Source organism: Nomascus leucogenys, chromosome 21 (assembly GCF_006542625.1).
Source record: "Nomascus leucogenys isolate Asia chromosome 21, Asia_NLE_v1, whole genome shotgun sequence".
NCBI lineage: Eukaryota > Metazoa > Chordata > Mammalia > Primates > Hylobatidae > Nomascus > Nomascus leucogenys.
The window spans coordinates 61,936,806-62,225,163 of record NC_044401.1 but is presented as its reverse complement, the minus strand read 5'-3'; the positions used below and the strand labels follow the sequence as shown (position 1 = coordinate 62,225,163).

The 288,358-nt window shown below is 40.1% G+C and overlaps 4 protein-coding genes across 16 annotated transcripts in view; 2 read left to right on the top strand and 2 right to left on the bottom strand.

Annotated features, from left to right (window-relative positions):
- CNTN4 (contactin 4) overlaps positions 1–103,011 on the top strand; it is a 995,624-nt gene extending 892,613 nt beyond the window's left edge. For 4 of the 7 annotated variants that reach the window (XM_030801544.1, XM_030801543.1, XM_030801545.1 and 1 more), the window contains 12 exons: positions 18,720–18,847; positions 64,348–64,523; positions 69,117–69,237; positions 72,892–73,050; positions 75,407–75,556; positions 77,171–77,241; positions 78,278–78,512; positions 80,554–80,666; positions 81,221–81,407; positions 81,836–81,948; positions 98,891–99,059; positions 101,197–103,011. In XM_030801544.1, coding sequence (XP_030657404.1) covers positions 18,720–18,847; positions 64,348–64,523; positions 69,117–69,237; positions 72,892–73,050; positions 75,407–75,556; positions 77,171–77,241; positions 78,278–78,512; positions 80,554–80,666; positions 81,221–81,407; positions 81,836–81,948; positions 98,891–99,059; positions 101,197–101,297 — 1,723 coding nt within the window. In that variant the 3' untranslated portion in view covers positions 101,298–103,011. The remainder of the gene's footprint in view (positions 1–18,719; positions 18,848–64,347; positions 64,524–69,116; positions 69,238–72,891; positions 73,051–75,406; positions 75,557–77,170; positions 77,242–78,277; positions 78,513–80,553; positions 80,667–81,220; positions 81,408–81,835; positions 81,949–98,890; positions 99,060–101,196) is intronic. The other 3 variants (XM_030801548.1, XM_030801547.1, XM_030801549.1) reach the window with 3 other exon arrangements.
- Positions 103,012–115,300: 12,289 nt separating this feature from the next.
- IL5RA (interleukin 5 receptor subunit alpha) lies at positions 115,301–156,023 on the bottom strand. 5 transcript variants are annotated; one of them, XM_030801750.1, is made up of 11 exons: positions 150,505–150,586; positions 148,258–148,403; positions 147,281–147,419; positions 143,733–143,886; positions 143,466–143,653; positions 140,906–141,051; positions 137,347–137,485; positions 121,751–121,847; positions 120,012–120,096; positions 118,999–119,055; positions 115,301–115,387 (listed from the first exon to the last, which is right to left on the bottom strand). In XM_030801750.1, the coding sequence occupies exons 1-11, from the start codon at positions 150,584–150,586 to the stop codon at positions 115,301–115,303; spliced, it is 1,320 nt and encodes a 439-aa protein (XP_030657610.1). The 5 variants fall into 5 exon arrangements, with proteins under 5 accessions (XP_030657610.1, XP_030657611.1, XP_030657612.1 ...); XM_003264913.2 differs by lacking the exons at positions 115,301–115,387; positions 118,999–119,055; positions 120,012–120,096; positions 121,751–121,847 and adding exons at positions 135,325–135,408; positions 151,073–151,141; positions 154,187–154,328; positions 155,593–156,023 and having other exon boundaries at positions 150,505–150,589; XM_030801751.1 differs by lacking the exon at positions 118,999–119,055.
- Positions 156,024–172,239: 16,216 nt separating this feature from the next.
- On the top strand, positions 172,240–194,301 carry TRNT1 (tRNA nucleotidyl transferase 1). 3 transcript variants are annotated; one of them, XM_030801550.1, is made up of 9 exons: positions 172,240–172,311; positions 174,333–174,507; positions 181,313–181,506; positions 184,398–184,536; positions 188,524–188,650; positions 190,370–190,563; positions 191,398–191,651; positions 191,851–192,132; positions 192,996–194,301. In XM_030801550.1, exons 2-8 carry the CDS (start codon positions 174,360–174,362, stop codon positions 192,097–192,099), a joined length of 1,305 nt encoding a protein of 434 aa, XP_030657410.1. In that variant the 5' UTR covers positions 172,240–172,311; positions 174,333–174,359; the 3' UTR covers positions 192,100–192,132; positions 192,996–194,301. The 3 variants fall into 3 exon arrangements, with proteins under 3 accessions (XP_030657410.1, XP_003264964.1, XP_030657411.1); XM_003264916.3 differs by having other exon boundaries at positions 191,851–194,301; XM_030801551.1 differs by lacking the exon at positions 172,240–172,311 and having other exon boundaries at positions 173,913–174,507; positions 191,851–194,301.
- Positions 193,885–224,087, bottom strand: CRBN (cereblon). Its single transcript, XM_003264914.4, has 11 exons — positions 223,991–224,087; positions 219,537–219,643; positions 218,095–218,297; positions 216,821–216,970; positions 211,680–211,839; positions 200,390–200,452; positions 198,903–198,987; positions 197,816–197,931; positions 197,289–197,353; positions 196,325–196,456; positions 193,885–194,938 (listed from the first exon to the last, which is right to left on the bottom strand). Exons 1-11 carry the CDS (start codon positions 224,055–224,057, stop codon positions 194,758–194,760), a joined length of 1,329 nt encoding a protein of 442 aa, XP_003264962.1. The 5' UTR covers positions 224,058–224,087; the 3' UTR covers positions 193,885–194,757.
- Between the last annotated feature and the right edge of the window lie 64,271 nt (positions 224,088–288,358).

Below are 288,358 nucleotides of genomic sequence, written 5' to 3'. Positions count from 1 at the left end.
TGACAAATGACCCCTAGCGGATTATCTACCATTTTAGTAACCCCAGCAGAAAACATATACGTCTTTTCCAGTTGTTGGAACAAATGTCTTAGGATGACACATGTTTATGCTGATTGGTCTAGACTAGGTCAGGTGTCCACTCCTGAACCAATCACTTTAACCAGGAGTGTGTGATGCTCTATCATTGGCCATGCCTGTGTCACATGAACACCCCAGGAGCCAGAGAGTGGTGTTACAGCCACCCAAAGTACACAGTCTGACAGTGGGGAGACATGATTTCCCAAAGGAAAATTGGGATGATGATGATGATGATGATTATTATTATTATTATTATTATTACTAGACAAAGAGAAATGGATGCTGTGCAGGCAATACAGTAGATGTCTAATCCACAGGAAAATTGTGATCGGAGTGACATTGCTTCTTTCCTTTTGAATCCCCTGTAGTGGTTATCACAGAGCCTTTTATATAGCAAGTACTCAAAAAATATCTGTGGATTGATCACGGATAGGCTAAAATATAGAACAGACCAACAATGACAAACTTTTACTTTCTTATTTTGTTGTTGGGGAAGGCTAAAAAATTAGGACTATGATTTCAATTATTAAAACTAATAAATTGGGGCTTATCTGAGAGGCCACATGGGAGCATGATGGTCAGAGAACGGCTGGATGTGTGTCAGAACTCAAAAGCAGGTTGCAATCAGACTCTTCCCCTATGTAGGGCATTGAATACGTATATATACACCCCCACACACATACAGTTGACCCTTGAACAACTAAGGGGTTAGGAGTACCAACCCTCTGCACAGAAAGAAATTCACATGTAACTTTTGACTCCCCAAAACCTTAACTACCAATAGCATACTGTTTTTGTTGTTGTTGTTGTTTTAAGAGAGACAGTCTTGCTCTGTCACCCAGGCTGGAGTGCAGCAGCATAATCCTAGCTCATTTTAACCTCTAACTCCTGGGCTCAAGCAATCCTCTAGCCTCACCTTCCCAAGTAATTGGGACTACAAGTGCATGCCCCCACACCCGGCTGATTCTTTCATATTTTTTGTAGAAACAGGGTCTAGCTATGTTGCCCAAGCTAGTCTCAAACTCCTAGGATCGAGTGTTCTTACTGCCTCAGCTTCCCAAAGCACTAGGATTATAGGCATGAGCCACTGCACGTGGACTAATAGGCTTCTATTGACTAGAATGCCTTAATGATAGCACAGTTTATAAACACTTTTTTTTTTTTAATTGAGACAGTTTTACTCTGTTGCCCATGCTGGAGTGGTGCAGTGGCTTGATTCCAGCTCACTGCAGCCTCGACCTGCTGGGCTCAAGCAATCCTACCACCTCAGCCTCCCAGGTGGTTGGGACTACAGGTGCACACCACTACACCTGGCTAATTTTTGTGTTTTTTGCATAGATGGGGTTTCACAATGTGCCCAGGCTGGTCTCAAACACCTGGGCTCAACTAATCCGCCCACCTCAGTCTCTCAAAGTGCTGGGATTATAAGCATGAACCACCATGCCCAGACAGTTAACACAGATTTTGTATGTTATATGGATTATATGCTGTATTCTTTATTATTTTTTTTGAGACCGAGTCTCACTCTGTTGCCCAGGCTGGAGTGCAGTGGCATGATCCCAGCTCACTGCAACCTCCGCTTCCCAGGTTCAAGTGATTCTCCTGACTCAGCATCCCGAGTAGCTGGGATTACAGGTGCCCACCACCATGCCCAGCTAATTTTGTATTTTTAATAGAGACAGGGTTTCACCATGTTAGCCAGGCTGGTCTCAAACTCCTGACCTCAGGTGATCTGCCCATCTTGGCCTCCCAAAATGCTGGGATTACAGGCCTGAGCCAGCACGCCCAGCCTATGCTGTATTCTTACAATAAAGAAAATAAAATGTTATTAAGAAAATTATAAGGAAGAGAAAAATATATTTACTGTTTATTAAGTGGAAGTGCATCATCATACAGGTCCTTATCCTCATCCTCTTCAAGTCGAGTAGGCTGAGGTGGAAGAAAATGTGTGTATTAGTGGAATTGCACAGTTCAGACTCGTGTCGTTCAAACCCGTGTTGTTCAAGGGTCAACTGTATATCTATCTATATCTATATTTGTCTATCTCTCTCTCTCTCTCTCTCTCTCTCTCTCTATATATATATATATATATATATATATATATATTTGGCCTTTCTTATTGCTCTTTCATCAGAAGAGTAATGCTAGTGAATGATATGGATTCAGTGGTATACCATAAGCTGGCAAGAAACCTAGCAAATTGTAATTTATATTCACAAAACATTTTTTTCAAACTGTGCAAATCTTTACATCTAACAGAAAAACAATAAGCAGAATTCTAGAACCTTTGCAATAAATAATTCAGTAGCAATAGATACGTTAAAGTATATTGTTTATAGAAAGGATCAGAGTTGAAAATTGTTAAGGAACAACCTGTATTTTAAAAGTAAGTTTTATACTATTTTTCCTAAAAGGAATATGGTTCACAGCAAATTTCAGATCCATAAAAACTTAATCTTCTAGTGACTTTTAAGGTTCACTTTCTTGACAGGAACTTCAAGAATGGCAAGATATTTCTTTCTTCCACTTAACTGCAATGTGACTATGAAGATGCTGTAAAAATTTGCATATTAGGTTGTAAATAGCAGCAATGAAAGCATTAACTCTCATAGCTACATTTTTGGAAGTGCACTTTACATTATGCTGGAGATAGATATTAAGAAATAAACCTGAATGCTTATATAAAAAGTCCAGCCTCCTATTTCCCAAGCGCAGTGGTATAATTGCAGCTCTAATTTATGGCATACTTTGTAGGATTGCTGATTAATTATACAGACCTCCTGATGTTTTATATTCTTTTCAACTTTGTTTCCCTCTGCTATGTGACCACTACAAAGCGAGTATCCCTAAATCACTTATTATTCAGGTTACCTAATTTTTAAAAAGTGAATTTGCTATTAACATCATTTTCTTATATAGCACTGTAACATTTATATGTTAAAAATTATTCTGCTCCTTAATTTTGCAGGTAACTCACACACAGACACATACACTCACTCCTACACATACACATACAGACACACACACTCAAAGATTCTAGTAAATTCCTGATATTTACCCAATGTAGACATGTCTAACGGTTCTGCATGGCTTGATCTGAAGTACTGGACACTTCAACTGTGCAACAAAGCATGGTTTGTTAGGGATAATACTAACCAATCTCATTTTTAGACTGATTATAGGGATTCAATTTGAATAATTTGCTGCTGTGGATTATTTGGAAACAGTTGTAGCACATTTTGTTTGTTGCTTGAGGTTATCAGTGTTTTCAGAACATTATCTTCTTTTCATAGTTCTTTTGAGTTTAATATTAATACAAAAGCCCCATTTACCAGATTTTTCAATAAATGTAGTGTGCTGATTATTAGAGGAGGATTTGCCAGAAAATTGCTTTACATATACATAGTGCAAGTATCTTCAGATATTATCCTCTTCTTTCCTTTAAGTAGGTCAGGTTCACAATGAACTGTTCTCCTTAAACCCCTCCCCTTCATATCCTTATCAAATTCCCTTTGTCACTGTCGCATCTAAATTACTATCTTCCACTTTGCCACCAAGACATTTTTAATAATAAGAGCTTCCTGCTCCTTTCTTAAGCTCTTCTCTTTTTCGGTCATCAACTTCCCCTTGGAATTAGGAAAAGGTCCTTGCAGATTTGGGCTATTAAATAGGAGAGGACCCATATATCACATCCTTAAATGTTGTGTCATCATGAGAATTATTTATTGGAACCCATTACCTGTGCAACTTCACAGTTCTTTTTAGATGATTTGTCTGAAAAGAATAAAGGCTCTTCCTTGAAATGAAATTGCTTTCTTTGCTATCTAGGGAAGAAAATAGTTGAGTCTAGTTGTTTAGAAACGAGAGGAGGATTGCTGTAAGGACTTGAGTTGATCGTGAAAATTTCTTCTATGCAAAACAGATCTGAAGGTACAGAAAACATCAAAATAATATCCCTGGGAAGAGAACACCCAAGTATTAACTTAAGCACATAGCAGGCTTTATTGAGCTTTACAAAAAAAGTAAATACAGCTGACACAACCTCGAGACTAAAATTTTTGGTGACATCTCTCTCTATCCCAGACGCTGATTTCTCTATTCAGTTTTGTGATGGGGAGAGTATTCCGAAGGCCTGAAAGTGTTGAAAACCATTGTGCATAGCTTCGTTTTGGGGGAGAATGTTATAATTTGCTTCTGAAAACTAAGTAATCTCTGACCTCTACCCACACATCAAGAAAGGTTAGAAATCAGTCCTAATCCCAGGAATTGTCATCAATGTCTCTAAAATTCTGAAGACTAAATGAATTTTAATCCAATAATCAACATATTTAATGTGTGCCTGTTTGTATATAAAGGACTGTATAAAATGATAGGGAGACAGAGAGATGGATACGACCTGGGATTTGAGTTCTGGAAATCATTTGAGTAAATGGGGTGATGATATATTGAGGCAGTGTAACATCAATGCCATGTGAATAGATTGGGCAGCTTTGGAAGGTCATGAATTGGCCATTATGCGATTTGCCCAACACAGTTTATACTTATTCATACCACTGTAAGAGGAAGTTGATCATGGGAGAATGGTTGAAATAGATGTGTGTTTCACAAGGTACAAGATTGGCACTTCTCCAAGTACTCAGATCATCTTGGACAGTACACAGTATACAGACATTAAAAAGCACTGAGCAACATAGTTCTTTCACACTGCTTCTGAGAATATCAAGGGGAAACTCATGGTTGGTCCTAGCATGTCTGAACACTTTTGAAATCCTGAGTAATCCCTCTTTTACTGGAAAAAAAAAAAAAAATAGTAATTCCTAGGCTGAGAATCCTGGGAGACAAGTTTACCTAGCTGGAATATAATACCTTAGGTGGGTTTTTATCACATTTATTTTTATGATTACCACTATTTATGGCAAGTGGATACTGGTTTCCATGTATCATAGCACCATCAAGTTTCCTTTATTTTTTAATTTTGAACTTTGAGCCCTTTAAAAAATATTGTGACTATTGGTTATTGGAATGATACTGAAAATAATAACAGAAATGATCATTGCAGCTAACAATTACTAGTTGTTTACCATACACCATCACAGTTATAAATGTTTCACAGGAATTTTTACATTTAACCTTCTCACAAAAAACCTATGAAATTGAGGTGCTTGTTAATTATGACCCCCATTTTAGAGATGGCAGTCTGGAGCCCAGAGAGGTTGAGACTCCCAAGTCACATGTCTAACAGATAAAGAGGCAAAGATTTAGGCTGTCTGGTAGTACATGAATATGGCCGAAATGGAGAGATGTCAGTTCAGGAAAGCTTAGAATGGATGACTGTTGGTGATACTGAGTTTCTGTGCTTCCCAGAAGGCAAAGATGAAGCTGCTTTAGAGGAGCAGGGAGAGACCTTGGGGATTTTAACTGGACCGTGACAGTGGTGTTCTATCATAAACGAATGAGCTAGTAGATTCCACTTTAGTTTTCTCTCTTAGAAATATTATGAAGTTCTGGTATTAGGGGTTAAAGCAAATAAAGCAGGATCCTGCATTCACCGAAGAGTTGCGAATTGGGTGCACAATAGAATTAAAACATTTTTTGTTTCTGGCATGGCCAATATTGCTATTTGTCTTATAGAAACCTCTTCTCCTTACTAAATTATATAATCTATATAGTGGGCCCCTCCTTCTAATTAATAATTAATGTTTTCTTCCAGCCATTTTGTTACCAAGTGGTAAAGGAAGCTTCTGTGATTTCAACTTCAAGTTATTTTTCACATATTCTTTACTTTTGCTTCTGCTTTCAGACACATTAATAGGGACACAGATTTCTCAATATTAGGAAAAGCTATTTCAACAAGTAAAATTAGAAAGCAAACAGAAAAGAAAGAGAGAACTATTTAATTATAACGAAAGATCTAATGGTAAATTTAAAGAAAATCTCTTAAATGTGGTTACATTTTTTACTTCTTGTTTTATTTCTTTTATGTACCCTCCAGCACTCAGGATAGCATGGTAGGAAGGGTACAGGCTCTGTAGCGAGCCCTGAGCTCAAAACTCCACTCTATTTCTTGTAAATAACATTGACCTTGGATGTTTTAATTTACTTCTTTGGATTTTATTTTTCTTAACTGAAAAATTAGGATAATGATACTCCTCAGAATTGTGCAGATTAAATGAGATAATAAATGCAAGCAGCCAACAGCATCCAGTAGGATGTTGTAGGTGCTTAATAAACTTCTTAAGCATTTCCATGTGCCCAATACTCAACTTAGCATATTTACAATTTTTCCTCTGGGTCTCTTGGTCCATTTCTGTCCATGTCTTCTTTATTTCTAATTATTTCTAGAGACAGCTGCACTTTGTTATTAAACTATTCTTTTACAAGCTACTCTACTGTTCTGATTTTGTTATATAAAGCTTCCTGAGTGCCTTATATATTTTAATAAGTTTTTTCTCATTATAAAAGTTATATTACTTATTGTGATGCTTTGGTTAAAGTATATGGAAGTATAGAAAATAACAAATAATATTGCTTTAAATAATATTACTTTCCCGTCCTTACCCGCATTCATCCTCACAATGCCTTATGGAATTATGTTGAAATTGTCTCAGGTCCTAAATTCTCAGAAGAAAGGAATTCTAAATCTTATATTAATGGAAACATGGAGAGATCTTGCATCAATTAAATATAGCAATTTAAGAAACAAATTTTAGACAAAACGACATCCAAACATGTCCTTTACTTTATTTCCTTTTCCCAAAGACATGGTGTTTTCAGTGTTATGTGCTTACCATGTGAATAAATAAAATCACAAAATTTTACCAGCCCAAGAAAAGTATTTCTCATGTTCGTCATGCACTGTATCACAAAGAATAATTAAAATTAACTCTGTGATCTTTAATACTCATCCAGCCCCAGGCAGAGAGTTATTTCCAGGTTATTTTAAAGGGCTTTCAAACTGTTGTTCAGAGGAAGTTAAACCTGGATCAAACCAGGTTAAACAAACACAATTTTATTTTCTCTTTTGAGCAATGCTGCAGACAAGGGCAATAGGGTCTGAATGCAGCTTGTTCTTCAGGTGGCCTGAAATGCACAGGTTGTTCAGCGGCTTATTAAACCCAAATCTTACAACAGAAAGCAAATTATCTCTAAGGGAACTTTGTCACCAGGGTGTCTCTTCAATAGTGATGTCTATTGCTACCACAGAGACTACACGGAAAGATCAATGACAGGTTTGCCTGAAATTACCCCTGGAGTAGGTGTCTTCCTATTGACCTACATTTAAATTTGTTATCCAAAATACCTTTTTCTTTTCCTTAAGATGGGGCGCAAAGCCATCTTCTAGAGATCTCAATTGACTCTTTATAAATTGCACATTACCACAAAACAATCTTTCTTTCTATAATTCAAAATAATTCATTCCTTCCCATCATGCTGAGAATTTCCACATATCTTTTGAAATCAAATATGTAAGCTTGGGCAAATTTCAGTTAAAAGTTAAAATACCTTTTGAATTTCATTAAAAGAGATAGCCAAGGAAATTCAAACCAAAACAAGTCTTTTTTTTTCTTTTCAGAGAAAAGTCTTGGTGTTATTTGCTATCAGGTAGGTCTATAGCATACGGCCTACCCATGCCAATTAATCTGCCAGGCTTTTCTAATTTCTCAGCTGGCACAAAGCCAGGGACCCCTGTACTGCATCCATATGTCAGCTCTTGCGGTCACAGGCTAATTCTCCTGTTGATAGGTTGAATATATGAATCTTTATCTCTGTCTCTTCATTGCCACCTCTCCACTCCTTCCGCATTGTGACTATTTCTTGGGCATTGTATTCCAAAATTATGCTGTATTGCTTTCGCCTCAAGGGCAAGTAAAGACAATGCCTTTCTCATAAGCAGTTCAGCTTTCAGGCACAACAGCTTAGAAAACCATAGGTTGCCATTTTGGTGTAGATCCTCCTCTGTCTAATTTTGGTTATAATTTTAATAACAAAGTAAATATTTATTACTTGGCCAGAGTAACAAGAAAAAGATCAAATGAGAGATGTAGTTTAATCCAACCAACAAACTGGGTTAATTATAGAAGAAATTAAAATTGCAAGCAGGCCCTAATCTTTTTTTTCCTCCTGGACTTTTATTCTTTGATACATTCCCATTACGACCCCCAAACTGTCTTTTATACTCCTCATTTGATTGTTACTATATCACCGAGAGAGCAATAATTGCAAGTCTCTGTTAGCTGCTGTTGGGGAAAAGGCCAAGCCTTCTACAGGCTGGAAGGAGGCTGAGCAGTGGGCATGGGAGGTGGTGCCAGGCCCACAAAAGCAGAACCTCTCCTGCATATCACTTCCTCTGCCCCTCGTCTAAGGGCTTCAAACAAGGTCTAACAGCCCTTGGGGGGTTTCCTCTCTTGATACCTGTTGTGGGTTAAACAGTGTCCCTGTAAAAATCATATTCACCTGGAATCTCAAAATGTGACCTTATTTGGGCCCTTTGCAGATGTAATCAAGTTAAGATGAGATCGTACTGGATGGTATAGGCCCTAGTCCAATGACTGATGTCCTTATGTAAGGAGAGGGAAATTTGGATATAGTGGGAAGACAACATAAAGAGACATACATCCGCACCATGTGATGATGGAGACAGAGATTGGAGTGATGCCTCTGCAAGACAAGGAACACCAAAAAACAAAAGGGCCAACAGCCACCAGAAGCTGGGAGAGAACCAAAGGGTTTCTCCCGCAGAGCCTCCAGCAGCAACCAACCTGGCCAATACCTTCATGTCAGACTGCCATCCTCCACCACTGCCAGAGTATAGATCGTTATTGTTGTAAAGCCCCTGGTTTGTGGTGTGTTGCTATGGCAGCCACAGGAAACTACTACCACACCACACCCATTGTCCCCTCCCACTCCATTGCTCTGTTCTCTCTGTCCAGTATGTCTCGAGTGGAAACATTGAAGAGGGAGTAGATCGTGGCCTCATAACCACAGGCTACCCTAAATCCCTGCCCCATGTACTCAGGCACATGCTGCTGCTGGTTTAAAGTCAGGGCTCACAGTCTCAAAGGCCTGCAGGGGCCTGGTAGGAACATTAAAGAGAGGTTCAAGCCAGGCATAGATGGGAGCTAGAAAACCCACCATCTGCTCAAAGGGGCTGCTGCCCATCTCCTCCAGCCTATTGGTGCCCTGAGGGGATATGTTGCCAGTATTGCCCTATCTTCCCATATGTCACAATTAGCCAGGAATGGGCTTTTATATGAAATCATACAATTATTAGATTGTTATTTTAATTGTGTAGAAAAAGCAAGCACATCTGTGGCTGTGAAGTTCTTCTGGTCTATTAATGACGGGCTCGCTGACACGTGCCCAATTCTGTCCTGCCTTATGATGTACGTGAGACCTTTGGTTGGGGGATGCCTGTCTAACCGCCCTCATTCTAGGGCATCGCTGATGGCCCCTGGGGTCAGCAGTCTTTCCTTCCTGGAGCCAGGCCTCCTGTGACTTCTCTGCCATCCTCCCCTCTGCCATCCTCCCAGTTTGCTTGAGCTGAGAAGTAGTCTTACTGAAATGTAAGTTAGTCGCTCGTCCCTTGCAGAGTTCAATTAACAAGAGTGAGGTCTGGTATAAAGAAAGTGATTTATTCTAAAGCTAGCTTGGGGAAAGAAATACAGATGTCCTGCCTTAAGTGTACCGCTTCACTTTTGTAACAGAAAGCGGGTACTTTTAAAAGGTAGAGCAGGAAGCAAGCAAAACCTGTGATAGCTCTGGTGCCTTATCTACGAGGTGGTCGAGCTTGTGACTGCTGGCACCTTTGTGGACAGGACTAGACTGCAAACTCACCAGGTGGGAAAGAGTTTCCTATCTCTTGAGGCAGTCTCCTGGTGGGAGGGAGTTTGAAAAACTGAGGCAGCCTCATGGTGGGTGAAAGTTTCTTTTCTGGAGCGCCTAAGCACATAGTTAGATGAGCTTGCCCTGTAGGGAGTGTCTGGTGAAGGGGAGGTAAAATGCTATATTTGCATTTCTAAAGGGCTAAGTAGGAAGTGGGGAACCAGGGGAATGAGAAAAGAAAAGAGAGAGAAAAAAATAATTAAACCATCTTAGAAAAATGGGGCTACTTGGTGACAGTAGCAGTAATTATTTGAACTATGTTTGGGATTTTGTAATAAATTTTAGCTCTTCAGGAGTCTAGCCTCCCTTGTAATGTGTAAATCTATTGTTTCACTTTCAGGCTTTCAGCTTTCAAACATGTTTTCTGGAACCAATCATGTATAAAATAGAGTAGAAGCCTTTTAAGGCCCTTTGAGTTTTTTTGTTTTTTTTTTTAATTGCACATAATTTTAAGTGAGCTACTTTATTCTTGATGTAACAATAATAAAGATGATTTAAAATTTAACATAACAGTTTGTCACTTTTTTGTGTATTTTGTTTGTTTGTTGAAAGGAAATGATCACTCTATAATTTCTTTCTTTGCAGAAGGGGAGAAGTCGTTTTCTAAGTTGTATTCTAAAGGGCTTTATTTCTAAGGAAGTGTTTCAGTGTGACTTAAAGGCAAGCAAGGATACACTGTCTGCCTCTACAGCAGTGAGGCTTCCTGCTGAACTGCTCAGAAAAATCATAGGTCTCCATTTTGGGATAATCCTCCTCTTTTGGGTGATAGAGTGAAGTTGGCAGCTTTTGTCATGTGTTACTAAAGCCCCCCCCCCCCGCAAAGAAAAGATCAGCATTTTTAAAGGTCCTGTGTCCCCAGACTGGTTTTGATTTATAGGACTGACAATGTCAACTCTTCAATGGCTGCATCTCAGAGTGTCATATGAAGAAAGAGAGATTCAATTTATCTCATGAGTCCAGATTTGTTCCTATCCTCTGTGGATCCAAAATCTCCAAATGACAGTGAGGGAACAACTGCTTCTCTATGCTCTAGGTAATTTACTGTGTTGTGAATTAGATGACCTCTTTTCATATAGGGAAAATTAAGTCTTGTGTCACGTCTGTGTTTTTACTACTTGCTGCTTTATCATCTTTGACTTTTCTCTGTTGCCATCAAGAATTTAAAAAGGGCCCACAGGTAGGTCAGGACTAACCTATTCTAAGCCAAGAACAGATTTACATTTTCAATTCTTTTTATCTTACTCCATCACTATTCATAAGTATTAGGAGGAGCTCAAAGTTCAATATCACCCTAATAGCTACAAGTCAGTCAGCAGTCTAACTAGAGGAAACCAAGATGAGATGGACCATAAAGGAAACTTTGAAATCTCATCCAGAAACAAACATGAAAATAAAGCTATTAAAGCTGCGTTGTTGTCTGAGGTAATACCCGACGTTTGACATCTCATGCCAAGAAAATTAAGGACACGGACACACACAAGGAGTGAGTTTAGAGCCGAAGTTTAATAGGCAAAAGAAAGAGAAAGAACAGCTCCCTTTCTTGCGAGAGAGAGGAACATTCAAATGGGACTACGGTATCTGATTTACATAGGGCCCGAAGATTGGATAGACCAGGTGTGACGTTTCCATAACTCATGGGGAAGCTGGCTGGACCACCCTAATATTATGCAAATAAGGTCTTTGCCTGGCCAGCACCACCGTGTTGTCTGCTTCTTTCTGTGGACGTGGCTGGCAAAGAGAAGGGAAGATGGAGCCACTATTTTAAACATGCCTAGTCCCAGGTAGTCTTTTCCTATTGGCACAGCTGCCGGCATTCATCCATGTAAGCTTCCAGCTTGCTTGTCAATGTCTGCAGCTCGATTTTACAAGCTGCTCTTTGTTAGAAAAGAAAATGATTTGGGGGCTGCTTTTCATTAAAAGGAAAATCTTGGCCAGGCGTGGTGGCTCATGCCTGTAATCCCAGCACTTTGGCAGGCCGAGGCTGGTAGATCACAAGGTCAGGAGATCAAGACCATCCTGGCTAACACAGTGAAACCACATCTCTACTAAAAATACAAAAAAATTAGCCGGGTGTGGTGGCGGCTGCCTGTAGTCCCAGCTACTCGGAGAGGCTGAGGCAGGAGAATGGCATGAACCCAGGAGGTGGAGCTTGCAGTGAGCCTAGATTGCACCACTGCACCCCAGCCTAGGCGACAGAGCAAGACTCTGTCTCAAAAAAAAAAAAAAAAAAAAGGAAAACCTTACTGAGGACTCCCGTACCCTCACTATCTGCCTAAATAATTTCTCCTTAACTCCTGTATCACTATCCTTGGACTGGATTTAGGTACTATATTCATGAAAAAAAAAATGAGTGTAATATTAGTGGAAAAACTATTTTTCTAAGTTGGTAGAGGATCCAAATGGAAAGGAAGAAAATATCTAAGTATTTATATTGAGGTGCATTTCAAATTTTTCCTTGAGCTAGCCAAATTTGTACCCCAAGGCCAAATGCGAGCTTTATAGCTTATTTCTGGCTTATAAAAATCTCATAAAACATTGGCCGAGTGTGGTGGCTCACTCCTGGAATCCGAGCACTTTGGGAGGCTGAGGCCCTCGAATCACTTGAGGTCAGAAGTTTCAGACCAGCCTGGCCTACATGGTGAAACCCCATCTCTACTAAAAATAGAAAATATTAGCTAGATGTGGGGGTGCACACCTAGCTATTAGGGAGGCTGAGGCGAGAGAATCACATGTACCTAGGTGGTGGAAGTTGCAGTGAGCCAAGATCGTGCCACTGCACTCCAGCCTGGGTGACACAGCAAGACTCTGTCTCAAAAAAAAAAAAAAAAAATCACATAAAACACGTTAAAAGCAACAGGTCAAATTGTATACTTAGCCTTTATATGCAGAAAGATATAGCCAAAATTATGTGATACAGCTGTGTATGAAGAAATATCAGGTACTTTTTTTTTCATATTCAGAACTGTGTGGTTATTCTTCCATTATAGATAGCATTCATCAATCTTGTACCAAAAAGTTGTATTGAGGCATCACAGAATCATCTTCAGAATCCATTCCTTCCATTCTACTTTTACTACCACCATCACCTGAACAAGTTCAGTAATTTCTTGGAAAGATTGCACTCTTCCTGTTGTAGGGGCTGAAAACTCAATTTCTAATATCTTAAATTATTGGCTTACATAACTGGGGCATCCAAGGTGTTGACTTCCACCATGGGCAGAAATGGGCTCAAAAATGTCATAAGGTCTCTGCTTCTCTTTCTCTCTCTCTTTCTGTCGGGCTCTGTTTGTCTTTGGTTGGCTTCCTTAAGGCATGCTTTCTCTATGTGGTAGGCAAAATAATTGCCAACAATTCTAGATTCCCATCTTCCAAATTTAGCAATCCCAGCAGAAAGAGATTGTTTTCTCAAAGAGCTCCTGGTTTTGATGGCATGCTTCTACACCAATCACTGTAGACAAGAGAATAGGGTCTCCTGACTGGCCAGCTCTGGGTCCCTGCCCATCTTTATACCTAGATAGTTTGTCGAACAGCTTTCCCTTTGAAAACAGTAATGCTTATTTTACTGTGCACTTATAGAAATGTGTATGTTATCGTATAGAACACATTGGCATTATTTCTAGATATATAGTCATCACAAGTAATGATTTATTATGAGCTTGAGAACAGAAACAATAATTTTCACATCACTAAAAAATAGCACAAAGCCTAATATATAGGAGGTATTTAGTAAAGAACTATGAATAAATAAGTTCAATATATCATCCCCCTTCTGTGTCTGTTTGGTGTCACCTGTATGCTTTGTGAGGCATCATAATGTGTTGTAGGACTTCAGAGTGGCAGAACTACTCAGCAGTTGTCTTAGCCTTAACAGAATCCTTCGTAATTGCTTGAAACAATGGGTCCAGGAAGGCACAGAGCTTCACTTAATAGAACATGTGGCTAACTCTGGTCTATTCATGAGTGTCTCCATATGCCCAAGCACCTGTCCCGCCTGGTGTATTTTACAGGTCAGGCATTGTTCTAAGCACTGCACATGTTTACAACAACTCTATGAGATATATATATAGTTACTTTTATTATCCCATTTTTACAAACAAGGAAACTGAGTTACAGAGAGATTAACTTTCCCAAAGTCACACAACTCCTAAGTAGTAGAAGCATGATTTGAGCCTAGACAGTTTAGTTCCAGCGTTTATGTTCTTAGTTACTACACTATATTGCTGTATAAAAAAGTGGTTGAGTTTCTCAAAAGAATAGTTTATCAAACTTCGTATTACCCCCACATTTGCATAATAGTAAGAATAAGCGGTCACAGCAATATGATGTGATTTAATGAAGGCTACTGAAAATTACCCCTTCTACAAATGATCTCCCTCACTGTCCTTCTCTCACCTGGAATTCTAACAGTTAGGGTCTTACCTCTTTTACTTACCTCTTTGCAAATAACAGTGGAAAAGTTAAGACCCTAAACCAATATCAGGCACTGAAATATTTAAAATGAATAGTATAATAGTTTATAAAATTATTTTGTAATTTCACAGGCCCATAGGAAATTGGATAGGGAAACTCTGAGGGCAAGGGGCAAAGAGAGCCTTGTACTAAGACTGTTAAAAGCTAGCTGGCTTTTATGCAATGCAGATACCAAAAGTAGGAAGCAGGGATGGAAATGATAGTGGGGAAAACATTTAAGAGTGTGAAGCACTTTAAGTTAACGAAATTTTCACCTATCTTATCTCATTATAGAAGAAGGGAATTTAAAAACTGAATTAGACCAGCAGTTCTCAACTGGGGTGATTTTGACCCACCAGGGTATCTTTGATAATCTCTGGGGACATTTTTGATTGTCACGACTTGGGGAAGGGTTAGAGCTATGGGAGTCCAGTGGGTATAGGCCAGGGATGCTGCCCATTATCCCCCCCAGGACAAAGAATTGTTCATTCCAAAATGTCGTCGGTGCCAAGGTTGGGAAACTCTGTCTCGGAGCTTGCATAAGTAACTTGGCTATGCCGTATACTTGACAAGTTTCAGAGTCGAGGCTAGAATCCAAGTAATCTGATGACAAATCCTTTACTTGTTTCCGTATTCATTTCCTTCGGCATGTCAGAGTTTGATACAGGCGATGGCTTTAGGTTTTTGCAATGATCATGATACTATTTTTAATGGTGTAAGTTATTAATAGGTGTTTTTGCTTTTAAAGAGTCATCTCACCCCTCAGAATGTTCATTATGCTCCAAGCCAGTGTTACCTCATGAAAGATAAGTCCGTACATAAAACACAAATGTCACCTTACATATTGAATTCTCATATGCCAGTGTTTCACAATTTCTAGCAAATTATTTTATAAATGGAATGTGACTAACTCTTTTAAAGCTATTTTTGTGATTATTGAGGTAATTAAGATCTGTTCACCACTCTGTTTTTGTCAGTGCATCTGCTCCTTGGCAAATGAGGTATCAGATGGTCTTTATTGAGCAACTGTTATATGCGTCGCTGTGATGTGAATGAACAAAAGGCCGTCTTGTCTGTGTCTTTTTTTTTAGCCAGAGCTTTGATTTAGCTTATGCTAAATTATTTTTTAATTGTAGATTTGAGATGTTTTATTATGAGAAGTTGGTAATCATCTGTGTAAACTAATAAGAACTTAAAATTCATCATACATTTACTTATTTTTTTACCTTGATCTTCTAGTAAATGTTTAGCCTCATAGATTTTGGCTGCTATGTAAGGACATTCTCCTTTATCTGAGTGATGTGACTTAAGAGAGTCATGTGTTTATGAGCATCTCTTATTCTTTCTTTATTGGCAGGAGGACTTGCACCTCTGCTTCTCATTTTGTCATTTTGGGTTCAGACACCTCTGTAATAGCCATCATTGAGGGCAGATTTCAGTAGACTTTGAAAAACTTGTTTTACCTGAGGCTCCATATGCTTCCTGGTTTGCAAAATATAATGACCCGCAAATCCTTCGACAGCAATGGTTAGGCCTAGCAGTTACCAACTCACTGGCCATGGCTCCAGCTCGGCTCCCTTGCCTCCACCAGGAGCATGGGTCACCCCAGCCCAAAGGCCAAGACCTCCAGCGCCAGGCCTCTACCAGAAAGCAACATAGGCACCGCCAGCAGGTACAAACTGCCCAGCCACAGGTGCCCTTGTGCCTTGTCTGCATCTTGTACCTTGATTTGGGATGACTCAGTTAATTTGCATATTGATTTCAAATTGTCAGAATTAACAGTCAAAATACAAACAGAAGGCTGATGTAATTACTATATTAAAAGAAAATATATTAAAATGATGTTGTCCAATTTTTCCTATATATACAAATTACCAAATAAGAGAACACTTTTTTATTTTTATTTTTTTTTTGAGACAGAGTCTCGCTCTGTCTCCTAGGCTGGAGTGTAGTGGTGCCATCTCGGCTCACTGCAACCTCCATCTGCTGGATTCAAGCCATCCTCCCACCTCAGCCCCCCAAGTAGCTGGGACTATAGGCGCAAGCCAGCACACCTGGCTAATTTTGGTATTTTTTGTAGAGACAGGGTTTTGCCATGTTGCCCAGACTGGTCTCAAACTCCTGAGCTCAAGTGATCCTCCTGCCTCAGCCCCCCAAAGTGCTAGAATTACAGGTGTGAGCCACCACACCCAGCCTAGCAAACACAATTTTAAAGGTGAAAGAGAACCACTGCCTAGTGAATATCAGGAAACCTCTAGGAATCTTACTGACCCTATCTTACCTAATTCTTGCTATCAATCTATAAGATGGACATTGTTAGTTCTATTTCATAGAAGAGGAAGTAACAACTGAGAAAGTTAAGTAAGTTGTCTTTAGTGGTACAGCTGGAACCGATAGCCCTGGAATGTGAACTCCCATCCCTCTAATTCCAAAATTCTCTGTAGAGTTCTTCCACCTTCATACCCTCTCATCAGACTGAGTCATAGATCTGAACTGGGTCTTCAGGAAGACTGTAGCTTCTCCATCCGTAAGAGCCTTCACCAAAGTATATGCAGCATTTGCAACCCAGTGCATTTACATCTTCACCTGTGTTTTTAAAATGCTAACTCAAAAGTTCTATGAAGTGAGGCTCTGCCCATCCTAGATCCCTTGTTTCAGATATTTGAAAGGACTCTGTTAAGTCTAGCACTAGTGCCAAGTGGTTCAACCACTCTGAATTCCTACAACATATTATCGATTTTTCCCTTAGGTTATTTTTTTATTCATGTATTTACTCAGCCACTTAAGAAATATTTCTAGTATCTACTACATGCCATCCTGTGTACTAGACCCAGGAGGTTCAGTCTTAAGACAAACAGCATCCCTGCCCTCAGAGATGCTACCATTCCAAGTGATAAGACAACTAACAAGCAAACAAATAAAATTTCCAGATTGAATTTAGTGGGAAGAAATAAAGTGGCTGCAGGAAAACAGGGAGACAGGGAGAACCACTGTAAACAGTGAGTTGGGAAAGATCTATAAGGAAAAGCTACCTCTACACTGAGATCACTGAAGGTGAGAAGGTGACAGCTATGTCCAGATACAGAGAAGTGTGTTCAAAGCAGGCAGAACAGCAAGTGCAAAGGCCCTGAAGTGGGAAAGATTTCAAATACTCTAGGAATATGCAGAAGGCCAGTGTGACTAGAGTTCATTGAAGGTAGAAAGATTAGAACAAAATAGTAAGCAAGAGAGGCTTTTTAAAAAGCTAGATCCATTAGGCTTTATAATAAGGCTCCAGCAAGACATTTTTTCAGAATGCAATGGCAGAGCCAAGGATATAGCTTTAAGCCAGGAGAGTGATATAATCTGATTTAAATTTTAAAAGATCATCTGGCCACTGACTGAAGAATGGATTTGAGGGACAAGAGTAGAAATAGGCAGGCCAATTAGGAGGCTGTTTTGATAGACTAGGTGAGAAGGAGGGAGTGGAAGAGATGGAAAGATGTGGGCAGATTTGAAATAAAAGAGAAATTTAACAGACATTTACCTTGAATGAGCTATCTATGTATGTTTTTTATTTCTCTGACAAGCCTCTAAGCCAAGCTGTCTGTCTTATTCATCTTTGTATTTTCCTACTTCTCTTCTGGTAGTCACGTTGAAAACAGAGTTCTTCAAAATTCTTCCTCTTCCGGATTTTGCATCTGTCAACAAAAACATTTTCTTCCCTGCAGAAAGTAAATGTTTGTCTCTAATTGTGGGGCCTGAGGTTTACTATCCACATTTGCTATTCTGCCAAAGTCACACTGAGTCGTGGAATATTTTAATTTTTTTTAAGTTCAGTTTTTACATCTCATTAAAAATGTATTGGCTGACATATTTCAGAAATAAATATGCTCAATAATACCTCATTTACTTTAAGGCTCTCATTTAGAAAAAAACACTTTCAGTGCAAAGACTTAAATTGATTAATCAAGGGATTTTTTCTTATTCCTCATTAGCAGTTATAAGACTAATGGTGATCTACCATAAGCCTTCCCTTTGCCTAATGTGGTTAGAGCTACCAAAGAGAAATTGTTACAACCTATCTAATATTTATAATGGTTTTTCCAACTGACTGTTGAGACCATTTTAGCAAGAAAAGAATTAAAAACACTAAACAAGTCACATGTCTCAATTATGTTTAAGTGGACAAATACCCTAAATAAAGATGAGGCTGTCAAATAATGTAGCAATGATTTATGGTTTGAACAATGACAGAATGACAGAAATAATTTGCAATAGGTCATATGAGATAAATTTCACCATTTTTGGTTCATTTACTTTGATTTCAGAATTACCATTTCTGAAGATGGAAACCTCAGAATCATCAACGTTACTAAATCAGACGCTGGGAGTTATACCTGTGTAGCCACTAACCATTTTGGAACTGCTAGCAGTACTGGAAACTTGGTAGTGAAAGGTAATGGCTAACCCAAAGAATTCAAATATTAATATATGTGTCCTCATGTCTAATAACATAATCTATAGAAGTGGCATCATTCATATTAATAGGTACAGATATCACTGTATTGCTAAATTAATTCATCATGGCAAACATGATATGATTAATAATTCTTAGAAAACTGCTGGTAATGAATATGATTGAAAGGCTATCTTATTTCAGAATCATCCAATTTTTAGAATTATAGCCATTGTATCTATTATAGTATTGTAACTAATGTTATCTTCAATCCTTTAATTAAATTTCTTTCAAGTCTCTATAGATTTGAAATTCATGTCTAGGAACACTATTCCAACAAATTAAAAACTCAAGACTCATGTACTATTTTTAGCAAACATTGTTTAAACAATGACATTGGTAATTTTTAAGATAGCTGTCCCGTTTATTCAGAGATATGGATACGGGTTATTATACTAATAAAAAGCTTTGATCACCTCTGTGCTTTGCCTTAGTCACCCAGCCAACCTTGTCGGTTTTAACGAAATAAAATTCCCATATACCATAGCCTGGGTGCTTTATAATTCTTGCGGATGAAAGTCCTTTACGCTCTTAGCAAAGCACCTGAGTGAAACTATTTTAATATTAGCTTCATGGCATGGGCTGGAAGTGCTAAGTAACCACTGAAAAGGAGAAAATCTTAATATACATTTCATTTGCATTTCTTTCACTTTATATATTGCCCTGTCATAGGATTTTTGAGTTGAAGGGATCTTGGCAATGATTTGACTGAAGAAGATGAGGCTCAGGTGGTTCTCTCAAGGTCACGAGTAGCAGAAGGCGACCTGAACCCAGATCCTGATTCCGAGTTCTTCTCAGTTCTTTATGCTGCACCAGGAAACAGGAAGCCTTTCTTGTTTCTGAGTAATTTATACAGATGAGTCATATCATATTATTTCCTTCTTGCCCATTTGTGGCTCCCTTGGTGAAGACAGATGAAGGCAAATAAAAATATCAAAAAAAATTGCCTTTAATTTAAAGAAGAAAGCTAAAAATTACCTAATTATATATTTTGGCGTCATTAGAAGTTGGAAATGTAGTACTCTTTTGGGAAGTCTTTTTATCATTAACATACTTGACCATGCAGATAGAAAGTCCAAGAGTTAGAACTAAATATATGTTTAGATTGATTACAACTATTTCAGTCTATTAATTACTTCCTCAGAGCACTAGCATCAGTGTATGACTGACTGCTTGTTCACTCTGTTTCACAGGCAAAGGAAAAAGAGGTTAGATAATATTTGTAAAGCACAGTTCTAGCTAGAGGTCTTTGCTAATGTATGACTGTCTTGGCTAAAGGAAACTTAGTAATCATTTAGGACCAAGAGAGATCTCAATGTCCCAGAGCTGGTTAGACACAGAGCTGGGACCTGTTATAGATTATTTGTGAGTTATGGAGATATAAGAGAATATTAGGTTGACATCTTAAATCATAGTTAAAAGACAGGGATTCAAGTCAGAGTGATCTGGGTTTGAGTCTCATTTCTACCGCTTACTAGCTCTTAGGCAAGACAACTAGCCTGTGTGGGGATAATAGCAGTCCCAATCTCATGGAGTTGCTTTGATAACTGTGAAAATCCATGTTAAGTGATTAGCGTGGTGCCTGGCACCTAGGAAATATTAATAGTTGTTTTGTTGATAAACGTATTTTCATAAAATGAGCTTGTTTTGATGACTGTGGTAATCCATGCTAAGCGATTAACAGGGTGTCTGGCACCTAAGAAATATTAGTATTTGTTTTGTTGTTTTTATATTTTTAAATGGATATGCGTGTGTTCTAAATCATGTTGAAATGAACATTTATGATGTTGCCACCCCAATAGAATAATTAGCAAAAGAGAACTGAGCCTATAATAAAGAAATGACTAAGAATATGAAAGACTCGAAACAGCTAAGCATAGAAACCATATATATGGTGTCTCATATTGTTAAAAGCAGGGTATTTTCACAGGTAGGACCGAGGTATGTTCTGTATTTTATTGTCATCCTTCTTATAAGTATTGGCTTCCTTGGCTCTCACAAGAGTTGGCAGAAAGGAGAGGACTCTATTTCCCATCAGAGTTCGTATCCCAGTGATACCACAAGCCCCAGGACAAAACTATTCCCAACCAACTGTGTAGTTCCCTGCTGCTCATCTTACACTGAATCATGGTGCAAAGCCTACAAATATATCAGGGATTAAATATGTTATAGTTGCCTCATTTTTGTGTGGTTATAAATATTGCTAAGATAGTAACTTCTACCTATTCTAACAAACAAAATAATTTATTTCTGGCCTTCTAGTAAAACGTGAACAGGTATTCACCCAAGTAAGTATAGGATATAGTTTTAGGCAGTTTACAGTTACAATTTTTTTAAATTTTATTAACTATTTGTTTCTTTCAAGGTATATTAGGGGAACATTAGTTTTCCATTAACGGCAATGATAACAACAATATTTCAAAGTAAATTTAAGTAAAGAAGTGAGTCAGTACAAAGAAAAGTACTAAATATGCATTGTTATAGGAGGATATGCAAAAAATCATGAAGATAGTATATGTGAATGTCTAAAACTAGGAAACATGACTTGATGACAATTTCCAGGAGAGTTTTAGTGGACTTATAGATGCAGAATTAGTATGTCCTGCCTATGCTAGCCGCATGATTTGCTGCAACATGCACAACACTTTAAAAACTGAAATTTCCTAATAGGTGAGAAAACGAGGAAGGACTGAGGCAGGAAGAGCCTGACTCAGTACAAAAACAGGAAGGCAGGGATGTGTAGGTATGAGCCATGAGGTTAAGGGATGATGTGCCCAGGTAGCCTGATTGACAGGTAGAATTCATGTGTTTCCAAGCAGAGTTATTTCTGGTTGTGGCTCCTGGCTCTGAGCCGCAGTTAGTTTCTCCACAGAGGTCTTCTGATTCTTATATTCTTCTTCTAGGTGAGGTGGGGAAAAAAAGTTTTATTTGGCCAATATGTTCATGGGAGTTAAAAATCCTGTTACTTTAGATAAGGTCAGAAGAGATTTGGGAGATCATTTATCTCCCAGTGTGGTTGGTTCTGACTCCCATTAGTATTAATGGGAAGTACGTGTGTCTGCAGAGGGGACATCCACACTGCTAGGTCTCCAAGAAGGACGTTAATATAAACTGAGAAATGTAATTTAAAAATCTGCCCCATAAAGCACGATATAGGCAGAGAAAACCATTCTGAACTCCGCGTGAACTGTGCCAAGTCCTGAATCCCACATCAAAATGCTTGAGCGCTGCACCTTTAATGCAAATGTAACAGCTTAGCCCGAAATATGACTGAGTGCTGTATTTTAATTCAATTTTGAGATCTACAAAGGGACTAATTTATCAGAGAAGGTGTTCTCTAACCTTAAAATGTGCTTGTATTCTTTCCGATTTCCTCATGTGTCTGGGATTAAAACACCGTGAAGGTCAGGCAGCAGAACATATCTTTTCTAACCTTTTTAAAATAGTTCTATCATTAACCATGCTTTTAAAATCCAATTCTCTTTCTCCCTACCCTTGCCCCCATGTTTTGGAGAGAGGCTGAAGATAGTGTCAAACATAGGGTCAGCAAGTAGGGGAGGAGAGGGAGGTGGCACATCTAGTCCACCAGATACAGGAGGTTTAGAATAAACCTCTGACAAGCAATCATCACATGGATAAATATTCAGATTCTGCGTGAGCAGGCTCCCAAACTGCAGAATTCTGACACTTGCCCAGGGGGCTCTTGATTATCATCCCATCATCTGAATTCCTAAATTTTACTGATTTTATTTTTCAGGCTAGTTATAATATACTTGGGATTTCGTTTGCTGTTTCATTTTAAGCAAGAACAGTTCTTAAGTCAAACCCTCAAATCCTAACAGAAAGCATAATGTTTGACCTTTAAACAAAAATGTGCTTTTGTGATCATTGACATCATTAAGAACTATATGGAGGGCAGAGTACATTTATATGCAACATTGTACTTACTAAATCATGTTTATCTCTACAGCAGAATTAAAGGGGTGGTGGTGGGTGGGGATTTTGCATGACACAGTGCCTCTGCTATACGGGTTTCATATGACAGATATTTTTAAGTAGCAGGCCTAGAGAAGAGCAACTTAGAGTATTTGTTTGGATGTAGTTCAACAAGATAACTATGTTAATAGCAACCCTCACTCCTATTGATTATCTCCAGGACTCAAAATGTAGGGCATGGAGCTGTGGATGCTGTTACCATAGTCATCTTGCTGAGCTACATCCAAACTGACCTTGAGCAATTTTGCAACTGGTAGTTCCAGACTATACTTTGGGAAACACTGTCCTACACCAGAGAACTTTGTACATGCATGCCACCTGGCAAGTGAAAGTTCAGTAGAGTGCATATTAGAAATGCACATCTCCTGGGCCTCACTCCTACCCTAACAGATCTAACTCTCTAGGGAGGAGACCTGGAAAAACCTACATTTAAAAGAAGTACCCTAATTGATCCTCATACACGTCACATTTTAGAACATTGCATTTTCAGGGGTTTCAAACTATGCCCTGTGGGCTAAATCCATACCTGTTTTGTATACCCCAGGGGCTAAGCATGGTTTTCACCTGTTAGCTGGTTGAGAAAAAAACCAAAAGAACAATAATATTTTGGGGCATGAAACTTTTATGAAATTCATCTTTTAGTGTCCATAAATAAAGTTTTGGTGTCACATAGTCATGTCAGTTTTTTAGATATTAACTAAGGTTGCTTTTGCCTTACAACAGCAAAGTTGAGTAGTTATGACAGAGACTGTGTAATTTTTTTTTTTTTTTTTTTTTTTTTTGAGATGGAGTTTCCCTGTTGTTGCCCAGGCTGGAGTGCAATGGTGAGATCTCAGCTCACCGCAACCTTTGCCTCCTGGGCTCAAGCGATTCTCCTGCTTCAGTCTCCCTAGTAGCTAGGATTACAAGTAGATGCCACGACGCCCAGCTAATTTTTGTATTTTTTAGTAGAGACGGGGTTTCACCATGTTGGTCAAAGCTGGTTTCGAACTCCTGACCTCAGATGATCTGCCCGCCTCGGCCTCCCAAAGGGTTGGGATTACAGGCATGAGCCACTGCACCCCCCGAGACTGTGTAATAGATAAGTACCTATATAATATCCTCAACTTTGCCACTTCTGCAAAACCTTAAATATTTACTATTAAGTCCTTCACAGAAAAAAAAAATACTTATCCTTTCTTCGATAACTTTTTCTCTTCCTCAGATCTTCAAAATTCTGTCCAAGGTATAGTCTGGCCAAGCTATACACAACTTTTCTTGTACCCCTGCTGATCTTGCATACTGGAAATTTCCACATGTCCTTGAGTCTGATTATTAGCTGGAATTGGTAGGGAGTTTTCTTTCCCAGGACCTTAGCCTCACCCCAGTATCCAAAGGGTTGACTTTAGAACTTGGATACAAGTTGAAAATCCCGAGGAGAGATAATAAATCATTGATTGAGAGGGAGGAAGAAAATTACTTGGCAGACACTGGAACAATTATTCAATTTGATTCTCCAGCATGTGGGGAGGATTGACACAGCTGGAACCAGAATAGTAAGCTAAGAAGACCCTAAGGTAAGAAGCACATGACCTGGTGTTTTTTTTAGAACACTACTCACTTCCTAAACCTCCCACTGTCACCAGCCTAAATCAGCTGAACTGTCCCACCTTTACCTCATAATTCTCAGACTGCATGTTCTTCCTCTAATAGCATTATTTTATTTTGAAATTGACTATATAAAGTTTTACCCTAATTTTGTCTGGATTTTAAAAGAGTTCTTTTGGCTTTTCTGTTTATTTAAATGTCTAAATTCAGTGGCATAGAATTACTTTTATAGTAAGAAAAAATAAATTTTTACTTTAGCTTTAATATAAAAGAAGCCTTTAGTAGAAATTAACTAAGATCACACATACACCTAACGAGAAATTATTTTGTATTTTCATTCTTCAACCCTACAAACCAAAGATGTTCCTGTGGTTTACTGAACATTTAATGGATTCCTTTATTGCCAGAAAGAGTGCTCATTGTTCATCCCATAGAAAGTTTATTTATGTTTAAATGAACAGATTTCTTCATATATATATTCTTACCAGCACCAAAGAGTTATCTACAGCATTACTATTGCTCACTATATAAAATTCTTCTGTTTTAACTGTAGGACATTGAGAAATATCAACCTTTCCATGCATAGCATAATAGGCGCAATAAAGTAGAGTCTTTTCAGCTGGAACTTCCTTTTGCCAATGAGTTTGAAGCAGCCCAATCTTCTATGTAAAATTGTTCAAGGCTTTATCCAGATTTGACAGGGGATCAATCAGAAATCAGTAACATACAATGACGGTTGGCTGCTAACACACAACAAAAGCTTTTAACATTGGTCCCTTATAACTGAATACATTTCAACCTAATTAGATGTCTTCCACTGGAACCAATTATTTCTAGGTGATAATTAAGGGTATTTCTAATAGGATTAACACAAATTCTGACCCTAGGCATCTAGAGTGGGAAGGAAAAGTTTGTCATTAGAACTGCTAAATGCTAATTATGGTAGGTCCCTCAGTAGAAGAACATCTGGCCAGAACATTTCAATACTAGATTGTGTTAGATCTGAGATCTGTCACATTGGACTTGGTACCAGCTATGGTAGGAGAATCTTAAAAGAAGGGTCGGTAATTGTTCTTCCTCTGTTCACAAAGCGTGACATAACCTGGAAATCTGATGAAACAGGGCATGATTATTTCCTGACATTCTTATGGACATGTGTGAGAGCCACACAGATTGAGCAAATAACATGCCTTTGGCAATATCAATCATGAATAGAATGATTCCCCTTTTGTCCAAATCTGTCTGTAAAAACCTTATCTACTTTTGTAATGCTGATTGCGTACCATGACAGTCTGCCCTGAATCCAGCCTGCCCATCACTTCTCCATCCTTGGTCTAGAGGGAAGATGCAATTCCTTAACTATTACATTTCTCTATGCCAACTCTGTCCTTTCATAGCAAAGCCTCTATGCTGAAGACAGGCCTCGTATTTTTGCTTTTGGCATAAAAGACACTCTGTGGGTCAAGAAGCTTGTGCAGTAACATCACCTCATTAATCATCAGGGAAAGGCAATGTAAGCATCTGTGTGGTGTGATTTTTTTACATATGAGATTGGCAAAAGAGAAACATCTAACAGTACCTTTGGTTGGTGACTATGTGAGGAAAATGGTACTCACACACTCTTGAGTAGGGATAGAAATTGCAACAGATACTGTGGAGAGCAAGTAAAATTGAGAAAGTGCAATCTCCATGGCCCAGCAATTCCATTTCTGGGCATTTAACCTAGTGGGATTCACACATGTTCCGAGGCAGTCTTGCAAAGGTGTTCCTTGTGTTGTTGTTTGTAATAAAAAAAATACAAGGAAATTAAAGAATAATACATATGGTATCATTTTATTTAATATGTTGTATGATTAAATATAAAATTAGTAATGTAAAATAATACCTTATAATGTTTGCATACAGAATACACATGCGGCATAAGCCCTAACTCAGTATTTGTGGGGAGGATGCCTGGAGTGAGATTATGTGAAAGGACTTTAGCTGTATTGGTAATAACTGTTTGGGTAAATTTTTAATATATATTCATGGGGGGGAAAAGGCTGGAGATACATGAGAATGTGTTTAAGCCTGCTAATTCTGGAAGAGGGAATATGAGCACATATTGGTAAATTTTTGTTGTAGTTTTATATGTAAGATATTTCAAATTAAAAAGAATGCCTCAGGTCAGAATCCTACATGGTCAGATATTGCAGGCAAAGCCATCCAGACAGGAGGTCTGTTTTTTCAGTTCTCTCTCAGATATTGTAGAAGAGATACCTTTTATCTGGTGATATTTAACCCATTCCATACAAATAATTTCTTTCTTTTAAGGAAAAAACTCTCCTATAAAATGAATTAATGAATTCTTTTGTAATGAATACTTACTAATCAGAATAAACAAAAGAAACAAACAAAAAAGGCAAACAGAATATGACTCTTTGGCTTCATTATATGTGAAACACATAATTAATTTCTTTTCCAGCAATTCAAAGAGACTTATGTTATACTGATTCACTTTAATTGAACTTATTATCAGAAGAAGATAATAAGAAGCATATTGAAGATATCCATCTGGCTTGCATTGAAAACCTCACGTTTCGTTCTTCATGACTGTCATAGGCCATACTAATTGCCTCATTTCAGCTGTTTTATAATCAGTATGATTTAGCTATTAATGCGATAAAATTCTTACTCAAGAGGAAGTTGATATTAAAAAGCATAGATCTCTCACCTAGCTCTGCTACCAGTTCTGAACACATCCTCAGCATTATTAAAGTTATATATTTTTGAAATACATACATAAAAATCTATCTTTTTCTCGTGCATATCTTTTTAAAGTACATCTGTCATCTTACTTCTGTCATCTTGCCATAGAGCTATTCCTTTACTGAAGGAAAGAAATAGTTTATGTTAAGCTTTTCAGTTCATTAAATGTTTAAATCTCAAGGTAGGTTGTTTTCAAACTATGGAGTCTTTAAAAATAATTTCCATAGCTGAAATGGAGTTTAAATGGCTAATTGTGTAATAAATAAAGAGAAAAGAAAACTTAGGCACTTTTACCTTCTGTTTCTAAATATCTGAACTTCCTGTGGTTTGAGAATGATGCTTTGTCATGTAGACTGGTTTTATGTGCACATGATCTCTCAGAAGAAGAGGAGTTTGTGGTGTGTCTATGTGTATGTTTTAAATCAACTGTCTCCTTGTATGTTAGAGGCGGTCCCATGGGGGGAGCCAACAGTTGGTCCCAAGTCTGAAAGGGAAAGCTTGGTCTCTTATAAAGCTTGAATCAGAAAGGAGATGTGTCAGAATAATTCATTAGTGACTCTCACCTTCCTGTTTTGGCATTTGTTTTCTGTGCCAGAGGAAGGAGGAGTATAACTCTCAAAGAGGCAGTCCTACCAAATCATGATTGAATTTCTTTGGCTGTCATAGGCAATCAAATTTAAGAACACTGCCCAAAAGACTTTAGGCCTTTATGTTAAATATGGAATCTGACCAAGATGAAAGCAAGTTAATTAACATTTTCATCATCTCTCTCTGATTTACTGTAGAAGATCCATTTCTAAAACGTTAAAATGGTTGTCTCTTTTATGTATTCATTTGAGGAGTTGAAAGTAGGTTCCTGGTTATGGGAGAGGAAATGTAAGCAGAACATTTAGAGTTAACAGTGGCTTTTTGCTTGGCCTTCTAGCAGGTGTATTATCAGTGTGCAAAAGTGCAAGACATAATTAAGTGAAGATTAGCAACATTGCTTTGAAGATTTCCCAAACTGGAAAACATACCAACTGTCGTCTTATTAACTTTTTCCCCTTTTCTCTCTCTTCAAAAGTAGAACTGCTTATAAATGTAAGTAAAGCTTGGATTCTACCTAGAAGAGGAGGATCCAAAGGGTCAAATCAGAACTGCCTTCTCCTCCATGTATGCTTTCATAAGCCTAGCCCACATCTCTCCTGATGGAACATGTATCTGCCTCCATTGGCTTTGTCCACATATAGGTAGAACACCTGATCACTGTGCAATTTGTACCAACACTTCAACTTCTTCATGTGTAAGACAAAGGAAATTAAATTATAATGACCAGTATTGTTGATCAGGGGACACTCTGATGCAGTCCAAATATGAGGGAATAGTCAAAAGGTACAAAAGACAAAACCATCTCCCCGCTGTAGGCCATTGTGAGCCATAGACCACAAGCATCAGAATCATGTAGGAGTTTTTGAATAAATGCATATTCCTGGACCCTACGTCTGACCTGCAGAACCAGAATCTCCAGGGATGAGACTCAGGAATTTTCATTTTCAACAAGTTCTTCAGGGAATGCCTACACTCAACAAAGCCTGCAAACTTAGGAGCTCAACCTTTAGGAGTAGATACTGATAAACAAAGACACAGAGCTGTGTTCAGAGTACAGAAGGAACACAAAGGGAGGTGTAACTACCTAAGAGGTAAAGGTGACAATTGAACAGGGAATTGAAATATGAGTAAGAGTCTACCAGATAAAAAAAAAATGTCGAGGTATTCCCAGGCAAAAGAAATTTATCTAATGGCCCCAATACATGAAGGCTCCTAGCATATTCAGGGAAAATACAGTGGAAAAGTGAGGGGAACACACCGATAGCTGAGGCACTATTGCTCATATTTCAGGACCTGTGGAGAATAGGCAAATATTTTGATTCCCTTTTTAATGGAAATAAAACAGATTTCATGAACTGTAGCTAAGTGACTTGACACCAACTCCAGTAGAAATTTTGCTTCTTCTAAGAGACTTTAGAATGAAAAGTAGTTATCACCAGCATACGATTTTTTTTAAATTATGTTGTAATTATATCATTTGTAGAAATATTAGCGAAAAGATAATCTCATCATTCAGAGAGATCCACATAAATATTTTTTATATTTTCTTCTAGAATTACATCGAGGCTGAATTCAATCTATATCTACATCTGTATCTTAACTGTGTATGTATCTGTTCTCAGATCTGTAAATAAATATCCTTATCACAAAAAGATCATACTGTATACACTGTTTATAACTTCTTTTTTCATCAGCATCTTTCTACCAGCATAGATTATTTTGAACAATAAATAAGGGCTAGCCTTATTTCTTTATGAATATGTTTCTATCTCCTGCTCCTCAAAATAGCATCAGCAAAATAAAACAAAAAGAACAACACTTGTAATATCTATGTGGGGAAGATAGAGGAATCTGGGGGATGTTTAGGAGGATTGTTTCACATGTTTTACCCTGAAAGTTTTGGTTTGGGGATTGTCTTAGTCCACTTGTGCTGCTATAATAAAATACCATAGACTGGGTAACTTGTGAACAATAGCAACTTCTTTCTCATGGCTCTTGGGGCTAGGAAGTCCAAGATCAAGGTGCTGGCAGGTTTGGGGTCTAGGTAGGGGCCAATTTTCAGTTCCTAGATGGCACCTTGAACACTGCATCTTCCAGAGGGGAGGAACACTGCCCAGAGGGGAGGAACATGGCTAATTTGTTCTGACATGGCTTAGAGGATGGAACAGCAAAAGAAGACAAACTCCCCACACCAAGATCTTTTATAATGGCACCTAACCTCATTCATGACTCAGTCACCTCCTAAAAGCCATACTTCTTAATAGTGTTGCATTAAGGATTATGTTTCAACATGAATTTTGGAAGGGACACAAACATTCAAACCATAGAAGGGATTAATGTCAATGGGGGAATGAAATCCCTAGCTATTTCTCTCCCCTTTCCTCAAACTTTTCCTATTGAAATTTCTTATCAGTTGACACATGATGTTACTGATAACATGCTGAGTACATTCTCTGATCACATGAATCATTAGGGAACAAACTAAATATCAGAATTAGTATTCAAAAGTAGTTTAAAAGATAATCATGTGAACCAAATGTAACAAGATGCATTTTAATAGTGATAAAATATAAAGATTTGCATTTTTCTTCAGAACTCAGGATGAGAGAGCCAAATTTTAGAGTCAGGTTGTGTTAGAGGTCTTAGATGACTATAACGTCATTTATGAGTCTACAATATATATACTCTTTAAAAAAACAAATTAAATCTAGAACATAATAGTGTCCAAAACAAGAGAGGGGGAAATACAGAGATCTACTGATAAAAATACAACTGGAAGAGGATTGCTTTTATTTTAAGATAGACATTAAAATTTGAAATCACCTTAAAGAGTGACAACTGGGATGATAGGAGGAACAGCTATAGAAACTGAAGCTGGGTAATCCAAGGAAGAGAAGACTTATAGAGGGTGGGAGGGGAAGGGTGGTCAGTGTTTCCAAACAGTTAAAGAGATATCAAACTCTATGTGACATCAGAGGGCAGTACCATAAGAGATAAGTGGGAACTACTGGAGCAGAGGATATTACTTATGTTTGATAAAAGGAAAATTTTCAAACAATTAGGCCATTGGCCTATTATTTATGACATTTATTTCCAGACTAGACATCTACTCTGGGGAAATATGACAGAAAGAATTCATGTATCAGATAAAAGTGTGTGGTTTGAGTAGCCTATAGGGTCATTTTCTATTCATCTTAGCATTCTGAGGGCCTGCCCTAAGTAAATGTTGACTCATATATCCCACCCAACTCTGAAATGTTATCATTCTCTGATTTTATAGCTTTGAAAACTTACTTCTGCCCTAATGTGCTTCTACTCTAGAGCAAAAGCATGCCCCTAGGTTGAATTCTGTCACATTGACTTTGTTTTCTTACCGTAGTTCTTTTTTTTTTTTTTTTTTTTTGCTTTCAGTGTGAATTTATCCATAATCAGCAATGCAGTATGGGTTGAAAAGGTTATTCTGCTAATTTTGAGTAATATATTCTCAAGTAACCTATTCTCAAAATAGAGTCCAATTAAAGTGTCCGTTTTCTATTTAATCATATGTTGGGATTTGAAGGGGTTCAATAAACAGTACCTTGTTCAGTGGCTGAGTTTTGAAACACTTGAGAAGTAAGTTGAGGTAGTTGGGCAGATGAAAATCAAATGTCAGCTTTGCTAGTGATAAAGGGGAATGTCGCTCAGGGACATAGCAATAATGGGATTCCTAACACTGAACTCCAAATTAAGCAGACTTTTACCACTACACAACCTCAAGTCTCTCTCACTATAAAAAGAAAAATAAGGAGTGGAGGATCAACCCAGTAGGTGTACATCCTTCACTCTTCCAGGAGAAAGAATGGCACTGAGCCAAGAATTCCTCATTGTTTTTTTCCCAGATGCATCACTGGATAAGGAGTGAGTAAGGGGAAAAAAGAGGACAGGCATGGTAGGAAATGTCAGGTGTGTTTAAATGTCAGCTGTAGACCAAGGGTTACAAACTGGTAGCTCTCATGGCTAATTTGACTTGAACCCACAGATTTGTATTATTTGGCTGTCAGAGTGTTTAAAACTTTTAAATTGGAATGCCTTTAGACAGGGGGCATGTATTCTCTAAACTGACCCCAGACCTAATTATTCCGTATTATCTTATAGCTCTAAATCATACACTTAGGATACTGCCACATCCTCTGTAAGCATTTGACACGCAGTATTAAGTGGGTCTCATTGCTCTATGAAAAAAGCCAGCTCTTGATTATTTCCAATTTTTAAATTATTAAGTAGATGCAAATTGACCGTGATGGGGATTTTGAGAAGATGACGACTAGAGAATGTTTCAAATCTTTCTATTTATAATTCTGTACATGATTCTACACTGAATCTGCATTTCACTCCCATATCTATACCAGAAGGTTATCAGTGGAAGAGAAATTCAGTTATCTGAATGGACATGATCTTCTCAGGAGCAGTCAGTGGTTAATTGGGACAAGAAAATACAAGTCATTATCGTTGAGAAATCTGAAGCAAATTGAGGCAGGTTGTCACCTTTCACCAGGAAACAAATTAGTCCTGTCTTTAAAAAGACTTCTTTCTCTGTCTGCTTACTGGGGATTCCTGTCAACTGCCAATGAAATAGGGAGAGTGTAGATTAATGGTACTATAACAGTGGCCATGAAACACCCATAAAGCCATTTTCTAATTTTTATGAATATTTTTAATTGATTCGACTAGTGTGTTTGAATGACAAAATTTGCGCTAAGCTTCAGCTCCAGAAAATCAGGGTGCCATCTTCCAGCTGAAATCTTTAGTGCACCAGTCTGTTTGGGGAAAGTTCTGTGTATAAAGAAAAAGCCATAAATTATAGACAAAGTAGCTCTTCCTCTTGGCTAATTTACCTTCATGAACTCCCTGCCAACTAGGGACGAATATAATTCAGATTTAGTTCAAAAAAGAAAGAAACAGAGATAGAGAGAGAGAAATAATAAAATAGTAGGTAACATCCAGAGTTATAAGGGTTGTAAATAGGATAAAACTTGTGACGATATGACCTACTTTTTCTACAATTTGTGAATATGGGAATCATTGCAGTCTAATGCAAAGAACAGTGAACTGAGGTCCTGTACATCTGGGGGCTGGTTCCCAGATTCCAGTTTTCTCACCTGTAAAATGAAGAGCCTTTAATCGAGAAAATGAAGGACTCTTCTATTCTAAAGTTCTCTGATTTGATAAAGAAGAAGTTGGAATAAAGCATTAAAACATTCCAATTTCAAGTTTATTTGTTAACAGTAACAACAAATTTATCCAGAGATATTCTAACTCAGGCACCTCCAAAAATGAGATGAAATTTTTCATGTGCAAGAGATTTCTATTTTATGAACATTTATTTTACATGCATCAGGTTATGGTCACTCAAGGAAGGAGAAAAATTACCATTTAAATAGTGTGGGCAGTTTTACCAACCAGGTCATCCACAAATGGTCATGCGATGAGGACCTGAAAGGACATTGGACTCAGTTGGCCTCGATCTTCACACACCTGTCAAAATGTGATGATCTCGCCAGGCTGAATAGAACTGATGACATTGATTTTATACAGTATGGCCACCAAACACAAGCAAGCGACTTCAAATGGCTCATAGAGAAAGGGCTAGAGAGAAAACTGGTTCATCTGAACAGCATATTGATTCCAAGGTGGTGCCTTCCTGGGAGACTTTTAAGGGCAGTTTTCAGTATATAAAATGTTTTGTTTCAGATACTGACTTTAAAACTGAGCCATGTGTAGATGTATCAGAAGGCAAGGAAAACGTGTATACAAATGTCCATAGAAGCATTATTCATAATAGCCAAAGTGAAATCAACCCAAATGCCCATCAACTGATGAATGGATAAACCAAATGTGGTGTATCCATACAATGGACTATTATTCAGTCATTAAAAGAAATGAAGTACTGACACATGCTATTGATATGTGGATGAACCTTGAAAATATGATGCTAAGTGAAAGAAGCCAGACACAAAAGGCCACATATTATATGATTCCATTTCTATGAAATTCCCAGAATAGGAAAATTTATAGAAACAGAAAGTAGATTCGTAGCTGCCAGGGGATTCAAGGAGGCAAGAATTAGGACTGACTCCTAATAAGTACAGGGCATCTTTTGGGGATAATGGAAATATTTTGGAATTAGATAGTAGTCATGGTTGCACCAAAAAAAAAAAAAAAACACTGAATTGTATGCTTCTTAAATGTTTGCTTATTTATTTATTTATTTATTTATTTATTTATTTTTCAGACAGAGTCTTGTTCTGTCACCCAGGCTGGAGTGCAGTAGCATGATCATAGCTCACTGCAGCCTTGACCTCCTGGGCACAAGCAATCCTTTCACCTCAGCCCACTAGGTAGCTGGGATTACAGGTGCATGCCAGCATGCCACCAAGCCCTACTAAATTTTGTATTTTTTGTAGAGACAGGGTTTCGCCATATTGCCCAGGCTAGTCTAGAACTCCTGGGCTCAAGTGATCCTCCCATCTCAGCCTCCCAAAGCTGTAGGATTACAGGTGTGAGCCACCATGCCCAGCCTGAAGTGTGTACTTTAAAAAGGTGAATTTTATGTTGTTTGTATTATATCTTCAGTTATAAAAGGAAAAAATAAGTAATGATCTATTTTGGACACTTAAAAAAAAAAGAATGAAGACAAAAAGGAAGTAATGAAGCAAATTCATCAGCTGTGATCTCCAGATGTCCTAGATGTCCTAGAGTTTGACATATTCTTAGGGGTCACCAGCTTTTCTCCTCTCAGTTACTTTGGTGTTTTTCCTGATCCTGCCTCTACTCTGATAACAGCCCTCCACTCTATTCCTAGAAAACACTGTTGGAGAATCGTCCCCCCATCAGTCTTCCACCCACTGTAGCTCTACAGAATCTGGGCACCCTTCCTCTCTATTTCTGTGACACCGTACCTGATATTTAAGGCAGAGTTACTGGACAGAGAAGGTCTCTGGGAAATCCATTATAGTCCATCTGTTCCCTTTTCTTCTAATGTATTATACAGGGAAGAATATAGGCTTTCAAGATAGACAAATCAGGTTCAAATCTCAACATTACCACTTATAAGCTGTTGAAAGTGCGCTTGTAAAATTTATATAATAGTACCAATTTCATAGGATAGTTGGGAAGACTAAATTGGATTATGTTTTAACCTTAATCAGCACACACCAGCACTCAAATAGTTACTCTCTTCTCTTGCTCTACTGTTCACAGCCCACCAATGAGAACCCCAGTGTCTGGCCAAATGGCCGTATTCTGCTAACACCTTGTCTATGCCATTGTGTACTTGGCTTCACAAATAAAGCCTTTCAGACCCACTGGGGCAGTGGTCCTGTACCTGTAGCTCTTTAGGGGTCAGCTGGGTGGCTCTACCCCCATGCCTTTGGGTGGAGGCTGCCTGGTTGGTGGAAGCAAGTTGAAGCTCCTTCTTTTAAAATTCAAGAGGCAGCCCTGATGATCTCTGAATCACCTTTAGGGTCATTCTTCCCCTGTCTTGGAAATAAGCACATATTCACTGCCAAATAGCTTTATGGTCTTCCATAAAATCCAAAAATTCTGATAGCCCTTCTTCAGTTCTTCCCTTCTTCTTCCTCTTCGGTTTAAATTGGAAGTTTTCCTGCTGGGGTGGCTGATTAACTCAGTGATTCACACTGAGGCTAATCTCCTTCCCCAAAAATCACTTGGCCACATCCTTTGTATTCTCTTCAGAAAGTGCTTTTCCCTTTTTATTTTTGTCTTTGCAATATGGATAGGCTGAGATTTTTTTCAAATCTTTAATTGCTACTTCCTTTTTGCTCACTAATTCTGTCTTCTGATCATTTCTGTCTTCTCACATTTTGCTATAAGCAGTCAGGAGGAACCAAGCTACTCCAAACTTTGCTTAGAAATCTCTTCAGCTAAATATCCAGTGTCATCACTTGCAAATTCTCCCTGCCAGAAAACACTAGAACACAAACACAATTCAGCCAAATTATTTGCCACTTTTTAACAAGGATCCCCATTTCTGCAGCATAAGCAGAAATTTATTTCTCACAGTTCTGGAGGCCGTGGTCTAGAAAGTTCAAGACCAAGGCACTGGCAGATCCAGGGTCTGGCTAGGGCCTGCCTCCTGGTTTGGAAATGACCATTTACCACTGTATCCTTACGTGGCAGTAAGAGAACTAGCCAGCTTTCTTTCCTCTTCTTATAAGGGCACTAATTCCGTTCATGGGGGATCTACCCTCATGACCTAATTATTTCCCAAAGACCCCACCTCCTAATACCATCACATTGGGATTAGAGTTTCAACATAGGAATTTGGGAGTGGGGGAAACAAACATTAGTCAATTGCACTCTATCTCAGCACACTGTATAGATTTTTTGGGGGGGGGGATGGATTCTCACTCTGTCGCCTAGGCTGGAGTGCAGTGGCACGATCTAGGCTCACTGCAAGCTCTGCCTCCCGGGTTCACGCCATTCTCCTGCCTCAGCCTCCCAAGTAGCTGGGACTACACGCACCCACCCCCACGCCCGGCTAATTTTTTTTGCATTTTTAGTAGAGATGGGGTTTCAGGATGGTCTTGATCTCCTGACCTTGTGATCCGCCCGCCTCGGCCTCCCAGAGTGCTGGGATTACAGGTGTGAGCCACCGTGCCCAGCCCACGCTGTGTAGATTTTTAATAATACTTTTGTTATCTAAAAGTACTTTTGGTTTTGGTTATTTGAACTTCATGTCACCCTCATGGGAACATAAACTTCACCATCAGAACACTCCCCTATACGCATAGTCTTTGACACACCTGGCACGTATTAGGTGCTCTGTAACAATTTATTGAATGAATGGAAGAATGAATGAATGAAAGGACCACATGACCAGGTCTCCTTTTGCAGTGCATTGGAATCATCCCGTCTCAGAGTTGATTCATAAATTGCCCCAATTAGAAGGTCCCTTTGCGATTTTTGAAAGAGATAGTGATCATCTCTTCCAGCTCATTCTTTTTGCAAAGGATACTAGAAAGGGAAAATTTTATATTCAAGCTAAGGCCCAATAATTAGGCCTTTTACTATGCCGTATTGTCTCACAGAGGAACTCAGCAAATTCCTGTGATTAAAGTAACTACTGAGCAAATTAGTAAGTAGCAGACCAAGGAAAAACACAGGTCATCAATGGGGCATAGTGAAAGGGACATGGGCTTCGGTGTCTGACAGGCTTGATTTCATATACTAACTCCAGACTTTCTTAGCAGCTGTATATACCATGGAACAATTAATCTCTAGAAGTTTCCGTTTTTCCTCCTTAAAATGGTAGGTCCAACCTGTTATGAGAATTAGAATTTTCTCTGTCAAACATCTAAGAGCTCCTGGTGTTGAGTGTGTACCTTTAACTGGTAATCAATATCATTGTGTTTGTATTCCTTTTACCACCTCCCCCCGCCATCAACTCCACTACCATGTATCCAAGAGCAGTGTCTCCAGGTGCTTAACTGTGTGTCTTACTGTGTAGTTCCCTGAAAACGTACCAAATCCCAGCAGTGTTTTTGTAGCAGCACTGAAGTCTGAGAGATTAGTCACTCTCCTCCTAGAAAAAGTAAATCATTACTGTATATCTACTTTTTATATTTATGTTGTTTACTATTGTGCATGTACTATAAAACGCACAAATCAATGCTCTCAGCAGGCAAAACTGTTCAAACCTGCAGCGTGTCTTGTTGTGTACTAGGTATTTGACAAAACAGTATCTATCTGTCCTGAATTCTGTTTTCTGAAGGATGGTGATGTGAGCACTGGAGTCTGTGATTGATTTCTGAGTAACTTGTACTTTATCAAGGAATAGATACGATTTCTCATGTATCTGATTAACCCTTTCTGTAAGATTACCATCATTTCTATAATGCCAGGGGATTTTTCTGTGCTTGGAAAGATGTATATCAGATCATTTTAATCAATATCCTACAAAAGGTGTCACCTGGCTCTGCCTGTGATTGTCTATAATGTCTCACCCAAAGGGTGTTGTCATTTTTCAAATAACCTGTTTAACTTAAAGCACCTAGGAAATGAAGTTGCCTTTATTTTGAAGCAGTACGCAGAACAATATGTTAGGTGAATAAAATGTATGCTTGTTTTCTGCATGTTACCCTATTAAAAAGAGAGAATACCAGTGTGGTAAAATATCCACTTATCCATCTCCATCATACAAGACTGGCTTGGTAACCCATAGATTGGCATGGGAGCAAGATAAAAGTAGGGTATGCAATAGATTCTGTGCTGGCATAGCAAAATGAGAGCAGTGGGCTATCATATAATTTTTTATCCCAATTAGAATAAATGGGGTGCTGCAGATAGGCTGGAACAACAAAGATAAACCCAAGACCATCCTGGGCAAGCAAGGACACATGTCAACTCTAAAGTCATACCCTGTTTGGTAATTTAGGAAACTTTCTCATAATGTTGAGTAACTGGGACATTTGGGATTAATGATGTGTCTTTGATGTACTCCTCTTTTGGATTCCCTGAGAAAAATCTTTTGAGATATAAACTAATCATTGCTTACTATTCAGCCATGTAGAGAATGTGTGTTTCCATATTTGAGATAATGAATCCTACTAGGAGAGAAGAGGTATTAATTCTTGGAAGGGATAATTTTATATCAAGTTTAGACAGTTTTCAGTCTGCACTAAGCTCCTGTTTTATGGCCAGTTTAGGAAAAATGCTAATGCCTCGTATCCAGACCTGTTTGGAGATATAGCAAGTCAAGCAGAAAAATGCCATTCTCCTAAATGAACATTAGGCCACAGAACACGAAATCTGTCAGGCAGCATTTTACCTGGCATGGATCCTCTGAAGAAAACAAACAAATCAGAGTTGAATTTTTTAAGACTAAATAACAGCAAGCCAAAGAAATAGTATTTACATTGAAAAACTGTAAAGGTTGACAACATCCTCAACTCATTAAATATGATGGGGAAGAGTAGAATATGTAGCACTTTTGCTCCTTAGTGTGGGCTTTGAAACCTCTCCTTCAATCGTGATTTCACTACTTCCTCTCTAAGCTATAGATTCTGCCTTTGCAAAAAGAGAATACCCACCTCCCTAAGTGGTTACGTGTCTAAAAAAGGTAACATTATGCATAGCATTAAACATATAACCTGACACAGAGACACTCTACATAATAACAGGTCATTTCCCTTCTAAAGCAACCCAGATTTCTAGAGGCAACTAGCTATAGGTTGATGCAAAAGTGTTGCAGTTTTTGCCATTACTTTTAATGCAATTAAAAACATAACTACTTTTGCACCAACCTAATATATTAGGAATAGACAACAGCAGTAGCAGGCATTCAGGTTTCCCATTGTCCTCGGCATTCTAGGGCAAACCACCGAGATCTAATAAGCTGTGAGATTCCAAAAGAGGGGCGCCAAACCTTGGGCTGTAGGGCTTCAAACTTCATCATTATAGAATCACCAGCATCTTTCTTGGTATGATCTGCGGGCTAGAGGACAAGCCTGTTGCTATTAGCGCAGTGAGCAAGTGGCAAGAGCACCACCTCAGGAGCCACAATTGGGGAAGTACCATGCCTTGCCCCGGCATGACTGGAGAGTAGGGGCCAATGTTAGACTATAAGAGTTGACTAGGATTGATTGCCATAAACACTGGGCCATGGTTAGTTTCCTCGGAGCATTGCAGAGAGCCTCTTTTTCTGGGAGGCCAGCCTACAGGAGATCAGTCTTAGATAAGTTAACCTTTACCTTTCAATTATCATAGCTTAAATTTTTAGGAACTCTCTTCTAGTATCTGAATGTTCCTTATTTGTAGTACCCTTTTCTTGTTTATGCAAATAAACAAGAAACACCCTTTTCTTGCTACTGTCAATTCAATATCTAATATTTCTCTGAAAATAATAATGATAGAATTTCTTTTTTTTTTTTGAGATGGAGTCTTGCTCTGTCGCCCAGGCTGGAGTGCAGTGGCACGATCTCGGCTCACTGCAAACTCCGCCTCCCAGGTTCCTGCCATTCTCCTGCCTCAGCCTCCCGAGTAGCTGGGAATACAGGCACCACCCACCATGCCCAGCTAATTTTTTATATTTTTAGTAGAGAAGGGGTTTCACCATGTTAGCCGGGAAGGTCTCGATCTCCTGACTTTGTGATCCACCCGCCTCGGCCTCCCATAGTGCTGAGATTACAGGCGTGAGCCACCACACCCAGCCAGAATTTCTTTTTGCTTGCTTTGAACTTGATCTTTTGTGTTAGTTGTCCTCACATGTCTATTGATTCATAGTTGTTGGCCCATATTTAAGAATGCGGCACGAAAAAGCCAATGTGAAGCCATGAACATGTAGATGAAGTTCATTGACTAAGAACTGGGCCATTTCCTTGTGGAACTCCCCATACCCACATTAATATTTCGGTGTTTCCTTTTCGGCTGTTGGCTACCTAGAGAAAGAGTATCTAGTATCTAGTATCTAGTCTCATTTGGAAGAACATAGGACTCAATGCCAGTGTCCTGGGAGCCTCTTTGGGGAAGGAGACTGAGAATCTCAGCTTCACTATATGAACACTCACTAAATCCCTGCTATCCTCAGTTCAACCTGGTGTCCTCTGGCCCAGAGACCTACCTCTGTATTATCTGCTTAGAAAGTAAAATCCCAGAATACTTCTGGGGTGGGGATGGTTAGTCACCTGGATGCATGGAATAAGGGAGAGCAAATAGGGACCTAATTGATTTTAAACAGCATCCTCCAGTGCTCTGTTACGTGACTTCCAGTGATACTTTGGGCATTTTTCTATAGAATAAGTCAGACTGTTTCTTGTCTTTCCCCACTGCCAGTTTAGGATTCAGGGTTCCCTACCTGCTATTCATCCAGTTGCTTCCCAGTATTTTAATAGTAATACCTCCCAACCATTCTCTCTGTCTTTATAGACTTATGCCATTAAAAAAAAAAAAATCCTTGTACTACTGTTTTAAAATGTTGTAGAAGGTTCCTAGGACTCTAAAAGGATCATTGTGATGAAGAAATGGATAATTTAAGGAAGCCAGCACAATGCCTGACACGTAATCGTAGTGATTATTTTTGTTATTTCGTTAACATTCAATCCTTGTAAAATCATCCAAGTTTATAAATTATGTACTATATAGCCAAACAGCATGGACAAGGAGGGCCCTGTGAAATTAAGACCTATGTCATTCACCTTCCCAGTGGTGTCAGGTCATCTATACAACCATGAGCTTTTAGTATGGTTAGTTTCCATTCCATTTCATTTAGAATAACCTTGTAAAAGAAACAGGGATTGAGTGTGAGTGACACCTAGCCACTAACATGATAAGCATTCTAAATATATGTTCAGCATCATGTAAGTACACCCTCATACTGAAATGCAGATCTCCACTACTGGTAAATTCCGCATACTCCTATTGAAGAAAGAATTGCTCCTCTGAAGTTTGCTACCCCATCCTCTCACGTTTATCACTTCTTTTTTTTTTTTTTTTTTTTTTTTTTTTATTATACTTTAGGGTTTTAGGGTACATGTGCACAATGTGCAGGTTTGTTACATATGTATCCATGTGCCATGTTGATTTCCTGCACCCATTAACTCGTCATTTAGCATTAGGTGTATCTCCTAATGCTGTCCCTCCCCCCTCCCCCCACCCCACAACAGTCCCCGGAGTGTGATGTTCCCCTTCCTGTGTCCATGAGTTCTCATTGTTCAATTCCCACCTATGAGTGAGAACATGCGGTGTTTGGTTTTTTGTCCTTGCGATAGTTTACTGAGAATGATGTTTTCCAGTTTCATCCATGTCCCTACAAAGGACACGAACTCATCATTTTTTATGGCTGCATAGTATTCCATGGTGTATATGTGCCACATTTTCTTAATCCAGTCTATCGTTGTTGGACATTTGGGTTGGTTCCAACTCTTTGCTATTGTGAATAGTGCCGCAATAAACAAACGTGTGCATGTGTCTTTATAGCAGCATGATTTATAGTCCTTTGGGTATATACCCAGTAATGGGATGGCTGGGTCAAATGGTATTTCTAGTTCGAGATCCCTGAGGAATCGCCACACTGACTTCCACAATGGTTGAACTAGTTTACAGTCCCACCAACAGTGTAAAAGTGTTCCTATTTCTCCACATCCTCTCCAGCACCTGTTGTTTCCTGATTTTTTAATGATGGCCATTCTAACTGGTGTGAGATGGTATCTCACTGTGGTTTTGATTTGCATTTCTCTGATGGCCAGTGATGATGAGCATTTCTTCATGTGTTTTCTGGCTGCATAAATGTCTTCTTTTGAGAAGTGTCTGTTCATGTCCTCTGCCCACTTTTTGATGGGGTTGTTTGTTTTTTTCTTGTAAATTTGTTTGAGTTCATTATAGATTCTGGATATTAGCCCTTTGTCAGATGAGTCGGTTGCAAAAATTTTCTCCCATTCTGTAGGTTGCCTGTTAATTCTGATGATAGTTTCTTTTGCTGTGCAGAAGCTCTTTAGTTTAATGAGATCCCATTTGTCGATTTTGGCTTTTGTTGCCATTGCTTTTGGTGTTTTAGACATGAAGTCCTTGCCCACGCCTATGTCCTGAATGGTATTGCCTAGGTTTTCTTGTAGGATTTTAATGGTTTTAGGTCTAACATATAAGTCTTTAATCCATCTTGAATTAATTTTTGTATAAGGTGTAAGGAAGGGATCCAGTTGCAGCTTTCTACATATGGCTAGCCAGTTTTCCCAGCACCATTTATTAAATAGGGAATCCTTTCCCCATTTCTTGTTTTTGTCAGGTTTGTCAAAGATCAGATAGTTGTAGCTATGCGGCATCATTTCTGAGGGCTCTGTTCTGTTCCATTGATCTATGTCTCTGTTGTGGTACCAGTACCATGCTGTTTTGGTTACTGTAGCCTTGTAGTATAGTTTAAAGTCAGGTAGCGTGATGCCTCCAGCTTTGTTCTTTTGGCTTAGGATTGACTTGGCGATGCGGGCTCTTTTTTGGTTCCATATGAACTTTAAAGTAGTTTTTTCCAATTCTGTGAAGAAAGTCATTGGTAGCTTGATGGGGATGGCATTGAATCTATAAATTACCTTGGGCAGTATGGCCATTTTCACGATATTGATTCTTCCAACCCATGAGCATGGAATGTTCTTCCATTTGTTTGTATCCTCTTTGATTTCATTGAGCAGTGGTTTGTAGTTCTCCTTGAAGAGGTCCTTCACATCCCTTGTAAGTTGGATTCCTAGGTATTTTATTCTCTTTGAAGCAATTGTGAATGCGAGTTCACTCATGATTTGGCTCTCTGTTTGTCTGTTATTGGTGTACAAGAATGCTTGTGATTTTTGTACATTAATTTTGTATCCTGAGACTTCGCTGAAGTTGCTAATCAGCTTAAGGAGATTTTGGGCTGAGACAATGGGGTTTTCTAGATATACAATCATGTCATCTGCAAACAGGGACAATTTGACTTCCTCTTTTCCTAATTGAATACCTTTTATTTCCTTCTCCTGCCTGATTGCTCTGGCCAGAACTTCCAGCACTATGTTGAACAGGAGCGGTGAGAGAGGGCATCCCTGTCTTGTGCCAGTTTTCAGAGGGAATGCTTCCAGTTTTTGCCCATTCAGTATGATATTGGCTGTGGGTTTGTCGTAGATAGCTCTTATTATTTTGAGATACGTCCCATCAATACCTAATTTATTGAGAGTTTTTAGCATGAAGGGTTGTTGAATTTTGTCAAAGGCCTTTTCTGCATCTATTGAGATAATCATGTGGTTTTTGTCTTTGGTTCTGTTTATATGTTGGATTACATTTATTGATTTGCGTATGTTGAACCAGCCTTGCATCCCAGGGATGAAGCCCACTTGATCATGGTGGATAAGCTTTTTGATGTGCTGCTGGATTCGGTTTGCCAGTATTTTATTGAGGATTTTTGCATCAATGTTCATCAAGGATATTGGTCTGAAATTCTCTTTTTTGGTTATGTCTCTGCCAGGTTTTGGTATCAGGACGATGCTGGCTTCATAAAATGTGTTAGGGAGGATTCCCTCTTTTTCTATTGATTGGAATAGTTTCAGAAGGAATGGTACCAGTTCCTCCTTGTACCTCTGGTAGAATTCGGCTGTGAATCCATCAGGTCCTGGACTCTTTTTGGTTGGTAAGCTATTGATTATTGCCACAATTTCAGAACCTGTTATTGGTCTATTCAGAGATTCAACTTCTTCCTGGTTTAGTCTTGGGAGGGTGTATTTGTCGAGGAATTTATCCATTTCTTCTAGATTTTCTAGTTTATTTGCATAGAGGTGTTTGTAGTATTCTCTGATGGTAGATTGTATTTCTGTGGGATCGGTGGTGATATCCCCTTTTTCATTTTTTATTGCATCTATTTGATTCTTCTCTCTTTTCTTCTTTATTAGTCTTGCTAGGGGTCCATCAATTTTGTTGATCTTTTCAAAAAACCAGCTCCTGGATTCATTAATTTTTTGAAGGGTTTTTTGTGTCTGTATTTCCTTCAGTTCTGCTCTGATTTTAGTTATTTCTAGCCTTCTGCTAGCTTTTGAATGTGTTTGCTCTTGCTTTTCTAGTTCTTTTAATTGTGATGTTAGGGAGTCAATTTTGGATCTTTCCTGCTTTCTCTTGTGGGCATTTAGTGCTATAAATTTCCCTCTACACACTGCTTTGAATGTGTCCCAGAGATTCTGGTATGTTGTGTCTTTGTTCTCGTTGGTTTCAAAGAACATCTTCATTTCTGCCTTCATTTCATTATGTACCCAATAGTCATTCAGGAGCAGGTTGTTCAGTTTCCATGTAGTAGAGCGGTTTTGAGTGAATTTCTTAATCCTGAGTTCTAGTTTGATTGCACTGTGGTCTGAGAGACAGTTTGTTATAATTTCTGTTCTTTTACATTTGCTGAGGAGAGCTTTACTTCCAACTATGTGGTCAATTTTGGAATAGGTGTGGTGTGGTGCTGACAAAAATGTATATTCTGTTGACTTGGGGTGGAGAGTTCTGTAGATGTCTATTAGGTCCACTTTATGTAGAGCTGAGTTCAATTCCTGGATATCCTTGTTAACTTTCTGCCTCGTTGATCTGTCTAATGCTGACAGTGGGGTGTTAAAATCTCCCATTATTATTGTGTGGGAGTTTAAGTCCCTTAGTAGGTCACTCAGGACTTGCTTTATGAATCTGGGTGCTCCTGTGTTGGGTGCATATATATTTAGGAGAGTTAGCTCTTCTTGATGAATTGATCCCTTTACCATTATGTAATGGCCTTCTTTGTCTCTTTTGATCTTTGTTGGTTTAAAGTCTATTTTATCAGAGACTAGGATTGCAACCCCTGCCTTTTTTTGTTTTCCAGTTGCTTGATAGATCTTCCTCCATCCCTTTATTTTGAGTCTATGTGTGTCTCTGCATGTGAGATGGGTTTCCTGAATACAGCACACTGATGGGTCCTGACTCCTTATCCAGTTTGCCAGTCTGTGTCTTTTGAATGGAGCATTTAGCCCATTTACATTTAACGTTAATATTGTTATGTGTGAATCTGATCCTGTCATTATGATGTTAGTTGGTTATTTTGCTCGTTAGTTGCTATAGTTTCTTCCTAGTCTCGATGGTCTTTACAATTTGGCATGTTTTTGCAGTGGCTGGTACCGGTTGTTCCTTTCCATGTTTAGTGCTTCCTTCAGGAGCTCTTTTAGGGCAGGCCTGGTGGTGACAAAATCACTCAGCGTTTGCTTGTCTGTAAAGTGTTTTATTTCTCCTTCACTTATGAAGCTTAGTTTGGCGGGATAGGAGATTCTGGGTTGAAAATTCTTTTCTTTAAGAATGTTGAATATCGGCCCCCACTCTCTTCTGGCTTGTAGAGTTTCTGCTGAGAGATCAGCTGTTAGTCTGATGGGCTTCCCTTTGTGGGTAAGCCGACCTTTCTCTCTGGCTGCCCTTAACATTTTTTCTTTCATTTCAACTTTGGTGAATCTGACAATAATGTGTCTTGGAGTTGCCCTTCTCGAGGAGTATCTTTGTGGCGTTCTCTGTATTTCCTGAATCTGAATGCTGGCCTGCCTTGCTAGATTGGGGAAGTTCTCCTGGATAATATCTTGCAGAGTGTTTTCCAACTTGGTTCCATTCTCCCCATCATTTTCAGGTACACCAATCAGACGTAGGTTTGGTCTTTTCACATAGTCCCAAATTTCTTGGAGGCTTTGTTCATTTCTTTTTATCCTTTTTTCTCTAAACTTCCCTTCTCTTTTCATTTCATTCATTTCATCTTCCATCAGCGATACCCTTTCTTCCAGTTGATCGCATCTGCTACTGAGGCTTCTGCAATCTTCGCGTAGTTCTCGAAACTTGGCTTTCAGCTCCATCGGCTCCTTGAAGCCCTTCTCTCCATTGGTTATTCTAGTTATCCATTCTTCTAATTTTTTTCAAAGTTTTTAACTTCTTTGCTGTTGTTTTGAATTTCCTCTCGTAGCTCAGAGTATTTTGATCGTCTGAAGCCTTCTTCTCTCAACTCATCAAAGTCATCCTCCATCCAGCTTTGTTCCGTTGCTGGTGAGGAACTGTGTTCCTTTGGAGGAGGAGAGGTGCTCTGTTTTTTAGAGTTTCCAGTTTTTTTTGGTCTGTTTTTTCCCCATCTTTGTGGTTTTATCTACTTTTTGTCTTTGATGATGGTGATGTACAGATGGGTTTTTGGTGTGGATGTCCTTTCTGTTTGTTAGTTTTCCTTCTACCAGACAGGACCCTCAGCTGCAGGTCTGTTGGAGTTTACTAGAGGTGCACTCCAGACCCTGTTTGGCTGGGTGTCAGCAGCGGTGGCTGCAGAACAGCAGATTTTCGTGAGACCACAAATTCAGCTGTCTGATAGTTCCTCTGAAAGTTTTGTCTCAGAGAAGTACCGGGTTGAATGAGGTGTCAGTCTGTCCCTACTGGGGGGGTGCTTCCCAGTTAGGCTGCTCAGGGGTGAGGGACCCACTTTAGGAGGCAGTCTGACTGTTCTCAGATCTCCAGCTGCGTGCTGGGAGAACCACTGCTCTCTTCAAAGCTGTCAGTCAGACAGGGACATTTAAGTCTGTGGAAGTTCTTGCAGAGTTTTTGTTTGTCTGTGCCCTGCCCCCAGAGGTGGAGCCTACAGAGGCAGGGAGGCCTCCTTGAGCTGTGGTGGGCTCCACCCAGTTCGAGCTTCCTGGCTGCTTTGTTTACCTAAGCAAGCCTGGGCAATGGCGGGCGCCCCTCCCCCAGCCTCGCTGCCGCCTCGCAGCTTGATCTCAGACTGCTGTGCTAGCAATTAGCGAGACTCCGTGGGCATAGGACCCTCTGAGCCAGGTGCGGGACACAATCTCCTAGTGTGCCGTTTTCCAGGCCCGTTGGAAAAGCGCAGTTAGGGTGGGACTGACCCGATATTCCAGGTGCCGTCTGCTTCCCCTTTCTTTGACTAGGAAAGGGAACTCCCTGACCCTTGCGCTTCCCGAGTGAGTCAATGCCTCGCCCTGCTTCGGCTCGCGCACAGTGCGCTTCACCGACTGTCCTGCACCCACTGTTAGGCACTCCCTAGTGAGATGAAACCAGTACCTCAAGCAGAAATGCAGAAATCACCAGTCTTCTGTGTCGCTGGGGCTGGGAGCTGGAGACTGGAGCTGTTCCTATTCGGCCATCTTGGCTCCACCCTCCTCACGTTTATCACTTCTACAAAGTCATGCAGCATGCCTCAGGTGACCCTGTGAGGTAAGAAATCTTACACTGTATGTGGGCATTTGCGCTGATGCTCCCAGAAGCAACCCTTAGTCCTTGTACGATTTCTAGCCTCAGGAGAATTATAAAAGACAAGTGGGGAAAAAAAAAAGCTTTAAAAAGATTCTGTGTTCTTTAAAGTCAGATACTTCTCAGCTAAGCTTTTCGCAGACCTTTCATGTCCCTCAATAAAGTATATTTTTGGCTATGCCCCATAAACTACTCCAATAATCCATTAAGATAGCTGTAGAAATCAGCATAGCAAACTATCAGTGAGCTAGTTTAGTTATTCACCGGTTATTAATCTTCTCAGCTCAGGGTCATATTGTCCTGTCTTCAGCATTTTTCACAGTGTCTGATGATGTTCAGAGAGTTAATGGAGGTCCTGAAATGTGGATACAAGCATGATAATCCCTTGACTTGATGTCTTTCTAGGGATCATCTTCAAACTTTGTGTGTTGCCCTGGCAAATGAGCAAGAAAGCACCTGTGTTACTTACCTGGATGTTTGTACACTGTTCTGGCAAAGAAATGTCTATGTACAATGATAATTTCCTTATGATACTTTCACTAGCAACAAATCGTTTTGAGCTTTTGTTACCAGTTTTAGTAGCTGTCATTTTTGTTTCTTCTTTAGCTTCCTTGTAAAGTCGAGGCACATTTTGTCATGACTTAGAGGTGCACAATATTTCTTTGGAGATTCATATGAGCATTTTCCTCTAACTAAATTTTACTCTCCCCCGCCCCAATCTCTGCATGTTTGGAGAAGTTATCTTTCTCTGAAACTTCCTGCACTTAAAACAGAGCCAGGCACAAGAGACTTCAATGATGATGATGGTGATGATGACAGTGATGATGACGATGAGGATGAGGATGATGATATCTTTATTCAAACACTTAAAGCATTCATCATATTATATGCAACCACAGGAATATTACAAGTTAAGAAACAAATTAACTGACTTACAAGTCAAGGAACTTTCCCACAATCAGTCAACTAGTAAGGGCAGAGCTAAAATTTGCATCCAGATTTTTCTGACTTCAGAACTCAGTTTCTTAGCTACTTCCAGTCTGTAAGAGCAGCTTTCTGTCTAGAATCTGTACCCCCTCACCACAAGAATCTAGATAGCTGGTTTTCATTTGGATCTGCATGGTACAGGCATCTATTTTTACACCTGGAAGAGGTTCTTTTACTTAAGATGTCTGTATTCGACAAAATATCAGTTGAGATCCTGTAGGGCATTCTTGACCTTTGCAAGGATTTTGGCATTTACTCTGAGGTAAACGTGGAGGCATCTTTGTTTCTGTCACATTTTTAGTAATAGCTAGCATTTTTTGAGCACTTTTTATGTAGCAAGCTCTATTCTTGTTTGTTTGCTTGGTTTGGTTTTTTGTTTCTGTTTTTGAGACACAGTCTCACACTGTCGCCTGGGCTGGAGTGCAATGGCACGATCTCGGCTCACTGCAACCTCCGCCTCCTGGGTTCACGCAATTCTCCTACCTTAACCTCCCAAGTAGCTGGGATTACAGATGCACACCACCACACCCAGCTAATTTTTTGTATTTTTGGTAGAGACAGGGTTTCACTATGTTGGCCAGACTTCTATTCTTAAAACTTTGTATTGGCTGGGCGCCGTGCGTAACGCCTGTAATCCCAGCACTTTGGGAGGTGGAGGTGGTTAGATCACCTGAGGTCAGGAGTTCGAGATCAGCCTGGCCAACATGGTAAAACCCCATCTCTACTAAAAATACAAAATTAGCCGGGCATGGTGGTGCATGCCTGTAATCCCAGCTACTCAGGAAGCTGAGGCGAGAGAATTGCTTGAAACTGGGAGGCAGAAGTTGCAGTGAGCCGAAACTGTGCCGTTGCCCTCCAGCCCAGGCAACAAGAGCGAAACCCCATCTAAAAAAAAAAAAAAAAAAAAAAAAACCTTTGTATTAATTCACTCATTTAATCCTCAAAGTATGAGGAATACATTATTATTCCCATTATTAATTCCCATTAAATCTGGGGCATCTGAGGTACTGAGAAAATAAGCAACTTGTCAATACAGTCAGGAAGTGGTAGAATTAAAATTGAAACTCAAGAAGTCTGGCTTCAGTGTTCACATTTTTAATCCCAAAGCTAAACTATTCAAGGAGTCTAATTTTCCAGTATGTAATGAATATATAATATACATCTTATAATAAAATATAGAATGAATATAGAATGAGTGTTTTCAAAACTTGGAAATGTTTTAAATCCACATATTTTTGCCTCCTCTAGAGCTGAGCCTTCATTTATGAAGCTGGGCTCCATAAATAACCAAGACATTACTATGTTTGGGAGCATTTGCCAGTAAAATCTAATGATTCCTTTTTGGCCTTCTCAGAGATGCTTCTTGCCATTCTTCTCTTGGATCCTTTTCTTACCTCATAACACTGTGCTTAGTCAGATTCCCATTTTTTCCTTCCCCTTTTTATGTCTTGACTTCTGCAAGTACCTCTGATTCCAACATATCATGTCACATTCTGTCAGAATAAAAAGAGAATTAGGCAAAGCTCATTTATACCTAAACATTGTCAGCCACCCAAACACCTATTTCACAGTGAATTAAAGTAAGCAATGAGCTGTAGCAATATTGGAATGGAAATCAGTAACTTATAGGGCTTTTGAGCCAACCATACCTGGGTCCGATACCTATTTTCTCCTTCTAACTAGGTCTGTGGCCTCAGAGAATACATTTAACCTCCCTAAGTGAGCCTCAGGTACTTTGTCTATTCAGTGATGATAATGATGATGCCTATATCATAGGGTTGTGAAATGTAGCTGCCAGTGATCCATTCACTCTGCAGATATTTACTGAGCACGTATTATGTGTCAGTAACTGTGCTATGTAGAAAGTGTGCAGAATTAGAGAGGCATGTTCTCTGCTTTCACATGCTTATATTTTAGTGAGGTCATAAAGGCAACCATGTAGTACAGATCCTGACACATGGTAAACACTTTCTGTATATAAGCTGCAGTGATGATGAGAGTGATGGTGCTCAACACTGGTGATGTAACCACCATTGCCTAAGAACTTGAAATGGAAATTCCAGTCCACAGGAACTAGGCATCAGTAGGAAATCTACTTGTTTTCTTTCAGTTATTTTTCTCCTCATAAAAATGACCTATCAGATAATCACAAAACAAAAGGGAGAATGTTTGGTCAATACATCCCTAAACAACTTGATAAATATAGTACAGTCTTAGCTTTTGGTGAGAGTAATAAATGTAGACATTTTAACAATTTCTTTTAAACACATACATCAAATCTTCTGTTGAAATGCAATGGGCTGACAGATGTCCAAAAGTCACAAGTTAAAGTAACCTCTTCTAGCACCAAGGTGAATGGTCATCTTTATCCTTAGCAAACAGAGAAAAATCTTTTTTTAAATCATGCAATCCTATAGATGCTGCGTTTTCTTTCTCCATGTTTTACCTCCTTTTCAAACCTGTGGTTTAATGATTCTGAATTTGCCACCTTTCTCATCACTTTCACAATTAATCCTCTGGGTAATTTTTCAGTGACTTCTTTTCCTTTTGGAATGTGCATTTATGCAGTCCTCTGACTTGAGAAGCCAGATTACCATTGGCGCATGAAGTGTCTTTGGTGTCTTTGGATTTAGCTGCTAGCTTGAAGCATCTGGCAATCGAACATAAACTCCTGTACTTGAGCATTCATGCTTGAACCAGAAATTACTTTGTCATCTCCACTGGCTTTTATTAAGCAGCCAACAGCTGCCTTGGAACTATGACTTACTGCAGTGAGCTGATTCCCTTAGAACATCACCCTCTTCTTACTCTCAAAATAAATGTCTCTTTTTCCTTTCTTCCCCATGCAAATCTTTGGCATCAATAGTAACGGTAATAATAGTATCTCATACTCTGTAGCTCTTTGTGTTTTATGAAGCACGTTAAAATCCATTAACTCATTTTGAATTTCATAGTCATCCTGGGATGCCAAATACCATCTCCTCCAAATTATAGATAAGAAAACTACAGCTCAGAGACGTCGAATGGCTTGCTGGTGGTTTCATGCCAAATCAGTGCTGTATGGCCAAACCTAGAAACTAGGCTTTTAGACACTAAATTGAGTGTTTTATATATTTCATCATGATGACATTTTTAGCAAAACCTAGGTTAGTATCAGAGAGTCAGTAAGAGAAAGTCTTTTACTCCCTGAGAAATAACATCCAGTAACTGTTTGTGAGATGAGCTCTAGACCTGGGCTGATTTCCAGTGAACTGAGAGTCCTGCTTATTACTGGTGCTCCAGCATTGTTTGGGAGCTCCTGCCATGGGAAAATGGCAGGGTATCCTATTGGCTGCCACGTTGCCCAAGTGAACATTGCATCCTGCATGAAAAGTGCCCTCTGGGGTTGTAAAAAGTGTCAGGTCCTGGTATGGTAACCAAATGCAAGATAACCTTTCTGTGGAAAACAAGCGTATGATGGATAAGAAGTGGTTTTGTAAACTATGGAATGATCTACAAATGGAAAGGACCATATGCCTTGCACATCTTGCCTGCTTGAGTAAATGAATGATTTTTCTTATGTGTCTCTCTGTGAATATTGGTTTATTCGATGCTGCAGCAGTTTGCAAACTCTGTTCACTCTTTTGCACTGCAGCCCAGAGACACAGCCTAGGGAGTTGGCATGTTTCGTACAAATAATGTGTACCTATTTGTTGTAACCTAGGCTTGGGTCTTGCCTCACTATCTTTCCTACCAATACTTAGCTATTAGATTCTAATGGATAATCTAGGAAGTGAATACATTCCTGTAAACTTTAACAAATTTTATTGAGGAACAGACATTTAAATGTACACACACACACACACACTTACCTAGGAGTTTTGTTTGTTTTAATTCAAGTAACTAACATGTTTGTGGAATGAGGAAGTCATTAATGTTTTTTAACTAACCAAGACCTAGCCAAAAATCTATTTCTCTTTCTGCCCTTAATCTCTTTCCGAAGTATCCTGCCAATTTTTAATGCTGACCGTTTCTCAATATTTTCAGTCTGTAGTAGTACTAGAGTGCTTCACTTATCACTATGGCAAAGCCTACTTGTCATTTTAGAGAACAGTAAATGTGGATTTGGAAAATGTGGGACTTTGGGTCACATCAGAACGCTGACTTAAATTTCAGGCACCCTTTAGTTGGAAGTGGAAAGATACAGCTTATCTGCAGATGACTGTAATTACAAAGATAGAGCTTGCCCAACAAAGGGTTTCTATTTTAATATCATAAAAACCAAAAGATGGAATGGTGCTCCACAAAAGACTGCCTTTTCACTTTCTAAAAATTCTTTTCTGGCTCTGTCTACTCCACTTGGTGTGAATGTCGTTTATTAGCATGTGATGTCTTTGTGGAGTAGAGGATTCTGTCGCTCTCTGCTTGTCTGTCTTGCTCTGTTTCTCTGCATTTTCATCTCCTTTTCCTTGCCTCTTGGCTTTAGCATTCTTTCCACCTCCATTATCCTTTATATTAGATTAGATCTAACTTTTAAATTATTTGATGTATCTTTAAATTTTATGTTCCCTGTACCTAATTTAAAAGACATGAAAAGTTGTAAACATCTCTCTGAAAATAAACTAAATTAAGTTGCTTTATACTTCCGTGACCCTCGATTGATTTTTTTTTCCCCTTTGGGTCAGCAGCTCTCAATAGAGAGAAAAGTTTCCCTATCTCTAGTGTGGAAGATTGGACTAAATGTGCAGTGACCCTCAAACCTGCTCCAGAGAGTGGTTCTTCCTTACAAGAGTGAGTTTTCCAATGATTTGCCTCTTTCTCTCCGAAATGAAAAACAGTAACAAAGTCTTAATTTGGGGCTCTTCAGGTTTTTATTCTCCCTCCTTTAAATTTCATTGAATGTGTATATAGATCTCACTATGAAGCAAGCAATGCAGCAGGAAGAAGAGTCTCTTTTAGTTAAACTCATAATGCCTTACCTAGCTGCACACAAAGGGGGCATTTCAACAATTGCAGGGGACCTAAGATCTATTAATAGTTGCCCATTCTGAAGGGTTTCAGGAAAAAGCTCGCTTAGAATTACAGACAAGTCCTCAAACAAGCTAGTCAGTGGTGGACCAGACTATTGGGGGTGGGGGAGGGAGGATTGTTTAAGGTTTTGTTTTGCAGAAAGCATTGTAAATCAATCCTACCTACATCAAATAGAGGGTAGTTAATATTGTCTACCAACATATTAATACCTTCTATTTTAAGCTTCATATGCTCCTCGGTGACCTCATCTCAAATCTATAAGCAAAGAAAGAAGTACTGCTTTAGAATATGCGAATTATTGCTTCTTTCCCAAGATGCAGTCCTTAAACAGAGGAATCTGAAAACATGTAGAAAATTGCTGACAGGAGCAGGTTAAACAGAAAAAGAGGGACACTCCCCTTCTTCTGAGGTTTCAGCACCATCTGCTGTCCAGAATATTAATCCTTCCCCACATTGCACTGTGTGTGAATGGGCACTTGGTTGTTCCTTTGCATGTAATCACAATGGAAGGCATTGTCCTGGGAATTCATTGTCCTTGCCTCAAGGTGTACATTTCCTTTCTTTCATAGTTTAAGTAAATATTCACTTGCTTTTTATCAGTAGATGCAGCCCAATGCCCAGCAGATGCAATAACACATTCCTTTAATCAGCAAAGATCTGATTATGCCATTCTTATGCATTGACTATGATGAAATTTACTGTATTTCACTGATACTAATGGGATTTTGGGGGGACTCTTTTGCTCAGTGAGTCATAAGGGAGAGTTACTTGTGTGCAGTCACTGAAATAAACAGAAAACATTCTAATTATTATTTGATGAAAATGTTTCTCCATGGGTAAAAGATATCTGTGGTTCCCATTTATGATTCTTTTTTGTCTTCCATCACAGTCAAAGGCACGCCATAGAGTGATTTTAATTATACCTTGATTCGAAGATACAATGTATTTAATTTGTCATTGAGAATAGCCTTTTCCTAGTCCTTTCAGATTGTCCTTTCTTTCAAATCATAAAGAAAGCTTCAAAAAGAAAATGTGAGAGGGCAAATTTAACATATTTCCCCCTTCCCTCTTCTGTTATTACTTGCTATTTTGCTTGAGGAAGTATTCTTATTCATAGTGGAAGCTTAGGCACCTGCAGAAAATTCTTTGCATTTAGAAAGACATCCCAGATGAGAAACCCTGCTACTGAAACACGGCACGAATCCAAACCCAGGAGGTTTGCTTTCCCTGGTGATGGGTAAAAATAAAAACAAACAAGTTGACCGCGAATGACTTTAAGACAGATTATATCTTGCTTTTATTAAAAACAAACAAACAAAAATCTCCTTATTAATAGTTGTAACCAAGTTAGAGACTTGGGAGGCAACCAAGAGCATTTGAGCATCATTAGAACAGTCTTCATAATTAAATAGGTGCTTTATTCTACACATTTTGACCAGGCAAATCTAATAAATGTGATTACCACTTGGCTGCATGTTTCCCAAGTACCTACACTTGGCCACCCTCAACTGGCTTGTGCATAGCAGTTTCCATTTGTGGCAGTCAAGCTTATTAAGCAGCTCTGCTTTGTGATTTTCCCCCAGTCCTTGAAAATAGATCGGTAAGCATTCCGCTCAGGGGCGATTTGTAAATTGCTTTACAGAAGGCTCCAGTTTGTGCTCACGCTTACTGGGGTCAAAATTTGCCTTGTGTTTTCCTCTGATGTCATTTGTCAAGTTGTATACGTTGTTCCAAGAACCAGGTCACAATACTATGTGGCAGTGCTTCTTGGTACGAATCGATTAAAAACCTTGACTTGTGAAAGTGCCCTATACTAGTGCTGTGTTTTCTTCTGCCACCTGAAAGGGCAGACTTACTTGTCTTTGGCCAAAATACATTTATTGTTCTTTTTCCAATTGGTTCCTCTTCCCTTCTTGTTAAAGCAAAGTCATCTTTTAATTATGTTAACAAAAAGAGAAGTAAGATAAATAAGGGTGCTATTGAGAGAACTAGCCTATGTTTTAAAATTGTAAAAATTCTCAATTCGCAGGCATAGTTCCTCAATGGAAAACAAATCTTAGTGAAAAGTAAATGTGTCTAAAAGAGATCAAATGTGTAAAGGATTTTCCAAAGAGCAAAATTGTAAGCAAAGTAGACAGGAACAAACTACATATATAGATGTCTGATATTATGTGAGTGATGATAACCGGAACAGATTTTATTTCATCAGGGTATTTCAGCATTTAAAGCTTATCCCTAAAATCAGGACTTGGAGCTGAGCTCCCTTCCAGGAATCTGGAGCAGACAAAAAAAATTCTACCCAGATTTGAGACCTTTAAAGGACATTTACCTGTGGCCAGAATGGGCAACAAGGCGACCCCCAAAAGAGTCAGACCTGTACAGTATTGGGTGTGATGCCCTTTATTTTGCTATGCTGTGAAGTGCAAACCCCAAATTTTTCACATAACCTGATTCAGGCCTTTACAGCCACACAACAGGGAGAAGTGGGTGCTCATGAGGAAGAAAAAACTTCACTTATAAGATGAACTCCCAAACCAAAATTACAAAGACCTTGAGGAAGTCTGCCACCGTAAGAGACAATCAGCAAATAGAATAAATGGAACCTTCAAAAGTAGCAATAACGGAACCACCTGAAAAGGACTTTTAGCTAAGTATATGTAGATTTCTCAAGGATAACCTCACCAACCCCATCCATCATTTCCTACTTCCCTCCTTACCTTCCTAACAGAATGGATTTGTTTCTGAAAAGTAACTCAGGAGGAATAGAACAAACTGGAAACTGTGGTTTTTCCACTTGTTTGTTTTGATAGCTGCTTCAAAATGTAGATCCTAATGACCCAGCAGAGAATAGTAATTATAAAATTAATCAATATTTCTCCCATTTAAGGATGAATTATTCTCTAAAAACTAAATATAATTTTAAGTAATGCCTTGCTCCTGACAATAGGTATTTTATGAAAGTATTAATTCAGATTTTCTCCCTGGTGTGAAATGCAGAAACTCAGTGTTTAAATTTTAGGGAACTGATACATTTGCTTTATTCGTTCTTCTTTTTATAAGTAGCATAAAACTTTAATTTTTAAATGGCATATGCTCTAGAATTAGCGTTCACCATCTTTTTTATTTTATTGTTCTGTGGAGTATTCATTTTAAATATTTACATTTTAAGTACTAAAGTAATCTGAGCAACCTTTCCTTTCCTGTCTGGCACAGAAGAGTAATCACAGTGAGTGAGGATGCAGAATGGTGAAGTGGGTTGGAGAGCTGTATGGAGACATGGTTGTGGGTGGGTATAGAGGTGGTGGGCAGAGGAGACACCTGGCAAGGTTGGCAGATTGGTTATACTGAACAAAATGTAAGTTGATTAAGCAAATTAGGAAATGTTTTCAGGACAAGATATAGAAGTACTTATAGATGTGTAGGTATTATACATGTATACCCACACGGATATTTCCCAGCTCTGTTGCTGAGAGGGCCTAGGATCAATGACCCTCAGTAACAATAAGCACATCAGGTCTCCATCTCTTGGTTTCTCAAAGTATCCTCCACCGGAAAAGAACCAGAGCTCCCTGACGAAATGACTGATTCTAGTACTATTGCAGGAAAAAAGTATAACGTGAAACTTACTGCACCAGAAAGTAAAGAAACACTTAATGAATAATAGTAAAGTGTAAAACATACAAAGAGCCCAACTTAAAAGGACTCCCATTGGCCAAAATGGGGACAATTTGAGCATCAGTGTAAATAATGATAGTAATGTATTACCACCTATCAAAATGAGCCATGAATTTATCCTAATGTAAGTAAGTATATAAATAAATGGGGGAAAGGGGAACACTCTTCCTTAGAGTAGAATGTCAGCTGATATATGTAGAAGGAAAGATAGCAATGGAGAATCACCATTTGACAACCATCATAAAAGTTATTAATTCAGGCGGGAGTCATCAATGGATTCTAAGGCTGGTGGGTACAAGTCTGATGACCATCAGGTACTGGTGTAATCTTGGAATACCTCCCCACAAAGTACTCATTATTTATTTATTTATTTTAGTTTATTATACTTTTCGAGACAGAGTCTCACTCTGTTGCCCAGGCTGGAGTGGAGTGGTACGACACTGCAAACTCCACCTCCTGAGTTCAAGAGATTCTCTTGCCTCAGCCTCCTGAGTAGCTGGGACTACAAGTGCACCACACTCAACTAATTTTTGTATTATTTTAGTAAAGGCAGGATTTGACCATGTTGGCCAGGCTGGTCTGGAACTCCTGGCCTCAAGTGATCTGCCCGCCTCGGCCTCCCAAAATGCTGGGATTACAGGCATAAGCCACCGCAGCCAGCCAAAATACTCATTATTTACAAGGGTGTAAATGGTAAGAATAAGATGGAGAAGCCAGGCAAACACCATGTATATATGTGTATATATGTATATGTGTGTGTCTGTGTGTGTGTGTGTGTGTGTGTGTATTTGTGTGTATATGGTAGGGAGAAGAGGTGTGTGGGTGTGTATACACACACACACACATATATGTGTATGTATATGGGGGAGAAGAAAATAAGCAAATACAGTAAAATATTAGCTACTGAGGAGTCTATATGAAGGTGAAAGAGTTCTTTGTACTTTTCTGGCAAACTTCCTGTAAGTTTGAAATTATTTCAAAATAAATTATTTTTTAAAATCAAGAAAAAAGTACAAAATGTGGCCTTATAAGCAAATTCAGTAATAAACACAGATGAAGAGCCAGTGCTTGCATGGTGAGTGCTGAGTTAACCTTCAAGTGGCTCCTTTTCAAAATTCCATATTCGACATAAGTCAGAGTAAATAATAAGAAATACTTAATATAGCTTCCTGATTTACAGTACTTCAAGATTTAAGACCTTATTTTCATCGGTCTCCAACAGGGCCACTCACAGATCTTCCATAACTTATCTTTAACCAACTCTCCTGAGTAGGAACAGAACTAGGCACCAGGGGCTTACAAAAGTGTTAAGATCTAGTCCCTGACTCCCAGAAAGCTGATCAGTTACAGGGGGAGAAGCAGGACATGTGTAAAACAGACAAATGATTTTGCACAACAATGCACTAGCTTAATGTTGAAGAAAAAAGAACAGTTAATTCCGATGAGCTTCATGGAAGGATAGGATCACCAGTGAACAGGGTGGCCAGGAAGGGAATGTCGGGAGGTGGCTCGGATTCATGGGCTCTTCAAGACAGTAGGCTTTTTCAGCCTGGCTGGCCATTAGCAGAACCTGGCATCCCCTCTCTGAGGGTGCCCACCTCCACCTGAATACCTCCAGAAATGGAGATTTATGTTCTTCTGTGGCAGCCTATTTCCCTGTTGGAAAGGTCAAAATAGTAGAAAGTTCTTCCTTCTACAGAGCCAAAATATGCCTTTTTGTAGTTACTCTTTGCTTTCTACTTTGGGGCAATGCAAAATAACCTTAGCTTATCTTCTGCCTATAAGCCCTTCACATATTTGAGAACTATTGTCATGTCTCTCCTAATTTACCTTTCTCATGCCAAACACTTTCAGTTATTTTAGCTATTATGGAATTATTATATCTTTTTCTAACTCAGGTATACTGATGTATCAATGCAATGAATCCAAAACATGTTCTAGTAAGCTGTGGTCTAATGCAAAATACAACCAGACTATTGCCTCCCTAAATTGGAACATCATGTGTTATTAATGCAACCTAAGATTGCATTCCCTTTCTTTGGCAGCTGCACGGACTCCATGAGCACTGAAATGCTCAGATATTATCCATGTGAGCTGCCAATCCCCCAGCATGTACCTAGTCGCCGATTTTTTAAGTGTAGTTTTTTGCCTTTATCCCTATTAAAGTTTGCCTAGGTGAAAAGGTTGGTCCCACTTGAAATCACTGTGAGTTTTGATTCTCATCTAATGTTTAGGGTATGCCTTTTAGATGTGTGTTTTATGCAGAATTGATACAGTTTATCTTGCACTGATTTTTATTGAAAAAATGGTACCAACTATATAATGTTGAAATTTATCCCTAGAGATGCTACCTCAGGGTTATTGTCATCATTAATCAACAGTCTTTGCTGTGGCATTTAAATATTATTAAAAATAATTCTCTGACCAGTCCCCTTGTGTCATTTGAGGTTTGCTTGCTGTCTGCTCTTTGACTAGCTCCAGGCCTTTGAAGAATCCCACTTTTAAATTGTCCCTATAAAAACTAATTTAAGGAAAAAAGATACAACTCTACCAAAAGGCATCATCAAAACCATTACAGTCAAGAAATTTGTTAGCAAAAGGGATGTGTCTCCTTCCACGAATGAAGATGACTAAAACACACATTAAATACTATCCTGATAGGCACCAAGTGAATATCTTGGCACTGTAAATGAAAGATAAATTATAAACTAAAAATGGAAGGATTGGTAGGGTATCAGGAAAGCAACATTGAAATGGAATTCTTATCCTGTGGACCAAAAAGCACTTATTTTTGCAGATAATAAGAACTATCAGCCAGGTATGGTGGCTCATGCCTGTAATCCCAGCACTTTGGGAGGCCAAGGCGGGAGGATCTCTTGAGGCCAGGAATTTGAGACCGACCTGAGCAGCGAAGCAAGACCCTGTGTCTATAAAAAAATAAAATAAAACGTTAGCCAGGCACCAGTGGCGCATGCCTGTAATCCCAGTACTTTGGGAGGGTGAGGCAGGCAGATTGCCTGAACTCAGGAGCTCAAGACCAGCTGGAGCAACATGGCAAAAACCCTGTCTCTACCAAGCATACAAAAAAAAAAAAAGAATTAGCTGGGCATGGTGGTGTGCACCTGTGGTCTCAGCTACTCAGGAGATTGAGGTGGGAGGATCGTTTGAACCTGAGATAGGGAGGTTGCAGTGAGCCAAGATTGTGCCTGTGCACTCCAACCTCAGGGACAGAATGAGACCCCATCTCAAAAATAAAAATAAAATAAAATAAAATAAAATACTAGCTGGATGTGGTGTTGCATGCCTCTAGTTCTATCTTGATGGGAGGATTGCTTGAGCCCAAGAATTTGAAGTTATGGTGAGCTTTGATCATGCTGTTGCACTCCAGATTGGGCAACAGAACAAGACCCTGTCAAAAAATACAAAATATAAAACAGTGTAGTGTTTTAAAAAATAGAATCCTTATCCAATGGACCCCAAAACACTTCTTTTTAGAGATAATAAAAGCTATAAATCAGGAAGTCTTTCCACCAACAGTGAAAGTGAGAATGTAATAAGGCTTGGATAAGTGTTGTAATTTATACATCTAATTGTGGATCTGATTATTAACTGAGTAGTTAATATTATTAATAATAATGGTTAATAATTAACTCTTCCTCATGGTTATAATCCTTAGAACAAAGCAGTTAGTTTACCTTTTGTCATTTATACATTATAGAAAACACTGTAGAAAGTAAAAGAATTTTTTTTTTACTCTAGGAGAATTAAGCACTTGGTAAATATATATATTTTTAAGCATCAGTCCTCTGGAGTTCAGAATTTATCATTCTACACAGTATGAACCAACCACAAGTAGGAAAGTTTAGGGATGTTGTTGGTCCTATTTATTGTTGCTATTTAATTACATCCAAATCCAGCCATCAGTTCACATCTTGAGTTCTAATTGCCTTTGAGAGTTCTATGCACAGAACAATAGCTGAAGTGACTCTTCAGAACAGAAGTCATAAATATAGGTTCTTCCTGATCTTGATGAATTAAAACCAAAGGGGAGGAGACAGTTTGTTTTGCAGGAAGCCATCTGTTTGTTTGTATACAGGGTTTGTATTCAAATTTTAGGAAATTAATCAAGTAAAAAGCATCAAAATTCACAACATAGAAAACAACAGTACTGAACAAACATACACTTTGAGAAAACCAAGTTGCTAATGAGATTTTGAACCTCTTTAGTTTAATCTTTTCTTGTCCCTAGGAGACCTCTCTGGTATGTGTACAGTGCATGACGTTGCATTGATTCTTGCTACTTTAAGGCTCAGAACATGAATCGGCCACAAGTGCTGAGTTAATGAATCAGCAGCTGTCAGCACAACAACTATACCAACATAATCCTTGATTCAGGGAGCTTCTCTGGTCCTTGGTTAAGAGACAGCTAAGTTTACCAATAATAAAAATCTGTCCCAGATCCGTACATGTGCATAAAGAGGTGAATGTTTCTTTAGGAAAGAAATGTCACTCAGAAACGTAAGCCAGAATTTCAAATGGCTCTATGCTTTGGGGTATGTGCCAACTCCTTGCTGCTTGCCCAAAAGTTGTCAGGAGATAGGGAGACAAGACAGTTTTAGGGACTGGAGCCTGGACATTTGACTCCACACTCATAAGTCTGATGTGTAGGCTTAGAGCTAGAACCAGCATTTTAGGCATAAAATCATCACTGCTTGTTACCTGTCTAAGGCAGTAACTTCATTACACATGCAATGAAGCCCTCTGCAACCATCTGCACCCCATGGCGGAAATTCTTTGAGTTCCTTCTGCATTTGAATATCTTCAGTTGACTACACATAATCAAGAGTGCAAATTGCTATATTATGCCCTTAGACTTATTCTCTGCATGATTTGTGTGTGGACATCATGTTTTCAGTGAAAAGAAAGGCAGAATCACACAACAGACCATATCTTAATGACTCTTAGACATCAGTCTGCTCATTTGTTAAATAGGGATGATAATAGTACCTATTTGTTCGGAATAAATGAAATAATCCATGTAAAGTGCTTAATAGTGCTAAGGGACTCAGTTATTATGAATGTTCTTATTCCTTCAGCCTCTGTTATATGTGTTATCCATGTAAACACAATCCATGCTTGGTGGATAAATCAAGAAATAAATGAATTAAAATGAAAAATCTAAATTGCAGAATCAGTGGGCAGCTATTTAAAGTAGAATTAGGCAACATCTTTATCAAATAAAACCCATAGAGGTATGTATCATTTTAGCCTGGGATCTGTTTCAGTCTTCATTTTTTCTTGAGGGAAATGTAAATTAAAAAATATCAAATGACATGTTAAGTCAAAATGGGGCTATTCCTTGATGTTTGCTTAGAGTGAGATTTGTACTTACCTCTTTTCCTCATTAAAAAAAAAAAAACAACTTCATCACTATCTATTCCTGATGGTAAGTGAATCAATATAGCAGATTTTTATTATGTAGCCCTCAAAAGCCTCAGTCTTTTAAATCAGGGGTTTTCTATCCCATTACCTCTTTGCTCGCAGTACCCGTTGTTCAGTTCTCATTTCATGGACATCACTCATTTAACAGTGACTAAAAGCACATTAATCTACTTATCATGATCTTTTCCTATTTTTTAGAAAACAGCAAAAGTATATCCCACTACTAGATTATAACCTATTTAGAACAGAGATTTCCCTTTTCTAACTGAGAGATTTTCTTTCTGTAGTTGGATAAAAGGATAGAAAAAATGTTTTAAATACTCTCTTTAAAGAGGACATTTTAGCGTGGGTTATCAGTAAGTAAGACTCACAAAAATTCTCCTATCAGATACAATTTCAAAATTCCCAGCGGATATTTTAATCCAAGAGGTTCCCTGAATAAATATTTATATACCTCACAGCCTGAAATGCAATCCCATGACTATGGGAGAGGATTAGTCAGTGTTCTTTTCTTATTTGGTTTGGTTTTGGTTTGTCTTCTTTGTAATTGTTTGATTGGCTCGGTTTGGTTTAGTATATAGAAATTTCTGGAATATGGCCTAATTTAGAATTTTATTCTTTACGCATGTATATGGCCTTTACATTGAATTCAAACTGCTTTTCACTTGTGTACTCTCTGACACCATTTATGAAATCACGTTGCAGAAAAATAAGGCACTATGGGTGTGAATGTAGTTTTGGAGTTCATAAACTGTCTCAGCTAAGCAAGCACATTCTATTCCCAGTTTAAACTATAATGTAAAGAGTGAATTTTAAAGCTAATTGATGGTCCTTATTTTAAAAAAGTAATATAGCTATATCATTTTGTCAGTGATGTTCATTACAGCATTATTTATGATTTCTAATTATAAATATTAGAAAAATGTCTAATAAAATTTGCTAAAATGCCAACTAGTTTCAAAATGGTTAAAACTGTAAGCTTAAGGCAGATTATAAAATTATGTTGACAAAGGAATAAACATGCCTATACAATATTGAGGAGAAAAAGGAAAATCATATGTGTCTCATTTTTATAATGGTATAAAACAAAACAACTGAAGAACTATGAACCAAAAAGACTGGGGGAAATTATACCACCCTGAAAATAGATGTTTTATCTGGGTAGGATTTGTTTTTCTATTCCTTCTTTTAATTTTCCTGAATTTCCTAAATTACCTGTGCTAAAACATTTATTACTTTTACAATAGAAAAAAAGAGCCTAACAAACTTCAAATCAACATGGATTTTTCCTGTTTGCACTCAGCTGAAATGTAGCTTTCTAGTAAAACTGGAGAGAGACGAAAAGCTTTTCAAAGAGGCAATTCAGAACAGGCTGCCAGAAAGTAAGCCCTTCCATGAGCATCTTTAGAGATCTCACCTCCATGCTCCCTGGCTGAGTTCTGTTGCTCTGAGAAGGCTCACATAATGAGTGTTTTCATCTTTTCATATTAAAAATGACCTCCTGGCCTAAGTTTGAGCTTCCCAGATGACTGAGGTTTGCTGGTCACAGCCTCAGAAAAAATAAAGCAAAATTACTTAGTATTTCATCCTGCTCTTGGAGTCCACATTTTATTTCCACACAAGCTCACAGACTTTGTTGTTGCTATTGTTTTGTTTTAACTCTCCAGATCCAACAAGGGTAATGGTGCCCCCTTCCAGTATGGATGTCACTGTTGGAGAAAGTATTGTTTTGCCGTGCCAGGTAACGCATGATCACTCGCTAGACATCGTGTTTACTTGGTCATTTAATGGACACCTGATAGACTTTGACAGAGATGGGGACCACTTTGAAAGAGTTGGAGGGGTAAGTGTTAATATCAAACTATCCACAGGAAACACAGTATGCAAATGAACTTCTCGAAACTGACTCACACTAACTTGTTTAGACCAACTTAACAATATATTTAAAGTTACTATTTTAGAATTTTGTTCAAGTAATCTTATGGAAAGAAACTCTTGGTTAATTCCTGCTCCTTTTTGCACGAGAAATGTGGCATCACTCACTGAACAACCCTATATGGCAGGACTGCTCTCTAACTGGCACCAATCCTACAGGTTAATTATTCATTCCTGTGTATGGATTAGAAACTAAGGCTCACAGGCATTGGATGACTTGCCTTGGCCTCATAGCTACTGAATTGTGGAACTCAGCTTAAAACTTCAAATCCCAAACTCTATGTCACATATCATATCATATACCCTAGAATCTGGTCAAGAAAATAGCTTAAGGATAGTTTCCTTCTGTTTTTAGGTTGCTAATTAAACTCCCTTTGACCTTGTAGAAGGCTCATCATTGTGAATTTAGGGTTTTCTTTCTTGAATTTGAAAGTCTGATTGGGTTATTTATTATCTCCAGGTAATTTGAATTCAAAATGATTGGATTTTCAAAATGCCTTACTTTCCATAACTGTGTATTATCATTGAACACATAACAAGAAGAGGTTAAATCTGGAAACAATTTGTGTCTATCACAATCATTGTCAAAAAATCTTTTCCTGCTCTAACACAGCTCTATGGTCCCATTGACAATAAAGATTGACTCTGGCTGCCATTTTTATGAAGGAGTCCAACCAAAACAGAGCAGAATATAAAAATGGGGCCCTGACTTGAAAAGCTCACCCCACTTCCTAGGCTGCTATAAAAATCTGTCCACCCCCTTTATGTTGAGAATAAGTGGCCTAAAGTCATCCATATGATATAGTGAGAGCATATTTTCCACTACAGTACTAGCCCTGTTCATTACATTCTTACTACCTTTATCAAACAGGGTTTTTGCAGTTGAGTCACAGAACGCCCAAAACAATTTCAGTGACTGTTGTCTCGATTCTGTGCCAAGAGTGGTATCTGATTGGTACAAATTTAGATGGCACAGGAAAGAAGTTAATTCGTTACATCAGTGGATGCCTGGGTTCACTAGGGATTATCTCTTGGGACCCTGATTGAGAAAGGCTGGATGAAATTGCCATCATAAACCATTCTGGACGTCTTTCACATGGTTCAGCTTAATAACTTTGGCTAAGTGAGAGAAATTTTAACTACTTCACAAAGACATTGGAGATATTGAATATCCTGAGGTCTAAGAAAGTACATAGCCCGATGTCTACCGCAAAAGAAGTACTTGATAAACTTTAATGGTGGTATTAATTGAAGGAAGGGTAACATTGTAATAACAGGAAAGTACAAATCGAGAACATTCTTCATAAATTAAGCAGAATGTTCTCACATTAAAACCAATTTCTTGGGCAGGAGAAATATTAAAAATGCTAAATCTCAGAATGGCGTAAGCACCAACCAATCAAAACAGATGCCTGACCAATCGAAGTGAATGTCCTACCGTTCAGACACATGTAGCCTTTATGCCGGAATGGTGCCAGGGCTAAGGCAGAAACAGGGACATCTAATGCAGTCAAACGCTGATGACCACCTTTTGTAAAGACAGCTGTCCGTAGAGCTGCTCACATTCATCTTTTATATGGGAAATATCTGTCTCCTCTGTTAAACTAGTGCTAACGCCAATCAACTCCTGCTGAGAAATACATAGAAAATTAAGGACAGCGCAACCGCGTGTGAGATCTAAGTGTATTAGCCACTAGGATCATTAATGTCTGTGGAGTCAGAACTTGACAATAGAAGAGATAAGCAAGTGCAATTCTGCAGTCAAGCCTATGTCAGCTTCAACTTCCCGAGTCAGCCTGCTGGAAATGATGCCTGGTATAGAGTTAACCTACTGAGGTTTTATAAAAGTTATTATTTCATTGTCCTCTGATACCCCCCATACCCACCGAGTATTCTGTCAGAAACACAACAGACTGCAGTGGTGGAAAATAAGCAGATGCTGTTGTTTTCTTTGGTAGGAACATAAAAAATGTAGATCTTAGTTAATAGTTGGGTCTGGATGACTTCAAAGGGAAAGAGAAAGTTTTTGTGGTCAGCTTTGATGAGATTCTTACCTCACTCCTATTTTTTTCTTTGTTTCAGTTTTACTTTAAAAACACAAATCCAGTCAAAATGTGTAAATAACTACAGTACTTCTAAATCACAAAATCAAAATTTTCTATTAATAGGTTGCTGTGCTCTGAAATATCCAGGCTACAAGTTTCTTTGACATTTAAGCCCTTGATGAATAAAGTGAATTAGTGAGATGCTATAGGCATTTCCCTAAGGCCAATGTGGCTTCCCACCTTCCCTGCACACATCCCCTGGGGCATATTTTTTTATTTAAACCTGTATTCAAAGTCCCCATATGTGAAATTTCTTAGGTAAAGTATCAATAATCTTAATAATGATGATGATAATAGTGATAATTCCTTATATTTGCAAAGTGCCTAATCATTTATCAGGTACTTGCTTATATACACTTGACCCTTGAACAACACAGGTTTGAGCTGTATGGGTCCACTTATATGTGGACTTTTTTTTCTACCACACTCAGATTGCAAATACAATATTTATGGGATGTGAAACCCACATATATGGAGGACTGACTTGTCATATACTCGGGTTCCAGAGGGCTGACTGCAGGACTTGAGTATTTGTGGATTTTAGTGTACTGTGGGTCCTGAGTCCAATCCCCTATGTCTACCAAAGGATGACTGTAGTAGCTCCTTAATCCTCACAGAAATCTTGTCAAATAGGTTAACAATTATTTTCCCATTTTATTGAGCAATTATAAGACTTGATCCGTAAACAGTGGCATCTGGATTAGAAGCCAAGTGTTACAAATAAAAGACGTTTTGGGTTAAAATACCATAGCTTTTCCTGAATTAGATTGAACATCTTTGACATGTTTGTTTCACAAAGAAAATGGATCATGGCTGTCAGTAATACCGGTTTAGAGTTCATCTACGCTTCAAGTTTTCAGAAGATTTTCACATACACAGATAATCTCATTTGATTTTCATAACCTAGCATGAAGGTCAATAAAGGTCTTTTGAAAGTCAGTAAATTAAGGCCAAGAGAGATTAAGAAATTTAGATGAAATCACACAGCAGGAATCAGCCCAAGACAACTAAGCACCAAAACTGTAGCTCTTCCTTCACTCCGTGATTTGGCATCTCTTCTAATCCTATTTCTAATTGGCAATTCTATCTCTTCCATCATCCTGGGAATGTGACACTCTGTACTGAAACAATGGAGATAACCAAGTACATATTAATTTTGAAATAGAATGAGGATATGGTCTTTCTGGATGCTAGTCTAGTGTTACTGTTAAGAACAGGGACTAAATGGGTTCAAATCCCAGCTCTGCCATTTTCTAGCTACGTGACTTTAGGCAAGTCTCCTAACCTCTTTGTGCTGGAATTTCCTCATCTGTAAAATAAGGATAACAAGAATACCTGCCTCAGAGGACATGTGGGTATTTAGTGAGTTTAATGTAGGTAAAGCACTTGGAAGCTGCCTGTCATATAGTAAATACCATTAAACATCATCCATTACTATTGTCATTGGAGAAATAGCAACAGAAGAGTCTGTCAGTTTCCTGTTGTATAGTTTGGGATGGGAAAATGAAGGAGGGCCAATATACCCTAAATTATCTTGTCATCCGTTACGGGTTTAGAATGAAGTGTAGTTTTTCAAATCTGGCCTCTAGAGTGGTCTCTTCCTCAAGCAGCTATTCTCCAAACTTTGGATTAACAGGGCTATGAACCATACTCCAAGGTGTAGCAGTGTTCCTTCAGGTAAAATGCTGCCTTTGTGACAGCCTGTGGAATCATCTCCTCACATTTCTTAAAAGTACTGTGCTGGCGAATGCTGTAGAAATATTTCTGGAGCACATAGACATCCAAACCAGGATGTAATTAGTCCTATTCATCTGCTAATCAAACATGCATTTGGCATTTGGAAAACAAATTAGCACTGTTCCACACTAGGTGATGCGAGATTTCCTTAGAGAATCTGGTCTTCCTAATCCTTTAATTCAAACTTGGGAGCAATAAAAATGCTGGCTATAAGAAATGGCTGTGCAATAAAATGTAGATACTTCCAAATGTGGGCTTGCTTCCATTTTCCAAATACAGAGTTCTAAAGTATTAGAGTGCCACCCAAGGCTATAGGCTGAGGGCATTTCTGAAGAAACTCACAAAACTAGATCAAGAGCCACCGTAGTGCGTAGTACTTACGTAGCATGTCACTTACGTCCTTCCAACGTGGGTGGCAAACTGCTTCAGAGACGCAGAGAAGCCAGACACCTGAGGTCTTGTCGAAGATGTGTTCTGAAAATGTTGGTGTTGTTATCTCTCAGGCAGGCTCACATATTTTTAATAGGCCATGGCTTGCATCACTAATGTTTTCATCAGCCAGTGTAAAATAAATCCATTAGTCACAGTGTCCTTCATGTGATAATGATATTTAGAGCTCATTAAAAAGTAATTGTAGCCACTTTCCCCTACTTTATCAGCAGGATTCAGCTGGTGATTTGATGATCCGAAACATCCAACTGAAGCATGCTGGGAAATATGTCTGCATGGTCCAAACAAGTGTGGACAGGCTATCTGCTGCTGCAGACCTGATTGTAAGAGGTATTGGATTTTGTTGTTGTTCTTGAAATATTTTCATGATATCTACTGTAGCGCAGAGTTCCAAAAACCTCAGTGGTTTAGAATTATGGGAAAAAGTCAGGCAGAAGCTGAACGTTGTAAACAGTGGCTAACAGTCCACAGAAGTTTCTGTTGCATATACAGTTTCTCAGTACGGGTTGTCAGAAAATGCACTGAACACATCCAGTAACTTTACACTAAAAGGATAATTGAGTAAATCGAGTACCCGATTACAGCTGTTGGAGTTGATATGACCTTCTAGAACAAATTTAGGTGAACAAAAGCAGATAGTTTAAAGAAGGATTAAACTGTCCCTTTTTATGTTTCATCTGGGCTAAACTGAATTAGTATCCTAGGCCACTGGTATAACAGCAGCTTAAGTAAAATCATCATCAGGTTTATCTGAGTTTCCTTTTTTCCCTAAACTTCACAGTGCTGTTCGGTTCCTAAAATAGGGTTTTGGGAGAGGACACTTCCTGACTGCCTGGGATGTAGTAAATGAGCTGAGAGTTGATGTGAATACTAACATTTTTGAGATTCTCTTGAATATTATCAGCATGACCTAATTTGGACCTAAGAGCTATGACCCCCCTGGCTGAGCAACACCAACTGAGTACATTCCAAGCCTCACCAAACCAGTTGGCAAAGGAACTGTAAATGGACTTTTAAGAAATATTTTTAAATGAAAATTAAAATCTTCACAAACCCTTGTGCATACCAGAATCGAACCTATGCATGCTCGGGGGTTTTCTATGGCGTTAAAATAGAGGCCAATCCAGACATCAAAATAATCTCTTGGCTAGAATCTCCTTCATCAGAATCCCTAACTGTTGGTGTTCAGGCATCTTTGGCCGGCTGGCAGAGTACATGGCAAAACTTCGAATGCAAGAAAATAAAAATTTGGGGTATGAGAATTGGAGGCAGGGCTAATCTGCACGCACAGAGAACAAGGTATTATTGGAAGCCATAAAGAGTGTTGCTGTATCCTCTAGGCATAATGTAAAGGGGGAAATGTGTGGGAGTTAGCAACTTAAACTAATTGTGAAGAGAGGTTCAAGAAAAATAGCGATTCCAGTGTGTCTGCTTTGTTGCCCTTTAAATTGCCTTTAAAAAAACGTTCAGTAACAATGCAGACAAGGCCTAGAAATGAGAAAAAACTTTCAACCGAGGTAGATCTGCCCACAGAATAACTTACAGAAATGTGTTTATTTCCATTTTAAAATACACCAGGCTGGTCTGCCCGCCCCTTGGAGACAAAAGAATTCTGTTGCTGAAAATTTATCCTCTATTTAATTAGGATAATGTTCAGATTAGCAGTTAAAACACCAATAAATTAGACTAATAAATATTTAAATCAGTAATACTTGAAGTTCTTAAATGATATTGTATACTTCATTTCACAGAAAATAACATTAAATACCAGGAGGAATTTGCAAACGCAGTCTAAAAGAAAATCTAGTCTAATCAGTTAATAAGGCCAATAAATTAATATGCCATTTAAAACCATAATCTTTCATTTTATCTCCTTCGGCTCTGCCCTTGCAGCTTTTCCTGCACATTACAGAGGGGGAGGCAGGAATGTATTTCAGCACCCTGAAAGAGATTTCATATTTGAAACCTATGGCAGCTTTGAGTCTCGGCTCCAGATTCTTTGATTTTCTGAGGCCTGTTCTATTTAACCTATAGCACTGTAATGGCAGCCAGAAAGGCCACCCTTCCTGAGGGAGAAGCAGACCCCAGAATCAAACTAATCTTCCCTTTGCCGTTGCCTGAAACAAAATCTTCTACGTGCCCCTGAGTTTGTTATCATTTTGTTCAGAGGACAAACATTTGTACATTTTTCATTTTGAAAGAGGGAGTCCACTTCCCTAAAACAAAGTTGGTAAACATTCTGTAAGGTCATTATCTATGCATCGGTAGGAGAGGGTGGCAGGAAGATAAAAAAAGAACAAACAAATCCAGGAAAGTACCATCCTCTCTCCAGTGGCCAAATTCATACCAACTCTTCATTTTCTTCCTACAGAGAGGCCAACAGTGGACTCAGATATTTCCTATCGATTTAATTCTTTGAAGAGTTCAGAGAGAAACACTTTTCTATTTGTGGTACTTAGATTTTAAAGGACATCAGTGCAGCGTCCATAAAAAAAAAAAAATGGTGGGGAATGCTAGGATGAGAAAACTAGTGAAAAAAATTATATTGTCTTCGAGACTTTATCTGGTTAAAAGGGGTCCCAAGACCAAAGGTTACATCAGCTCTATCTAGGTGACATTAGACTGACATGCTGAAATGTCACCATGGAAAATTAATCAGTTCCAGCATACAGATTTCCAGACATTTCGTTCAGGAGTGGGAGGGAGAAGATAAATTTAGTCTCACCTGTGGGTCTGTAAAAGTGATTTTTAAAAAAGGAAAGAGAATTTAGGGCATCACGTAAACGGTGAAGGAGTGAATCCTAGAACAAAGTCTAACTTCAGGAAATTGCTGTTAACTTTGCACTGCTCTGTGAGAGGTCTCTTTTTTCCCTGTCCCTGTGACATGGCCCGATAGTATTTGGGTAGTACATTTGATTGCTAGACTGGGGATTAGCAAATCCCTCCTAGGAACATCTCCTTATGCCCGTCTAATGGGCACGAGGTTTGTCATTATGTCCCCTCACCGTCACCTTCCCTCCTGAGGTGGTCAATTGTACCTTTTTAAAAATGCATTTAACTGCCTGGTAAGAGATTTTCATGTTGGAAAGTAGGATAGCTGCGGGTCTTTGCTCTGGCTCTGCTGATATTTTGTCTTTGTCTGCCAGCTGTTTTCCATCCCTCTATTTCTTTATTAGTTTCAAGCCTTCATTTAAATCTGATTTCCTCCCCTTTCCATGGTTTAAGTACATGGACAGAAACAATGAATATCCGGAAGAGAAGTAGAAAAATACAGGTATGACTTGCAGAAACTACAAATGAGGGTCTTTAGAATCCAGCCCCATTTTGAAATTGCTTTGAAGAAGGGAGCGCCTTGACTCTTGCGCACCGGCCATTTTCACAGCAGTTGCCTTGCACGCAAGTGTGTGCTCATATGCGATGCAGGGTTGGGGGTGAAAAGAGTGCTAGTAATTACAGTGCAGCAGAATGTGCAGAGCAACACTGTAACCTTCAAAGTTTTAAAGCCATTTGTGCTTAAATCTATATTCTCAGTGGTAGAAATAACCATTTCCAGCAGACTATATACTCTTTATGAAGTCAGGAGCAATATCTATCTTTTCTCACTACCATATCCTCAAATAACAGTGTCTGACCCATAGTAGGAACCTATAAATAGATAACGAATTAATGAATGTGGGCTCTTATGGTACCCCAATACTCTCTATTAACATTAAGTATTCAATTGTAATTATTTGTTTACCTATTAGTTTTTCATATTAAACTGTGGGCCCCTAGAAGGAAGGGGCTGTGTTTCATTCATCTCTGTGGTTTCCAAGCCCAAGAAATTTCCCAGCACATAGTAGGAGTTCAAAAAGGATTTGACAAGTGATGAATCTGTGAATGGGTAAATAAATGAATGGGTCAATGCCCCATTCAAGTATGTGGATCCTTTTCTTGGGTGTTTGAATACACTGCTCCAATTCTGGGGGTCTTGCTCTTTCCCAGGTCCTCCAGGTCCCCCAGAGGCTGTGACAATAGATGAAATCACAGATACCACTGCCCAGCTCTCCTGGAGACCCGGGCCTGACAACCACAGCCCCATCACCATGTATGTCATTCAAGCCAGGACTCCGTTCTCCGTGGGCTGGCAAGCAGTCAGTACAGGTACCGTATTGGATGCTTGGCTCAGAGACATTGGGAACTCAGCATACTGGACGCCAGCACTGTGGCAAGGAACATCTAAGTTCTCATTCAGACACTACTACAAATGATATGGCAGTGTTTCCTAAACCTCGGCCAACTGTACTATCATTAATATTTTTCTTTATATCGAATCACAGTTAGGTTTTTTAAAACTCATCGTAAGCAATAGTATCTGTGAAATGGTATGTCCGGGCCAGATTTGGTGGCTCACGCCTGTAATCCCAGCACTGTGGGAGGTGGAGTTGGGTGGATCGCTTAAGCCCTGGAGTTCCAGACTAGCCTGGGCAACATGGCGAAACTCCCTCTCTACAAAATATACAAAAATTAGCCTGGCGTGGTAGTGCGTGTCTGTAGTCCTAACGATTCAGGAGGCTGAGGTGGGAGGATGGCTTGAGCCCAGGAGGTAGAGGTTGCAGTGAGCCAAGATCATACCACTGAACTCCAGCCTAGGTGACAAGGAGACTCCATCTCAAAAAAAAAAGTCTGTTGTCCTGGTTGTATAGATATTTTCCCTAACACACATTAAAAATATATTAGTTATAAAAATAAAATGCATCAATCTGTATTGCCTAAAATCTTCTGTGCAGCACTGTGGGTACACTTTGGAAAGCAGTGGATTCTGCTTGACTATAGTCACAGACTTTGTAAAATTTACACAGTGCTCTCAAAAAACCAATAACTGAGGATTATAGGGAGGCTCTTCACTTGCTGCCCTTTTTTTTGAGACAGGGTCTCACTCTGTCACCCAGGCTGGAGTGCAGTTGTAGAATCACAGCTCACTGCAGCCTCGACCTCCTGGGCTCAAGCAATCTTCCCACCTCAGCCTGTTGAGTAGCTGAGACCACAGGCACAGGCCCCCTCACCCAGCTAATTCTCTAAAATTTTTTGTAGAGACAGGTCTTGCTATGTTGCTTAGGCTGGTCTCAAACTCCTGTGCTCAAGCAATTCTGCGTCAGCCTCCCAAATTGCTGGGATTTCAGGTGTGAGCCACTATGCCCAGCCCCATTTTTTTAGATGGATAAATTTTGGGATAAAAAGACATGAGATTTCTTTTTAACCAATTTTACAAATTCTTAAAAAAAAAAACCTTGTTAGCAGCAGCACTTCCATCCTGTTTCCCTTTATTACATGTATACAGCACTTCCTATTTTTTAAAAGGTTTCACAGTTATTTCTCTTTGCATCTAAAAGAAATCTTATACCATCCCTACTTCTGTCAATACCTCCAAATTGACTCATTTTCTTATTTAGATTTCATTTAAGGATAAATTGGATGAACAAGTAGTTATTACAAACAAGATACACACTCCTCTAGACAGCAAAAGTAGGCTATATGGCTGTGATGTTTTGAAGCAGAATATGCCCAGTGCTGAGCAATTCATATGAATCTTGTTGATTTTCACCCCAGTTTGTTGTTTTCATTTTAGTTTACCAATCCTTAGAAATGGGTTTCTGTGTTTCCTACTGTAATCACTGAGTCACAGGTGTGCTTTAAGAAGGAAATATGAGAAAAATATGGAAGTTAGGAGATGAATTCTAGTGCTGACTGCTGATCAGTGGATCTCTATACATCTTCCTTTTCCTCTTCTGTTAAATGGGCACAATAAGAATTGTGTAAGAATGAATATAGGCCAGGCACAGTGGCTCACAACTGTAATCCCAGCACTTCGATAGGCCAAGGCGGGTGGATCGCTTGAGCCCAGGAGTTTGAGAGCAGTCTGGGAAATGTGGCAAAATCCCGTCTCTACTAAAAATACAAAAAAAGAGACAGGCATAGTGGCATGCACCTGTAGTCCCTGCTACTCAGGAGGCCAAGGCACAAGAATTGCATGAGCCTGGGAGGTGGAGGCTGCAGTGAGCCGAGATTGTGCCACTGCACTCTAGCCCGAGCATCAGAGAGAGAGAGACCCTGACTCAAAAAAAAAAAAAAAAAAAGGAAAGAAAAGAAGAATATTATACTTTTACCTTTCTCAGAGGATCGTTGAAATAGTGTGTCTGGCACTACATACTAAATGCTGAAACACATGTGAAGGGGTGACAGTAATGATTGAGTCGGGTAGCTTGGGGTCTTGTGGACTGTGTGTCTTTTATGATGTCATCTGCTGGTATCTGATTAGAATGTGTTAGTTTAACATACAGAGATAATTCTGAGATTACCTCACTGAAACCACTGTTGAGGCAGCTAATATCAGAACACCTACACTGCCCTGAATGCAATAATGATGAGGATGGGTGGATGTTCCTATCTTCCTAACGTAATCTTTGCATTTGTTTTCTGAGAACCTATGAAACAGCCCCTACCTTTTGTTGTCTTTCAGTCCCAGAACTCATTGATGGGAAGACATTCACAGCGACCGTGGTGGGTTTGAACCCTTGGGTCGAATATGAATTCCGCACAGTTGCAGCTAATGTGATTGGGATTGGGGAGCCCAGCCGCCCCTCAGAGAAACGGAGAACAGAAGAAGCTCGTGAGTAGCACCCAGGATTCAGATCATCTGTTCTGCCAGCTGCTGTTCCTTAGGGAAAGGCTTTGAATTCTTGCTGCTCTTCAGCACTCATGTGGCTCTGTGTTAGCACACCCTTCCCTTAAATGATTATAATGATAGAAATCAGGCCAAGAGAAGGCCAGCTGAACACGCAACGGGTTTCAATCAAGAGTTAAGTTTTCTTCATTAGGTCCACCTGTACAGCAAGAGCCACACTGTGCTTAGTCCTCTCAAAAGCCAGCCCTTTCTTCATTGGTTCATTTGTCACCAAGATTCTAACAGGATTTCAAAAAAAAAAAATCCCACATTTCAAATAAAATTATCTCACATAAGTAACTAATGGCAAAGAATAATTTCTGACTGCTCTGGACACAGCCACCATGGGGTAATCCTGTTTAGAAATAAAAAATAAAGTAATTTCTTCAGAAATGTTCACTTAGATTATCTTTCTTAGGGTATAAACCATTCCCAGAAACTAAGATTCAGAACATCGTGCTAATTCGAACAAGACCAGTCAGCAATTCAGTATGGCCCTCTGCATATACAGCTTGAATGAGCACGGGGAGAGAAGAACAAGTTCATCAGGGTCAGCCATAGTTTTACTTAGCTGATGTAAAGCAAGAGGGCTACATGTGCCATCTTTTATAGAGTTCCTGGCTGTAGAGAGGCCAGTGTGTTGAAGGAATAATAAGGTCCCTACACAAATGGGAGTTCTGACCCTACTCTCAGAAAAGCAAAAACTAATCTAGATCTATTTGATTGGCTTTAACCAAGGAGACATACCCAGTCACCAGCCACATACCCCAGTGAGACATTTTTAAATGTGGCCCAGAGCCTTTCAGTTACATGATGACAATATAGCTAGTCCCCTGCTTTCTTTTCCCCTTCCAAAACCATAATTGAATTAATTCCCCTCAGCAATCCTGAGGTGGAAGCTCACATAATTTCCTCTCTTTTACAGAGAAAACTGGGGATCAAAGAGATTAAGCACAGTGAGCCAGGGGTCAACTTCTGTCTGCCACTTCCTTCAACACTCAGATCAAAACTCTTCCTCCCAGAAGCCATTCGCCCACCCCAGCTCTGAGCAGGGCGCTACTCCAGAACGCCCCCCACACTTCTCTATGCTGACTGTACCGTACTCTGGTTGTCGACCTTGCTTTAACTGTGGTGCAGGCGCTCTTCCCCTCCAACCAGAATGTAAGCTCTGCCTGGGCAGAGCTTGTACTGTCTTTCCTTTGTGTATCACCACGTGGCTAATAAACGCATAACCAAACATTAGGACCAGACCTCAGTCCTTTCCTCCCTTCGGGAACCCCTCAGCCTCTAGAGATGGAGCTGAACAATTGGTCAGACGTGTCAGATAACACGTGTGCCTTGTTGAATGGGAAACAGGTAATTAATAGCAGTCTCCTTGGTACATTTCACTTCCTCGAGAGGATGCCATGGGCCCCTTGACAATGCTGTTGCTGATCTCCAAAGACAAACGGGTGTGCCTCAGAGTACTCATTGAAAGTGAGTCACCTCTCCCAGGCAACCTTCCTGACCCTCATTCACCTTTGCCGCCTGACCTAACTTGTTTTTTGTCTCCTTGTACAGTCCCCGAAGTCACACCAGCAAATGTCAGTGGTGGCGGAGGCAGCAAATCTGAACTGGTTATAACCTGGGAGGTAAATGAATCACAGAATAAAAGGAATGTACAGGCATCGAAGCTATTTTATTGTTTTCCTCCATGTTAGACATAGCTGGGAAGTTTCCTCCTCTGTTTTTAACAGTGAAAATTCATTTGGGTTCAGACACTCCCTCTCACGTAGCTAATGGCTAGCAAGAAGGACGGCACTTGCCCATCCATTGTTGAGGCAAGATTTAATTCAATCCATCACAGTAAAAACAATCATGAAGGGAAGACAACACATGTTACAAAAAAATAAATAAATAAAGAAGGCTGTTTCAGAGAAAACTAGTTTTTCTTTTCTTCCTGAATTGCTGCATGGCCAATTGATTTAAAACATCTGCCAGCAATAGATTCAGTGCACCAGCACAATTTCCTGGCAATTGGCTTTGCTTCTAGAAGGGGCCCTCTTTTAGGAGGTATTTTTTAAAACAACCTGGAGGAAAGTTAGTCACCAATTTATTAAAAATTGGCTTCAAGAGAAGAAGTGAGAGCTTTAGAAAGGGTTCTTCATGTTTTTGAAAGTTTCTAAACAGCCCCAGAAATTAAAATCTCTCATTTACCCAAAGCACAGCAGTGAAAGAAATCACTCATTCCTCTAGCTGAACTCTTCCCTCTGAGAGGGAGGATCTTCAGCCAAGATGGTTTTTCTTCCTTCAGTGAGATCTTTTGTCTATTTGGCAATGGGAGAAGATTAGTATTAGAGGATACGTGTTGGAAATGTTGTTTTTCGGGAGACCGATGTCCAGTGTTTTTTTTACAATCATTTCCAACCATTTCAGAGCTGGGTCTGCCCCATCAAAGAGCAAGCTCTGGACTGCAGATCCTCATTATGTTTTCAACCCTGTCCAGTACCTTATAACTGTTTAAGATAGACTGATTGCAAGCCCTACATTTAAAAGACTGTTAACAAAACCCCAAATAAGATGGGTGGAGAAGGATGTAGACAAGAATGTTACAAGGGAAACAAAAACGATTTTTGCATTTGAGTCAAACTACTATGATTTCTAAAGACCACCTCCCTTCTTTCCCAGACGGTCCCTGAGGAATTACAGAATGGTCGAGGCTTTGGTTATGTGGTGGCCTTCCGGCCCTATGGTAAAATGATCTGGATGCTGACAGTGCTGGCCTCAGCTGACGCCTCTAGATACGTGTTCAGGAATGAGAGCGTGCGCCCCTTCTCTCCCTTTGAGGTTAAAGTAGGTGTCTTCAACAACAAAGGAGAAGGCCCTTTCAGTCCCACCACAGTGGTGTATTCTGCAGAAGAAGGTATGGTTTATGCTGCCTAGATCATTGATTGTTAATATTTCTTCAGTTCTAAAATGTGGATTTTAGGATGTACAATCAATTTAGCATGGTACATATATATTGAAGGCATACCTGATTTGAGAAGAGGATAATGTAAAAAATTTGGTTCACTGTCCACCATGAATCTCTTGAAAAGATAGCAGCTGCTCTGTATATGAAAACACATGGCTGTCCATTATTGATTCCATTGCTAAGGACCAGAATTGCAAATACCATATAAGATCTTCATATCTATCTATATGTTATCATTACTTTCAAAAGAATTTTATTTTTGCCTTTAAGTGAATATCAAAATATAATTTACATTTTCTTACCACTTGTATTTTCATAAAGCATATTGTACTTGTGGCTCACACCTGTAATCCCAGCACTTTTGGGAGGCCAAGGTGGGCGGATCACCTGAGGTTGGGAAGGGGACCAGCCTGACCAATATGGAGAAAACCCATCTCTACTAAAAATATAAAATTGGGCGGTTGTAGTGGCACATCCCTGTAATCCCAGCTACTCAGGAGGCTGAGACAGGAGAATCGCTTGAACCTAGGAGGCAGAGGTTGCGGTGAGCCGAGATCGCACCATTGCACTCCAGCCTGGGCAACAAGAGCAAAACTCCGTCTCAAAAAAAAAAAAAAAATCCTCACTTATTAAAGAAAAGAGTAAGTCATGAAGCAGTGTGATTGCGCTCACTGTCATGCACACCATCATTATGTTTAACACTTCTCACACATTATTATCACCTCCATGCTATCCCTGCTCTCGGGATGCCGCTCACACAGTCTTCGTTACCATTGGAGTTCGTCTATGTTGTTCTAAAGATGGTGCTCAGAATGGAACCATGTTAAAACATCTGAAAGGTGAATCATTGATTTAGAGTCAGTGAAGATGCAGTAACTTATTCCCAATCAGAGAGATCGTCCCCTTAGATTCAGTAGCCCTCCATGATCTAGCTGCTGCCTCTCTGTCTGCCTCAGCTGCCGATGCCTTTCCCTGCATATTTCATGTTCCAACCATTGCCAAAGGATTTACAGTTATTCAAACAAGCTTCAGCCCTTTGCATAGCCTTCAACTTCTCTTAGATAATGGTTCACGTCTCTGGATTATGAAAATGAGAGGAAAAGGGGAAAAGGACAGTCAGCTGACTTGACTAAGATTCAAGAGAGCTGGATGACACTTCAGGTTCACACTGCAATCTGTGTGATCTTGGATAAGTCACGTATACTCTCTGGGCCTCAGCATCTTTGGCTGCAAACGAGAGGCTAGACTGACTGTTTCCCAAATTTCAGTTATTTTTGCCAGATTTCTGCCATAGCTGTGTACCATTTGTATAGGTTAACATTTTTCTTTCAATAGTCTTTCTTAAAAAAAATTTAGTGGCCAAGCACAGCGGCTCATGCCTGTAATCCCAGCACTTTGGGAGGGGGATGTGGGAGGATAGCATGAGCCTAGGAGTTTGAGACCAACCTGGGCAACATAGCAAGATCCCAGTCTTCACAACAAAAAACATTAGCCAGGCATGTTGGCACATGTGTGTGTGGTCCCAGCTACTTGGGAGGCTGAGGTGGGAGGATGGCTTGAGCTCAGGAGGTCAGGCTGCAGTGAGCCATGATTTTGCCATTACATTCCAGCCTAGGTGACAGAGTGAGACCCTATTTCAAAAAAAGAAAAAGAAAAGCAGCTTGGCCATGTCATAAGCAATAACATTTGTGAGATGCTAATTAAGAATGATCTGTGTTAAGGGAATTGCTGGCTATGAAAACTTGGTGCTTAAACTTAAGTGGTTCTTCTCTTCTACCCACACCTAAATTCAGAACCCAAACACTGGACAAATATTCACTACCACCAACTCCAGCTATTAATCACTGCTCCTCTGCAAAATGAGGGTTTGGCTGACAGTCATTAAGGACGATTCTATAACCATGAATTATTTTACCTTATAATGCTAGTATCTACAATCCTGTCCTAATGTAGCTGATAGAGTAATAACTGTCTCCATATTCATCTACAGAACCCACCAAACCACCAGCCAGTATCTTTGCCAGAAGTCTTTCTGCCACAGATATTGAAGTTTTCTGGGCCTCCCCACTGGAGAAGAACAGAGGACGAATACAAGGTTATGAGGTAGGCAAGACATATGTGCCTTGCGTCTGAAAGAGAATCTATACTCCTTGATAAGTCCTCCAAGTCACATTCTTATAGGAAAAGACCCACATTCCCACTTAGACGCATTGGTTTTAGGCCTGGATTCCAGCTGAACATTAATGGAAGCATTGAATACTCAGCTGTGAGACTACCTTTTTTCTATGTTATATTCTAGAGGTATTTTTCAAAGTGTCTGCAAATCTAAGCATTTATGGGATGGTTGGCAAAATGAGCTTTGATTTCTGATATACCCAGGATCACTTTGACTCAAAACAAACATGGGAAAAAGGAAAATAATGAATGAGGGTTGTATCAATGTACCATCTCACTAGGAAGCTAAGGACAAAAAAGGGACCCTTCTTACTGTGGATAATTTCTCAGAATATACAAAGTCCTTTGTCCTGATAGCTCTGCTCATGATGTGGTATAGAAAACTAACTCCATCATAAGAATCTGCATACAAAATTACCTGATGACATTGCAAATATCCCCATTGGGTATGGTTTCCAAGGTCTTTCTGTTTATTTCCTTAGGTTAAATATTGGAGACATGAAGACAAAGAAGAAAATGCTAGAAAAATACGAACAGTTGGAAATCAGACATCAACAAAAATCACGAACTTAAAAGGCAGTGCGCTGTATCACTTAGCTGTCAAGGCATATAATTCTGCTGGGACAGGCCCCTCTAGTGCAATAGTCAATGTGACAACCCGAAAGCCGCGTAAGAACAGACTTGCTCAGAAATATTTTGGGGATTCATCACACATATCCCAAGTTTATTCCTTATCCCCACCTCCCAATGATCATTTGCATACTAATTAGTAGCATGTGGATTCAAATTTCCCTCAGCATTTTAACTGAACCTTTCCGTATACCATGCAAAATTCATTGCTCTGGAGGACAGAAAGATAAATGTTTTTCTCCTCACTGGGAAGGGCTACTTCTTTTAGCTATAAATGTTAGGCGACCAGCTGAATCTTTTTCCATTTGCAATGCTGTATCTCATCAGATTTTAGTGACCTTGAAGACACATATTAGTGCAATAGCCCATTAAATTGCCTCCACTCTCGAATTCTAGTAAGGAGATATTCCTCAGAATCCATTGAGACTTAATAATCTGTGACTTCGTATATCTTAATTTTTTTATAGCACCAAGTCAACCCCCCGGAAACATCATATGGAATTCATCGGACTCCAAAATTATCCTGAATTGGGATCAAGTGAAGGCCCTGGATAATGAGTCAGAAGTAAAAGGATATAAAGTAGGTAATTTCTTTTTTGCAAAGGCACCTAATCCTGCTGTGAGTGGGGGCAGTCTCCTCCATGAATCATACAGTTGTCTGCATTGTCAGTTTCCCCGGTGATGCTCTCCTACCCTCTAGGAATCGCTGCCTCCAACACAGTTTGATCTGAGTTGTATAAATAGTCTATGGCAATTGGTCGGGATTTAGACAATCACCTTAACTTTAGTCTCAGGCAGCATCAATCAGAAATGGATAAAGACCCTGTGTTTGGGTCTCCAAAAATACCCTGAAGAACCACTTTTTAAACAGTTCTACTGTCAGCTTTGTCTTGCTCCTGTCTCGGTTGTATAATGTTTTTAGTCAACTTAGTAGCCTCCTGATATTACCAATGATTAATCATTTTTGTTCATATGTTTCTATGGTCAAAAGAGTTATGTAAAGAAAAAGAAAAAAGAGAGAAAAAGCAGCAAAATTGGAGAAAATGTTTGCTTGACCCCATAAATGTTGGCTTGTCTTTAATGAGAAAATGAAAAGAACATGTCTGTAGCCTTCTTGCAGCAATTAAAAAGGGTTATAAATATCTTGCAACGTTTCCAGCTACCTAACAAACCAACCTGAAGCTAGGGGCTAGAACAGCAACAGTGTATCATTTTTTATGACTTTGCAATGTGGATAGGGCCAGAATGGACAGATTTTAGGGCTGGAATAACTAAGATGCTTCTTCACACACTTTTGGCTTCTTAGATGGGATAGGTGGGAAAGCTGAGCCTGGCCAGTGATCATGCTCTCTATGAGGGCTTTCCCCACGGATAACTTGGGCTTCCTCACAGTATGGTGACCTCAGGGTAGTCAGACTTCTTACATAGTTGTCAGCTTCAAGAGGAAGAAAGCAGAAGCTGCCAGCCCTTTTAAAAGCTAAGGATGGACATGGGCAGTTCTAAGATGACCGAATAGGAACAGCTCCAGTCTACAGCTCCCAGCGTGAGCGACGTAGTAGACTGGTGATTTCTAGATTTCCAGCTGAGGTACTGGGTTCATCTCGATGGGGCTTGTTGGACAGTGGGTGCAGGACAGTGGGGGAAGTGCACGGAGCATAAGCTGAAGCAGGGCGAGGCATCACCTTACCCGGGAAGCGCAAAGGGTCAGGGAATTCCCTTTCCTAGCCAAGCAAAGCTGTGACAGACAGCACCTGGAAAATCGGGGCACTCCTACCCTAATACTGCGCTTTTCCAGTGGTCTTAGCAAACGGCACGCCAGGAGATTATATCCCGTGCCTGGCTCGGAGGGTCCTATGCCCACGGAGCCTTGCTCATTGCTAGCACAGCAGTCTGAGATCGAACTGCAAGGTGGCAGCGAGGCTTGGGGAGGGGGTGCCCGCCATTGCTGAGGCTTGAGTAGGTAAACAGCGGCCTGGAAGCTCAAACTGGGTGGAGCCCACTGCAGCTCGAGGAGGCCAGCCTGCCTCCCTGCCTTCTTGGGGTAAGGCATAGCTGAACAAAAGGCAGCAGAAACCTCTGCAGACTTAAATGTCCCTGTCTGACAGCTTTGAAGAGAATAGTGGTTCCCCCAGCACGGAGTTTGAGATCTGAGAATGGACAGACTGCCTCCTCAAGTGGTTCCCTGACTGCCGAGTAGCCTAACTGGGAGGCACCCCCAAGTAGGGGCAGACTGACACCTCACACAGCCAGGTACCCCTCTGAGACAAAACTTCCAGAGGAACGATCAGGCAGCAACATTTGCTGTTCAGCAATATTTGCTGTTCTGTAGCCTCCGCTGCTGATACCCAGGCAAACAGGGTCTGGAGTGGACCTCCAGCAAACTCCAGCAAACCTGCAGCTGAGGGTCCTGACTGTTAGAAGGAAAACTAACAAACATAAAGGACATCCACAGCAAAACCCCATCTGTACATCACCATCATCAAAGACCAAAGGTAGATAAAACCACAAAGATGGGGAAGAAACAGAGCAGAAAAACTGAAAATTCTAAAAATCAGAGCGCCTCTCCTCCTCCAAAGGAACGCAGCTCCTCACCAGCAATGGAACAAAGCTGGATGGAGAATGACTTTGATGAACTGAGAGAAGAAGGCTTCAGATGACCAAACTTTTCTGAGCTAAAGGAGGAAGTTCAAACCCATCGCAAAGAACTTAAAAACCTTGAAAAAAGATTAGACGAATGGCTAACTAGACTAACCAATGTAGAGAAGTCCTTAAAGGACCTGATGGGGCTGAAAACCATGGCACGAGAACTACGTGATGAATGCACAAGCTTCAGTAGCCGATTCGATCGACTGGAAGAAAGGGTATCAGTGATGGAAGATCAAATGAATGAAATGAAGTGAGAAGAGAAGTTTAGAGAAAAAAGAATGAAAAGAAATGAACAAAGACTCCAAGAATTAAGGGACTATGTGAAAAGACCAAATCTACGTCTGATTGGTGTGCTTGAAAGTGACGGAGAGAATGGAACCAAGTTGGAAAACACTCTTCAGGATATTATCCAGGAGAGCTTCCCCAGCCTAGCAAGGCAAGCCAACATTCAAATTCAGGAAATACAGAGAATGCCACAAAGATACTCCTCAAGAAGAGCAACTTGAAGAAACGTAATTGTCAGATTCACCAAAGTCAAAATGAAAGAAAAAGTGTTAAGGGCAGCCAGAGAGAAAGGTCAGGTTACCCACAAAGGGAAGCCCATCAGACTAACAGTGGATCTCTCAGAAGAAACTCTACAAGCCAGAAGAGAGTGGGGGCCAATATTCAACACTCTTAAAGAAAAGAATTTTCAACCCAGAGCTTCATATCCAGCCAAACTAAGTTTCATAAGTGAAGGAGAAATAAAATCCTTTACAGACAAGAAAATGCTGAGAGATTTTGTGACCACCAGGCCTGCCCTACAAGAGCTCCTGGAGGAAGCACTAAACGTGGAAAGGTACAACCAGTACCAGCCTTTGCAAACACATGCCAAACTGTAAAGAACACTGATGCTAGGAAGAAACTGCATCAACTAACGAGCAAAATAAACAGCTAACATCATAATGACAGTATCAAATTCACACATAACAATATTAACCTTAAATGTAAATGGGCTAAATGCTCCAATTAAAAGACACAGAATGGCAAATTGGATAAAGAGTCAAGACCCATCAGTGTGCTGTATTCAGAAAACTCATCTCACGTACAGAGATACACATAGGCTCAAAATAAAGGGATGGAGGAAGATCTACCAAGCAAATGGAAAACAAAAAAAGGCAGGGGTTGCAATCCTCATCTCTGATAAAACAAACTTTAAACCAACAAAGATCAAAAGAGACAAAGAAGGCCATTACATAATGGTAAAGGGATCAATGCAACAAGAAGAGCTAACTATCATAAATATATATGCACCCAATACAGGAGCACCCAGATTCATAAAGCGAGTCCTTAGGGACCTTCAAAGAGACTTAGACCCCCACACAATAATAATGGGAGACTTTAACACCCCACTGTCAACATCAGACAGATCCACGAGACAGAAAGTTAACAAGGATATCCAGGAATTGACCTCAGCTCTGCACCAAGCAGACCTAATAGACATCTACAGAACTCTCCACCCCAAATCAACAGAATATACATTCTTCTCAGCACCACATCACACTTATTCCAAAATTGACCTCATAGGTGGAAGTAAAGCACTCCTCAGCAAATGTAAAAGCACAGAAATTATAACAAACTGTCTCTCAGACCACAGTGCAATCAAACTAGAACTCGGGATTAAGAAACTCACTCAAAACCGCTCAACTACATGGAAACTGAACAGCCTGCTCCTGAATGACTACTGGGTACATAACGAAATGAAGACAGAAATAAAGATGTTCTTTGAAAGCAAAGAGAACAAAGACACAACATACCAGAATCTCTGGGACACATTCAAAGCAGTGTGTAGAGGGAAATTTATAGCACTAAATGCCCACAAGAGAAAGCAGGAAAGATCTAAAATAAACACCCTAACATCACAATTAAAAGAACTAGAAAAGCAAGAGCAAAGAAATTCAAAAGCTAGCAGAAGGCAAGAAATAACTAAGATCAGAGCAGAACTGAAGGAAATAGAGACACAAAAAACCCTTCAAAAAATTAATGAATCCAGGAGCTGGTTTTTTTAAAAGATCAACAAAATTGATAGACTGCTAACAAGGCTAATAAAGATGAAAAGAGAGAAGAATCAAATAGATGCAATAAAAAATGATAAAGGGGATATCACCACCAATCCCACAGAAATACAAACTACTATCAGAGAATACTACAAACACCTCTATGCAAATAAACTAGAAAATCTGGAAGAAATGGATAAATTCCTCGACACATACACCCTCCCAAGACTAAAACAGAAAGAAGCTGAATCCCTGAATAGACCAATAACAGGCTCTGAAATTGAGGCAATAATCAATAGCTTACCAACCAAAAAGAGTCCAGGACCTGATGGATTCACAGCCGAATTCTACCAGAGGTACAAGGAGGAGCTGGTACCATTCCTTCTGAAACTATTCCAATCAATAGAAAAAGAGGGAATCCTCCCTAACTCATTTTATGAGGCCAGCATCTTACTGATACCAAAGCCTGGCAGAGACACAACAAAAAAAGAGAATTTTAGACCCATATACTTGACGAACATTGATGCAAAAATGCCCAATAAAATACTGGCAAACCAAATCCAGCAGTACATCGAAAAGCTTATCGACCATGATCAAGTGGGCTTCATCCCTGGGATGCAAGGCTGGTTCAACATACACAAATCAATAAATGTAATCCAGCATATAAACAGAAACAAACACAAAAACCACATGATTATCTCAATAGATGCAGAAAAGGCCTTTGACAAAATTCAACAGCCCTTCGTGCCAAAACCTCTCAATAAATTAGGTACTGATGGGACCGGGCGCGGTGGCTCATGCTTGTAATCCCAGCACTTTGGGAGGCCGAGGCGGGCAGATCACGAGGTCAGGAGATCGAGACCACGGTGAAACCCCGTCTCTACTAACAATACAAAAAAAAAAAAAAACTAGCCGGGCGTGGTGGCGGGCGCCTGTAGTCCCAGCTACTCGGAGAGGCTGAGGCAGGAGAATGGCGGGAACCCGGGAGGCGGAGCTTGCAGTGAGCCGAGATGGCGCCACTGCACTCCAGCCTGGGCGACAGAGCGAGACTCCGTCTCAAAAAAATAAATAAATAAAAAATAAAAAAATAAATTAGGTATTGATGGGACGTATCTCAAAATAATAAGAGCTATTTATGACAGATCCAAAGCCTATATCATACTGAATGGGCAAAAACTGGAAGCATTCCCTTTGAAAACTGGCACGAGACAGGGATGCCCTCTCTCACCACTCCTATTCAACATAGTGTTGGAAGTTCTGGCCAGGGCAATCAGGCAGGAGAAAGAAATAAAGGGTATTCAATTAGGAAAAGATGAAGTCAAATTGTCCCTGTTTGCAGATGACATGATTGTATATCTAGAAAACCCCATTGTCTCAGCCCAAAATCTCCTTAAGCTGATAAGCAACTTCAGCAAAGTCTCAGGATACAAAATCGATGTGCAGAAATCACAAGCATTCTTGTACACCAATAACAGACAAACAGAGAGCCAAATCATGAGTGAACTCCCATTCACAATTGCTTCAAAGAGAATAAAATACCTAGGAATCCAACTTAGAAGGGACGTGAAGGACTTCTTCAAGGAGAACTACAAATCACTGCTCAACGAAATAAAAGAGGATACAAACAAATGGAAGAACACTCCATGCTCATGGACAGGAAGAATCAATATCGTGAAAATGGCCATACCGCCCAAGGTAATTTATAGATTCAATGCCATCCCCATCAAGCTACCAATGACTTTCTTCACAGAACTGGAAAAAACTACTTTAAAGTTCATATGGAACCAAAAAAGAGCCCACATTGCCAAGTCAATCCTAAGCCAAAAGAACAAAGCTGGAGGCATCACGCTACCTGACTTCAAACTATACTACAAGTCTACAGTAACCAAAACAGCATGGTACTGGTACCAAAACAGAGATATAGACCAATGGAACAGAACAGAGCCCTCAGAAATAATACCACACATCTACAACCGTCTGATCTTTGACAAACCTGACAAAAACAAGAAATGGGAAAAAGACTCCCTATTTAACAAATTGTGCTGGGGAAAACTGGCTAGCCATATGTAGAAAGCTGAAACTAGATCCCTTCCTTATACCTTATACAAAAATTAATTCAAGATGAATTAAAGACTTAAATGTTAGACCTAAAACCATAAAAACCCTAGAAGAAAACCTAGGCAATACCATTCAGGACATAGACATGGGCAAGGACTTCATGTCTAAAACACCAAAAGCAGTGGCAACAAAAGCCAGAATTGACAAATGGGATCTAATTAAACTAAAGAGCTTCTGCACAGCAAAAGAAACTACCATCAGAGTGAACAGGCAACCTACAGAATGGGAGAAAATTTTTGCAATCTACCCATCTGACAAAGGGCTAATATCCAGAATCTACAAAGAACTCAAACAAATTTACAAGAAAAAAACAACCCCATCAACAAGTGGGCGAAGGATATGAACAGACACTTCTCAAAAGAAGACATTTATACAGCCAACAGACACATGAAAAAATGCTCATCATCACTGGCCATCAGAGAAATGCAAAGGAAAACCACAGTGAGATACCATCTCACACCAGTTAGAATGGCCATCATTAAAAAGTCAGGAAACAACAGGTGCTAGAGAGGATGTGGAGAAATAGGAACACTTTTACACTGTTGGTGGGACTGTAAACTAGTTCAACCATCGTGGAAGAGAGTGTGGCGATTCCTCAGGGATCTAGAACTAGAAATACCATTTGACCCAGCCATCCCACTACTGGGTATAAACCCAAAGGATTATAAATCATGCTACTATAAAGACACATGCACACGTATGTTTATTGCAGCAGTATTCACAATAGCAAAGACTTGGAACCAATCCAAATGTCCAAAAATGATAGACTGGATTAAGAAAATGTGGCACATATACACCATGGAATACTATGCAGCCATAAAAAATGATGAGTTCATGTCCGTCGTAGGGACATGGATGAAGCTGGAAACCATCATTCTCAGCAAACTATCTCAAGGACAAAAAACCAAACACCGCATGTTCTCACTCATAGGTGGAAATTGAACAATGAGAACACATGGACACAGGAAGGGGAACATCACACACCGGGGCCTGTTGTGGGGTGGGGGGAGGGGGAGGGATAGCATTAGGAGTTATACCTAAGGTAAATGACGAGTTAATGGATGCAGCACACCAATATGGCACATGTATACATATGTAACTAACCTGCACGTTGTGCACATGTACCCTAGAACTTAAAGTATAATAAAAATAAAAAATAAAAAAAACGCTGAAGATGAAACTGGCTACTGTGAGGCCAGCTCAGATTCAAAGGCAGGGAAAATGGATTCTACGTCTTGTTTTGAGGAGCGGCATGCATGTGCGGAGAGGGAAGGAACTGATGTAAACTAGTTGCATGTAAACCAGAGCATGCATTGTGAAGACTGTGACTGCACTGAGAAAACTGACTGCACTGAGAGAAGACTGTACTGAGAGAAGACTGCACTGATAGAAGACTGCACTGAGAGAAGACTGCACTGAGAAGACTGTAACTGAATTGAGAAAATGCATTGAGAAGACTGTGTCCAGGAGGCTGGCTCAAAACATCTGAAGAGTGAATGAACTGAGGATACACCACTGGGTAAAAAAGCCTCAGAAGCATGATAACCACTTCACATATCTGAAGGGCTATTATACGGGATGACAAGTAGAATTTATTCTCAAGTTTCCAAGGAACAAAACTATGGCCAATGGGTGAAGGCTACATGGAGATAAATTTTGTCTCTGTTTTGCCTTCTAATAGTCAAACCTTGTAAAGAATGAACTCTCAGTGGGTTCCCCATCCCTGGAAATAATCAAGCATTACCTGCATCACCACCTAAAGAAAGGTTAGAAAGGGAAATATAATGTGAGCATTTAATTATATGGCATTTTGTTCCCATTCAGTCCTAGAATGTTATGAGTAAATGAGTTAAAAAGCTTTTGAGAAGCCATCATCATTGGGTGATGCTGACAGTGTTCTCGAGCTCCAGTGGTTTTGTATTAATTCTTCAAAAGAAAAATGGTTGTTTTAATTTTGTAAGTCCCACAGTTTTCATTACTAAAGAAAGAGTATAAAGGTGGGACTGGTGGCATGTGCCTGTAGAATTAGCTACTTGGGAGGCCGAGGCAGGTGAATTGTTTGAGCCCAGGAGTTTCAGTCCAGCCTGGGCAATGTAGTAAGACCCTGTCTCTAAATAAAAATAAATAAGTAAAATGGAAGATTATAAAACCAAACCTAGGATTTTGAAATTTTTTTTCAGGCAGAAGAGCTTGCAAGTCAACATTTTCAGGAATCTTGTGAAATGGTCTTTTATCTACTACAAAATAAATGAAAGGATGGCAAAGTCATGCCTACTAGATAATATAAATGGCAGAAGCATGTGGGGTGGGAGCAGTAGCTAACTAGAGAGTGCTACTGTCAAAGCGTACCAGCTGCTACTAACTTCCTGCCTCTCTTGCCTTGTGAAAAAGTGGGCACGATGCCCTAAATATGCCAATGTTTCAAAAGATGGCAGCCAAAAAAAAAATAGATTGTTATGTAAAATCTTCCAAATGTAAAATGTTGGCAACTCTTCTAATTTTGTTTTGTTTTGCTTTTAAACAACACTTGAGGCAATGGACTGCAGACCACATAAAATTGCTATACGGTCTGAATTAAGCCTGCAGGCTGCTGGCTTGCCACATTTTTGCACAGAGATGTTGAGAGTAGGACAGAGGTAGTGCTGTCAGGCACTAGTTAAAGAACCTGGGATCATCGGAAAGTAGTAGGCAAAGCCAGAGCTGGAATTGGGATTTGACATAGAAGGTGGCAAAGCCTTGGATAATGTGACTAGGGAAGGACTTGGAATACCCACCCTGTCATGGACTATTTTTCCTTCATCCACATGGCACAGTGACTTGTATTCCACTGGTAGAGAAACATTCCCTAAAAACTCGTCTACAGAACTGTCACTGGGTCCTTTTCTTTCTTTCTTTCTTTCTTTTTTTTTTTTTTTTTTTTTTGAGACGGAGTCTCGCTCTGTTGCCCAGCCTGGAGTGCAGTGGCGCAATCTCGGCTCAATGCAAGCTCCACCTCCCGGGTTCACGCCATTCTCCTGCCTCAGCCTCTCCGAGTAGCTGGGACTACAGGCGCCCACCACCACACCTGGCTAATTTTTTTGTATTTTTAGTAGAGACGAGGTTTCACCGTGGTCTCGATCTCCTGACCTCGTGATCCGCCCGCCTCGGCCTCCCAAAGTGCTGGGATTACAAGCGTGAGCCACCGCGCCCGGCCATCACTGGGTCCTTTTCTAAAACTAAACCCTTCTAGGAGGGTCATATATAGCAGAAAGAGGAGTCTGAGCATGGTAGTGCACGCCTGTGGTCCCAGCCACTCTGGAGGCTGAGGGGGCAGGATCAGTTGAGCCCAGGAGATCAAGGCTGCAGTGAATTATGATCATGCCACTGCAGTCCAACCTGAGAGACAGAGCTAGACCAGTCTAAACTTTAAAAATGAAAAAAAGATGTAGGAAACCCTGTTTGGGGTCCTCTATTGGCTATGCCACTTCAGGTAAATCACTTAAACTCTCTGGGACTGCATTTACTTTTTTATTAAAAGAGAAACTTCTAGTATCTTCATTTTTCTCTGACTTTTGCATATCCCCTATATCCCTAATCAGCCACTCAGCTTTCAGTCTTAGCATAGAAGCCTTCCCTGATGGGCAGAGATCCCTTCATTTACAAGAATTTTTTTTTTTTTTTTTTTGAGACAGTCTCGCTCTGTCACCCGGGCTGGAGTCCAATGGCACCATCTTGGTTCCCTGCAACCTCTGCCTCCCAAGTCCAAGCGATTCTCCTGCCTCAGCCTCACGAGTCATTGGGACTGCAGTCATGCGCCACCACGCCCAGCTAATTTTTGTATTTTTAATAGATTGGGATTTCACCATGTTGGCCAGACTGGTCTCGAACTCCTGGCCTCAAGTGATCTGCCCACCTTGGCCTCCCAAAGTGCTGGGATTACAGGTGTGAGCCACTGCACCTGGCCTACTTACAAGATTTTTTTTTACAGTATAATACTTTCCGTCCTCGTGGGTAATTGTAATTAACTGACTTGTTGTGAATCCCTAGACTGGGGGCTTCCAGAAGACAGTGCCTGAATTGTCACTATTATTTTTCCAGCCAAAGATGTATTCACTATAGTTGTATTAGAATGCAGATTTCATGTCCTAAACTCCGAAATTACTAACCTCTTAGTGTGAAATAATGTAAAAGAGTTTATTTGATCAGTTGTATCTATGACAAAAGAGATATGGGATGGGATAGGATGGAAGACAAATGAGGGAAGAGAAGACTAAAAAGAAGAAAAGAAAGAAGGCAAGAATGAAGACTAGGCACGGTGGCTCACGCCTGTAATCCCAGCACTTTGGGAGGCTGAGGTGGGCAGATAGCTTGAGGTCCGGCCTGGCCAACATGGTGAAACCCCATCTCTACCAAAAAAAAAAAAAACAAAAAACTAGCCAGGTGTGGTGGTGCACTTGTAGTCCTAGCCACTCAGGAGGCTGAGGCATGAGAATTGCTTGAATCTGGAGGCCGAGGTTGCAGTGAGCTGAGATCTCGTGGCTACATTCCAACCTGGGCAAGAGAGCGAGACACTGTCTCAAGAAAGAAGAGAGAGGAGAGAGAGAGAGGAGAGAGAGAGAGAAACAAAGAACACAGACCTTTACAACTTTTAATGTCTGACTCAGGCTAACACTGCTTGATCACCTTGACGTTGACCACCATGAAATAAAGCAGAAGCGATGTGGGCAGAATTGATTTAACCAAAACAAGGGAGAGAGTGAAAAAAAAAAGAGAGAGAAAAAAAATTCCTCCCAGGTATACACATAGAACAGGGAGAAAAAGCACGATAAAAATGTAGAAAGCTTAAGGAGTCCCTGGGAATTACACACGTTCCATGGGTGAACTTGTAACCAGATTTGAACCTCCTTTTCAAGTTACTGCTAAAAGAAAACTAATGGGCCAGGAGCTACCTCAGCTATTTCAGGCAACCAGGCAAATGTTAGCTGAGCAAGAAATCCTAGAGATTATCTAGGCAAACCCCTCACTTTACAGATGGAAAAACTGAAGTCTGTTGAGTGTAGTGACTTGGAGTGCCTTCAGCTTTCTCAGGGGCAGGGATCTATATGCAAGCTGATGTTTGCTTCATGAACTGTGTCTAAAAGATTATAGGCATTTTTAGAAGAAAAATTGAGTAATGATTATTATACTCATGCTCCCTCTCAGAAACTCTCATGTGGCCTTGCCTTGGTAGCATCTTTCCAAGAAGATCCTTCTGACACTTACTTTCTCAACACTTTTGCAGACATCTAGAAGATCCATTTGCACAGTATAGAATCAAGCAGGATATGTGATGAGAATAAAGCAGGTCAAGACAAACACAAGGGCATCTCACCCTCCAGGAAAGATCTGCTGGGCTTGGTGTAGGACTTAGGGAAATGACTTTTATTTTTATAAGAATAAAACAGGCCAGCGTGATGGCTCACACCTGTAATCCCAGCACTTTGGGAGGCTGAGATGGGTGGATCACCTGAGGTCAGGAGTTCGAAACCAGCCTGGCCAACATGGTGAAACCCCATCTCTACTAAAAATACAAAACTTAGCCAGGCATAGTGGTGGGTGCCTGTAATCCCAGCTACTTGGGAGGCTGAGGGAGGAGAATTGCTTGAAACGGGATGTGGAGGTTGCAGTGAGCCGAGATCACCCCACTGCACTCCAGCCTGGATGACAAGAGTGAAACTCTATCTCACACACACACACAAAAAGAATAAAATAAAATATTGGAACAAATGAAAACTAGAGAGCTCAGAACCATTTCAGATCTGTGCAGCCGACCAGATGATGTAACCTATTTGAACCATAGATTGACATTTTTTTCCAAATGTGATTTTTTATGTTGGTTCATTGTATTTTCTAGATCCAGACTATATCTGTGATAAATATTAGTGGCACCTCCATGTTGGGAATTTTTCGTTTAAGGGACAGAAGTGATGGATGTGTGTCAAGTGTGTGAAATGCTACAGAAACCACATGTGTTGGCAATGGAGGAGAGAGTGGGTAACAGGGTTAGACCAGATGGTAGGAAAGGACCCTTTCTGAATTCTTCTTAATTTCCAGCTCAGTCACTCCCCCTTCTTTTTAGGAGCGGTACTGGAGGAGCCAGACACCCTACACCTTTTGTATTTTTAGTAGAGATGGGGTTTCACCATGTTGGCCAGGCTGGTCTTGAACTCCTGACCTCAGGTGACCCACCTGCTTCAGCCTCCCAAAGTGCTAGGATTACAGGCGTGAGCCACCATGCCTGGCCTCATCTTAACTTTATAATAACCATGAAGATAGGTACAGTTATTATCCCTAGTTTTACAGATGAAGAGCTATGGCACAGAGCTAAGCAACTTGCCTTTCACACAGCTGGTATGTTGAAGACCTGGGATCTGAATACAGCAGTATGGATCCTGAGTTCTACATTTAGCCACTTGGTTCTTCTGCCTACCAGCAATAAATAAATAGAGTAAGTGATAACAAAGTACTACAGAGAAAAATAGGCCAGAGTGAGGGGAATAGAGAAAGCCATGGAGTGCACAGGAGAAATTTATTATTTTATATAAAGGCCAAGGAAAGCCACTTTTAAGTGGTGAGATTTCAGTTGGGCCTTGGCAGCTCTCTGGGAATGTCCCTTGTACTGCAAAAAAGGAAGTGCAAAGGTCCAGAGGTAGGCATGTGACAGTGTAGCAACATTGGAAGTGTTGGGACTATCACCAACTGCAGAGTTTGTGATCGTTCAGAATGAGATTTCTCAACTCCAGCCAGTTGTTGTCAGACAGGAATATAGACCACTGGCTTAGTCTGTTTTATTCTGGATCGCACTTTTGTAGAGTCTTACTCAGGAACAGAATACCTGAGACTGGGCAATTAATATGAACAGAAGTTTATTGACACCCAGTGCTGGGAGGGAGAGGGAGGAAGAAGGGAGATGGGAGGGGGATAGAGAGCTGACTTGCCCTTTTATAACAGTACTAATTCCATCTGTGAGGGTGAGCCTAATCAGCTCATGGCCTAATTATCTCTTAAAGGATCACCTGTTAATACTGTTAAAATGGCAAATTTCAACATGAGTTTTGGAGAGGACAAGCATCCGAAGCATAGCAACCAGTGTGGCCATATCTTCCAGTTTTTCAGTAGAACCCACAAATTTTTAATGTATAATTTCTTGGTTTTTAAATGTCCACATCTAACTCAAAACAAAATAACACTATGACAGCCAAACAAATAATATATGCAGACTGGTTATGACCCATGGACCACTAGTTTTTTACTATTTAATTCCCTTGGTTTGTGTTCCTGAAGACAGATGCCAGAGAGCGAAAGCAATTTGCCCAGAGCCCTACAGGTGGTAGCCAAGCTAGTCTTAGTTAAAAATCCAGGCTCTGAGGCCGGGCATGGTGGCTCACACCTGTAATCCCAGCACTTTGGGAGGCCAAGGTGGGTGAATCACCTGAGGTCAGAAGTTCGAGACCAGCCTGACCAACATGGTGAAACCCCCTCTCTGCCAAAAATATAAAATTAGCAGGGCATGGTGGCACATGCCTGTAATGTTAGCTACTTGGGAGGCTGAGGCAGAAGAATCGCTTGAACCCGGGAGGCGGAGGCTGTAGTGAGCTGAGGTCACACCATCGCACTCTAGCCTGGGCAATAAGAGTGAAACTCCATTCCAAAAAAAAAAAAAAAAATCCAGGCTCTGGAGCCAGACTGCCTAGGTTAGAATGCAGGATCCACCACTTACCAGTCATGAGACCGGGCAATTGTTTAACATCTCCACATCTCAAGTACTCATCTTTGAAATCAGAATCATAACATTGCCTTCCTTAAGAGGTTATCCACATTTAGAACAAGCTTGTCCGGCCCACAGCCCACAGGCTGCATGTGGCCCAGGATGGCTTTGAATGTGGCCCAACACAAATTCGTAAACTTTCTTAAAACATGGTAAGATTTTTTTTGCAATTTTTTAAAAGTTCATCAGCTATCATTAGTGTTAGTGTATTTTATGTGTGGCCCAAGACAATTTTTCTTCTTCCAGTGTGGTCCAGGGAAGCCAAAAGATTGGACACCCCTGATTTAGAACACAGCGTTCAGACATTAAATAGTGGAAGTAGTCTATGATATTTGCTGCTATTATCATTATTCCCACAAATCCATTCTTTCCCCTTGTCTTCCACCCTAGATTATATCAAATGCAAGCACAGCCTTCAAGTCAATCAGCTCAGGCAAGTGTTTGGTGTAAATAAAGGCTTTACAGGACTTTATTTGGGTTCTGCTGCAGTCCCTAATATTGCAAAACTGATAAGCAGTGCTGATAAAAGTGCTGCTTTTCCCTGAAAGTGTTTCTTTTGGATTCATATTTGAAACAAGTTGAATTCTCTGAGCTCTTGCAAGGACCGGAGGTAAATCAAAGCAGCAATTTATTCCTCAAAGCCAGATGTGACCTTGCATCCGATCAGCCAGCCCATTCTCCTGGAGGGCTGTGATGAGAAGCTTTCACACTCCTGAATGTGCCTGAGGATTTATTTGTGCCTAATCATTAGCAAGGGGATGCTGGGTCTGATACAACTGATGCTGCAGAGGAGAAGGGGACGCTTATGAATCTTTCTACCTTAAGGAAATTGTGTTTTCCACCTTGTATTAGAGAGATATAAATTAAGGTGATGAAATGCCAGGGAACAGATGGGTGCTAAACCGTTCTAAGGGAATTTTATGAATTTCACTTGTGTCTGGTTTTGTCTTGAGACACAAGAGTGACCTTATGTCTGTAGCCTCAGCAGATCAGAATTTATAAGGGATCTTAGGGAAGGATGAGCTAATCTCGTGCTTCTCAACGCATGATCCCTGGACCATCAGCACTGGCATTAGCTGGGAACTTGTCAGACATGCAGATTTTCAGGTCCCATCCCAGAACTAATCACAAACTCCAGGAATGGGGCCCAGCAATTTGTGTTCCAACAAGTTCTCCAGGTGATTCTTATCACACTTGAATTTGAGAACCACTTATCTAATTCATCTAATCATGATGCCTATCCCATATTAACATCTCCTGATGATCTTTTAAAAAACAACTACAGCCTGGATCCCACCTCTGTGCAGTCTTAGGCAGGCTAGAGTGGAACTGGAGCGGGGTTTCTGACCTCCTCACAGTCAACACTTTGAACTAGAGAGTTCTTTGTTGCGGGGCTGCTCTGTGCATTGTAGACTGTTCAGCAGCATCCCTGGTCTCTCTATCCACTACAGCAGGAGGACATGTTTTCACAAACATGTCTGTAGACATTGCCAGATACCTCCCTGTGAGGCAAAATTGCTCCCCTGCCCCTCCCACCCTGTTGAAAACCACTGAGCTACAGCATAAGTATTTTACAGGCACCCCAGTGGTTCTAACATGTAGCCAGGACCAAAAACCACTGACCTCATCCAACCCTATCTTTTTAATTGTCAGGGGAAACTGCAGAGAATGAGCTTCAGTGGTTCTATAGGTAAAGGCACACTTTCCCAGACCTGTATATTTTGTTCCTGATTGGAGTAAATACCAATCACAGCAGGCAATCCCAGGTAGGTGAATGCGTTCTTAGGAGGCTAGTTGGCCACCTCATCAAATGAATCCACCTCCAAACTCAGAACCCATGGGGGGCCCAAGATGAAAACAGGACTGTTGCAAGCTGCAGATATGTCCAGGGTGACAACGGTTGCCTCTTTGCTACCTAGCCCCATAAAGTGGGGTTCCAGAGGAAAGGAATGGGAGGTTACTACTCTTGCCTTTCAGATACGTTCTCCCTGTGCTGAAATGTCCTGTCTCTAAGAGTCATGATCATAACTTATTGTGCCTGGCTTGTGCTCTAACCTTTGCTATGTATGTTCTCTGATTATCTTTAAGCCTTCAGAGATACTATTTCTTACATGCTTCCCCTAAGCTAGGCCCTCACCAGATTCAAACCTTGTGCAGTCTTTTTTATTTTTTTTTAATTTTTTTTTTTTGAGACAGTCTTGCTCTGTCGCCCAGGCTGGAGTGCAGTGGCTTGATCTCGGCTCGCTGCAGCCTCCGCCTCCCGGGTGCAAGCAATTCTCCTGCCTCAGCCTCCGGAGTAGCTGGGATTGCAGGTGTGTGCCACCATGTCTGGCTAATTTTTGTATTTTTTGTACAGACAGGGTTTCACCATGTTGGCCAGGCTGGTCTCGAACTCCTGGCCTCAAGTGAGTCACCCACCTTGGCCTGCCAAAGTGCTGAGCCTATAGGCATGGGCCACTGCACCCAGCCTCCTTGTGCAATCTTGAAAACACACTCCAGAAGAGTGGGTATGATTGTCCCCATTTTACAGATGACTGAAGTGAGGCTCAGAAAGGTAAAGTGGCCTGTGATCCCACAGTGGCCAGGTTTATTCTGATGGCAAAGCCCCGATGTGTAACTGAGCACTGTACATCCTTAAGGAGCTACTCATATTTTCCATTTTCCCAGGTGTGTCATCTGAGCCTCCGAGAGGCTAGGCAGTAGGTAGAATCATGTTGCTGACGCCCCTGTTATCCTTTCAGCTCTTTCCTGGGAATAAAATGGTAGCTGCAGTCATGGCCCTCACCACAAATGAGCCTTCCAAATGCAAGTGGGCAGCCAGACAACCTCTACATCCCTGCATTTTGCGCGTGCCCAGAGGTGAAAACAAATGAATGCTCCATATTTGGGGCCTTTGTGAAGACGGCAGGTGACACCTGTTCTTTCTGTATTGGCAGGTCTTGTACAGATGGAACAGACAAAGCAGCACATCTGTCATTGAAACAAATAAAACATCGGTGGAGCTTTCTTTGCCTTTCGATGAAGATTATATAATAGAAATTAAGCCATTCAGCGACGGAGGAGATGGCAGCAGCAGTGAACAAATTCGAATTCCAAAGATATCAAGTGAGAATGCCTTTTTTTCTCCCTTTTCTCCTGCCTGTCTTATCTTATCAGCCTTCCAGATGAGTCAGGGCTTGAAAGACATTCAGCCTGCAAAAGAAGACTTAAAATAAAAATGGAGAACACTACCCCTTTTCTCCAGATCTTTGCTGGCCATAGGCAGTTTCATGCAAAAATCAGTTTGCCCGTGTTGACTGATCTACTCAGTTGCTAATCAAAAATCAGATTAAAGCAGACCCGAATCAGTCACTAAGGTTTTTCCGTGTCAACCTGTGTAGTTTGCATTGCATCTATTGTAGCCCCAGAATTACAGTTTCGAAAGTTAAAAGCATGACTCAGTCAGAAGGAACAAGGAAAAGCATTGTTAAGTATGCCGTAGCAGTTTTTCTCCAGTGAAACAGTGTATGCAGTTCAATGTCTTGGAAATATTTTGAATTTACTATTTATTTTGAATGGGTATATGTAACATGTGCATCAATGTGTATGTCTCTCTATAGTCAAGATTATCTTACTTTCAAATGTTGAATAGCATGTGAGAATAGCATATTCTTTTTGAGCAAATACATTCAATTCTGTTTTTACAAATACCATGTTTGTAAGTATCTTAACAGCATATTATTTTTTGTTGTGTGTGATCTCATTTATTTAAAGAAAAAAAAAAACAAAATAGCCAAATCCATGGAGACAGAAGTGAGGCTAGTGATTGGCAGTGGCTGGTCAGTGGGGAATGGAGGTTTAGGTACTGGGTCTTCACTTGGGGTGACAAGTTATGGAGCTTGAGAGTGGTGCCGGTTGCACAACATTGGAGTATACTTAGTGCCACTGGTTTGGACATTTTAAATGAGTTAAAATGCTAATTTTGTTATGTGTATTTTACAGCAATAAAAAAAAAAGACTGCGGTTAGATATCTAAGTGTAGATTTTCACAGGCTTTCAGATTTCAGTCTGGAGATTAGGGGAGCAGTGAAGGCTGGAGATATAAATTTTCAAGACATTGGTAAAAAGATGATATTTTAAATTATGGACAAAATCCTCACCACCATCCTGACTTTTAGCCATGTGACATCCCTCTGCTAAGGGGGGATATGCCAGTGTTTCTGGATGGAGTTTATATTTACTGCATCTTTTTTGCATACAAACAGAAAAGGCATTTTTGTCTTAAAAGTGGGGACAATTGGATTCTACACTTTACCAAACAAAGCCTCTAACTTCTGTCGACAGGGAGCCAGATTTTTGGTGAGATGTGGAAGTAATCTCCAGGCCACGAAAATACAAGATTAGGGTTTATTTATCTCGCTTCATTAAAAATCTGACTTTATATTTCATACTTTCTTATCATTGCAGGGATTGGTATTTTTAGGTAGATTGATGATTGCTGATTTTATTCATTACAAAAACATATATTAAGCAATTATATTGCTGTAATTATTAGATAACAAGGAAGTGACTGTGAGCCAAACCTGATCTGTTTCAAGAGATTTTTCATTATGTTGGTCAAAGAGACCTTACAAGATTGAAGAACCCCCGAATGACAGTTGATAGCTTCTTACTATGAAAAATGTAAGACCCATAAGAAAAAGGATTGAGGCTATATTTTGTTTGCAGAAAAGGGGTAGATTTAGACAGACATGGGTTTGAACCCCAATTTAGCCATTTACTAGCTGGGTGATCTTAGATAAGTTACCTTATTTCTCTGGGCACAAATTACCGCCATCTGTTAAGTGAGGTAATAATAATACCTGGCCTTCATCCAGTTTTTGCAAGATTTAAGTGTCATATTCATCTGTGCCCAGCACAAAGATAGAGTTCAAAAGGGAATAGCAATTTTCATTTTGTTGCATCATCGACATAGCATGGTGTTTATCAGTATTGTTACTAGTGATATTGAAGTTTCTTCTCACATTAGGTGGGAACATCCTTATTTTACAAATGCTTTGACAGAGGTACAGGGCTGTCCTATACCCTACTCCCAGGTTCGTAGCTTGGTAGTCATAGAACTGATGTTTAAAAGCCATTAAGACCTTGATCATCATTTCCAGTAGAATCCATGCAGTTCTGCTGTTTCAAAAAGCCCCGTGGCCCCTCTTCCCTTTGAAGCCAGAATGGGGCTGTTTTGAGTGAATTTGTTCTCTCTTTTCAGATGCCTACGCGAGAGGATCTGGGGCTTCCACTTCGAATGCATGTACGCTGTCAGCCATCAGTACAATAATGATTTCCCTCACAGCTAGGTCCAGTTTATGACAAAAGTTATCTAAAGGACTTGCTGTTTATAATATAAGCAACATTTAGCTAGTTGTTTTGAAGACACCCAGTACTAAGTAATATTGTTGTTCAAGTACATCTTATTACTGGAATAAAAATGTTTTTTGCTTCTTTAGGAATGGCATTATACAGTACTTCCTCAAAGCAAATCTAGCTTTGTCTGAAGTTTCTTTGGAAACTCTGCAATGCACTGAAGACATCTGTAATATGATGTTACCAAAGCAGTTTACATATGTCCTTATATGCATATTTTTTATTATATATTTAGTGTTTTATAGAATTTTTTAAAGTTAACATATAATGTAGATATTAATTTTTTCCTCGGCTGTAAAATGCTATGGGCAACACAATCGTGCAATTATAATTTGAAAATATTTCCTTTAAAGAGTTTGAAACTCACCTTGGTAAATAAATTGCAAATTACTTGTACAGTTTTACAAGGATCTCATGGCAGAACAGCTGAAGACTTAGTCTATAACTCAAGGCTGTTGTATGCAAACTACTCTTCTAGTGGTTAATGCATTGAATCAAGTCCTTTTGACATGTACAATATGTTTTCCCATGCCGTTGTGAATTTTGTTGTTCAACACAACTTGAGATGGTTTCAGGAATGGCTGCAATCTCAAAAGCTAAATTTACTGCCCGAGAGGCACCTTGTGCAATATTCCCATCCCTGAATTTAGCATTGTACAGTAAGATTTTCTTTTCACTCAACTAAGTTAGCATTGTCTTTGTAGTAGCATTATCTTAGACATTAAATTTGAAGTAACATACATCCTGTAGTAACATAGACCAAAAGTTACTATGGTCAACCAAGTCTTTCAAAGGATAAAAGATAATTTTATTATCTTTAACTGTATCTATTTTGAATGTAAATTTAAAAAAAGTAATTCTCTGTCAATGGATTCGTAATTTCTTTACAAAATTTCTTATATATAATATGTGTATCTGTAATAATAGAGACCTTCTTTTGAATCAGAATTACATATGGAGTTTGGAAGATTTCTCCTATTTCAACAAATAGTTGCTGCAAGAAATTTCAATATGACTCTATAAAAGATCTTCAGTACAATTGTATGGTTTCTTGATAATTCTGTTTTGCAATAGGTAGCCTAGTTGCTTTATGTGCTTTACCTTCTAAGTTTTAAAATCACACATTGGAAAATGACAATATCAACAAAACTGTATTCTTCTGAAAAGAACTATTTGTTACAATTGGAAAGGTTTTATAAGCAAACCCTAGTGGAACAGTGACATAAAAGGCAATGAAATTTTCTATAAACATTTTCTCATGTAAACATGCTGCCACCTTTTCTTCTTTCGCAGAGCACTCAAATTTGCTGTAATTTGTCATTTTTGCTTACAAATAATATAACTTTTCAACCTTCTAGTTATATTTATCCAATAAGTCATAATCGGGATTCCATTTGTGTAAAACTAGGGTGGTAACCGGAAAAAAAAATATTGTCAGTATTTCAAGCTGTGTTCCTTTCTTAGTTTGATATGGTTACTTCTATGTTAAAATAAAATTTAAAATCACATGCAAAAAAAATCAACAAAATAATAAAATGAATGAAAAAAAAATGACACCCAGGGAGTTCCCCACCCCAGTGTAAATGATATTTACCAGTGATCTAGCATATGTAATCTTTTTTAAAGGTATTGTTAATAAATATTCTGTCATTTGTAAAGATACTTGTCTTTTGGGAGCATTTTTCCTGCCTGCCTGTCAGGGAATTTGTTAGCTTACCTTTGTGCTAGTTATAATTTGGGATCATAGAGGGACTCAAAAGTCTCTACCCAAATCTAGATGACCCAGAGCTTTTCCTTTGGAACTGACAACCCTGAAGCACCATTTCAAATCCTCTTCGGAAGTAGAGAGGGTCCTAATCCACAAGTAAATGTCCTGAAGATGAGACTTGAATATTTTCTCTTGATTAGCTAAGTCTTTTGTATGTTTACTGTAAGTATATCTGTTGTTTCCCTCACCGCCCCATTGCTAAAAGGATAAGTTCTAAGCTTGAGCATTTAAGGCTCTTTTTTTTTTTTTGAGACGGAGTCTCGCTCTGTCACCCAGGCCGGAGTGCAATGTTGCGACCTCAGCTCACTGCAACCTCCGCCTCCCAGGTTCAAGCAATTCTCCTGCCTCAGCCTCCTGAGTAGCTAGGATTACAGGTGCCCACCACTACACCGGGCTACTTTTTGTATTTTTAGTAGAGATGAGGTTTCACCATGTTAGTCAGGCTGGTCTCAAACTCCTGACCTCAGGTGATCCGCCCACCTCGGCCTCCCAAAGTGCTGGGATTACAGGCGTGAGCCACCACACCCGGCCCTTAAGGCCCTTTTTTATCTAAAACAATTTAACTGTGTATCCAGCCACACTAAGCCCTCCCTGACCCCTGAACACTGCTTGCTTTTGGTCTCACCTCTGTGCCTTTGGTCTTATGGCTGCCCCTTCCTGAAATGCCCTCTCCACCCTTCTCTCCCATTCAGATCCCAGCTGTCCTAGGGTAGCTCCAGCCCCAGTTTGTCTGCAAAGACTTCCCATGCTTCAGTCCTTTATGACATTCTTCCTTGGAATTAGCTGCAACCCCTATAAATGCCGCTCATTTAGTAATTAATCAGATACCACTTTTGGAAATCTCTTGTACTGTTATCTTGCATTTTAATTTAACTCCTGTATTGTTACTTACTTTTTCTTGTATGTATGCCTTGTCTTCCCAACTAGATTGTAAGCTCCTTGAGGGCAGGGACTTTGGTCTTATCTTCCATGTACTCTCCATAGTGCCTAGCACAGTGCCTTGCAATAAATACTCACTGATTAATTGAATCAAGGGGTCTTTGAAGTAGCATTTTGCATCAGTTGCCTGCCTGTGTACCATAGCAAACCAACCAGGGAAGACTGTGTCATTACTTTCGTGATGTGCTGAAAAGCGTTAAAAGGCCTGGCTTCTAACTTTGTACCTGGAAGAAGTCTTTGACCAATTGGCTTCATCATTGGGTAAATGAGGTCCTGGATTAGTTGAGTCTACCTGAATTGAAGATGTTTTAGAAAGTGCCCCATGAGCCCCTCCACCCAAACTTGTCTCATTTGTTGGCTTTCATGGTTGCCACAGGTACAGTCCACTGGTTGTAAGCAAAGAAACAACCCTGGGTAACTTGAGCAAACAAAAAGTAAGGAATTACAATGACACAGGTTACATCACATGAGCCAAGGAAACACCGAAGGAGCAAGTCTTGAGGAGAATAAGAACCAGGCCACTCTGCGGGTCCAGACAGTGGGAACTTTGGAAAGTCTTTTTGGGGTGCTATTGTGGGGATGAATCAGCTTTTCCAATTTTGACGCCATTATGCTCAATATTCAGATTCCTGGGAAAGTGATCAGTTCCATTTGAGTTCCACAGCCAGAGTAACTTGATCAGACTAAGCCTGTACTCATAGGGGAGGGATAGTTAAAGGAAAATTAAGATGCTGTTTTCCAAAGGTAAGAGAAGAAATGCTGGGTTGGTATAACTAACAGATTTTCTGTGCTTAGCCGGCCAATATTTGGGCTTAGCCCAAATAATACACTTGAGTGGAATGACTACATTGCTGCTTGAGATTTTTTTCTGAAGGAGGAGCACTAGGAAAATTTCCTTTGCTTGTTTAACCTTTCAGAGTGCTTACTCTTACCCTCTTTTTTGTGTGTGTAGTCCGCTTGTGATTTAACTGTATGAAAGGAAATTCTATTGTGCAAGATATTTGGATTCTCTCAGTGTACCTACTTTCTATGGAGCCCACACATGCTACATACAAAGCAGCCCCTTTCCATGGGCACAGAAGACACGGATGATAAGCTTCATTTCTCAGGTAAGCTCTGAATTCTTCCAGCCTGTGAGGTAGGAGGTGTGTAGCCTTTGATATTAAGATAGAATGATTGTGTTATTCCCACCATCAAAATTGTGGTTGTTTATATCCAGGAGGCAATGTTAAATCCTGATTAACCTTTTCCCAGTCTCTGCCACCACCTTGCCTCACTACAAATATGCTCAAAGAATGTTGAGTTATAAAAAGTATACAAATAGCACATAATTAGCAACAAAAATGTCATGCAGTTTTTAGAGTAATCTAATGTAATCAACCAACAGGTGATTTTTTTCACTACATTGGATTATCGATGCTACTGTTCTCCTCCATTAACACTTATAATCAAGAAGTGACTGTTATTTTCCTGTTGTTACAATTAGCAAAATGTTCTGGCTAAAAACGTTTTGTGGCCAACCATAGTGATTTGAAAGGCAAGCCTTTAAAATCAAGGACTTATATTCAATCTGTGCACATACCCCAGATTTTTCCATTACAAAATGCCAGACACTGAGGCCTTACAAAGGCAGCCTAATACAAAGACTAAAGATGTGGATCCTGGAGTTTGACTGCCTGGAGTGCATTGTAATGATTTGCTACTTATTAGGGAGGATAAAGTTTGTAAAGCTCTAAATGCATGGCTCTCCAAACAGCGATGATTTTATCATCTGTTATTGTTCTTTCTCTCAAGGGACTTTACCAGAACCACAGATGTATGATGTGAATGCTTCTTATCACCAAAATGAGTGGAACTCAGCTGGCACATCCATTATCACCTTTTATTTAAACATGGTCACTTCTTAAAATAAATTTTAATATTTGATAATTTTAATCATACAATCAACTAATTCAAACTTAGGCAGTAGGGCTCCCATTCAGATGCCAGGTTTTGCACAAAGCCTCCCTCAGCTTCCCCATCTGAAATTGACCTCACATTTCTCTGACCTCCAGGGGATGGGGTCAGTACCCACTCATGTCAGTCATCCCTTTGTACCTTGTATTTAAATCATTTTTGTTGGTGTCTTCCCCCTTATAGTAGACACACAGCACCTCAGCATTGGCATCTGGGTGTGGTTCCTCATTGTGCTCCCAGGCACCAGGCCTGTGTCACCCCCATCTCAGACGTAGAGGGAGGAGAATATCCGGCCCCATTTCCCGTGATTTCCTCAGGCCCCCTGCCAGAGTGTGATTACTAAATGCAAGTCAGGCTGCCCATTCCGCAAAGAGGCCCCTTTTCCCGTTGTGCTAAATGGGCCAGGCAGATTAAATGTTCCAGCTCTGCAACTCAACTGTAAACTACAATACTCAACAGAGATCACAGTTTAAACAAAATTGGCCTCTATCCTTTATCACCAGCAGTTATGGGCTGTGGTAGATTAGCAGAGCTCTAATGATATAGATCACATAGAAAGCTTTTTTTAAAAAAGGTCAACCATATGATAGATCTGAAAGTCTGGAAATGGAAGGCTGAGCTACTTAAATATAGATGTGATTACATGTGATATCCCCATTCTCTGCAAACTGGGTTTTTGCCACATATCCTTATTGTTATGAATAACACAAACTATACCAGGAAATATACATGTCCTAGGACTTAAACAAATAGTAATATCTTTAATTTGTTTTTCTAGTTTTCAAAGTGCTTTTCACACTAATAAGGGGAGGACACAGGTTTTTATTCCTTTTTTATTTATGAAATGGAAGCAAAGAGGTTATATAAGAAGCCCAAAGTAACACAGACAATTAGAAAGTCAGGGCTGGACATGGTGGCTCACACCTGTAATCCCAGCACTTTGGGAGGCCGAGGTGGGGGGATCAAAAGGTCAAGAGTTCGAGACCAGCCTGGCCAACATGGTGAAACCCAGTTTCTACTAAAAATACAAAAATCAGCTGGGCATGGTGGCAGGTGCTTGTAGTCCCAGTTACCCAGGAAGCTGAGGCAGGAGGATCGCTTGAACCTGGGAGGCAGATGTTGTAGTGAGCTGAGATTGCCCTACTGCACTCTAGCCTGGGCAACAGAGACTCTGTCTCAAAAAAAAAAAAAAAAAAAAAAAGGACTAGAATTTAGAACATAAACTCGTTAGTGCATTTCATACACCTAGAAATAAGTACTTAGAAAAAGGACAGGACGGAGTAAGGAACTAGACTCTGAAGTTCAACTAGAGAACATTCTAGGACAAGTAGATAGGCCAGAGGAAATGGTGGGGTAGAAGGGTGAGATGTCTGAGGTTCAGATGCTGGAGGTGGAGAAGTTCTGAGTGCTGGCCAGGCCTAGGGCACAGCCATCTGGAGGAATGGGATAGGATAGGTCCCTGGAGAGGGTTTTAGTTATTCAGCGAGGGACTATTGGCAGCCCTCTCTGTACCTGGCTCTATGCTGGACATAGAAGAATGATGTGGCATTCAGATGTGTGTGAGGAAGCCAAGGCATCAGTAACAGTACTTTGTCACAATACAGGGAAATGCAATGATAATAATAATAGTAAACATTGATTATGCTTATAATATGTGCCAGACTCAGTGCAAATCAACCTACTGATTTAGTTACCATTTATTATTCCTATTTTATACACAGAGGATTGAGGTTGACAGATTCACATTTGTCCCTGATCACACCGTTGATCAGAGAGGCCAGGAATTGAAATGCTGGTGGCTTGGGTTTAGGGCCCTACTCCAAAACATTAGATGTCTCTATCTGTAAATAGATGATACATAAACAATAAGGGAGATAGGTAGATAAATAGACAGATAGATACAGTTCCCATATGGCAACAAGAAGGAAAGGCAGTCATGAGCTTCAGGCTCAGGTGGGATGATTTCTCTGCTCTAAAGTGGCCCAGCTTCTCTGCTTCTCTTTCCTTGACCGCAAATGTTTTTTGCATGTTCGTTATCCTTGACTTCAGGTGTCTTAGAGCTGTTTCTTTAAACTCCTGCTACCCTGCAAGATCAGGATTACCCGATAAAATAGGAGAGGACCCATTAAACTTGGATTTCAGATTAAAAAAAAAAAGTTATGCTTCTTTAGTAGAAGTATCTCCCATGTGATATTTATTTGAAATTCAACTTTAACTGAGCCTCCTATTTTTATTTGCTAAATCTAGCAACCTTACACCGGGAGGTCTTCATTATTCCCATTGAAGTAATTAATTTGTAATTCAAAATTTCAGGGTCTTGCTGATGTGTTGTCAGATCTCTGAAGGTCAATGGCTCTGAGGGCGAGACATGAAGTTTGCTGTTTTGAGTTCTGTTTCGTTTGCTGAACTCTCCTTCCCACTTTTCCTTGGATGGTGTGAGGATGGGATGTGTGTGTGTCCAGAGAGACAGGGCTGGTGGGTGAAGTTCCTCTTAGAGCTGGCAGAAAAGAGGTTTTGTTTTTTTGTTGTTTGTTTTGTTTTTTGGGACGGAATTTTCCTCTTGTTGCCCAGGCTAGAGTGCAATGGCGCAATCTCGGCTCACTGCAACCTCTGCCTCCTGGGTTCAAGTGATTCTCCTGCCTCAGCGTCCTGAGTAGCTGGGATTACAAGCATGCACCGCCACGCCTGGCTAATTTTGTGTTTTTAATAGAGACGTGTTTCTCCATGTTGGTCAGGCTGGTCTCGAATTCCTGATCTCAGGTGATCCACCCACCTCGGCCTCTCAAAGTGCTGAGATTACAGGCGTGAGGCACCACACCCAGCCCAGAAAAGAGTTTTAATTCAAGGGAATCTTTCCCCAGCAAAGGCCCACATTATGTGGCAAGAAGGTGTTAAAGCAGGTGGAAGGGATTCCAGAAGTATTCTGAAAGGTTAAAAAAATGGGCTTGTTACCAAGAACATAAGCCACAGCACAGCTAGTTGGAAAACTATGTAGTGGATGCATCATTTATCAACTACAATGTTGGGACCAAATATCCGAGACCAAATAACTGGCATTTAGAATTGGCCCAGTTGTTCCTCTTGAATTTAGTGGTTAACAAGTAAGATATTGAGGGCACACTATGTGTCAAGCACTTGCTGGCCACTGGAGAAACTGACATAAATAGGGTTAAGGCTTCCCTCATGGTTCACTGAAGGAGACAGAAATACACTTATTGAAGGATGGTGTGAATAGTGTGACAGATAAAGGTGTGAACAGAATGCCGAACCTGTGTTTCTTGCAAAACCTACTTATAATGAGGCTAAGTTCAGTCAAACACAATTTTTTTTTTTTACCATTGATCCCCCAGGATAGAATGATTTTTATTTGATTAAACATAATTGTTATTTTCCCAAATTGGTTGCTTTTCTTAAAAAAAAGAAAACACGTTCACACATATTTTGAATCCATTAAGCCATGTGTAAATATTGGCCCTCTGGGAAAATCTAGCTTATTGCCCGCTTTTTTTGTAAATAAAGATTTATTGCAACATAGCCACACTGATTTATATATTGCCTATGGCCACTTCTGTGCTATCACAGAAGAACTGAGTGGCTGCCGCAAAGACCATGTGGTCCTCAAAGCTGAAAATATTTACTATCTAGCCCTTTAAGAAGATGTTTGCTGACGAAGGATAGTGGCTTATGCCTGTAATTCCAACACTTTGGGAGGCCAAGGGCTGGATGATTACTTGAGCCCAGTAGTTCAAGACCAGCCTGGGCAACATGGGAGACCCTGTGTCTACAAAAAAATTTTATAAATTAGCTGGGCATGGTGGCACACCCATGTGGTCCCAGCTACTCGAGAGGCTGAGGTGGGAGGATCACTTGAGCCCAGGAAGTCGAGGCTGGAGTGAACGGTGATCACCGCACTGCATTCCAGCCTTTCCAGCCTGGATGAGACAGGAGACCCCGTCTTAAAAAAAAAAAAAGTGGCAGCAGCTTGCCGACCTTTAAACTACGACGCCAGTACTTTATTGTTGATTTCGTTCTTGCAATTTTCCCCTCAGGTTTATGTGTTCTTCCAGTTTATTACTTGGCAGGGACAAATCTTTGCTTTTAATTTTAATAAATGAAACAAACCTAATAAAACACCTTCAAGTTGAAAAGAGTCCGCTAGAACTTTAAAATCTTGCACATGGGCCCCATGGGCGGCTTTGTGTTGCTCCTGACAACCAACGCAGGTGTCTACTGAGAGCCAAATGGTGGGTGGTGCCGGCTGGGGAGGTGCGCGGGGAGCTCGGAGCAGCCCAGGTGTTTGGCGGCGGCTGAGGTGGAGGGCAGCGTTTCTGAGACGAGCATCACACCAACTGTGAGTTTTTATTACTTCATTAATTTAAGCTCCAGTGACGATTTAACTTCTGCTATAACCACACAGCTTTAATAAATGAACCTACCATTAGAACTTAGTTCTTTAGAATCTATATTGTTTTCTATTCTGGTAAATATTTAATAAGCTCACTTCCTTTTCCTTCGTCTGGTTACTCAACCGGCAGTCAGTTCCTACTTGGGGCTTATGGACACAAAGATAAATCAGACACTGCTCTTGACCTCAGAGTGTTTACACTGGAAATGAGACAGAACATTGTTAAAGAGTCCAGGCCAGGCGCAGTGGCTCACGCCTGTAATCCCAGCACTTTGTGAGGCCAAGGCCGGTGGATCACGAGGTCAAGAGATCTAGACCATCCTGGCCAACATGGTGAAAACCCGTCTCTACTAAAAATACAAAAATTAGCCGGGTGTGGTGGCAAGCGCCTGTAGTCCCAGCTATTGGGGAAGCTGAGGCAGGAGAATGGCTTGAGACCGGGAGGTGGAGGTTGCAGTGAACCGAAATCATGCCACTGTACTCCAGCCTGGGCGACAGAGTCAGACTCTGTCTCAAAAAAAAAAAAAAAAAAGGCCAATCACTGATAGAATTAAACAAAAGGAACATAGAGGGACACTTAATTCAAACTGGAAGTTCAGCAAAGACTTTCAGGTGGCAAACAGCCAAAACTTAGAAGATAAATCAAAGTGTCAACAAAATGAAAAGAGGTTGAAAAGGCTTTTTCCACCAGAGAAAGTTTCGGTAGAGGCATGGAGTGATGCAATAGCATGGAGCTACAGGGAAATAATCAGCACATTGGTGAGAACAGAGGTAGGAGTATTTGGGTATGTGCCTGGAGAGCTAGTAAGGAGCTGAGTCATAGTGGACTTTGCCTTAAAAGGAGCTTTAACTTGAAGGTGATGGGGAGTTATATAGGCAGATGTGCCTTTTACATTGATTCTTCAAAGGGAGGAAATACTAGAGGCCATGAGTCCAGTTCAGAGGCTACTGTAATAGCCTAGCCGAGAGACGGAGGACGATAATAGTGGGGACAGAGAAGTGGAATATTTAGGGGAAAAATGAGAAAGGTACCCACCCCTCTTTAATTGCAGACTTAGACAATTCACTATCATTTATGTTTAATATTTCTCATTCTGAAACATATTTATATTCACATCTATTACCTACAAAACAGGAAATAAACAAGATTGTCTTTTAGTGCAATATAAAATTCCAAAGGAAGGAATGGTTTTGAAAAAATTTGCACCCTAGTGCTCAATTTGAAGGATGTAGAAGCAGGAATAGCTACAGTCCTTAGGCTAGCACCAAGTCCTATTCTAATTAGGTTTTTCACCTTTACTTGTGCCATCAAAGATTGTTTTCATTCTCTATTCTCACTTCCAGATATCTAGTTTTTCTGTAACAAATTAGCACCTCAGGCTTATTAATTCCACCAGCAGATGGTCCTGATACATACAAGTCTCATCATGAAAACGTTTGGATTTTTAATCAGGATGTTCTTTGCCCATGTGGATTCTTTCCCAGCCTGCATGAATAGCTTGAGGTCTGAGGCATTTCAATGAGGCTCAGGTGGTTGGGCTGTTGGGAAACGTGACTTTCACCCTCCAGTCTCCCCAGCACTCCCCCATGCTGCACGTAGTGAATTCCAAATGCCAAGGAAAGAAATTGGGCTAAAATCCCTATTGGAACGGATATCTTGGAAAGGCATGTTTGTTCTGATCCCATGGCCATGGAGGCTCTAGGAGAAAAGTGACTATCTACCCTTCTCCTAGTGGGAGATGGCAAGAGATGGGAGCCAATATCTTGACTTTACCTTACATCAACCTGCTGCTGATGGTGTTTACTGTTAAGTGAATTTCAAACTCTTTGACTTGCTATGACAAGGCTAGTGAGAACAGTATAGACCACTCAAAATGAACCACTTCTGAAATGCCTGTTACACAGCAATTTATACATAACCATTTAGACACTTTGGCAGCAAAAACATCCAGGTCACAGTAGCCCAATGGTTAGGCACATGTGTCTCCTGGTTGCTTCTAACCACATTCTCATTACACACCCAGCTTCCTCCCCGTGTTATTATTGTAGGCCTTGAGGATCTCTGCCAAATACTGTTCAGTCTAACCTATATACAAGGTGCCATATCAGGGCTGACAGAGAGTTTAAGAAACATTTATATTTTCTTAAGTCAGATACTGCCCTAGACACTGCAGATAAAAAGACGTATTTCACACAAGCTCCATCCTCCTGGAACCCGCAGTCTAGAGGGGAGGCCTCCCAGCTGTTAATGGTATATCCTACAATGCAGTAGCTCCAACATGGGTATGAGGCCCAGAATGAGAATCCAGAGGCAGGATCAACCAACTCTGCTTTTGAAGGCTTCATGGAAGAAGTGATGATGGTTATGGGTTCCCAAAGAATGACTATGAGTTCCACAGGGCAAGAAGGGAGGAAGGAGTTCCCAATCCACCAAGGAGGCCAATGGGCTACTTTGTGTTGCTCTTGAAACACATATACCAAGGGCCAGATAATGGTACCAGCTCAGGGAAGTGTGGCAAGGAGCTCCACAGGGCCCAGGTGATCTATGGCTGCTGAGTTGGAGGGAGGAGTCTGAAGTGAGCACCACACCAGGCACTGAAGAGCTGGCCACATTTGTGGTGGGGGAGCTCCCTGCTTCTGTTGCTGCCTCCTAAGCAGAGGCAGTTTCCACAATGCCAACTGTCTAGGCCCTGGTTTGAAAGAGATCAAACACGGTGCTCCAAGCCTCCCCAAAAGGACAGTTTTCTGGGGACAGGCCTTTTCTGTCACTTCTTCCTTCAGCGGCTGATTTTCACATTTTGATATTCATAAGTCTCCTGGAGCAGCAGTTCTCCGAGTGTGTCCTGGAGACCAGCAGCATGAGCATCACCTGAGAACTGTTAGAAATGCAGATTTTCAGACCCCACCCAGACCTATTCAATTGGAGACTCTAAGAATGGAGCCCACTCCTCTGTGTCTTAATGAGCCCTCGAGGCGCCTCTGATTCTGACCTAAGGTGTTCATTAAAAATACAGTTTCCTGGCCAGGAATGGTGGCTCATGCCTGTAATCCCAGTACTTTGGAAGGCTGAGGCCCCGTGTATCGCTTGAGCCCAGGAGTTCGAGACAAACCTAGACAGCATGGCAAAACCCCAGCTCTACAAAAAAAAAAATACAAAAATTAGCTGGGCATGGTGTTATGTGCCTGTAGTCCCAGCTACTTGGGAGGCTGAGGGAGGAGGATGGCTTGAGCCCAGGAGAGGGAGGTTGTAGTGAGCTAAGATCACATCACTACACTCTAGCCCGGGTGACAGAAAAAGACTGTCTCTACCACCCACCCCCCCGCCCCCCCCCCCCACACACACACAAAAGCAGGTTTGAGATTCTGAATCATTAGAGTGACCAAACATTTTAAACATTTTGCCAACTATTGCAGTGCCTCCATGGGCCTTGCCTTCTCAGCCACACCGCTAAGCAGGCCTCAGCTTCCCCTGACGCTCCTCTGCACATTTCTGGGGTCACTTTCACCTGAGCCTGGTATTCATCTCCTCACTATGCCATTTCCTATCAACTTCTCTGAACCTTAGTAACTGCAACTATAAAATGGGACAGTAATACAGATTACTGTAAGACAGTGCAGGCTTGTCAAGATTCAAGATGTTTCTGTGCCTATTACCCAGGGTTCAAACCTCTGCTAGTTACAGTGGATAATTACAGGTTAGTTAAGAAAACAAACAAACCTGGAAATATATGGTGGTCAATGTGTCCCCACCGATTGATCAAAACTAACTAAAACACCTCCAGAAAGCATTTAAAGAGTGTGCCAGGTGGGGATTCTGGGCACTGTTACCTTCTTTCTAGGCCTTCAGCTTCTTGACCCAGGGCCATGTAGAATCAGCACTGTTTGGGTTCCCTCCTCATCCCCATCTCTACCCAGGACACACCTGTACTTGGTTCCACCTGTAGTTCACCACCCATCACAAAGGCCTCCAATCTGGATGCAGACTCATATATGAAGATGTTAGGAAGAAGAATTTCTGTATATATTGGGATATTTGATGGGATGGCCTGGTAGAAACCTTTCCAAACTTGAGAGACTAGGATTGACTTGGCATTACTTGACCAACAAGTTGTTCTGAAGTCTTTGGCAGCAAACATCTCTTCAGAAAGTTCATTCTTGATTCAGTGATCCCTTTCATGATTGAATTATGCTCGATGACTTTCTCAGCATATTTCCACAATATTAAGGCTTCCTTCAAGAATATTTGAACAAAATCCTGTCCTCTCTTTTAATCTGGGGTGATATCTTAGCTCTATTATGCTTTTAAGTTAGTTGGTTTCAAATGATGTATCCTGGATCAGGCCTCTGGAGCTTGAGATAATTTCTCTGTCTCTCTCTCTCTCTCTCATACACACACACACACTCTACTAGAAAAAGATCATTCTAGAATGTAGGGGGGTGAGGAATTTGTGGCTCTCACTTGCTATAGAAAAGATAGTCTTGAATCCAAGTTCATGATTCACTCCAGGCTGGTGCAAAATGCTTTCTTCCTCAGATGGTAGCTGAGTGCTACCATTGGCAGTTTAAACAGCCAAATGGGCACCGCCAGAAGTAAATACAGCTGGACGTCAGCTTTAAAAGCTGTCTCTTGTGCAAGAAAAGTCTGAGGTAAGTCAAGCAAATTGCAAAGATCGGCAGGTGAGGAGGTGCTATCCTGTACGGCGTGGGGAGAAAAAAACATGGCAAAATGCTTGGATGAATCAACTTCCCTGCTGTGGGTGAGGAGATTTTGATGAGTGTTCCATAAATTCTGAACACCTCTTAGCCAAGAACCAGCATCCCTGTTCTTCTTTTCACTGAGGCATGTGTGTGTGAGTTCATCAGAGGATGCCACAGTGACAGTCAAAACACAGAATCCTCCAGGGTCTCAACTCCAGGCTTCTCTATATAACAGATGACTTCAATTTCCATCTCACTGGACCCAGCTTTCTGCAAAACAAATCATCTTCCCTTAGATGTCTTTTAGAGAACTTTTGGGTTCTTTGAAATCTTTACAATTGGCTTTAAGTCTATTATTTTTTAAATAAAAAAAGTAAATGTTCACAAAGAAGATGTGAAAAATAAAGTGGGAAGAAGAAAATACCTAGCCATACACCTATCTCTCAAACACAGCCCACTGCTTCTCCTAAGCCTTTCCTTCTTGGCATAATGTTTTCTTTAGACTTACTTGAAGTCATATGGATACACATTTTTTTTTTTTTTTTTTTTTGGACATAGTCTCACTCCGTCACCCTGGCTGGAGTGCAGTGGCATGATCTCGGCTCACTGCAACCTCCACCTCCCAGGTTCAAGTGATCCTCCTGCCTCAGCCTCCCAAGTAGCTGGGACTGCAAGTATGTGCCACCACGCCCAGCTAATTTTCGTATTTTTAGTAGAAATGGGGTTTCACCATGTTGGCCAGGCTGGTCTCGAACTCTTGACCTTGTGATCCCCCCGCCTCAGCCTCCCAAAATGCTGGGATTACAGGCATGAGCCACCATGCCCGGCCAGATACACATCTTTAAAAATTGATTTCTTTCTCTCTGACATCACTGATTGTAAATTACATTGTTAAATGTGCTTTGGCAGCATCACGTTTGATAGCTTCATCATATTCCATCCAGAATTTACTACAGTATCCGCCTAACTTTGGACAGTTCTGACCCATTTTGGCTATAATGAATAATGCTGATAATAACTGGAAAATTGGTAACAAAAAATAAATTTGCCTGTAAGAGATCCTATTCCTCTACCTCATTTACTCATCCAAAATATTTTTTACTAACTGCTCCACACCAGCCACAGTGCCGTGTCTTGGGAATTCACTGATGGACACAGCAGGCATGGCTCCTGCCTTTATCCATTTTACTTTTAATAGTTTACAGGCAACCTAATTGGAGGAGGAACCCTCTCTTGGCCATTGTAGAAACAAGGAACGCTGGAAACCAGTCTCATCAATTGAAAGCTCAGGCCAGGTGGCGTGGCTCATGCCTGTAATCCTAACACTTTGGGAGGCTGAAGCGGGCACATAGCTTGAGCCCAGGATTTGGAGACCAGCCTGGTGAGACCTTGTCTCTACAAAAAACATCTAAATAAGTAAATTATCAGAAAACTCAGGATTTGATTTTTTAGAATAAGCCTTTCTTTTTTACTGCTAAAGGCCACCTTTCTTCCTTCACAGGGTGTGTATGTATATATATATATATATGTGTGTGTGTATAAAATATATATAATATATTTATATATTATAATATATAAAAATATATAATATATGTTATATATATAAAATTATATATTATATATATAATATATATATAAAATTATATATTATATATATAATATATATATAATATATTATTTTATATATATTTTGACAAGTTCTGGCTCCATCACCCAAGCTGCAGTACAGTGGCACAATCTCAGCTCACTGCAACCTCTGTCTCCTGGGCTCAAGCCATCTTCCCACCTCAGCCTCCCGAGTAGCTGGGACTACAGGTGTGCACCACCATGCCTGAGTAATTTTTGTATTTTTTGTAGAAATGGGGTTTTGCCATGTTGGTCAGGCTGGTTTCAAACTTGTGAGCTCAAGTGATCTGCCCATCTTGGCCTCTCAAAGTGCTGGGATTACAGGCATGAGCCACTGTGACCGGCCCTTCACTGGTGTCTACATTTCTAACTGAGGTCTAAATTTCTAACTGAGGTCTGAACAAGGAAAAACTTGCTTCTAGGATGGCAGAGCTCCTCTAAGTCCTGGGACTTTGGGCACCCACCCCATGCTCAGAGGTGCACATTACCGTGAAAAGCAGAGGGTTTCCTTTCCCACTAGCCAAACATTTCCCAGTGGCCACCACCCATAGCACCAATGTGCCCTCTTGTCACCTTTGTAGCACAGCCTCTGAGAATGGGTTGGATGGCTTTTGTCCTTGGAGGTGGAGGTTGTGCAAGGCCTCATGGGGCCCAGCTGTAGGCAGCTCTGCACTCGCTCTCACCCTCTCTCAGGTGGAGAATTTAGGCCATAGGGCCCACAGCACTAGGCAGTACTTCATTTCCCCCATGGTATGTGCTCTTTCTTTCTTCTCTCAGTCTCTGACTGCTTTGCTTTTATGTGAAACTCTGCAGTGTGAGAAGATAAGTTGTCCTGAGAAGCCAGGCGCTGTTGAGTGCTGACATTCATCCTCTGCTTATTCTGAAACCAGCTTGTCTGCCCCAAGTTGTTATTTTACACATGACTTGATTTTAAGTAACAACAAATCACAACCTTATACAATAAGCTTTTAAACCAGTTTATTTCACCAATTTCGGAATATTATAGGAAATCTTTTGGGGCTCTGTGGGGAAATTAGATACCAGCATTAAGATGTTCCATTAGGAGGCCAGGACAAATGACTTCAGTTGGCTGCTTAAACTAGATGTGGGCTGGGTGCAATGGCTCACGCCTGTAATCCCAGCACTTTGGGAGGCTGGATCACTTGAGGTCAGGAGTTCAAGACCAGCCTGGCCAACATGGCGTAACCCTGTCTCTAGTAAAAATACAAAAATTAGCCAGGCGTGGTGGCGGGCACCTGTAATCCCAGCTATAGGGGAGGCTGAGGCAGGAGAATCACTTAAACCCGGGAGGTGGAGTTTGCAGTGAGCCAAGATGGCTCCACTGCACTCCAGCTTGGGTGACAAAGTGAGACTCCATCTCAAACAAACAAACAAAACCACATGTGGTTACTCAGGGGTGAGTGTACAAGAGGAAGGGGGGACTGGCAGCACACATCCAGAACCAGCACCAAAGCTCCGCCCTGGGGCCCACTCTTCTTCCCAAAGAACTCAGTGAACAAGAGCAGATGGGCCATTCCCCTGATAAAGGAGAACACAAGGATCCAACCATGGGCAGAATGATTCCTTTGCCAGCCTGCATTCTCTACTTCAGTCGGCTAGTAACTGTAACTGTCTATAAATCCTTCCAATGCCCAAACTGCAAACGCTAAGGAAAGTTCACCACTTATTGAAATTAATCATTTTGGTGAGTTTTTCCATGAACCCTTTCTTTTCCCTACAACCAGTCATCAGGTGGTTCATCCAATCATGAGTTACTTCATTTGAGAGAAACCTAAATTTGCTAAGAAAACCGTTTGATCTAAATCAAGGGTTGGCAAACTACAGCCGTGGGCCAAATCTGGCTTGTTGCCTGTTTTTGAAAATGAAGTTTTACTGGAGCACAGCCACGCTCATTCATTAGCACATTTTCTCTGGCTACTTTCATACTGCAATGGCAGAGTTGAAGAGTTGAGACAGAAACCATTTGTCCCTCAAATATTTACTACCTGGCCCTTTACAGAAAAGGGTTGTTGAGCCCTGATCTAAACAACTGTTCACCTTGAGGATAAATTTGACAAAGTGCAATAATTATACACTGAAAAATCACAAACCATTGCTGAGAGAAGGTAAAGAAAACCTAAATAAATGGAGTGATATGCTATGTTTATAGACAAGAAGACTTAATATTATTAAGATGTCACTTTTCCCCAAATTAACTTATAACTCAGCATAATCTCACCCCAAATCCCAGCTACCTTTTTTTGTAGAAAATTATCAGCTGAATCTAAGATGAATATTAAAATGCAGAGGACCTAGAATAATCAAAACAACTTTTTAAAAAATCACTTTTGGAGGGCCTTACACAAATGGTCTCATGGTTTACAATAAAGCTACAGTAATCAAGACAGTATTGTACTGGCATAAAGATAGACAAATAGATTAATAAAACCAAACAGATAGTCCAGAAATAGAACCAACTATATATAGCAACTAATTTCCAACAGAAATGCCAAGACAATTCCCTGGGGAAAGGATGATTTACTTCAACAAATGATGCTGGAACAATTGGAGAGCCATTAGTAAGTGACCACTGGGCTGAACCTAAGTGCTCTGAACGGTGAACAGGCCTAAGAAAATGCATATTGGGTAAAATAATTTGCCTTTTCTATAGTCTTTTTTATACTAAAGAGCTAAAGTTCCCTCTGAAAATTCTCTATTAACTAAGATACTTATGTGGAATCATGGAGTCTTAAAACGTTAGAGCTAAGCAGAACCTTGTACAATCTCGTCTGTGTCCCTTTTTATACCAGAAAGAAATTCAGAACTCAGAGGGTTGAAGAGATTGTCCAAAGTCAGTTAAGGGATGGCTGATATGAAATTAAAATTTAAGTCTAACTGTCAAGAACACTTATAACTCAGTACCTTTCCAATATGTCAAAACAGTAATGAACGTGCATAATGAAACAATGAGGCAAGCAGGCGTGGTGGCATGCTTCTGTAGTCCCAGCTACTTGGGAGGCTGAGGTGGGAGGATCACTTAGACCCAGGTGTTTGAGACCAGCCTGGGCAACATAGCAAGACCCCGTCTCTTAAAAAATACAAACAACTGAATCAGCCAAAGAACAGAATGACTGAAGCAACAGAAATGCGCCTGGCCTTCTGAGTAAAAACCCTGCCTTATAATATAGAAAACTAAGAACCGAATGACAGCTCCCAGGGGACTCAACCCTGGACACATATGACATCTCAGAAGAACTTTCAACATTACCTCATAGTTAGTAGTTACAAAGAGATCTTTGATATTACTTTTTGGTGCTGGAATTGGTGGAAACAACTTGATCCATAAATGACATCTGAAAACAGAGTAAAGAAGGAATTAGGTGAGCATGAGTATACCTTTTGTCTCTAAATATCTACTCTAAAAATTGACCTGGTTAATTCTAGAACCTGCTGTTTTGTAAATTCAAAATCTTTATGTACCAAGACTTCCAAAATTATAGGTGAAGACTTTGTGGGTACCGCAAGGCTCTGCTGTGGCCCTGAGTCATCCAGGGAAGACCAAATGGAAACTGCTTTGTGTCAGTGGGTGTTACCAGGCCTAATCTCTGAAAACGAACTGTATATTTCAAGTGGGTGGTGCTGATTGAAGCAGTCCTTCCTCAATTATGTTTACTCACAGAGTTTACTTACTTTTTTTTTTCTTGAGACAGTGTCTTGCTCTGTCACCCAGGCTGGAGTGCAGTGGCACCATCGCGGCTCATTGCAATCTCCACCTCTCGGGCTCAAGTAGTTGTCCTGCCTCAGCCTCCTGAGTAGCTGGGACTACAGGCACATGCCACTGCGCTCAGCTAATTTTTGTATTTTTTGTAGAGACAGGGTTTCACCATGTTGCCCAGGCTGGTCTCGAACTCTTGACCTCAAGTGATCCTCCAGCCTCAGCCTCCCAAAGTGCTGAGATTACAGGCGTGAGTCACCATCCCCAGCAGAGTTTAGTTTCTTTTCATCTCCTTTGTACTGCCTTCCCCCAACCTGTAGATGCCATCCGCATATAACATTTATAATAGTAAAGCTGTTTAATATAAAAGTCTTTTTTTTTTTGAGACAGAGTCTCACTCTGTCCCCCAGGCTGGAGTGCAGTGGTACGATCTTGGCTCACTGCAGCCTCCAACTCCCAGGTTCAAGCGATTCTCCTGCCTCAGCCTTCCGAGTAGCTGGGAATACAGGCGCGTACCACCACGCCCAGCTAATCTTTTGTATTTTTAGTAGAGACGGGGTTTCGCCACATTAGCCAGGATGGTCTCGATCTCCTGACCTCATGGTCCGCCCGCCGTGGCCTCCCAAAGTGCTGGGATTACAGGCGTGAGCCCCCGCACCCAGCCCTTATAAAACTCATTTTCTAAATTATGAAAGGGCCAAGACAAAACACGTTTTTAAGCCTCCTAAAAGGTCCTGTGCCTTACTGAATGCCAAAATGGGTAAGGGATACTTAGGGGCCATTTGTGGGCTCTAGGATAGGACACCAGATCCACATGCGATTTCTAGAATCTGTGTTTGACCTAATAGCCATCAGCCACTCAGGGGCCTGGTGACCTGGTAGCTGAGGATGATGACGTGCAGGCATTGTGGTGATTTTAGTCTTCCTGAGCTGTGAAAAGCCTATACTGGCAGCTTACCCTAGACAGCCAAGGACCGAGTGGAAGACTGAGAAGGAATCAAAAGAACCTGCAAGTAGAAACCTTCACGGAAATTAAAAGCTGTCGACAACTTCAAGTAGGAGTGAGTGATAGCCGAGGGCTGCACTGTGCTCTGTCCAACTTCTGTAAATCACCTCTGGATGTTTCCACTTTTGATTTGGCCTACACTCATCTTGGACAGGTCATCCAGGCACAAAAATGCCATAAATTTTACCTGATAATAAGAACCCTTTGCCTACCGGGTGCATGGTACACCTGTAAAAATGCAGTACTCAAACCCCACTGCAAGCACGCAAATGTAAAGAACACTTACATTTTACAGATAAGCGAGAGAATTAACAGGATGAAGCAGACGGTTGCCATAAGCACAACGAGAAACCACTCTCTCAAGGGCTTGTGTTCATCATTTCCTGGTGGAAAACAAAAAAGAAACAGAAAAAATAAAGTCCAAGTTAGAAGCAGCAGGTAAAAGAAACGATGAGGCTTGGGGCATCAGACAGCTCAGGTTTGAGTTGCTGGTGCTGGGTGGTGCTGGGCAAGTAGCTTAACTTCCCTGAGCCTAAGATTTCTCATCCGTAAAAGATGGGTAACAGCCATCTCACAAAGTTGATATAGGGTGAAATGAAATGATGGCAGTGAGGCCACTTTTATTCTTAAAGAATGATTTATTCAATCAATCAGCAAATATTTATGGCGTTCATTCCATGTACTGTGCCACTTGGATCTTGGGGCTTATCTGTTTTTGGTACGTAGTAAGGTTTTTAGATAGAAAATCCAAGAAAAGATAAGCCTACTGAGTAACCCAATTGCATCACAATCAAAGTATTTTACAAAGTTGGAAATCAAACTTTTGGAGGAAGTAAAGTATGAGATAATACTTGTAGTGAACAATAAAGGCATCAGACTCTTAAGTGCTTTTCAATCTTAAATATCTTAAAAGCACCCCTTACCGTTATTCCCATTTTACAGATAGGAAAGGAAGAAAACTGCCATTAAGTCAGTACAGAAGGTCAGTATTCTGTATGCCACTTATTCTCTGTTTAAATTTGCTTTGAACCTACATTCAAGGGACAGATTTTTCTAGGAACTTCTATGATAGTTTTGGGGTGTGTAATTTTTCTTTTAAGTACTAGAAAGGCGTCCAAGACAAACTGAAGCCAAGTGCGGTGGCTCACGCCTGTAAATCCAAGCACTTTGGGAGGCTGAGGCAGGTGGATCATTTGAGGCCAGGAGTTCGAGACCAGCCTGGCTAACATGGTGAAATCCCATCTCTACTAACAATACAAAAATTAGCCAGGCCTGGTGGCAGGCACCTGTAATCTCAGCTACTTGGGAGGCCGAGGCACAAAATCGCTTGAACACAGGCAGCAGGGCTTGCAGTGAGCCATGATTGTACCACCGCACTCCAGTCTGGAGGACAGAACGAGACTGTCCCCCACCAGCCCCCGCACAAAAAAAAAGAAAAGAAAAACTCAAGACCATTTACCAAATAGTATTTAAAGAAGTTATGTGCTTGCTAACCTGCCTGATTGAATAATGTAAATCCTGCGTCATCTCCCTGAATACGAGTTTCCTTTCCGTGGGAGAAGCTGCTCATTCATTGATTTCTTTATTCATCCATTTAACTAATATTTATTGGGCTCCTATTATGTGTTTGGAACTGTACAAATTACTGGGATTCAGTGGTCAAAAGATCACATATGGGTGCTCCTGTCATGGAGTCCATTAGGAAAGAATCACACTCAGCAAATAGCAACACAAGCAGTGATTTAATGACCAGCGTGCTGAATACTGTGGTGAGGTTTCAACCACACCGCACCAAGAGAAAAGGTTACCATCCCCAGTTTGCCATGAATTGCTTCCTCTAGAAAGCAAGAAATACATAAGTGGAATTTTCAGGTCCTTGTTAATAGCCTAAGACTTCCAAAATACTTAAAACTCAAATCATTCAAGTAGCAGGAATGAGAGATGCCTTGGGATATAATGCTAGTGATTCCAGCCTTGCCTTGCTCTCTTGCTTTTTTGCCTCCTGAGGACCCTTGCCCAAGCTTTATCTTCTACCTCCCGAAAGTTTTAATCTCCTTCTTCATCTCTTCCCTTCTGCTTTCAAATATTCATAGAGTCCTTCATCTTGAAGAAGCCATGACACTGCTCTGCCATCTCCCTCCACTGTCATCAAATACCTTCTTATTTCCCAGTCTAAATTCTTGAATAAGGCCAGGTGCAGTGGCTCATGCCTGTAATCCCAGCACTTTGGGAGGCTGAGGCGGGCAGATCACTTGAGGTCAGGAGTTCAAGACCAACCTGGCCAACATGGCAAAAACCCGTCTCTACTAAAAATACAAAAATTAGCAGGGCATGCTGGCTCATGCTTGTAGTCCCAGCTACTCAGGAGGCTGAGGCAGGGCAATCGCTTGAACCTGGGAAGTGGAGGTTGTGGTGAGCCGAGATCGTGCCACTGCACTCCAGCCTGGGTGACAAGAGCAAGACTTTGTCTCAAAAAAAAAAATTATTTAGGGGATTTGAGCTGCTTCATTTCCCATCTCTAACACTGCTTTTTTAATCACGGTGACTTCCTCCTAGTCTAATTCAAAAGACGCTTGGTTTCTTTTTCCATCTTTATTTTTACTGACCTCCTTCCTGAATTTCAGACTGTATATAGTTGAGCCCACCTTGAAACCAAGTCCTCAGCTTTATTGCCCAAATCTTCCTCTTCTTAGATGGCCCTTCTCCCCATTTTAATTTCGATTGGCCCTCTCCACTCATCCTTTGACCCTTTGGTATTTTCCACTGTGGCCTATTCTTTGAACTTTGAAAAGTTTGTTTATATATCACTTCGTCTTTTAATTTTGTGAAATCTTTTCCCAGGTTTTTATTCCTGGTCCTGCCTGACACTCAGCTCCAGGCCTAGATATTAAACTGTCCGTAGGTGAAACCTGCTCGGATGTTTCTCAAGGCTGACAACATTCAAAACCAAACGCATGCTCTTCTTCACATAAAAACCTCTTCTCTCACTAACTGCCCATTTCAGTCTCCATTCTTCCAAGCCCCCAAACCTGAAGCCTTGAAGTCACTTTGACTCTTTCCATCCTTTACAGCCCCTGTCCCTTCTCCTCATTCCCTTGGTTCATGTCATTACTGCATACCCAGTGATTAGTGCCTGACAGGCATGCTTTGTCCAGTGCTTTCATCCCTGCCTAGTCTGGAAACCTGGCTTCTAGTCTCAGCTTGCTGTGAAGGTGGTCATTCTGGGCCTCGCTTTCCTCATCTAAAAACATGGCAGTTGAAATATATAATCCATAGATCCTTCCCCAGCCAGCACCTTTTCTAGCACCACTCACTCAGTCAAGGGTACTGTCACTTCATGTACACATACCTTTAATAAAATTGGTTTTAGAAAAGTAGTGCCTTTTTGGGCCGGGTGTCTTAGCTCATGCCTGTAATCCCAGCACTTTGGGAGGCCCACAGGTAGACCACTTGAGGTCAGGAGTTTGAGACCAGCCTGGCCAACATGGTGAAAGCCCGTCTCTTCTAAAAATATAAAAATTATCCAGGTGTGGTGGTGCATGGCTGTCATGCCAGCTACTAGGGAGGCTGAGGCAGGTGGATCCCTTGAACCTAGGAGGTGGAGGTTGCAGTAAGCCGATCACGCCACTGCACTCCAGCCTGGGCTACAGAGCAAGACTCTGTCTGAAAAAAAAAAAAAAAAACAAAAAAAGAAAACAAAAGTAGTGCCTTTCTGCTGCTGGAACTTTAAAAGTTGCAATAAAGTATAAAAAAGAAAAAAGAAAAAATCAGTAGTCACTGGAAGTAACTAATAGCTTATTTTCTATACATATTTTTACATTCACTTTTTCTGAGGGCTTCTAGGTGCTCAGATACTATGTAAAGTGCTTCACGTACATTCTCAATTTAATTCTTAGAGCGATGCTTTGAGATGGACACTATTATTCTCACTGTACAGATGGAGGAACTGAGGCAGAAAAGGACAGAGTAAGTCAGCCCAGGCCACACAGCTAGGAAGTGAGGAAGCCCAACCAGTCCGTGCTCTCAGCCTTGATGTAGGAATCCCATTCCTCTCCCTCCCTCTGCAAAACTGAGGGCACACTGAATACGTAGGAGCTTCGCTTCACTTATTCTAAGCATTGCTTTTCATTGAGAACTCCCCTGAGCATCATCCCTATAGCTCTCTGTGCTTCACTGTGGGAAGCCCTGTTCTATTGTTTGTATCCCCGCTGCCTGATAAGGCTAAGTGTGCAGGCAGCTTTTCTAATTAAAGGTGGCTGCTTTGCAAACTACCATTTCTCCTGACATTCCCCAAACTCTAGGTGAGACTGAAGCCCTTTGTTAAAAACCTATGACTAGACTATTTATTTATTTATATGAGATAGAGTCTTGCTGTATCAACAAGGCTAGAGTGCAGTGGCATGATCATAGCTCCCTGCGGATTCTAACTCCTGGGCTCAAGCAATCCTCTCGCCTTAGCCTCTGAAGTAGCTGGGGCCAGGGGCGCGCATCACCATGCCTAGCTAATTTTTAAAATCTTTTGTAGAGATGGGGCCTCAGTATGTTGCCCAGACTGGTCTCAAACTCCTTAACTCAGGCAATTCTCCCACTTTGGCCTCCCAAAAGTGCTGAGATTACAAGCATGACCAACTGTGCCTAGCCCTATGGCTATAGTATTTTTTTCAAGTTTTATTTTGAAATATACTTATGTCTATTGTTTTACAAAAAGGCATTAGCCACATTTTGTTAAATAATAGAAAACAGACCCTCAAAGTGGCAAAGCTTTTATTTTCCTAAATCCTACAGATACTTGATGGTTCCAGGATTAATACTCAGTTCTCTGCATTGGAACTGAGAGCTCTGTTAGACTTCGTTTTTATTGCATTCTCTCTTAGGTGATGTAAAGAGTAGCTGGGACAAATAACAGCAAATCAAATACCATCTTACTTTATTTCCCAGTCTGATTTCCTGAATAAGGAATTCAACCTGCTTCATGGCCCCATCTCTGAAACTATTCCATGCTCGTAACCATTATGCAAGTATCCTGATAACCACATTCAGAAACTGTAGGTTCATAGACACCGGATGCAAATTCAGCAAGTGGTACATCAGCAGAAAAAAAGTTATCCTGTTTATAACTAGGTTAAACCAACAGAAAAAGTACAGGTTCTGCAGAAAGAAGGGGCAGTGTTGTAAATAATTATCAGGGTCACACTCTCAGTCACATTTGGGTCTCAACTTGTGCAATACCCCCTAGTCTGATATGGCAAGTTTTGATAACAGTACCGTTTTGTTCTGACCATGATTACAAAAATCTTTTCAGTTAAACCACTCTCGAGTTATTCACTTCAGCCCTCACTTTGAGAAGTGAAGATTCTCACTGAATTAGCAAAAATATAGAGGCAACCCTGATTTTATTTCATTAAATGAAAAAATGTTGTTGATGCATACAAGGTACTACGTGAGAAGCAAAGTCATGGTCACTGCCAGGAAGGAGTTGGCACATTAGTCATTTCTCCTGGCCTGGCTTCTCCAGTTGCACCAAATGCATCAGGGCTACTCCCCTATAGCTAGTTGAAAACAGAACTAACCCCTGAAAACACAACCAAGGTCAGCTTTTCCTTGAAGAAAACATAAACTGGCAGGAAAATTTTGTGCAAGCAAAAGCTTTCACATACCTATTCGAAGTAGACATTACTTGTGGATTATCTACTGTTCCGTTATTTATATATGCAAAAAAATGCCAGTACATTGGTGAATCAAAGTAAGCACCTACTCTGGTTTTACTGAAAGTAGAGCAAGGAGGGAAGATCCCACTGAAAGTATACATTCTTTGGGTCAAAATGATTAAGAATTTCAATACTATGAAAGTTGGGAGGTCCCGTAATATAGTCTTAATTTGAATTCTGGGGTCTCCAACCTTGGAGATTAAAAAAAAAGTATTTTGAGGTAATTTGACTCTTTGCTCTGACTCAAGGAGAATACCTTTCTTGCCATTAAAAAGGAAGTCACAGATGTTTCTTTTCAAGAAATCAATGGGCACTGCCATTTTGTTATGCAAAGATGGGTTTCAGAAAGAAGAAGTCACACAGCCTGTTCTTATAAGGAGGAGAAGCTCTCCAGACTCCCCATTTGATTCCTGGGTGCTTTTTAGGCATCGCTAATTTAGAGCATTTGGGAAATTCAGTTGTCTGCTGTCTGGGGACCTCAGTTTCCACTATTTTTGACATCTTCACCATTTGACCTTGCAAATAAGCCAATAGTCAGCTATTCTTCTATGACCCTAGAATGTATATGGAGTGGGACATGGGGTGCAGGTGGGCTGGGACAGTGGCAACACAGAGGGCAGAAGGACTCCAAGCATTGGACCCAAACTAGTCCCAGCTCTGCCTCTGGGAGCTTTGTCAAGCCACTTCCCTTTTAGGGCTGCAGTTTCTCTTGCTCTAGAATTCTGTGGTCTATGAGGTTTAGACTAATAGCTCCTAGGAGGTAAATTTGATTTGGAAGCCTGTTCCACCTTAAATTGTGCATGTAAGTATGAACTTTCAGTGCTTACATATTGATTTTGAATCTTATTTCAGACTCAACAAGAGGTTTCCAGGGAAAAGAGCTAATTAGTAAATTGATGGGATGCTTCCAATGGAGCAGGCCTGCTGTGTTTTTAGAGCCAGCAGGTGCTGGGAGAAGTTCAAATGGCACCAACAGGGTTGGATAATTGAGAGGATGTCAATATGGCAGTCTATGATACAGGGTTTAACTAGCTTCCTGTGACTTGCCTCTGGTTGGAGGGGCGACAGGCATCATTCATGAATGAACATCCCAAACCAGATCACAGGCTCCCAGTGCAAGCAAGTCAGGAGCAGACCTTTTGGGTGAGTGAGCTTTTGAGGCAGCTGTCAAATGGACCGTGGGAGGTACCTGGTTTACAGAAATAAAAAGAGGGCAGCAAAATGCAGCCTCAGTGAACAAAATGTGTAGAGTAGTGAAGGACCCAGATCATACACACAACTTGCACTATGTTCATCTGGTGGCACTGGGCTTGAATTAACTGAATAGAAGAGGAAATGGAGACTGTGTATTTGTGTGCATGTGTGTATTTGTGTGTGCATTCATGATCAGCTGGATGGCTCACTGCAGTACTGCTTGTCTGCATTACCCCCTAGTACGACTAGACTTGATGAAGTTGAGTGGGGAATTCCTCATGGCAGTTTTCTTCTCCGCAGGTTTTCCCACAAAGCACCAAGGGCTATGTACCTTCTGGAGCCCCCCAAGCAACCCAGAACTTTCTTCCCTGTAAGGGGCTGCTGGGCCTGTTTTATCAACCTGCTAAAGCAGATGAAAGCTGGCTGCAGAGGATGTAGTCATCACATAGAAGTAAGCAAAAAGGGATAAAGAGGTTTAGTCCTGTACTGAGTGTAGTGGCTCAGGCCTGCAATCCCAGCACTTTGGGAGGCCAAGGTGGGTGGATCACTTGAGGTCAGGAGTTCAAGATCAGCCTGGCCAACATGGTGAAATCCTGTCTCTACTAAAGATACAAAATTAGCCGGGAGTGGTGGCATGAGTAATTCCAGCTACTCCGGTGGCTAAGGCAGGAAAATTGCTTGAACCCCCACGGGAGGTGGAGGTTGTAGTGAGCCGAGATCATTGTGTGACCGCCCTCCAGCCTGAGTGAGAGAGCGAGATTCCATCTCATTAAAAAAAAAAAAAAAAAAAAAAAAGAGGTTTAGTCCTGGTTCTGCCACTTGCTACCAAAGTGATCTTCAGCAGAGTAGCCTTTCCAGCTTCTATGTCCTGCGTTATAAAACAGGGACAAGGATTGAATGAATTAACACATGTGAAGTGCTTAGCACAGTGCTGGTACATAGGTGCTCAGTGCTCAATAAATATTACTTATTATAATTACAATTAGGATGAAACGCATTGTGTCAACAAATTCATCAAGATAATTTCCCTTTCATCAAAGCAAGGCCAAAATTGGAGTGCTATCAGAATTCTCAAAATGCAGAGTGATAAACTCAGGTCAGGAGAAATAAACACACACCAAATATTCCAGATACTGAGGAAGAGAAAAGGGCATGGGTGTTCCTACCCTTCAAGGATTTAGGGTTCATAATGTTCATTAAGACGAACAACATGAAGAACTTGGACAGGAATATTTAGACAAGAACGGCCTGAAGAGGCTAACTTCATTCCCAATGGCTTGTCTTGATGGAGGCTGACAGGGTCAAGAGCTGGCAGAGCTTCCTGCTTTCACAGCCCCCAGCCCGTCTGCCTGAGCATGGCCCATCCTCCAGCCTCCGTTTTCCTGGCTGGAGTAATAACCCCCGGGGCAATGGAACATCTCGAAAAGAACCCAGGTGTGGAGCCAATCCTCTGGCTGGGTTCCAAACCCGGGTGTCCCATCTACTATCTGTGTAGCTTCCAGCAGTTCCTTCACCTCTCTGCATCTGTTTTCTCACCTGTGTGATTAGGCAATCATGTGTATGATGATAAAAGATGATGTAGGTGAATATGTCCTGCACAGGGGCTGGCCCCCTGACAGAGTCTCTCCCTCCCCAAAGCTGCCATCCCGCCATGAGGCAGAATGTATGCCCTGAAGGGTGATGTAGGCACCAATAGAGGTGGCTGTGCCTGAGAGCACTGTGGGAACTCCCTGCTCCTGGCATTTGGAGATGAAATCTGAAAGGTCCCTGTTAGCCCTCCTTCAGGCCGGTGGGATGACCACAGGGGTGAGGCAGTCCTGCCCCCCTGGTGGGAACAAACGGTGGGGCTACCAGGTGGGATCTAACCAGCCTGGACAAAAGGGAGCAGTGTGACCAAGCCATCTGTCTACACAGGAAAACCAGAACCACAATAAGCTGTGTTAGTCTTAGGTAAGCCTAAGTGGGTATTTCATGTTGTTATTGGGTCAACTCTTGCTACTTTTAAGCAATTTTTGCTACGGTGTAGACCCAGTGGCTCCCATCTGTAACGTCACAAGAGTTTTGCAAGATTATTTTGGAAGGCCTAGGGATAGCTCATGTGGATCTGCCTATAACAGTTCCCTTTCATCTTCCTCCTCATTTTGCCACAGTGTGAGAATTTAACAAGAAAAAGCTGCTGAAGGAGAGGGACGGGATCAGGAGAGACAGAGAGAAGGGATCAGAGCTCCAGGTGGGAGTCACAGTCCAAGGAATCAGGTTGGAGCTGCGGGACCTTGGCACAATGCAGGCAAACTGGAAAATGAAGATGCATTTGATGGTCCCAAAGGTGACTCCAGTTTTCGATTCCAAGTGCCCAGGACAAAGGTACCAAGTCACCTCACACATCAGCCCGTGAATGTCAAGTCAAAAGAAAAAGGCACAGGAGTTTCTCTGGGGTGGCCTTCCTTCCAGCCCATATTGCCATAGGCCATCCTGATACCCTACCTCAACCCATTTTCATTAAGTCCTAACAGATTCTAGGATGTGTCACAGGACTCTGAGACCCCCACTCTACCAGCTCAAACTCTGACAGGAAAGCAAAGGCCAAGATTTCCTATGAACAACACATCTCTATGTTTAAGGAGCTGCTGGGGGCAGCAGGTGCCCCTGTCTGCTGTGACCTCATGACTGAGTGATCTGAAAACTGTGCTGAGTCTTCTTCTACTCCCCTGGGTGTAGGTGCCATACATCTCAAGACCAATGAAAGCTTTAAAAAGAATACATTTTTAATGGAACCCAGTAGCATCATTGCATAGATCCTGGCCATCAAATTTTGCTTTCAGTGAGGTCAAAGCAAAACTCCATCATTTCTTTGAAGGGCAATTGCGGTGACTGTGGTCTGTCACAGAAGAAGCAGGTCTCAGAACCACTGATCCTCACCAAAGACACAGCCAGAAATAAGTGCAGGGTAGACCCACATAACTCTCTCTTCCGTGAGCAAGGACATGACCGTGGAAAAATTTATTTTCATCATTCCTTGTTTCACACTTGGCATTTGAGCTTCATGGATGGAGGGAAGAAGAGAAGATGATGGACTTGAGAAAACACACAGCTTCATGAAGACCAGGGTCAGGAAACAAAAGGTTTCGATAAACAGGAGACAGCAAAGATAACAAAGGAACAGAAGAATCCGGAAGTTAAGAAAGTTTAAAAAGGAGAAAGACATGTGAAAATTGGGAAGTTAGCTCTTAAGATAAGACAGAGAAGCCAGCTGATCTAGGGCAGTTGATAACGAGTACCGATAAAATGAAACTGCTACTTCCATAAAAAAAAATCCCAGCCCAGCTCAGTGGCATGTGCCTATAGTCCCAGCTGCTCAGGAGGCTAAGGCAGGAGGATTGCTTGAGCCTAGGAGTTTGAGACCAGCCTGGGCAACATAGTGAGACCCCCTCATCTCTTAAAAAAAAATTCTGAATCAAATTGTAGGCCTTATTTAGTTTTTTGAGAAATCTTCCAAAGGAGAAGTCACTATATCAAAAAGACACCTAACGTGCCTGTTTATCACAGCACAATTCACAATTGCAAAGATACAGAATCCACCTAAGTACCTATCAACCGATGAGTGGATAAAGAAAATGTGGTAAATATACACCATGAAATACTACTCAGCTGTACAAAAAGAATGCAATAATGTCTTTTGCAGCAACTTGGATGGAATTGGAAGCCATTACCCTAAGGAAAGTAACTCAGGAACGAAAAGCCAAATACCAGATGTTCTCACTTACAAATGGGAGCTAAGCTTTGGGTACACAGAGGCATACAGAGTGGTGTAGTGAACACTGGAGACTCAGAAGGGCAGAGGGTGGGAGGAGCATGAGGGATGAAAAATTACCTATTTGGTATGATGTAAACTATTAAGCTGATGGGTACAATAAAAGCCCACACTTAACCACTATACAATTCATCCATGTAACCAAAAACCACTTGTACCCCTAAAGCTGCTGAAATAATTGTTTTTAATTTAAAAAATTCCATGCTTTGGAAATTCTAGGACAGGAGAGCCAATCAGGCACTGTTCAGAGCAAGCAAAGAACACTCACTTGCTGAATGTATCCCCTCCCTGCTGTCCCCTGTGCCCCTTGGCTGGCCAGGGACCTTACCAACAGAGCTGGACAGCACCCCCAGCGTCTCCCAGCTCACCTTATCTCATCAATCAAAACTTACCCTGTGTCTCATTTTTTTAATGAAATAACCTAGGGCTATAATGGGTTAATTAGTTAATCAAATCTATTCTCATTCACTAATTGGCTCATATGTCATCTATTTGAGAAAATTGTACATTAATAGCCACTTCTTGGCTGTTTGACAACTGCTGAGTCATTTAGTATTTCAGGACCTCCGTTTTCTTACATTAAAATAATGGGGGGAATTAATATCTAAGAAAGGGGTGATATTTGAGTTGAGTCTTGCAGTAAAATGGAGTGGGAGGGCTGCAGCATGCTGTTTTTAAGATAAGGCAAAAGAGGAGAAAGCGTGGTTAAAGGAAATGAATGTAGCAGCAAAATCGCCTGATAGACTCCTGGCTGAACATAATTATGGCTGCATCCTCAAGGGATAAAAAAGAGCGATGCAAAATGTCCCAGAGGGGCTTGGACTTCCTATCATGTTTATAAATCATCTTGATGAAAATGGAAAGTCTACACTGATTAAATTCACTAATGATCCTAAACTGAGCAGAGGAGTAAATTCCAGAAAGGAAGGATTTATAAGGTGAGTAGGAATATTAATCAGCTCATCTTCACGGAAAGGGTGGCAGTAAATGAAATGGGATTTGCTATAGATAATGGCAACGAGGTACACCTGGGGGAAAACTATAATGAGCCCAGATTCAAACTAGGAAGGTGTTATTTAGGAAATAATAATGGTAAGAGAGCTCTAAAGTGGAGAGTGAATAATAAATTAAAAACAAGCTTAAAATAAGCACTCATTATGGATTACAATTTCACTCTCAGCACTTTTGCAGCGGGGTGGTGCAGAGGAGGTGAATGTGAATGGCAGAGATGGAAGCAGGTTTGTAGTGTAGCACTTATATTTTACAGGTGAGGACGCTAAGCCCAGAGAGGTTAGGTGTAGACTGACTAGGTCAGGGTGGAAAAACCCTGTCACGCTGGTAACTCTGTCCCTTGCAGTGGTGGCAGAAGATCATGATTCCTTCTGACAATCTTAATTTAGCCTCAGAATCCTCAATGCTGCACTCTAAGCAGTCTCTGATTACTTTGCTCACAAAATATTATCTTTTGTCATCTCTAGCTTCTATCATAGAGGTAGACGTTGGCAGAGCTGTAGCTAAAAACCTAGATGTCCTGAATATCTAGTGCTTCTTTTTCACCTTACACGGTCTAAATTCTCTACAGTCAACATTGACTGTGACTTCAAAAGTCAAAGACTCAGAAAGCATAACTAAGTTCTTATCCAGGATTCTGATCTTGGTGTCCATCATCTTGGTTTAAGTTTCCTTAGACAGCATTTTAAAATCTCCAAAATTGAATATATATAGAGAGAGGTGTTGAGAAGACACTTAGAAATAGCAATAGTTTTGAGCCAGTGAGTTTTGTGCCCCTGGGGAGTAACATAAAGCATTTTTAAAAAGAAGTCTATTGAATTCAAGTAACAAAAATTAAACTTCCACCTTAGGCATTTGACAAAATTAATGACCTTGTTAAAAATTCCCTGAGACTGATTAATGCTTCTCATATTTGTTTCCCTCCTGGGGAACAGAGTGAATTTTCCCGGTGCGAATAGAGCCATGTAGAGGAAAGTCCTGTGTGTGCTGGGTCAGTTTAGTTAGGTGGGGGCATCAACCTAGGGAGGAGGGGAAGGAGGGGAAGATTGGTCTCAACAGAATTATGAAGCAGGTGAGTTTGGCCCATTCTCACTTCCTTTTAGTGTCCTTTCAGTTCCCTCTCCCCAGGAAGGCTCATGCTGCTCCTGTAAGTCTCTGAGTGATGTGAGGGCTACCCCTGTAAGGCTGAGCTGGTTGTGTGTTGCACAACTTTAGGGGACGCTATTCTCCTTTGGGAACTCGGTAATTTAGCATGACCAGCCCCCTGGCAGATTCAGAACAGTTCTCCACTTATTAGGCCTTTCCTTATCTTTGCCAGTCTTCAGTGGAAATCTACCTGCTATGTGTCAGATCAGAGTCATTTTCACATGGGCTAATGGGTCACTGCCCAAGACTTTCCTGAAGACCCACCCCATAGCTTAAGCGAATGAATTAAATAGTAGAACATTTTGGCATGTGCCTGAACTAAATCTCTCCTATGTATACTCTTCCAATGGTTAATGAATACCTCATAGGATTCATGAGAGATGGCATCCACATGCTTGATCACCCATAATCATAAAGGTTGGCTACCAAGATGTGTTTTTTTTTTTTTTTTGAGATGGAGTCTTGCTCTGTCGCCCAGGCTGGAGTATAGTGGCGCAATCTTGGCTCACTGCAACCTCTGCCTCCTGGGTTCAAGTGATTCTCCTGCCTCCCGAGTAGCTGGGATTACAGGTGCGTACCACCATGCCCAGCTAATTTTTTGTATTTTTAGTAGAGACAGGGTTTCACCATGTTAGCCAGGATGGTGTCGATCTCCTGATCTTGTGATCTGCCCGCCTTGGCCTCCCAAAGTGCTGGGATTACAGGTGTCAGCCACTGCACCCATCCCCAAAATTTCTTAAATAAGACTTTAGTCTACCCAGCACTTTAAAGCTCGCAGAATCCTGTCCCACCATGCCAGAGTGTCTAGATATCAAGTGCTAGAGTCAGTTAATCTGGGGTTAGAGCCCCATCTCTGCGACTTGTTGGCCATGGAGAACAGAGTTAAGCCAATTACCTAAACTTTCCAAACAAGTTTTTTGATAGGACTAAGATAATGTATTTAGCATAGTGCTTGGCAAAATAAATAAATAAAAATAAAAAAACACGTGTAATCTGCTATCCCTGCTGTTGTTTTTATTTCAGATACGCTGTGGGGCAGGAAAGCTGGATGTTATCTCCTTTATCTTGAGAATCCTAGGAAACAGAAATGATTTGTCTGGGGATACACAATCAATCCTTGTCAAGGCTGAATGTTAAACCTGGGCTTTCTATGTAAGGCTCCAGTCTTCTTCCCACCATCCCATGCTCTTATAAACCTAGTGCAACAGTTAACGACATGTGTGTGCCTCCCCATGCTGAATGGTTTATCATACACATGAGACGCACTAGTTGCTTTTTAACTGTTTCCTTCTCTCATACAATGCCTATGTTGACTTGCCGGAAACACGCAGGTAATAGCAAACACAGGGTTTGAATTTTCTTTTTTTTTTCTTTTTCTTTTTTTTTTTGAGATGGAGTCTCACTCTGTCACCCAGGCTGGAGTGCAGTGGTGCGGTGGGCTCACTGCAAGCTCCGCCCCCTGGGTTCACGCCATTCTCCTGCTTCAGCCTCCTGAGTAGCTGGGACTATAGGTGCCCGCCACCATGCCCGGCTAATATTTTTGTGTGTATTTTTTAGTAGAGACAGGGTTTCACCATGTTACCGAGGATGGTCTTGATCTCCTGACCTCGTGATCTGCCCACCTCGGCCTCCCAAAGTGCTGGGATTACAGGCATGAGCCACCACGCCCGGCCAACACAGGGTGTGAATTTTCTATCTTCAAGGTGCAAGTCCACATGTCCTGGATGTGGAATTGACATCTGTGTCAGGGCAAGACTGGAAATGTGCCTTTTCATCCATAGCTGCCATTGGGTATATTATTATCCCTCAGGGATCTCACTGACAGAGACGATGCCCCTCTCACTTGCCAAGCAAACTAGGCCACTTGATCCTAACATAAACAGTTGCAGAGCTAACACAGGAGCCCCGGTGATGCAGGGACCTTTTTATACTCTATATCTGTTAGGCTGAAGGCTCAGGGACAGATCCAGATTTTGTGGGCCCCTATAGATTATTCAGTTTTGGAATCTTCTTTTTTTAAAAAGTATAAAGTCAAAATTAGGTATGGGAAAATTAAAGAGATGGAGAACAGACTAGTCGTTGCCAGGGTTCAGGGATAGAAGACAGGAGAGAGAGATGGGTTTGTTTATAAAAGTGTAACAGGTGATGATGAAACTGCTCTGTATCTTGACTGTGGTGATGGGTACCTGAACTTAAACATGTGCTAAAATTGCATAGAACCAAACACACACATACAAATGAGGACATATGGCTTGGCGCAGTGGCTCACGCCTGTAATCCCAGCACTTTGGGAGGCTGAGGCCGGTGGATCACCTGAAGTCAGGAGTTCGAGACCAGCCTGACCAACGTGGTGAAACCCTGTCTCTACTAAAAATACAAAAATTAGCCAGGCGTGACGGCATGTGCCTGTAGTCCCAGCTACACGGGAGACTGAGACAGAATCGCTTGAACCCAGGAGGCAGAGGTTGCAGTAAGCTGAGATGGCGCCACTGCACTCCAGCCTGGGTGACAAAGCAAGACTCTGTCCAAAAAGAAACAAACAAACAAATGAGGACATATAAAATTGATGAAATCAGTAAGATCTGGATTACCAACACCAATATTCTATTCCACTATTGTACTATAGTTTTGTAAGATGTTACCCTTGAGGAAAACTGGATGAAAGAGATACAGGATCTCTATTGTTTCTTCCCACAGCATGTGAGTCTAATAATTATTTCAAAATAAAAAGTTTAATTTAAAAAATGGATAGAAGTAGAAACAAAATTTGGAAAAAAAATAGGCACCAGGTCTAGGAGGGTTGGTGCTAATGAGAAGCCTAGACACCTAAAAACTTCACTGGCTTCATGGCAAATCTATTCCTGACTGAAAAGGCAGTAGACTGATAGAAAATAAGTCACAATAGAGATATGAAACCATTTTAAGACCCACGAGTGAACGTGTACACTTCTGGGATTACCTTTTTTGATCACAAGGAAGGCTGCCAATGTAAAATAAACATAAGCTACTTACCCACGTAAATAGGTTGGCTCCACTCACTCCAGAGCCCCGCCTCTCTGCACATGGAGCTCACTGCTGCTCTCACTTGAACATCGTACTTAGAAAGATCATCAATTATTGAGATGAATGCATTGGTCATCATTTTTTCTATCTAAGTGGGGAAAAATAGCATTATAAGAATCTCTAGACACCTAATTTAGTTCTGCCAATTATCAGAATGGGAGGTCCTATATAGGTCCTGTGACTCACTGTACAGCAAGCCCTTTAAAATCAACAGGGCACATATTAATTCGTTTATGCTAGGTGCTTTAGTGTGGACGTGTTGGCAGTCACCCTTCAGTGGAACGCTATCTTGTAACCAACATATACGAAATGATCAACAGTCAAGATCCAGGTGTTCCTATCCAGGCCCAGCTGATGTTTCCAGACTGAAAGACTGGAGTGGCCTATGCTAGAATGCATTATTCCCTCACCTGGTCCCTCCATAATCTATAGTCACATTACTAAATAATATCACATGAATGCTAGATTGTCTAGTGTTGAAATGAAGCTATTTTCTCATGAATGAGCCCTTCTTCTTTTTCCTTATACTGATCATGGTCGCCACCATCCAGCTAGTCCCCTGTGCCAGAGATGTGTTCCTGACACCTGTATCTTGAATACCCCCGGAGGTGTTTCTCCCTTTTTTACTCCAGCCCTGTGACCGTTGCCTATTTTAGCTCTTATTATCTTTTGCTTGGACCTTTGCAGTAGCCACTAACTGATATCATATGTCCATGTGGCCCCTCCCCACTCACATCTAGTTTTCATGCTGCTACCAAAATTCTTCTTTTACTCTGCAAATGTAGACATATTTCCCTATTGTGTAAAACTATACACACATGAATATACACACATGTATATTCATACACGGTATGAATTTTCTATCTTCAAGGTGCAAGTCCACATGTCCTGGGTGTGGAATTGACATCTGTGTCAGGGCAAGAATGGAAATGTGCCCCTTCATCCATAGCTGCCATTGGGTATATTATTATCCTTCAGGGATCTCACTGACAGAGACGATGCCCATCTTACTTGCCAAGCACACTAGTCCATTTGATCCTAACACAAAAAGTTGCAGAGCTAACACAGGAGCCCCGGTGATGCATGGACCTTTTTATACTCTATATCTGTTAGGCTGAAGGCTCAGGGACAGATCCAGATTTTGTGGGCCCCTGTAGATTATTCAGTTTTGGAATCTTCTTTTTTTAAAAAGTATAAAGTCAAAATTAGGTATGGGAAAATTAAAGAGATGGAGAACAGACTAGTCGTTGCCAGGGTTCAGGGATAGAAGAGAGGAGAGAGAGATGGGTTTGTGGCATCCATTGCCCATAGTCATGGTTTTTAAAAAAGAAGCCATTTCTTTATTTTTTAGCAAAATCTTATAGAGCCACTCTGGGAGAAGTCACAGTGTCAAATATAGAGTCATGATTTCAGTGTTGGTCTTATGTCCAGGCATCCAGGCAGACTGAATTGCTTGCCACTCGACTGAAAGAACCATACTCTCTCAAGCATAAAGTTACTCCTTTTCCTAGGCTGGTGCAAGACAGGAACTATTTATTACTGGCTTGTGATGGGCTAAATACAGATAAAATTATGACTGCCATTTGGAAGTATTGATAGCAATTTGACATTGCCATGATATCCAAACACATGATCAGTGAACTGACACTTTACATGTCTTTGGCTATATTTAATTTTTTCTAGTAAATCATTTTTATTGTATTTGACAAAAGCACCAATCTATGGTAGATTAGACATTATAAAAACACACGCACACACACATGCACACACAGTCCTTCATTTATAAGTATTTTGGGACGCTCTGGCTAAGAAAGTCCTTCTCATGTTTTCTCACCAGACTAGTTTCTCTTCATCCTTACAGATTCCATTCAATTCCTCTCTGCAGAGCAGGCTCTGTGCCCACACCCCCATGTCTAGCTGTACTGGCTTTTCCTGTGGGAGGGCAACCCCAAGGCTGGGCAAGTATGTCACAAGATTGGGTAACATGGCAGAAACAGTCTTATTTCTCACAAAGAGGCGAATTTGTAAATATTTGTTGAATCTAATTGAATTGGCTTTGTCTACTCTCTATAAGACATGAGTTGGAATCCTATTTTTTTTTTCCTAGCTTTGTGACTGTGGGAGTGTTACTTCATCTCTTTTGCCTCACTTTCCTATAAAATGGGAATGGTAATTGCATCATAGAATTATGTGAGGATGGAATAAACACATCATAAAGCTTGACACATAATTGATGCTCAAGAAATGTTGATTGGCTTTCTTCTCAGTTCCTTTCCCCTTGAAATTTTTGTCTATTAGTGCTAATGAGTTTTTTTAATTGTAGTAAAATACATATAATGAAATTTACCATCTTAATCCTTTTTAAGTGTACAGCTTTGTGATATTAAATACTTTCACATTGTTGTGTCACCAATGTTCAACACTCTTTTAATCTTGCAAAACTGAAACTCTGTACCCATTAAACAATACCTCTCCATCCACCCTCCTACCAATTCCTGGTAACCACCATCCTACCCTGTTTCTATGAGTTTGACTATTTAACCTCATAAAAGTAGAATCAGACAGTATTTGTCCTTTTGTGACTGACTTATTTTGCTTAGCATAATGTCCTCAAGGATTCTCCGTGTGGTAGCATGTGTCAGAATTTCCTTCCTTTTAATGCTGGATAATATCCTATTATATGTATATGCTGCATTTTGCTTATCCATTCATTTAATGGGCACTTGGGTTGCTTCCAGCTTTTGGCTTTTGTGAATAATGCTGCTATGGACATGGGTGTACAAACATCTCTTTGAATCCTTGCTTTCAATTCTTTTGTATACATAACCAGAAGTGGAATTGTTGGATCATATGGGAATTCTATTTCTAATTTGTTGAGAATTCATCATACCGTTTTTATAGTAGATGCATTATTTTAGTTTGGTGTTTTTTTTTGTTTTTGTTTTTGTTTTAGATGAAGTGTTGCTCTGTCACCTAGGCTGGAGTGCAGTGGTGCAATCTCAGCTTACTGCAACCTCTGCCTCCCTGTTTGAAGCGATTCTCCTGCCTCAGTCCCCGCCCCCGAGTAGCTGGGATTATAGGCACGCGCCATCATGTTGGCTGATTTTTGTATTTTTAGTAGAAATGGGGTTTCACCATGTTGGCCAGGCTGGTCTTGAACTCCTGGTCTCAGGTGATCCACCCACACTGGCCTCCTAAAGTGCTAGGATTACAGGCGTAAGTCACTGCATCCGTCTATCATTTTAGATTTTAACCAGCACTAGTACCAGTGAGTCTGTATCTAATCCTTTGTATTAGTTTCAACCAAAAGTATGTTCCTTCAAAACAAAAGGCCAGTAAGATTTGGTTTATATCTATTTGGTTATATCTATAATACCTGGGTAGATTAAGTTAACTTTGACCTTGTTAGTACCAAGCTGTAATTTGGTTGCAGTCACTGAAGATAATTTTTTAAATGTTTCTAAAACAAATGTCTGTCATCAAATATTGGAATGATCTGAGTAATTACCTGCAAATATCCGTTCCTTGTATTGTGTATTTTTACTTCATAATCAAAGCAATGGATTGGAAAGGCAGACACTGGTTTCTCCCATTGGATAGAGAGACGAGTTCCTTCAATCTCTGCTGTGACATTCAGTGGAGGATTTATTTGATCTAAGTTAGGGAATGAAAGATCCGTGATTTTTTTTAGAATCAGTGATCAAAGCTGATAACTCCAATCCACCCACACTTCTCAAGGCATTTCTAAGATAAGCTTTTTTCAAATATTTACCATCAGGACTTAATCAACTGATTTCCAAGCCACAGGAAGCCGGTGGCCTCCCATAATACTCTTGTCTTATAGTGCTGAAGAAGAAGAGACCCTTTCTGGAAACTACAAGGATTACTACTCCAAATGGAGTTGAATGCTTGAATCTCTACCCCCTCAGCTCATTGCAAGACTTACCCACCGTCCACCTTTACTACTCAAGTTGTACCAGGCCCAGAATAAACCTGACCACTGAGAGAACATTTCCCTGGACCTTCCCCCAAGCCCTGCCTCTTCCCAGTAGGTATGTGGCCCTGAGCAAATCACTTCCCCTTTCTGAGATTCAGTTTTTAATTGTAATTTCATTTTGTTTACTGCGTCTTTTGTTTTTTGTTTGTTTGGGGGATGGAGCAGGAAGCTTCAGTTTTCTTTTGCATCAAAAAGAATGGATTGGGGCCGGGCGTGGGGGCTCACGCCTGTAATCCCAGCACTTTGGGAGGCTGAGGCGGGCAGATCACAAGGTCAGGAGATCAAAACCATCCTGGCTAACATGGTGAAACCCCGTCTCTACTAAAAATACAAAAAATTAGCTGAGCATGGTGGCAGGCGCCTGTAGTCCCAGCTACTCAGGAGGCTGAGGCAGGAGAATGGCGTGAACTCAGGAGGCGGAGCTTGCAGCGAGCCAAGATTGCGCCACTGCACTCCAACCTGGGCGACAGAGCAAGAAATCTGTCTCAAAAAAAAAAAAAAAAAAAAAATTAAGAATGGATTGGGCTACATTTGTCTTCACTTAGGATTCTAATGTCCTTTCCCTTGAGATCTCACCTGATTGTCTTATGGTCCCGTGAGGTGAGGGGAAATGAATTCTTAATGAGTGTCCTTGTCTTAGGTAATATGACTTAGATCTCACAATTAATAGGGACAAGCTAAGAGTGGAATCCACTGGCTTTAGAGTCTCCTATTCCCTATGAAGAAAATTCTTTACCAAGAAAGTACTTATTTATTTTAGTAATCCTAGGAATTAGCCTCAATAAAATGAAAATCATAAAAGAAAAATGAATTCCTGTGGTCTGTACTAGATCATATCCTTTTTCATATTAATATCATTGTTTCTTAGGTCTTCCTCAGCATCTTTTATTGCCTATTTTCATGAAAGTGACATTTTTAGTTCGCCTAAGAAATATACTAGTGGAGAGAATTGCATAACCTCTTTAGTAAGGGCTATGATTCTTTACACAAAGTTATATTCCATTGGATATAGATATGTCACAGCCAAATCATACCCTCTAAATAATATTGTGGTGTATTTATTAAACCTTTATGCCAGGCACTGTTCTAAGCACTTTATCATTAGTAACACAATTCTCACGAAAACTGCACAGGAAGTATTGATTCCTCTCCATTGTTTCAGATAAGAAGATTAGGCACAAAGTAATGATCAGCTTGTCCAAGGTCACTCACCCAGTGGTGGAGCCAGGATCCAAATCCAGGCAATCTTGCCCCACAGCCCATAATAACCACCCACCATTGAAATCTGGAATCTCCATAACTGAGAATGCCATGTGAGAGCGCCTGATGAGTTTCACTAATAGAACTATCTGGGATGAGGGAGAGTGTCTTCTCTACTGAGAACTGAGCAGATGAAACCATGAAGAGAATTTTTAGAGCTGAGAATTGCACATTGAGAGATATTTGAGCTGCAGAACATCCAGGAGATGGGCCAGAACAGTGAGAAATTCAGAGAGAGAGATGGTAGCCTGGGAGAAGAAGGGCTTCTGGATGGGAAACGTGCTGACTGTGAACAGCTAAGAGAGGCTATTCTATAGGGAAAGGACTCAAATCACCTGGGGTGGCACTAGTCCATCACAGGACCCAGGGGCAGAAATTTCACAAAACCTGTCAGAACTCATGAAATATTAAATGGTCTCTTTTAAGCAGCTAAATTCACTTTTTCTGGTGCAGTGATTCTCAACTGGGGGAAATTTTACCCCTTGAGGGGCATTTGGCAAAGTCTGAGACTTTTTTAAAAGTCACAGCTCAAGGACAGAGGGGCATACTACTGGCATCTAGTGTGTAGAGGCCAGAGATGCTGCTAAATATCCTACAGTGCCCAGCACAGCCCTCCATAACACAGAGTTATCCAGCAAAAATCACTGGTGGTGTTGGGATGGAGAACCCTCCCCCAGTGGTTTTCAAACATGGGTCTGATGCTTACTTGGCATCAGAAAAGTAGTAAAACTAGGTGATCTTTATAACCCTTCCCTCCAGTGCTGAGATTCTGAGATTCGGTTATTTTAGCTTTGGGTTAAGTTGATCTTACCAATGGCGTGAAGGGCAAACAGCTGATCAAAGGGCTTGATGGCAGAGTGCTTGCTGGAGCCGTTAACAAGCACCGCAAGCCAGTCACGCCCTTTGCTGAGGATAAAAGTCCTGGGAAACCAGCATGCGATATTTCTCCCCAGTGTGTCTTTGCTGTATTCTTGGCATTCTTCAGTCCAAGAGCCATACCTAAATTGGAACATTCACGAGTTTTATGAGGTTGCAGGAAACAACCATTTGCCTAAGTAAAAATAGGCACAGTACTAACCTATAGTAGAGAAAATACTGCGTGTCCTCAGGGGCATCTGTGCCAACAAGCCAGGTGCAGTGAAGGGAAACTTGGTACGACCTTAAATGTGAATAATTATCTGCTGTAGTGTTTGTGGTGCAAGTTAAATTCACAATTGAGGTTCCAGGAGACCCTAGGTAGTCAAAAATAAAAAGAACAAAACATTGCCATGGTAAACTCTGAATTTCATGCCCTTTTGGAACTATAGTGATGTGAACATCGTACTCATCACCAAAAAATAATCATCTTCACATTTTTTTTTCCCTTGAGACAGAGCCTCGCTCTGTCACCCAGGCTGCAGTGCAGTGTTGCGATCTTGGCACACTGCAACCTGTGCCTCCTGGGTTGGAGCGATTCTCGTGCCTCTGCCTCGCAAGTAGCTGGGATGACAGGTGTGCACCACCACACCTGGCTAATTTTTGTATTTTCAGTAGAGCTGGCATTTCACCATGATGGCCAGGCTGGTCTTGAACTCCTGACCTCAAGTGATCCACCCGCCTCAGCCTCCTAAAATGCTGGAATTACAGGCATGAGCCACCATGCCTGGCCATCATCATGTATTTCTAGAAACCTATTAACTACCAAAGGCCAACTTACTGGAGATACGGAATTAGAATTATAAAGTCCCCATTTCTGATATTAAAGAGCTTCCCAGGTATTTTGTTTGGGGCTTGCGGGTGGTGTTTGTGCAATAAATGTGTGGAAGTTCAAGAGAAGTACAATATATTGTCATTTGGAGGTTGATGTCCAGCAACTTTGGTGCTCTAATGCCACATTTGTTAATAACTAGCTGTGAAACATTGACCCCCACTCTTCTGGGCTCTGTATTTTCAACTGTAAAGGAGAGGGCTGGTACAGGAAGGTCTTGAGTACCCCTTTCCATCCTAGAATTGTGTGATTCATTAGGTTGTATCCAAATTCTTCATGAGTTACACAGATTGCTGCTCAGAAGAAATGAGTTTTGACAACACTGCAAGATTGCAGACTTTGCAGACTTGATGCACATTAGCATGTTAAAGTCCTCTTTAATATACAAGGACTTTAAGAAAACCTTGAATTGGCCAGGCACAGTGCTCATGCCTGTAATCGCAGCACTCTGGGAGGCCAAGGCGGGTGGATATCTCTTGAGCCCAGGAGTTTGAGACCAGCCCAGGCAACATAGTGAAACCTCGTCTTTGCAAAATTATAAAAATCAGCCAGGTGTGGTGGCATGCACCTGTAGTCCCAGCACTTTGGGAGGCTGAGGTGGGCAGATTGCTTGAGCTCAGGATTTTGAAACAAGACTGGGCAACATGGCAAAACCCCAACTCTACAAAAAATACAAAAATCAACCAGGTGTGGTGGCACGTGTCTATAGTTCCAGCTACTCGGGAGGTTGAGGTGGGAGGATCACTTGAGCTGGGGAGGTCAAGGCCGCAATGAACCAAGATCATGCCACTACACTCCAGCCTGGGCAACAGAGTGAGACCCTGTCTCAAAAAACAAAAAGGAAAACCTTCAGATTTTTATTTATTATTATTATTATTATTATTATTATTTGGAAACAGAGTCATTCTGTTGCCTAGGCTAGAGTGCAGTGGCATGATCTCAGCTCACTGCAACCTTTCCTCCTGGGTTCAAGCAGTTCTCCTGCCTCAGTCTCCCGAGTAACTGGGATTACAGGCACGTGCCACCATGCTCAGCTAACTTTTGTATTTTTAGCAGAGACGGGGTTTCACCATGTTGGCCAGGCTGGTCTTGAACACCTGACCTCAAGTGATCCTCCCGCCTCAGCCTCCCAAAGTGCTGGGATTACAGGCGTGAGCCATCGCACCTGGGCAAGATTTTAAATGCAACCTTTTTATGTTTGCTTCATTAAGGATTTCTCAAATTACGTGACTAGAAAGGCTTGTTTTCACTTCAACCTCTTGTTGCTGTATTAACTGTTAGTCTTTAAAATACACTGTGGGAAACACTGGACTTGTTGGTGGTTGCTCAGAGAAGGAAACAAGGTCTTGCACCCGGGCCAGGAAGGACCGCATCCAAGTGGGAGCCTTGAGAGATAGAAGGGGGTCTTTCGATCGTAGCTTAAGTCAGCTGTAGATCATTTTTATCACTGTCAGCCAGTGTCTTTCAAGAAGCAGAGGGAGAAGATGATGCAAGAGAGCCTCTTATTACCTGTAGAGAAGTTAAAGATGGATTTCTTCTTTATATCTGTGCTTTTGCACAGACGGAAAGAAGAACTACCTCAAAGCAAATTGACTTATTCAGTTCATGAATATATGCATATATTAGGTTGATGTAAAAGTAATTGTGATTTTGGTCATTACTTTTGCACCAACCTAATATATATTTGTCCATGCACCAAATGACCAGAAAGTCGACACCCAAGTACAGTATTTTAGAGATCCTGACAACTCTCTGTCTTATAGTTCTCATCCAAAGAATCATTTTATGTGAATTCCACTTGGTTCAAAACAAATAATTTTTATCAGTGTCATCCTATATTAGAGTGCTCAGAGGATAATTAGAACTGTAGAAATGTAAGCTGCAAAGTGCCTCATAGGTAAAGTCCAGTTATTCATTATAGAAAGGGGGAATAGTGGTTTGAGATAAGCCACATACAATAACCCATCTCTGTGATCCTGTATCTACCTTGGATTAGTTTCTGTACTTGGGATCAAGCCCATGCAAATTGGCTGGTATGTGGTCTAGACAAGTTATAACAAGTAAATGGGGCCAGACACGGTGGCTCACATCTGTAACCCCAGCACTTTGGGAGGCCAAGGCGGGTGGATGGCTTGAGGCCAGGAGATCGAGACCAGCCTGGCCAACATGGCAAAACCCCATCTCAATAATAATAATAATAATAATAATACAAAAATTAGTCCAGCATGGAGGCACACACCTATAATCCCAGCTACTCAGGAGGCTGTGACATGAGAACCACTTGAACCCAGGAGGCAGAGGTTGCAGTGAGACAAGAACAGACTACTGCACTTCAGCCTGGGCAACAGAAGGAGACTCTATCACAAAAAAAAAAAAAAAAAGTAAATGAGAAGATCTTTATGATTCTGTTATAAGTCACCAACACAATTCAGGAGGCATGGTCTTTTCAGCTGGTGATATGACAAGATAGTCATTTGAAAATTACCCATGAGCTCAACTGACCAAGACAATGGTTACTGAGTGCACCCACATGTCCCAGGACTTGGTAGCCTGCTTCTCCTCTTTTCTCTCCCCTATTGTCTGTGCGCACTTAAGTGTTTGATCAGAAGTATTACTGATTCTAAGTATCAGAAACACCAGCTTTCCACTGGAGGCCAATGCAGAGACGGTGGATATTTCTGCAAGAATATGCCAGATGGAATTCAATTGGTTATGATACAAAGTGGCAGCAGCCTTGGTTAGGATGTTGTTGATACGGGAGAGTACTTGACAAGAACGAGTGGCTGACTAAAGAAAAGTGAATTAGTGTTAATTTTTCTACTTTTCCATATTTGCAAAGTCCAAAACATACAAACTGGACTTTTGGAGGCCTGCTTTACCTGGTGGGGCATGAAGTTCAGCAGAAACCCAGCTGCTGGCCAGGAGTGAGTGGTCGTTCTGCAGGATGGTCCGCACACTTGCTGAAAAGCCTTTGTGGAGGATGGTTACACATTTGCTTTCAGTGATTCTGGTTTCATACTAAAAATAAAACCCACAAGTCATGATACATAAAAGAGAACTAGCCTTAATAGAGCTATTTTAATCAAATATGCATTTTCTTCTACCTTTTAAATGATTAGTAAGATGCAATGAAATAGTTTTGCTAGGAAAAAAGTCAAAACAAAACCATTGTAATAACAACATAGTAATTTCTCAATGACGCATGAACACATTATTCTTGTAAATACAAATGAAATATTACAGTGAAATTCCCTTTGACCACCATCTCCCCAGAGGTCAATGTTTGACAGAAAATTCTCTAGAATTCCATATTGACTGAAAAATAGTGAATATGAATCACTTCTCCCTTTGTTTGACTTTATTGCACATCTAATATGTAGCAGGTGACTGAATGTAGCCCCGAGGTAAAACTGAGGCTCTGAGAAGCTAAATGACTTGTCCCAGGTTGCAAAGGCAGGAAGTGGATGAGCTGGGATTTGAACTTGGTTTCCCTGACTCTCCACTCTGCCTGCTCTCTTCTTGTTTTACTAGGCTCCTGTCTCCTGTTCTGTTGGTAATTTTAGGGGAAACAGAAAACCAGTATCCAATCCATTGTCCCTAAAAAGTTACTAAACATTCTTCCTGAAGGGAAAGAATCATCCGAAAGTTAAAATATTCTGCGATGCTATTTAACGCTGAACAATACACCCAGCACTAGCTCACAGGCATTCTTACAGAGACACTATTCTACTGGTAACATAACAAAGAGCCTGTCAGTAATTTTAATTTTTTAATCCAAAATTTTATTTGACAAAGAAAATGCAGTCAAAATGCATATTTATTCTCAATAAGGATATCCATTAGAATAAACACTTACGTCATCTTCTTTTGGAGCATTTATTTTCACTTGATATTCTGGATTAGCATTCCTTTGCTCTTGATCAGGATTTGGTTTCCAGTGTAAAAGAACTTGAGCCAAACCAGTAACTTTAATGGTGAAATTGACAGGTGGGAGAAGTGAAACTGTTGATTCAAAGAATAAAGAAATAACACAATGTTCAACTGGACATAGGCAGCACTTTTAAAACTTTTTGAATATTTGTTGCCCTGCAGATGCTGTCCTGGACCTGCCAGCACCACAGACACACTTGCTCATGCGTGCCTGTAACATCGGGGCAAAGAGAAAGTGGCCATTTCTACCCGAGTAGCTAGGACTACAGGCGCATGCCACCACGCTGGGCTAATGTGTTTTTTGTTTTGTTTTGTTTGTTTGTTTTTTGGTATTTTTAATAGAGGCAGGGTTTCACCATGTTGGCTAGGCTGGTCTTAAACTCCTAACTTCAAATAATCTGCCTGCCTCGGCCTCCCAAAGTGCTAGGATTACAGGCATGAGCCACCACGCCCGTCCTAGAAGAGGTTTCTTTAAAACTGTTTTTAATATCTTTTTTACGTTGCCCATGTCCAGGTGTTTACCTCTAATACCTATATTTTTATTGAAATATGAACATGTTACTATATCACTATTCACTATAACCATAATTTTCAAACTGAGAGTCATTATCCATTAACAGGCAATAATAACAATGTATTGGTTTGTGACCAGAATTTGTAATAATGTCGAAGAAAAATAGAATAGAAAATATCGGTGTGCATCAAACATAATACGAGCTGTTTCATGAATCTCGTTTCCACTACATAAAGGTAGTTATATATTTGTATGTGTGCTGGTACATAATGTAAAAATGTATTTACCTCTTATTATGAGTCACAGACAAAAATATTTGCAAGCAAACTTACTTAAAAAGGGCTTTACAGAAAGAAAAGGTTTCTTCTCCCCCCATGAGCCACTCTCTGACTTTGCTTTCAAAATAAAAGCTTTTGTTTAATTACAAGATCAATATCTACTTATTGAAGAAATTTTGGGAAACACAGATAAGCAAAAAGAAGAAAATAAATTTTTAAAAATAATTGTACCACTAAGAATGGCATTAACCTATGAAATATTCATTATGTTTTTTCTGGGCGTATATTTATGCAATTTTTAATTTTTTTACTACAATTAGGACAGTATTGTGCACACAATTACAAAACCTTCTTTTATTCATTTACTAAGTTATCAGGATTTATCCATTGACCTTAACAGACTTCCACATCTCTACATCCATGTTTACCACATGAGGATTTTTAGAGCTCTGTCTATATTGCACTGTCCATTATGGTAGCCACTGGCAACTTGTGGCTATTGAAATTTTAATTAATTAATTAATTAATTAATTTTTGACACAGAGTCTCACTCTGCCGCCCAGGCTGGAGGGCAGTGTTGTGCGATCTCAGCTTACTGCAACCTCTGCTTCTCAGTTCAAGCTATTCTCCTGCTTCAGCTTCCCAAGTAGCTGAGATTACAGGCATGTGCCACCACATCTGGCTATTTTTGAATTTTTAGTAGAGTTGGGGTTTCACCGTGTTAGCCAGGTGGGTCTCAAACTTCTGACTTCAAATGTTCCACCTGCCCCAGCCTCTCAAAGTGCTGGGATTACAGGTGTGAGCCACTGTGTACAGCCTAAATTGATTTAAATTCATTACCTTAGTTGCACTATCCATATTTCAAGGGCGCAATCGTCACATATGGCTAGTGGCTACTGCACTGGACATTACAGAGATAGAACATTGTCATTACCATAGATAGTTCTGTTGACAATGCTAGACTGGGACCATGTGTTGATTTTCCTTAAACTCTGTCATCACACCAAACACATACATCAACAAATTTCAGGACAAAACGCAGTGGAAGTTTCTTAATGTTTGGTCATGGGGCTTTCTAACTACTCCCTTGTGTGGGAAGACATTCCAAATGCGACCACTGGCACCAGCTTTATTCCATAGTGCCTGGACGCCCACACTTTAACTTTGATTTCCCACTGTAGCATCACATTTGCATTTCAGCCAACATTGTTTTCTTAAAATATAGCATGTTTAAAGCATCTGTCTTCTGATGGGGGTAAATATTGTCTCATAAAAATCCATATATAATGTTCTAATCGACAGTTTAAGAGAAAATAATGTTATCCTTTTACTAACATACTTTTAAAAATAAACATTATTGAAATGAATAGAAGGTCCTTACTCTTTTCATCAGGAAGTAAGTCAGCTTGCAGTATCTCAGTGGCCCCCAAAAGAATCAGTAATACAGGTGCCATGATGATCATATCCTACAGAAAACAGGGGAGATATCAAAATCATCTTGTTACTATTTTTAAGAAAAACTGATAGCTGCTTTCTAACATAAAATGTAGTCGTTTGGCCATTTAACAAATATTTATGGCATACTTGTTATGTGCTAGAAGTACAAACATGACCAAATCTTGGACTTTGCCCTTCCAATGTAGATTCATAGTTTGAAGGACAGAATGAAATATAAATTGATAAATGTAAACCAGTTGAAAAACTGCCCCAATAAAGGTGTGTATGGGGTACAATAGGAGCAGAGACTTCTGATTTGCCATCGAAATGGTGAACTAGAGTCCTTGACACACACAACAGGGAAAAGACATTCCTGGTGGAACCCAAGGTATGTGCAAAGCTGGAAGAGAAGGAAACAAATAGGAGGGGATTGCTTTTCGGTAAGAGACCAGAGCAGATCTTTGAACAGCAGAAGTTCTAGCGTAATCAATAAAAGAAATAAACAACATTACCATTTTCACTATGAGGATTTAAAGATGAGTGAACATGACAGGAAACTTCAATCTAAAACAACCTGTAGCCTGAGAAAGAGAAACTTTGTACCACCAATCCAGAATCAACTTGTGGTACTTTGACTTTGAAGAGTTTTTTTTTGTTTTTGTTTTTTGTTGTTGTTGTTGTTTCTTTGTTTTTTTTCTCCCCCCAAAGGGAGCAGGTCACAAAAGAATTGAAAAACATAGTGATAGATCTGGGGAAAATAAAGACAGTATTTCTATCTCCTTGAAACAATTGGGCAATGAGAAGGAATTTAGAGCTGGAAATATGATAACCCAGCGTGAACACACACAAAAGTCTCGGCATCCTGTTCTACGTGTCAAAGAGGAGAGTCGGTGATCTCTTTCTGGGAATTGTAGATGAGAAGTCTTGAGTTTTTCTTCTGCACATTTTGAAAGGCATATTTCATAAGAACTTAACTAAGGGCAAATAACACGCATGGCTTCCCCTGTGTTGTCCTCACTTTTACACAGGAGTTCTTCCTACTCTTGTACCACGTGCTCCCCCCAAAGATTTGGTACCAGACACATGTGGCTGTTATACATGATGGAAATCCCTTCCACAGACATTATTCCTACCCACGAAGGAAAGGAGTCTGAAAGGTGAAATAATTTGCCAAAGATCAAACAGCTGTTAAGTAATGGAGCCTAGACCCAATCTCTGATCTTCCAGTGGCAAAACTTATGCTCTGTCAACTTTATGGTACTAATTACAATGATTTATAATTTCAGTTAAAACATTTCTTTAAGTGGCTTGGTATTTTCCAAATATAATTCCGGTAGAACCACAGGAGAGACCTGGGCTAAATGAATACCTCCCGGAAATAGCATAGAACACTCTTAACTTCATTATTACTTCTTAAATTATTACTTAAGTTGCTACAATTACTGCTGAACTTACTAATGAAATTGGTAAAATGCCACAACAGCAGGAAAGGATCGGCATATAAATCACTCAATTCCTTTTCAAATAAACTTAAGTACTGTTAATCAGAAGTATGCCAGTTTTGATTTTAAAATCCTGTTTATTTTTCTCTGAGGATTTCACACCATGTAGAAATTTAAAAAAAAAAAAAAAAAAAGATGACGATGACAACAAAAGCAGGTACTCTATAATTTTTTAAAAATTTTCAACAAGTGAGAATTTTAATGAATTAAAGGAAAACACTAGTAATCTACTAAGCCTGAGAAGCAAACATAAAAATTCCTTAAGAACAGCAACGAAGATAGCTTCCTCTTTAAGTTATGAAGGTGATTTCTTAAAATGTCAGCATTTCCTGAAATAATATCAAATATGCTCTCATTTTGCACTAATTTTCAATAATAGGAATTCTAGGTCAGAAAAAAATGCAAAAGTAATATTTCTTTGTGACTTTCGCTGGCAAAGTAAAACTATGTTATGAGTGTACTTGTAAAAACAATAAACGTGTATTTATCCTTTGCAATTAAATTGTTGAAGTAAATAATAAAACTGTTGAATATCTCAGTGGAGAGATAATTGAATATTTTATATAAGCAAGCACTCTCCCCTAGAATTTGTCATGTATTCTGATTTTATAGCTGCTAAAAATAGAATTGTTTTTCAAATTTAATCATTCAAAAAAATTTTGATTATTAGTTTTTGGCCATAAATAACTAGACAACATTTTCATGTCTCATTGCTATATTTTATACTTAAAAAGAGATGCTTTTGAACAAAATCAGTTGTCCTATAGGCAGCACAAGGTACTCAATAGGGGTCTAAATATTAACAAGAATGACAGTTTTTTTTTTTGTGAGTCAGATAAATTTTACATAAGGTTGAATATTACTAGAGCTTCAGGATTTGATACCATGTTTTCTACAATTCTGCTCACTCTCTGTGGCCCCTTAATGCTTCTTGTCCCTGCTTAAAACAACAACAATAACAACAGCAACAACAACAACAACAAATCTCTTCAGGCCATTTCTTTAATCCAAACATACGCTGTTACATAGATGTCAACTGGGTCATATTTCACTATCAAAGAATAGAGTGACTCCATTAGCTTAAACATATATATCGACAATATGTTTGACTCATTCTTCTCATGGCTACCAATTAAAATCTAGCAGAAAACCATTTAATTGTTAAGATGCAAACTAAGCAGAATGAAGCAACTATAGATTGTTTATCTATCACTAGGAATACATGCTCAATCTTTAAGAGAAATCATGATCTCATGATCTACTTGCTCATATAACATTTCATCGAGTCAACCTAAAATTCCTCAAGTGCTCTCTAAAAATCTAGTTTCTGATAGGTGTTAATGTTTTTTGAAATTTTGGAGAAAACAACCACAATCTCCTTCTCTATAGGTGTTTCTAGGAAGTTTGGTAAAATTTTGACAATCAGCAGTGGATTTCCCCAGTGTTCTTGAGAACTGGTCAAATTCTACTGAAGTTCAGACTTACAAATATTTTCCCCTCTTTTTTTCGCAACTTATTTTTCTGCCTGGGGTATTTGTTTTATAACCAAAGATATACTGGCACCCCTGTTTTTAAAACCTTTTTGAGTCAACTGTGGTAACACCTAATTCCAGACTCAACCTTGGTGGCAGAAATTGTAAAGCAACTGAGAGGATTCATGCTCTGTTAGGCTTTCAAATATAAAGAGTTTACTTTCTCTTTTATCCTGTACAGTATAGTCAGCAATAAAAGTTATTTCTTGGGGGATGAAGAATAAATAAACCAAGGTATAAACTGCAAAAGACGTGTTTACCTAGGTATATTGAATTACCCCCCAATGAAAAACTGCACATTCCTAAATATATAAATGAATAATAAGGACCACTTATCATGCATGCAATTTTTTTTTTACTACTACTGTACTTTTGATTAAATTTCTGAAATAGTCCTAAAATATAACTCATGAGTTCAGGTTGTGGCTGTAAACATAAAACTCTCTGTCAGTCCAAGTGGAAATGGTGTTGCCACCTTGAGTATTTGGAAAAATAGAAGAAGGAGTTTGCTACAAATATCCCAGTGGTTAAATATTCCTGCCAGTTGCACACAGTGCAATTTGTCATCTCACATCCATGCTCCTGGGCGTACCTGTCTACAGACGATCCTCTTGTTCCGATCAGTACTCAACAGAAGATGGCGGGGACCGTGTCTGTCATGTCTATGCTCGTGGCTGCAACCCCAGCATCTAGCACAGTGTCAGGCACAGGACCGATGCTCAGTGTGCCTGGCCCTGTGTGGAACAGAAGCAAATTAGTGCACAGCCCTAATGTGCAATGTGCGGTGAAACCTAACAGAGGAATGAGTTAGGTCAGGAGTGCAGCAGGCTGGGGAGTGTGTAACAAGCCTGGCCCACTTTTGGTACTTTGCCTAAAAATTTCCCATGCAGTGTTTCAAGTAATATAAACAAATGAGGTGATTTAACTTCTAAGATTTTATTATGCTTTGAAATGCAAACTTTTAACAAATAGCTACATAAATTCCTTTTTCCATAACCATGAAAGAGGACATATTCACTTAAAATAGAAATCATACCAGGTAATAAAATGTTCAGAATGGTAATTCATTAAAGCAAGTACTAAGTATATTATTCACATGGCTATAAAAGCAACATGACTTTTCATGTGTTTATTAACTTTAGGCTCATGGGCATTAAAATAATCTGATTTTTCTTCTCTCTCTGTCTCTCCTTTTTTCCCTTTTTTTGGTTCCATTTCATCCTTTTTTTCTGTCTACATGGAAATATGCTTACCTTGCTTTAGGTAAATACATTAGTGAACACAAAACCAAGTGAAATATTTCAGCAAATTTGGGTACATTTTATATACAACGAAACAATCTTGGAAATCCAAGAACCCCTACCAGAAAGAAAAAGCAGAACGCCTCCTTCAGTTAGATAAAGTGCCTCTCTCTACTTTTTGTTGTTGTTTCTTCATTTGTAGATTTCTTGCTTAACTCTGAAACTTCCTGAGATATTTTATTAAACCCTATACCCTATTTTGGAAACTCATTTATTTTCTAAGAAATCTTGGCAGAATATATGTTCTCATTTTAATTGCATAATTATCTGGAGCGATGGAAAACAAATGTCTTATATTTATATAAGCATTAACAAAACCACAGGTGTTGTTTTAATATGACTCACCTTGCCACGGATTTGCACATCTCAGTTACTGAGCCAAAACACAAGAATAGAATGCTATACCCAGAATCAACATGACCTGCTTAATAATGCAAGTTTAACAGGACCATTATTAGTTCTGTCCCTGCTAATAATAATAGAATTATAAGGAGTTTTGTTTCCCCTTTTTGTTGTTTACAAGTTTGTCATATATTTAGAAGTCATTGTTTTTTGCTTTTCCTAACCCTCCTCCCCACCCTGGGTGTAGTAAAATTATTAGGAGGTGGAGCACAGTGTATTGTTACAGCCCACGTCACAGAAAAAAGATATTTATTTGCTTACTCTGTGGTGAGTGAAGCATTTGATTCCCACTTACTGAGAAGTGCGGTGGCCATGCGATCAGAAGCAGCGGCAGGGCATTGAGAATGAACCTTATCTCTGGGTGCACTTTTTAACTTGGAGGCGGTTCTTCACTCTTTCATCATCACAGCTGTAATGGTTAAAAACTCTCAGGCAGCTTCCTTCACGATGGGATGGCAACACGTTTTCTCTAAGCCAATATGGAGGAGGATTTGTACAGAGCAACTATGCAGGAGCTGAGCTGGGACTCCCAACAACCAAACTGCTGTCAAATGAAAGAATCTCTTGTCCAGATAGCCATTATCTGATAACTGTCTTGTCTGCATTTTCACTCTCTTTCAGAGTTGGTTTGCTCTCTTCAGGAGTTGGAATTAACTTTTACTCATGGTGACAAGGTAATCAAGTTTTCTGTGGGTACCTCTAAAGCATTGCATTTCTGTTTTGTTTTTGTGCCTTGTTTGGCTACAGTAGTTACTGTGCCTCTATATCCTAGGCAACACTGACACATGATTTGATAGGAAATAAGGCCTGAGGAGTATCCTCTCCCTGCTCACTAGGCAATAGCAGCAATTCTCTGTCCTTAGAGAACCACCTTAGCTCTTCTCCGCTTTGTAAGCAGGTCTGGTACCCTCAAGTAAATATGTGTGGGGGTTGTGTTTCTGGGTGTGATAAATTGCTGCTGTCTGTCACCTGAGATCGTCCTACACAAACTGTAACAATGGCAAGTGTTGGTCTGTGGGTGCACCCAAGACCACCTTCCTCACATCACGCCCATTGTACTACCCAGCTGTCTTCAGAGTGCTTCAATTTCAGCAAACCTCCTTGGCTTTTCCTGTCCTTTGTTCTATTTCTGTTTGATTCCTTCTGGGGAATTTGGAGGTGGCCAGCTAGCAAAGCTGGCTTAAAAAAAGTAGCTTAGCGTGTGAATAGATAAGAATAGTGCTTATTGTATGACCCAAGGCAGAGAGCAGTAAGTAATTGCCTCTGGAAGGAGACCTTCAGTCCAGCCTAAGGGATGAGTGATGCAGGATTCCCTGTCTCCTTAGGAGCCGGTTGGGAGAGTCTCAGACAGAGCAGATGCAGAAAGATGGCTGCCCAGGTTAGATCAATGGTTCTGTTTGTGAGATGACAGACAAGCTTCCTGGAGGAAATTTCCGAAAGGCTCAGTGTAGGAGCTGTGCAAGTACAGTCAGCATGTGTGCCTGGGGTTCCCAAGGTGACCATTTTAGCAGTTGCCAAAATGAAACCGGAGCAATTGTTGTCAGGTTGAAAATTGTTGTCAGACCTGAAAAATGTGATTTTCCTTGGGGAAAGGGGCAGTAAAACAAGGAACAGAGAGAGTTCCATTTATTTGCTAAGAGACACCCAGAAAAGTTAAGATATAGTATCAACCATCTGGCCTACTCTTTAAAGTCCTGCACATCTGTTTATACGTGTAACATATTTGTCACTAATGAAGCCTTAAAAATACTTATTAATCATTGTGAAGACAGTAATTTCTAGCTTAAAAGGCTGCTTTTATGGTCTCTCTCTCTATATATATGTATATTTTTTGAGACGAAGTCTCCCTCTGTTGCCCAGGCTGGAGTGCAGTGGCGCAATCTCTGCTAACTGCCACCTCTGCCTCCCAGGTTCAAGTGATTCTCCTGCCTCAGCCTCCTGAGTAGCTGGGATTACAGGCCCCTGCCACCACACCCAGCTAATTTTTTTGTATTTTTAGTGGAAATGGGGTTTCACCACGTTGGTCAGTCTGGTCTTGAACTCCTGACCTCAGATGATCCACCCACCTCGGCCTCCCAAAGTGCTGGGATTACAGACGTGAGCCACTGAGCGAGCCTGTTTGGTTTTTTATGGCAATAATTTAATTCTTTATAATAAAGTGTAAACGTCTGAAGACAGTATGATAGAACATGCTGGAAGAATTCACAAAAGTCGTTTTTTAAAAAGTGAAATTAAATGTATCTGCATCCTTTAAGCAAAACAATGTGAGTTTAGCTAAATAGAAATATGAATAGTAATAAAACGAAAATCATGGTTCAGTGGCTCTACCATGAACTTTGGTTAAAGGAGCTTAGTAAAGGCATCAACTTCTAGAACTTGACTCCATGGAAATAATGAAAAATGTAGATCAAGATTTATACAAAAGAGAGCAAAATTCATTGTACCTTTACAATAGCAAAATAGTAAAAGTAATATAGGAATGGTGAAGAGAAATATGTAGCTGCTCAAGGTTGAAATATGTGACGCGGATGTTAAAAGGAATGTTTATCAAGAACTTTTTTTTTTTCTTTTGAGACAGGGTGTTGCCCTGTCACCCAGGCTGGAGTGCAGTGGCAGGATCTCAGCTCACTGCAGTCTCTGTCTCTTGGGTTCAAGTGATTCTCGTGCCTTAGTCTCCGGAGTAGCTGGGATTACAGGCATGTGCCACCATGCCAGCTAATTTTTGTATTTTTAGTAGGGGGAGGGTTTCACCATGTTGGCCAGGATGGTCTCGAACTCCTGGCCTCATGTGATCCTCCTGCCTTGGCCTCCCAAAGTGCTGGGATTACAGGCATGAGCCAATCAAGAACTTTTAATAACATAGGGTATTATGAAAAAATGTTAAGTAAAAACAACAGGAGGGTATACACACATATAATTTTTTTTACAATCTTATTTTTGGTCAGACTAATAGGAATAGTTATCTCTAAGTGGTAGGTGTATTAGTCAGCTATTGCTACAGAACAAACAACCACAGATCCCTCAGTGGTAAACTGTGATAGGCATGTATTTCTAGCCCAGGTGTCTGAGTTTTGACTGGGGTCTGCTTAATCTTGGGCTGGGATCCAGATCACAAAGTGAGTTCAGATTTGTTCCAAGTATCTGCCATTCATTTGGAACCAGTGGCTACCTAGGGCATAAACTTTTTATGGTGACAGCAAAAGTGCAAGAGAGCAGGACCAACTGCACAAGCACACATCAAGCATCTGTTCATGTCACATTCCCTGACATCTCAAGAGGCTTAGCAAATTGCATGACCAAGCCCAGAGTCAAATGGACAAAGCCCAAAGTACATTCCACCATGACAAGGCCATGATAAGGATGTGGACATGGACAACTCCTAGTGGGGAGTGAAGAAATGGGACCAACAGCTCATTCCACCATGGCAGGGTTAATGTTTCTCTTACTTTTATTCTGTGTTTCTATATTTACAAATGTTTTATTCTGTACAAATGCAGGCAGAAAAAGTTATTTTAAAAAATATTAGAGACATACAGATCAATTTAATCGAATTGAGAGTCCAAAAATAAACTCTCACATTTAGGGTCAATTGATTTTTGACAAGAGTGTCAAGACAATTGAGTGTCAAGACAATTCAGTGGGGAAAAGATCAGCCTTTCAACAAGTGGTGCATATCCACATGCAAAAGAATGCCTCACAGCATAGACAAAAATGAATTCCAATGGGATCAAAGACCTAAAAGTAGGAGGCAAAACTATAAAATTCTTAGAAGAAAACATAGGCATAAATCTTCATGACCTTCGTTTTTCTTTCTTTCTTTCTTTCTTTTTGAGACAGAATCTTACTCTGTCACCTAGGCTGGAGTGCAGTGGTATGATCTCGGCTTACTGCAAACTCCCCTGCCTCCTGGATTCATGTGATTCTCCTGCCTCAGCCTCCCGAGAAGTTGGGATTACAGGCATCTGCCACCACACCCGCCTAAGTTTTATATTTTTACTAGAGATGGGGTTTTGCCATGTTGGCTAGGCTGGTCTTGAACTCCTGATCTCAGGTGATCCACCCATCTTAGCCTCCCAAAGAGCTGGGATTACAGGTATGAGCTGCCGCACCCACCCAAATGGTTTCTTAAATAAGACACAAAAGCAGACACAACAAAAGAAAAAAATAGATAAACTGGATTTCACCAAAATTAAAAGCTTTTATGCTTCAAAGAATACCATCGAGAAAGTGAAAAAAGACTGGATGCAGTGGCTCACGTCTCTAATCCCAGCACATTGGGAAGCCAAGGTAGGTAGATCACCTGAGGTCAGGAGTTTAAGACCAGCCTGGCCAACATGGTGAAACCCCGTCTCTACTAAAAAATACAAAAATTAGCCAGGTGTGGTGGCAGGTGCCTGTAATCCCATATACTCAAAGGCTGAGACAGGAGAATGGCTTGAACCCTGGAGGCGAAGGTTGCAGTGAGCTGAGATCGTGCCACTGCACTCCAACCTGGGCAACAGAGCAAGACTCTGTCTAAAATAAAATAAATAAATAAAATAAAATAAAATAAAATAAAATAAATAATAAAATAAAAATAAAATACAAGGAAGTGAAAAGACAAGCCACAGCATGGGAAAAATATTTGCAAAGATATATCTGACAAGGAACTTTTATTTAAATATGTCAAAAACTCTTAAAACCAAACAATAAAAAGAAAAATAACCCACTTCAGCCTGTAGTACCAGCACTTTGGGAGGTTAGGGTGGGAGGATAGCTTGAGCCCAGGAGTTTGAGGCTATGGTGAGTCGTGTTCATGCCACTGTACTCCAGTCTGGGTGACAGAGCAAGACCTTTCTCAAAAAACGAAAGAAAGATAGAAAGAAAAAAGTAAAATAACCCAGTTTAAACATGGGATAAAGAATTTGAACAGACATGTCTCCAGAGAAGATGTACCAACAGCCAAGATGCATAGGAACATCTGCTCAATATCATTAGCTATTGGAAATGCAAAGTAAAACCACACTGAGATACCTCTTCACACCCACTCCAATGGCTGAAATGAAAAGGACAATAACAACTGTTGATGAAGATGTGGAAACACTGGAACCCTCACATACTGTTGCTGGGGAGGTAAAGTGAGGCGGCCAATTTGGGAAATAGCCTGGCAGTTCCGCAAAAGGTTAAATGTGGAGTTCCCATACGACTCAGCAATTGCATTCCTAGGCAAATACCCACCCAAGAGAGTTAAAATCATATGTCTACATAAAAATTTATATGTGAATATTCACAGAAGAATTAGTTATAATGGCCAAAGAGTGAAAACAACCCAAATGTCCAGCAACTGATTAATGGATAAAGAATATGTGGTGTATCCGTGCAATGAAATATTATTCAGCCATTAAAAGCAGCACTGATACTACAAAATAGATGAACCTTGAACACATGAAGCTAAGTAAAAGAAGTCAGTCACAAAAGATCACACACTGCATGATTCCAGTTATATGAAATGTCCAGAGTAAGCAAATCTATAGAGATAGAAAATAGATTCATGGTTGCCTAGGGCTGCCGGGGGATGGAGGGAGTTTGGGAAAAATGAGAAGTTACTGCTAATGGGTATGAGATTTTCTTCTGGGATAATACAAATATTTTAAATTGATTGTATTGATGTTTGCCAACCCTGTGAATATATTAAAACCATTGACTTGTACCCTTTAAATAGGTGAATTTTATTATATGTAAGTTATAAGTCAATAAAACTGTCATTAAAAACTACCCTAGCAGGATTAGATACCCTCACAGGATTGAAACAGAATTCTATGTAGTCGTTAGAAAAATTCTAGTGTAAAATCAATCTGTGGAGTTATCACATGTAGCTAAAATTAAAAGCATATCTTTATTCAGTAAAGAATTTCAGTAGCTTAAGCTTTTTTCAGTTCTTTAGTCCTTTTTTCAGTTCTTTAGTCCTTTCTTCAGTTCTTTAGTCAGAGACCAGTTCTTTGCTCTGAAAACCAGATACAGGAAATCAACCAGAATGTGTAAAAACAATAGCAAAAACTATATAATTAAACTTATTATTATTATTTTGAGATGGAGTCTCTTCCTGTCACCCAGGCTGGAGTGCAGTGGTGCGATCTCGGCTCACTGCAACTTCTGCCTCCTGAGTTCAAGCTATTCTCCTGCCTCAGCCTCCTGAGTAGCCAGGACTACAGGCGTGCGCCACCGCGCCTGGCTAATTTTTTTTTTTGTATTTTTTAGTACAGATGGGGTTTCGCCATGTCGGCAAGGCTGCTCTCGAACTCCTGACCTCAGGTAGTCTGCCCACCTTGGCCTCCCAAAGTGCTGGGATTACAGGCATGAGCCACCACACCTGGGCTAAACTTATGTTTTTAATGTAGATTAACGTCCCATTTCAGTCAAAAGAGAACCTACCATGTTCCTGGGACTGTCAATTGCCTTATACGCATGATCACATCACAGCTCTCTAAACCTATTTTACAGATGAGTATACTGAGGCTTAGAGAATTTACATAGCACAGACTCTTTGTGATGCTCTCCAAATTCACATTGCCTAGAATGGCAAAACCTTAATTCTATGATTGTCATAATTATTATTTTCATAAAAGAGTACAATTGTTTAACTTGGACTATCTGATTTGACAGTGGTGAGTGTGGAGTTCCTCTTGAGAAACTCCTGATTATTTCAGAATAAGTCTGAATGTCATGTTATTTGGGAAGATCACTTTCTGTGTTGTCTTTCCCTCAAGGGTGCATTAAACTGCTGCTTGTATTTGTCTGTTTAACATTTTATATATATATATATATATATATATATATATATATATATAATTTTTTTTGAGGGTCTCACTCTGTCTCCCAGGCTGGAGTGCAGTGGTGCAATCATGACTCACTGCAGTTCGACCTCCTGCGCTCAAGCGATTCTCCTGCTTCAGCCCTCCAAGTAGCTAGGACTACAAGCACACACCACCATGCCAGGATAATTTTTGTATTTTTTGTAGAGAGAAGGTTTCGCCATATTGCCCAGGCTGGTCTCGAACTCCTAAGCTCAAGCGATAAACCCGCGTTGGCCTCCCAAAGTGCTGAGATTACAGGTATGAGCCACCATGCCTGGCCTCATTTAAATTTTATATCATACCAAATGTTATGTTTATATCTCTGTCTCCACCACAGAGATGGCCAGGTGCAAGTCTCATACCTCCGATCTGAATGCAGATTAGACAATAGGTCTTTATTTTATCGAGCTTGGTTTTGCCAGAATTCATCCTAGTATCCAGCACACAGAGGAGGTCCTCATGCTTTAAGGAAAGAGGGTTTCTGTTTTTGTAAAAGTGTATTCCATTTGAACCTATATTTTGAAGGTAAAAAATGCAATGGAGAACATCACAAGGAAACTGAATTAGGCTCCTCTTGATTCCGATCTGAGGCTGCTGATAATTCAGAATTTTGAAGGTGATTATTCTCAGTCTTTACCCTTGGGCCTTTGTTCTTTTAACTATTATTGAAGTCTCATCATTTAAAATTAATGACCCGGTATGACATTTCAGAGCAGCTAAAATTGATTTGTCTATTTACTTACCTCTTTTAAATGTAAAACAAAATTGCATTTGTGTGTAAAATCCCCCAGCACCAATGAAAATTGCGATTCTACATTTGCTGAGAAATATCTTTATTTGTCCTCTGGGAGATCTTAAACTTTAGTCGCCTTCTATTAAACTTTTATGAGAACAAAACTAGCAAATGACTTTTTCTCCAAACAGGTACTTTTTGTTGTTTCAAAGAAAGAACACATTCTTGAAACAGAACTTGTTATTTTAAACAAATTACTCACTGTCACTTACAATGAAAAGTGAGGGTGGGGAGGGGTGTGAATAAATTGCAGAATATTAAAATTAGGTCATATTTATGTTTTTTTCTGGCACTTTGGGGGGCCGAGGCCTGTGGAACACGAGGTCAGGAGTTCGAGACCAGCTTGGCCAACATGGCAAAACCCTGTCTCTACTAAAAATTAGCTGGGCGTGGTGGCAGACACCTGTAATCCCAGCTACTCAGGAGGCTGAGGCAGGAGAATCTCTTGAAACCGGAAGGCGGAGGTTGCAGTGAGCCCAGATCGCGCTACTGCACTCCAGCCTGGGCAACAAGAGCGAAACTCCGTCTCAAAAAAAAAAAAACTACACATTTTCGCACTTTAAGGGCTCAACGGCTGTATTCCCACTCCTTTGCCACTCTCTTTGCTCTTTTCCGCTCTAGAAAAAATTAATGAACTGAATCAAATCTAAGTTCTCCACTTTACAGCTGGGAAGCCTCCAGGCCAAGGAGGCCAATGGTTACACAAACCAGGTAAGAAAATAAAATATGCCCAGTAATTTCATAGGACCAGAGGGCTTAGATTTCGAATGCGTGTGACTTGTCTAAATATTGCCTCAAATATCTTCCCCAGGAGGCCTAAAGTGCTATAATTTAAGTTTTTTGCAGAGACAGAGTCACACTATGTTACCCAGATTAGTCTCAAACTCCTGGGCTCAAATGATCCTCCTGCTTCAGCCTCCTTAAATGCTAGGATTACAGGTGTGAGCCACTGTGCCCAGCCTAATTCATATATTTATGGAAAGCATTATTTTCCCTTCCCATTATTTTCCTATTTTATTTAGTTTTGAGTTGGAATCTTGCTAGGTTGCTGAGGCTGGAGTGCAGTAGTACAATCATGGCTCACTGCAGCCTCAGTCTCCTGGGCTCAAGTGATCCTCCCGCCTTAGCCTCCCAAGGAGCTGGGACTGCAGGCTTGTGCCACCACATTTGGCTGATTTTTTTTTTTAAATCTATTTTTAGTAGAGACAAGGTCTTGCCGTGTTCCTGGGGCTGGTCTCTAATTCCTTAGCTCAAGTGATCCTCCAACTTTGGCCTCCCAAAGTGCTGGGATTGCAGGTGTGAGCCACTGTACCCAGCCTAATTCATATTTTTATGGAAAGCATTATTCTTCCTTCTCTGTCCTATTTTAAAATATAAGTGCACTGGGAACAGTGATATATTAGGGAAGGCTGATGTGGAGGGGACAGTCCTAGAGTAAGTGCTGGTGGGCAGTGGCGAACTCCATCAGAAAGATCTCACCCTGCTATTTGATGGGTCTACCTCTACTCAGCTGTGGGTTTTCATTTGAAATCAAACTACCTGTGGCTCATGCCTGTAATCCCAGCACTTTGGGAGGCTGAGACAGGCAGATCACCTGAGGTCAGGAGTTCCAGACCAGCCTGGCCAACAAGGTGAAACCTCATCTGTACTAAAAATACAAGAATTAGTAGGGCGTGGTTGTGGGCACCTGTAATTCCAGCTACTCTGGAGGCTGACGCAGGAGAAATGCTTAAACTCGGGAGGCAGAGTTTGCAGTGAGCTGAGATTGCACCATTGCACTCCAGCCTGGGCGACAGAGTGAAACTCCATCTTAAAAAAAAAAAAAAAAGTAAAATAAAAAGTCAAATGAAAAAATGAAATTGAACTACCTGCCTAAAACCCAGAAAGGGGGGGAAATAGAAAAAGTATTCAGCATTGAGGCTGATGAAGTTAATGCTAAGTCGAGCCATCACTTCTTTGTGACATCATTTTCCTTGATAGTCCTGTTATCTTTTCATCCACTAAGTTACTAAAGCACAGGCTTGGAGGTTGTGCTAGGCAGCCCTGTGGACCCATTTTGGACTTCTGACCTCCAGGACTGTGAGATGATACACCAATGTGGTTTTAAGCCTCGAAGTTTGTGGTAATTTGTCACAGCAGCCATAGGAAATGAATGCAGGGGTCATGGGTGATTTCCTCTTTTCCTCATGTCTCATTCCACTCCACCCTCACCCCCTTCCAGTTTGACTCTAGTATCCACTCACTTCTCTTCCTCACTGTGGCAACCTGCTGGCCCACCCTCCTGGGTACAACTGCCCCAGCCTCTTGCCTGGGCTCTCCAACCCATTGTCATGCAGCAGTCTGCCTGACGGCAGGAAACCAAAAATAGGTTTATGAAAACCCCTGCTTTGAAAAACCTTTAATATCTTGCTATTGCCATTAAAATTAAATGCAAATGTCATCCTGAGAAGCACCCAGCACTGCATGCTCTAGTCCCTGCCTTCTTCTCCAGGCTTATCAGTGTTCAATGGTGGGTTTGAGGCAGAATGTCTGGGTTCAAATTCTGCTTGTGCCACTTACTCTCTATAGGACCTTAGACAAATAAACCTCTCTATGCCTCAGTTTCCTCTTCTATACAGTACCTAATTGGATGTTTGTGAAGATTAAACAAATTAATCAAAATAAAATGCCTGGCACTATTCTAAACACAATACAATTGGTAGGTAGCCAAGATCCCACCAATGCACTGTGGGATTATTATTCTTACTGTATTACCCATGCCACTGGCAAATCGTGAGCACTGAAACCTTTGGTGAATGAATGAATGCATAAATGAATGGAAGTAATGTTACATTCACAACTTCTCTATGTGTACCATTGCTTCTCTCTAGTGTGCAGAATGAATCAGTGTCACAGACACACAGTCAAAATTTAGATAAACCAAGAGACAATTTAAGACTGGGGAGCCGCATTTTGGCTACTAGATATACAAAGAACAGGATCTAAGATCTGGTTTACTACGAAGAAAGATGGAAGCTCTTTGAGGCAATTGCTAAATTCTTGAGGGCATCTCTAGTAAGCACTGAAGGACACTCAAACCAGCGTTCAGACCTAACATTGGTGTATCTAAGAAATATTGATATATACTTCTAAGCTGTTCTTATCTTACTTGTCTGAATTTTTTTTTTTTTTTTGAGACACAGTCTCGCTCTATTGCCCAGGCTGGAGTGCAGTGGTGGGATCTTGGCTCACTGCAACCTCCACCTCTCACGTTTGAGCGATTCTCTTGCTTCAGCCTCCCGAGTAGCTGGGATTTCAGTCATGTGCCATCAGGCCCAGGTAGTTTTTGTATTATTATTCTTTTTTTTTTTTTTTTTTAGTAGAAACAGAGTTTCACCAAGTTGGCCAGGCTGGTCTCAAACTCCTGGCCTCAAGTGATCTGCATGTCTCAGCCTCCCAAAATGCTGGGATTACAGGTGTGAGCCACCACTCCTGGCCTCCTGAATTTGTTTAATAATGTGTAGCCTTCTAACTGAAGAGTAATATTCATGACTGTGGTGTTTCCATAGAAAGGTATAAACTTGCCAGATGCTAACAGTACTCCCTGTCTATGGTATTTACTTTTGGGTATGTTCTACAGAGAGAGAATATTTCCAGTAGGATTTCCGTGCAGTAAATGTCAGTTCTTTTGCAGATAAAGTTTTATTTCCTTTAGGATGGGTCTATATTAAAAAGATAATAGAAAACGTCTTGTGTGGGAGATAGGAGTTTGAGATCGCTTTGGTTGTCTTCAGCATGTCCTAAGGGGTTGAACTGGGCATTCTGTCCAGAGTTCTTTCACGCTTTAGTTTAATGGCCTCAAAGTTCTGTCCTGCTTTCATAGGTACATGCTTCAATAATTGAATTAAGTTTCATCTTCTTAATTTTTTTTGGCTAATATATAAAAATGTAATTACTTTTGGGGGGAGGTTTATTGAGGTATAATTTATAAGCAGGAAAATTTACCTTTTAAATGTACTTGGTATGGTTTGGGTCTGTGTCCCCATTCAAATCTCTCATCAAATTGTAATCTCCAATATTGGAGGTGGGGCCTGGTGGGAAGTGACTGGATCATGGGGGTGGATTTCCCCATTTGTGCTGTTCTCCTCATAGTGAGTTGCAGTGAGATCTGGCAATTTAGAAGTGTGCAGTACCTTCCCACCACTCTTTTCCCGCTCTGGCCATGTAAGAGGAGCCTACTTCCCCTTCACCTTCCACCATGACTGCAAGTTTCCTGCGGCGTCCCCAGCCATGCTTCTTGCACAGCCTACCGAACGAACCATGAGCCAATTAAACCTCTTTTCTTTATAACTTACTCAGTCTCAAGTATTTCTTTATAGCAGTGTGAGAACAGACTAATACAATACTGTTCTATGTATTATGGCAAATACAGAGTTATTTAATCACCACTATAATCAAAACATAGAACAGTTCTATCACCTTTCTCTCCCCTCAAAATTCTCTCATGCGCTTTCGTAGTAAATACCTCCTCCCATCTTGAGCCCCCTGGCGAGAACTGATCATTTTTTGTCTCTACAGTTTTGCCTTTTTTTTTTTTTGATATGGAGTCTCACCCTGCCTCCCAGGCTGGAGTGCAATGGCGTGATCTCAGCTCATTGCAACCCCTGCCTCCCTGGTTCAATTGATTCTCCTGCCTCAGCCTCCTGAGTAGCTGGGATTACAGGTGCCCAGCACCATTCCCGGCTAATTTTTGTATTTTTCATAGAGACGGGGTTTCACCATGTTGGCCAGGCTGGTCTTGAACTCCTGGCCTCGTGATCTGCCCACCTCAGCCTGCCAAAGTGCTGGGATTACAGGCGTGAGCCACTGCGCTCGACCTATAGTTTCGCCTTTTCTGGATGTCATATGAATGGAGTCTATTATATGCAGCCTCTTGAAAGTGGCTTTCTTCACTTGAGCGTCAGATGTGTTGCTGTGTGTATCAACAGTTCTTTCATCTTGCTCAGTAGTATTCCATTGTATGGATATGCTCCAGGTTGGTTATCCATTCATCTGCTGGAAGAAATCTGGGTTATTTCCAGTTTGGAATAATTATAAATAAAGTGACTACACCACCCACATACACCTTTTAGTGTGAACATAAGTTTTTATTTCTCTCAGGTAAACATCTAGGAGTGGGATTGCTGGGCCATAAGTTATATGTATAGCTAGTCTTATCAGACACCAGTGAACTGTTTACCAAAGTGGCTGGGCCAGTTTGTATTCCCACCCACGGTGTATGAGGGTTGCAGTTGCTCTTCATTCTCATCAGCATTTGATATTTCCAGGTGTTTCAATTTTAGACATTCTAATGGGTATGTAAAGGTATCTCATTGTTGGCCAGGTGTGGTGGCTCATGCCTGTAATCCCAGCACTTTGGGAGGCTGAGGCAGCAGATCACAAGGTCAGGAGTTCGAGACCAGCCTGGCCAACATAGTGAAACCCCATCTCTACTAAAAATACAAAAATTAGCCAGGTGTGGTGGCGCGTGCCTGTAATCCCAGCTACTCAGAAGGCTGAGGCAGGAGACTGCTTGAACCTGGCAGGTGTAGGCTGCAGTAGGCCAAGACCATGCCATTGCACTCCAGCCTCGGTGAAAGAGTGAGACTCCGTCTTAAAAAAACAGAAAGGTATCTCATTGTTGTATAATTTGTATTTCCCTAGTGATTTTATATATATATATATATATATTTTTTTTATATATTATATTTTAGATTACGTCTCACTCTGTTGTCCAGGCTGGAATGCAGTGGTGCAATCACAGCTCAATGCAGCCTGGATCTCCTGGGCTCAAAGTGTTTCTCCCACTTCAGCCTCCTGAATAACTGGGAATACAGGCACGCAACACCAACCCCGGCTATGAAAAAAAAAATTATAGAGAAAGGGTCTCATTATATTGCCCAGGCTGGTCTCAAACTCCTGGGCTCGAGCGATCCTCCCACCTTAACCTTCCAAAGTGTTGGGATTACAGGCAAGGGCCACCATATCTGGCCTCTTAGTGATTGATGATGTTGAGTATCTTTACATATGTTTGGTTGCTAACCATATACTTCTCTTATTACACTTATTTCTTCATATGTGATATGTATTTTTATGTACTATATTTTTGCAGATAGTATATAAAAATAGAATTGATTTATGTATATTAACCTGGTATCCTGAGACCTTCCTAAATTTACTTGCTAGTTTTAGTAGTAGTTTTGTCAGTTCCTATTATTTCTGTGTAAACCACCATCATGTCATCTGAAAATAGGGACAATTTTACTTCCTTCTGAACTGTTACACTTTCCATATCTTTTTCTTGCTTTGTTAATGGTTATAAACTACAGACAAATGTTAAGGAGAAGTGGTAAGATGGGGCATCCTTGCCTTCTTCCTGATATAAGGGGGAGAGTGTTGAATATATTACCATTAAGTCTGATATTGGCTATGGATTTTTCATGAATGGCCTTTACCATATTGAGGAAGTCCCTTCTAATCTTATTTTTTTGGCAGTTTTTATGAGTAGGGATTGAATTTTAAGTGGTCTTTCTGCATCTAATGTGATGATGACAGTTTTTCTTTCAGTTAATATGGTGAATTACATTGATTGGTTTTAGATCATTAAATCCACCTTGCATTCCTTGCATTTGGGATAAAGCCAAATTGATCATGATGTATTATCTTTCTATATACTGTTGGATTCAATTTGCTAACATTTTATTAAAGTTGTTTTTGTTTCTATGGTCATGTGGCCTACTGAGCTGTATATTAATTTTTTTGTAGTGTTGATTTTATGTTATGCGGGTTATGCTGGCCTCAAAATGAGAGGAAAATTGTTTCCTCCTCTATTTTCTAAACAAACTTTGCACAAGACTGGAGTTCTTCCTTCTTTATGTGTTTGATAAATTTGACCACTGAAACCATCTGGGCCTGGAATTATCTTTGTGGGAAGTCTGTTGAACAACAATTCAATTTCTTTAAAAATGATAAGCTATTCAGATTTTTAAATTCTACCCTATTTCGGTTCTGATAAATTGTCTTTTTTATAGAATTGGTGCACTGCATCTACATTGTCAAATTAATTGGCATAAAATTGTTTATAATATCTCCTCATATATATCTATATGATCTGTAGTAATATCCCTGTTTTCATTTCATTGTCTTGGCCAGTACAGTAGGAATTCTCTTACTCTCTCTCTTTCTCCTCTCTCTCTCTCTCCAGTTGGCCTTCTATGGCCATGGGTTCTCCAGCAGTGGATTCAACCAGCCACAGGTCAAAATATTAAATGAGACTGGGGCACCATGGCCAACGTCTGTAATCCCAGCACTTTGGGAGGCCGAGGTGGGTGGGTCACCTGAGGTCAGCAGTTCAAGACCAGCCTGGCCAACATGGTGAAACCGCGTCTCTACTAAAAATACAAAAATTAGCCGGGTGTGGAGGTGGGCGACTGTAATCCCAGCTACTTGGGAGGCTGAAGCAGGAGAATCGCTTGAACCTGTAAGGCAGAGGTTGCAGTGAGCTGAGATCGTGCCACTGCACTCCAGCCTGGGCGCCAGAGTGAAACTCCATCTCAAAAAAAAAACCAAAACAAAATTAAATAGCAATTAAAAAATACAAAGAAGCGATATAGCATAACAACTGTTTACACAGCATTTGTATCAGGTATTATAAGTAATCTAGAAATGATTTATACTACAGAATGTGTATAGGCTATATGCAAATATTATGCCATTTTATATAAAGAACTTGAACACTGGTCGGGGTGATGTTCTGGAACCAATACCCCATGGATACGGAAGGACAACTGTATATACACATGTATAGATAAACTATATATTTACAAGGCCAGAAATTGTTGAGGGTACCCAGCGCAGTAACTGGCACGAAGTAAATCATCATAATAGCTGTATTAGCGTTGCCTTCATAGGTGGCGATTTGGAGAATCTATTCTAGGTGGGTACAGCAACGGAGGCTTTGGTCCTGTTTGTCTAGGGTCATGGTGGTGAGAAATAGGAGACAAGCCTGAAAGGATGATTTGGGGCTTTCCTTGCCCCAAAGAGAGAGAGAGAGAGAGAAAGAAAATCCTTGCACCGGATTATATCAATGCTGTGCCTCCGAATGTCAATTTGGAAAGCCAGTCCTGTGGTTCCAAAAACAGGATATTCAACACCTTGAAAAGGTGTGGTAATTGGACATCTTACTTTTTACATTTTAGGGCGTCTACAGACAGAGGGGCTGAAAAGTTTGGGAAGAACAGGCAGGCATGTGGGGAGGGCAAAAGAACAGAAATAACACGCACATGCATTTTTCTAGGAAAATTTTAGGGAATGCTAAGTGATGTAAAGTTACACTTAAAAGACTACACATTTTCGGCCAGGCGCAGTGGCTAACGCCTGTAATCCCGGCACTTTAGGGGGCCGAGGCCTGTGGAACACGAGGTCAGGAGTTTGAGACCAGCTTGGCCAACACGGCAAAACCGTCTCTACTAAAAATTATTTGGGCGTGGTGGCAGACACCTGTAATCCCAGCTACTCAGGAGGCTGAGGCAGGAGAATCTCTTGAAACCGGAAGGCGGAGGTTGCAGTGAGCCCAGATCGCGCTACTGCACTCCAGCCTGGGCAACAAGAGCGAAACTCCGTTTCAAAAAAAAAAAAAACTACACATTTTCGCACTTTAAGGGCTCAACGGCTGTATTCCCATTCCTTTGCCACTCTCTTTGCTCTTTTCCGCTCTAGAAAAAATTAATGAACTGAATCAAATCTAAGTTCTCCACTTTACAGCTGGGAAGCCTCCAGGCCAAGGAGGCCAATGGTTACACAAACCAGGTAAGAAAATAAAATATGCCCAGTAATTTCATAGGACCAGAGGGCTTAGATTTCGAATGCGTGTGACTCTGTCAAGTGTGGACTTAACCCTACGCAGAGATTAGAGTACCGAATAGTCAAACACGAATAAGTTAACATTTACCGAACAATCCGTCCTACCCTGGGGTAGGTTTTATTAATAGTCTCGTTTTGCAATGGAAGACAGCTGTCAGTTGTCCCAGATCGCACAGGCAGGCGGCGCAGATGGGCTTCTGAGCAGCTCAGGGCCAGCCAGACGTGCGGTGAGAGGCACGTACGCGTGCCGGTTTCCTCAGGGCTCCCCGGGGCTCGGCTTCGCCCAGGCCGGCCTCGGAGGGGTGGGGAAACCGGCTCAGAGCTTCGTCTCACTGTGGGGAGGGGCGAAGGGAGCCGGAAGTCCTTCGGTTCGGGCCCCGCCCCCGCCCCCGCCCCCGCCCTGCCGCGACTTCCCATTCGCCGCCAACCCATGTGCGTTGGCGACGTCATCGCGTTCACCATCCCGGAAGTGCGCGTGGCGGCGGTGGCGGCGGCCGCAGCGGGGCTGGTAAGCGGGCGCGCGCCGCTTAGAGAAGCAGAGTTGGTGGCGTGAGTTGCTGCCCCTTCCTTTCTGCTGTGGGCCAGGGGAGCCGCCGCCCCGGGTCCTAGAGAAAGATGGGAGCGGGACGTGGCGAGAGGTCTCCTCAGCACTGGGCAAAAGAGCCCCGACGCGGAGGTCGTGTCCCCGCCACGTTTCTGGCGACCGCAGGCGCGGATTCCTTGGCTTCCCTCAGCACTGTCCCCTCCGCGCGGACGGCCCCGAGACGCTTTTTCACTGGGCCTTGTCGCCAGCACCCGGCGTGGGGGGGTGGGACGCGCCTTTTCAGGGCCGGAGTCCCCAGAGCGTTTTCCTAAGTTGAGGCGGAGGTGCAAGGAAACTGATTGGGTCTTTCCGCCCCACGTGGCCTGCTGGGAAGCGCGGCTCCTCCAGCCCACTTCCGTGGAATGGAATGGTTTTTTTCTGCAGGTTTATTCCGGGGTCACTCGAGAGCTGCTGCTGCTGCTTCTTTATGGGCAGGACCCCCTATGGGGAGAACGAGGATGTGATATGTAGAAGGGAAGGCAGGGTGTGCTAGAAATCAGAGGAGATTACAAGATGGCAGGAAAAGAATAAGGAAAACGAGGGCAGCAAAACTAATTAATTCATGGGAAAATACAATTTCTAGGATCTATCCCAGGGTCATGAATTCTCGAGTGCAGGTGGGGAAGTAGGGTGATACCCACCTGTGACCATGACAAGTTCTGGAGACCAGAAACTCGGATAGAGTTTCTAGGACCCCGCACCCCTCATACCGACTGAAGCCCTGCTCTGGGGAGAGTGTCATCACAGTACCATGTGGCATGCGAGTGTAGTGGCTAATGCTCCCCGACCAAACCACCAAACCAAGGGTTGGGCTGCTTATCCTCGCTGCCCAATAATGAGATGCAGATAAACTAGGAAAGAAGGGAGTTTATTTCTGTAACCAGGTACAGGGAGAAGGCCTGGAAAATATCCCAGATCAACTCAGAATTACAAAGTTTTCCAGAGCTTATATATCTTCTAAGTTATATGTTTAGGTGTAAGTGTGCATTCATCTAAAGATACAAGTGATTAACTTCTTATCTGTAAGATCTGAGTCTTGAAGACCTTCCTCTGGAGCCTGAGTAAATTTACTTAATCTAAATGGGTCCAGGTGCTGGGGTGATTACCCTTATATTCTCTCCTGCTAAATCATGGAGGTTTGGGGAATTCCCTCAGACCCCTAATAAACTTGTTTGTGGAGACCTGGGGAGTTTCCTCAGATCGCCAGTAAAACTTGTTTAATTCTAAACGGGTCCTGTTAAGAATTTCTTTGTGGCCAGGCGCAGTGGCTCATGCCTGTAATCCCAGCACTTTGGGAGGCCGAGGCGGGCAGATCACTAGAGGTCAGGAGTTCAAGAGCAGTCTGGCTAACATGGTGAAACCCCGTCTCTACCCAGAAGTATAAAAAATTAGCCGGATGTGGTGGTGTGCGCCTGTAATCCCTGCTACTTGGGATGCTGAGGCAGGAGAATCGCTTGCACCCAGGAGGCAGAGGTGGCAGTGAACCGAGATTGTGCCACTGCACTCTGGCCTGGGCGACAGAGCAAGACTCCATCTCAAAAAAAAAAAAAAAGAATTCTTTTGTTACTTTATCATGCTTCAAGGTCCAGGAAAGGCCTAGGCAAAACTCTTGGTGGGCTTTTGTTACATTCCAGCCTTGTTTAAGGGCACTGGCTGGCTCTTTCAGCTTTTAATATGTAACTCAACCACTCAGTCAGTACTGAAACAGTTGTTACGGAGGCCTGCATTAGTGAGACCCCCGCCTGCCACAGTAAGTGCTTCTGGAGAACAAAACCAGGTAGATACATAGATCTAGTCTTAATCCCTCAAACTGACACCTTTTTCAGTTTTTTCATCTGAACAAGAGACGAATTTCTGAGTTGATAAACTTGCATCGTGTCCCTTTATTTTCCTTCACTTACCTTCACTTTTAATTTCGTTGGTATGCCTGTGTATTTGCCTTGTAGATGTGTAGTTGGTGACCGCCTCTCCAGATGCTGAGGTGCCTGTATCATTGGCAGAGGCCAGTACTGAACTGTAGGTGGAGTAGGCTGTGTCTTCTGAAGCAGTATCTATTTACAATGAAGTTGCAGTCTCCCGAATTCCAGTCACTTTTCACAGAAGGATTGAAGAGTCTGACAGGTGAGAGATGATACCTTTTCTTGATGGGAAACCTGTATAAATGGAGAAGTAGAGGGTTAACTTTTTAAGGCAACTTTCGGATATTTTCATTGCTGTTTTAGTTATTTTTATTAAAAAAAATAAGTAGAGAGTCTCTTTGTGTTGCCCGGGCTGGTCTCAAACTCCTGGGCTCACTCCTTGGCCTCCCAAAATGCTGGCATTACAGGTGTGAGCACGGTGCCCAGTATGCACGTTTTCATTGTTGGAAGAAAGGCTTAGCTGGGTGTACCCAGCCTGTAATCTCTTGGGGAGGCCAAGGTAGGAGGATTGTTTGAGCCCAGGAGTTTGAGGCTGCAGTGAGCTATGATCATGCCACTCTAGCCTGGGCAACAGAGTGAGACCCTGTCTCAAAAAAAAAAAGAAAAGAATGTTAAAAGAAAAAAGAAAGGCTTACATGTGGCTGATCCAAAAATATAGCTAAATCACTGGAAAAGGCAAGAAGTTGACTGGAATAAAAAGCATGGCTTTTCTGTATGCTGTGCTAAGTACTTTCCCTACATTACAGGACTGGTCCTACTAACTTAATGAGTACGTACATTTTGACTTGTTATGTGGAAAAGGAAACAGATTGTTAGGCATGTGAAGTGCTTTGCCTGTGTTTCTGTAACTACTAACTAGAGAGCTGGGTTTTGAACTTACGCAGTCTGATTTGAGAGCCCAGCTTGTAACTACTAAGCTCTGTTTCCTTCCTAGGTATAAATGCTTTCCATGAGAACTGAAGGAAGAAGGAAATAGGAGTTGCCTCCGTTGTGCATGTTGCAAAACCTGTCTGGAAGGAGCATAGGAAATGGCTTTAGCTAAGTGCCTGACTCCAGTAGCTTCTTGCTGTTGCCACAGTTTTATTAGTATTGGTTCTTAATGTCATCTACTGATGTTGCTAAAGCAGCCACACAGTAGCATTACAGAGCCTGTGGGAATTTTAATAGCACCCTCATAAATATATTTAGTAGTATATATAGAAATATGACCTAAACAGCACTGGCTATCTATTAGATTCACCTGGGGAGCTTTTAAAACACACATGCTCGGGTTCTACCTGCAGCCTACTGAATTAGAATCTCTGGGCGGGATGACCATCTATATTTTTAATAAAAGCTCCACAAGTTAATTCTGATGCACCGAAGATAGATGAACCATTACTTTAATATGACTCACCTTGTATTAGCTTATTCTCAAAGCTACTTTCCCGTTCTTGAAATTAGGTGATGGCTTTTTAGGTACGTGCCAGAGATAAATGGCCCAGAATATGTTGATTCTTTTAGATTCTTTTAGGCAGACTTTCAGTAGAGGGCTTAAATGTGTGTTTGGTTATGCCAATGCTTCACTATCTTTTTTAATTGGAGAGAGTGAAAGTTGCTAAAAATTGCTGTCCAATAGAAATGTATGAGCCTATATGTAATATAAACTTTTCTACTAACCACATTAAAAAGATAGAAATGGTGAAATAAATTTTAATAATTATTTTTAGTTCGTCTAATCCAATGTATCTTAGATACTATCAGTATGAATTTTGTATAAAAATTGTTAATGAGGCCGGGCACAATGGCTCCCACCTGTAATCCTAGCACTTTGGGAGGCTGGACGTGGTGGCTCATACCTGTAATCCCAGGACTTTTGAATGGCTGAGGTGGGTGGATCACTTGAGCCCAGGAGTTTGAGACCGGCCTGGGCAACACGGTGAAACCCCATCTCTACTAAAAATACAAAAAATAGGCAAGCATAGTGATATGTGTCTATAGTCCCTGCTACTTGGGAGGCTGAGGTGGGAGGATCACTGAAGCCTGGGAGGTGTGGGTTGCGGTAGGCCGAGATTGTGCCGCTACACTCCAGCCTGGGTGACACAGACCGTCTCTCAAAAAAAAAAAAAAAAAAAAAAAAAAGGATATTTTATATTCTTACTTGGAAGTCTTTGAAATCTGCCATGCATTTAATACAGCAGATGTGAATTCAGACTCACCACATTTTAAGTGCTCAATAAGTACAAGTGGCTACTGTTTGAATAGTGCAGATTTTGAAGCTCTGATTTTGAGTTGAAGCTTTTTTCTTTCTGTGTATGCCCTTCACAGCCCCCAATTTTTCAACTTCAATTGCAAGAGGCCTCTTGGAAGAAGGAGTAGTAATTAACTCTTGATGGCCTAACTCAGGTCATTCTGCATTTTTTGGAAATGAGGTTCTAAATATTGATTACTGTAGTTTCTTGAACATCATTTTAACAATTGTGTTTAACTTTCTAAACCTGACATTAACAACTGGATTTTCTCCACCCTGAGAAATGAGGTCCTAAGGAAGTTAGAGCCTAAATGGTATGGTAAGGTAGAGGTGCTGATTGCTTCCAGAGTCCTGTCCTTGAAGGACTGGCAAATGAGAACATGGATATATTCTAAAGTTGACTTTTTCTAGGCTACTGGAGAAGTGGCAAGAATGGAATCTTTTAGTGCAACAATCAACAAGTTAGTCAAAGACTTGGGTGCCCTGGTAAAATGTAATGTTCTGTATAAAAACAGAGTATACAAAAACACACAGCCTTTGTGATGGCTGCTATATAGTGATACTTGGAGTTTAAATCCTGTACCAATTTTCAAATCTTAATAGCTGCTTTGCCATGTGTAAAATTAGTTTTCAGTATGCAAGAATATGAGAGACTAGAATAGTGTATTATTGTCATATCATAAGGGTTTTATAATTTCTCAGGTTATTTTATGTATCTTTTTGCTTCAGTACAATCATATGCTAGTGGCATATGAGATTATTTCTTAGCTGGCTGCAGTAGCTCATGCCTATAATCTCCCAGCACTTTGGGAGGCCGAGGTGGGAGAATTGCTTGAGCCCAGGAGTTAGAGACCAGCCTGAGCAACATAGTGAAATCCCATCTGTACAAAAATAATAATAATAAATTCAGCCATTTATGGTGATGCACACCTGTAGTCCCAGCTACTCAGGCGGCTGAGGCAGGGGGTTCCTTGAACTTGAGGTCAAGGCTGCACAGTGAGCTGTGATGGTGCCACTGCACTCCAGCCCGGATGACAGTGAGACCCTCTCTCAAAAAAAAAAAAAAAAAAAAAGATTATTTTTCTGTCCTAGAGATGAGGCTGAAGTTCCCAATGCAGATGATTTTTGCCTGAGCTAACAGCATTAATGGATGAGCAAGGACTTGTTTGGTCCCTTGGCTGTTGTCCATAGGGGGTGATAGCGCTCAGTGTTATGTGATGTCAGGAGGCCATCATATTAAAATTTAGCACAATAGGAACAACTGATCACTCTCTTGAAGTCCGGAGTTCTTAGAACAGATGGTCTGTTTTCCTGTAGTAATGCTCACACCATGTCTTCCCACTCATAGCTCCCACTCACTGCCCCCTACCCCACCCCAGCCTCCAGTCGTCAAAATTCAAAGCTGTAAAGGGAAGATGTTCATGAAAATTTAATTAAAAGTTAACATTAAAAAGAGGTGACAGTTATAAAAGTTTTCTGACACATTAATGTGTGGTCTTTTGAATTGCTAATAAGAATAATTAACAATTGCTTACTATCAGAGGTGGCATTTGGAGCAAATAAATGTAGTTTGGGGATGATGACATTCTGCATTTCTTGACTTTTAGGCTTAAGTTTACAGTTAAATTTAGTTGCATTAGGTGTTATTTTCACTGAATTATTTCATTGAATGTAGCTTGCAAAGTCTTGAAATGTTGACTGCATCTCTGTTTCTGTAAGATTGAAGATATCAGTAACAGGAATAAATAAATCTTTAAGCTTGATAGTCTGTGCTGTTTTAGGCCAATGTGAAATTATGCTTTTCTTATAATTTTTATGACTGCTCTTTCATATAGACAAATATGCCTTGATATGTCTTTCTCAGTTGTCTTAAATGTTATTTTAAAAATCCTGAATGGCAAGTTTTTTGGAATGGTTTAATAACGTAGGGCTAATCAAAATGGTGAATATATTACTTTGAGTTCTGGATCTCTTTGTAATGCAGTTAGCTTACTGAGTAAATTTGAACTTACCGTTTTATTTTAGTAAAGCCAGCATGAGAATCTTAAAACAGTAGTTATCTATATAAATTAAGCCTTGACCTTCTTCATCCCACTGTTTATAGTAGGTTCTAGTGAACGTAAAACTTGTCCTTTATTTGCTTAAATTTCAGAACAGCTACTTGATACTGTTTTAAGAAAACTTAAAAAAACCCAGTACTTTCCAGTGAAGTCATTCTTTTTTTAATAGCTAGAATATCATAATTCAGTTTAATTATGAGCCAAATTGGTATAAAGATGAATAAGATAGGTTTTCTACCCTGAGAAATGGGGAGACAAAGACATAAAACAGGTAATTTTAATGTAATTGGTATGTATAAAGATACGCTGTGCTAGTCGCTTAGAAGAAATGCACCTAACCTCACCTTCAGGTGAGGCTTCCTAAAGTGAATTCACAACAGATAAGTAAGAGTGAGCTAGATCAGTGTTTTCCAACTGGGTAGTTACCTCTTAGTGGGCCGTGAAGTCAATTTAGTGGTCATGACCAAATTTAGTGGTCATGACCAGTATTTTAAAAAAAGAGAGAATAGAATAGATTGCATGGTATGAAAGGCAGGTTTTCTTTTATGATACTTTTGTTTGCCATGTAGACATACAAATTTTGGTGACTGCTATGTGAATGTCTTAGTGTGGGTTGTGGGCCAAGAAGTGTGACAGCCAGCCAGTGAGCTGGTGTAAGTTGGGGAGGTGTTTCAGTGAAGTGACTCACACAAGCAAAATTATGGAGGAAAACTATGGGGAGAGTTTGGTGCAGACAGCTGGTACAGACAAAGTGTGATGCAGAGTTGAGCAAGAGATGAGACAAATAGGTCATGGAAGCCTTTGGATATAGCACTGAGGAATTTGGGTACTGTGTTGTGAGTAGTTAGGAGGAGCAGTTAATGCATAGTGTAATTAACCTAGTGTTTTAAATCCCTAAGTCTAGATGGTGGAGGCTGGATTTAAGGGAGGTGATGTGGTTCTGGAAGTGGGCTTTGATGGGAAATGTGGCATTAGGGGAATATGGATACTTCCCCTTGGGGAGAGCTTGTGGAAAAGATATCCTTAATTAAGTCAAGAGGGTAGGGAGCATTTGTTATTTTTAAGTACATCATTTTAAGGAGACTACAGAGAATGGGGCTGAAAAGATGTGGGAAGAGTAGGTGGAAGAGGAGTGTGGGCAGACCAGAGAACAGAAGATGTCGAGGTAGGGACAGAGCATTATGTTTTGAGTTGTGATTAGAGGTGCTGGAACTTTGATGTATGATGAGTTTAGTTGAATGCTCGCGTCACTGTCCGCTAGCCAAAGACCAACAGGGACACAAGTTGGGTTGTTACTCCTGGCAGTGAAGAGCAACATGCTGAGTGAGGAGTAGCATGCTGACACTGGAGAACCTGGAGGTATACTCAGTAAGAGGGCTTTAGAAATGACTTCTTATAGGAGTTGGGCTTGTATTGGGTCATTTTGGAGAGCATTTAAGGTAGTAGAGCTTTGCAGCGGGTTAGATGCTCTCAGGAAGCAGAAGTAATTCTGTGATTGGGTGTCTTAATAATGCTTTCCTAGAAGTTGAGTACAGTTGTGAGACTAAACCTAATTGGTAAGACACAGTCACTGTTACCAGCTATTGTAGGGTGTATCATGGACAATGTTCATGTTTTGTGTATGTTTAGGTGATTACAGAGTTGTCTTGGTTGATCCATGGTGGTCACAGAATGGGCTTGTCTGATACTGATGTTTTGTGAAATTGTTTCTGTTCCACAGACCCCGGGGCCTAATACTGTGGCAGGCTAGCTCCTGGATGCCGTTCTCACTAGGTTCCATGTGGGCATATGGATATAGTTATAGTGGATTTTGCCTTATCCTGTACATATAGAGGAGTCAGCTGTGTAGTTGCTTATAGTTGTTCAGTGTTCAAATGGTTCTACCTAGAGCAGAGATAGGAGTTGATTTTAGAATTATATACAGATCATTTCTTGAAGGATTTTTAGCTATAAACATTAATCATAAGTGGTATAGACTAATGTTGTCTGATAGTTTCATGCATGAACATCCTGCCTTAACATCTATCTGTAAACACAGAGAAATACAAGAACATGTTACCATCTCTAACGTATGCACATAAATGGGGAAAAGAAAGCAGAATTGTTTGATTTACTTTCTTTTTTTTGTGATAAGGTCTTGCTCTGTCACCCAGGCTGGAGTGCAGTGGCACGATCATAGCTTACCACAACCTTGAACTCCTGGGCTCAAGCCATCCTCCCACCTCAGCCTCCCAAGTAGCTGGGATGACAGGTGTGCGCCATTGAACCTGGCTATTTTTATTTTTTGTATAGAGAGAGTCTTGCTGTTTGCCCAGGCTGGTCTTGAACTCCTGGGCTCAAGTGATTTTTTTTCGCCTCAGCCTCCCAAAGTATCAGGATTACAGGTGTGAGCCACTGCGCTTGACCTGCTTTAGTCTTTGGTAATATTTCAAATTTATATTGATCACTTTGAGGCATTGCGGAATTCTGAATTATCTTCTGAATAAGCAAAGAAAAATTCTGCAAGTTCTCTGTTTCCCGTTGGTCCTCAGAGGCACTCTCCTGTGGACAAGTCTTTTTACTTCTTTGGGCCTTGTTCTCATTTTTCATATGAAAAGCCTCAGTAAATGAATCTCTGCTGTTCCAACTAGATGGAAAAGCCTTGTACTTTTGTGGTTAAAATGAACACATTGAAATAAAGAACTTGGGAATAAAAATCTTATTTTCTCTCATCTCAGAATTATTTGTCAAAGAGAATCACGAATTAAGAATAGCAGGAGGAGCAGTGAGAGATTTATTAAATGGAGTAAAGCCTCAGGATGTAGATTTTGCCACCACTGCTACCCCTTCTCAAATGAAGGAGATGTTTCAGTCGGCTGGGATTCGGATGATAAACAACAGAGGAGAAAAGCATGGAACAATTACTGCCAGGGTGAGTCAAAAGTTTGACAGTTAATTATATTGCTTTTTTGGTGTTACCTCTCCATTTCTAAAAAGACCTTTGTATGCTATGGTATTTACTTTTCAGTTTTTACTCTCCCAGTTTTAAGATGTGTTATGTATTGTCTTTCCATAAGGGAAGATGATTTAGCTTTCTTACCACACCCTTCTCAACAACAAGCACATAAAATTCTCCTTCTTCTCTCTTCTAGTATATTTATATCATAATTTTTGGTTAAGTCAATATTCAGGATTCACGTTTATGACTCTTTACAGCCAGACTGTGGAGTATATTGTGATGACATTTCTTCTATTGGCATATTTTTTAATTTTCCTGCAGTTAATGACATTTTTCTTTTACATAGCTTTCCATGTACCACCAATTTATTCCTGCACTCTGTGCCAGAGCTATAGAGTTCCTCTCAAAAGATTTAAACACATTACTTCAAGTTTCAGTTGTTTTTTTGGGAAACATCTTACCTGGTGCTGTCTTCCTGCTCCAATTTGGACTTTTAGGAATTTCCTTGGCCTCTCTTTTTTGTTAGGCCTCCTGTTTCCTGGGTCCCATGTGCTGTTCTCTCTTGGCTTAAGCCCTCATTTTAATAATCCAAAACCTGAGGAAGCCTTACACGTCTGAAAATGTTTTTATTTTACCTCCACACTGGTTTGATAGTTATGGTTATAGAATTCTAGGCAGGGAATAATTTTTACTCAGAAATTTAAAGGCATTGTTTTCTAGCTTCCAGTACTGCCACTAAGTCTAGTTCCATTTAGATTTCTCTTTTGTGGAAAAACCTGATTGCCATTATTTCCTTTTGGAAGTCTTTCTGAACTTTTTATGTCTAATGTTTTTAATTTCAAGATGATATAACTTGTTTTGGATTTTTTACTTATTGTGCAGGGCACTTAGTGGGCCCTCTTATGTTTCTTTCATAATTTCATCCGTTTTGTTAAATGTTTTTTCCTTTGGAAACTCTTATTATTTGGATACTGGATTGCTGGGACTGAGCTAATTTTATCTTTTGTCTTTATTTTATATTCTCCTGTCTTACTTTCTATGAGAGTGCCTTAACTTCATCTCTCAGTCATTGTATAATACTGACAACTTCTTGTGGTCTTGTAGAATTTCAAGAGGTCTTTCTTAGTATATTTCTTTGGAAAGCTTCCTGTTCATGTTTCAGATGCAAGATCTTTTATTTCTCTTAGGATATCTACTATAGTTATTTTGACAATGTCTTTGTTTCCTCCGAGTTTTTTCTTTCATGTTGGCTTTCCTTAAATTTAGGTGATGCTCTATACTTGAGGGCTTTATTGTAGTTTTGCATGGGAAGGGTCAGCCAGTTGGGACTCCCAATCTAAGTCTCAGTAGGAGTTTTCATTAGGAGAAATCAGAGAAGAATACTCCAGTATTATGCCAGGGAATGAGCCTGAATGTTAGCATCTTGAAAGCAAGCAGGGAAAGGGATGAGGGTCATGTTAATTTTCACTTTAATCTTGTTTTCATTATGATGCTTCATTCCCATGAGCATCTGTGCCTGGTGCAACAAGTTCTGATTATTTTTGGTTCAACCTTTCTAGAGAGTCAATCCCTGGTTTTCTGCCTTGTTAAGGGGGTCATTCTAGGTGGGTCTAATTATTTCTTAAAATGAGTTTCAAACAGTTTTCCTATTTCAAACCTTACCTTATTCTTTGCCTTCAGAGATACTTGTGCCTCAAATTCTTGAGTTCTGGAATTCTATAGTGAGAGATAGATATAGCTTGTATCTAGAGAAGAGTATGTATCAAATTGAGAGAAATCCTACAACAGACTTCTGGTGATCATGAATGGCTTTCACTTCCTAAATAAAGACATTGCTAACTGTTGGCACATAAAACACTTTATTCTCTACTCCTAAATGCTAATATGCTGTCTGTCAGATACACTTTCTCTTTTACATATATTCCTCTTTCTCCACCGTGCCTTTGGTCATCTCTTCTCTTCATTACCACACCTGCATGTACAAACCCTGCTGCTTTTTCAAGGCTTGGCACAGACGCCACCCTATCACGAAGTTACTCAGCTTCCCCAGCTGGAGGTAGTCTGTCTTCCTAAGATAGAGGTAACTCTTTAATTTCTTTCTTTCTCTTTTGAGACAGGGTCTCACTCTGTTGCCTAGGCTGGAGTGCACAGTGTGATCTCGACTCACTGCAGCCTCTGCCTCCTGGGGTCTAGCGATCCTCCCACCTCAGCCTCCTAGGTAGCTAGGACCACAGGCATGCACCACCACACCTGGCTGGTTTTTTTGTATGTTTGGTAGAGACGGGGTTTTACCATCTTGCCCAGGCTTGTCTTGAACTCCTGAGCTCAAGTCATCCGCTTGCCTTGGCTTCCCAAAGTGCTGGGATTACAGGCATGGGCCACCACCCCCAGTCTTTATTTTAATTTCTTTGGGGATTACCAGTAAGGGGGTTGCAAGATCTGTTAACTGTACTTATTCTTTATCAGTCTTTTGCTCAATGGCATATGTTCCATAAATTGACATTCACCTCTTTGCAAACTGGAGCTATTAAAAATATTTCTGATAATAGCTTGATTTGAAATTGAAGAACAGTTTTGAGGGTTTCTCCACATCACCTGGCAGAGGTGACATGTTTTGTGTTAAACTCATCTTTTTTAACCATGATGGGTATTTAAAAAAAAAAAAAGTCTTTTGATCTGTTTTTGAATAACGTGGATATCTTTCTGTTTTGATGTTTAGGTATGGTAGTTGACGTTAAAAAGACTTTAACTGTCAGGGCTTATAGTACCATCCCTTTATAAAGACAAAAACTTATTTTTTTTCAATTCAGTAGTATGAAAACCTAATTTAAATGACAACAAAAACCCCATGTATTTAATTGCAGCTTCATGAAGAAAATTTTGAGATTACTACACTACGGATTGATGTCACCACCGATGGAAGACATGCTGAGGTAGAATTTACAACTGACTGGCAGAAAGATGCGGAACGCAGAGATCTCACTATAAATTCTATGTTTTTAGGTAATATTTGCAGATAAAACCATGTTTTGAGTCTATCAGAATGCCTTCTTTTCAAGTAAAACGTACATTCTGGAAATGTTCTTCAACTTGAGAAGTTGCATTAATTTCTTCTAAGAGATGGTTTAGCAGATTGCTTAAAAGAATAGTCTCTGGGCTGGGCATGGTGGCTCACACCTGTAATCCCAGCACTTTGGGAGGCCGAGGAAGGCGGATCATGAGGTCAGGAGATCGAGACCATCCTTGCTAACATGGTGAAACCCCATCTCTACTAAAAATACAAAAAATTAGCTGGGCGTGGTGATGGGTGCCTGTAATCCCAGCTACTTGGGAGGCTGAGGCAGGAGAATAGCATGAACCCGGGAGGCTGAGGCAGGAGAATAGCATGAACCCAGGAGGCGGAGCTTGCAGTGAGCTGAGATTGGGCCACTGAACTCCAGCCTGGGCAACAGAGCGAGACTCGGTCTCAGAAAAAAAGAATAGACTCTGGAGCCAAAATCCCTGGGGTCAAATTCTGACTCCGTCACTCACTAGCCACGAAACAAAAACATTAATTAATATTGGCTTCCTTTGTACAGCTGTTGTGAGGTTTAAGAGAGTTAATTGTAAATGCTTAGAACAGTGCCTGACATACGTACACATTCAGTCAGTGCTAACTTCTTAACTGCATATAAACAACTAACATTTCAGGGAAGAAAAGTGCACACACACAGTACATGTACACACTCCACACACATCCACACACACACCCAGGATCATTCTTTTTCCTTTGCGCTATCTTTCATGCATGTTTATTCACTCTTTGCTCTCTTCTGCTTCCCTGGCAAACAATGGTGAATGACTTCAGCACCTTTTTTACTGCTGAGCCGACACACAACCTCAGATTCTTTTTTGGCATTGTATTCTAGGAATCATCAATAATCAGAGTTGGTATGTAAGATGAAACCTATTTATTTCAGCTTAACTTTTTTGTTTAATGAAAGCACTGGGAATTATATGGGGGGGTAGATATGGATTAGGTTAGTGTTTTGATTCATTACTGATGCATCATATGTTGTACTTCAAAGACAAGCCCTTTATGTTTAAGATTTTTGGATTAAAAAAGGATGAAACATCCACTATTCATAACCTAGTTTGTAGCAACAATAGTGGTAAAAGGATGAAGTAATAGGATTTGCTTCATGCATAGATGGGCAAGAAGTTTATAAGCTATGGTGGGATCTCTTGCTGATTACAGTAATGACAGATACAATTTCTAGGGTACCTACTGGGTTCTAGATACAACATTGGGTACCTCATATACTTTATTTCATTAAACTCTCAGAAAAACTTCATAAAGTGTGTTAAGCCCACTTGATAGAAGAGGAAACTTGAGACTGAGAGATATTAAGTAAGTTAGTTTAATGATTTTGTCTTGTTTCCAAAGCCTAGGCAATATATGACCATAGAGAGCCCAATTGGTGCGTTTTCTCTCAGTTAATGTAGTCAGAGTTCCAGGTATTTATTTATTCTCATATTTACTCATAGAAGAGACTGCTCCAAATAGTGCAATATAGAGAGTCTTGTCCAACTGGCTTCTCATAAGCATACTGAAAGAGAGAAACTAATGCTGTTTTTCAGTGTCCCAGTTTATAAAATAAAAGCTGTTCTTACTGGTACTATCATTTTCTGATATTTACTAAACCCTTATAACGTGTCAGGCACTGTTTAAGCACATTATATAAATTTAATCTCCTGAAACCCTGCGAAGCAGATACTGCTATTTAACCGATGGTAACTTGCCCAAAGTTGCACAGCTTGTAAAGTGTAGGATCAGAATTCCAACTCAGGCAGCCTGACTCAAGAGGTCACATTCTTAACCACTACATTATTCCCCTCAACTCAACTATATTTCATATTTTTATTTACTGTATTTTAAAAGGATGATATTCAGAGCCAAACAAAATACACACCAATATGATGCTTACTAAGCTTTGTGTAGTTTTCTATCCTGGCTTTTTCCAAGCCTTATTGGATCAAGCATTCATAGTTCTGGCATTTATGGTTGGTTACTTTGCTTCCCAAACCTTTATTTTTGCTTTGATCATATTCCTATGATTTTTGCCTCCAAATTTTGATCTTGCCTTTAGGTTCCCCAGGGACAGTTACAAGTCTCTTCATTAGGAGAAATAACACCAAGATGGATATGCCGTATTATTTGCTACTTTGTGATCATATTTTTGCCTATTTACATATTTTCTTTTTATCTTCATTTTCTTTTATGTCTTTTTGAATCTGGAGCCTTCGAAATTTGCCATGTACGTCAAGATGGTTTCCTTTTAAAAGTTACTATGCATATAAACTATTAACAGCTTGGGAAGAGTTAAGCATTAAGTGTGAACTTACCAATATACTGTTGCTTTTGGGATAATCAGAGCATTCAAGTTCAAACACAACCAAGAGGTGTTTTTGATAAGTAGTTGTCAGTGGCTCTTTTCTGTAATGCTACAGAGTGAAATATCTCACAGGATCACTGACCTCCGCATTTGGTTAGCTGAATGGTGTCTGTGTTTTGGCTCTAAATTCCTTTTTCTTTTTTTTTAAGTCTCCGTGGTAACCGTCTTAGTTTGCCTGAGCTTGAAATACTTCCTTGGATGTGTGATTTTCAACTTTAAAACTAGGAATGTCTCAGGCAAACCAGTATGAAGTGGTCACTCTACTGATACTTAAGGTTTTATGTGTGTGTGTGTGTGTGTATATATATATATATAAAATTAGTTTTATGTCACTTTTTCTTTTTTGGTTCAACATATGAGAACATTTGTTTATTACCATTTTTGTGAATGGCTAATAGATTAACATGTTCAAATTTTACAAAGTTTTAAAGGCTCTATAGTGAAGTCTCCTGATCTATAATGAACAGGACTGCCCATTTAACCACACCCTTGCTAACACTGTTACCAAATGTTTGCATCGTTGCTGATCTGAAAAACGCTATCTCGAAAATGGGTATTTACTGGCCGGGCATGGTAGCTTATACCTGTAACCCTAGCACTTTGGGAGGCTGAGGCGGGCAGATCACTTGATGTCAGGGGTTCGAGACCAGCCTGGCCCACTTGCCGAAACCCTGTCTCTACTAAAAATACAAAAATTAGCTGTGTGTAGTGGCAGGTCTACTTGGGAGGCTGAAGCAGGAGAATCACCTGAACTTGGGAGGCTGCAGTGAGCTGGGATTGCACCACTGCACTCCAACCAGGGTGACAAAGTAAGAATCCGCCTCAAAGAACAAAAAAAGGATTTAGGACTAAGGTTGAAAATCATTATTAAAGAGATTTCTATATTTTGTTTATATGTAGCCTATTTTTCTACTTACGTGGCCTTTTTATTAGAACTTTTATGTACTATGGAAACTAGCCATGTTTTTTTATATGGACTTACACATATTTTTCCAAAAATGTCACTTATGATTTTTTGTGTGAGAGCAGTTTCTGCCATACAGGCATATTTGATTTTTTATGTCATTCAGTTATTTCTTCAAAAATCCTGTTGTTTTGTGTTTTGTTTTCTGTTTTCTTGCTAAGTAGAGTTTGAAAGATCTTCAAGATTATAAAGATTCCAAGATTATAAAATATTTTCCTCATTTCGTCTGTTAATCCTGTTATGTATTTTTTTCATTTTATTTTTGCTATTGTTTATTTTCCCATAGTGTGAAAATTAGCTTGTATGGTGTCTTGTTGGCTCCACTCCACCTCATACAAGTTTTGCATATTTCTTGTTTAGTTTATTCTTGGATTATCTTATTAGTTGCAATTGTAAATGCACCTAAACAGCTTCTAAGACAGTCTGTTACTGTCTTGCATTTGATAGCTGATATGTGTGAATACCTATGTGTTTTAATAACTTCACTCTGCTGAATTTTTACTGTTTGTGATAGTGTTTAGCTGATTTTCCTGTGTTTTCAAATTCTTATTTGCCAATAGTGATTTTTCTCCCTCCTTTTCTAATGAATAGGTTTTGATGGCACTTTATTTGACTACTTTAATGGTTATGAAGATTTAAAAAATAAGAAAGTTAGGTTTGTTGGACATGCTAAACAGAGAATACAAGAGGATTATCTTAGAATTTTAAGATACTTCAGGTAAGAATTTTTAAAAATAAAAAATGATAGTTTTAATATCACTAGAGCATAACACTGGTCATATGAAACCCACAGCAGGTCAGTGTACAAAATGGTGACATCCCAAATGTCTGTCTCCAGTGGAGACCTAGCACCCTATGACTTATGAGTGAAAATTACTTAGCTACTTCATATTGTATTTTCGTTCCCAGAACGCACATATACTTTATGTGATCTTTCCTACAATTTTGATTTAAGTCGTTTTTTTAAATGCCTATTTTTCTTTTTGATTTATATTTCCTCCATTGATTCATTAATTACACAGATGTTTGAATGCTTACCACAGGTCAATCCCTGTGTTAGGTGCATTAAACATGGTAATGAATGAGTGAAAGTGTTCGCCTTCATCCAGCTTACGGTTTTAGGTGGTCGTGGAAATCAGTGATGGTTCACTACAAAATGATTTCGGTGAAAAGAAATACCTGTTATATGATTTAAAAAATCAAAGTATAAAGTCATCAAAACTTGGATGGGCTGGGTATGGTGGCTCACACCTGTAATCCTAGCACTTTGGGAGGCTGAGGCAGGTGGATCACAAGGTCAGGAGATTGAGACCATCCTGGCTAACATGGTGAAACCCCATCTCCACTAAAAATACAAAAAATTAGCCGGGCGTGGTGGCAGGCACCTGTAGTCCCAGCTACTCGGGAGGCTGAGGCAGGAGAATGTCCTGAACCCAGGAGGCAGAGCTTGCAGTGAGCCGAGATCACGCCACTGCACTCCAGCCTGGGCAACAGAATGAGACTCCATCTCAAAAAAAAAAACAACTAGGATAAACCTGGTAAATACGAAATGCATGACTAGTTTTGTGGGTAGCAATGATGTTTAAAGGTCACACACTAACCTTTTTAAAAAACTATCCGATTTGGCTAGTTTATGTCAAGTAATATTCATTTTTCACTGGTTGGGATTGCGCTCAGAATATTCTGTAACAGATCATGGATATTTTGTCAATAAATGTAGTTTCTCTAAACTTGAATATTTGTAGTCTTTTATATAAATAATAGAACATAGATGAAGACTTAGCTGTATTTGGATCACTAATCCAAATTTAGCATTAATTTACTTATTTAGCATTACTTTGGACCGCTGATGAATAGAGGGTATTCATTAGAATTTTAAGGGTATGAGAGGGAAAACACATGTACATTAGGGCTTCCAGTTCTAGGATTCCGTGAAATATACTCCAGGGTGTGCAACTAGATTAGTCATATTTGAAGGTTTTCATTGAAAGTACTAATGTGTACAGACAGGCAAGCTTTGAGGAATTAAGACTACTCTGTTAAGGCACTGCAGTCTTGTTTTGGTTTGCTGCCTTTACAAGAATGCTATTTTTTTTTTTTCATCTACTGTAAGTGCCAATTCAGGAATTGCATTTGATGGCCATTCTGAATGTCTTGAGTCAGTAATTTGGAAGTGAGGTGGAGACCTTGAAGTTCTAGTTCTTGCTAACCTCAAAAAGGCTACGTATATTTTATTCGACCCTGGGTTTTCTTATCTGGGAAAAGAAAGGGGAGGTGGAGAAATGACCAGTTGCTTTCTAAGGTACCTTTTAGACCTAACTAATTCTATGTTTTCATTAAGCAGATGTATGGGATAGTACCAATAAAAATGAAAAACAGATTTTGCTTGTGACATGCCAATACAGAGGTAATACCCTGTGAAGATTTTGTCTTGTAGGTTTTATGGGAGAATTGTAGACAAACCTGGTGACCATGATCCTGAGACTTTGGAAGCAATTGCAGAAAATGCAAAAGGCTTGGCTGGAATATCAGGAGAGAGGATTTGGGTGGAACTGAAAAAAATTCTTGTTGGTAACCATGTAAATCATTTGATTCACCTTATCTATGATCTTGATGTGGCTCCTTATATAGGTAAGAGCAAGTTATAAAGTGTTTGAATTTTTGGCAGTGAAATATCTGGTTTCAAATTTCATAAGGAAAAAATGTTTGACTCATTTGGTTGAAGAATTCTTGATGGAGAAATGGAGTATTTTAAAATAAGACAAAGTTTGGGTTATGGGGTAAGCTTTGTCGTGAGTAGGGAACAGCTCAAAGACAGTCTATGGTGCTTGTAGAGTAGTCTCGAGTCAGATCTAGGTTTGAAGGAAGCTCAGCCCCTTATCTAGTCTTTGCCACTTGGGTTAGTTTCTAACCCAAAAAAGGGGTTTAAAAGTAATGTAGCCTCTATCTAATAGAAAAGCTAAAAGGATTCAGTGAGTTAATACATGTAAAGCTCTTTTAGAAGAGTGACTTGTACACAGAAATTGTTCAGTAAACGTTGTAATTCATTTTCACAAAGAACAGTGGGATTATATGGTTTATCACACTTCTGGAAGCTTGGGCATATTATTTCAAATTTCAGTAACATTACTGAATGGGGGGTGGATGTTGTATCAGTGGGAAGTCAGGAATTTGTGATTAGAAAGAATATGCCTTGTGAGTCTGACACCACGATCACCACTACCCCTGGACTTCTTGATGTAGCTTTAATGGAAACAAGAACACTTTAGAGGTTTTGAAGGTGACGGGAGAGAATAACAATATACATTATATAGGTTCACCTGTAAATTGGAACATCAGACTGAACCTATATAATGTATCCTAGTGACAAAGCATTTCTGGAGACTAAAACAGTGGCAAGGTTTAGGATATGAGTGGTTTTTTATCCCCACTAAAAACAGGTGAAAAATGCTTTTGTCCCTACAGGTTTACCTGCTAATGCAAGTTTAGAAGAATTTGACAAAGTCAGTAAAAATGTTGAAGGTTTTTCACCAAAGCCAATGACTCTTTTGGCCTCATTATTCAAAGTACAAGATGATGTCACAAAATTGGATTTGAGGTTGAAGATCGCAAAAGAAGAGAAAAACCTTGGCTTATTTATAGTTAAAAATAGGAAAGATTTAATTAAAGCAACAGATAGTTCAGACCCATTGAAACCCTATCAAGACTTCATTATAGATGTAAGTATATACTAGGCTTGGTCAGAAATATGAAGTATCGTCACTAATTTAGAATTAATTTATTAAAACTAAGATCAATTCCGTGAATTTTACTTATTTTAAATGAAAAAATTTATGTTGAGCATTTAAATTTTAGGATAAGATCGTAAGTGTATGTTTTCATGTGTGACGAAACTAAATGTTTGATTTTGACACGTAGTCTAGGGAACCTGATGCAACTACTCGTGTATGTGAACTACTGAAGTACCAAGGAGAGCACTGTCTCCTAAAGGAAATGCAGCAGTGGTCCATTCCTCCATTTCCTGTAAGTGGCCATGACATCAGAAAAGTGGGCATTTCTTCAGGAAAAGAAATTGGGGCTCTATTACAACAGTTGCGAGAACAGTGGAAAAAAAGTGGTTACCAAATGGAAAAAGATGAACTTCTGAGTTACATAAAGAAGACCTAAAACTGATGGCTACTAAAAAGCAGAGCATTTCTGGTAAGAAAGACTAAATTTTCTCCATTCCCTCTTAATGAGGTTTTAGAAACTACACCAGAATAAAAGACAGTTTAGGGGACCTCTGTAGAACAAGAAGGGTCTTATTTTGTGAATTATATTTCAAGAACTAAACTGAGATCTACCTTTCTCGATCAGATTTATATCACCGAAATGTACAGTTCTTTTGGAATAGTTTCACCTGAGAAAACATAGTTGGCTATTATCTTAACCTGTTCAGGCTTTTAAAAAAAATTGAAGTGGTAACTGTCTTGAAGACAAAATGTTTATTGTTTGCAATTGAAGTAACTGGGTTACCTTGAACAATGACTATCTATGATGTGTCAGTTCTTATCTGAATTCCAAAATAAACTTTTGCTTAAAAAGGAAAAAATTGACCAAGTTTGCATAAAATATGAATACTAAATGTGTCCCCAGTTGCTGGCATTCACACGTACAGGATTTGTTCTAGAGCAAGCTATGCTTTAGTATGTGGTTGATACTTTTCTGTCACAATGATTTCTTTATGCATGCAGAGTCTGGGAAAGTCATGGGATTAGCTTGAAGGTCACTCTTGAGCCTATTATTTTAATAAGACATTGGTATTGGAAGATAAATGTGTTTATGTGGTATCTGACAATGTATATCAGGTATCATATACAATGGTAATATGCCTCTCTTTAAAGTAAATGTTATTAATTAAGAGGATATGGCTTACATTATTTATTATATATTTGTTCTTTAAAGATTTGAGTCCTAAATGCTTTCATTAGGTAAATAAAATGTATAACACAAACTGTTTATTTCAGCTGCTATACTGACATTTCATAATTTATTTCATAATTTATTATTTCCTTTCTATGTAGCCAGTCATAACATCTTTGTACTCTATGAGCAAATAGTAATTTTGGACCTTGATAAAACAATTTTGTAGAGTGTAATATTTCTAAGAGGAAGTGTCACAGGGGCTATGATGCAAGAAAGCCTCAGAAATGACTGCACACAGGTCAGTAATTAGCTGCATTATAAAATAATACTTTGACGTACTGCCAAAATACAGACTTAGACCCAACATCATATAATACATACTATTTCTGTATAGAAAGTATGCAGATTTAGCTATCAGGTCTGGTTTTGTCATGTGTAAAACCATTTTCAGTAGTAGTATGTGTGTGTTTTTACAGATCAGAAAATTTTATTTGCTAGTAAACAGTATGGGACATACTGAAATTATAACATTTCAGGGGGGAAAAGGTATCTCATTGTAACTTGTTTAGATTTCAGCCTACAGAGATGTAGTATGCTGCTGAAAAGAACTTCCTGGGATCCACTATAGAGTAAGTAAGTTTTAGTGCAGTGTAAGAACTGTATGAACAACCAGTGAAGTCATATAAACCCAAAATTATTAAAGTAGTGAAGAAGTAGAGCTTAGAAAAAATAAGGCAGGGGCATATCCTGAATAGAAGCAATCTTGAATTTTCATTTGCTCTATTTACCTAAATATGCATAAATATGCAATGTGATACTCAACTGATTTCACTCCACTCAAGGCATGTATTTTGGCCTCATACTATTACTATAGTTTGAGTAAACATTTAACCTGATTGATTAGTTTTAAAGTAGCAAAGGAGTATCAATAAAACCAAAGTTATCACACAAATGTGGAAGGACCCACTAAACCCTTGAATATAAGCAAAGAGGTAGGTGGCAAAGCAGTCTTTTTAGTACTTTAAAATTATGAGTAGATATTTTACATTATTTGAACAAAGAACATGTGTAGTTTCACGCTTAAGGTTTACTTACAGATTTTCTTCAATTTACATTGAACAAAATACAGTATCACGTTTAGCCTGGGTGAGGGGACATGTTTTGGCATCTTTTCCCTATAGTAGTAGTTTTTGGTTCAAATTAATTTTTGAAAAATAGTTTTTGTATGGAACAGTATAAATGGGCTTATAAGTTCAAATACTGAGCAAATACACAATACTACTTTATACTAACAAACAGGCACATAAAGGAAATGACAACTATTCATGGGCTCAAAAACCTGCATATTAAAACTGCATATTTTAAGTAATTTTCAAAATTTACAAATCAGTATCTCAGAGAAGCTAAAGAAAATGGAAAGGAACAAAGCCCTTTTAGAATAATATACATTGCCTTGCTTCTTTCCCTTGCTTCTTTCAAAAAGGAACATGTACTTGTAACCCTAGCTTTTGTTATTTTAGAGCACTGGTACAGATATGCTGTCCCATACATCAGGATCAAATGATTAGTTTCACATTGTAGGAATTTAAGTTTTTTTTTTTTTTTAGAACAGGAAGTAATCTCATCATTTCCAAAGATGTCTTCATGTCCCATCAATGACATGCTACCAGACATATCAGATTCCACAGGATAATGGCACCAAACTACCCAAGTAGATGTTTCTGGTAGTCTAGACTGCCATTCATGCTCTCCAAAAGTATACTTAAAAGTTTCAAATACAGTTGCACTTAGAAACTGCAACCCTCCAAGTAATGTTGTGTTTACTTAGGTATGTATCAGAGGCAATAATTTCCAAAGCAGATCCGATTTTAGAATATAACCAATTTGTTAGATAACTAACTTTATCTCTACCTCATCTGTTTACAAGCAAAGTATTACTTTGTCTGGACTTATTTCATCTTCAGTGTCTGGGATCGTGGGCAACAGAGCAGATCGCGTTAAGCCCCAAAATTTTTGAGGTGACATGTCTTTTTTGGTGGCTGTAAACTTCCATCCAATATGGCTGGCACAGATCTTACACTGGGCAACAGTCCAGGCATACCTAAGAAATTAAGGAAAGATATCAGCTAAGGAAACACTTCTGTACTCCAAGCCTATCATATAAACCTATCACAAAGACAGACAGACCTTAGAGGCAGGATTAAGGACATATTCTAAGTTGAGATTTGATCCGTACAGTTCCCTGAAACCTAAAAACATTTTCTAATTTTGTAATATGTATGACTTTTATGCTCTTAAGCCATGTTTACATTTTTCTTCTACTGCATAGAAATAAAGAGTAATCTTACGAATTTCTTTATAGAAATTGCTGGTTGCCAAGACCAATTCTAACTTGTACTGGCTTTTCCTTTGTTGTATGGCAGTCAAGTTAGAAAACAGCAATCACCTGCAGAAATAATGCGCTTCTGTCGGAGTTAAACTGGATGGGCCAGGAAGGACACATCTCAAAAAATATTTAAAAACTACTATTCTAAAATAATGATTGTCAGATAATGCAACCAGAAATACAAACCACGGCATTTTGTTCTTAAGATAAACCATGTAATTGCAACTGTTTCCTTATTTTTTTCCCCTAGGTAAACCATGCCACATTTATTTATAGTAACAAATGTATTCTAGTTTTAGTCCTCACATAGGGTGCCAAGTAAGACAGATAGGGCAATCCAAGTGACATGGTCCTAACTCCAGGGTAGCATGTAATCCCTTAGCATCCCTCTTTGAAAACTGAAGATAGATAGTACAGCTGAGGGAACTGAACAGGTTCCCAGGATCATAGAGAATCATTAAACTGAAGCAAACAAAAAGAAAGCAAGACTAGAAGAAAAGCAGGATTCAATGGGTTCTGCACCTTCTTAGTCTATCATTGCTTTGTAAACAAACATTCTCTGGTTTTACATTACTACAGAATACGGTCCAGATACAAAGTTTTACTGGGTCATAAGACAGCTGATGATTTTCAGAATTCTGTGACTGACAGAAAAAAAACAATTTTGGATTTAACTGGATACAGTAATGTGAGGACAACTGCAGTTGTCAACCTTCCTTTCATTCAATGACGCTATATAAAAGATACAAAAAGCGCAACAGATGTTTCTAGCTATTTGTGGAATGAAGGACATTTAAGTAAAATTACCTTTTTTTTGTTTTTTGGAGACAGATTCTCACTCTGTCACCCAGGCTGGAGCGCAGTGACACAATCTTGGCTCACTGCAACACTCTGCCTCCCGGGTTCAAGAGATTCTTGTGCCTCAGCATCCCGAGTAGCTGGGAGTACAGGCCCCTGCCCCCACACCCGGCTAATTTTTGTATCAAATTACTCATTTGTCTACTTTTTATTATAAAGATTGTGGCAACTCTACTTAGGACTCTGGATTTTTCTGCCCAATTAAGGTAAAAAAAAAAAAAGCAACCACCACCATAATATTACCCAGGAAACCAGCTGTGTTCCGTAGAAGGCCGGCCTATCAGATTCAAGTTGCAAGCCTTATACACAGTAAGTGTCTCATGCACATATCCATGAGGATTCACATAAGCTGCCATCGGCCCACATAAGGATAAACTAAAACAAAGAATCAACATGGAGAACAAGTCAACATGAGAAGTCTAATTCTATTAAATGCTTAGAATTTTATTGAAGTTCACCAAGAAATGAGGTATGAGCTATATAGTTTTTAATCTTTCAGTTTTACATAATACCAGGATCTTAGTATGAAAATGGGGTGGGGGTGTAGCTGGCAGACAGGCCTGTTTTGTCTAAATGTTTTCTGTGATGACCCAAAGAAAATAGTACTTGTTTTTAAAACCCTTCTCAAGACAGACATTGTAAAGAATATAAAACTCAAATGCTTCTAAAGGAGTCTGAGAGTGTAAGTGAAATGACAAGGTCCTGTGTGGTCATTTTGGGGCAGCTGATTATTTTGCAGGAAGCAGTTTCCTTACCTTCTTGATTTATAAGTAAGTCTGATGAATTTGTCATAAAATGATTTTCAAACACTGTTACATCAGAGCATCAGTATGTGTTCAGAAGCACGTCCTACTTTGGCCCTATATGGCAAAACTGATGACTGAAATGTAATTTCTGAGGCATCTATGTTAGGGCCTAATTGAAGACAGTCTAATATATAGATTGTCAACAAGAATTAGGGGGAAAAGAATTTCTCAGTTGTTTTACTTTACCATGCTCATTACCTGTCAATAATCCCTGACATGCATTGTTGCTCTGAGTACCCAATCTGGAAGATGGTCTTAGCAAAAGTGAGCTAATTCCCTATATTTCATTTGCTGAGTCTTTGTAACTTTTAGGTATTGGAGGAAAGTATATAGAAAACAGAAATAGTCCTGATGATAATTCTGATAAGACAAGTATATTAAAAATGTAATAAAGACCTTACCTGAATATTTCATTTTTGGTTGTTATTTCTGTTTCTTGACATTGTTTACAGCAAAGGGAAGTACACTAAAAAATTTGAGAGAAAAATTATTGGTAGGAAAAACTGGCATTCATTTTACATGTAATCACATAGATCATCAAGAAACTTATAAAGATATTGCTCTCTGAATATCGTATTTTCCTTCCAAGCATTCAAAAACACTTTTAAAGATGGAGCAAGAAAATCACTGAAACTGAGATCTGCCACATATTTACATAAAACTAAATGACCTTCTCTAGGGTAAAGGAATAGTGATATATAACCTTGGATATTTCCATGCAGAAATCAAGTATTTTTCACTAAGTTGATAAAGGTATTCATATTTGACAAACACAAAACAAAACAATGAGTTTATCTGTAAGATCCTAATTGAAATCTGAATTACGTGACTACATTACTGATACAGAGCTCCATTGGCCCCAACAGAGCATCCTAGTTCTCCAGCCTGAATAAAACATAGGCATCAAAAACACATCCACTTTACTCACTTTATTCATAATGTCTAATTCACAGCGAAGTCGTTGGATAGCACTACCAATTTTAAGGAGCTGAATTCTCAATACATCATCAATAGGAAGACAAGCAGCTACTCTGTAAGAAAAATCTTCAAGACATGGTTTTTCAAGTTTTAAACTTAGGAGTCAGATAAGCATCAGATAACTTACTTACAAATCGGATAATGTCCTTTTTTTTTTTTTTTTTTTTTTTTTTTTGAGACGGAGTCTTGCTCTGTTGCCCAGGCTGGAGTGCAGTGGTGCAATCTTGGCTCACTGCAAGCTCCGCCTCCCGGGTTCACACCATTCTCCTGCCTCAGCCTCTCCGAGTAGCTGGGACTACAGGCGCCCGCCACCACGCCCAGCTAATTTTTTTTTTTTTGTATTTTTAGTAGAGACCGTGGTCTCGATCTCCTGACCTCGTGATCCACCCGCCTTGGCCTCCCAAAGTGCTGGGATTACAAGCGTGAGCCACCGCGCCCAGCCCGGATACTGTCCTTTTGAAATAAACCCTTCTCTACAAGGTTACACATTTTATACAAGTATAAACAATACAAAAATATACCAGCTATCAAAGATACACTTTTCAGAAGCTCTAAATTTAGTTTCTTTTCTTATACTTTTTTTGGTAAAATCCTTTTATGTTAAACATGAACTCAAATCCATGTTAGAAGTTATTTGCCAAGAGACTAGAAAAATAACTAAACTATATCTTATAAACAGATAAAGAATCTATAATTAAGGTAATTCCTGGAACTAGAGTCACTTCTTTTAAAGGCACCTTAAAGAACAGGGAAAGGAGTCCTTACACTCAGGAAGTGTTTTTGGATGACAGCCACTTCCTGCAATTTGAACTTTTTCTGGAAAACTTGTCTAAAATTGGAGTGCTCACAGAATATAAGGATTTTATTGCAATTAATTTTCAAATACTCATTTTTTTAACTGCTCAAGGGACATTATGCTTTTCAGAATTAAAATGTTTTAATCAGTCTTAAAATCTAAAATATATGATTGCATCCATTAGAAAGCTATTTTTTACAGCAGGACATCCCAGGCCCCAGGCAGGAAACTAACTTCATACCTATTGGATTTGAAGGAAGAGAATCATCTTTTAGATTTTCATCCCATTCACGTAGCTGTTTCTTGATTCTGTCCATTAAGGTTTCCTTGTTTAAAATAAAGGCAGCCATAATCAAGTTCATGGACTTATTAAAATTTACTATTAAGCTTTTCAACTCTTAAAACTAACATATTGGTAGCAATTTAAGTAATCGCTCAGTCCCATCTCAGTCCCAATTTAAATGCCTCCATTTTCTTATGCAGCAATGATCAAGCTCCAGCTCCTTTGCCCAGCACTAAGTCTGCCTTCCAGCCTTTTCTCACTCACTGTCTTATCCCAGCGGTATGTGCTCCCAACTCCCTTGCAGATTGCTTTGTTCTATGCCCCTGCTTGGAACTGGCCTCTCTTCTGCCTTCTATTAGGCCATTTCTGACTGAGTCCATAGGGATTATGGCACCTATAAATTGCACTAGCACTTGCTATCTATATACCTTACTTGGCACCTGTTTACTACATGATTTTCACAAGCATATGCAAAACATGCAAAAACTCATATACTGTGTCTTTGTAATTGCTTAAAAGCTCCTAAAAGAGCAGAGATCAACTGCAGTTTCCTTTAGTGTCATGCATGTTATTGAGTTTTCCCAGGACTCCAGATTTGTGGGCAGTGATTCATTAAGGGAAATGGCTAGCATTTATTGAATGCCCGCTATGCACACCAAGTACAATAGCTATCATTATATCCATTTTATAGGTCCTTGGAGAAGTAATTTGCTCCAGGCCCACAGAGTAAGTGACAGAAATCAGACTGAAGTCAGTCGCTGATCTGAAATCCAGATTCTTTAAACCATTTCAGCACTGTCCCTTACTTAGTTTTGCAAAATGTGGCAATGCCTAGTGTTAAACTTTAAGGAGCAAAAACCCTCATGGATGCATTAATTAATAGACTAATGATCAAGAGATGTAAGTTAATATACTTGTTTAGAGAAAAACCAAAACTGTTAAATATGGATGCTTTAATGTTCTAAATGTAACTATCACCCAACCCAACAAAATTTCACATGCTTAATAAAACTCTAGAGAGTCTTGTGATACCTTTTTTTTTTCTTTTGAGACAGTCTTGCTCTGTTTTCCAGGCTGGAGTACAGTGACACAATCTCAGCTCACTGCAGCCTTGACCTCCCAGGCTCAATCAGTCCTTCCACCTTAGCCTCCCAAGCAGCTGGGACTACGGCCGCATGGCACCAAACCTGGCTAATTTTTGTATTTGTAGAGATGGGGTTTCACCATGTTGCCCAGGCTGGTCTTCAATGCCTGGCTTCTAGCAATCCACCTGCCTTGGCCTCCCAAAGTGCTAGGATTACAGGTGTGAGCCACCACTCTTACAATATCTTGTTCTTAAGTTATAAGGCACTAGAAACTGGAAAAACTAAACCTTTGTTTTTTAATGACCCTTAATTATGACATGGCCTACCACATATAAAGTAAATTTAAGGTAAGTTACTTACAGCATCATATAAGGAATACAGCCAGCGAGGCCATGAGGTTAGATTTGCACAATGAAACTTTCTCTGAAAACAAAACAAAAAGACACTTAACCCCACAGAATAAAGATTCTAATGCTGGAATGAGCAACAGCTGAAAAATGACTTGGGCCTAGGAAAACATCTAATTTTAAAAAGATAAAAAATTTTGTAGATAATCCCATAACGTGACTATCTATGAAGTGTGAAATCATGCTTCTATATCCTTCAAATATATATTGTAACTAGAATCTTTATTCCTATTTAAAAAGGTCAAACATTAACATTTCAATGCAGAAGACAACTTTGGGAAGATAAATGTTGAGAGTAAACACCATACTTCTATTACGACTATGTTAGTTGCCTTTAAAATATTTACTTGTCCAGTATCTGAAGTGAAAACCTCAAAATATAATCCAAACTGTTTTTGTGTAAAAACTTGAAATGAGAATCAGCTGAATCACTATAAGCGCAAACATTAAGAAGTGATAGAATCCCAAGAAGAATAAAATGTTCATTTACTTGAGACTTCATGATGAAGTTCCTCATTTCATAAAACTCAAGGAAAGGGGAAACCGATTATATATCACCTCCAACTGTAACCGAAATCCAAACAGAAGCATGCCTAAGTCCATATAAAAATGTGAATTGTACTTAATTCCTGTAGAATTTGAGTATTTGAGGGAGAGACTCAATACTGTTGTCAGTCCTCAAATTACATATTCAGTGCCATACCGGTGAGAATGGAATTTACAAGTATAATTTAAAGTTTGTTTGGAAAAATAACTGCAAAAGTAACCACAAAATTTTTGAAAGAGAAGCGAATGGTCTATAGGACACAAAAATACTACTGAAGGGATGCACTGCAGCAGTGCTAATAGCAACAAATTGGAAACAACCTAAACATCAATCAAAAATAGAGTGAACTACATTAGAGTATGTTTATATCAAGGAATGCTCTGCAAGTGATCAAAGAACAAGGTATAGCAGAATATAAAGAATTATCACATTTTTCTCATAAACCTACATATGTACAAATCTTTGTAATTTCACTGTAAATAAAATGTTAATTGACATGCGACATGACACATGAAAGTGAGAGAAAAGGAATAAGGCAGATCAAAAGGCACTTTTAACAGACCAGAACAAGAAAAACAAGGTAACATTTAACAAAACAAGAGGAAGACCCTACTCCTGCACCTGCAAGATCAAATGACTAGGTATGTTTCATATGCTGAATGATACTTAGGCTAGGTATGTTTCATACCTAGTCATTTGATCTTGCAAGTGGAGTAAGATCTGCAGGAAACGTGGGAACACAGCACACATAAAAGGGACTTGGGACTGAGCTGATAGCTGGAATTGTGCTACGCAGCTGTACGATGTGCTACACCACTCCCACCCGCTACTTCCCCACCACTCCAATCCTATTCTAGCTATGTTTGTTTGGTGCAAAAGTAACTGCGGTTTTAATAGACTAGAATCTAAGAGACAATGTTACTCTATTCCATGCTGTTCAAATATGGGAACTTTTATTATCAAAGGGAATGTCTTGTTACCAGGGATGTTCAGTTTAGAGCTGTCTCTCAAGTGAACATACTCGTTTTCAAATGTTTTAGGAGTTGCAACATGGAAGACGACAGACTTGTTCTAAAACACGACCTACAGCTCAAAACAAAGGATTCCTTAATGAGAAACATTTCTGGCTTGATATAATCCTTATATTTGAGACTATGCAAAGATCAGCCGTCCCCAACCTTTTTGACAACCAGGGACCAGTCTCGTGGAAAACAATTTTTCCAAAGATGGGGTGGAGGATGGTTTTGGAATGATTCAAGTGCATTGCATTTATCATTAGAGTCTCGTAAGCACGCAATCTAGATCCCTCACATGTGCAGTTCACAATAGGGTTTGCGCTCCTGTAAGAATCTATGCTGCCACTGATCTGATAAGAGGTGGAGCTCAGCTTCACTTGCTCGTTCACCACTCACCACCTGCTGTGTGTCCCGGTCCCTAACAGGCCACAGACCAGTGCTGGTCCGTGGGCCAGGATTTGGGGACCCCTGCCAAAAGTGATCTGAGATGGCCTCCTATGTGCTCTTGTAGTGGTTAAAGCCTGAGGAGTCAGACCATGAGATCCTTCATGTACTCTCCAATAAGCTGTCCCTCAGTTTTAAGACTAAACATCTAATGGTAAGATTATTGTCACAGTCCAGTTGCAGAATTTAAGAAACTATTACTAAGAGCACATCAAGTAGCTCTGAATCTTCAGGAACAGCAATGGCAACCATTAGTACTGTGCCAAGAATTTTACATTTCTTATAAGAATACTGTTAAGGTTAGTAGTTTATTATCTCCATTCTAAAGTAAGGAAACGAGGCACACAAGGATGGTATGACTTGCCCAAGGTCACAGAGTCAGTAAATAGGAAGGAGCTAGGATTTGTATACAGGGAGTCTGACTCTAACCATCATTCATTCAACAAATATTGTGAGTGCCTGACAGGGTTTGGCAGTGTCCCCACCCAAATCTCATCTTGAATTGTAGTTCCCATAATCCTCATGTGTCCTGGGAGGGATCTGGTGGGAGGTACTTGAATCATGGGGACAGTTACCGCCATGTTTTTCTCATGATAGTGAGTTCTCATGATATCTGATGGTTTTATTAAGAGGGTTTTTCCCCTTTTGCTTGGCACTTCTTCCTGCCATCATGTGAAGAAGAACGTTTGCTTCCTCTTCTGCCATGATGGTAAGTTTCCTAAGGCTTCCCTAGCCATGCTGAACCGTGAGTCAAAACTCTTTTCTTTATAAATTACCCAGCCTTGGGTATGTCTTAGCAGCGTGAGACCAGACTAATACAGTGCCTAACATGTGTCAGGCTATTTTTATACATTTAGGTTATGCCAATGAATGAAAGAAAAACCAACAAAATTCACTGCCCTGTGGAGCTTATATTTTAGAGAGAAGAAGCTTACTAAGTTATATATTCTTAGAATTACAAAATGACAAAGACCCAACTGAAAGTTTTAGTTTGCTGACACACTTCTCATTCAGTTATTAAAATATACTTCACATATCAGAATGGTCACTTTTGTAACACAAAAAAAATGTAAAAAAGTGTAGTACAAAAGTGTAATTTCATTTGGCACCCATGTCAAGAAAAATAATCTGAAATAACATATAAATTTCAAGCATAAAGAGAATAAAATGTGGCACACTAGCATATTAAGGGCAATGTACTGGATCAGGCATTCACTCTGCCACCATGCCCATGAGCAAGCTACACTTTCAGGTAGCTTCTTTTCAGAGTCAGAAGGCCTCTAAAATTCTTTATCTGGAGCACCCTGACAGATTCACATATGCATAATACATCCTTAGTATTTGTGATGTGTGTTAGTCAGACACACTGAAGAGACGTATACCAGAAAAGATTAGCTAGCTAGCTTTTACAGAGCAACTGCCAAAATTTAATACATTTCAATATCCTCAAATTTAAGAGTCCCATTTAGCTTTCTGGCACAATAGGAAAGGCTCCTGTCTTATATCTGGGTAAAATGGGTGATAAGTTCTAGCAATTTATAGGCATTCTTTAAATATATCAACACCATGATTGATGTCATAAAATGGTTATACCTCAAGAAAATTTTAATACTAGCCAAAAAGTTTAGGCACTTAAAAGTGACCAATGACTGATTCTCCAGCAGAGTAGTATTCACTCTGGGAACAGGATTTACTACTAAAAGCAGGCATAAAAGCCCTTAAAATGAATCTGTTACCTGGAGGTAATCTATCATAGTCCTCCATTTTTAAGTCTCATAACTATGGCTGCAGCTTTGCCTCCCAACAATGTAGAATGTTCAAAACCTGTGAAACTCCATTTAAGTGAGTCTTAATGAAGTGCAATGAAAATGGAAAGAGTAATGTGAAAAGCTAAACATAAATAGTAAATCACTACCACTGACTTCCTTTACATAGTGACTAGAAGTGGTCACTTATTGTGTTAAATCCTATTACAATCAGCAATGTAAATGACAGAAATAATTTACATAAATAATTAGTTACCAGTTTTTGTTTCCTTCTCTCATGAACCAAATTCCTACATGGTAATAAGAACTGGAATGGAATGATAAGCTCTTTCCTACTCCTGAGGCTTGTACGCTAATGGCAGATACACAAGTGCACATACAAGATGTATGCCTGGGAAATGACCAGTCTTTCTGAGGAAGCACCTGACTATACATCGCCTAAGATTTCAAGACTTTTCTTCTTTATATAAAAATAGTCAATAAATGTTACTGTTCTTACTCTTATTATCCTGGAACAAGGTGAAACAGATTTCTCAAGTTCACAAGAAATGTTAATCAATGGTAGTCACTGAAAAGCTTGACAAAAGAGCAGTGAGGGGCTTACCAGCCCTATTTTTATTTACACAAATTACAAAGTGCCAACATTTACAACAATATGATGATGGCACACTAGGAGACCAGAAGACAAGAAAAGTAAAATAAACATATGAATTTGGTCTGTGACAACGGTGGGATCTCAAATCAATGGGGGAAAATATGGACTATTCAAAAAGTGGTAGTAGGACAATAGGGAGCCATATGGAAAAAAGTAAAGTGGAATTTATATCAGGATCAACTGCACAAGGATCACACCTTTCCACAGAAAAGTAATGAAACCACAGTAAGTATACAAAGAAAACATGAGACATTCCTTTGCATGGGAACGTCATTTTTGGCTATGATTTAGAATACAGAAGCATTAAAAATTAAACTAAGAACAACAAAAAAATAGTTCTGTATGACAGAGCACACCAAAAACAAAAGACAAACTAGGAAAAATGTTTGGAACTCATTAATTACAGAGACTATAAAGCTTACAAGGAACTCCAAGAAATCAACAAGCCGTAAAAAAACGGGCAAATACTTTATAGAAAGGAAACACAAACTGCTCTTACAACAAAATGCTTACCCTTGCTCTCAGAGAAATTCAAATTGAACCTTCAATGTAATATATTTCACTTATCAGATCAGCAAACATCAGATTTGATACTACATTGCCTGTGAGGCCATGATGAAACAATAATAAAAGTTAAGTACAAACACCTTACATATTTCGAAAATGACTCGCCTCCCGGGTTCCAGTGATTCTCCTGCCTCAGCCTCCCAAGTAGCTGGGATTACAGGCGCCCGCCACCATGCCCAGCTAATTTTTGTATATTCAGTAGAGACGGGGTTTCACCATTTTGGCCAGGCTGGTGTTGAACTCCTGACCTTGTGATCTACCCGCCTCGGCCTCCCAAAGTGCTGGGATTACAGGCATAAGCCACTACGCCTGGCCTCAAAATTATTTTTAAAACTGACAATTATAAATGCATTTACTCTGTAAGCCAATAACCTCACACTTTAAAAGTTCTCATAAATATTTACCTATATAAAAGGTCATTTGTACATGTTATTTAGTACAGATCTATCATCAGTATGGGACTGGTTATACAGTGTATCCATACAAAAGAATTCCATGCAGCTTTAAGAATGAGCAATGCTCTATAAACTAATACAAAAGAATCTCCTATAAGACACAGTTTAGAAAAAGGTATGTATCCTTCTGTATAAGAAAGAAACAAGAACATTTGTATCTAGATAAAATTAGGAGGAGACTTAAACACTAATCTGGGAGATTATGTGTGATGCCCCTGCCTTTCCAAATTCACGCTCAGTTCCTCTCTGCTCTACGCAATAAACAGGAACAACCATGGCTAAGTTCAACAGAGGCCAGAAAGATGAGCACTCATTACTTTCTTAATACCTATTAATTTCCCATTTGGCTTATCTTTACATTTCATACTCAACTCTTTTCTGATTAACATAGTAAACCTTGATATATGGATAAGCAGATGGTCTGGGCAAGCAGGGAATACACTTAGAAAAATTTAAGTCATATTCCCAACAGGTTTAAACAAAATTTCCTTTTTTTTTTTTTTTTTTTTGAGAATTTGATTTGAGAATCCCCCTACAGTAAACCAGTGAATAGAGAAAGGCACTGTGATGGGAAAAGAACTAAACAGTTTCAGAGCTCGAATTCCAGAACAAGAAAGGTCTCTAGATGGAGTGGGTTTTGAAAGTGTTCCCTAATTACACTAGCCTAACTCCTTAATCATGAGAGACACGTGCTGAATCTTCTCTAATGCTTCCTTGTCAGAATGGTAAATAACACAGAACACTTCCAGAAGCTTAAATTTTATTTCATGTCATTTGGGATGTTTACGTTTCCATGGCAAATGCTGTGTGCAGTTTCAAGGTTAACTGAATACATCTCAGGAAGACTACAACCTGGATACTTTAAGTTCCTTTTCTGCAGGAAAAGTGTGTGGCAACCTTATTAGCTTGAGTTAGCTTAGTTATGTAAGCATCTCCCAACTCTGACCATTTTAACTACTACTCAGACACGGAGACAGAACACACATATGCAGTACTTCAGATTATGGTGGGATGGACAAGTCAGATACAAGCAAGCTCTATGAAGAGAGGAATGAATTGAGCCTTGTATCTGTCTAAAGACAAGCACTGTTACATAATCCAGCCCCCATGGTAAGCTAGGGTCCCACTAAAGCTGCAGCATGCCAAACCACTCAGATGGTCCCACTGCATATGGAGTTCCTACCAAAGATATCTGCCGTCCCCTTTCCCTGTTAGATTCCTTTTTGATGCGCACAGAATGGCTCTAAGTGGTCTCTCTAAAGCAGAACAGAGTTTGTAGGTCACTTGGAGTCCAAAATAGATTAGCTAGCGGTTTCTCTTGGCCTAGTGATCTAGATTCCAAATTTCAGAACCTAAGAAACTCTATCAACGTTTAAACAAGGGAACCCTGTAGATAACCTGACATATATGGGATGGAGTTATTTGTATCACCTAAAACCTTTTAGGGCTTCTCATTCCTTAGCATCTTCTCTTTAGCCCTTGGCAACTCTGAATATGAAAATAACCAAGGGCTAATTAAGACAAGAGGAAAAGTTCGGAGGATCTGAACCCACACAAATACGTGCTGCTTTGGTCTTCCCAGCTCTATCTTTTCTTGTCTTATTAAGCCAGTGGCAATCCAGTTGCATGGGCCAAATTCGGAATGTAATGTAAACAAGATGCTTTAACCATAGAACAGGAAGAATTTAAGTAGTAACTCACATAAAAAATAAATTTAAAAAGCAGTCTTACTTCCTTAGCCCAAGTTTAGGTTTAAGACTGCAGGATCCTACAGGCAGGTCACAGAACTAGCTGTACAGAACACTTGAGTCAGGAATTAACTACCACTGCTCTCACCCTATACTTAGAACTTTGCAAAGAAGAGTTAATTTAGGATTTTTAATGGTTAAGAATTTTTAACCCATCTTGGTATGGAAAAACTATTCTATATACCCAAATACTTAATATAGGCATACTGAGATTCACAAATACTGCCTTTAAAAAAAAAAACAAAAACAAAATTGAAGATTTCTGGCAACCCTGTTTCAAGCAAGTCTATCAAGCCATTTTTCCAACAGCATGTGCTAACTACCTGTCTGTGCCATATTGTGGTAATTTTCACAATATTTCACACTTTTTCACTGTTGTATCTGTTATGATGATTTGTGATTAGTGAACTTTGATGTTATTACTGTGACTGTTTTGGGGCACCACAAACTGCACCCATTTAAGACAGTAAACTTAACAAATGTGTTTTGATTGCTCCACTGACCACCCCCTCCATCTCTCTCCCTCTCCTCAGGCTTCCCTATTTCTTTGAGACATAACAATATTGAAACTAGGCTAATTAATAACTCTACAATGGCTTCTAAGTGTTCAAGTGAAAAGAAGAGTAGTCACACATCTTTCACTTTACATCAAAAGCGAAAAATGATAAAGCTTAGTTAGAAAGGCATGTCGAAGCTGAAAGAGGCCGAAGGCTAGGCCTCCTAGGGCAAATAGCAAAGCTGTGAATATGAAATGCTACTCTGGTGAAAGCCAAAAAGCCTTATTACTGATATGGAGAAAGTTTTAATGGTCTGGATAGAAGATCAAATCAGCCACAAATTTCTGTTAAGCCAAAGCCTAAACCAGAGAAAGTCCCTAAATCTCCTTTCAGGGGCTAATAGCTGGTGACTTCAAGTTAAAACCAATGCTCACTGGCCATTCCAAAAATCCTAGGGCCCTTAAGAATGATGCTAAATCTACTCTGCCTGTGCTCTGTAAATGGAACAAAGTCTGGATGAGAGAACATCTGTTTAGAGCATGCTTTACTGAATATTTTAAGCCCGCTGTTGAGACCTACTGCTCAGAAAAAAGACTCTTTATAAATATTACTGCTCATTGACAATGTACATGGTCACCCAGAAGTTTTGATGGAGACATACAAGGAGATTAATGGTGTTTTCATGCTTGGTAACAAAATTTCCATTCTGTGACCCATGGATTAAGGAGTACTTTAAACTTTCAAATCTTATTATTTAAGAAATACATTTTTTGTAAGGCTACAGCTGCCACAGAGTGATTCCTCTGATGGATCTGGAAAAAGTAAATTGAAAACCTTTTGAAAAAGAGTCATCATTCTAGGTGCCATTAAGAATAATCATGATTCATGGGAGGTGGTGAAAATATCAACATTAACAGGAATTTAGAAGAAGTTTACTCCAACCCTCACGGATGACGATTTTGAGGGTTTCAACCCTTCAGTGAAGAAAGCAACTGCAGATGTGACAGAAATAAAAAGAGAACTAAAGTTAGAAGTGGAACCCGCAGATAGGACTGAATTGCTGTAATTTCATGATCAAACATGGATTAGGAGTTGCTTCTCATGGATGAGCAAATAAAGTGGTTTCTTGAGAAGAAATCTACTGCTGAGATGTTGTGAATGTTGAAATGACACAAAGAATTCAGAATATTACATACACTTAGTTGATAAAGCAGCAGGAAGTTCTGACAGGATTGACTCCAATTTTGAAAGTTCTATTGTGGCTTAAATGCTGTCAAAAAGCGCTGCATGCTAAAGAGGGATCTTTTGTGAAAGAAAGAGTCAATCTGTGGGGCAGACTTCATTGCTGTCTTAAGAAATTGCTGTAGTCACCCCAACCTTCAGCAACCACTATGATTAGTCAGCAGCCATCAACAGCAAAACGAGACTATCCACCAGCAAAAGATTATGATTCACTGAAGGCTCAGATGATTGTATTTTTTAGCAATAAAGTATTTTTTTATTTAAGGTATGTACACTGTTTTTTAGATACAATCTTATTGTACACATGATAAACTACAGTATCGTGTGAATAAAACCTTTATATGCACTGGGAAACCAAAAAACTCACGAGACTCACTTTATTGTGATACTCGTTTTATTGCAGCAGTTTGAAACTGAACCTGCAATATCTCTGTGGTATGCCTGTACCCCCTGAAAAAAAGTATCTAGTATGAAATACACAACTATGTGAATATTGAGATGACACACAGGGAACAACTTGATGCAGTTACCTTGCCACATATTTCAGTAGCAAACCAGTATCAAACATACTTTTAGGCACTAAATGACTTAAAATATTCCAAATCTACTCCTTGGGAGCCACATACTGACAGTGATCACTGACATACTTATTTCAACAGTAACATTTAAAATAACTATGGGAACAAAATTTCCCACAGTTCAGTTAAAAGAAACAAGGGTAAATGCATATTTAAAGTGTCTGTATCTGGTCTGGGGAAGAAAGCACTGCCTGGTGATATGATCTGGCTGTGTCCCCACTCAAATCTCATCTTAAATTGTAACTCCCACAATTTCCACATGTCATGGGAGGAACTCAGTGGGAGGTGACTGAATTATGGGGGCGGGTCTTTCCTGTGCTGTTCTTGTGATAGTGAATGAGTCTCATGAGATCTGATGGTTTTAAAAATGGGAGTTTTCCTGTACAAGTTCTTTTTCCCTGTCGCCATCTATGTAAGACGTGACTTGCTCTTCCTTGACTTTCACCTTCTGCCATGGTTGTGAGGCCTCCCCAGCCATGTGGAACTTTAAGTCCAATAAACCTCTTTTTTTATAATGTGCTCAGTCTTGGTTATGCCTTTATCGGCAGCGTGAAAATGGACTAATACACACAGCTACACAAAAGCTGCCTGTTAACTAAAGGCAGTATCAATATTATTAAACATTAAAAAAAATACTAGTTTCAAGGTTGTTTGGGAATCTTAAAGCAGTCTAATTATATCTTATTAGAATCTTCCTTAGAAACACTAGTCAAAACACACTGTACCATGAAACAGATCAGTTAACTGAAATAAAGATAAGACCAGGAAGTCTTATAGATACCTGGTTATAACCCTGATGCCCATCAAGTGCCCATTTTGCACAAGTTTTTGCTGAAAACTGGAGGAATTCTACTGCAAGAACAGTAAAAGTTTGGTACAATAACTAGTATGTAAGTCCCCTTCATTAATTATCCATAATAATTTACGTTAAATCAGGATTCTATATTTACATTAAAATATTAAATCCTCACCACTCAACGAAGGGATGATTAATACAGAACTTTTAAGGTTACAATGGAAACTGTCTTTCCATATTTAAAAAAAACTCAAAAAGCCCAATTATTCTAAATTTAGAAACTAGTAATCTTTTTCTTTAGGTAGCAATTACAAATATTAACTATACTTAAAATTGCACATCTCACAAATGAGTAGAAACAGGCTCCCTTAATTTTTTTTCCCTATGACAATTATGATTTAGTCAAAGGATATAACATAGGAATTAGTGCCCAAACAAGCAACACTTTTAAAAAGCGCCTAGTCTCAAGTCAATTTTTGCAATGTCAACTGTATTTCATTAAAACACACAGCAAAAGAAACCTTTCTCTCTGATCTGAAGGAAAACAGACTCTACTTCTCTACTACTACTCTACCCCAAAAGAATCCTCCCTTCTTTAAGATAATGGATGTTTATGATCCAAGAGCCAAACATCTAACTTGATCATAGTTTAATAAGCATTTCCCATGGAATTAAAAATCATAAGCGATTAATATAACTGATAAGCATAATAACAAGGATACCTTACAGCTGTGTGACATTTTATTGCTTTTGTAAACTGCTTTTACATAAAATAGCTGCCTGTGCAATTTTTAGAGGATCAAATATAGCTGGAATATTGCCACACAAGGTGTCTGGGTAATGAATCATGAGAGTTGTGTTTCTTTCTTAAAACAGGAAAAAAAACAACCTGTCTTCATTTTTTGAAGATGCATAAAAAATTAGTTTCTCACCTTCTGGTATTTCTGCCACCATTTATATGAACATTGGTCTTCCCTTGAGACAGGTTTTGAAGGAAATATCTGGCACTTATTGAGGGATTCTAACTGAACTGCAGACATGGTTGAAGGCAACACACATTCGGGAAGAATTTGCACTTTAGCTTGCTGGATTCTAAAATAAAGAGAACCAAGCATGGTATTCATTTCTAAGATTGACTAACTCAAAACTGTAAGTTTCTAAACAGTGATCATTTTAAATACCAAGATTTTCCAAGTTTTATCTTTTAAACATATTCATCAAATACTGATGTTAAGATACAGAAAGTTTCAGAAAATAATTTTATTTCATAAATCATACCAAAGTTAAAACCAAAGATAACCTAAAGTATGGATTTTCAATGTAACTGTGGAATGGAAAGGGAGATCGACACATTTCAGATAAACACAGAGTCTATAAATGAAACAAAGTTTTTAAAAAACCAACATACAACCAACTATTGCTTGATACTTCTAATTTCTTAAACATTCTTAAGATACCCAAACTCTTCTATCCCACTTCTTATGCTGCTTAACTCTTACATCTATCCTTTCTCATAAGCCATCTAATCTAAGTAGAGAAAGGAAGAGAAACATCAAGAATGTATTTACATGGATGAATTAAAATAACACTAGAGAATTACATGCAACCTTTCTGTGTGCATTCCTTTTCACGTTCTTAAGAGTTTAACTGTACAAAGGATCAAACTATATATTAGATTTTTTCTTAAGTTATTTAAAATGTCATAATAAAGTCATTTCCAAAATGCTACTTGAGAATATCATAATTGCAAACATCTTATCATGAACTAGTGCAAACAGGAAGGTTGTATCTATGAGCTATCTTCCTGTGAGGCATTCTCTCAGAGTGTAGCTTCTGAAATGTAGAATATGTAACTGTATTCAAATGCTAGTATGTAACACTGTCAGACTGACAAAGTCAAATATATTAAAAGTCTCTGCTTTATTAGTTATACTTAAGACTTCTAAAGTAGTCTTTCATAATAACCACTGTTTGACCACAAAATATTATGGATGAAATTCTGACATTTTATTTATTAAAAGGAAAAATAACTGAGTGTGTTAGAAAGTATCTAGGTTTAATTTAATGATAATAGTAGACTCACTCTACTAACTTTATTTCCTTCCTGCAAACTCATTAGAAATACTCAGAAAATTTGTCTACATGACTTAGGAAAATGTTAAAAATTTTTACTATAGTCAAACTATGGTCAAGTGTTGTTGTATTATTATTAGAGCTCATTAGAAACAAAATCTCGATTTTCTTCACCTGATTCATGAACACAAATAACTTATTATATTGTGAAGGTAAAAGTATATACCATCCTATAGAAATTTTTAGAAATCTGATTCTTCAAGGTTATAGGTAACTGAATTAAGAATTATGCTTTACCCAACTATTGTATACGATTTGATTATGATAAAAACAGTAACATTATTGATCCCCTGGCTTATAGATCATGTTAATAATTAGTCTGCAGTACAAGCTGTCTGAACTGCCTTGAAGGATTAATAAATGCTCTCCTTTACCTGGTTATACATGGCCAGGGTCCACTGCATATGCAGTGGCTGATTCTTCTCCCAGCAGCTGAGTTTTGTTTTTAACATAAGCTAGTGTTTTTTCTTTCCAACTTGTTTATCACGGTTGTTTTGTGATTATAGCAACATAATTTATATAAATGTTATAAAAACCAGTGAAATATGAGTACAACAATAAAATTGCTTCAAGGAACCTTAACTTGAGACATAAAATAACTGCTTTCAACTTAGGTACAGATAACTCTAATAGTAGGAAAAAAACCACACAAATCTGGAAAAATTCTGCACTCAAATTGCCTTGTGACTATCTTTAGAATCCCTCTTTAAAGAAAAACTAGCAGTATAAACTGTGGATAATGTATAATGAAAGTGCCAGAAAGTCTACAGTCATCTCCAATCTGCAGACCTGCTTCAACTGAAAGACCTTGGTCTCTCCAAATGAAAAATGAATGAATTTATAAAGTTAAAATAAAATGTTTAAGCTATATATGTGTAACATTTTGTGGTTTCCAGCTTCAGCTAACTTTTTGACAAACAATTACTGGTCTCAGTCAAGACAGGTAAGAGATCTTCTCTTGTGATGCCAATAGGGTATCAATCCCCTCCTCCTCTCTACATGCTAAGAAGTAGGAACTTCTGAAGAGTCCTATGTCAATGAGACCTGTGGTTTTATTAAAAAAAAATTTCTATGTGTTCAGAAGGTGCCCCCCAGCTCTGCTCCACCCCCCACCCCGCCACACACACACGACTTTGGTTGTTGTATACTTTTTTCTTTTTTTTGAGATGGAATCTCTGTTGGCGAGGCTTGAGTGCAGTAGTATAATCTCTGCTCAATGCAACCTCTGCCTCCCAGGTTCAAGTGATTCTCATGCCTCAGCCTCCCGAGTAGCTGGAATTACAGGCATATGCCACCATGCCCAGCTAATTTCTTGTATTTTTAGTAGTGATGGGCCTTCACCATGTTGGCCAGGCTGGTCTTGAACTCCTGGCCTTAAATAATTCACATACCTTGGCCTTCTAGAGTGCTGAGATTACAGGAATAAGTCACCACACCTGGCCTCTGTAGTATACTTTTAATAAATGAAGTGTTATTTAGGTAAAAGACAAATGGATATTTTTATTAATTTTTTTTATTTTTCTATATGCTTATTTCTCTAAGAAAAACAAATGAATATTAAATATTTTACTGGAGAAAGGGAAGCTGGCTTGAGTTTCAAATGTGTTATAGAGAAATTCTGATATAATGGAAGGAGTACCAGTTTGGAAGTCAGGGGACCTAGAACCAATCAGGTCTGTTGCTTATTTGCTGTTTATGCAAATTACTTAACCTCTCTAGTACTTGGCATTCTGATATAGAAAAAGAGGAGACTGAACTAAATCATCTCCAGAATTTCTTTCATTTCACCATTTCCAGTGAAGGTGGTTACAGGGCCAGAGAGTTAGTGGAGCCAAGAGAAATCTCATTCCACAGAGGCCTTTTAAATAAAGACAGACATACCCTTTATGAGAGGCCTTAATAATGGGTCTACAGAACACTAGAGAGAATGTGCCCTTTCCAAGTCTTGTCCACCTGTATCAGTTTGATGTTAATCTTTTTTTTCCTTTGAGATGGAGTTTTCCTCTTGTTGCCCAGGCTGGAGTGCAGTGGCGCGATCTTGGCTCACCGCAACCTCTGCCTCCCAGGTTCAAGTGATTCCCCTGCCTCAGCCTCCCAAGTAGCTAGCATTACAGGCATGCGCCACCACGCCCGGCTAACTTTGCATTTTTCGTAGAGATGTGGTTTCTCCAAGTTGGTCAGGCTGATCTCGAACTCCTGAGCTCAGGTGATCGTCCTGCCTCTTGCCCTGCCAAAATGCTGGGATTACAGGCATGAGCCACTGTGTGCGGCCTGATGTTAATCTTTACTAGAGTCAAACATCCATTCCTTGTCTTGTTTTCAGAGTTAATGATATACTGCCATCTTGTGTTTAATAGTTTTTCCACATTCAAAAGTCACTAACGTCAAGACGGTCTGAGAAATATACTTTTCCCCAAGTCAATTTTCCTTTATGATTTCTATAGTATTCACAAATAATCAAAATTGTATGAAGATAAGAAGTACTTTAAAAATGGAACTGTTAGCAAAATCCACAGTAACAAAACAATTTGCTAATTATCATAATACAGACCCCCATCCCCCGGGAGATCATTCTTTCATTCGTTTATATAAAATTTATGGTCCTAAATGTAAAACGTAAGTAAGTCTTGGTCATTGTTCTCAAGCAGCTTATCTATTGAGGAAGACAGACATATAATCCTGTCAGGACAGTGCAATGTGGTCAGGCTATCAAAGTTTGCACAATGAATGTTCTGGGGAAGTACCTGGGGAGAACTAAACACCCTAAGAGCTCTGGCAATCCCATCTCACATTCCTCTATGCTCTCTTTAGCTCCAAGGAGCTGCCTGACATGTCAATATTTTCATAATTCAAAAATATATAGGAATGCCCACCATGTGAATAAAACAGACAAAACGTTCCTGCCCTCATGCTGCTCACATTGTTTTTTCAGTCTTAATCCCCCACCCCGCCCAAAAAAACCCCAAAATACTCAGAACTTGCCTGTGTTCAGAAGATACTACCTGGGCAACAGAGAGGTCTGATGAGATTTTCAACTGTGGGTATAAATTGGAAAGCAATTCACTAGTGCTTGTATTGTGTACCAGGGCTGTGTATCTGTAAGACCTCACAGGTCACGTGCCACAGTTGAGAAGCACTCCCTTAAAAGATCATTATCCAATGATCAAGGCAAATGCTTTGTTTCCTTTTTAAAAGAGGATAAAATAAGATAAACTAGACTTTGTGTCTGTTTTAATGTGTATCTCTTGAGTTTGTGCAAAACCCAGGCATGAGAGCTATGTCAAAATGAATAACTGCTAAAACAGTACACTCAGGGAATTTCTAAATGTCACAAGGCACAGAGAATACAAGTATTTATTGATCACTTATTATGTAAATAGCATTTCTGGGTGATATAAAATTCACACTGGAGATGGACACTAAATATAAATGGCTTTTATAGCTCAGCTGGAGCAGGTGGCAGATATAACTAGTGTGGCTTTCAAACATCATAGCAATGCTACAAAAACCACAGCTGTCCTGGTGAGCACACAAACAGCTCACAAGCCTCTGGTCTCCCTATCCTCTCACGCTCCAAGAGGCCTTCAATCCTAAAGAAGCCAAGTCCCAAACAGCCCTTCCCTTTGGATTTACATGACTGTTCTCAAACCTGGAGAGACATTAGAATCACCTGAAAATCATTTTTAAAAGATGCTGCAGCCTCATCACTCTCTGGAGATGGGAGATGAGGTTGGAACTCAAACTTCTACAGTTTTAAAAGCTTCCCAGGTGATTCTGATGCATAGCAAGGTTGGAAACCACTGGGCTATACCTTAGAAGGGAAAGAGAACAACTAGTTAAAAGTTACAAAATATGAAGGGTCAGTAGAATAGAAAAAGTACAAGAAAACTATTTCATTATAAAACATTCAAAGAGCGTTAAGGTATATGTTATTTCTTACCCATCTGACTGTGTTCTTAGCTCAAGGACTTTGAACCTTTGTCTTCCAATTGCTTTCACTTTCACGATCTCAATTCCAAAATCCTGTTCTTCTCGATAGGCATATATCTCTGCTGTTGTTCCAAACTGTGCTTCCCTTTCCTGTACATTGCTTCCAAGAAAATTTTAAAAGGAAATAATTTTGAACATTTGAGTTTTAAATATATGCAACGTTGGCAAAAGCAATACATACGGGTAAACAATTTATAGAATCAACCCTTACTACAAAGCTAGTATAATTTTATTTATTTATTTGTTTGAGATGAGTCTCACTGAGTTGCCCAGACTAGAGTGCAGTGGCATGATCCCGGCTTGCTGCAGCCTCTGCTTCCCAGGTTCAAGTGGTTCTCCTGCCCCTGCTGCCTGAGTAGCTGGGATTACAGGCACATACCACCACCCTGGCTAATTTTTGTGTTTTTAGCAGAGACGGGGTTTCACCATGTTGGTCAGGCTGGTCTCAAACTCCCGACCTCAGGTGATCCACCCGCCTCGGCCTCCCAAAGTGCTGGGGGTATAGGCGTGAGCTACCGTGCCTGGCCAATTTTAAGTATTTTTAAATCACATAGGGGATATAGAAGGAGGATTCAGGAAGTACAATTAGAGAACTTTAGGAAAAGAATAGATTTCTAGTCACTGAAAATAACTTAGAACTTACAGGGGTTTAAACTCATTTCCCAAACCAAACATTCTTTCACTCTGTCAAATGACTTATCATTTCTGCTGCTTACTGACAGCACTGTACTGGGGTGGGAGCTTCCTGTATGTGTTTCCTGCCTCTACCGCAGATTTCCTTTATTTGCCACGGGATACTTAAAATTCAGCTTCAATTTAAAGTGGTACAACCTATGAATTTTGAAAGAGAGGGAAAAAAAAGACCACTCTTTTGGAAAAGTAAACCTTTACGTTAAAATAAAAAAGCACTATTTCTCTTTAATACAGACAGTTATTGAAACTAAGATTCCAGAAATGTTTTTCATCAAATATAAATGATTAAAAAATTTTCAAACACCAGAAAGTTAAATTGTGTATGAAGGTGAACAGTTGAGTTAGATGGTAATGAACCAAAATACTCCCAACTTGCACTATCAAACTTCTACTTAACCAAATTCCTAACCTCACATTCTTACCCAACCTCTCCTGTACATGCAAAATAACAGCCTGCTTTGGCTTCAACATTGACCACTGCAATTACCCATGAGAGGAAATGTATTAAGCAAATGGACTCTAATATTTTACCTGTATGCAAGAACAGCAAAGGTTCTATCTTTCTGAATTAAATTCCGCACCATACTGACTTCTTGAGGGTGAAAAAGCTGAAGAGGTAATGTCTGTCCGGGAATCAGGATCATCATCACCTGTGGCAGAACTGGAATCACCTGACAGCTGTCATCATCGTGCAAAGTCCTGCCATGAAATTCTTCCATATCAGCGCCTAGGTACTATTTAAGAACATATATAGGTACAGTGTCAAGATCGATATGTAATAAAAATATAAGCTCAACAGACTAAAGAGCAAATCACATTAAAAGAAATACAGGCCAGGGACAGTGGCTCACACCTGTAATCCCAGCACTTTGGGAGGCCGAGGTGGGCAGATCATCTGAGGTCAGGAGTTCAACACCAACCTGACCAACATGGTGAAACCCGGTTGCTACTAAAAATACAAAAATTAGCCGGTTGTGGTGGTGGACGCCTGTAATCCCAGCTAATCGGGAGGCTGAGGCAGGAGAATCACTTGAACCTGGGAGGTGGAGGCTGCAGTGAGCTGAGATTGTGCCACTGTACTCACTTGAGCTTGGGCGACAGAGCAACAGTCTGTCTCAAAAAAAAAAAAAAAAAGGGAAAAAAAAAAGAAATACAGGCCAGGCACGGTGGCTCACGCCTGTAATCCCAGCACTTTGGGAGGCCGAGGCAGGTGGATCACGAAGTCAGGAGATCGAGACCATCCTGGCTAACACAGTGAAACCCCGTCTCTACTAAAAATACAAAAAATTAGCCAGGCGAGATGGCGGGCGCCTGTGGTCCCAGCTACTCGGGAGGCTGAGGCAGGAGAATGGTGTGAACCCCGGGGGATGGAGCCTGCAGTGAGCCGAGATCGCGCCACTGCACTCCAGCCTGGGCGACAGTGAGACTCTGTCTCAAAAAAAAAAAAAAAAAAAAGAAAAAGAAAAGAAATACAAATGGGGTTACAAACAATAAATGTGGTATATAAGCATCCCATGTGAAAATGTAATTTTTAATCTAACTTTAACTCTTAGAAGAATTTCTAATCTTTTATGAAGAATATCTCACAAACACAGAAATTCAAGAATTTTTTTAGTACAAAGTATTTTATTTTTACCAAGATAAGAAATATCTCTATGTCCAAATATCACAAACAGCAAGTATAAAATGTAAGTATGTTCAATAACACTCTAGTACCTAAAAGTACAGAGAAGTATTCAATAGCTCAATTACTAGAAAGACTATAAAGAGCAACAATTCCTCAAACAATTCTACCACAACATAGAATTACGCTTCTTAAAAATTACAGTTAAATGTTTATCTACTGGCAAATAGCCCATGTCCTCATCCACAATTTCTGATATCTAGTAATACAAATATCAGTCACTTGTTTTTATGAACTTTTATCTACATTTAAATGTGTATTATATTAGATCTGTCACTAAATTACATACTGTATGTGATGTCGGCAGACTGGTGTCAAAATTTATGATGTTTGGTTTTTTGGCTTCTTTACTATCCTGGTCTTCAACTTCCATTTCATCTTCTTCCTCACTCTCTGCTGTAAGAGTAGAATATTGTAAGAAAAAAAAAAAAGATGAATGAAAACCTTTCAAACACATAATTCCTTCTTCAAAAAAGGGGTACTTCTAAAACCACATGCATTTGGTAAGCTCTACAGTACTGTGAAGAGGCGGCCAGAGGGCTGGGGTCTATGCTGGGCTCTGTCAGTAGCTATGTTTTTTTTTTTTTCTTTTTAAGTCAATTGTGAATTTTAGAATAGTTTAACATTTATAGAGAAGTGCAAAGATAGTACAGAATGCTCCCGTATGACACACATCCTTTTCCCCTATAGTTAATTTATATTAGCATGGTACATCTGCCACAACGAAGGAATCAGTCTTGGTACATTACTCTAACTAAACTTCATATTTTATTTGGATCCCCTTAGTTTTTATCTAATCTTTTTGTGTTCCAGGATCCCACATTACATTTAGTTATCATGTCTCCCTACCCTCCTCTGGGCTACAGTGGTTTTCAGACTTTGCTTGTTTCTGAGTTTTGAGGAGTACTGGCCAGGTATTTTGTAGAGTATCCCTCAACTGGGTTTTGTTTGATGTAATTCCCATGATTAGACCGAGGATACGTGTTTTAGGGAGGAAGACCACAGAAGCGAAGTGTTGTTATTCTTTTCTTTTTTAGAAATGGGGTCTGTTGCCAATGTGCTGTTTTTATTACTTATCAAGCCTACATATTACGAACTATTCCTGCTGTTAACCTTGATCACCTGGCTAAAGCAGTGTGTGTCAGGTTTTTCCACTGTAAAGTTCCTTTCCCCCTCCTTTTCACATTGTACTCTTTGGAAGCAAATCACTAGGTGTAGCCTCCACTTCAGGGGTGATGAGTTATGCTCCACTCCCTTGAAGGGGAAATATCTATATAAGTTATTTAAAATTCTTCTATATGGGAGATTTTTCTCTTCTCCCTCACCAGTAACTAATTTTAATACCTGAGACAACTCATTCTGCCCAATTAAATTTTAGTTTCCTCATCTGCAAAATGATAGGCTTGAACAAGTCAACCTCTAACGTTCTCTCAAACTCTCAACTTCAAAGAGTTCCTACCTAAGTATGAAAAGAAACAAAGCAGGCAAGATCTGTTAATTAAAACTGAGAGAAAGATAACCTGGCAGGAAGAATTTCACAGCATTTTTCTAGTGACAACATTTCCCTGGCTGTCACTATATTATTTTAAAAAGAAGGCCAGGTGTGGTGGCTCACAACTGTAATCCCAGCACTTTGGGAGGATGAGGCAGGCAGATCACTTGAGGTCAGGAGTTCAAGACAAGCCTGGCCAACATGTTGAAACCCCATCTCTACTAAAAACACAAAAATTAGCCGGGTGTGGTCGCAGGTGCCTGTAATCCCAGCTACTGGGGAGGCTGAGGCAGGAGAATCACTTGAACCCGGGAGGCGGAGGTTGCAGTGAGCTGAGATCGTGCTACTGCATTCCAGCCTGGGCGACAGAGCAAGACTCCATCTCAAAAGAAAGAAACAAAGAAAATTTTGCAATCATTTTCATACTATTTTGCTTAATTTTAAATTTAAAAATAAAGTTGGCATGAAGCATAAAACATTTTAAAAGAATGTCTTAGAAAAGCAGATGTTACCAATGACAGCAAAGGAAATTAGAAAACACTACACAATACAGATGCTATTCTACTAACTGTGAGTCTGTCCTTTTCATACAAACTATGAGTAAATTTCCTATCCTAGACCAGTGACTCTCAACCACAGGTGATTTTGCCCCTCAGGGGATATTGGTTGTAATAACTAAGGGAGTCCGACTGACATCTAGTGGGTAGAGGCCAGGGATGCAGCTAAATATCCTACAAGGCACAAGACAATCCCACCCAAAGAATTCTCCAGCCCAAAAGTCAAGTGCTGAGGTTGGGAAACCCTGGCCTAGACTAACAACAAAGAATTACTGAATCTCATTTCTCACCTCCCAGTTCATGTATTTTTAAATGCCCCAAATAAACTTCTAAATCGATAAAATGTCATTACAAGATAATCATTTTATTCCTTTGCATATCATTATTTAAGTCAAACCACCTCTAGCCAGGCCCCTGACAGAAAATAAAAATGTTTTCCAATATGGTAACTGCCTTGGACTTTGTATTTATTGTTACAATTTCCTAGATATAAAACTTTGTCAAAAACAGTATTACTTCCACTTATATGTAAATAGTCAACGGTCTAACACTTCATACAAATTTTCCTTGGAACATGTAAATTTCACCAAGAGATTAAAAAAAAGCTATCTAAATGGATGAGAAAAATATTCTGCATCAAATTCTTTGTATTTCCAACTCTGACAGCATGACTATCACTTGGCATGCTGCACGACCCACTTTATTGCTCTACTACAGAAAGTTTAAAAGATAAACTATTGGCTCAAAGGCTGGAATTAATATTGTTAAAAATTTACATTTTAACTGTTCTGACTCCTAGTCTCTTAATTAGTAAATTTTTTTTCATAAATAGGGCTAAAAACCACTTTCCCCTACTCAGTTATGTTTATTAATGTTTCATTTGCCTAAGATAAATTCTTCACATCTCAAATATAAAGCTTTTTGTTGGAACTTAGAGGATTTACTCTTCAGAACAACTCGTACTACATGGAATTATGGAAAAGTCCAATGTTTCTCTACAAATAAAATTTACATAATTTGGAAGGGCATTATTGCTATATCTACATCATCTCTGGGCCCTCTCCCAACGTTTTTCTGAAAAACAAAAACAAAACAAACAAAAAAACAACAAAAAAAAACCACGCTGACTGTTCAGAGCTATCAGTGAAGTCTGATGACTCATCTCATGCAGAGGCACCATGTGAATGCCGACAGAACATCAGTATCCTCCCTCTTCTATTTACCATTCTCCCTGAAACACCGGATTTGGCACAGAGAGTAGGGCTAATGTCTGAAAAAACAGCTCAGCTTTCCATCAAAGGCTGGCACACTTACCCTTGTGTCAATTCAGCTAGAATGGCTTCAAGAACAACCAATGACTATGGTTTATTTTTATAGAAAAGTTCTCTCCTATATGGTGGGCATGCACTCAGTCTCTTCCTCTTTTAATCCATGCTGCTACCAGTGGACAAATTAATCTTCCAAGCATAGATTTCCTTAGGCAATTACCTGAAACCTAAAACTGTTTCTTGGCAATCCACAGGAAAAACCCCAAACCCACTGGCAAAAGATGCCAGTTTCCCAGCAACTTAGACCCAGTCTACCTCCTAGGCCTTATGTCCCACAACCATGTCCTAAATATGTGCTTTTGGATGTCTCCTGATGTACCTTGAAAGGCTTTTTCCCAAATCCTTTGACCCTTAAACAACCTCTGCTTCTGAAGAGCCACAACAGCATTCATTTATCTGGCCCTAAATCAACCGCCTCTGCAGTTGATTTATGTTCAGTTATATTCTCAGCAGCCCCGTCTAGACAGTAAACCTCAATTATCAGATTGTGTATTATCTCTCGTTTCATCTCCACAACACCTAACATACTTGTCATATAACGAAGAGACTCGAGTAATACTTCCAAGTTTAGATGATACGCCTTTTGGAAAGCATCTCTTGAAAGGCATTCCATGAAAAGTTTATACAATATTCCCTGCCTTTTTCTGTTCAGTATTTCAACACAAGGCCAAAGTCTAAACACTTCACGCAACATACAGGAAAAAGAAAAACTAAGTATCTCTGATTAAGCACAATCGTACATGCCTGAGAAAGACCAATAGTAAGACAAACAAAATAGAGAAGTGGTTTAGAGATATAATGACAGACACACCCGGGTTGGAATCCTGACTCTGCTGTGTGACCTTGGGCAAGTCATTGAACTAATCTGCAAATCCAATACTTGCTTATCAAATCGGAAACTGAAAACTGATGTGAGAAGGATTAAAAGGCGAAATGCATGCAAAGCGTTAACTGCAAGGCTCGTAACATGGTAAGTGCTTAGTACATGTTAGCTGTCACTCTTATTAAAAGGAAGGAGACCAGCAAAAGTAACAGCTGTGAATCTGACCCGGTCCTCTAGTTTCAGAGCATTTCCTAGGAGCTAAACTAAGGATACAGGGAGGTTGGAGAGGATGAGTTTCCTGTTCTTAAGAGCAAATGCCCCCCGACACCCTGGCTCACGGCTCGGGACAACAGAGCATCGAAGAAAGCGCCGCGACTCCATCGCGGGCCGAGGGCCGACGTGAAGCAGCTTTCCGGTGCGGCCCTGCTGGGCTGGCTGGCCAGTCTCGGCGCCCCCACGCCCGCCTCCCAAGCCCAGCTGCACCGCTAGCGGCTCCGGGCCTCGCCCCACTCCCGACTACACGGAACTACTCCAGGCGGTTACCAGGCAGGAGCGGCAGGTGGTTGCCCATGTTGTTCGCAGCGTCCTGCTGATCTCCTTCGCCGGCCATGTCTGTTTACCCGCAAAGGAGGCTGGGACAGGGCGGTGCCGAAGACTCCGAGGGAGGGTCCGTGTCGCGCCGCTGCCGCGCACCGGGGCCACAGCGCCCCCTGGCGACCCCAGAGGAGCAGACGGCGGCGCGTACCTAAGCCTGGAAGTGATGACCTAGGCGGAAGGGACAATTACAGGCCTGCGCTCCGTCCCGGGGACAGAACGCCGTCCCCTGCCTTCCACGGCTGAGTGCCCGGCGTACACACGGCAGAGCCCTCACCTTGTTCCAGCCCTTAGCATGACTTATTTAATCTTGATATTTTGCATATGGAGAAACTGAGGCTGACAGCCTTTAGTCTCCAACTTGTTTTTAAACGAAGGGGGCAGGGACCTGTTCATGCAGCCTTAGTTTCAATTCTTAAAATAAGAAGCATATATGTGAAGGCTGGGGAAATCCATCAGTTATTCCGAGGGTGGTTGAATTGCTGATTTTCTTAAGTAGTTTCAATATATGTACATATAACTTCAATAACTTTAGTTTCCATATATGTACATTACATTCCAAAATTAACAAGTATTAATCAGAAACATACTTGAAATGATGATTGCACAGAATGGAAAACTCCTTATAAATGGTAAATAAAATTGTCTGAATATAAACTAGCCTACTCATTATGACTTCAGCTATGTAAAAACAAGTCACTATGCGGCAAAAAAGAAATAAAGACTGTAAAAAATGAAGATAATTCTGTTATAATGGTGGAGTTGTGACTGGTAAGATATTTGTTTTGGAGGGTGGACACAAGTTTTCGTAGTGTATTTTCAGTATCATTTTTTCAGCGAGGAGGGAAAACTGAAAAATCCTTAAATGAAATACAACATCTAAACATGGTAGTGGTGGTGGTGGGCGGAGGCTGAGAGGAAGCAGCAGCATTGCTCAACAGAAAAGTCATGGATCTGAGATTTGAAAAAATGATTTCAGAAAATTTGCCTCCCTGATAAGTTACAAGCGGAAAACTCCCTTGTGACAGAGGCTTGTGAATCATTCCTGTGTCATTTTGCCTCCTGTCTCCGAATCAGTCTGTGGTCTTGGTCAAATCACTTATGGCCGCAGGCCTCAATTCGCCCATCTGCAAAATAAGAACGAACCAAATAGTGTTGCCTATTTGTTCCAGTTAATAATGTCTGCAATATTAATCATAGCATCACCTTTTACGATGAGGTTAATAACAATTACATATACTAGGTAATGATTTAACGGAGTTAAGATGATCACTCTAGTCAACTGAAGGATGATTCTATGCCAGAATGCCAGCACAGAACGATGAGGGAATGGCCGGTGTATTGTGTATTGGTGTGCGTGTGTGTGTGCACACGTGAAAGAGAGAACGCAAGCAAGCAGGCAGCATGCACTAAGTAATATGTGTGTGTGTTTGATGCTGCAGCATTATCAGTCTCACTATAGCTTGTAGAATTTCAATAACCTGTGCTTACCTGCAGCAGAATTTTCTTTACACAAGCATCTGGCTTCTCAACAAGTAAGCTCTGACTTTCCAGTCGTTCTCCCCAGAGGTGATACCAGAATTGTCTGAACCCTGGGTCAATCAAGAATTCTCCGGACAAGAAAGCACAGCTGCAAGCCTGGTGGAGTCCATAGATGTGGCTGTAGAAGCACTAGCTCTTTCTTCGTTCTTTTGTGCATTACTACATATCACCAGAGCTCACATCTGTGTATCTTTTACTCCCCCATTCTCCTCCTCTCCTCCCCTCTCTTCACATTCACCACCTGCTCCCTCCTTCGTTTTATCCCTCCAGAGTCTACCCAGTCATCCATAGCTACACCTTTCAGTAGGGATAACAGATAATCATTGAACAAAAATATCTAAGCAAGCAGGTTTCTTGGATTAAGAACTGGTTATTAAAACCAAAATGAAAACAATCATTTACCATTTATGTTTAATTTGGTAACTTTATCCTGAAAGAAGATATCATACTGAGTTGTTCCTCACATTTCCTCTTGCTTGCATGAAATATCAATGGATAAGGCACTCTGCAAACCAGACGGAAAAGAAATATATATGTTCATAGATCACTGTCTTACAGCTCAATAATTAACTTTAATAGTACAGAATTAAGGGTGGTAGAAGACGGGAGAAAACGTAAATGAAAAAGACCATCGCTCTTTCAATTTCTGGCTTCTACACAATTATTAGCAGCAAGGGATACGTATACTGGGAGAAGACATTTCTGCCTCCCTTTATTTTGTATTTTCTCTCTCTCTCTCTCTCTCTCTCTCTCTCTCTCTCTCTCTCTCTATATATATATATATATATATATATATAATTTCTTTTTTCTTGAGACAGGGTCTTGCTCTGTCCCAGGCTGTAGTGCAGTGGTGCAATCTTGGCTCACTGCAACTGCCACCTCCTGGGCTCAAGTGATCTTCCCGCCTCAGCCTCCTGAGTAGCTGGGACCATAGGCACCAGCTACCACGGCCAGCTAATTTTTGTATTTTTTATAGAGATGGGGTTTTGTCATGTTGCCCAGGCTGATCTCGAACTCCTGAGCTTAAATAATCTGCCCACCTCCACCTCCCAAAGTGCTGGGATTAAGGGATTAAGGATGAGCCACCATGCCCAGCCTCTACATATTTTTTAATGTGTTAAAGAATGCTACTACTCTGGTCTAAGCAGTTGATTATCTCTTGCCTGGAGTATGGCAATAGCACCAACACTGGTTTCTCGGCTTCTCCCCTTAGCTCTTACAGTGCTTTCTCAACAAAGCAGTCTGAGCGATCCTGTTAAGACGCAAGTCAGATTATGTGACTCCCCTGCTCAGTACCCTTCCTTGGCTCCCCATCTCCCTTGCAGTGGCCCTTATAATGCACAGTGGGCCCCCTGTATCCTGCCCTGATGTCACTTCACTACTGCTCTGTGGGCTCTCCCTCCCCTCCATCAACACCGATCTTCTTCTTCAACAACCAGATGGACCCATGGCCACCTCAGGGCCTTTGCAATTGCCTTTTCCTTTGGCTGGAATGCTCTCCTCCCGCACAGATGCGTGACTTTTTCCCTTGTACCTTCCAGGTCTTGGGTCAAATACCCCTTCCCTGGGGAGTCCTTCCCACACTACCCAGTGTCAGATTGTGACCCTCTTCCCAGACTTCCCACCATTTTATACCCTTCTTCTCTGCTTCATTTGCCTTCATCAAAGCATTTCTCAACTTTTAAAATACTATGAGGCCTGGATAACATAATGAGACCCCGTCTCCAAAATAATAATAGAATAATAAAATACTGTGAGGCTTACTTTTAAAAACAGTCTCATTTCTCCCCCCTCAAAGGTATAAGGTCTGAATGGGGGATTTCTGCTCCCAAGAACAGGTTCTGGCATTTAAAAGCTGCTCAAAAAATGTTCATTAAATGAAAGATGAATTGCACAGTTCTGGCAGACACTGATTTCCTACCTACTCAACAGCAATTCCTCTTTCCTTCCTTGCCAAGAACTCTGATTTTGTTTGGGGCAATAGTGTACTCTGCTATGGGGTCGTGTTTGCTGTAAGCCTATAATAACGAGCCCACTCTGTTCCCCCAAGCTCCTCTATGGCTGATAGTATCACCTGACCTGGTCCTGGCTAATGATACCTAGAGAAAGTCAGCTTGGTAGCCTCTGAGAATGATGAAGAGGGAAGACAATTTTTAGAAGAGATTTTCCTCCATGATGAAAGGCAAAGATGTCATTCCTCCCCACTTCCCTCTGGGATGAAGATTAAGACCCATATTTGTTTGATGGATAAAACCAGCCAACCTAGTCCAAAGATCCAAAATTGTTTTTAAAGGAAATTGTAGATTTTAGAAAAAGCAAAGCTAGATTAACTAGTAGGCATATTTGGTTATCACTTTTTGAATAAATGAATTCATTAATTTTAGAAGTGCATAAATCTTCCAATGCTTTCTCCCTTGGGGCAAAAGCACAAGTGAGACGTCAGCAGCTCCATGGGCATGTTCCTCTCAGTGCCACAGTTCCCTCTGCCACACTGTGAGACACGGGTCCCAAACAGGTGACCTCCCAAGCTAGAGGCTTTCTTGCCCTGTGCGGTATTTTGAGTATTTGAATTATGTGATTGCCAGCCAGCATTTGGCAACTGAAGAATACATATACCAATATGGATTTCCTGATTCTCTTTAAAACTGGGAAGATTTGGCAACCATGAGTCAGATTCATGCATGGGAACAATTATCTCCAACTAAATAACAATGCCTGGTTTAGATGAGGCAGCCCCTGGTGGTCACAGAAGCCAACCAGCCAGTGTGTGTGTGTGTGTATGCTACCTGCCTTGATCTGGCCTGCATTTGTGTGTGCAACCACTTGTACGAGTGTGTAGCAATTGATAGAGCAACCCCACATTGGGAATTGCCCAGGACAGCCCTGGTATGTGTTTGGTGTATCAGCATAACTACCAGACCAGCCCCACCCCTTGTCCCATTCCACTCTTCAAAGTCTGCCAATTTGTACAATAAATTGTCCTACACATAGAGCAGCAGAGGTGCTTGCAGCACTGTGATGGGGCTATGTGGACATCGTTATCTGCCTGGGGAGTCCCAGTCGTATTCAGCCTCCCTTGACAATGAAGGATCATAACTATGCGTCTTTAAATCCTTTGTAGCTCTCTGATTCAGTCATAGAGAATCATGTTCATCAATTTTCTTTGAACTATGCGAGTTGTGCTGTCACTAACTTAAAATAAAAAGTCTTTAGAATTAAATCAGGGTAATTGTCAAGTTCCCAGTCTATAGAGGCTGCAAACAGTTTCCTAAACTTGTCCCAGTGGAAAAATCTTTTACACTTTTTCGGCAACCTATATATCAGGAAAAATAGTAAGGTATTCAGGAATGCATTTTTTTTTTTTTAAAGTCTACTTCTTACCATCAAGTGCAGGGGCTGGAAGCCATGGCTGTGGAATGTGTATGGCAGCATCTTATCCTGTAAATCCCAAAGTTACAAGGGAATGAAAGATGGTTCTTGTCAGCTTCATGCAGACCTAGAAAGAAGAAAAACAGGGAAGCCTGCTCTGTTAGCAGGCAGAAAACCAGAGGTAGTAAGGGTATTTCATAGCCCCTTCAAAATGTTGACAATTTCATTAATGACTCAGTTTCATATTTCAATAATATGGTGAATAATTTGGGATTTGAAAAAAATACCTTTACATGCAACTTTCCCTGCTACAGTAATATTTTCAGGTACACCAGAGCCTATACAAGTCCCAGGCATGTTGGATTATTTGCCAAAAATGATTATTTGTGATGATAATTAATGTTGCAATTTACTGAGACTTCCTTCCACTACATCCATCTCTAACTTGACAGGTAAAGTAGGGAAGATTTTTGCAAGATAGTAAAATGTTGGGCAATTTATGGTTTTTCAACTTGTGTGCAAAACTGTGTTCATGACTCACCCAACAGCTTGTCCTGACACTACATGCTGTTTCCACTGGGAGCAAAGGCGTACAGAATATTGCAGAGGGATGACCACAAATCAGGGAGAGAGGAGACCTCAATTCTAGTCATTGCCTTGTTTCTACCTGTAACTTTGGTTGCGGTATTTCAATGTCTTCCTCCCTGGGCTTGTATTCTTGGTCTCTCACATAAGGGTTTACAAAGGCCAGGATATGTGAAGTTTTGCTATAGTAACAAAAATTTCAGCAGCTTAACCAACAGAAGTGTATTTTTTGCTCAAATCAAATGTTCTATGGATTTGGTGACTCTCCAGGGCACCATGTTCTCTGTTGACAGATCACCAGCGAAGGCTGCTTTGGTCTTGTGGAAACTTCACATCAGTATGTGCTTCTATAATCACAGATTGCCCATGGCTGAAGGAAAAAGCTTGGAGAATTGAACAATGTCTCTTAAATGTTTCTGCCTGGAAGTGAAACATATCACCTTCACTCGCATTTCACTGGCCAAGCTGAATCACAGGGCTCAGTCTAACTTCAAGGGAGCAGAGTAGTCTAATACTCTGTGTAGAGGAAGTGGAACTTGGTTACATTTGTAATCTCTGCCACAGGGTGGTACTAACTTTGTGATTTTCATATCTATGTACATATGTTGATATATGCATATATGCATACAAATGTATACACGCACACACATATATATTCACAAATATAAACTTCAAAATTATTTGTTCAGAGGAAATCTTACATGGAAACATAAGTATAACAAATGAAAGTAGAACTACTGAGGATGATGTTCTTGGCTTTCATCACCCTTCTATACTTGAGGAAGATCAACGTTTCACAATCCCTGGACGGTTGTAAAATGCTATGATGCTATTCAATGGTCAGAAACAGAATAACTTCTTAAGAAACTCACTTAAAAATAACAGACCAGCACAATTACTAAAATTAGATGTAAGTAGAATCATGTAACTGAGAAGACCTATACTGGATGAAAAAGTTAGCCAACTCACAAAGAAACTGAGAAAAGAGACAAGAAACAGGTCAAATCACAGTCTGAATAAATATCATTCCCAATAGCATGAAGAGGATTTGGGTCCCCAAATCCTAGTAAATATACCCTTTGCTGCAACTGACATTAGCTTACCATTTGTATATGAGGAAACAGAAAAATTGAGATCCTAGGTGTTATTTGGGGAAGATATTGCATATGAAGTTATTAATGGATGCATGAGTAACGTGACTATTAATGAAAAATAGAAAGATGGATCTAAGAGTCTAATAATGTGTTTCAGTAGAGGAGCTAACTGAAAAGCCGTAAGACAGAAAAAGGCTAAAGTGACCTGCAAGACCAAGATGAGAACAGAACCCCAGGGTGTTCAGAGACAAAAACCATGCTAATACTCTAGACTCTGAATTACTTGTCTATTCTTCAACTCAAATAAATAAACATACTCACTATATGTCTCCTATGCATCAGGTATTTTTTACAGGAACAAGGGGTACAGCAGAAAAGAAAACAGACAGAAGAGTCCATTACCCTGGGTGAATGAGGCTAATAAGCTGGCAGAGAAGAAAGATGAGTAAAATGTAACTTCTGCCCTGGGCTGGATTATGGTTTGAGGGTAGAGGTTGGGAAGCAGACACAGAAACAGAATAACAGGTATCTAGTTAAGTAGGATACATTATTATATATTTTTTCTCCAAAGAAACAGTATGAACCATGATGGTTGCTGGAGAAGGAGTGCAGGGACCATCTCAGACAAGAAAGATTAAGTAGAAGGTTTACTGCAGCCACACTGTTTCAACTGCTGGATTCAGCATGAACACCAGGTTAGTTAGTGTGGTGGCAGCAGCAGCAGCAGCACATGAGGCTTCTCTACCAACTAAATTTCAGGGATGTCATCAGTTCTCTGCGTGTACCCATAGCAACAGCTACAATCGGAGCAATGAGCAGTTGGTAGGCCTTATAGTGTATGCATCTTAGATATATACACACTGAAAGGATTTATCACTCATTTTCCTTCATAAAAATTACTTGTAGACTTTAATTAGCCATCTAAGATATTAATCAAAATTAAGAATCCAAAATAGGGAATCTCATGATCTAAAAGGATTAACCTTTATTCTTTACTTCTAGAAATCTATCCCATGGAAATAATGCAAAAAGCAGACAAAATTGATCCACAGAGATGTTCATGTCAACATTATTTGAAACATGCAGGACAGAAATGAGCTAAATGATAACATTATTTGTGAGTCATCTGATATCTTTCCAGTAAATGATTTCTCTGCTTTGGTAAGCCAGAGTCAGTTTCTGTTGTTCATTACTGAAAACCCTGACATGCAGACACACACACACACACACACACACACACACACACACACACACCACATGTCTTCCCCGTCCACTTGTTACTGGGGCTTAGATCCAATTTAGTCCACAGAGGTGCATGCTTAGACAAAACCTGTATTTGTAGACAAAAGCTGTTTTTTCTCAGCAAGTCATATGCTTCTTGCATGTGTGTAAGTATAAGTAAAAAGAAATGCACAGACAAAATAATGCACACCAAAATAAATACTTTGAAACAGTGGGTACTTCTGGATACTGGGAGTTTTTTCTCTACTGGCTTCTAAAAGCTTTCTATTTTTCTAAGACGTCATAATTATAAGAAATTATACATAAACATAATTATAAGTAATTACTTTCATTATAAAAAAAGAGGTATGTTTTCTTCCAAAGAGGTCACACTAGTAGCTAAGACACACATATGCAAATAATAATATACACCCCCATGTGGCAAGTGCTGTCTATAAGAAATTTGTAAGAGTTTACCACATAGCAGATGACTTTAACTTTACTGGATGGAGTCACATCCTGGACCTGAGATCCATTCCTGTCTGAACAGGATCTCTGTGAATAGACCATAGCTTGGGCCCAGTATCAGGCTCTAAAGGTTACCATTGCTTTATTGTGAATCTCCTACATACTTGGGATTTCTGGTAGTCTGACAGAGTACTTGCTTCTAAATTACAAGACTTAGTTCAGGTTCTGTCACTCACGAATGAACAAATACTTGTTAAACACTTACTCTGATCCAAAATCAAGATCTGGGTTTTGCATGTGTTCCTTCATTGAATTTTACAGCCATCTTGAGAGGTTGGTGCTATTATCCCTATTTTTTTGTGATCACAAGTCACTTTCTCCCTTTGAAAAACACAGATTCAGGATAAATGATTTTCTAGGTCTCAATCAGCTTTCATCTTTTCTACAGCTTTGTGAATTCCACCCTCTTCATATCTTAACTCACTGTGTGTTCCTTAACTTTTGTCCTATTCACTTGGTCCTTCTTCCACCACTGCCTGGGTCAACTTCCAGATTCTTCCTCTTGCTTTAGATTTGTGGTCCGATTCTTGCTTCTTTCAGTGTTATGTGACACTGCTCAGCTTCCCCCAAGACAGACGCCAGGGACGAGACATCAAGGGGTCTGGGAGATAGGGAGTGCAAGTTGGTTTCAGTGTTTCTCAGGGTAGGGCTATGAGGCCACTGTACTCTACAAGGGGTCCTCCTTGATAGATACAAATGTACCCCTGAACATTAAGTCTTTTCTTTGGGGACTGAAGACAAGCCTGTGGACTTTCATTGTGATGTGCAACTAAAGATTTTTTTATTAATACAAATTTAAAATATGAATAACTAAAACTTGGTTTTCATAAACAAAAATTAGGGTATTATTAGAGTTTGCTATACACTTTCATTTTATATTCTATCAAGAAGTCTGGCAGCCAACCAATGGTTTGACAATATTGCAAAGCTTCTACTGAGACTGTACAGGCACAGATCAAGGGGTTCCCACAACTTTCTGGAAGGGTACTGTATTACTTACACAGTGTCAGCACTGTCTTAAGTTGGTTTGGGTTTGGGTTGTTGCTCTTATTGCATTAATTGAGTTGAGAAAAGTATTGGAACTTGCTTTTGTTGTTCATTATGTTGGTTGACTGATGCATTTTTACAGATTTTATTGTTAGTGTGCCTACTCCAATTCTTGGTCTTCACAGAAGTCTTTTGCTCTGCAAAGCAGGAATGCACAGGATGGGGAGGATTAGGTCTTCTGCTCTGCTGTAATGAGTCAGCATCTAGAAAGTCAGAGCACTGCTGATTTACAGCCCAGCTGGATGTCTTTTGAGCTTCATCACATGGCCATTTTCCTGTTGGCAGGAGTCTCTGTGCTGGCTGATGACCCTTGGGCAGCCACCATATTCTGATAAAGCAAATTGACTCTGCTGCTTTAAATTTATATCATGCCTGTTGCTGAAAAAGTAGGGAATCTGGGGATTATCCAGGCCCCTCCAACAAGCTCTCTTTACCAGGTTTGGGCAGGAAATAAGAGAGTGGTGAAGCTCTCATTATTCTGAAACACTTGAGCATCAATCTTTCTGATGACAGAGATTGGCCCAATGCCTCGGGCAGAGGTATAATCAATGAATACAACCAGCAATAATGCTTATAATTTAACCTTTTTCCTGCAAAAGTATTTCCTGCCTCACTCAGCTCAAATGTCTTTTTTCCAGGCACTTACCACTTTATTTTGAAGTTTTATTTTTCCATATCCAGTTCCACAGCTCTGCAGAATGTTGGTTGAGGTTAGAAACCATGCCTCACTCATCTTTAGATGGTCAGGGATAGGACAGAGTGAAATGTTGATGAACAATTTTTGGACTGAATTTAACTCAGGAGAAAGTCCAGCTTATGTCTACACAGTCATGATATGTGCTATTCAAATGATGGCTTAGAGTGAGAAACCAGTCATCATTAAAGTAGTATAGACCTCCAGTCCCCAGGATAGGACAGAAGAAGGAGGGAGATATTGAAGGTAATGAATACAACAACCTACACGTGTGGAATGCTTTCCACAAGCCACGCTCTGGGAGAGAGATTTTCATTCATTATTTGAGTTAATCCTCCAGATAGTCCCAAAGGTTGTTATCTGTAAGGCAACTTAAAGTGAACTAGAGAGTCAAAGCTCTGTGACTACTTAACAGCATCAAAATAGCAGAGGTGGGAATGCAAACTCAGAGAACTTGATAACTCCATTTGAAGACAATGAGGGGAATTAGTTGCTGAGAGGAGGAGCACACTGTGTGGGAGGAGGTGAAGGACAGAACATGGGACAGTTGTGATGTAAGCCTTGGCAAATGCAAGAGGCATTTCTTCTCTAGAAATACAAGGGAAGAATGAATGACGGGTAGGGTTTGGGCAACCTGAATAATGGTCCCCCGAAGAAATCTACGTCCCTGGGAATACATCACCTTACGTGGCAAAAGAGGCTTTGCAGATGTGTTAAGTTGAGGATTTTGAGATGGAGAATTTTTCCTGAAATATCTAGGTGGGTTCAATCTAATCTCAGGGGTCCCTATTAGAAGGACGCAGGGCTGGGCACGGTGGCTCACATCTGCAATCCCAGCACTTCGGGAGACCGAGGCAGGAAAATCGCTTTAGTTTGGGGGTTTGGGACCAGCTTAGGCAACACAGTGAGACTTTGTCTCTATTAAAAAAAATTAGCCAGATATGGTGGCATGCACCCATAGTACCAGCTACTTGGGAGGCTGAGGCAGGAGGATTGCTTGAGCCCAGGAGGTTGAGGTTGCAGTGAGCCATGATTGCACCACTGCACTCCAGCCTCGGTGACAGAGTGAGACTCCGTTTCAGAAAAAAAAAAAAAAAAAAGGATGCAGGAGGGTCAGAGACAGAGATGTGCCAGCAGAAGCAGAGGTCCAGTGATGTGGGATCACCATGAGCCAAGGAATGCACCAGTCTCCAGAAGCTGAGAAAGGCAAGGAAAGGATTCTCTCAAGAGCCTCCAGAAGAGATGCAGCCTTGCCAACACCTTGATTTTTGCTGACTGAGACTAAGTTTAGACTTCTGATCTCCAGAACTATAAAGATAAATTTGTTTTGTATTAAGCCACCAAGCTTGTGGTTGTTATAGTGGCACAAGAAAATGAATGCAGGGCAGAATGTGACTATACAGAGATCTTGAAGGGCAGAAAATGTTTTTGCAGCCAGAGTTTGTTTTGGAGTGAGGATGGAATAGGGTGAGCACCAGGGCATTGTTCTTCAAAGTGGGCCCAGGACATCCGAGTGCCTGTTTAAATGCAGATAGACCCCTGGGCCCTACCTTAGAACTTTCCAATCAGACTGCTCCTACAGTGACCCTCATGACTGTGTGTGCACTGCTGTGACGACAGTGATGAAGTTGTAGCCTCTCCAGATAGATGAAGAAATCAAAAGCTGACATCAGAATATTGATTTGCACTGGCCCTTGTTGATGGAAAAATTTAGACCAGACCTTGAACAGATAGGCTGCTCACTTCTCCCTACCAGCTGTGATCATGGAGATGTAATGTAAGTTAATTTACCCTTCACCGCATCTTTTTCAAACGTTGCCATATTGAAGTGCAGCATTAGGTGTGGAGGACAGACAATGGTGAACAAAACAGATGTGCCTCACCCTCTCCCAGAATCTACAGTTCTAATGGGGAAAGCAGGCACTGATTACATAAACGTGCCAGTATATAACATAAATGATGAATGTTATAAAGAGAAAGTCCATGGTGCTGTGAGCCTCTAATTGGAGGACCTGACCTGTCTGGGGAAGAAAGGCACAGGACCTTCCCTTGGGAAGTAATGTCTGAAACATTAACAAGAGGTAAGTAGGGAAGTGGGTGTGGGTCCTGGAGGGAGAGCATAGCAGGAACAGCATATGCAAGAACCCTAAGGCTGGAGACACTCATTGAGGCCAGAGCTCAGGGAGAAAAGGTAAAAGTGGCGGGGGCTCACATCTGCAATCCCACCACTTTGGGAGACCGAGGCAGGAAAATCACTTGAGTTTGGGGGTTTGAGTCCAGCTTAGGCAACACAGTGAGACCTTGTCTCTATTAAAAAAAATTAGTCAGGTATGGCGGCATGCACCCGTAGTACCAGCTACTTGGGAGGCTGAGGCAGGAGGATTCCTTGAGCCCAGGAGGCTGAGGTTGCAGATTACAAGAAAATTATCTACTGTTGACCATATTAAGAATTTTCACCCTCCCCAAAGCAGAATCTTATGATTAGGTTTGCATTTGGAAATCAGCATTTGGCTGCAAGGTGGAGGAACGGAAGAATCGGGACAAGTGTGGACTGGGAGACACCAATAAGGAGGCAGCGGCATTACTTGCCACACAGTGCTTGAGACACAGAGGGGGCCCAATAAGCCTCAGTTCCCCACTCGAATTCTAGAAGACTGCCAACACTGACTGGTCTTTTAAAGACACTTCAGAGCAAGCATAAATCAATGAATTCTATTTTCTCCAAATCTCTGACCGATCAGCATGTGTAGGCTGCATCCACAGGTGAGAAAAGTGAAATTACTGGGCCTATAGGCAGTTCAGTTACATTCATACAATCATGCACAGGCAGTGAATAATCTAGAGTTTTTCTATGAGTTACTGCTTTGGGAGCAGTTTGAGCCTAAGTTTTGATTCCAGACAAGGCAAAGAAGAACTATTCTCACCCAGACAATTATCATCTGCAAGAACAAAGCACAGAAAGCAGATCAACCGTCAGTAAACATAATTTTAAACAACCCACATCAATAAAATCTGTGTTTTTTCACTATAGTGACAAGAATTCTTGAAAGACCAACTAAAAGCAGGTAAGAATTTTCCAGAAGGTAAAAGATAAAAGATATTGATGCCATAGGCCACAGTTTTATGAGCCATATCTTTATAACTAGAAATTATTGATTACTGTAAGAGTTCCCTTAAGTCAGGAGACCTGCTATTACTTTTCATGTCTCATTTACTATAATTTTTTATAGCTGTTTTAACAGCAGATCCTATTTTTGAATTTGAGTATGAAGATAAAAATGAATTAAATCTATCTGAATTTTATTCTCTCTGGCACTTCCTGGCTGTATGACCTTGGGCAGGTTACTTAAACTCTCTTGCCTCTGTTTCCTCATCTTTCAAGTGGGAATGATGATAATTTACGTCTTAAAGGGCCTTTGTGAGATGAATTATAATAACATGGTGAAGCTTTAGAACAGAGCTGGCACCTGGTAAGCACCATCTCAAACCCTAGCAATTGTAACCCAGTACCCCCATTTTCCTAACAGGTGGTTTTTCTCTCTTCTTTTATTGGTCTCCTGGTTCCCCGCATCCTATTTAGCCCTTCAGAAATGGAACTATATAGACTTTTACCTTCCCTTCAGACATTTCTTACTGGGTAAGTTCATGTAACTGTGTGCTCTAAGACAGAACTCTTAACAGTTAATTTACAAACCACAGCATGTTTGCTAGGGAACTCTCACCCTCCAGGAAGTTGCCTAGAGAGATAATAGCTTGCCCAGGAAAACGTCAGCAGTCACCAGCTCTACTGCGTGGTAGATAAGCTAGTATGAGGACCGTTGCCCTTGCTCACTTTCTCCCCTGTCTTTTAAAAGTGCTCACTTTCTGCTCCAAAAGGGAAGCGGTACATTTAAAGGTGGGATGCCTATGCTTCTTCCTCTAAGCTAGATTTGGAAATAAATCACTTTCTTTATACCAGACCTCACTCTTGTTAATTGAACCCTGCTAGTGATGAGCAACTAACCCACATTTTGGTTACACTATTATTACCTGTCATATGTCACTCAAATCTAGAGCCAAGTCCATTGTTTGTTGTGTATCTTCTCCCACTCATTGGTTTGCCTTTTTGTTCTCTTGCCAGTAATTAACCTACTGTCTCTTAGCTCCAACCTATCTGGGAGCTATTTGGCTTTGTGCTCCCCTAGGAGGTACTAGAGGGAAACCACAAGGCTGGAGAAAGAAGGGACTTACTCCTTCCTGTCTGCTTCTTGCTCCTGGGAGCATCATGCTCGTCCCACTTCTCCAATGTCAGTGTGATCCCGTAGCAGCAATCACATCCAGTATGTAGTTTTTCCAACATTTGCAGAACCAGCCTTTCAACCTGTCAAGAGACCCTGGCTGTAGCTGACCAGCACCTTCTCAGAGGACTGAATTTCAGCTCAGTAGGCCCCTGCTTCCAGCTTCTGAGTTTAATAATGCCAACATTTCCCTTTGTACTCTAGACCTGCGATTGTTACCTCCCTGTTACCTTAATGTTCTCTTTTTGCCTTTTCAGTTACCTGGTTACTATTCTGTATCTAGTTAGCAATTCTTTGTATTAAGCTCTCTTTTCATATAACTGGGGTGGTTTATGAAACCTGACTTATCCCTGACCGATGCACATTCTTGTTTTTCGATGAACTATAGTTCTTACTTTGAATATTGTCCAATTTCTTAAAAAAAATCTATAAATTAAAAAAACAGACAATCTGAAAGAAAATTGAGCAAGACGCTTTAACATGTATTTCATAAAAGGGTCTCCAAATGCCCAAACATGAGAATATGTTCAACTTTCTTCGTAATTAGGAAAATGCAAATTTAAACTCTAATGAAATACCTACTAGACCAATTAATATTAAAAATATTGAAAATAACCAAAGTTAACAAGGATGTAGAACAATGCAAACTCTCCTATGCTACAAATATGAGTATAAATTGGTTACATCCACTTTGGAAAACTGCTTGGAAGTATTTATGTTAGTCATATCTATACCAATGACCCAGCAATTATAATCCTAAGTATATCCCTAGTTGAAATGCATGCATTTCAATGCACGTACAAGGGTGTTTGCAGAAACATCATTTGTAGGCTGCTCTACCTGTGGAGTAGCCATTCTTTATTCCTTTACTTTCCTAATGAACTTGCTTTCACACACACAAAAAAGAGAGAAAAACAAACATCATCTGTAGTAATTCCAGTTTGGAAGTAACGTAGATATATATCCTCCAACAACAGAATGGATAAACAAACTAAAATATATTTATACAGTGTGATATTATATAGTAATAAAAATAAATTATAGCTCCTCAGAACATGGATAACTGTGACAAAATACTGTTAAGCAAAAGAAGCCAGATATAAAATAATAAATATAATGCGATTCATCAACATAAAGGTAAAAAATTGGAGAAATGAATCTGGTGTTAGAAGTCAGGATGGCAATTACGCTTGGGCTAATGTAAGGGGTAAAGACTGGGAGGAGGACGAAAGGGGTTTCTGAGTTGGTGATGTTCTATTTCTTGCTCTGAATGATGGCTTCATGGTTGTGATCACTCTGTTCACTGTGTGATAATTCACTGAGCTATGTATTTTGATTTATTGTACATGTGCTGTATTTTACTAAAAATACTTAAAATACTTAAAAGCTTGATGTTTCAAATCGTCATTGAGCATTTATTTGAAAAAAATGGTCAGCTTCTCCCTTACTATTCCTTTTTTTTTTTGAGATGGAGTCTTGCTCTAGTGCCCAGGCTGGAGTGCAGTGATGTGATCTCAGCTCACTGCAGCCTCCGCCTCCTGGGTTCAAGTGACTCTCCTGCTTCAGCCTCCTGAGTAGCTGGGACTATGGGTGCCTGTCACCACGCCTGGCTAATTTTTGTATTTTTAGTAGAGACGGGGTTTCACTGTGTTGGCCAGGCTGGTCTTGAACTCCTGACCTCAAGCAACCCTCCCATGTCAGCCTCCCAGAGTGCTGGGATTACAGGTGCGAGCCACAGTGCCCAGCCACATTTAATATTTTTCAACTTTCTTCAGGACATGACTTCTATCTCATTTCTTGGATTTCTCTACAGAGTTGCTTTAACCATTGGTTATGGTGCCAGATATTGCCAACCAGGCTGACAACTCCTTTACCGTAGGGTTCCATTTGGTGTTGAATTTCCACGACTGAGTACATTGTCTGAATCCAGCAAGTGCTCAGTAAGTATCTGTTAAATGCTAGGGGATTTTTGCCTAAAATATTTCATTACTATTCTCACAACTCTAATACAGTAACTTGCATAGAGAAAACAAACATATTCCAGAGTATAAAAATGAATTCTAAAAGCATAATTATAGTTTAAACTACATGGTGCCTCACAAAAAATTTGACTTCAAATTCTTTTAAGCTATTCAATGAATTGTCATCAATTTCCTAGGTAAACTATATCACCATCCAAATATATTTTCTGCTTAGTTGGTTTTTTTTTCTGCCAAAGTTTTTAGACATCCAAGAAATTATTATTTTATTTTCTATTTTCTAGAAGTTGCCAGTTGAAATTGTAGAGCTAACATCCCGTGGTAGCAATAGTGGTGGTTAGTTCTGCTTGACCACAACTTTGCCAGCTGGTTGACTCTGGCAAACCCTTTTACTATGTTTGACATTAGGCTACTCATTGTTAAATGAAGAAGTTGGACTCGTTAAGGACACCAAATAAGTGCCAAACCAGCCACTATTTCTTCCTCCCACCCTGCGCAGACATTGCTAATCAATCTCGTTATACTTTTCCACTCAGTCCAAACATAACCTCAGAATTCTCAGCATAGCACACCAGAACCATAACAATCAATTGTTGTTCATAACTAGGCAAAACCTAGTTGTCAACCCTTAACTGGATGATCCAAAATGTTCCTTTCAATTCCAAAGTTCTATGGTCCTATGATCCATAAAAAGTAATATTCCCTGTGATAAGTCCAAGACACTGCACAATCTTAAAGTGCATTCAGAGTGAAAGAAAGATTACATTTCATTACTCACATTTTCAATGTTAAGAGTATTCTATTGCATTATCAGTCTTTGCAAATGGATAATCCATGTACGGTGCTCATTTAACACAACTTTTCTTATCTATGTATTTCATTTCTATGATGAGATTTAAAATTAGCACAGGGACACACATCAAGTATCCCTACAGAATGCAGATGTCTCAAATCTGAAATCCCTCTGTCCCTTAAGCATTAACAGTAAAATGAATTTTCCTAAGACTGTAGCATTTGACATGGAGACATTTAGTGGGTCTCTTCATTCGGGGAGTGAATTTAGAAAAATCAGGAGCAAAGATCTAAGAAATTGCCTCAGCAAATGTCTGAGGTTGGAAGTATTTGAATAATATCTTCATATTAGGTTTAACAGCAAATTTGAGTTTATTCTAATGGCTCTGGATGGACTTTTTAATCTAATGTTAAAATATATTGTGCTGATCACTGACAGCCTTTTAAGGTAGCATTTCTTGACGGATGAAAGAAAAGTGAGAAGTCTGTAGCATTGAAAACACTGTGGGTGATTCAAATATCAGACTGCTGGCAAATAATTAGTGCTTTTCATTCAAATCTCCTTAGAGAAGTTGTGTCCTCAGCCTAGAAGTGGAATGCTTTTTATTTATTCACCAAAGAGTTGGGATTACATTATGAGTCCATTTTCCCTTCTACCAGAGGACATGAACTGTGACTCCAGGGGGCACACTTTTAGACTAACATTTAGGCAATGCTAGTACATGGAACTGAGACTGAAAACTCATTTCATGATGCTTTGAGGATCTTCATAAAAAGGGAGCATCCAAGTTCTAGTGAGCAGAGGACAAAGAGCAAGTGTCTGGAAATTAATCAATGGGGCTGAAATCCTGGCTCTGCCACTAGGAGGAACCCTTAACCTATTGGGCCTGTTTGTATTTGTATAACTGGGATAAACTAGATGCTCCTAAGGTTTCTTCCAGCTCTAATATTCTAGATGGTGCTCAATTAATGTTTGATGATGTGGAAATTATCCAGATAATTTAGGCCAATGTGGATTGTAGACCACTTTAAAGTAGAGGTTATGCTTACGACTTTGAGCTGTGTGTGCCTATTGCTAGCCAGGGTGCGTTGATTGCTTAGATGAGAATCAGTTCTTGTATCCTAGCTGCCCCTCTTCCACCTGCTGCCTCCTTAAACCATGCTCATCTTCCCAGTTTCTTTAGCAAGCCATCAAAACATGACACATCAGTTGGCTTTTGAGATAGGCTCATGCAGTTCAGGTTCTAGGATATAGTTATATCAGTTCACTTTCCAATTCTATTTTCCTTTTGAATATAGGAACTTCCACTGTAGCCAAAAGAATACTTCAGGCGTGATTTTGGAATAGTTTTTGACCCTCTGAGTCTCAGTCTGTGGCATGAAGGAGGAGGCCTGGGAAATTTCCACGGTTCCCTTCTGCATTATAATTTTACGTGTATCCAGGTGCTCCTTTCAGCCTCTGAGTTCATTAAACCCAAGCTAATTAGCTTTCTGATCCAGAGCTGCATGATAAAGACTACTTGCCTCAGAGTGTCCTTTTACTATTTATACTGGGCTTACCCACCGCAACTGGCTTCACTTGAGTGACATTTGTTACAAGTTATCAATTGTGTTTTCAGATCATTCTATGGGTTTCTAGGGATGCTGAAGAAATAATCTCACTGACTATATCTGACTGAATATATGTGTATGTATGCTTATATATTCACACACATATCTGTGTATGCACACATGCATTTTATACACACACATAGTTTTCAAAGGAATTGTTTGGAGATAAGTGTCAAAATCTAAATTTGAGGACTGTGATAAGGTCCAGGTTAAATGACTCTTGTGGACCACTGTAGAGGAAGCCCTGGTTTGCACAGTGGGTCGGCTTGTACAAAGTGCTAGACTCCTGAATATTTCCTGTATCCTTAGAATGTATTTATAAGTTTTCTATTGCTGTTATCATAAGTGACCACAAACTTGGAAGTTTAAACAATACAAAAGTCTCATGGTTCTGTAAGACAGAAGTCCAGCTCATGTCTCACTGGGCTATAACCAAGGTGTCGGCAGGTCTGCATTCCTTTCTGGAAATTCCAGGGAAGAAACCCTTACCTTGCCCTTCCGGTGTCTAGAGGCTGCCCACATTCCTTGGTTCAAGGCCTTCTTCGCAGTCTTCAAAGCAGCAATATCACATCTCTGTGACCCTTCCTCCATCCTCACAGCTCCCTTTCTCTCTCTGATCCCAGCTGGTAAAGGTTCTCTGATTTTAAGGTGCTGTGCTTAGATTGGGCTCATCTGTATAATCCACGTTTCAAGCACTTGTAACTAGATTGGGCCCACCTGTATGATCCAGGCTACTCTCCCCATTTCAAGGTTCTTAACCTAATCACATCTGCAAACTCCCTCTTGCCACATAAGGTAACATATGCACAAGTTCCAGAGATTTAAATGTGGGCATCTTTGGGGGAACCATTGTTCTACCTATCATGATATAATTAAGGGAGGCCTTCAGGAAAGCCTAATTTTTACACCCAAAAATGAGACATGTGAGGAAACCCAAAGCCTCAAAACGATGCTAAATAATATGTGGTGCTCCAAGGGCCTTGGGGACCATTTTGTTAAATCTCTTACTTTACACATGGGGACACTGGTGCTCATCCAGGCACATGGCTTGATCAAAGTCACTCAACTTGTCAGCAAAGAGCTACACTTGGCATCTAGGTCTCCTGGCACACAGCTTAGTCCTCTTTCCAGCTCTCCTGGGGTACCTCTGATTGGACTTTCACTACAAAGAAGTATTTTGTTTTATAAAACCACTGGTAGAAGTCTCTATTCTACTTCGAAGAGTAGTTCTGGATGAGAATAGAAATTTGTTAAGTGGTTTGTAGATGAAATGTCGAGATGGTTTGCCATTTTACAAACAAAATCACTTTTAATCTCAAGTGACTCTGTTGCCAAGGGGAGATGGTATTTAAATAAAGGTCGCACAAAATCAGGGGGCAAATGCAACATATCTATCAAACACTTAAGAATAAGTTCAAAGAATCTTTGAAACCCTGGAAACTTTACAATTCTCTTTTCTACTCTTGTTCATCCTCTCTTTAAATCCCTGAATGTACATATCCATCCACCCATCCATCCATCCACGTATCCATTGTCTACACCTACAAGTTACTCATTGCATCCAGACCATGTGCTAGGGCACTTGGGATGCATTCGTGAACAAAACAGAGCCCCTGCACTTGTTTGGTTGAAAGTAGTAAATCAATGTTTCCCAAAGTGTATTCTATGGCTCTCCTATTTCAGAATTACCAGATTCCTGGTTCCTGTAGGTATATAGAGCCACAAGGGGGTGGGTCTGAAAGTCCACAGCTTAGCAATCTTCTTAGGTGATTTTAATACACATTAAATTTTGTCCCTCACTGCCAAAAATAAAAACAATTCAGCTGGTAGGTTCTCATTTCCACAGTCTCCTCCTTAGGTCACTGGGACCCCTAGCAACTGTGGGGGTGGGGGAGGAACAAGAGCCAATCAGAGTACCTCCCTTTCTCCAAATATAGCCAGGGCTCCTCTGCACCTCATTTTATTTTGGGAGGTTCTCAGATTTTCAGTGAAGTAAATAGTCCCCCTTGGAGAACATTTGGGAACCCACCAACTTGCTCTCTGAATTGAATGAAGACAACAAAAAACTCAAAATTGATATAAACTCAAATTCAAACCTGTGTGCAATTCAGTTTTCTACCTTTCACCATCTCTTCTGGTTTTCAAATAGGCTCTTACCATGACAAAAATATATGTGTCAGGACACGCTTAGCATTTGTCAGAAGTCAAAATACAGATGTGGTGTTATAATTTAAAATGAATGCTTGATGTGACATGATTAAGTTCATATCCAAGAAGCACTTTGCTTCCACGCATTGAAATCCACAAGCTTAGCGAGTTACAAAGCTCCCGATGGTGGGGCTTAGATCAGTTATCTAAATGTCACCTAATAATCCAGTGAAATCTGGCAAAACATATGAATTTCCCAGCTGTTCTGAGTTGACTGTTGATTTTGAAAGGCACCAGTTTACTGCTAATAGATCCCAGCCTTCTAAAGAGGCCTTTTCATTGCTAACGACATATCACTGAATAATGGAAGCAGTCTCTTACCAGTTTTACTTTCAGCAGCATGGCTAGAAACACTGCAGCTTCTGAAAGTACCAGAGATACATACCTAAACCAGTGTCACTAAATTCCTTGAAAAAATGTCATTTCACTTTGGTTAGAGGAATTTCTCCATTTTATTTTTATTTATTTTAATTTTTTATTTCCATAGTTTTTTGGGGAACAGGTGGTATTTGGCTACATGAGTAAGTGCTTTAGTGGTGATTTGTGAGATTTTGGTGCACCCATCACCTGAGCAGTATACACTGAACCCAATTTGTAGTCTTTTATCCCTCATTCTCTTCCCACCCTCTCCTCCCGAGTCTCCAAAGTCCATTGTGTCATCCTCATGCCCTTTGCATCCTCATAGCTTAGCTACCCCTTTGAGTGAGAACATACAATGTTTGGTTTTCCATTCCTGAGTTACTTCACTTAGAATAATAGTCTCCAATCCCATCCAGGTTACTGCGAATGCCATTACTTCATTCCTTTTTATGGCTAAGTGGTATTCCATCGTATATATACCACAGTTTCTTTATCCACCCTATTAGATTTCTCTCATTTATATGTAGTCCGATAAATGCTTATTTTTATTTAAGAGCTTATTTATTTTTAATCAATTAAATCCATTTGACCAATATTTGTCGAGTGTCTACTGTGTGCTAGGAGCAGTGCTAAGCACTGGGGATGCAATGCTGAAAAACACAAAGGCAATCCCTAATCTTGTCGAACTCACTGCATTCTACATGGAAAACTGGGGGCTGGAGGGAACAAAGTAATAGGAAGTTGTAACAAATAATCTGAAGTAAATGATGAGTGGCTGAAGTAGAGAAGGATGAGGGACAACTCCTTTAGTTCGAGTGGAAAACAAAAGCTTTCACAGTTGTAATCCCATAGACCCTCCTAAATTCTCAAGCCTGTGTTTATGCATAAAATTCCAGTGAGTGTTTTTTTTGTATTGATTATATTTTAATTGCCCTTCATTTCATAATAAATATTTTACAACAAGCATCCAGCTCATTAACGCATTGCAGTATAATCAATATATGCAGCATCAGAATTCATATATTATTTAATGATTGAAGCTAATGAGAAATCATGATATTCGTGTTTTTCAGACTTGTTCATTTTTCAAAGTGAGCTTTAAGACAGGTGCACAAATACCCATTAGCCACAAGATGGCGCGGTTGGTATTTAACAGAGAGTGGCTGGAGAGGAAATACCGGACTTGAGAGAACTGCTCACACGCAGAAACAGACGCACACATTCTCTATCTCTTTGCATTTAATGAAGAAGAAAATGAAAGCAGATAAGAAAAGAAAGGCATTTAAATAAATGCCCAAGTAAGATTTCAAAAATAGAAAAATGTTACCAAACTAACTAATGGTATCTGGGTTTGTGACCTCACTAGAAGGTCTGACTCTATATGATGCCAGTGCTTGGAGCTCACCAATTCCTAAAACATATTTGCCACCAGCACAACCTTTTTTCCCCTCTCACCAAGACAACAAAAAAGTGAAGTTAAATTTTAAAAATTAAAAAATAAGGGAAATACCTTGAGCTTGGGTTATTTTAAGAGCCCCACATTTTTTTGGCGCATAATTTTTCATGTGTCTGACCTTGGGGACAAGCTTCTACATCCTCTCCTGCCCCTTCATTGGCTCCCCAGCCTCCTTCTGGCCCTGCCCACAACTACGCTTCTAAACTCTTTCCTGTTCAAATCATATTAATTTTCATCCTCCCAGTTAAAGGAAACAAAAGCACTGCTCTTCATTCTTCCAGTTCTCTTCGCTAATGTGAATCCTTTTCTTCTTTCCGTTTCTGTAAATAAATTTCAAGAACTCGTTGGGGCCGGGCATGATGGCTCAGGCCTGTAATCCCAGCTGCTTGGGAGGCTGAGGCATGAGAATCACTTGAATCTGGGAGGCAGAGGTTGCAGTGAGCTGAGTTTGTGCCACTGCACTCCAGCCTGGGGGACAGAGCAAGACTCCGTCTCCTCTCACTTTGCACAGGCAACCCTGCCTCACTCCTCATCCATTCCCATCCCAGCAACTGGCTTCATTACCCCTATCTACCCTTGGTGATCTTGTTTGCTAAAATTCTTATCTTGACCCTCAGGGGATTTCTTTCCTATGGTACTACAAAGATTTCACAGGGCTGCTCTTGCTCTGGCCGCACCTCAGATAAATTTCAATTTCATTCTGCCCTGGCATTAGAGCGAATAGCCTGATTCTCACATTTTGCTAACTGATTCTCCTCACAGTGTGGAGCCATAATGAAAATAAGAGCAGGGCAGATTTACTCTGCTTTAGTCAGGATTCTTGGTTTTGGGTGAAAACAGCTCCTGCTTTTTTATTTGGCATGTCGGAGTCTACCCAACTAGCATAAAATCAGGAATCTGGGCAGCTAGTCCTGGCGTCTACACATTAACTGTGAGACTTTGGGCATGACCTCCTCCGGCCTCAGAGTCCTCTGTAAAATGAGAGCCTTCAAAACATGCTCTCAGAGACTCTTTCTCAGTCTAACATTTTATAATTCTGTAAATCAGCGGTTACTTACTTTGCCCAACCTCCTCCAATGTGGTTTTTGTTGCCTCCTAACTAATACATGCAGGGCTGCTTTGTTGGGGGGTCACGGGGAGGGGTAAAGGGTAAAGGGAAGGGTGGGAAGGGACAGGAGGAGAGAGGCGGGGAGAAAGGAGGGGCTCAGCCTACAGCCATCCTCACCAGGTTAACAGGAATTATGGACAGAGATATAGTCACAATTAAGCATTAATCAGGCTGAACTTTGACCTACTCCCTTGTAATCAAAAGTTACATAACACTAGATACTGACCATTTGCATCCCCATTATTTCTATAGATGGGATCTCTCATATTAGAATCATAAGGTTTTTATTTAAGAATTGCTTGAGCAGGCTGGGTGTGGTGGCTTATGCCTACAATCCTAGCACTTTGGAAGGCTGAGGCAGGAGGATCACTTGAGGCCAGGAGTTCAAAACCAGCCTGAGCAACAGTGAGACCCTGTCGCCACAAAAAATAAATTAGCCAGGTGTGCTGACGCGCACTTATAGTCCCAGGTACTCCCGAGGCTGAGGTGGGAGGATTGCTTGAGTCAGGGAGGTCGAGACAGCGGTGAGCTGTGATTGTTCCACTGTACTGCAGCCTAGATGACCACCACCCCCCCTGCCCACCCCCCCAACCACTGCCAAAAAAACGAACTGCTTAAGCAGATCTGGAATTCTTGAATTCCAGCAAAACAGCTGATGCCAATTTAAAGACCCCTCCAGAGAAACCAAACCAAATCAGCATGAATGGGAATACTATTTCTTCATCTCCTTGTCCTATGATTTCACCCTACACTCTTTTACCAATCAACAATCTCCACATTTTGGCCCACTCCAAAACCCTTAAAGACCCTAGCACCAAACTTCTTAGAGAGATGGATTTGGGGTTTCTTCCTGTCTCCTTGTTTGGTGGCCCTACAATTAAACCTCTTTCTCTGCTGTAAGTCAGTGTCTAGGTGTATTGACTTGCTGTGCACATCGGGCAACAGACCTATTATGGTTACAAGCCCTCCATCACCCTCTCATCCAAATCCTGTCTTCCCTTCAAAAGTTCCCCAGGGATTGCAAAATCAGCAATAACACCTCACCTATTAAGACGATTGACTTTTGGCTGGGCGCCGTGGCTCACGCTTGTAATCCCAGCACTTTGGGAGGCCAAGGCGGCCGGATCACGAGGTCAGGAGATCGAGACCACGGTGAAACCCTGTCTCTACTAAAAAATACAAAAAAATTAGCCGGGCCTGGTGGCGGGCGCCTGTAGTCCCAGCTACTCGGAGAGGCTGAGGCAGGAGAACGGCGTGAACCCGGGAGGCGGAGCTTGCAGTGAGCCGAGATTGTGCCACTGCACTCCAGCCTAGGCGACAGAGCAAGACTCCGTCTCAAAAAAAAAAAAAAAAAAGATGATTGACTTTTGCAAGCTATCTCTTAAATTCTGTCTGGAACAATAAAATGAATAAACAAAATTGATGTAGATTATCGCAATTTAACCTTCAAAGCACTTATAGGCCACTTAGTGACATTTCTCCTTGACCAAACAGATATGAAAGACAGCTGCTGGGAGCATGAAGAGAATATTGTTTCTTGCTTCTCATACCCTCCCCTAGGCCATGGATTCGCGAACTTCAGCCATGCATCAGTATTATTTTGAAGGCTTATTAACATGCTCATTGTTAAGCCTCACCTCCCTAGAGTTTCCCATTCTGCAGGTCTGAGGTGAGGCTTAAGAATTTACCTTTCTAGCAAATTTCCAGGTGATACTGATGCTGCTGTTCCCGAAGTGCACCCCGGGAACCACTGCTCTAAGTAAAATGCAGGTGGACCTGATTTTACACTTCTCATTGTTTAGGCTGCTTGTTACTTGCTAATGGCTCTAGTATTAATAGAATAATGTTCCCCCAAATATGTGAGTCCTCAGAACCTCTGACTATGTACATCAGGTGGCAAAAGAGATTTTCCAGATGCAGTTAAGCATCTTGAAAATGGGAGATTATCCATGATGACCTGGGTGGAACAAGTATAACCATAAGCGTCTTTATAAGACGGAGTTAAGAGAGTCAATGTGAGAAAATGGAGATGTGAGAACAGAAGCAGAGGTTGGTGTGATGTGAGGAAGGGGCCATGAACCAAGGAATGAAGGCAGCCTCAAGAAGCTGGAAGAGGCTATAGGGGAGGATGTCTCCTTGCCTTTTTCAGCTTCTTCCCATTGAATATCAGAAGTGAGTAGTCTCTCCATCTGCAGGCTCAGTAACTTTGCCCATTTCCTTGACCTCTTCAGGAGCATTTATTTTTTCCAGTTGTGTCTTTGTTTATTACTTTCGCTTTAAATGTTCTGTTTCCCTCGTCATGAATACCCTACATGAGAATTCTCCCTTTGTCCTCCTTAATTGTTGTGCTGACGGCCTCTCATCATCTCACCCTTGTGTGCTGTTCTTCTGCACTCTGGAAGGGCTTCTCAAGTTGTTCTACTCCATGCCAATCCTACCACTGTTCTTCTGGGATAGGCCCAGGTCTCTCTCTATGGCCAGCCTGCTAACTTTGCATCTGTCCTCTATGTAGTCTTCTACAGCAGTCTGTTTTTTTCATAAGATTTCTCACATCACAGAAACTCTTCTTGCATCCTTTTGAAGATGCCAAGTATTTTCTTCCGTTTCCAAAAATGATCATTTTCAGAAGTATGCCTGTATTCAATATGATGTTCTGTTTTCTGGTTCTGTCATATTTGTCTTATTTTTCTTCTGCCCACCCAGGAATGTGGGAGATATAGTCAAATTGCCCTGCTCTTGGCCCTGTTCACTGTCTATTCACCTATTGGTGGATTCCCCATTTTAGAATTGCTAGAGAACATGTGAAGATGCACAGATCCTACACCAATTTCCAAGAGTAACAGAAACCCAACTTCTAGGATTCTGCCCCCGCCAACAGTTTTTCTGTCATTCTGAACTGATAAAATATACAGAATCTATAATCTCTCACTAAATTGTATTTTTCTTTTATTATTATTTTTGCCTGGAAGAGCTCTTAATCACAGTAAATTAGCTAGCATTCCTTGAGTCTTCAATTTTATGCACTGATCTCAGTGCTTTATGTGAATTTACTATTTAAATTCCTGCAATAACCCTGTGAGTCAGGTACCCTACTTTAGAGAGATTAAGAAACTGAGGCACGGAAAAGTTACGGAATTCTCCCAAAGTCACGTAGGCACTAAATGTTAGAACCAGGTTTCAAATCTAAGCAGACTTCTTAAGTGCTTTTAAGCAGATTTGTCTCTGAGCTATCTCATTTTGATAGATTTGGGAAATTGCACCCATTTTGTAGAAATGGTAAAAGAAAAAACAAAAACCCAGACCTGGCATGAGAATGGACTTGGAGTCCATTGCCCCTTCAGCCACACCAGGCCTTCCATAGTTATGTTTTCCTTTTTTCTTTCTTTCTTTTTTTTTTTTTTTGAGGTGGAGTCTTGCTCTGTTGCCCAGGCTGGAGTGCAGTGGCACGATCTCGGCTCACTGCAACCTCTGCCTCCTGGATTCAAGCGATTATCCTGTCTCAGCCTCCCAAGTAGCTGGGATTGCAGGCGCACACCACCTTGCCCTGCTAATTTTTGCATTTTTAGTAGAGATGGGGTTTCACTATGTTAGCCAGGCTGGTCTCGAACTCCTGACCTCAGGTGATCCGCCCCGCACTCCCAAAGTGCTGGGATTACAGGCATGAGCCACTGCTCCCAGCCTTAGTTATGTTTTCATAAAGTCATGCCAATGTTCTTCTCAGTGTGTGAATTCCCAATACCATTTAGCAACGTCTGATTTATAGAAATTAGAGAATTAGAGGCTCTGAATGTATGTTTTTTAAATCATTCACTCTTATATTTCCATCAATGGAGCACTTAGGAGGAAATGCATTTGTTTGCATTTAATGCCTCTTAACTCATGCCTGTTTAAAAACCAATGAGTAGAAAATTTCTAATAAATCCTTGATTCTTCATCGTTCATGAAACATAAATTATACTCTGTAAGAACAGAGGTCTTGAGGATTTTCTCCACCCCATTTTAGGTAAAGGCAGTGGGCAAGTCTCTTTGCAGCTTAAGCTGGAAGTCTCTTCCAGATGAATCACAATGACCTAAGTTCCAGAGTTCAATAACGAAAAACAGTAACACCAAATATCTACAGTCAAACATATGCTTCTACCAAGTGGCAAATACGTCTCTTGGTCTGCATTTCTCATGGTCTGCATAATCTCATGGTCTGCATTTCTCTTTTCTGCCTGCACCACCCTTTGCTTAAGGTCTTAGAATTCTGTACTGTCCAATATGGTAGCCACTAGATGAGTGTGCTTAAATATAAAATATTCAAAATAAAATAAAATATCCAGGTCCCCAGTGACACTAGCTACATTTCAAGCACTTGATAGCCATGTGTGCCTGGTGGCTGCTGTTTTAGTTAGCGTGAATTTGGAGTATTTCCATCACCATAGAAAGTTCTATTGCACAGAGCTGCCTCAGCTGTTTCTCTAGCTGGTGGGTGCAAACCATTCATGGACAAGGGGAGGAAGGCGTCCTCCTTTATTATTTGATTCCAATAATTTTAAAACTAGAAGAAATATTAGAGTTTACCCAGTTCCTTAATGGTGATGTTAGCAATGGTTTACAGTTTGATAGTATCTGGGACATGTGGTTGGTCAATAAATGTCAAGAAATGTTTGCTGAGTGAATGAATTAATGATTTAGAGTTTATGCTCATTTATATACTCTCCCACTTGATCACTACTGGAATCCTATGGGGGCTGGGCTGATCATTCCTTTTTAAAGATGAAGAAACGAAGGTTTAGAGAATTTAAGTGATTTAGCCAATATTAAACCAGCCAAATTAAGAGATGGACTTAAAACTATGAGTTGTAGAACAGAGAGGTTCTGTTACATTTTCAAGAACATGCAGCAGTTGGGGACAGAGTCAGGACTAGAACCCGGGTCTTCTGAAGGCAAACCCAGTGTCTATTTTACTATGGCATCACATATAACTTTGGAACATATTTCTTATTTTTTTATACCATAATTATTTGTAGGTATTTCCCATCTTTCCCTCCTTATCTGACTCTAAAATTGTGCCTTTGGTAACTTAATCTTCCAGAAACTCCCTTCAAAGTATTGATACATGGCCTAATAATCACAAAATATATTATGAGGTCTTATTACATACCAAGCTCTGTTGTAAACAACTTACACTGATCATTTCCTTAAATCCTCAGAGCCTTATGAGTTAGATTCTATTATCATCCTTATTTCCTGGGTGTGGAAACTGAGGTATGGATGATTTATTCATAATTGACAATACAAACCCCTGAGATCTGACTCCAGAGCCTAAGGGACGGAACCCTATGCAACTGGTCCAAGAGAGATGTCCCCGAAGTGCAGTTGGAGGTTCGTAGGAGGGAAATCTCTGAGAAACACACAAAAGCCTCACAACCAGAGGGAAACAAATGCCCCAAAGAGAAAGAGGCAGTTTTAAAACACCCTCCAAATCATGGCATCACCAGCTACATAAAACTATGCCCCTTTTACCGGCCTATCATCTTCTGGTTCCAGCTTGGAGGGGTGAACCCAGCTAATGAGGACCAGGAGACCCAGAATCTCCCTACCCTCTCTATAGACTTCAGCAAAGCTAACAAGAGCTAAAAGCATCACTAAGCTGGAGGCTGAAAAATCTCTATAGTCAGATAAGAGTTTGGATTATTGCAAATTCCTTGAATTGAGACTGTTTCAGGAACAGAAAACAATGGGGAATTTTTGTAATTATCTGAAAGTGACCCCTGAAAGTTCTAAGATCTGACCAAGATTTCATTCATACCATAAATTTGAACAAGTAACAGAGGAAAATAAAGTTGTCTTCTGCCCTCATATTGAGCTCAGCAGTGTAAGAAAATGGTTATAGAAATTAAAGAGTGAAGTCTGCCACCATCCAGGTTTTAGAGACTTCTAATTTTATCCAGATCTCTATTCGGCTCAATTTATCAGCTCTCAGACTAGAGGTTGGGCTATTTTAAAAGTCCAAGGGTACAAGATTTAATAATATATGCTGCCCAACTTCCTCCCAGAAGCATAACAAGAAAAGGATTTCTCACAACCAAAATCTGGAGAGATGGCTTGGGAGAGCCTAGTCTCGTGGCCAAACTTGTGAGAGAAACTGCTTTGTCTTGAGATGTCCAACTTTGAAAATTAACCAAATACACAAAGAACAGAAGAAGGGCTTGCCTTACTCAGGTATTCTGAGACCCAGGCCCCTGAAGCAGAATCTTCACCTACCAGCTCGTTTGGTGAGTAATGCATATCCATCAGTAAGCTGAGTGTAAGTAAGTTATATCAGGCATTAAAGGAGATAAAAGTTGTGGAGCAACAGGAACTCTCATTCATTGTTAGTGGGAATGCAAAATGGTACAGCCAGTTTGGAAGGCAGTTTGTCATTTCCTCACAAAACTAAATATACTCTTAACATACGATCCAGCAATTTGTTCCTTGAAATTTACCCAAATGAGTTGAAAATTTATGTCTACACAAAAACCCGCACACAAATGTGTATGGCAACTACAGTCATAATTGCTGTAACTTAAAAGAAACCAAGATTTCCTTTAGTAGGTAAGTGGATAAATAAACTGTAAGTATATTCAGTTAATGGAATATTATTCATTGCTAAAAAGAAATGAGCTATCAAGCCATGAAAAGACATGGAGAAACTGTAAATATTACTAAGTAAAAGAAGCCAATTTGAAAAAGCTAAATACTATATGATTCCAACTATATGACATTCTGCAAAAGACAAAACTGGATACAGTAAAAAGATCTGTGGTTGTCAGGGTTTGAGGGGAGGGAGGAATGAGTAGGTAGAGCACAGAGAGCTTTTTGGCAGCAAAAATACCCTGTATAATACTATAATGGTGGACACATGTGATTCTATGTTTGCCAAAACCCAAAGAATGTATGACACTAAGAGTGAACCCTAATGCAAACTTATGGACTTTGGGTAATAACGATGTATCAAAGTAGGTTTGTTGATTATAACAAATGTACCACTCTGGTGGGGACGTTGATAGTTAGGGAGGCTGTGTGTTGGGGACTTGCGGGTATATGCGAACTTCCCGTACTTTCCACTCAGTTTTGCTGGGAACCTAAAACTGCTCCAAAAAATAAAGTCTATTAAAAAAATAAAATTAACTAGAAAAAGAGATACAAGTTGAGTGCGAGGCAGCCAGGATCTTAACTGAGATATCTCCCTCTCTTTATCTCTGACCTATCTCTATCTTTCCACTTTCTTTCACATCATTTGGTTTTAATAAGAAATGGAAGCTGCGTGCTGGAAACAGCTGGTCTATTCATTGTCTGACTCTGTCCAGGGGATACCCAGAGTCTTTGACATATCACTGTATAAGCACAGCGCCAAGGGAGAGAACTGGACTGATTCCAAAATGTAAAGAAGAAGCTGGAAACTGCCAGCCTACAGGTACAGGTTGAATTCTGCCTGCAGGTATATTTTGCTGGTCAGCAATTTACTATATTTTTAAATATAAACTACTTGCCAACATGTAAAATTGTAAGTTTCATATAAAAACATACATTTCTGGCTTTCTTCCTTTTTTTTTTTTTGAGATAGAATCTTGCTCTGTTGCCCAGGCTGAAGTGCAGTGTCACCATCTGGGCTCACCGCAACCTCCCTCTGCCTCCTGGGTTCAAGCGATTCTCCTGTCTCAGCCTCCCGAGTAGCTGGGATTATAGGCACATGTCACTATGCCCGGCTAATTTTTGTGTTTTTAGTAGAGATGGGATTTCGCCATGTTGGCCAGGCTGGTCTCCAACTCCTGACCTCAGGTGATCTGCCCGCCTTGGCCTTCCAAAAGTGCTTCTAAAGTGCTGGGATTACAGGCGTGAGCCACCATGCCCAGCCTGGCTTTCTTTCTTTCTTTTTTAAATCAGAGCTAGCAACAAAGATCCCACTTTTCCACCAAGCAATTGCTGGCTAAAGCTGAGCTATTTCAGTTATATCATCTCTCTGGCCCCTGAGGCAATAAGGTCTGAGACCTCTGTTGTAATGGCTTTCATCTATTTAAACAATGACTTGAAAGTAATTGGGTAATAATGATGTGTCAAGATTACCTGGAATTTTCTAAACTGTAAAATTCACTTAGAATAAGAAAACCATAAGCTAGTATGTGACAGATCTGTTGTTCCCTATAGAAAAATTATGGAATTTTCTAAAAAGTGGAAATTTATAGATTATCACGTGAGCTTCTACTCAATTACCAGCCAGTGAATATGCAAGAGGTAGCAGAGAGCTGTACCGGGAATCAGAGAGCTGAAATTGTATTTCTAGTCCAACATTTAGTTATCTGGGTGACTTCAGAATAGTCTCTTTAATTTCTTGGGCTACAGTTTTATTATAACACGAGGGATTGATGTAGCCAATGTTCCCTAACGAGTTTTTCTTAAAATACCCATATCTTAAAAAAATCACTGTGAAAATAGGGTTCCATTTGGGAATGCTGTGTCCTTTATCTATCTGGCTTTGAAGGACAATCCTTGAACATTGGCATATTTAGGAGAGGTCCTATAGGGACTGAAACTTGGCTAACTTTGTTTAATCTAGTGCATTTTGCAAATTTACTTGACAAAAACAGCATATTTCTGAAAGACAGCATCTATGAACATGGCTCAGAACTTACATCCTGTGGCACACACTTTGATGAGTCGCAGCTACCCTGAAATCCATTCAGCCTGAGGATCCAATGGTCCTGTGAAGATTTTTAAGTATAGTTTTTGAACTTCAGGATTTTGCATTTTAGGATGCTTATAATTAATTCTTTTGCATTTTATCCATTTTTTTTTTCCTAGAGATAGAAGTCTGTTTTTCTCCCTTAAGGTAACTATAAAACAAATTAGCAATGGAAAGTATATTCTCTCTGCATTATCTGAATTTGATTTTCCAAGGTTTTCCTTCCTTCTCTAGATATAATGGGTGCTAATCCCTTCCAAAGTGACCATTATGCGGCTAAAATATTGAAGTCTGGCAAAAGCAGAGCTGTTGTGGAAACATTAAGAAAACATAATTACCGTACAATGGCACTGCCTAATTTGCATATTGTTGAAATGCATCTTGACCAGAGAAGAAACAATTCTCAGAAAATATTTTCTGTGTCATAATTTCTTTCCCTTTTGTTTTTCTTACACACATGGGGCTGATCAGAAAGTTTTATTACACAAAGTTGAAATAAATCGAGATTTTTAAAAATCTACTTTCCATGAATGAGGCCAGTTTAATCTTTTATGGTACCTCAGGGGTGAGTTTGGGAGCCCTGAAAAATATAGCTCCTTCTGGAGCACTAAGTTCCTTGAAAGACCTTATGAAAATGCTATTGCCTTCCAGATGATGCGACAATGCACACAGGCAGAAAGGAATTAGCCCGTGAGCCTATTTCACCACATATTAAGCTAACCATTCAGCGTTATAAGGATGAATGTAGATTTATATCTTTAAAACAGTCGAATGGGAACATTCAAATTCTTCATATAGAGCTCTATGTTTTTTCCAACAAAAGCAGAGGTTGCTGCAGGTATTCTTTTCAGTGTTGAACTCAACTCTCCTTGTTGCCATTTTTAAAGTGCTCAATGGCAAGGGATTTGGGATTGACAGCAAGTGACTTCTTACAGTGCTTTAGTTCACTTTTGGCAGAACAGAGGATTACTCTCTGCTTAGAAAGAGACTTGCGTCTAGCATTTAAAAAGGATTTTGATAGTAATAAACCACAAATCGGGAGTCCAGACCATTAAGATAAAATTTGATGGGGATGCACATATAGTCTTTTACTAAAGCTCGGAGAAATAAATTGCACAAATGCACGATGGGTATCTGGACCGGGGAATTTCAGTTAATCACATGCTCATTGTAAGCCAGCAAGTTGTTAGGTTTTATTAATAAAAACACAATATTTAACACAATATGGGAGGTTTCTGTCCCATTACCATCTACACTGGTCAGTCCAGATCTAGACTACTAATTTAATCGCAGGTGCCGTATTTCCATGGGAACAGTGACAAATCAGAGAGTATATAGAAGAGGTTTGTATTAGTCTGTTTTCACACTGCTGATAAAGACATACCAGAGACTGAGCAATTTACAAAAGAAAGATGTTTATTGGACTTATAGTTCCACATGGCTGGGGAGGCCTCACAATCATGGCAGAAGGCAAGGAGGAGCAAGTCACATCTTACGTGGATGGCAGCAGGAAAAGAGAGAGCTTGTGCAGGGAACTTCCCATTTTTAAAACCATCAGATCTTGTGAGACCCATTCACTATCATGAGAACATCATGGGAAAGACCCACCCCCATAATTAAATCATTTCCCACTGGGTCCCTCCCACAACACACAGGAATTATGGGAGCTACAAGGTAAGATTTGGGTGGGGATATAGAGCCAAATCATATCAAGTTTGATGGGGTGAGTGACAATTTGGGAGTGTGAACCCTCTAAGGCAGAGATTGGGCCTTTATCTTTGTCTATCCACTAGCTGGTTGCTTAGAAGAACTGAGAATGTATGGACCCCAAAAAAAAGGATTAAGAGAGAAGTAACAGCTGGATGCTATGTGGAAGAAGGTAACTTTCTCACTTTAGAAAAAATAGAGCTGATAGTTGCAGATTATTACTATGTGATGCTATAGAATATTACTTTTTTTTCTGATATGGGGTTCTCACTCTGTCACCCAGGCTGGAGTGCAGTGGCATGATCTTGACTTACTACAGCCTTGACCTCCTGGGCTCAAGTGATCTTCCCTGAGAAGCTGGGATTACAGGTATGAACCACCATGCCCAGCTACTTTTTGTATCTTTTTTTTTTTTTTTTTTTTTTTTTTTTTTTACTGTGAAGCTGAAGTCTTGCTATATTGCCCAGGCTGGTCTCAAACTTCTGGCCTCAAGTGATTCTCCCACCTAAGCCTCCCATGTAGTTGGGATTATAGGTGTGAACCACTGCAACTGGTCAAATACTATGTTTTATTTTTGTTTTTATTTTTTGAGACAAAGTCTCACTCTGTCACCCAGGCTGGGGTGCAGTGGCACGATCATGGCTCACTGCAGCCTCGACCTCCTGGGCTTTGTAATCCTCCCATCCTCGGCTTCCTGAGTAGCTGGGATTACAGGCATGTGCCAGCACGCCCAGTTAATTTTGTATTTTTTTTTAAGAGATGGGGTTTCACTGTGTTGCCAGACAGGTCTTGAACTCCTGGGCTCAAGCAATTGGGCTGCCTTGGCCTCACAAAGTGCTGGGATTACAGGCATGAGCCACTGTGACCAGCCCAAATATTATGCTTTAAATAAGAATGTCCAGTGTTAGACGTGAACCCAGACTTGACTAAAATTTTCCACTCTTTCATTTTTGCCCTCTTGTCTGCCGAAGTCTGTGATGTTTCTCAAGGCAAAAAGACTTTAAATGGATTTTCATGAATTGATGTAGATGTATAAAATGACTTTCAGGATTTCTTCCTCTTCCTGTTGCTTCAACTAAATGTTGTGGAATATCTCTTATTATTTTCTACATATCTCTCTTCTATCTGCAAACAACTCCAATGATAAGCAAAATTTGGACGGTCAAATAACCACAAGCCAAATTAATCAGTGATATTGTATATCTAGGAACACCAAAGAATGAGATGAGGCCCCATATATGACTCTCCCTTCATGCCCTTTTCTACGTGGATTGTTATGGTGAATGAGGGAAAGCTATTGTAATATTGGAAAATTTCCAATTAAAATTATTTGTTATTTTTAACAAGATTTTTAACAAAGATTTTCCTCCCCAATGGGAATGGATTTGAGCTAGGGATGATTCTTATTGCATGAGAATGCTATGCGTTAACAAAGTCTCTCAAGATAACTTCCAAATAGTTATTATCTGATATTTAAGTAATCTGGGTGTTCAAAGGGCCACAACCACAAGAAGATGGATGTGGGAAGGCTGGTATGTATGTGTATGGAGGTGTCCATAGCTGTAACACAAAAAACCCATAGGAGAAAGCTAATGGTTTTAGAACTTCTGAACAATTAGAATAGTCCAATAACGTCAGGGTAGTGTTCTCCTGACCCTGGAAATCTTCAAAGGGCTTGAAAGGCTAGCCATAGCAGTGAGGAGTCTCATAATGTAAGGAATGTTGGACTACTGAACTGTTTCTCAATTTCCTATTAGTCCAAATCACTAACAAGCAATAATCAATTGATCAAAACACAGAAAGTGGCCCAGCATGGTGGCTCGCACTTATAATCCCATCACTTTGAGAAGCCAAGGTGGGCGGATCACTTGAGCTGAGGAGTTTGAGATCAGCCTGGTCAACATGGAGAAACCCCATCTCTACAAAAAATAAAAAAATTAGCTGGGCATACATGGTGTGCGCCTGTAGTCCCAGCTACTTGGGGGGCTGAAGCTGGAGGTCAAAGCTTGAGCCTGAGAGGTTGAGGCTGCAGTGATTCATGACTATGCCACTGCACTGCAGCCTGGGCAACAGAGTGAGGCCATGTCTCAAATGACAACAACAAAAACAACAACAAACACAGAAAGTGTAGGAGTCCCTCTAGCTGCCACCCATATAGTAAACCAATTTTCCAGTCCAATGCCAATGGCCAGTTCCATCTGTCTCTCTAATCCTTAGAGAAACATCTATGATAACATAACCCAGAAAGAAGAAAGACTGGGATTGCTTTACAGTAGGAACAAATCACCTTCTACCCTCTAGAGAGCAGAGTTTCTGGGAACAGACAGAAAAAATACTGGGGGGCAGGATGAGATTCAGCAAGCATTTATTCAGCTTCAGTTTGTATCAAGGACTATACTAGAAACTTCAGGAGATAAACAGAAGAATGTAGAGTCCCTAACCTCTAGGACACAACGGTCTACTTGAGGAGATAGACAAACACACAGGAAGTGAAATCATCTCTAATTCTTCAGCTTTGCCTCCTCCTTGCCCTTTCCTCCATCTTGACTAGTTCAAATTTGTACCTCTGGGCCAACTATCTCCTACGTGGCCTTCAAATCTCCAAACTTTCCATTTCTAATACTTTTAACACTCTGCTGCCACTACTCTCATCATGTTTCTCACACTGGAAAACTTATTCTAACTTCCCGTATCCTTCTCAAAATCATCCAAAACCCTAAGCTTGACATTCAAGCCTTGCAATTATCTACTTCAAATTTTTTTCTACCATCACCTATGAATGCACTCTGATATTATTTGGATACACGCAACACGTGGCCATCTGCCAGTCTTTTCTGATTGTTTCCCCTGGCTGAATCCTCTGGCTCACTATCTTTCATGTCCAGTTCAAATTCCATTTTCTCCAAGAGGATGATCTCAGCTCTCTCACCTGGAAGTACCTACTCTCATGTTTCCAATGACCAGCAGTACTTGATTGTCTTTCTCTTACCGCATTTTCACAATGTAGCTTGAAATGTATTTGTCTGTGGAGTAAAATCAAAAGAAAAGTTGTTTGAACTTTAAAAGTGTATTTAGCAAACAAGAAAAGAAAAAACACAAGTGATCTTTTTTAAAATTTGGATAGAGCAGACTATTTTACTTACCATTCCATTCAATGGGTATATGCTCTGGAACAAGCCCAAGGTGGGATATAAAAGTAACCTGCTATACCCTTAATTAGTGCCAGTTCCCAGGGTCTTGCTTTTAGGACATGTGAGATGGTTTGGCTGTATCCCCACCCGAATCTCATCTTGAATTGTAGCTCCCATAATTCCCACATGTTGTGGGAGGAACACAGTGGGAGATAATTGAATCTTGGGGATAGTTTCCCCCATACTGTTCTCATGGTAGTGAATAAGTCTCATGAAATCTGATGGTTTTATAAGGGGAAACCCCTTTCACTTGGTTTTCACTCTCTCGTGTACTGCCATGTAAGATGTGCCTTTCACCTTCTGCCATGATTATGCGGCCTCTGTAGCCACATGGAACTGTGAGTCCATTAAAGTTCTTTTTTTTTTGAGATGGAGTCCCACTCCATTTCCCAAGCTGGAGTGCAGTGGTGCTATCTCAGCTCACTGCAACCTCCGCCTCCCGGGTTCAAGCAATTCTCCTGCCTCAGCCTCCTGAGTAACTGGGATTACAGGCACATACCCCAATGCCTGGCGGCTAATTTTTGTATTTTTTAGTAGAGATGGGGTTTCAACTTGTTGGCCAGGCTGGTCTTGAACTCCTGACCTCAAATGATCCACCTGCCTCGGCCTGGAAAAGTGCTGGGATTACAGTCATGAGCCACCACACCTGGCCCTCTTTTTCTTTATAAATTGCCTAGTCTCACGTATGTCTTTATCAGCAGTGGGAAAACAGACTAATACAACATGTCATAATATAAACATGTATCTGTAAACGCTAGTCCCACGTGGTTGACTGAGAAGTTCCCATAGAGGAACTATAGACGCAGGCATATGGCTTAGGCTGGACCAAAGATAGCTCCTACCGCAGAGACAGCACTGAAGGTCACCTAATTCAATTTCATTTTCCTCTTCCTGGGCAAATAGAAAAATAGCAAGCAAGTTAACTCCTTCAAACAGTGCTCAAAGAACTGATGATCCATTCCAACCACTGGAAAAACTGGCTTTGTAGGGCGTTTTGAGCAAGATATCTTGGTTTTAACATGGACAAGACCTTTCTGGGAAATCTGAAGAAGAATGCTGGCTTTGGAATGTAGTCTCTGTGAACTAGGTAACTCCAGGATACATGTCTTATCTCCTCAACTGGAATATGACTCTTGAGTTTTGGAACCATGCCTCTGTCATCTCAGAACAATACCCAGTGCACTTTGGACACTTAATAGGTATCTACTAAATAAGGGAGTGAACAAACCCTGAATTGTGAAGATGCTACAGTTAGGTACATACCCTTTGATCTTTCTGAAATTTTAAATTCCAGGAATAACAATATCTTGAAACTGGCCATCCATACTCTGTCACACAAAATCCACCTGAGATATTTGTAAAGTGGTTAGTCCAAGACTAGGATCTCAGCCATGGCCACAGAGTAAGAGTGAGACTAACTCCCCTCCTTTCCCCGCAACTGCCTCCCTGTGAGGGGTAACTAGTTGTCTTTATTTCCTGAGAAGAATACGTTAATAAAAGGGGCTGACACCCATTTTCCTGACAGATATACAAGTTACAGACAACATAAGTGCCAAAATACCTAAAGGAGTTGGTGGTCTAATCAAGACAGACTGCAATAGCTGCATTCCAGAGGTGCTGTTTTTCTCTGCTCTAAGAGGTACAATGCATCACGTAAAACTGATTCATGTTAATGATGGAGAACACGGCACAGCTGATGGCTGTTCTCTTATTTACCAGCCTGTGGATCAGCCATTTGTCATTTGGATGCTCAAAGTGGGCCGTATTGCAAATGGGATGAAATCACCCAAGCCGTATCTCAGTTAAGAATAAGAGATTGTCAACTCATTGAAAATGTATGAAAATAAATCCACCTGATATATATATATTTTTGACCTGTTCCAGCAGGACATGATAAAAATGTCTCTGGGTAAATTTTATTGCTGATGGAAAGCAGAGGATGATAGCCTATGGGGCAGGTTTGCAGAACACATAGCCCATAGGTTATGTCTCCTCTCCACTGCAAATACCTCTCCTTTTTTTACCCTCTGATCTATTCAGTTGAATCACAGAGGGTGAGAGTTGAAGGGGTCTATTATATCCTTTTCCAAGATTTTGAGCCTGAAATCCACAAACTTTATAGGTCTTGAAGCCTCTAAAAGTTTCTTCAATATTTCTTTGGCTAAAAGCTTCTATTAAGACTTTCAAAGAGGTCCTGAGCCTCTAAATCACTCACATGCATGCGCATGCGCGCGTGCACACACACACACACACACACAAATTTTAAATTGTGGTAAATACCCATAACCTAAAATGTACCATCTTAACCATTTTTAAGTGTATAGTTCAGAGTGTTAAGTACATTCACATTGCTGTTCAACCATCACCACTACCCATCTCCAGAACTATTTTCATCTTGCAAAACTGAAACTCTGTTCTCATTAAAAAATAACTCCCCATTTCCCCCTTCTGTTAGCCCATGGCACCTACTATTGTACTTTGTGTCTCTATGATGTTGCCTCTTCTAGGTACCTCATATATGTGGAATAATATCTTGTCTTTTTGTGAATGGCTTATTTCACTTAGCATAATATCCTCAAGGATTATCCATGTTGTAATATGTCAGAATTTCCTTCCTTTTTGTGGATGAATAATATTCTATTGTATGCATACACCACATTTTGTTTATCCATTTACCTTTTTATGGACACTTGGATTGCTTCCAGCTTTTAAATATTATGAATAATTCTGCTATGAACATGGGTACGAAGATATTTATTTGAGGATCTGCTTTCAATTCTTTCAGGTACACTCACACAGAAGTGGAATTACTGGATCATATGGTGATTTTAACTTCTTAAAAGAACTGCCCCATGCTTTTTTTCATAGGGACTGCACAATTTTCATTTCTACCAACAGTGCGCAAGTGTTCCAATTTCTACATATCCTCACCAACACTACTTTTTTTTTTTTTTTGCTGTTTTTCTTTTATTTTAAATGATAGTAGCTATCCTAATAGGCATAGGTGGTTGGTATTGTATTGTGGTTTTGATTTGCATTTCTCTAATGATTAATGGTACGGAGAATCTTTTCATGTGCTTGTTGGACATTTGTATATCTTCTTTGGAGAAATATCTATTTAAGTCTTTTGTCCATTTTTCAGTCATATTATTTATTTTTTGTTGAACTTTAGAAGTTCTTTTATATACTCTGGATATTAACCCCATATTAGATATATGATTTGCAAATATTTTTCTCCCATTCTGCTACATTGTCTTTTCCCTCTGTTGATTTTGCCTTTTGATCCACAGCTTTTAAATTTTGATGTAGTTTAATTTATCTATTTTTACCTTTGTTGCCTGTACTTTTATATGTCATATTTGTATCTCATATCCAAGAAATAATTTCCAAATTCAAAGTCAAGAAGCTTTTCCCTTATGTTTTCATCTAAGAGTTGTATAGTTTTAGCTCTTACATTCATGTCTTTGAGCTCTTTTCAGTTATTTTTGTACATTATGTAAGGGTCCAATTTCATTCTTTTGCATATGGATACCCAGACTTCTCAGTACCTTTTTTTGAAAAGATTGTCCTTTCCCCCATTGAATGGTCTTGGCACCCTTGTCAAAATGTGTTGACTATATACGGAGAGTTTATTTCTGGGCCTTCTATTCTACCCAAAATAACAATCTTTAAAGTTGGTTTTGACACTTTACACATAAAGAAATAAATTCCTGAAGCAGGGGGGGTCTACTGTAAATTATTCTCTGTAAGAGAATAGATATAGGACCAGAGCTCAAGTCTCCTGATTCCTAGGCCACTGTGCCTCCCTTAGTGATCCACTGCAATTCCACCTTGCAGAGTAAACAGGGGTTTTTTCTTAGGAGTATGCATTTTTCTCATCCTCCTTTTGTAATAAAGCCAAGTCTTGACCACAGAGAAGGGTACATTGAATAGGCTTGGTCAAATTAGTGCTTATTGTGGGGATTGTGTCCTAGAATAAACAAATTTATTTTTCCCCCTCTTCCTGGGCATAGAATAACTGCATTATCTTCTAGCTTCTCTTACTGTAAGATGGGGCCATGTTATTTGGTGGGATATGGATAGAAATGGTATATGCAACTTCCAGGCATGCCCTTTAAAACATCCTTTATATACTTACAACTTTTTTCTCATATCCCGGGACCTTGCAGTCCAGATACTTGGACCAAGTGTCATAGAAGAAGGAACTCTAGATCCTGAGTCACTTAATGGAGGAGAGCCCTTTCTGTTAGGCACTATATGCACTGGTGTTTGTGTGATTTGAAATAAAGTTTGATCTTCTAAACCATGGAGAGTTGGGGGGCTGTTACCACAGTCTAGCCAGGGCTGTCTTTGGTAACATAGTGCCCTACTCTCCTAAGAACACTGTTCATTCCAAGGGTGGGCATATAATATAAATACAGCCAGGCAGAATCCTTCCTTGTAGTACCACACAGCTTTGTTGCAGTAACAAACAACCTTAATAATTTGGTGGGATCCAAATGATAAACATGTACTTTTCTTTCATGTTACACATCAGCAGGTTTATGTTGCTGCTGTAGCTGCATTTACCTTTTTATTCTGGGGTCCAGGCCAGTGGAGCATCCCCTATAAGGGGCCTGCCTGGTCTTGTGGCAGAGGAGAAAAGCTAGAGGACTGGTGGAACACTGGTGTATTAGTCTGTTCTCACCCTGCTATAAAGATACTACCCAAGAATGGATAATTTATAAACAAAGGAGGTTTAATTGACTTACAGTTCTGCATGGCTGGACAGGTCTCAGGAAACTTACAATCATGGCAGAAGGCGAAGAGGAAGCAAGGACCTTCTTCACATGGGGGCAGAAGACAGCATGTCTGGAAAGCAAAGGGGGAAGAGCTCCTTAAAACCATCAGATCTTGTGAGAACTCACTCACTATCACAAGAACGGCAGGGGGGATCCATGATCCAATCACCTCCCATCAGGTCTCTCCCTCAACAATATATCATTATATTTCAAGATGGTGGATTACATTTCAAGATGGAGGATTACAATTCAAGATGCGATTTGGGTGGGGAAACAAAGCCTAACCGTATCAACTAAGATGCCATGTACTCCTAATCTCGCCCTTACTACTTCTCTTGTTCACTCCACTCCTGCCACACTAGCCTTCATGGTATTTCTGAGAAATACTTGAGGTACTCACATCTCAGAGCCTTTGCACTTCTGGCCCCCATGCTTGTACCTGTCTTTCCCAGGAGCATTCACTTCTTTTTTTCCTTGTGATCTTTGCTCAAGACTGCCCTTATCAGAGAGATCTTCTCTGAACCCATTAAATAAAATAAGTTCTCCCCATACCAATCACATCTCCATTCCGTGACTGTGTTCTGCTTATTTTTGTCAGAGCATTTGTAACCCCTGACATGTTGTATATTTACTGTTTGTTTCTGTAAAGGAATAACAGTGAGGACTTGGTTTTGTAAACTCCTTAGCCACCTTTTTTGTAACATGGTAGATGCTTAGTATCTATCTGTTGTAAAAATGAATATATGAATGCATACAATTGATATAGGGATTAATTCAAACCACATAATATCTGTAAAATGCATAATGCTAGACTAGGGACATAGTAGATGTAACTCTACTTATTATTGCAAGGTATGTGTAGGCTGTACCTTACCTCCATTCATGATCATTCACAAAGCAGAGGCCAATCTGGGAGAATTTGGGAGTAAGGCTCCTTCCTACATTCCTGAAGCCACATATCACAAGCAACTGTGCATGTAACCTGTAAGTTTACCCTGAGCACTGGAGAGCAGGGTTCTATGGAGGAGAATCCAGGTGTGACAATCTCTTCTCCCCAGCAATGCCCAGCTTGATCTTTCTTATCAGGACCTCTCCAGTGGCTCGTTTAGACAGTAAGTAACGAAAATATCAGGTAGAGACACAGCTGAAAGAGGATTACTGAATTCTAACAGGATGGCTGAAAATAGACAAAAATCCCCCAAATCTATCCTTTAGAGATAACAGGCAGCAACCACTATAGAGCACAGGTGAGGAAAGAGCCAGAATTGTGAACAAGCATCACAGTGAGAATGATTTCCACAGACTCTGAGGCTGGGGCTGACTGCAGGCCAGGGGTGGTGGTGGTGGTCATCATCATTTAGAATCTGTGAGCTTCAGAAAGGCTTCTCTTTCTCCCCTTCATCCCCATCAACACTAAAATTCCTGTGGTCCTAATTGCAATATATTCTGAGATTTCATAAGAGCAGCACACAGAAATAGCAAGGGGCAAAGTGGCCGTCTCATCAGAGAGTCTATTATATATTCCCTCACACAGAGAGCCTATTGCACATTCTTTGATGACCACACAGGGATATTGTTTACACAGAGCTGCTTTATTCTAGCAGAGATCCCACTGAAGAGCTGCAGGAGCCATTTACAGGCTGGCAGCAGCAACCACTAAGGGGAAAATCATAGGCACCTCTAATCTGCTTCCTACTCTCTCCCACTCAGTCCTTCCTTCCCTGGCCTTCTCTGGGTGGCTGCTTTTGCATGCATTTGTGTTACCACCCTGCATTTGCCTCTCCTTTCTCAGACTCCCTTCCTCTCCCCTCATTTCACCTTTCCTTCTCTCTGCCTGTCTTATCACCTAGTATTTACCCAGCACCTAATGCTTGTTAGATGCTGAGGTTGCCCATGTGGCTATGATGAAGATGGCAGGAGCCTGCTTCCTGTCCTCATGGAGCTGATGGTCAGTTGCTGAGTGTGTGTCTTCCAGGGAACAGAAGAGGAGGCAGGAGAGGTGAACTGTGATTTTCAGGGGAGGTGGGGAGTTAGGGAGCTATCTGGAGAGGCATTTGAAGGATGAATTTGGACTTGAAGAGATAAGATGAGCAGAACCTTTGAACAGGAAGGGCTAAAAACCCACAAAAGCCTGAAGCTGGGTAACTGCCAGAGAATAGAGAGCAGCTAAGTGTAACTTCACAATAGCTAACATTTCTGGTATACCTACTCTATGTCAGGCATGTGCTTAGGCATGTGACATAGACAATCTCATTTAATCCTTGTTTAAGCCTATGATGAGTAATTCTCCTTTACAGATGGAGAAATGGAGGCTAAAATAAATTGTGTAACCTTATCCCACAACTAGTTAGTGGTAGAATTAGAATTCAAACACAGATTCTTAACCACTAGGTTTTACTACCTCTTGAGGGGAATAGCAGGAAATCTGTTTACAGCAAAGAAGTGACAGCCAGATAGTGAAGGGTCTTGAATGCCTGTGGAGTTCCCAGTTTCCTCAGTAAGTGATGGTTATGGGTGGAGTGGGGCTCTTAAAACGTTGAAGCAAGGCATGAATACATGATTTCGTTTAATCTTTGTCTTACCTGAGTATAAATAGGCAAACACACACAAATTAAACTCCCTCACCAAGGTTAACTTTCTCCTGTCCCTTGCATCATCCTACACATCACTGATGATGAAGATAGTTCTATCTGAACTGTTTCATGTCTTTGTATTTCACATCTCCTTCCTAGTGTCTTGATTACTGTTCGATACTGTGACAAGGGCGTTTTAATACAGCTAGTTAAAACAAAGTTCCAAAAATCCATATTTAATCCATATTGGCTGTTGCAGATCCTGTGGTGCTGGTTTGTTTTCTTTCTAGTGCATTATTTAGTAATGAAGAAATTTTCTGGCTCAGAAATTGTGGGCTCATTATCATTTTCATAGTTATATGGTAAATGTATTCCCAAATTGCGATGTTAAATTTTCTAAGAGTCCCCAGGAATTTCATTTTCTTTAAAAATTTGCTTATTACTTATTCATTAAATAGATTTGTCCTGAAGTAGATAATACCATCTCTCGTGAATGCAAGTTTCATTACCTTTCCTTGAGGTTAATAGATGAAGGTCAGATATAAACATGCCAAAGAGCTTTTAACTCTCTTGGTTACTGGCTGTATTTTAAAATATTCCACTCAAGCTTTGATTTGGGACTTGAGCTCTGAGATCTTCAGTGTAGCCCCCAAGGTAGAATGCTAAGTAAATGATCAGTCTGTCTTCAGGGAATTGGGACTTACTATCAACAGTTTCACACATTCTAAAGATTTCTTTACTTGGGAAGAGGAAGAAGGTACTAGTTTGTTCTTTTCATGATCAAAGAGGCAAATGTTTCCATTTAAGCTTAAATCAGGTTAAGATAGCATGAAGCCTCCTCATGATGAGCATATAAAAGGAGGAGGGAAGGAAGTTGAAAATAAGTAAATATATCCAGGACGATTCTTAAGCTCTAAATACAGGAGAGATACTTGTGTTGCCTTGCCTCCTTTTCATTTCTGGCAGGTCCCCAAATTCTCTGGGTTTAAGGTAATGAGACTGCAAATAAACCATCCGGCAATTATATATACAGTAGTCCGGTAGGAAAATCTTCTGGTTTTAAGATTTGTGGTGTGCACTTCCCCACACTGGTGGAATATCCCTGATGACATACCACCTTGGCATGTGAAGCATATCTATTTTCTGCATTAATTCATGCATTGATTCATATTCTTCATCCCTACTACAAGATCACTGGGATGGTTAATTTTGCATGTTGACTAGACTGGGCAACAAGATGCCCAGATAGCTGGTCAGACATTATTTCTTGATGTGTCTGTGAGGGCGCTTCTAGAAGAGATTTGCATTTGAACAGTGGACTCAGTAGATAGCCCTCCCCTATGTGGGCGACCTCATCCAATCTGTGGGGGGCCTAAATAGAATAAATACATGGAGGAACGGAGGACTCATTTCTTCTCTCTTACTGTTAGAGGGATATTAATCTCTTCCTGCTCTCAACACTCCTGGTTCTCAGGCCTTCAGATTGAACTTGAACTTACACCATCAGCTCTCCAATTCTCAAGTCTTCAGACTCAGGACTGGAACTATACCACTGGCTTTCCTCAGCTTACAGCTTGCACACAGCAACTCTTGGGACTTCTTAGCCTCCATAATCACATGAGCCAATCACTTGTAATAAATCTTCCCCCTCTCCATATGTATATAGATAGATAGGGATGGAGATATAGGTACATATATATGTACACATACACACACATATATACATATACACACACTATATGTGTGTGTGTATATATACATATACATATATATACACACACACACACATATATATATATATATATATATATATATATATATATAAAAAATCACCTATTGATTCTGTTTCTCTGGAGAACCCTGACTAATACAAACACTAAATGGCATTGAATCAATAGGCTGAATCAGATAGTGCCAACTGTATTACTCACAGTATCCTTGGGTGAAACAAATGAGTGTAAGAGGGCTATCTCCCATTTACTGTGAAACACACAGCCCTCCCTGTCTTTTTGATTTTCCTACTTTCTCCAGGGACATGAATGCAAGAAATATTTCACCTTAATTACACTGTAAGAAAAAAGACTAGCACAAATACAAAATAACAATCAACATTTTATCTTTTCAGGGAACAACAGAGCTTGATGGGACTTAGGCAAACTTCAAAGTGGGTGCTGGGCAAAAAGGGTTTGGTTGTTACCAAGCCTTGGCTGACTGGTGCAGACAGCAAATAATTATTGCCACGTCTGCTATTTTTTTTTTTCCAAGAGATGTCAGAAATCTGGATTTCTATGTAAACAATCCAATTTTCAAAGCTGGTCACTAATTCAAATTTTTAAAAATCACATAGGTTTGGGAAGAAAACATGTTATATGCCATTTCTGAGTCATGGATCACCATTTTGAGAAGTCTGGGGCAACTGGAGAGGTAGACATGCTGAGAGGGGTGGAAATGGGGAGAAAAAAGCACAGTTAGAACATGATATTGTCATCATCCTTGGAGCATGAGCAAAGCACGTACGTTTACATGGTTTCCTATACCAGACAGTAAGTGTCTGCTAAATCAGAACCATATTCACTTTAGTGTAGTTAAAATGATTATTAGAATGATATGTTGGTAATTTGAATTAATTGCATAATGATGCACCACAGATTACAGTAAGTGAAGGAGAAAATAAAAATAAACACTGAGGTGGAACAGATTTGTAGGATGAGCAGAGAATGACAATTCAAGAGAAGCGGTAGATAAAGAATTCACAACTCCTAGTCTCTCACCCTTTTACTGAAAACATGAAGGGGACTGGCAAAAATATGGCAAAAGTAGTAGTGGTTCTTACAAAAGGAAAGATTTCAAATTTAGAAGCGCTGTCTTCAAAAGAATCATCCTTGTTGTCTAGAAATTATTTTATTTATTATAAGCCAAATTGTGATTTTTATACTCCATTAAAATGTTTCATAGAGTTTGTTTATAACCTTCAGGCAGGTAATGATCTCATTCAGTCTTAATTTCTTTATTTGGAAAAGAGTGATAAACACGATGGCTTCTGAAAATTCAACTCTATCATTTTATGAGCTTCTATTCCCGGAAGTGATAGTTGTCCCATTACAGGAAGTGATGCTCCACTGGAAAAAGACCATTTAAAAGAAATGCAATTAAAATGGGGACCAAAAATATATGCCAAATTGCAAAATGTTTGATTGGAACTTTATCTCAAAAAATGGGAGGAAAATTACAAAATTTGATTCCAAAGTTACCGTCATTTAGATTATAAATGCAACTATGCATAAGATGTCAGAATGAACACAGCATGAATCAAGCAGTGATTGATTCTGGACAAGCATATTTTTTTTCTGGCTAATTTCAGTGGTAGAAGATACCATATCTTTTATTTCGTGTTTGACTTTCACAGTGTGGTAATCAAGCGGGGCACTTCCATGAAAATGTTTGAAGGCTTGATCAGTTTTCCCAAGAGCCTCTCTTTCATCTTTGGTACTTAACTTGTTCTCCTCTGAAGCATTTATCTTGCAATCATTCTTGTCTATTTTTCTCTTGTTAACCATCTGACTTTACTAGGTCCTTATGTGTCAAATGGCTTTATGTTCAATTAGAGCAGCTTTCTCTCTCTTTCATAGGTGTTACAAAATCCTGCATTTTGGGGGCAAGACTTATTGGATCTACAATTTCTTTGCATTGTTGAAGCACAGAATTGACAAATAATCAATAAGGTGCTACCTAACATAGACAGTAGTCTCTGAGTTTGTGGATAGGGGCTAATTTTGTAAGCAGTCAATTATTAATAAATATTTTTGTGCTTCCAAGACTTTTCCCTCTCTTACTTAAATAATTCTAGGATAAAAAACAAACCAATATTCTTTAATTACATGATTCTTCTCTGCTTGAGTGAGTGTTACGTGATTCTTCTCCATTGAGTGTGTTACTTACCACACACAGGATAAGCTTATTATAGTAAATCTCGAATTTTATCTTTTCAGTGATAGATGTATTCAATAAACTACTGTTTACTTTCTGAAGTTTATATTTGGGAGAAAAAGACAAGAAAATAAACTCATGTATTAGTCTGAACATTTAGTTTTTAGGTATGGACCAAAGTTTGTACAATTTCAGACCAAACTGCCTGTGCGTTCTCCGATAGTAAGAATTGAGGCTCAGAATCCAGATATCACACCTGCTTAATTGCATGTGGTAAATTGCACGTCATTATAGAAATATATATATATATGTGTGTGTGTGTGTGTGTATATATATATATAGATAGATAGATATGTTGTTTTTTTTTTTTGAGACAGGATCTGGCTCTGTTGTCCACACTGGAGTGTAATGGTATGATCTTGGTTAACTGGAACCTCTGCCTCCCAGGTGCAAGGTATCCTCCCACCTCAGCCTCCCGAGTAGCTAGAACTACAGGCACACACCACCACGCTTGGCTAATTTTTGCATTTTTTGGAGAAATTGGGTTTACTATGTTCCCAGGCTGGTCTTCAACTCCTGGGCTCAAGCAGTCCTCCCAACTTGGCCTTCCAAAACACTGGGATTATAGGCATGAGCCACGACGCCTGGCCTATAAATGATTTTTAAAGCAAAATATAGATTAAAAATAAAAGTATAGAATAAACTAAGAGAAAAAAATTGTAGAAAATCTGCAATGAAAAGTTTTAAAGAGTTAAAATTAAAACCCCCAAAATCCTTGGATCAGATCCACCCACGAGTTTCACTTTTTAAAGATGAAATGATTTTAAAAAGTTAGCAAAAGGCCCTCACATCTGGTGATAATAGGACTGGGGCGGAACTGCAAATCACTGCTGGGATACTCTCTGAATTATAAATTAAAATAGAAGCTACTTTACAATATAATCATTTGTCTAGAACAAGTAGGAATTGCAACCAAAGGGCAAATTGCCCAACAAGAATTGCCAATTATAATGTGATGTATGAACTTTGTCAGATAGGAACTTGGCCTTCAGAGAAGACGAGTGTCAGCCTCTGGATCACTTCCAGCACTTACAGTCAGGAGACAGCAGGGCTTCTACAGCTTGGCACTATTGGCATCATGGGCTGGAAAATTCTTTCTTGTGGGGGTTGTCCTGTACACTGTAGTATATTTAGCATCATCCCTGGCCTCTACCACTAAATGCAGGCAGCACAACTCCTACCTCCATCCTGCCTCCCCACACCAGAAAGTGACAACCAATATGCTCCAGACATCATCAAGTGTCCCCCAGGTATATAAAATTGCCCCTCCTGTTGAGTACTGCTGGGGCTGGGACTTTTACTTAAGGGTAATATTCACTCTTTTAGTGGCTTCTAGAAGGACTCTTCTAATGTATTTCAGGTGAGAACTTCCCACATTTTTAGTCATTCCAGTACTCTGTTGATGTGTTTTCTCATCATTGTGTACTAATTTTAAGAACTTTGATAATTTATATACTACCTGCGCTATTATTTACTTAATATTTCTTAAAGCTATTTCCCTTTATAAATGGAAATAAATTTTAAAAGGAAACATTTAATCTACTCTCATAAATGGAAGCTCAGCATTAACTAGAAGGTAATTAAAAATATATATACGGACAGCAAAAGTATTAAATTCTAGCTAGATAGTATTGGCTGCAGAAGTCTCATCATAGCCTAAGGTCTGCACTCTATTTATCAAACTGGAGAGACTAAAAAGTATTCAATGTGTTGAAGACACGCTAACATGAGGATGAGAGGTTCTCCTTGTGGTATTCAAAGGATGGGGGTATAAAAAATGTAAAGGAGTGATTTTCTTGTTATGTTGAAACTGCTTTTGCAAAAATTATAACAGTGAGAAAATCATGGCAGTGGGGGAGATTTGATCTAGCCAACCCGTCTCCTGCCTTTAGCTTTCCAGCTGCCTTAATTTTTCTTGGGCTTAGGCAGAGCTAACTTTGCAAGACGTTTAGTTTATAGTTTAAATAATAGCCCTTCTCCAAAACTCACCCACCTTTGTGAAGCTAATGAGAGACCACCAGGCCAGGGGGAGGAGAGAAGCCTAAATTCTGCTAAGATGTAGACTGATCACAAGATATGCAACTTTCCCAATTACTCCTGCAGACAATATCACTATTCTAGATTGGCCTTTTGAGATATCTTTTCAGGTTTTTACATGTCTGACACCTACAATGATGGCTCCACCTGGACCCACCCACTGCTCCTGTGGCCCCACCCAGAAGCAATTTAGTGTGCAGGAGGACCATTTTCCACACCCCAATGATTGCACTCCCAACCAATCAGCAGCAATCACCCACTGCCTAGCCACCCCTACCCCTTCCCCTAAACTGCGTTTGAAAAAACCCAAACCTACAAACCTTCAATGAGACTGATTTGAGTAATAACAATCTCCTGTGTGGTGTGGCTGGCCTTGTGCCAATTAAACTTTCCTTACTGCAATGCCATGGTCTGTATTTTTGCAGCAGGCAGGAAAAACCCATCAGGAGATTACATGTTAGTCCATGTTATTTAATATCATGTACCACTTAAAAACATTTTCAAACAACCAGTGGTTCAATATCCCATTCTGGGAGATACTTTCCTACTTTATCTGAGAATTTATCTGGTTTGGGTGGGAAGAGTTAGGCACCATGCACAAGTTGTTATGTTGAAGTCAGAGTATAATCAGAATTATCTCATGGTTTTTTGATCAAAAAGAGTGTTTGTTAACATCTTGTGTGTTGAGTAAGTTCTGCTACAGTCATTGCTGGCATGGCCTCTAGAACAGAATAGTCCTGCTTTGCGACCTAGTCCCTGTGACAGTGGCTGTACCTCTTCATAAAGCTGTCTGGTATGGATGAAATAAGATAACTTATGTAAAGTAGTTAGCATGTTTGGAACATAGTTGGCACAACAATGCTTTTGAAAAAAAAATTTTTTTTTTTGGGATGGAGTCTTGCAGTATTGCCCAGGCTGGAGTGCAATGGCATGATCTCAGCTTACTGCAACCTCTGCCTCCTGGGGTCAAGTTATTCTCCTGTGTCAGCCTCCAGAGTAGCTGGGATTACAGATATGTGCCACTTTCAATGCCCGGCTAATTTCTGTATTTTTAGTAGAGACGGGGGTTTTGCCATGTTGGCCAGGCTGATCTTGAACTCCTGGCCTCAAGTGATCTGCCCATCTTGGCCTCCCAAAATGCTGAGATTACAGGCATGAGCCACTATGTCTGGTCAAAAATATATATATATATATTTTTTAAGTGCCAATTTTCAAAAACAAGGTCTGGCTTTCTTTGAGGCCAAGTCTCTAGGCTAGTTAGCAATTTTCTTTGAGGCCGAGTCTCTAGGCTAGTTAGCAATTTTTCATAAAAGTGAATTCTTTCTGTGTTTTTATAAAATGATGCATTATTTCAAATTATCACTATGTAGAAAACTCACAGGCCATTTCTTCCCTTGACATTTCTAATTTCATTTCTTAGACTCCAGAAATTTGTGAAGTTCAGCTACAAAGACTTGTCAGGTAGGTAAACAATCTATTTAATAAGGTTCATCATCTCCAACAAAAGTTAGCAAAATCCCTGCTAGGTCACTAAAACTTTTGTTTACTTGGAGGTATGTTGTAGCGTCCTGCTTCGGCTAGGCAAAGACTAGATCACATGGTGACTCCTATTTATGGTTTCAGATTTTTGGTAGTTGCATGCAAAATCTTATATCAAGGGCACACATATTTCTCAATGATAGCCATCATCCCTTGTGTTGAGGCAATGCATGAATGAAACAAACATTTACTGAAGGCACTACCATATGCTGGGTGCTGTGCCAGACCCTTGTTATTGAATCTTCCTGGTAGTTCTGTGAGGTTCCTATTACTCCCAATAAAAGAAGAGGAAATTAAGGCTCAGGGAAGTTACATAACTTGCTCAGGTTTTCACATCCAGTAAGTAGTGGATTTGAATCCACAGCTGATTCCAAAGTCCATGCTATACCTTATCTATAGCTGTGGAAACTAAAGCAACTCCATCTTGGATGCTAATCTGCCATGTTGATTTTTGATTATCTCTAGTTCTGGGAAGGCCTCTAAGATTTCGTTTATCAATTGTTGCTTGTGTAAGAGGAAACGTAAATCCTGCCCTTAAGCAATTGTCCTACACATCCCTTCTGAAACACATATGCCCTTTCCCTATGGTGTATAAGCCCTGGGTCTGGGGGGTAATGGCATGGGAATCCACCATATTGTCTCACCATAGTCTGAGACACAGATATGGTTTCTGCATTTAAGTTGCTATCAAATGTTTATGAGAAACTGGATTTGTCAGCCTCTTTATTTGGCCTCTCAGCTTCCTCAGACTTTTAGGGGAAGGTGCTGTGTTAGTCTGTTCTCACACAAACTACCTGAAACTGGGTAATTTATAAAGAAAAGAGGTTTAATTGGCTCACAGTTCTGTAGGCTGTACAGACTTCTGCTTCTGGCAAGGGCTCAGGAAACAATCATGGTGGAAGGTGAAGCGGAAGCTGGCGGGTCTTACACAGCCAGAGCAGGACGAAGAGAGTGACAGGGTAGGTGCCAGATACCTTTAAATAATGAGGCCTTATAAGAACTCACTGTCTATAATGAGAACAGTAAGGGGGATGTCCATCTCCATGAGCCAATCGCCTCCCACCAGGGCCCTTTTTCAACACTGGGGATTATAATGCGACATGAGATTTGGGTGGGGATCTAAATTCAAACCATATTACTTGCCCACTACAGAACATGTGGCAAGTTAGCCAGGAGCTGAGAAGCTAACAAGTGGGCAAAAACAGTGAAGCATCTGTGGGGGAAATCCCAGCGTGGCAGCCCTTTGTATGTGGAGTGGTATGGCTCACTTTTTAGAAGGCTGTGCACGAGTACAGGGACATGCTGAAAATGCCAGCGTGTTTAGAGTGATTGGTTACTGAGAGCTGTCTATCACACAGTGGTAAGGAAGGGCGGTGAACCCCTGCTGCAGTAAGATGGCTGCTTCTCTGGGCTGCCCATTTGTTGATGGGAGCCCAGCCAGCAGCAGAAGCAAAGTAAAATGGCCTCAGTAGGAATTACAATTTAAAAAAATGTTTGTTAAAGAGCTCAGAGTCAAAAGTCAACTTACTTAAAAATAATATTTGGGCTATATATGTATGGATATGTTTTGTTCTAAGCCCTCTGCTCTCTCTGTAAAACTTCTCAGTCAACTGAATTCTTTTTGTTTCTCTTTTTCCTTGTCTGTCTATCCTTTCTCTTGCTACCGTCAATGTCAGAGGCATTCGAACCAGAGTGACTGCATTATGAACAGGGGCTGGGTGAAATAAGCCTGAGACCCACTAGGCTGCATTCCCATAAGGTTAGGCATTCTAAGTCACAGGGTGAGCTAGGAGGTCAGAGCAAGATATAGGTCGCAAAGACCTTGCTGACAAAACAGCATGTGGTAAACGAGGCGGCCAAATCCAACCAAAACCAAAATGGCAATGAAAGTGACCTCTGGTTGTACTCACAGGTCTTTGCACATTAGTTATAATGCATTAGCATGCTAAAATGATGGCTTTATGATAACAGAGATATTCACCTGCTGAATATGCCCATTACCCAAGTCATGATAAATACTTACAGAATCAAACAACAGTTCAAGAAGTCTTATCAAATTTGCTTTCTCAGCTTTCCCCTCTGAATCTTAAATAAGGAAAGGCAGAGGGATAATGAAATAACTCATCCTAGGAAGGTAAAATATTTTAAACAGTTATTTAAAAATACGGTAAATTAGGGCAGGTACAGTGGGTCATGCCTGTAATCCCAGCACTTTGGGAGGCTGAGGCGAGAGGATCACTTGAGTCCAGGAGTTCAAGACCAGCCTGGGCAACATAGTTAGTGAGACCCTGTCTGAAAAAAAGAAAAGAAAAATAAAATAAATAAAATAAAATAAAATAAAATAAAATAAAACTCATATCAGCATGCTAAAAAAAGTGGGTAAATTTAAAAACACGGATGGGCGTGAAACTAAGACACAAAAAGAAAGGGAGAGTCACGGGACTAGTCTCAGCAGGGTGGAAATCTTTAGATGGTTATTAAGACATGAATTGAATAAAATGGAAGCTGATGGTGTTAAGACAAAGGTCTTAATACAATACTATTGAAGGCTGAGTGAGCCAAAGGGAGCCCCTGCTGGTCCCCCATTGTTAAAGAGCCCCAAATCAGTTTTCTGTATTTACTCCAGATTAGAGAAATTTAAAAAATTCAGAAGGCAAAGTTGCAATGAGAAAGCTGAGCCACAAATGCCTGGGGCAATGTTGAGGCAGGTCAATCAAGATAAAGATTGACAAAAGGGGCCTGGGCTCAACCTTCTGCTGGGAACCCACAGCCTTTTTCACCATAGAGGGGAAAATGGTCTGGAGTTAGACGGGAAAGGTTTCTGGGATTAGCATGTAAGAATGTAAAGACTGATAGGATTATAAAAGTTAAAATGTGTAGGCTTTATGCAAAGTAGTTCTTTTTCACCTAAACGTTTTACGGGAATAGGCATTGTGTCTGACTGGGAAATGTTTCCCTTATCTAGTATTGCAGAACTGAAGGCACGGAAATGTGCCCTTCAAGCAGTATTACTTGAACATGCTAAATGGGAACCAGTAAGACTGTCTGAGTCCTCAGAGTGTAGAATAGATGCTAGAGTGCTGGTGGGGACACTTTCTCTACTTGATAGCCCTTTACGGATCATTCATTGGGGTTTATGGCAAAAGCCTGTGAGTCCCCTCCTCATGACAACTAATTGGACTTTGGACTAGAGAATTTCCAGCTGAGGGGCATTTACTACCTTGCTATAGGACATTAACTGAAGCCACCCCTATGACAAGAGGACATAACATGAGCTTGGCACCTGAAATACCCATGCTGTCTAGGGTGATGTCAGAGAAATACTCTGATGGGGATAGTAGTGCTGTGATAGTTAATACTGAGTGTCGACTGGATTGAAGGATACAAAGTATTGATCTGGGTGTGTCTGTGAGGGTGCTGCCAAAGGAGATCAACATTTGAGTCAGTGGGCTGGGAAAGGCAGACCCGCCCTTAATTGGATGGGCACCATCTAATCAGCTGCCAGCAAATATAAAGCAGGCAGAAAAACATGAAAAGGAAAGATGGCCTAGCCTCCCAGCCTACATCTTTCTCCCATGCTGATGCTTTCTGCCCTCAAACATGAAACTCAAAGTTCTTCAGTTTTGGGACTCAGATATATATATATTTTCCTATTAGTTCTGTCCCTCTAAGAGAACCCTAACTAATGCAAGTGCCCCAAAGAGTTCCATAATAAAATATAAATGGCTTATGTAGGACCATGCTACATGGGCAGTGCAAGAAGGAGATATGAGCAGAGAGCCTCTTTTTCCCTATGACGGACTCTAGACTATGTGAGGAGATGCTGGATTCTACAGTGCCCAATAAATAGCTCTCACCTGACTGAAAAAGAGCTGCTTGGTTTGCAGATAGCAGTTCCAATGTGAACAGACAACATCCTGTTTGCAAGGCTGCTACTCTGATTGAAGAAGAGTCAAGAAAACCTTTTTCTTTTGAGCAATTAATAGCTTAACATAAACTGGGTAAAGCATACTTTTGTGAGCAAAATTTGCTTTTCTCTTTACCTGATTTCTTCAAAACTTGGAAACTATTTATGCGTATTCTTATTTTGTGGCATTATATTTATATAAGTTTAATAAGAATCAGGTTTTTTTTGTTGTTGTTGTTACAGGACACAATTGGAGACACTGATTATTTTATCAAGGCTTTGACTGGAATGCCATATTTTCGTATAGGACCAGACTGCTTTGAGGAATTAATGTTGACTTTACAGAGCCAATAAAAAGCGTCTTGGAAAGACTGGCCTAGTACCTTTTCTGTATGTTTCCCTTACAAGGTTCCTGACCTGTGATAAGTAAAGAATGCCATTTTTTGATAGGCCTGAGAACATCAAGATATTTGGGGAACTCAAGAAGTGGAGAACTCACCCAGTTCATGCATGTATTGCAAGCACAGTTTAATGGTGAATCTTTAGCTTGGCTTTCTAGTCTCAAGGCTTTTAAAAAGTTTAATCTGAAATTCTTTATGAAAGTTCCAGCAAAGTCAACTTAAAGGAAGCCTATATGGCTAATCACTATTCTTGTGTGCTTTATGCAAATAACCAGGGCAAGTAAAGTGAGACTAAAATTTATTTTCCAAATAAATTAGTCCTACTACAATTTATCCTTGGGAGAAATGGGGAAACTAAAGAGAAAAAATACATTTTGGAAGAAAATTATAGTAGACCCATTAATTATTAGATTCTAGCTCTAGCCATTGTTTTTGATTTTTTAAATCCTGAATAATTTCCTGGCTACAAGAAGTCTCTAAAGAACTACCGGGTTTTAATTTCCTTGATGATGCTTTTAGTTGGGTTCCTAATGAACCAGGTTCTTTTTTGTTGCTCTTGTTCAGGCATACAAATTCTCTTTTGATTGTAATCTTTGTGTGCATTCTATTTCTACTATTCAAATTATTAATGTTCTGTATCTCTCACTGTTTTACTTCTCCTGAGAAAACCAAAGCCATGGTATTCTGAAGTCTAAGAAATGATTCAACAGAGCTTGTGAACCCTCCTCATTTGGAATCCTACTGGGCCCAATCTATTTTCCAATGCCAACTCACTGCTGCTAAAGCCATACAATGTAAGTCATCCTCCCTAAAGCCTCAGGGACCATCACGGAAGAGGAGAGAATGTGAAGGTGGAGTGCGGAGGCTATAGCAACTTCATCTTGAATGCGAATCTGCCATGTTGATTTCTGATTAACTCCAATTCTGGAAATCTTCAAGATTTCTAGTTTATCTGTTGTTCCTTGTATAAGAGAGTGTACTTATCATAACTCCTACCCTTAAGCAATTGTTCTATGCATCCCTTCTGAAGCACATATGCCCTTTCCCTATGGCATATAAGCCCCAAGTGTGGGGCTAATGGCATGGGGATCTACCATCTTGTGTTGCTACTGCTTAAGACCCAGACATGGCTTCTGTTTGTAAGTCCCTATTCAATGATTCTTTCTGAGAAACTGGATTTTTCAGCCTCTTTCTTTGGCCTCTCAGCTTCCTTGGACTTTGAGGATAGGTTTGCATAGGCCTGCCCATCTTGAGACAATAGCAAGGATACCTCTGTGGTGTATGAACAAATCCACTGAAAACATTTACAGTGTGCATTTGTGTAGTATTTTAGGCTACTTTATACTTTCATATCTAATATATCGTTTGTACTTCACAATCCATTTTGCAGAAAAGCAACTTTTTGATTCCAAGGAGTGGCTCACCTGGAGTTTTACAAATATTAATCTCACCTAGTCAACTTACTTTGGCAGTAGGGGGTCATTCTAATTGAAATGTATATCCTCTAATCATTTCAAACTGGAAGCTGCAGTTTTAGGGCTGGAAAATGTTTTTATTTGTATGACCAGGTATTTCACTGAGGACTGATTTATTCTTGGGTTTTGACGGGTCCAGTCTCTTCTAATCTCAAAGTCCCATGAAAGCCAAATAAAACAGTTTTAAAACACAGAAGCTAGGATATTAGATGCCTCTTAGGTGAACAATATTTTTTAAACCTGCTTCAGTCAACTACCTTAATTTCTCCTAGCACTGGACTTGTGGGCTAGTATATATTGTCATGGTCATTTTAAAAGTATGGAAGATGATGATGATGATCTCTAAGTTCTGACATGCTGCAAAGGTTACACAAGGCTTAAAATTCATAACCTTGCCTGATGTTTTTATTTTCCTTAGGAGTGCCCAGTTTGTTCCCTTCTCCAACTGTTTTACTTTACCAAGACACTCCAAGTAAGTTGGAGGCAACTTTGCTTTCAAACTTTGTTTCTGGATTCCCCAAACCCAGAGAAAAGTTGACCTGATACGCAAAATGCTATCTAAAACAAATTACAAAAGAATGGAAAGAAAGTTATTGCCTCTAGAAGCAATAGGGAGGTTTTGTGATAAGGAAATATACTAGAAAACTCGTCTCAATCATTTCAATCACTGGACTTAGCCTGTGCTTTGAGGCCAATTTTCAGCCTTCTAGTGTCTTTCTGCTTTTAATTAGCTATAGAAAGCAAAAAGGCAAAATATTTTCCTTTATTTGAGAAGTATTGCTGGATATTCCTTTTACTTATTTGAAAAGATAAATTTGATACCTCTTGGATATTACATTATTTCCAGCGCACTGAAGAATAGTTCTATTTGCATTGAACATGGGTCTATTCACCGGTCTCCTAATCTAGCCTGGGACATTGTACAGTAGTTCTGAGCTCTTTTAGGAAACAGTATGCCCAGTGTCCAAGGCTCTGCAAACCAAACCAGACTAAGTCATTGATGCCAGATACATCAAAGGTCATCTAAAGACCCTTGCTTTCTTCCTCATGGGCCTTTAGCAAACTACAATGTGAAAGCTTGTCTTAGTTGCTTCTGTATCCCCTTTTAGTCACTTCTACCCTCTTAGCCTCTCCTCTGCTTTCCTTTCCAACTGGATTATTACAACAGACAGAAAATGTGACAGATTGACAGATACTGGTTTGGGGGAGTGTACTATTTTTTTTTCTTGAGCATCAGCTAATATTTTCTATTCTCCCTTGAGTTGGGGTGTGGGCAGGCATGTGACCAAGGAATGGACAATGGGATGTGGCCAGAATTTCCCAGCCTTTCCTAATTTCCTAATTTCCCAGTCTTTCCCAGGCACACAACAATTGACTATTTCTTCTTCTTATTTTTTAAATTTATGTTATCCTGAAACACCAAATAATTGACTATTTCCAATTGGTACTAGGCTACAAAGAAATAAAGAATCAAGTTTATGGGAATAGCCTCAAAATAAGACAAAAAGCTCTGAGTTAGAACTCTTCATGAACCTTAATGTGGTTATTTTTATGGCATATATTTGGCATAAACTGTACTAGTCTGAATAATGTTTCTCCCACAAAGATGTCCACATTCAAATCCCCAGAACCTGTGAATATGTGAGCTTGCATTACAAAGGGAATGACCTGTGAATCCCCATGACCTGTGAATATGTGGGCTTTGCAAACATGATTAAGAATGTTGAGGTTAGTCCTAATTATCTGGGTAAGACCAATGTAATCACAAGAATCCTTATAAGACAGGGATTCCCAACCCCTGGGCCACAGAGAGCTACTGGTCCGTGGCCTGTTAGGAACTGGGCCACACAGCAGGAGGTGAGTGGCACACAAATGAGTGAAGCTTCATCTGTATTTATAGCCACTAGTCACTGATCACATTACCATCTGAACTCTGCCCCCTGTCAGATCAGCAGTGGCATTAGATTCTCATAGGAGCACAAACTCTACTGTAAACTGTGCAAGTAAGGGATCTAGATTGCATGCTCCTCATAAGAATCTAATGCCTGATCTGTCGCTGTCTTCCATCACCCCCAGATGGGATCATCTAGTTGCAGGAAAACAAGCTCAGGGCTCCCACTGATTCTACATTATAGTGAGTTATATAATTAGTTCATTATATATTACAATGTAATAATAATAGAAATAAAGGGCACAATAAATATAATGTGTTTCAATCATCCTGAAATCATTGCCTCAACCCCAGTCCATGGAAAAATTGTTTTCCATGAAACTGGTCCCTCGTTCCCAAAAGGTTGGGGACTGCTGTTATAAGAGAAAGGCAGAGGGATAGAAGAGGAATATCAGGGTGATACAGTAGAAAACTTGACCATCCATTTATTGCTGGTTTTGAAGCTCAAAGAAGGGGTCACTCTAGAAGCTTGAAAAGGCAAGGAAATGGATTTTCCCATAGAGCTTCTGTAAAGAATGCAAGCCTGCCAACACCTTGATATTAGCCTAGTGAAACTAATTTCTGATCTATAGAACAGTTGGATAGTAAATTCATGTTGTTTTAAGCCATCATATGTGTGGTAATTTGTTATAGCAGAAGCAGGAAAGTAATACATAGACCATTTTTTTCCCTGACTCTCTTTCATATTCTCCTTTATATTGCTAAGGCACTTTGCATAAATGAGATTGTCCTGTGAATGATAATAACAATAGATAATGTGTACTAAGTGCTAACTGTGGGCAGGCTACTAGATCTGTCATTTTCCAGTCGTTATATAATTTATTCTTCAAAATAGGTTCATGAGATAGATGTGACTATTTATTTCCTCTCTAATTCTTAGAAAGATTAAGTGACTTGTCCAAAGTCACACAGCTTAAGATTGATACACACAAAGCAGCTGGACGCCACAGACATTCTTTCAACTGCATGTAGCAGATGTATGTAGGTATCGAAGCAGGATACCAAGTCAAAAAAGTGGTGATCATATTCTTGGGATGTGGCAACCCTACAGTCAACACAATAAGCTTCAGCATTCGCATTGTACTCAAGCTCAGTCAAGCAAAGCTATCTTCAGTGGGAAACTTCCCCTGTAGAGTGCATGCACATTTTGATTTGTCCAGTCCTCACACTGACACTTTGCTCATTATAATAGTAAAAAACACACCCCGGGTGGAGATTTAAGATGCTGATGAGACATGCGACATATGAACAAGCATGTACAGCTACTATGCATGTGCACTCAGAGGATCACCAGAACATGCTTACCAGTAACACCTCTTCCCAACCACTTATGAATCATGATGTAAGACTCCCACAGAGGGGGTCTCCCTAGTGCCTGTCTTTGCTGTCTCATCCTTAGGAGCAGCCTGTCCTGAATTCTCTCTCAGGATGCATTGTCTATTCTGCATCTAACTTTCAGAGCATTCTTTCTCCTTTGCAATAAACTGCTCTATGCTGCATCTCCTTAACTGTGTGTCTCTTGCTTAAATTCTTTTAAACTAAGAAGGCAAGAACCGAGGTATCACAACAGCTGTCAACAGTTTCTACATGTGGGGGTAGAGATGGATATACTCACATACATCATGAACTATGCTCCAGAAACCCTGATAAAACTTGACTTAGAAAACTTTTAGCATAAATAAAATAATAGTAAAACACTACTTTGAAACACTGCATTTAGAGTATGCATTCACACTTTTTCAGGCCAAAAAGGTACATTTCATACTCATGTGCAGCTAGCTATAACTTAAAAATGGACCAATAAATCAGGTCAGGTTGAAGCAGTTTAATCCAAGGAGCTTAGTTTCTATCATCAGGTCTGCACTATGTAAAATAAGTGCAGTAAAGAAATACTCTTAATATATGTTTCTCTTGTTGTAGTATAATAGGTTGTAATGGATGGAAATTAGGTACTTAAATTTTTGAATGCAACTTACTAGGTCATTTTCAATAACCTTATTCAAGGAACTTAAAACTTACTCAACTTGAAAATCATTTAGACTGTGGAGATATTCTAAAGGACCACAGGAATGTTTACATTTCTATAATAGAGATGCCTGCTGTTACTGTTCAGAAGGTGGAATGTGGCTCCTATTTTCTGGTGTTAAATACTGTGCTCATTTCATGCGGGGACATTTAAAGACTAAAGGGGGAAAGCCCAACTTACTGCATGTGTGCTTTGCGGACTTCCCTCCTCAGAGTCTGAGCTGTCTCATTTACAAAAGAAGGCAACGGCTGAGTGTGGTGGCTCACACCTGTAATCCCAGCACTTTGGGAGGCTGAGGCGGGTGGATCACGAAGTGAAGAGATCGAGACCATCCTGGTCAATGTGGTGAAACCCCATCTATACTAAAAATACAAAAATTAGCTGGGCGTGCTGGTGTGGGCCTGTAGTCCCAGCTACTTGGGAGGCTGAGGCAGGAGAATCACTTGAACCTGGGAAGCAGAGGTTGCAGTACGCTACACTCCAGCCTGGTGACAGAACGAGACTCTGTCTCAAAAAAAAAAAGAAGGCAACATTCCTGGCCTATCCAGCAAGGTTGTTGGGAGGCTGAACCAGACCATACATGTGAATGCACTTAGGAAACTGAAGTCCTACTGAAATAAAACAGGATTATTGTCAAACTTTAATCATAATAGAAAAACAAAACTACTTAGCCATTAAAATCTGGATCTTCTGAAATAGCGATGTGAAGTGGTTAGGAAAAGGGAAACAGACATGAAAATGCTTTGGTTTTATAACATTTCTGTTTAAGAAGCTGGAGATTCTTTTTGCTCTGCTGAGAGCCTGGAAGGAAGTGATATAAAGCTACTTAAGCCCTCCCCAGGTCTTTATTTACATCTGGCTTATCCTTGTGATGTGCTGGATATCTTGGCTTAGGCCAGGTTTTTAGATAAGGAAAAGCCTGGATGATTATATCTGCTTTAACAACCTTGTTATCTTCCCCCAAGATTGATATATATTCAAAGTCTCACCTATGCCTGCAGGTAACCCCTGGAACTGAGTCAGAGGAAAGGCTTCCTCTTAGCAGCTCTGAGCCTGTTTTCAGCATCTGCTCAAGGGAAGATAATGATAGAACATGCGGATTTGGAGGAAGCTGAAAACACTGAAATAGAGCTTGGAGTTCTTCCCTGCACCCAAAATGCCTGGAGCTGGGTCTAGCATGAGACAGGCACTGAGTGAATGTTTATTAAATGTCAAATGACTGAGGCTATTATCTGACGTAGCTGCACAAAGTCAACATAGGGTGTAAGGTAATCACTGCAGCAGGAGGAAGAGAAAGAAGAAATTACTACAGAAAATACCCCACCCTTAGAGTAGTGATCACTCTCACATAATGAATTAGCAAGCAAAAATATCCAGACAGCTATAGCAAATATTGAATGTAATTGTCCATGAGACAATAAAGATGGAGTTTTACCAGAATGTGACCCTTTTTTCCAAACTTAATTGGATTAAGCTGGACTGCTTGGTCCAATCCTGGCTCTATCACTTACAAGTGGCGTGACTTTAGTCCGATTCCTTATCTTCTCTGTTTCAGCTTCCTCATTTGTAAAATGGGGATGATGATAACAACAGCAATTCTACTCTCAAAGTCATTGTACATATTAAATCAATTAATATATGTAAAAGCTTAGAACAGTGCCTATAATTTATTAAATGACTGTGGTAGGCTGATAATGGCTCCCAAAAATACATCCACATCCAGTACCGTATGATGATCAATGTTGTGTGTCAATTTGGCTGGGCCATGGTGCCCAGATATTTGGTCAAACATTAGTCTGGATGTTTCTGTAAAGGTGTTTTTGGGGTGAGATTAACTCTTTTTTTTTTTTTTTTTGAGACGGAGTCTCGCTCTGTCACCCATGCTGGAGTGCAGTGGCCCAGTCTCAGCTCACTGCAAGCTCCACCTCCTGGGTTCATGCCATTGTCCTGCCTCAGCCTCCCTGGTTGCTGGGACTACAGGCTCCCGCCACCACGCCCGGCTAATTTTTTTTGTATTTTTAGTAGAGACGGGGTTTCACCGTGTTAGCCAGGATGGTCTCGATCTCCTGACCTTGTGATCTGCCCGCCTCAGCCTCCCAAAGTGCTGGGATTACAGGCATGAGCCACCGTACCCGGCCGAGATTAACTCTTAAATTGTTTCCTT

Bases quoted from the DNA above. Each gene is read 5' to 3' on its own strand.
- CRBN (XM_003264914.4), bottom strand. From the start codon at position 224,057: ATGGCCGGCGAAGGAGATCAGCAGGACGCTGCGAACAACATGGGCAAC. The intron at 211,840-216,820 runs GTAAGAAATAAC...TCTTTATTTTAG, and splicing joins CTAAGAACACAGTCAGATGG to AATCCAGCAAGCTAAAGTGC. The intron at 198,988-200,389 runs GTAAGTAACTTA...ATTTTAAACAAG, and splicing joins TGTATTCCTTATATGATGCT to GAAACCTTAATGGACAGAAT.
- TRNT1 (XM_030801550.1), top strand. From the start codon at position 174,360: ATGCTGAGGTGCCTGTATCATTGGCAGAGGCCAGTACTGAACTGTAGG. The intron at 181,507-184,397 runs GTGAGTCAAAAG...ATTTAATTGCAG, and splicing joins ATGGAACAATTACTGCCAGG to CTTCATGAAGAAAATTTTGA. The intron at 190,564-191,397 runs GTAAGAGCAAGT...TTGTCCCTACAG, and splicing joins TGATGTGGCTCCTTATATAG to GTTTACCTGCTAATGCAAGT.
- IL5RA (XM_030801750.1), bottom strand. From the start codon at position 150,586: ATGATCATCATGGCACCTGTATTACTGATTCTTTTGGGGGCCACTGAG. The intron at 143,887-147,280 runs GTAAAGCAGGCC...TTGACTACCTAG, and splicing joins TGAACTTCATGCCCCACCAG to GGTCTCCTGGAACCTCAATT. The intron at 120,097-121,750 runs GTAAGTGTTCTT...CTCTGTTTTCAG, and splicing joins CTCTCGCTTATCTGTAAAAT to ATGTCATTTATGGATCAAGT.